The 232,500-nt window shown below is 38.0% G+C and overlaps 12 protein-coding genes, 2 long non-coding RNA genes and 2 pseudogenes across 25 annotated transcripts; 11 read left to right on the top strand and 5 right to left on the bottom strand.

Annotated features, from left to right (window-relative positions):
* Window positions 1-6,374: 6,374 nt before the first annotated feature.
* LOC127443336 (epsin-3-like) lies at window positions 6,375-21,713 on the top strand (annotated as a pseudogene).
* A 2,025-nt stretch (window positions 21,714-23,738) lies between these two features.
* On the bottom strand, window positions 23,739-29,305 carry LOC127443333 (zinc finger protein 750-like). 2 transcript variants are annotated; one of them, XM_051701826.1, is made up of 3 exons: window positions 28,812-29,305; window positions 25,786-27,271; window positions 23,740-25,301 (listed from the first exon to the last, which is right to left on the bottom strand). In XM_051701826.1, the coding sequence occupies exons 2-3, from the start codon at window positions 27,141-27,143 to the stop codon at window positions 24,620-24,622; spliced, it is 2,040 nt and encodes a 679-aa protein (XP_051557786.1). In that variant the 5' UTR covers window positions 27,144-27,271; window positions 28,812-29,305; the 3' UTR covers window positions 23,740-24,619. The 2 variants fall into 2 exon arrangements, with proteins under 2 accessions (XP_051557785.1, XP_051557786.1); XM_051701825.1 differs by having other exon boundaries at window positions 23,739-25,301; window positions 25,786-29,305.
* A 5,563-nt stretch (window positions 29,306-34,868) lies between these two features.
* Window positions 34,869-44,208, bottom strand: LOC127443341 (uncharacterized protein CXorf38-like). Of its 2 annotated transcripts, XM_051701839.1 has the most exons (7): window positions 43,903-44,208; window positions 40,785-40,913; window positions 40,478-40,603; window positions 39,639-39,791; window positions 39,286-39,441; window positions 39,016-39,181; window positions 34,869-35,214 (listed from the first exon to the last, which is right to left on the bottom strand). In XM_051701839.1, the coding sequence occupies exons 1-7, from the start codon at window positions 44,104-44,106 to the stop codon at window positions 35,045-35,047; spliced, it is 1,104 nt and encodes a 367-aa protein (XP_051557799.1). In that variant the 5' UTR covers window positions 44,107-44,208; the 3' UTR covers window positions 34,869-35,044. The 2 variants fall into 2 exon arrangements, with proteins under 2 accessions (XP_051557799.1, XP_051557800.1); XM_051701840.1 differs by lacking the exon at window positions 40,478-40,603 and having other exon boundaries at window positions 34,870-35,214.
* A 2,561-nt stretch (window positions 44,209-46,769) lies between these two features.
* Window positions 46,770-68,315, top strand: LOC127444238 (UDP-GlcNAc:betaGal beta-1,3-N-acetylglucosaminyltransferase-like protein 1; annotated as a pseudogene).
* Window positions 68,316-69,493: 1,178 nt separating this feature from the next.
* On the top strand, window positions 69,494-79,734 carry LOC127443346 (meteorin-like protein). The gene is made up of 4 exons (XM_051701847.1): window positions 69,494-70,126; window positions 72,845-73,236; window positions 76,748-76,807; window positions 77,921-79,734. The coding sequence occupies exons 1-4, from the start codon at window positions 70,044-70,046 to the stop codon at window positions 78,244-78,246; spliced, it is 861 nt and encodes a 286-aa protein (XP_051557807.1). The 5' UTR covers window positions 69,494-70,043; the 3' UTR covers window positions 78,247-79,734.
* A 13,956-nt stretch (window positions 79,735-93,690) lies between these two features.
* Window positions 93,691-102,309, bottom strand: LOC127443334 (B-cell receptor CD22-like). The gene is made up of 11 exons (XM_051701827.1): window positions 102,259-102,309; window positions 101,749-101,814; window positions 101,075-101,413; window positions 100,754-100,993; window positions 98,475-98,732; window positions 98,133-98,390; window positions 97,789-98,037; window positions 95,112-95,193; window positions 94,976-95,027; window positions 94,273-94,541; window positions 93,691-94,103 (listed from the first exon to the last, which is right to left on the bottom strand). The coding sequence occupies exons 2-11, from the start codon at window positions 101,804-101,806 to the stop codon at window positions 94,049-94,051; spliced, it is 1,860 nt and encodes a 619-aa protein (XP_051557787.1). The 5' UTR covers window positions 101,807-101,814; window positions 102,259-102,309; the 3' UTR covers window positions 93,691-94,048.
* A 5,926-nt stretch (window positions 102,310-108,235) lies between these two features.
* Window positions 108,236-114,349, bottom strand: LOC127443352 (uncharacterized). The gene is made up of 5 exons (XR_007897653.1): window positions 114,130-114,349; window positions 113,933-114,038; window positions 112,252-112,297; window positions 110,605-110,682; window positions 108,236-109,019 (listed from the first exon to the last, which is right to left on the bottom strand). It is a non-coding gene; the product is annotated as an uncharacterized LOC127443352 (long non-coding RNA).
* A 10,977-nt stretch (window positions 114,350-125,326) lies between these two features.
* tspan34a (tetraspanin 34a) lies at window positions 125,327-138,185 on the top strand. Its single transcript, XM_051701848.1, has 8 exons — window positions 125,327-125,371; window positions 132,539-132,616; window positions 133,722-133,937; window positions 134,035-134,109; window positions 135,562-135,669; window positions 135,822-135,953; window positions 136,326-136,418; window positions 136,549-138,185. The coding sequence occupies exons 2-8, from the start codon at window positions 132,560-132,562 to the stop codon at window positions 136,597-136,599; spliced, it is 732 nt and encodes a 243-aa protein (XP_051557808.1). The 5' UTR covers window positions 125,327-125,371; window positions 132,539-132,559; the 3' UTR covers window positions 136,600-138,185.
* Window positions 138,186-147,157: 8,972 nt separating this feature from the next.
* Window positions 147,158-155,389, top strand: LOC127443344 (uncharacterized). The gene is made up of 7 exons (XM_051701844.1): window positions 147,158-147,277; window positions 147,509-147,850; window positions 147,997-148,029; window positions 148,121-148,198; window positions 154,475-154,591; window positions 154,757-154,800; window positions 155,066-155,389. The coding sequence occupies exons 1-7, from the start codon at window positions 147,244-147,246 to the stop codon at window positions 155,312-155,314; spliced, it is 897 nt and encodes a 298-aa protein (XP_051557804.1). The 5' UTR covers window positions 147,158-147,243; the 3' UTR covers window positions 155,315-155,389.
* Window positions 155,390-155,685: 296 nt separating this feature from the next.
* LOC127443343 (uncharacterized) lies at window positions 155,686-166,840 on the top strand. 2 transcript variants are annotated; one of them, XM_051701842.1, is made up of 10 exons: window positions 155,686-155,841; window positions 157,253-157,558; window positions 158,655-158,726; window positions 159,745-159,825; window positions 160,009-161,380; window positions 161,570-161,875; window positions 162,681-162,803; window positions 163,045-163,143; window positions 163,400-163,455; window positions 164,308-166,840. In XM_051701842.1, exons 5-10 carry the CDS (start codon window positions 161,308-161,310, stop codon window positions 164,593-164,595), a joined length of 945 nt encoding a protein of 314 aa, XP_051557802.1. In that variant the 5' UTR covers window positions 155,686-155,841; window positions 157,253-157,558; window positions 158,655-158,726; window positions 159,745-159,825; window positions 160,009-161,307; the 3' UTR covers window positions 164,596-166,840. The 2 variants fall into 2 exon arrangements, with proteins under 2 accessions (XP_051557802.1, XP_051557803.1); XM_051701843.1 differs by having other exon boundaries at window positions 155,688-155,841; window positions 157,350-157,558.
* A 6,378-nt stretch (window positions 166,841-173,218) lies between these two features.
* On the top strand, window positions 173,219-174,153 carry LOC127443349 (CMRF35-like molecule 1). Of its 2 annotated transcripts, none has more exons than XM_051701851.1 (3): window positions 173,219-173,349; window positions 173,518-173,785; window positions 174,025-174,153. In XM_051701851.1, coding segments are annotated over exons 1-3 (309 nt in total). In that variant the 5' UTR covers window positions 173,219-173,309; the 3' UTR covers window positions 174,026-174,153. The 2 variants fall into 2 exon arrangements, with proteins under 2 accessions (XP_051557811.1, XP_051557810.1); XM_051701850.1 differs by having other exon boundaries at window positions 173,518-173,792.
* A 149-nt stretch (window positions 174,154-174,302) lies between these two features.
* LOC127443339 (polymeric immunoglobulin receptor-like) lies at window positions 174,303-197,840 on the top strand. 6 transcript variants are annotated; one of them, XR_007897649.1, is made up of 12 exons: window positions 174,303-174,433; window positions 174,548-174,597; window positions 176,066-178,089; window positions 178,629-178,811; window positions 188,618-188,932; window positions 189,136-189,456; window positions 189,549-189,872; window positions 190,876-190,914; window positions 191,032-191,130; window positions 191,300-191,334; window positions 191,454-193,438; window positions 193,638-194,451. XR_007897649.1 is itself a non-coding variant. In XM_051701835.1 (8 exons), the coding sequence occupies exons 1-8, from the start codon at window positions 188,379-188,381 to the stop codon at window positions 197,556-197,558; spliced, it is 1,311 nt and encodes a 436-aa protein (XP_051557795.1). In that variant the 5' UTR covers window positions 188,246-188,378; the 3' UTR covers window positions 197,559-197,840. The 6 variants fall into 6 exon arrangements, 4 of the variants coding, with proteins under 4 accessions (XP_051557795.1, XP_051557793.1, XP_051557797.1 ...); XR_007897648.1 differs by lacking the exons at window positions 174,303-174,433; window positions 174,548-174,597; window positions 176,066-178,089; window positions 178,629-178,811 and adding an exon at window positions 188,246-188,418 and having other exon boundaries at window positions 193,638-194,450; XM_051701835.1 differs by lacking the exons at window positions 174,303-174,433; window positions 174,548-174,597; window positions 176,066-178,089; ... (4 more) ...; window positions 191,454-193,438; window positions 193,638-194,451 and adding exons at window positions 188,246-188,418; window positions 195,103-195,219; window positions 196,890-196,988; window positions 197,228-197,259; window positions 197,496-197,840.
* Window positions 178,819-183,339, top strand: LOC127443350 (uncharacterized). Of its 2 annotated transcripts, XR_007897651.1 has the most exons (5): window positions 178,819-179,084; window positions 179,214-180,700; window positions 181,818-181,977; window positions 182,110-182,201; window positions 183,046-183,339. It is a non-coding gene; the product is annotated as an uncharacterized LOC127443350 (long non-coding RNA). The 2 variants fall into 2 exon arrangements; XR_007897650.1 differs by lacking the exon at window positions 183,046-183,339 and having other exon boundaries at window positions 182,110-183,018.
* Window positions 183,378-186,742, bottom strand: LOC127443342 (uncharacterized). Its single transcript, XM_051701841.1, has 6 exons — window positions 186,599-186,742; window positions 186,210-186,316; window positions 185,580-185,772; window positions 185,305-185,384; window positions 184,574-185,023; window positions 183,378-184,481 (listed from the first exon to the last, which is right to left on the bottom strand). The coding sequence occupies exons 3-6, from the start codon at window positions 185,691-185,693 to the stop codon at window positions 184,166-184,168; spliced, it is 960 nt and encodes a 319-aa protein (XP_051557801.1). The 5' UTR covers window positions 185,694-185,772; window positions 186,210-186,316; window positions 186,599-186,742; the 3' UTR covers window positions 183,378-184,165.
* A 1,855-nt stretch (window positions 197,841-199,695) lies between the features above and the next one.
* On the top strand, window positions 199,696-216,473 carry LOC127443338 (polymeric immunoglobulin receptor-like). 2 transcript variants are annotated; one of them, XR_007897647.1, is made up of 9 exons: window positions 199,697-200,954; window positions 202,233-202,505; window positions 202,627-202,923; window positions 203,081-203,392; window positions 203,531-203,845; window positions 203,967-204,287; window positions 206,806-206,866; window positions 207,473-207,571; window positions 215,198-215,214. XR_007897647.1 is itself a non-coding variant. In XM_051701832.1 (8 exons), the coding sequence occupies exons 2-8, from the start codon at window positions 202,466-202,468 to the stop codon at window positions 215,359-215,361; spliced, it is 1,548 nt and encodes a 515-aa protein (XP_051557792.1). In that variant the 5' UTR covers window positions 199,696-200,954; window positions 202,233-202,465; the 3' UTR covers window positions 215,362-216,473. The 2 variants fall into 2 exon arrangements, 1 of the variants encoding a protein (XP_051557792.1); XM_051701832.1 differs by lacking the exon at window positions 206,806-206,866 and having other exon boundaries at window positions 199,696-200,954; window positions 215,198-216,473.
* A 10,765-nt stretch (window positions 216,474-227,238) lies between these two features.
* LOC127443967 (polymeric immunoglobulin receptor-like) lies at window positions 227,239-232,447 on the top strand. Its single transcript, XM_051703052.1, has 10 exons — window positions 227,239-227,368; window positions 227,490-227,786; window positions 227,884-228,207; window positions 228,309-228,623; window positions 228,745-229,065; window positions 229,145-229,462; window positions 229,539-229,814; window positions 231,154-231,252; window positions 231,542-231,585; window positions 231,875-232,447. Exons 1-10 carry the CDS (start codon window positions 227,329-227,331, stop codon window positions 232,166-232,168), a joined length of 2,328 nt encoding a protein of 775 aa, XP_051559012.1. The 5' UTR covers window positions 227,239-227,328; the 3' UTR covers window positions 232,169-232,447.
* The last annotated feature ends 53 nt before the right edge of the window (window positions 232,448-232,500 follow it).

Raw genomic sequence — 232,500 nt, 5'->3', positions numbered from 1 at the left:
ATCAGCACTAGAGGTGTGTGTGTGTGTGTTTAAATACAGTATGTATATGATTTAATGCAGTGAATAATATGTATAAATATTTGTGTATATCTCAATGAGAAAAGATGGTCAGGTATTGTGAATGTAATGTTGTTTCCATGTAAAGTCAAGTCTACTCTAGTCTAGTCAAGTCGTTCATGTTTTGTTTTGTTCATGTTTATAGTTAGGGTTTCTGGTTATCACACTTGGAAATAAACTGCACTTGGGTTTCTCACTTCATCATCGTCTTCGTCTGCCTGTCATTGCCTGCTGAGCTTCGTTACAGAATACTTGACCGACAAAAGATGAACCCAGCAGTTCAGCTTCTTCGTCTTCACCAGGGGAATCGACCCCTAGAGGATTATGCAGAGGAATTCTGCGCTCTGACCTGCAGTGTGGATTGTAATGACGTGGCCCTCAAGGACTGTTTCTGTTCTGGGCTAAATGGGCTGGTTTCCTCCCTGATGTCTTACGGTCGGTGTACTGACAGCATTACTCATTATATCGACCTTGCCCTACTGATAAGTGGTTCACCATTCACTGTAGAGGAGACGGTTAATGAGCCAGCGCCCAAGTCAAGTCAATTTGTTCATGTTTATGTTTTGTTCACGTTTATAGTTAGGGTTTCTGGTTATCACGATTGGAAATAAACTGCACTTGGGTTTCTCACTTCATCATCGTCTTCGTCTATCTGTCATTGCCTGCTGAGCTTCGTTACAGATATTATATTATAAATAATTTAGAGCTGTCGGGATGGATTTTCGCGGGTAATTGCATACATATGTTGACATCATATGCGTACGCTGACAAAATAAGCTCAGGCTACTGTAGTGTGCGTGTGGTGTGGTGTGGGAGTAGCTGTTGCTGAAAGTCACAGTGAACGAGAAAAATTGACCATGGATCATTCAAAACAGCAAACCTCCGGGGAATCATCGGTTGTAAAAACAAAGAAACCCCGAACAGAGCAGAGTCTACAAGCAAATAGGGAAAGCGACAGAGTTCGTAATAAAACCCGAATCAACATCGACTTGGCTTTTCAGAGGTGGCGACAACTCCGAGATCTGAAAGGATTTAAAAGCGAACCAGAGATGGCTTTTTTCTTACTCAACAGGGAAGATATTTTATTGATATGGTTTATGTATAGTTGTGTAATCACACATGTCTGTGTGTGTGTGTGTGTGTGTGTGTAGTGAAATACAATAATTATACTGTAATCAGTGCAGAACTTTTCACACATCTGAAAAACTCAAATGTCAATAAACAATCACATATACAAATGTATACACACAAATGTTATTCGAACAGAACATTTGAACTCATTTTACATCCTTTGTTATGTGTTTTTCTCTTCTTTTTGATGTTTTGGCTCATTCTCTGACTTTAATTCACACAAACTTGTGAAAACATACACATACGCACAGAATAACAGTGACAGCTCGACAGTAATCATCTCCATTAAGCGGATAATTGCTTGAGTCGTGTAAATTAGGCCAGAACATATCTTGGGCTCTGAGGAACAGCTCAGCATGTGTCGGGTCCCTCGTGTACCTGGCAAAGGACAGCGTTATTGAACCCTGGAACTGACAGACCATGCTCTCAAAATGAGAATGGCTGAAACATGTTGTTCTGGTAACCACAGCTTGTTTTTAATGTATTTCTCTGTGTTATCCTGTGGGTGGCATGTTTTGTGATTTTGCGGTACTACTGTGAAACTGTGGAGGCGCTGAAGGGGTTGTGGCAACATGTCAAAGGGTCAGGACACACACCTGTGTGGGATCTGTCATTAAACACACTCAGACAGGTAGGACACACACACAGCAGTGGAGGAGTTAAGGAGAACCTCACCTGTCAAGAACCTGACCGGGACACATTTCACCCCAAAACCTGAAGATGTAGAAAGACATTAGAAAGATGTATAAAGAAAAATAACCTGTTTTTAGTACTAGGGATAGGTAAAACTATAGATTATCTGTTAAATAAATAGCAATTGAACTGCATAATTTGGGGCCTGTTGTTAATTTTTTATTTATTTATTTATTTATTTATTTTTAATATTCCTAATGTACCATGTTATAGAAGATTCCCTGTATAATTAACACCATTAGCTGAGAGACAATTTATTTAATAAGTCAGCAAAATAGACATTAACTGATTCAGAATTTAATCAAAATCTGTCTATCGATACCCAGTCCTATTTAGTACCGTTCATTTTTATTTTACATTATTTTCATGACATTTAAGCACATTTTACTGGCCAATTCTCATTACCATAATGCTAAAAATCTAATTTGTGGTGTTTATTGCACAAATAAACAAGTTTGGCAACAAGAAAATGTAAAAATGCAATTATCATTAACAAACTGTGAAAAAAAAAAAACATTAAATTACGATTTAATTTGTTTTATATTATTAATAATATTAATACAGTATAAAAGTAATTTATTAATATATTACATTTTATATGATTTTTTTTAACCTTAATTATTTCAATATTTGTTAATTATTTAATTATTTATAATATCATTGAAGTATTTGTTGTACTGTCTTTTAATATATGCCGAATAATTTAATTTAAATTAAAAAATAAAACTGCACCTGATTATTTTCATTACTGTATTATTGAAATGAGATTCTGAAAACATTTATTCTTAAGAATTACAAACACACTCAAAAGTATAACATGTGTATATATTACAGTAATGAGAAATGTGGGTATGTGCTTAAAGACATTAAATACACTTAATATTCTTATAGATATTCACCCTTCATCGCTGAGTCATAATAATAAAATGTGAATCATAAGTGAAACATAAAGCACTGAATAGTCCACTTGTGCATGTTGTATTAGTACATTGTGAATAAAAATATCCTTTAAATTCTTGTTGATGTTAAGGTGTAAAGCTCAGTCTGTCCACTAGGTGGTGCTGTCTGTACCTGAGACAAATGTAGAGACAGACTTGTTGAGCAGAGACACATCTGAGTCAATGTAACTCACTGATACAGCAGCTACAGAAACCACAGATACACACAACACCTGTAAGAGAGACAAACACTACTGATGATGCATTATAATAAATACAGTATATATAAAATGTGTGTGTGTGTAGTCTGCAGTTCTGATGGGAGCTATTGGATAGTATGGTCACTGAGTCTGTGCGGTTGAAAAACATATTAGGACTTCCTGAGAACAACATTTGGAGTGATGCAACACAAGACCACAACACTGTGAGTAACATAATGACACATACAGACGTGTGTGGTTGTACAACATACCGAAACACAAATTCAATGAGTTAAGAGATGCATAATTAACATGATGGAGAAAGAGGAGGCAGAGTAACTGCTTTCTAATCCTCTCTTTAACTGTTTTTTTACAAGTTAAGCATTATTAAGGCAAGTATATCTTTTAATATTGCTCATACTTAGGGTTAGTGATTTGAACAGACCCCTGACCCTAAGTATTATATACACTGATGAGCTAAAACATTATGACCACTCAAAGGTGAAGTGAATAATGTTGATCATCTCCTAACAAGGCCACATGTCAAGGTCCGGGTAGATTTAGATAGTAAGCAAACAATCAGTTCTCGTAGTCAACCTGTTGAATGCAGGAGAAATGGGCAGGAGTAAAGACCTGAGTGTCTTTGACAAGGGCCGAATTGTTATGGTCAGACGACTGGGTCAGAGCCTCTCTGAAATGGCAAAGTTTACCGGTGCTCCCGGTCAGCAGTGGTGAGTACCTACTGACAGTGGTCCAAGGAGGGACAGACCACAAACTGGCGACAGGGTGTTGGGTGCCCAAGGCTCATCGATGCGTGAGGGCAATGAAGGCTATCCCATCTGGTCCGAACCGACAGAAGGTCTACTGTGGCACAAGTCACAGAAAACTTTAATGGTGGGTTCGGGAGGAACGTGTCACAACACACAGTGCATCGCACCCTGCTGCGTATGGGGCTGCGTAGCCACAGACCGGTCAGAGCGCCCATGATGACCCTGTCCACCGTCGAAAATGCCTACAATGGGCACTGAGCGTCGGAACTACACCTTGGAGCAGTGGAAGAAGGTCGCCTGGTCCGATAAGTCCCATTTTCTTTTACATCACGCGGACAGCCGTGTACGTATGCGCCATATACCTGGGGAAATGATGGCACCAGGATGCATTGTGGGAAGATGATAAGCTTGTGTAGGGAGTGTGATGCTCTGGGCAATGTTCTGCAGGGAAACCCTGAGTACCTAATCATCATTGCAGACCAGGTACACCCCTTCATGGCAATGGTATTCCCTGATAGCAGTGGCCTCTTTCAGCAGGATAATGCACCCTGCCACACTGCACACATTGTTCGGGAATGGTTTGAGGAACATGATGAAGAGTTTACATTTATGCATTTGGCAGATGCTTTTATCCAAAGCAACTTACAGTGCACTTATTACAGGGACAATCCCCCTGGAGCAACCTGGAGTTAGGTGCCTTGCTCAAGGACACAATGGTAATGGCTGTGGGGATTGAACCAGCAACCTTCTGATGACCAGTTATGTGCTTTAGCACACTACGCCACCACCACTCCAGAGTGAGTTCAAGGTGTTGCCCTGGCCTCCAAATTCCCCAGATCTCAATCCGATTGAGCATCTGTGAGATGTGCTAAACCAACAAGTAATTTATAATTATAATATTAATTTTATAATTATAATTTTTTTTTTATAATTATATTTATTTATCACACATTATACATTTGCACATATACAGTGAAACTCTTTTTTTCACATATCCCAGCTAAGCTGGGGTCAGAGTGCAGGGTCAGCCATGATACAGCACCCCTGGAGCAGATAGGGTCAAGGGCCTTGCTCAAGGGCCCAACAGTGGCATCTTGGTAGGGCTGGGGCTTGAACCCCCAACCTTCTGATCAGTAACCCAGAGCCTTAACTGCTGAGCCACCACTGCCCCAGTGTCTGATCCACCACTGCCCCAGTGTCTGATCCACGGTGGCTCCACCTCACAGCTTACAGGACTTAAAGGATCTGCTGCTAATGTCTTGGTGCCAGATACCACAGGACACCTTCAGGGGTGTTGTAGAGTCCATGCCTCAGCAGGTTGGTGCTGTTTTGGTGGCACGCGAAGGACAAAAACATATTAGGCAGGTGGTCATAATGTTTTGGCTCATCAGTGTATACTTCAATGAGACATAAATGGTACCTCAAACCATGAAGCTTTTTTCAGGAGAGGTGTGCTGTTACTTTACTGAGCTATAGGAATTCAGTTTTTTACCTTACGGGCAATAAAAGGGGTGGACACAAACCCATAGACTTAAATTTGAAAGAATGGCTGTCTCATTGGAAATGCATCTATGATGCCTAAAAATGCCATCTAGTTAGGCAGCTCACTAGAGTGCCTCTGTTACTGACGCATGTGCTGTGGGCGTCATAGTAACACAGCACAGGGAGAGAACAGGTGCACACTTTCACACTATGTGACAGCACCTTAAACCTTTCTGTCTCTCCGATATATATCGGTTTTACTGATTAATCGGTGCCGATAGTTGCTTTTTGGAGCTATCGGTTATCTGCAAAAACTTTATGCCGATAGTTGGCAATTTTTTTTTTTTCTTGTTTTTTCTCTGTTTCTCTGTGGCCGACTCTGGAAGATTCTCCAGTTAGAACGGATTGTTTCTGCAGTAACAGCGGCCTCTAGTGGTGAAATAGAAACAATCACTGACACCTAGTGTGGATTTGCACATCTAAATCTTTCATGATTGACAATATTCTTCCATATTTTTATATTCACTTCAAGGCATATTTTATTATTATAAGTCTCCATGATTTCAGCATAACACTACCCATTGTGTTTCAGGCTTGTTTACAGTTAAAAGTCCAATGTTATGCACCAAATCTTCCTTTTTTCAGTTATTATTAGGATTTTGGTTGCACAATAAACTGCATCTCACTACATTTATTTTGGACTCTTGTAGCCTCTGTGTCTGTGCCTGTCATAGTAAGAAAAGACGAAGAAATATAAAACGTCGGCCAATTCATCGGTTATCAGCCTTTTTCACCACCTAGTTATCGGTATTTGTGGTATCGGTCCACCTCTAGTCCAAACTCTCACACATTCACTTTAATACTGTGTGTGTGTGTGTGTGTGTGCATGCTTAGGAGCCTGAGAGTGTGAAGAAAAACGTGGAGATGAGGACAGACACAAAGTAGAACAAATTCTGTATTGAACAAGTGTGGAAAAAAAGTGTCTCTCTATCTCTCTCTCTCTCTCTCTCTCTCTCTCTCTCTCTCTCTCTCTCCATCTCTCTCTCACACACACACACACCGCATGTGTGAGCGCGCGTCGCGCTCTATCACATCAGCGCATCGTCATCTTAGCGACCCGAACAGAGACACCGCTGTATTGTGCCCACAGATTCCTCCATACACGGTCGGAACCGTCTTCTAACTCTCTCTGGGTTTCTCTCGGTAACGGATCACGGCTGGTCAGTAAGATGATCCCGCAGGTAAGCAGATATTTACCGCATTAACCTCACAAATACACCAGCATCTGACAGTGTGTTACTGAATAAGAGTGATAGATTATAGATATAGTTATGTTGTTTTGAGTTAAGTATGTTTCTTATGCTTTATAAAGGAGCTGAAGGCCTGTAGTGGAGCATTTACACACAGATTCATATAACAGGAGTAGAAATGCACATCTCTCTCTCTCTCTCTCTCTCTCTCTCTCTCTCTCTCTCTCTCTCTCTCTCTCTCTACCCACACACACACTCACACACACACACACACACACACACACAGTATTTTAAGTTGTATTATTTTAATATTGTTAAACATTACACAATTTAATTGGATGGAATTTTATGAAATTTAAATGCATAAATGTTAAAAATAGGCATATATATATATAATTATTATGATTATTATGTATACTTTTTCACTGCAGATATCTTGAGTTGCTGTGTGGTTCTTTAGAGATCATCAAAGTTGATGGTTTATTATAGATTCTTTAGATTGGTGTATTGGTTATTATTGGTACTGTCTAGGTGTCTCTATGGGCCAGGCTTTCAGTCTTGATCAGTATGTAAATTGTTTGGTTCGCTCCTGTTTTAACCAGCTGAGGAATATTGCTAAACTCAGGCAAGTTGTGTCCATAGCTGAGATGGAGATGATTATACATGCACTTACAAGTGGCCCAAAATGCTGCTGCTAAGCTTTTGACCAAGTCATCTAGAAGGTCTCATGTAACACCAATCCTGATTTCTTCACACTGGCTTCCTATTAAATTTAGAATCCAGTTTAAGATTTTTGTGATTACATTTAGAGCCTTGCATGGTCATGCACCTGTCTATACTGCAGCCATACAATAACATTAGGAATCTGAGGTCCTCTGATCAGGGTTTGCTGGTTGTTCCTCGCTATAGGCTCAAGACAAATGAGGTTGCAGATCCTAAACTTTGGAACTCTCTCCTAGAGGTCTGCACGTGCCTTAAAATGAAACCCGACCCGTACCCAAGACCATGTGGCCCGACCTATACGCGGCCCGAACGATACCGTCAGATTTTAAGTCCGAACCCAACCCGAACTGAAATCACTTACTATCTCATTTCTTCTCCTAGCAAGAACTGTTCTTTTTAACTTGACACGGTGTTTAAACAGTGCCGGTCCTGTGCGAGATGCTGAAGAAAAAGCAAGACGCATTGCAAACGTCAAAGACATTCATCCAGCAAGTGTTTAAACAATGGGAACCAAAACAGATGTGCGCAAAAACACGTTTGGTGTGAACGGCCCCTAACTTGTTCGTTCGCATGTGTCTGTGAGTGAGAGCGTGTGCACGAAACAAGTTCGGTAAGCCTGTTTATTTTTTCATTAATTACAAACCCGAACCTGAAGTTCTACTTGAAAAACTGACCCGAACCCGGCCCGAAACCCATCGAGTTCTCGGGTCCCGCCGGGCCCGGGTTGGGTTGCAGACTTCTACTCTCTCCCATCGGACTTAAGATCTGTGGGCACTGTGGACACTATTAAAAAGCAGCTAAAGACCCACTTGTTTAGACTTGCTTTTGTTTAAATATTGTTTGTCATGTTTCATGTTTTTATCTGGTTGTCTGCATTTAATGTCTGTTACTCTGTTTCTTATTTGTTTCTTAGTATTTTATTGTGAAGCACTTTGTGACGTCTGTTCTTGAAAGGTGCTATATAAATAAATTGACTTACTTACTCTATTATCCATTAACAGAGAAAAAGTGAAGCCCTCCTGGGTTCTTTAAGCACCAGTACACTAAAGAACCACATAACTTAAAATGGTTCTTCTATGACATAATTTGAACTTCAAAGTTTCTTATTTGGTATCATGGGAATGTAAAAAGGTTCTATGAAATAATCTGAAATTTAAAGGTTCTTATATGACATCATTGGGACTTTTAAAGGTTTTCCTATGATACCATTATAATTTATTGTAAACAGGTTCTCCTATCACTATCATATCAGGTTGTAAAATCGGTTTTGGCAAAAACAGTTTGTGGTCTTTTACTAGAGTAAAGAGATGCTTACATCAATAACTCAATGTTCAGGATTGCTGGGGCAGAATGGTGTGCCTGTTGTGTTCTACTATAAATTCAATCATGTTGTGAGAACTTTCATCAAATACTAAAATATCATAAGCACATTTAACCTTTACGTAACCTTAAATTACATGTTCATTAGCTAGATATCTCAGCAGGCTCCTCTAACAGAAGACTGCAGTATTCATTGATGTGTTTCAATATGTTTCACCTGAGAAGGACGGTTTTGTCACATGGGATTGACTGAACTCTGTACTGCAGTAAATACTACGTTTTTAGAAGAGAGGAACGATTGATTTAGAGACTGCTGGTGAGATCAAGGACAGGAACACCAAGAGAAGAATGACAGAGTAAGTCAGGGGATGTATAGGATTAGATTTTGCCACACACACAGAAATACTAAGTCAATGAGTGCAGCGAGATGCAAGAGTGTGAAGGGCAAAGATGTCTTCGTCAGCTGAGTATCGACCCTACTGGCCTGTCTTCACTATTTTCAGTAATTTCACAACAGTCCAATTTTTTTATCCACTTTAGTGAATGAACGACTCTTTTAGATGCTTCACATCAGGCTGTCGCACTGGAGATTTTGAAAATGTCAATAATTGTATATTACATTTTATACAGTAGGAGTACCACAAAAAAAATTCAGAAAACGTAGTTTGAGATCAAACAAAAATTGGTACCCAAGAATTATGTGTATTAGTGTCTCTCTCCCTCATTCTCTGTTGAAGTTGCTGATCTTTGCATCTGTGAATGGTACAGCTGAATGCAGATTTTGTTGCACCGCATACAAACTCTGCATTAGGCTACTATTGCAGTACAGTCCCTTCCAGACCCCTCTTTTCAGTTGGGCTCTCTCTGTCGATTACTTGTGGCTTCATACAGTCCCTGTAACTATAGCAACAACTCACTCAAACATGTGAAGTAAAGCTGTATGAGAGTGTTTTTGTACTTGTATTTGTTGGCCATGTAAATGTGCACTTTTAACTTTGAGACACAGGTTTAGATGTATTTGTGTTCATCCTGTTCTGAAGTGTAGGTCTTAAAGCAAAGCCTATAGTCAAGCAGACAATCCAGCTGAACAATCTACTTTTGATGGGAGTTGGTTTATGTGGTTTTTAGGTGTTTAAAGTTGATCATTTGTAGTCATCCGTGCCTTTGCCATCAAATTTAAGATAAAAATGCAAATTGTGTTATTGTTTCAATAGCTGCATTTCAACTATCGGGCCAAATGAGGGCGTGCTAGTGCATGCCAGGGCCAGTTGCGTTTCCACTGTCACTTCTGGGGCTTCACCCTGCCTCCTCAGGGCCAAACGAGGCAAGTTCAGTGCCAAAGAAGTTTCTCCAATCTTCCCAGGTTATGTATCCAGCACACAATGATACAAGTTCGGGAAAAAAATAAATACAAAAATTTCTGGCTCAGAATAAATCCGTTAAAACGGCCAATGGACCATTGTATCATGTTTTGCTTTATTATTTTTTTTCAGTATCTCATGCAGAAGTGGCACATTTTTTAGATGCTGTCAGGTTTAAAGAACTTCGACTTTTGATGCATCTCAAGACACCTGCGGTCTATACTAATCTGAGATTTTTTTAGCGCAATATCGGGTTTGGTCTGAACAGCCCCTTTCAGTATTTATGAGGCATTTCATCAGGTGGGCAGACTAGAGGTACATCTGAACTTACTACATTAGTCACGGCCATGGTGTGGAAATGGCTCAAAGACCACGACAAGAACTGGAGACATGTCTACAAGGTGTGCTAGATATAACACAGTTATAAACTCACTATAACACAGTTATATAATAGTCATAACATAGTTACATTTCATCAGGTGGGCAGACTAGAGGTACATCTGAACTTACTACATGAGTCAGTGTAAATAAAAAATACTTGATCCCACTTCTGTGATTCAAAGCTGACACATCATCGGTCATCAGCTGCAGCAGATCTAGTGGTGTCGGGGTGTATGTGGGCTGCAGTCAGTGTGAGCCGTTTCTTTGGTGGCGATTGTGACTCATTAACGCTAATACAGGGCAAGCCTGACATCACATGAATCAGAGAACATACAGACCACAATTACAATTTATTCATCTGGCAGAGACATTTGAAAAGTGACTTAGATTGCATTCAAAACGTAAATTATGTCAGCATGCAACATACAAGTAGAGCTCCTGTCTAGTGGTACTTGAATTGGGAAAGACTGAAATATCCGGAACTCAGATGCTTTTTTTGCAGTGGTTGGGTCATCTCAAGGTTATATGGGTGTGTGAGTAATTGGCAGGTTAAATTTAGGAGTGTTTTCGAGTGTGACAGTCAAATTACACAAGGCTCTCACTGCCGACCCATTTCATCTTCCTGTGTTTTTCATGATAAGTGCAAACTGGAGAGCAGAGCTGAATTATTGATGATTCTGAAAATGGTAATCACCCTCCTCGTGCTACAAATAAAGAGATGATTTTTAATTAGCTGAGCTTGTTTCGTCCACTGATGTATTTAACCCTCAAATAGACTGATGTTCTACTAAAATGAAGTTTGAAGATTGTTTATGTTATATTACTTAATGTATTAATGCAATGTATTTTATTCATCTAAACACCTCAAAAAATCACAAAAGATTAAATTAACTTCGTGATATTTAAATACTTTAAATACAAAAATGTTCATTAAAAGCTAGCGCTTCTTGTGTTTGTTGCCTTGGCAACCATATAATTATATCACATTGCAGAAAATATAACTAGGATTAGATAAAACAGAACCTATGTGACTTTATAAAAGGGAAAAGGAAGTGCTTATTTTTATTAATTTTAAATATTAATTTCATTTTAAATGGCAGAGGTTAATGTGCTCTCTCTCTCTCTCTCTCTCTCTCTCTCTCTGTGTGTATTTCTCTCTCAGCACTCGCTTGTGCTCTCCTTAGCGTGACTGTCTGCCTACATCGTCTCACACCAAGAGGCCAAAAAAACCACCCACACACAATCTCTCGCGCTGTAGCCATGACGACCTCGGCCCTGCGGCGACAGGTGAAGAACATTGTGCACAACTACTCGGATGCAGAGATCAAAGTGAGGGAGGCAACCTCCAATGACCCCTGGGGTCCGTCCAGCTCACTGATGTCAGAGATTGCCGAGCTGACGTTCAGCATGGTGGCGTTCAGCGAGGTCATGGCTATGGTGTGGAAACGGCTCAATGACCATGGCAAAAACTGGAGACATGTCTACAAGGTGTGCTAGTTATAACACAGTTATAAATAGTTTTAATAGTTACAAAAAAGTTATAATACAGGAATAACACATGTACAATTTATGTATCACATAGTAATAAGGCTATATACATGTATTCTGCATCTTTTGAAGCCATACAATTGCTTTGTGTGATACACTTTATATTATGAGCAGCTTATCTCTCCGTCTCTCTGGTCTAGGCCCTGACTCTGTTGGATTATTTGGCTAAAACGGGTTCGGAGCGCGTCGCCCAGCAGTGCCGCGAGAATGCCTTCACCATTCAGACTCTCAGAGACTTCCAGTACGTGGACCGTGACGGGCGAGATCAGGGCGTGAACGTGCGCGAGAAAGCCAAGCAGCTTGTGGCACTGCTGAGAGACGAGGAGCGTTTGCGTCAGGAACGAGCGCAGGCGCTGAAGACCAAAGAAAGGATGGCAGGTGGAGGCGGGGTGGGCGGCATGCCACCCGCGTATCCCAGCAGACGCAGCAGTCAACCATGCATGGCAGCACTGTATGGAGAAGACTTCAACCACTCCAGAGGATCACCATCATCATTTAACTGTGAGAGAATATACACTGTAAAAAACAAATAAAGAACAATGGACAATAAATATAATTAGACGAGTTGAGAAGAGACAAGGTTTCATCAAACTCCAACTCTATCAAGTTTTATCCCAGTGCTGATGAATTGCAGTTTCTCACAGCTGTGTCTCATTCAGAGTGTCTGTGTTTGTGTTGTTTAATGTCTCCTTAGGGGGTGTCAGAGTGATGTTGATAGACGAGATGTAATACACACATTTAGACACAAACACACTGAGATTACAAAAAAAATGATGTGATTGTTGATGGCACCATTGGAGTAATAACATACTGATCATCCATCACCCGTCTGTCTGTTTGTAGCGTCGTCCTCGTCTCCTCGAGCATCTGATCTGGAACAGACTCGACCGCAGACCAGCGGAGAAGAAGAACTGCAGCTGCAGCTCGCATTAGCCATGAGCAGAGAGGTACACACACAACACACACACACAAACATTTACAAGTACACATAATGTGTGTGTTTGTGGATAGCGATGAGATCTCGGTAAGCAGACAGGACAAAAATGTTCTTGATAACCTGATTAATCTTTCCTGCTGTTTCAGGAATATTTCTATTCCACAGGACCAGTGTTGGGGAAGCTACTTAAACAGTGTAGCTAGCTAAGCTACTAACTACTCAACAGAAAAATGAGTTAAGCTAAGCTAAAATCTACACTTCAGAGAAAGTAGCAAGTTACACTACAAACTACATGCCAAAAGTAGCTTGCTACATTTCAGATTTTTTCAACTGCAGATGCACAGAGCATACAGTCATAGACAAAGCATCTAAAAGATGTATTCACATGACGTTTATCAAAGCCATGGTACAGTATATTACAGTTTAGTGCAATACAGTATACTAGTCTACAGTATGGTGCAACATAAAATGTATGTGCACGTAAATAAACAAACTTGTAAATTCATATTTAGACATGTTACCTATACAAACTCATGTGTTCAACATGTAAAATCACTATTTTTACATTTTATTTTTCATATTTATACTACTACCGCTACAAATACCCATTTGAACATAATTTCCTTGGCATATTCCTGTATAAAAAATCTGCGTACATATATCTCTGCTCATCTTATCCTGTAATTCTGTGTCTTGCTGTTGTATTTCTGTATGTACCGGAAGCTTTTGATAAGCAGCCAAATTCCATGTATGTGTGTGTGTTGTGTGTGCATGTGTGTTGTTGTGTGTGTGAGCACATCTGGGCAATAACAATGTGATTTCCGATGGTATCAGATGGTAATACCATGATATTTTGATATACAACTATTTATGCACCATTCTGTGGTTGCATGGTGCTTCAAATTACTTCAAAGAATACCATGTTACTATACCATGGGCATTTTATATATGATTACCACATTAATGTACCATTGTATTAACATGGTGCTCCCAGGTAATGGTACATGTCCAAAAAACATGGTAATGTCATGGTACTTTTTAAGTGTTTTGGTGTAGGTTAATAAGTGTTTTGATAGTTTCTTTACCTGCAGAAGTTGTTCACAAGCTGCACACATATATTGAACTTAATAAAGACTTTCTTCACTGGCAAATGATATGATGTATTTTCAGGTTTGTTTTCCATTGATTGTAGATCCACTGCAACCAGCGTTATTTTTATTTGCCGTGTTATAAAATATTCCATGAACTTTTTGGCAAGTGAGAGCGCATGCCAAATGATTCAGCAGCATGTGCATGTGTCATTCAGACTGAATCGCAAACCGACTTAGACTGTTTTCCTATCATGTGTGACCAATTCATTTTGAAGAACCAACTCAAATGAGCGATTAATTTTTAGTTCTGATTCAAAACTTCTGATAGTAAACACCAGGTACAAGTCATGATGTAACGGTGTAGCTTTTGTCAACGCTACGCCGCTACCTTGTCAAAAATATCGCTTCGCTACTGAAAAGCTGCTTGATTTAAAAACTAGCGTAGCTACTGTCTCACTACTCAGAAATGTAGTTAAGCTAATAGCTTCGCTATTTGGGCCATCACTGCACAGGACTGAAGATGTGGAGAAACTTTATGATCTGCTGAAAATAACTAGGATTAATCTAAATATATGGAAAGATTTTCAGGACTATTTTCAAAGTCCACTAGGGATGGGAGCTCTGATGTTTTTTGCTGAGTGTTTCTGGAAAAGTTTCAAAGGCTCAGGAGTGTCGAAAACAATCCGGTGGTTGGTCAAATATAAAGTAGTCATAAACACCGGTCCGTTGGATGGAGCGCTTGTTAAAGTTTTAATCCGTTATGCATAAATAAAAGGCTCACAATGCTAAGTGTGTTCATTTTAGCTTCTGATAAAATATGATTCAAACATTAATGTGTGGCAGACATTTCAATAAGTGTGAATATGATTCAGTGTAATAATAAAAATACATAAATATGACTAACAGAGATGTCTGAGGCAAGTAAATGTGTGTTCTAATTATTTTGTGGTTTTTATACTATTTGTAAGACAAGATTTATGATAATGTAATATGAAAACCATTTCTAATTAGACTTAAACTTGAAGCACTCACGTGACTGGACAGAAAGTGAGGTCAGAGCCCTTCTAAAAGGAGAGCCTACAAGGTTAGCATAGAATAGCAACACGGTGGTCCCATAGACATTCAGTTACAAACACGCCCCACAGTATAAACTTCCACCTCCAATACTGATTGACAAGTGTCTGTGAAAGGCATCGGAAATGCAAGTGTAAAAGGGAATTGCAATTTCATTTGAATTTTGGCAGGCTCCATACGGGACGCTGAAGAATTGAAATAGCAATTTACTAAAATAATTAATGATAATTAATATTGCTTTTTCAATATGACAGGGTCATAACTGGTAACACATAGGAAATGCAATAAGTTGGCGGACACTGTACATTTGTGTAAATGAGAAATGCAAATGGTATTACGCAATTTGCAATTGCATTTGAATTATGTCACAGTTTATGCGTCCACAAATAGAAAACACAATTGCAAAAACAATTTGCAATTTGTTTTGAAAATAGTCCTGAGAATGCTCCCATACAAATTCACAAAATCAAACGTGCTTTAAATATGAATGATGTCGCCTCTTATCAGCTACAAATGACTAAATCTGATTTTCTATTTATTACTGTAGCTTTACTGTGTCTTGTTGTCATGGAGACGGATGAGGACGTCCAATTAGCATGGAGCAGGTATCTGAGGAACATGTGTGTGTTTAAGGCTTTTTCAGAACCAACAAAGGATGTACTTTTCAGCAAAATCTTTTATTAAACAACAGTAAGAAAAATCCACCTTTCCATAATATTTAACCAGTTGAATGCGTTTTTACAAATTCCACTTCTAATGTCATTTCACAGTATACAGTTTTCCACATGCCACTTGGTCTTGTGTTCAGTGTACGAGATTGTAACAGGGTTGAAATGGGAAAGGAGGAGGCGGGAACCGGCTGAACAATCAAAGTAATATTTTAATAGGAACTTAAACAAAAAGACACAAAAACATAAATGCATATATGGCAGCTGCATGTGGCTCTCTCTCTCCCGAACTGCCACATTCCACTGCACTTATCTCTCTCCTTGGCTGATTGGCCCGATTGGGGGCCGGGCATGCGTAGTCATGGCCCGACCCCGCCCTCCTCCTCGTCACACTGATATAACAAGCCAAACTGACTTTTAATCATATGCAGGAAATGAATTAGGGATATCAACAATTCAGTTTTCACTGATTAAAATGCTATTTCTTGATATCAAAATGACATCATTGCTCACAAAAATACACATTCTTGATACCAAAAATGGTTGCTGTAATTTTTGATATCTGTAACTGTTTTTTCACTACTAGAATTTTGCAATGATCTTTAATTTACTCCTGTTCAAAACACAATTACAGATATTTAAAATTAATTTAGTACTAGTTGGAATTCCAATTTTACATTTAAGCAATGCTTCTGTACACATTCATTTCTTCTTCATCTTCTTTCGGCTGCTCCTGTTAGGGGTCGCCACAGCGGACCATCCGTGACCCGCATATTTAACTTGGCACAGGTTTTACGCCGGATGCCCTTCCTACACTTTCATTTATCCTAATGCTAGTAATTACGAAACTTGCCACCACTGTAGTAATGGTATATCAATGCATCTGTCATGCTCAATCCACGCTGCAAGCGAGTGACGCAACACAACAAATCTGCATCACTCCCACCATAATCATCAATTTAATGGCTGTGATGTAGTTCTTTGGTGTATGATTACATGCCACTCATTTCCTAACAGACGTTTTTCCTTTTTCACTAATTATATTTGTCTTTTCTTCAGCTCTTAATAGCACGCTGCTTAAAGAGTCCATCTTTATTCTATGTCTCTAGTACTTTTTCAGTCTGGGGCCGCTGGAGGGACGTTTTCCCTTTTAATTCCCTTTATCTGCTGTGGATCTCGTGAAGCTCATTAACCTGCTGCTCTTTTAATTTTTAAATAAGATTTCCACTTACTCTCACTAACCTTGATCTATGAGTTTGTGTGAGTTTAGATTGCATCAGATGTTGTTTTGTCTTCTGAAGGAGCAGCACACGCATCAGGGAGATGAAGGTCAACTTCAGAAAGTTCTGGAGGAGAGCAAGAAAGAGAGACAATCAGGAACTGGAGAGGTGAGAGAGCGAGTTCTGATGGACTGAACATTTGTGTTGATCTCCTGAGGGTTTGATTGGCTGTAGTTCGGTTTCTTCACACAGTTGGCAATGATTGATCTGGTGGATATATTTGGCCCCCCGTCTGCTGCGCCAGTGAACGATGACCCTTGGGATACCTAACCCACATGTCCTGTGACCTCTGACCCCTGGGAGTCTATAGGTCAGTGATGTCATGTGCCTTCTATTTGAAAACACTCTTAGGGGCTGTTCACACAGAAGGTGTTCTTGGTCTATACTGTACATTTTTATTGCGTCTTTCTATTTTACAGCATTTAGCACCTGAAATGTTCATTTTTAAAACAGTGTCAATTTAAAACAGTTCAACCTTTAAAAAATGCTTCTCAAGGCCCATGGTCTGTTTGATTTTGTTTGTAAAAACACTTCCACATGAACGTCCCCTTGAAAGTTTCTTTCGACTATGATTATTTGCTTGCGCTAAAAATAAAACCATGCTTTTGAGCTCTCTGTTTCTGTTTCAGCTGTAGTGAACTCCAGAAACCCTGTGGCTGGAAGTCCATGGACAGCCCGCCCTTCCTCCAGTAGCCCTGCTCACTCTTGGGGCAACCACCAATCACCTCCTGATCCCTGGGAAGCCCCTCCTTCAAACCCCACCTCTAACCCTAACCTAACCCTAACCTCTAATATGACTGAACAAGCCTGGAGGAGCCCAGCTCGACCAGGTAGCACAGGCCACGAATACTAGCATCCACAATACACTCGTGGGATAAAAAGGCCTATACACAGGCTGCAAAAATACATCTCAGATTTTCAAAGTGACAAGTCTTTAAAAAAAATAAAAATAAATAAATCCAATGGACTTCATCACAAAAATCGTGCAAAAATTTAGCCTGAAATAAAGCTATGCTTTTTTCCCCCAAGGCATAGGTTGATTATTTTAGGTTGATCATGATAAAAATTTGCTTCTGATTATCATTGGCATTTTGTGTTGCTTTGTCACATTGCTCTTATCTTGAATCAGCCTTAAAATTGTGTTATTTTTGCACCATTAAAGACACTTAACAGAATTGCAAAAATAAAGATTGTCTCCAAACACTCTTCCCATCTCTGTTGTTCATACAAACAGATGGTCCACCAATTGATGGAGCCAATGTTGCTATTCTGGGCTACTTAGATTTCACAAACAGATTTCAATTCAGTTTGGTGCCAATTTTCAATACAGAAATGACTCATCACATGTTTTAGTAATAGCATAGCTTTTTAAGATACAAGTAGTTGTGGTTTTCCAGAGATCCATCTCTAGAATCATTATTCTGCCTTCTAGCACCAATTGGAAAGGATCCATTTTCCATTCAAGAACAGGAGGAGGAGCTTAGAGATGAGGAGGGGCCTAGAGTTGAACAGGAGGGGCCAAACCGGGTGTTCAGCCCTCGCTGTGAGAGTCCTGCAGGTCCGCAACAACCATCTATACTCCAAACTAAACCATGATTATAGTTCATTCAGCTTTCATTGACTCTTATTTTCAGATGTTGATCAATTTGGCGAGTTGGTAGTTGGTGTTCAAGTGAACGGAGGGACAATGGATAGTCCAGAGACCTATGACCTCTCTCAGCTAGGACCTCCTCTTGATGCAGTGGACCCCAGACAGTGTCGGACCCCCGAGGCATTCCTTGGACCCACCGCTGCCACGCTTGTAAATCTCGACAAGCTTATTCCCACCAACCCACCTGTCAAGAGCAAAAACCCCTTCCTGTCAGGTAGGTGAACTTAATAAATGTACAGTCATCTAAACATAATCATAAAATAAACCCTTTCAGTCCGCTTCACCCTGTCAGGTTTATTTTGCAATTATTTAGCGATAAATTTCGTGGCTGACTGTAAATTATCTGTTACTTTTCTGCCCTTTGTCACTTCTTTCTCCTTCAGGTCTGAGCACACCATCTCCCACAAACCCTTTCCACTGCGAGCAGCCCAGACTGACTCTAAATCAGATGAGACCCAACTCCACCTCTCCCCTGCCGGCCCACACCCTGTCCTACAGCGCCTCCCTCCCCCTGCCCATGCTGCAGCAGAAGCCCCAGTCACTGCCCTCATCCTATACCCAGCCCCACCATGGTCTGCTGGACATGCCCAGTAACCTGCCTCAGCCCCTCCTACCCCTCACTCCTGCCCCTCTCCACCCCTCCACACTACCACCACACTACCAAGGTCAAAGCCACAATCCCTTCCTATGAGGATCCAGACTGAATCTGGATTTGAATCACTTCTGTTCACAATTGTTTCTGAAGTGGATTCTGCTCAATGGGAAAATTTGCCCTGAAACTGGAATACTCTGCCTGATTGAGTTTCAGTGTGGACAGACAAAAGTGAATCAAGAGTTGATTTACTCTGGATTACTCCTTTGTGGTTTGGTTTCAGTGTAAATGGACTGAAGTGAATTAAGTGCTGATTTACTCTGGATTACTGGTTTCAGTGTGGATGGACAAAAGTGAATCAAGAGCCGATTTATTTTAGATTATTCTTTGTGATTTGGTTTCAATGTGAATGGACAAAAGTGAATCAAGAGCTGATTTATTCTGGATAATTTATCGTGATTTGGTTTCAGTGTAAACCAACAGAAGTGAATCAAGACCTGATTTACTTTAGATTACTCTACATGATTTGGTTTTCGTATGAACTGACTGAAGTAAATGATGAGTTTATTGACTCTTGATTACTCTTGATAACTGAAATCTTGATTTGGTTTCAGTGTGAACAGACTGAAGTGAATCAAGCTGATTTGAATGCTTTGATCAGAATGTTACTAAAGAACCATTTAGGGTTGTTTTAAATGAAAATTACTTTCTAAAAGGACAATACACATTAGATGATGACTGGCTTTATTAACTTGTTAGTTTTAAATGGCATCTAAATTATTTTTGATAAAGTAAAGAATAAGAGGTAAACCTGGATTATGACATTTATAAAGAGCTAAAAGTCAACATTAAATGGACTCAATAAGCTCTTTATGCACATTCGTGGTCTTATTTTGTGCATCTTTTATGCTTATTTTGTCTCTAAAATATTTTATAAAAATGTAATTACTTGCTCCGCCTCTGATGTGACTTTCCTTTTCGGCTGATGTCACAAAATCAAGTCCATCTTTAAAAAACATTCTCATTGAATATTCTGTTTCACTTGGAAATATGAAGAAGAATGAATCACTAATGTGTTTAATGTTGACTTTTAAAGGCTACAACATACTCTACGCAATACGTGATCATAAATTCTGCATTCCAAAATGAGTCAGAACGCAAGTACATGCTGCATTCTCACTGTTACCACAAGGAGCGCTCTAGCGAAATTAGTGTGAACTGTCTGCTTCTACAGTGAGTTTTCTCTTTCAGTTCAACTACTGTCATGGCAGAGCAACAGTTTGAAGATAATATTGTTGAGCAATTAAGTTGAAGTCTATCCAACTTTTTCCTGAACGTGGAAGTGTTCTACGGTTCACCTGTTTTTAGTTTCCAGTCTCCAGTGTTTTCACCCGCATCTACATTTATTCTTAGCGGGTAAAGTATTACATTTGTAGAAATTTTCAAAAAACATGTGGCTCTATAGCACCGATACTTCACAGAGTCGAGATGACTGTTTATTTTTTTTTGCCAGTGCCTCACCTGAGTAGATGACATGAAACGATGGTCCGAGGTTAGTTACATTGATATCATTAACTATCATTTTAGTTGTTATGATAGCCAACATCTGCACAAGTTGAGCGTGAAATTTATTTTTACTCCAAATAACACTTGTTTCGGTTAGTTTTACATTGCGTCTCGAGACCAGAAATAGAAAACAGGCAATTGGAATGATCATGGTGCTACCCAGTGGTTGGCCAGGAACACTGTGGATATATTTATAACAAATTACCTAAATAATCCATATTCAGTTTAATGGCACAGACTTTTAAAGGTAACTCTATCTGAGGATTTTTCCCTCCATGGTAACGCAAGAATGCATGTTATGTTGGCAATGCGGTGGTCAAGTGCTCGCGTCTGCGTAAAGTATGTTTCTGGCCTAAAACAAAGTCAGCTTCATGTTAAAGAGTTCAATGCTTTGCTTTTCTGCTACACAGAGTTAGCATTCTGCCAGTTGATTTAAGAAAGGTTTGGAATGTCATTATTTCAGTCAAAAATACACTCTCAGCTGTAACATATGTGGCACTGATGATGGAAAGGCAGGAAGTTTCAGGAGCATCGACTCGTCACTGAGACTACATACTTCATATACTACTGTATTTCTATACACAAATATGTACTCATTTACTTTCTGTTGCCTTGTATTGACGGATCCCTGGGAACGTTTGCCATACAGGGTCAAGCACTGATTTGTATCCGTCCTCTCCTCCACCAAACCATGTGCCTGTCCCACCGACAGTCCCACAATGCATTGGGGCTGGCGCCTCACTTCCTATTAGGTTCTCCAGAGCACCACCCACAGGAAAAAGACATTACTTACAGTAATGCTGAATTATCCTATGCTGTTGTTTCCTTCTCTCAGAAAACGAATTTAAGAATCAAGGACCAGCTTTACTCTCTCTGCTAATGAATGTGACATTGAGTTCAGCATATTTCCTATTAAAGGGAACCAGGTTAATCGTTTAATCTATTACAAGCTAATTGGTGCATATTCATGACACTAATAAATGAATGTTATTCACTTTTATTGCTTATGATTACTTTGTCCTATTTTTTCCTTGAATGTGTTAAAGGCCCCATGAAATAGTTTGATGAACCATTCTCTTGCCTGTGTGCTTATGTACTTCCTATTGAAACAGGAAGTAGAGGCAGGCAGGACAAATCAAATGGCTCATCCTATTTTTCAAATCCTCTGGATTTGATTTTCAGAGGAACCATAAACTGTCTCAAACACTAATTGAGAAATTATTAACACTTATCCTAAGTATTAAATCAACATTAATTCACATTTTATGCCACAACATGTATAACTAGGACAATAATGAAATATTAAAAAAAATGTGAGACATTAAAAATAAAAAAAACATATATTAAATACAAAAATATTTATTACTATAGGAAATTTTTTTGCATCCACATTTTGGATTTTGTTGGCATGCGTTGGCAATTCAATGCCTTGAATTATTTAATTATATTTTCTTGGTCAAAGGGAACATACGGGGGCATTTAAATAGATTTTATTAGGGATTTATAGAGATTTTAGCTCTTTTGTTGTATTATATATTTTGTTGCAAATAGTTGTTTCCTGTGATGTCACCATTAGGGTAAACTGTGTCCCCTTTGGTCAAATTGGACTCTGTTAACACTATATCAGTTCTCCTTATTAAGTTTAAGAAACTACTGACCTAGAATCAGTTATAATCTTCATTATTTAAGCTGTGCTTTTGTATGACCTACATCTGAGTTAAATTAAAATTATTTAAGTTGAAACAACAACATTTAAATAGCAAATTTGAGTTAAGTATACTTGCATCTATTTATTTTAACATAAATAGTTAATAGTTATATGATCAACAAGTTAGGTGAACTTAATTTACAAAATTTTTGGAGATACTAATACTCAATTGAGGAAACGAGTTTACTCAATCAATTGAGTAGTCAACTTATTAGGGTTTTCAGTGTACTTGTCATTGCAAGTCAGTGGCAGGTGGTATTTGGGAAGGTACATTCTTATTTTAGAGAGCATTTGATTGGACAAAAATTGGTATAAGTCTCGTGTGAGCAAGATCAGTCATTATTTTTTGTCTGATTTGGGGGGGGGGGGGGATAATTGGGCCGGAGTAAATACCTGAGTGACTTTGACAAGGGCAAAATTGTAATGGCCAGACGACTGGGTCAGAGCATCTCAAGACAAGTCTTGTAGGGTGCTCCCGGTCAGCAGTGGTGAGTATCTACTGACAGTGGTCCGACGAGGGACAAACCACAAACCAGTGACAGGGTGTTGGGCACCAAAGGATCATCGATGCGCAAGGGCAATGAACGCTATCCCATCTTGTTCGAACCAACAGAAGGTCTACTGTGGCACAAGTCACAGAAAATGTTAATGATGGTTACGGGAGGAATGTGTCACGACACACAGTGCATTGCATCCTGCTGTGTATGGGGCTGCATAGCCACAGACTGGTCAGAGTACTCATGATGACCCCGTCCACCATTGGAAGTCCCTACAATGGGCACGTGAGCATCAGAACTGGACCTCTGAGCAGTTGGAAGGAGGTCGTCTGGTCCGATGAGTCCCGTTTTCTTTTCTCGTGGATGGCCATGCACCTGTGCGCTGTTTACCTGGTTGAGTGATGGCACCAGGATGTACTGTGGGAAGACGACAAGCCGGTGGAGGGAGTGTGATGCTCTGGGCAATGTTCTGCTGGGAATCCCTGGGTTCAGCCACAATTTACATTTACATTTACATTTACATTTACATTTATTCATTTGGCAGACGCTTTTATCCAAAGTGACTTACAAGAGAGGAAAACATAAGCAAATCATCTTAGGAGACAGTGGTATAAAAAGTGCTGTATTACAAAGTATCACTAGCATCATAATATTATTCAAAATAGAATAAAGTGCAACAGAATTATTTTTTTATTTTTATTTTTTTTGACATGTACCACCTACCTAAACATCATTGCAGACCAGGTACACCCCTTCATGGCAATGGTATTCCCTGATGGTAGTGGCCTATTTCAGCAGAATAATGTGCCCTGCCACACTGCACACATTGTTTGGGAATGGTTTGAGGAACATGAAGAGTTCAAAAACTCAACAGGGTTTTAAAGGGATAGTTCAACTTAAAGACAACCTTTTGTCATAATATAAAAATAGCATACTCTCTAGAATCTCATTTTGTTTTCTACGGTAGACAGAAAGTCATATGGATTTAAAACAAGAGGAGAGTGAGTATATGATGTAAGAACTTTTATTTTTGGGTGAACTGTCCCTTTAAGTGAGCTCACTGAAACAGTACCTCATATGTCTAGCAGAGGATGCAAATAGTATTCGCCTAAAATCATGTTCAAGCAGCTTTGTTGAAGTGTACAAGATTCTTTACTCTTTTAGTCTTCATTGAGTCATTTTTACCTGTCAGACCTCTAATACTAGTATGACAGTCTATGTGTCTTTCACAAACAGACAGACAGATAGAGAGTTTAACGTTCTCACTGAAGTAACATGCCTGAACCTGCAGCCCTTTATAACGGCTCTTTCTGAGCGGTTTAGCAGGTCTCAAGTGCACCTGTTTCACTGTGCATTTATCTTTGTCTTTTAGCATAAACAGACCTGTATTAATTTGCATATATTGTCTAAGTTTATTTATTGCATAAAGATGTTCAGGCAGGTTTGAATGACTGAGATCTGCAGTAAAAAATATACAAGTTAGCAAAACATCTCACTTAATTCAACTATAATTTTAAACCACTTTGAATAAACAATGTCATGTATTATATATGCAAGCATAAAAACCTTATAAAACCTTAAGACAAGGAATTCATTTCAACAGAGTTTAAAAAATAAAAATATACAATCCTAATTCAAGTGCTGTTTTATAAGAGCAAAAATACAGCTTTTATTTGTGATTTCCATTATGTTTTTGTGGCATTAATGTCTAATTCTCTTCCTTAGATTGTGGTTATTGGTGCTGCTGTTTCGTTTTCTTTTCGTGCTGCATATTCCTCGTGTTTTTGTCCGTGTTTGATAATGAACATTTGATTTGGAGGCAGAGACTTCAGCAGCATCAGAGGAAGGGACGGATCTTACCACAACTATATCGGATTTATTATCTGGAGAAGTTTTAGGAGCCAAGACTGTGTTTGTTTCACTGGAATATAGAATAACTTTATCAGAGGCAGATGTTTCTGTGATGTTCATTTGATAGGTTCGATCAGATGCTGGATTCTGAAGAACACTGGTTTGTTGGTCATGACAGCTACTTGAATTAGAAAAATGTCTGATGTTTGAGTTTCTGATCAGGTCTGAAACACCAGACTGGGCCAGTTGGCAGAGAGCGAACGCAGCTGTTGTTTCTTCCTCGACAATTAAAAGATGATCCTCTTGTGATGTCACAGCACCCATAATCCCCTGCTGAGCGAGGCTGTCTCTGATCAAAGCGCTCTGTGATTGGCTGTCTGATTGAGATGTGGACAACTTCACTGACAGGTTCAGAGGAAACAGTTGCTTGACTGAAGTGTCACTTTTCATCTGCTGTCTCTTGGAGAGGTTCAGAGGAATCATGACATCGTCTTTTTCCCGTCTCTCAATCTCTCTGAATGCAGATGAAGACCTGCACACACAAACAATAAGAAAGTAAATATTTATAAATAAGATTAGTTTCCTTTACTTTTTACTTTGATACATACTGTAAACATGTCATTTCATTTAATTTAATTTTAAAATGGTGTCATCATTTACTCCTCATTTGCTATATATATATATATATATATAAATCCGATGAAAGTGAATCGTTTGATATTTTGTCTAATGTTTTTGTTTTACGTTCAACAGACAAAAGAAAGTCATTAGTAAATTAGTCAATTTTTTTTTTGCTTTATTTTATTTTATTTGTTGTTCCACAGAAGCAAGTCTTAGTTGTTTGCAGCAACATAAGGGTGAGTAAATCATGAAATAATTTTTCATTTTTGTGTGAACTATCCCTATAATTGTATTAAATTTAATTACCAAATGCTATTAATAAATTAAAGTCAATTATTTTTTTATTTATTTTATTTATTTTAGGAAAGTAATAGCTTTAGAGTGTGCCTCTTTACCTGTCAGAGATATTCCTGCCCCCTGTTGGCTGACCATCCCCATTTGTCCGTATGGCCATGCCCCTCTCTTCTGGTTGGCTGACTGACACTGCTTCCCTACTTCCAAATAGTGGTTCCTGTGAATCATTGCAAGGGTTTGGTCTATCTGGTGATCCACTCTGTGGACTCGCCTGAAGCTCCTTTTCATTAAGTTTCATTCTTGGCTCTCTATGTTCAGATGAGCCATCCGTCTTGAAGAACTGATCATACGGTATGTTTGAGGGTTTGGAGGCTTTGTGTATTGTCGGTACTGAAAATGCAGAGTTAATATCCATCATGGGGTGTGCCAGTTCTGAGTATGTAATAGGGGAGTGTGTTACGGGATGATTTTGCTGTTGTGGGAGGTAGTGGCCATAGTTGGGATTCGGAAATGTGTAGAAGTATCTGAGATACTCTTCAGAAATCGGTGACAGGGAATTCGCTGGCAACAGTTGCCTTGGAAACATAGGGCGGAGTCTGTGAGTTTCTAGGATGTAAGGATGAAGGTGTGGGTGAGTTGTGGTGGGGTCATAAATGTTACTTTGCAGAAGGTAGGGGTGAAATTGGGGGTAAGGCGGATGCAAAGGTGTTGGAATGCCGTAAGAATGATATCCCGTAAGGACAGCGCCATAATATGGAAAATCCATCTCACTTTCCAGTTTGTGTTCGAGACTTTGAGAGCTTGGCACGAATGAGATTGGTGGTCTCCAGTATGCATGAGGAACAGGCTCTGAAAGAACTTCTGGTTTGTAGACAGGTGATGTCATTTCCTTGCAGTCGCCCAGAGATGATGACCCATTTGAGGAGTCAGAGAAATGTGACCTTGGTTTATCCATCTCGTCATGTCTTTTCTTCTCGAAGGATCCACTTTGGTTCAGAGCTGGAAGACTAGAAGAAACATCCCCATTTTTGGTAGATGGTTGAATCTTTGGCCTCTCCAACTGGATCTCTAGAATTTGCTCCATTGGAGATACCAACTCTTTTGGAGGTACACTGCCTTCATGATTGCTACCCATTGATGTCTCTGGGTTGTCCATGTCCTCTCCTAAGGTTCTTTCTTTGGAAACATCATGGGTATACATTGAGCAATTGATCTCCGAAGGTTCCTCCATTGCAACCAGGCTGGCTTCTGTGGGGGAACTGTGCCTTGGACTTCTGCTCTGTTTGGAAAATATGGAGATTGAGATATTACACAGGTTGTATTTCATGTGGTTGAACAGGTGGGATTTCTGGTTGCAGGTGAAGGGACACTGAAAACATTGGTATTTGAACGGTTTTCCAGGGGGACGCGGTACGTAGTGAGGCTTCTTTGGTTTTCGTTCTTTTGCAAGAATGCTCATCCCGATGGAGGAACTGCAGAACTGGCTGTTGGAGTCTTCAGGGATGGTCCTACAATGATTGATTGGTCTTGCTTGTAGAGTAAGCTAATGGTCGTTGCACTTGTCCCACTCAGTACTACCTTAATTGCCTTAAAAAAAAAAGAAATTAGATATTTTAGAAACCTTTTTCAGAAGAACATCACTGTTGATGTGCTCCAATGAGGATGTCTTTTTCCATTCAAAGCAGATAATTTGAATAATAGCTGATCTGTCTTTCATGTTCATTATCAAGTTTGAATAAAACTTGCTAGTCCTTCCGAAACTTTAGCCCGAGGGGCTCAGTAAGCCAGAGTGAGTCGACAGCAACCAAAACACTGCTTATAAATTATAGCTCATCTACTATGAAAATGAAAATTGTGTCCTTTTCTGTGGTTTGCATTATGCTAGTCATGCTAATTTGAATGTGTTGTAGCCCTGACAACAGCGACCGTTTGTGTGATGCAGTGCATGTTGACTGTCTATTTAACTGTACAGTTGTCCTTCTTACACTTTATTTTTCCACATAGTCTTTTATTCTCGTTCACTTCTTTCCTGTCTTTCAGTGCAGACTTTACTTCCAGAAACTCTTTTCTGGGTTAAACGTTCCAAGTCCCACCCCAACTGAGTGTCGCAACAAGTTGTCGCTCAAGTTTCTCTGGTTGTGTCAGACGATGTCTCATTTTTTCAGAGTTGAGAAAGCTCAAGCGGACCGCTGACAGCAGAGGTGTGAAATGAGAGTTCTCAGTACTCTCACATTAATAATCCTTTTGTTTGATTTTACTAGTTCTCCACTCATAATGTACTCAGGCAATGTATTCTGATCACATCATATTTATTGATCAACCTCCAGTGAAGCTGTATCAAGTCTAGCAACAAATTCTTTTGCTTTTCGAAATTTTTGAATTTAAGAAATACAGGTGGGTCAAAACACAACTGTTATTCCACGACCCACCAATACATTGTCCACCAAAATGCCAGTTACTAAACTGTAAAAATGTTAAAATGGCAGTTGTTACTTTAAATATGTATTTCTACCTAATCTAACTCTTAAAATATATATATATATTTATGGTGTAACCTGTCGATTCAGGCATATTGGTAACAGTTTAACATTAACACTAGTTAACATGAACTAAGAATGAATAACACATTTATAGCACATATTAATCATGCTTAATGTTAATTTCAACATATACTTACATACATACAGTATATATATACACACACACACACAGATCAGCCACAACATTAAAACCACCTGCCTAATATTATGTAGGTCCCCCTCGTGCCGCCAAAACAGCGCCAACCCGCATCTCAGAATAGCATTCAGATATTATATTCTTCTCACCACAATTGTACAGAGTGGTTATCTGAGTTACCATAGACTTTGTCAGCTCAAACCAGTCTGGACATTCTCTGTTGATCTCTCTCATCAACAAGGCGTTTCTATCCACAGAACTGCCGCTCACTGGATGTTTTTTTGTTTTTGGCACCATTCGGAGTAAATTCTAGAGACTGTTGTGCGTGAAAATCCCAGGAGATCAGCAGTTACAAAAATACTCAAACCAGCCCGTCTGGCACCAACAATCATCCATGAGATTAAAAATGACAAAGTCTTTATAGATTGTGTTTGGCTTATTTTCTTCTTACCTTGCTCAGCGTTGTGGAATAGTATTACCTCAGGTGTCGTCTGCAGCAGGTGTCTGAACAGGTGTGGTGAGCACGCTCTCTGCAGAAGAACTCATCTCTCAGACTGGTTCGACCTGTCTACTGGTGACACAGGTGAAAGGGGTGGAGCTCCGCAACAGTTTGTGAAGACCTGAGGATACACCAACCCAACCATGACAAATCCAGGCCTCCAGATAGAGCTTGCAACACACTCTCGTATGGAGCTGAAGTTATACTGCTCTATGAAGAAATATCTGAGAAGCAGGAGACTTGAGCAGTAGTCTCCATATACATATTCTCATTGCTGTCTAGGAGAAGCAATTGAGAAATAAAAGAGGTTTCTGGTTTTTCATATTATTATTTTATCTGTTTTACTCTCTCAAAAATCTGAAATTGTGTATTTTATCTTCAGTAAATCGTTGTTAGCAGGAAAAGACTGATCAGTTTTAACAGAGGGAAACTGTGTGTGTTTGTGTGGTTGGCATGGTATGAATGTAGTTGATCTAGATTTTTCTCTGTCCCTAGGCTACAGACATCTTTGAGTAACCTCAGGTAATGTTCTCCTAGCACATGTGGAGAAAACAGGTGTGTGTATGTGTGTGTGTGTGTGTGTGTGTGTGTGAATCAGCAGGTGAAGTTCAGCCCATCGCTTGTCTTATCACTCCACTTTTACATGCAATCAATTAATCTTCTTATAATCTGACTGATAGCTCAATCGGCTTGTAAAGCCTTAATGTAAACACAAAAATGATCCGACTGAGCTGGATCTGAATGAAATTTCCATCCGATTGAAAGGGGCGGTGTAGATCTAAAATGATCTGTTTAAAAGAAAAATAATAGCCATGTAAATGTTTGAATCCAACTACTTTCTCAGTCGTATTCTCAAATAACTTGTGCTCATGCGCAGAGGTGTGGTGCTTATGTATGTTTATTAGAGCTGTCAGAATTAACAAGTTAACGCATGCGATTAATTAAAAAAGTTTAACGTGTTAATTTTTCAACGCATTTAACGTTAATATTGCATAAACACTGGTGACAAGGGAGGAACATTTGTAATATATCCGCCCGGAGTCATTACATTGATGCACAAACCACAGCGCCAGAGCCCTTCTACCAACAGAGCCTACAAGTTAAGCATAAAAAAGCATAACACGTCTTAACACGCTAGTTGATATCCTCTATTCTATGATTCTATGATGTATATATATATATATATATATATATATATATATATATATATATATATATATATATATATATATATATATATATAAACAGGAGATGAGAATGATAAGAATCATCACCTGGTAATGATTGTCTCTAACAGCTGTTTGTCATTGCAGTGAGAGTTGGAGATGGATTAAAGAGCGAGCCAGACGCCAGTGAGGGGGGAGAGAGCTGAACCTGAGTGCAGTGTGTGTGTTTTGGAAGCTTCACTGTCTGGCTGAAAAGCAGCAGTTTTATGTTGGCCACTGAAAAGTGTTATTTTTGTTTGAGTTGCATCCAGAATGTGTAAATAAACTCAAGTGGTTCGCTGAAGCCGACTCCCGCTTCCTCCTTTCCCCACTTACAAACTTGTTACATATATATACAGTATATATATATATGTACTCTACCAACATTAAACACAGAACATAAAGTGTCATTCAAACAAATTAATACAATTGTCTTATACTATGAATATCAAGCACATATTTAGTTTCAATTTTAAGATGCTTTATTGTCAGGGCTCGAGTTGAGGAGGGATGTGAGGGGATGAAATCCCCCTTGTTGAAAGAAATACCAAAAAGCATCTCCCTTGTAAAACCACCTTCCCCCTTACTGTCCCCTTTAGATTAACTGTGTCATGTACTACTTAGAACTAATCATACAAGTAAAATATTACATTTTCTACATTTGATAAATAACAGAGTGATTAGCCGGTCAGATTTCCAGTTAGGTGAAATCCCCCAATCAAATCTTGACACTTGTGCAGTTTGGAAATATTCTGCCAGGGTGACAATTTAGTCACGCAATCTGGCAACCATGAGCACGCGAGCTCTCTCTCCACTGCGAAAAGACGCCGGTTTTTGGAAAACACTGGTTGGAATGTCGGAGTTTAGCGATGGATTGATTAGTCCTTCCTATTGTTCACATGAAACTTATGCCACTGAAGTTTTCGAAAGTTTCACGCACTTTCAAAAATGGCCAAGAGGACAGTTCAAGGAAATATATTGTCTTTCTTTTAAAAACAAGAGAACAGAATGAAAGATATTGTTATGACAAGTGTAGCCTACAGTTACAATGTGTACATGTTTTTAACTCAAGAACATTTCATGGTTTCGCCCATAAAACACTTTTGTGTGCAGAACAACTTTTTTATTAAAAAGTTAAACATGTAACTTCTAAATTATTTGCAATTACATTATGCCTTGACTTTTCATTTTCAACAGTTTTTATTTATTTATTATTATTTCAATGTCAAAGATGTTAATCCTACTTAGATGATACATAAATTAATTCATATATCTGTGTTGTTATGTGGTTGAGAAACAAGGAAAATCATGACAGATGTCTATTTATGTAAGAGGACACTTTAGTCTTTTATTAAGTTCTTAGCATTTCTTGAGCTACAGAGGACGCTAAGAACAAAGACCAGTGCAGGTTGTCTGTGTTGTAGTTAAAACATGGATAAAATGTACTGAATATAAGACACATAAACAAATAATTTGATGTTTGAGTTTACATCTGGAAGACACATTTTTTTTACATTGATTACTCATCTCCAAAACGTCTACAAGAGGTTTCCTCTTGGATATCAATATGTCATTCAGCAGATGTCTTAGAGACGTTTATGATTTAGAATATTATATAATATGTTGTTAAGCAGATGTTAATTAGATTGTGATGCTTTCCGATTTTTTTATTTTTTATTTTACAGGAAAACAATATGAATATTCTCATCAAGAATACGATTTTTGCAGTATATCTTTGCCCTAACAACCTAGCTTGACTAAAATCTTTGGTGAAAAAAAATCACACCTTTAGGTGGCTCAACTTAACCCAGACTGTTTGGTTCATTTCGCTCCCTAGTGACGAATTTGGAAAAAAGCCCCTAGCTTAGAGCTTCAGGGCTAATATTTTGCCAATCAAATCATGGGTATTTATACACTGAATATACACCATTATGCATATGTAATTTTGTACCTAAATAAATTTGCTGTGGCACAACAAGCAGCAAACCTCAAATGTAAAAAAAGGCACTAAAAAAAACTTTTTGTATAAAAACACACTTCTCTCTTTCCCCATGTGCTTCTCGTCTTCACAGCCAGATAGAAATAATAGATACTTCCTGCTTACAAGGTCACATGACAAACAAATATGTACATATACATGGGTGGGTCAATTTACCCACAGGCTCATGTTTCCCCACTCTCCCCTATTGTCTGGTCGTAGTTTTTACAGATTTCCCCAGGGATTTTATACATTGTATTTTATTCAGAAGTCTTGTTTTAATTAGAATGTGCCTAAGAGGTGTTTAGAAATGGCCCTACACTTTGGAGTGCATATGTAATGGGAGCTTGTACGTACGTACGTAATAGCAGTATCTGTAAACCTCACTCCCCTGGCCTCAAGAAGCACACTACCGACTGACACTAGGGGCTGTAGTCTTTACCCTCATTAGTGCGCCCGCCTCCCATGCCGGAGATGGCAGTTTGAATCCCAGTTGGAGTGGGTCAAGCAGGACCGGTTACACTGGTGCCGTGACCTGGATGGGAGTGCGGTTTAGGGGAGTGAGTGTAACGGTAGCCAGCTAGTAGGTAGCTTTGCAGCGTGTAAACCTCTCTCCCCTCGCCTCAAGAGGCGCACTAGCGACTAACACTAGAGGCTGTAGCCTTTAGCCTCCTTGTAAGCACGCCCGCCTCCCATACCAGACACCCCGGTTCAAATCCCGCTCAAAGTGAGTCAAGTAGGGCCAGTTACATATAGAGTGACATTTTACGAGCTGAATATATTTGATTTGTTTGTAAACTTTTTTATACATATTATATGCTCCAAAATGTTTTAATAAGGCAATATGAGGGCACATATTGCTGTTTATAAGAGTTTAATGAAGTTAAGTATTAAAGTATTAATTCTCGGCACAAAACCCAAATAAAACATTGTGTTGACCTGGGACCCACTAAACTTTTATTGCACACATGCTATATATTCACTGTATCCATTATTCAAATGGTTTGTTATTGGACCATTAAGATGAACTGTTTCTTTAGTTGCTTAGTTCAGTCATGAAGACATTGTAATTAATGATCAATGCCTGCTTAAAGGTGCTGTAAGCCATTTTTTTTTTTTTTTTCATTTAAAAGTATGCAAAAAATGTTCCTGCTCCCTTAAAGATATTAATGAAATAAATGTCCTGAGATATCTCACCGGTCTCTGTGACAGCTGTAGACTTTGTAAACAGCAAACATAAATGTGTCCGCATACGGCGGGCATTGACGCTTTCAACTCTCAATCATTTTGCTCTTTCTCATAGTGTTGTATTTTGAGTCATTGAGGCCATGATTCATCATTTTTGTCAGTTGAGGGCACTATAGAGCTGTTCAGCTGTGATGCCAATTTGTAGTCCAGCCCGGAAGTTCCCTCAGGATATTCCTATGGGTTTTTCTAATGGGGTTTTTAAACTTATGTGTACAATAAGGTCTGTGGTACACATTACTTGACAATACATGGACGTTTTGTTCTACAACATAAATTACACACAGTCAAACCTCAAACATGAATTTTGAAGCCGCTGTGCTTTTTTTTTTTTTTTTTTAAGTACGTAATTCAGTATGGCTTCAAAATTCACATTTGAGGTATGACTGTGTGTAATTTATGTTGTAGAACAAAACGTCCATGTATTGTCAAGTAATGTGTACCACAGACCTTATTGTTGTAGAACAAAACTGAATGTTTATCACAGACCTTATTTTACTCATAACCAGTTGGGTAAGTTACTCTAAAAAAGTAATTAATTAATAACTACTAATTACATCATCTACAGTGTAATTAGATTACTGCACTAAATACTCTGTCTGAAAAGTAATTGCATTACTTATTACTAATTACTTTCTAAAACCCGTATCAACCTTGACCAGATGAAAAATACAAGGATAGACATGAAACTATTTCAAATAAATCATATAAAAATAAAATAAAATATTCACGAATTGGCCAAAGAATTTAAGGGGGCAGCTTTAAATTAGAAAAAATATATTTTAACATTAGACATTAAATTTCGATTTTAAATTCACTATTGTTTTATATAGAATAGTTCTATAGTCTATAAAGTATTTTACACAATTACATCAGAAGTAACTGTAATTAAATTACTGAAAAATTAAGAGTAATCCCTTACTTTACTTTTTCTAATGAAAAAGTAATGCAATTACAGTAATTAATTACTTAGTATTGCATTACACCCAACACTGCTCATAAGTTCAAAAACCCATTATAATAACCAGTCGGAAAATCCTGAGGGAACCCATGGCTAATTCTCTTTCTGGGTTTTTGGCCAACAAGCTGAACAGCTCTATTGTGCCACTGCTGAATTTGACAGCCACAGGAACAAACAGTGCTGCTCTTTTGCTCGGTTTTGATCTCAGAATTATCTTTGGAGGGTGGGGTTTTGGAACGAGGGGGTGTGGCTGATTCAACGGCTCAGTCACGTGAAAGCTGCAGAATGCTAAAATCACTTACAGCACCTTTAAGTTTAGTTGGTTATGATAACTCCATGGTGAATAAGTCATATTAGGTGCAAAACGCAGGTATTCAGAAAGCCATTTTCAGACTGCTGATAGCTGTAATATACTGATGACTGAATGTGTGTGAATATAATTGTTTTTTAATGAATAGGTGATAAGTGAGACTTGTTCATAGGCTATTATGTTTTGTTGAGCTATAGGAAATTATAGCACATTTCTTAATAAATGAGCCCTATACTGTTTCGGTTATCTGTATAAATGTAGTAAATAATTAGTTTTAAATGTTTTAACTTGACTAAAAGTTGACACACAATATAGAATGTTGTGTCATGAATCTTTATTCCAAAAAACACAGTAAAGAAAATTATGAGAACACATACAAAAAAACTTTTTTTACTTTGATAATACATAAAAACATGACATTTGATATTGCTGGCTGGCTAGATGGATGGACGGACGGACGGACGGATAGAATTTGTACCCTGAGTATCAGTTGAATGTTACTGGGCCATTATAAACACCTCCACTAATAACAGGGGCTTTAACGGTTCCTCCTTTGGAAGCCTTTATAGTCATTGTAACTGCTGGAGTCTGAGCAGACTGAGTTGCTGCACCAGATGATGCTTCACTCTCAACAGGAACGGCTTCTGACACTGGCACTGAAAGATAAAGTGAGACAGGAAGAAGGAGCGAGAGCTGTTAAACAAGAGATAAGCTCAAAATACATAGCTGTTATGGGCAAAAATTACATTTATATAAGATGTCGAGGAGATGTCAAAGCAAATCTTCTCCACAGACTTAAAAAACTCTTGTTTTCCTGTACCTTCCTGAAGTTTTCTCTTTAATTGTTCAGCAAGCTCATTTCATCTTCCCAGTGTGTGAAACACAATACTGATGCACCATGTTGTAATCAATATCATCCTGCGAGCATGCAGCATTTGAAAGTAAAGGTGGTTGGTGCCAGCAATGAGATACTGGACTACTTCTCTTCAGGAGTTTAGACTCACAAAGATGATTCCTTCAGGCTCGAGTTAAACAAATGCAGGTACCACCAGACCTCCTTTCACTCACGCTCTTGATGTAAACATCCACTGTTGTTGTTTCCACATTCATCTCCTGTTGTTTAGCGGCGATTACATCTTCTTTTAGCACTTCTTCATGACAGCAAAAGGCTCAACTGTGAGTGTGGCCACCTTGTGGACCCACTAATTAGTGCAAATAATTACAGGTGCATGCGCATACTGTGTTCAGAGCATGCACGGTTAGGAAAATAAGGCTGCATGCGTTCAGTCCTCGAACACTCTGCTGATGACTAAATTTGCGTTACGTGTCCTGTACTTAGACGCTTAGCACTCGCGTCTGATTAAAGTATTCTTTAGGGCTTAAGTCACGAAAATGAAAGCTACTGTATGTTCAGGGTATTTGAAGGTATTAGTACTTACAATTAAATACTTTTTAATACTTTTTCAAGACTGTTTCAAAACGTTTTACCTGAAAGACCTGTACGTCCTACCACTAACAAATTAAGACTGGGCAATATGGCAAAAATTATATAAAAATTATACCCCTGTCCACCGTCAAAACACCTACAACGGGCATGCGAGCATTGTAACTAGACCTTGGAGCAGTGGAAGAAGGTCGCCTGGTCTGATGAGTCCCGTTTTCTTTTACATCATGTGGTCGGCCGTGTACATGTGCGCCATTTATCTGGGGAAGTGATGGCACCAGGATGTACTGTGGGAAGACAACAAGCCAGTGAAGGGAGTGTGATGCTCTGGGCAATGTTCTGCTGGGAATCCCTGGGTCTACCATTCATGTGGATGTCAATTTGACACATACCACCTACCTAAACATTGTTGCAGACCAGGTACACCCCTTCATGGCAATGGTATTCCCTGATGGCAGTGGCCTCTTTCAGCAGGATAATGCATCCTGCCACACTGCACACATTGTTCGGGAATGGTTTGAGGAACATGATGAAGAGTTCAAGGTGTTGCCCTGGCCTCCAAATTCCCCATATCTCAATCCGATTGAGTGTCTGTGGGATGTGCTGGACCAACAAGTCCAATCCACAGCGCTCCACCTCGCAACTTACAGGACTTGAAGGATCTGCTGCTAATGTCTTGGTGCCAGATACCACAGGACACCCTCAGGGGTGGGTCGGCGCTGTTTTGGCAGCACTCGGAGGACCAACAGCATATTAGGCAGGTGGTCATAATGTTTTGGCTCATCAGTGTATATTTCACTAATTATGTATTTGCTCTGAAATAGCTTAAAAGTGTTTTTCTTTACATCAGAGGAACCATAATTACAATCAAACAGCCAGATTCAAAGTAGGCTCAAAATGTTTAATGCATGAAATGCATAAAACAATTGTGTTTTACTCACTCTTATTATTGGACTATTAAGATGAATTGTTTTTTTAGTTGCTTAGTTCAGTCATGAAGACATTGTAATTAATGATCAATGCCTGCTTAAACGTGCTGAAAGCCATTTTTTTCATTTAAAAGTATGCCAAAAATGTTCCTACTCCCTTAAAGATATTAATGTTGTAAGACATGTTTTTCCACTAAATGCACACAAGGAAGTAAACTACTTGTGTTAAGTGTCTAGGCAGACATTACACGTCATTCACGTGTTGCAGCAAAGTGATATGTGAGGGGTTCATGTTCAGTTTCGTGAACACATATTGCAAAACGATAGGTAACGGCTCAGTGAAGCATGTCCACGCCTGCCCAATAACTTTCCTTCTCTTGCTCGTCTCAGTGAATGCGATGCTGCGTCTGCCTACTTAACTTCACTCACTAGTCTCGTCTGCATCTTTATCCACAATATTTTCAGCGAGTCCACTGTATTTCGCTAGGTGGGCGGAATTTCCTGTTAGCTAGTGGAAGTGCGATTGGTTTGCGTTTTGTGTGTAGCTGGTAACTGTTAGCTTAAGTGTCATGGGGTTAGATTCTTGCTTTTTAAACGTTCTAAGATGTCTTTGAAAATTTCTCGGACAATGTGTGCAGTTAATGGCTTATCGAGCGATTAAACAGCAATGTTATGATCAGAAACCTCTCGCAAAAGCACAGTACTCCTGTCCCAGATGCTTCTCCGTCTATCGGCTGCCTACAGAAGGACTGTCTGTGAAATATATGTTTGAAAAAGACACTTTTTCATATGTACATTTTATTCGCCCAATTTGACAGCCATGAGTGCTTGCGCACTCTCTTCACTGCAAAAAAGTGACAGTGTTCTGAAAACACCGGCAAACATGTATGTTGGATTTTAGCGGATCTCTAGTGGGATACTGTGCTCAAAGAAAAGTGTAATATAGTCTGCCTGTGTTCATTCACGGGGAAACTTGAGCTGTTTGGTGCTGCTACTGAGCAAACCTCAGTGATAATAAATAAATACCTGGATCTCGACTAAATGACGAACACTTTTTGGCTGTACTAAGAAAATACTTTCTACCAAAATATATCAAATATATGTGCTGTCTAAATTAAGAACATTCAGTAAAGACTTTTTTCAGCATATTCTAAAAAAATAATTATGGATCGTTCTGAAGTCGAATCAAACGTAATAAATGTCACAAATATTTTCCAGATGGATCATCCCCTCCATGCAGCTACTGTTTTTGAAAACACAATAAACTGCTCTTTTAAATCTTGTATGTTTACAATTGTGAGACATTTGTTGTTCCTTCACCACAATTTTTCAGCTGTTTCCAACCCTTTTCAGGGTTCCCAGACGTCCTGGAAAACCTGGAATTTTCCAAAGCAGTTTTCCAGTCATGGAAAAGTCATGGAAAATTAGAAAAAATGTCCTGGAAAATGATGATTTGTCCTGGAAAATATTTTAGTATAATTAAACTAATAATACAAATAATTTCGTTACATGCACAAAAATGTGGTACTGATTGAGACTCGCCATAGTTGTCAAATACACAAATTTGTATCATTCTGTCACTGTCTGCGGCTGTGCATTGGGAAACAACATCAACGGTTGACTGTCATGAACAAATCCCTGTCAGGTACATTCCCTGATCATCTGCTGTTATCTCCACATTGCTCAGATGAAACAGTTTAAGTATTTATATACAGCTGTAAACTTTAGACAATGACGACGGTCGGTCGAAACGCTGATTTGTTTGAAAATGAATTCAAACCCTGAGGTGGTAGCATGTTGATGCAGGCTTTATGCCTAATTTTTAACAATTCAACGATTGGAGTCCACTTATGATTTCCACGGTGTGCAAAAAACCCGGACACAATAAATAAATCCAGTCATAAAAATGGTATTAGCTATAAAACACGGAATTGAAACTGTCAAATACGAAATTCAGGAAAAATAACCACAATATACATGACCTCTTGTGTGTTTTTGCTTAAATATTAAACCAGTTGTGCACATAAAATGTCCTGGGAAATTATGCCTTGAAAAGAATGGGAACCCTGTTTTTTCAAACCCACCTTGCGTCTTCTCCAGTTTGTCCACCCTCTTTTCCAGGACGCTGATCTGCTGTTCATGCTGATCTACTTTATCCTGCATCTCTTTGACCTGAGGGCTCAAGTTCTCCTGGAGATCTTTGTTTCGCTTCAGGAAGTCCAGGACTTTCTTCACAGGCTGTAGTTTTTCCTTCACATAAAACACAGTGATCAGCCTTCAATCAAACACTGATGGCATGGAAACATGAGTTGAATTATTACCATATACATCTAAAAAGCTACACATAAACTTACTTCTTCATTGCCTTCATCTAGGTTCTCCTCAAAGCACAAAAGAAGGGCTCCAATCATCTCCTTCACAGCTTCAATCTCACAGTTCTTGATGTCTTCCTTCTTGTCATCTGCACTCTGAGAGGTTTGACTGAAAATCTCATCCAAGTTGTTGTTTAACTAAGTACAAGTGTGTAAAAATGCATGCTACCCATGTTACAACACATTAACAATCACTAGAACTAGTTAAATGAATAATAATTACAATAGTATTATTATCCTAATCACTATGAATAACACAGTATATTTTAGTGCTATCATAACTTTGACTTGACTTCAGTTGTTAGTGCTATTTATGCAGTCAATAGGCCATTAACCTGTTTCATTTCCTCTTCAAAACCATTCAGTTCTGGTACATGAGTTTGCAGCGTTTTGACCAACGTCATGACCTTTTCCACATGCATGTTCATTTCCTCTGTGGTCAGTTTGAAGTCAGGGGAGTGCATCAGAGCGTTCCGCACCTGTACCACCTTCATCACACCAAAAAAAATAAAAATAAAAAATAAAAAAGGAGTCAAATGTGTTTATCCAGCACAATGCCAGCAATCCATTTTAATGTCTTTGACACTGATATAGATACTCAGAATGTTGTAGGCTTGCACAAGTATCAATACAGTTGTTGTTGTGCGTCAACCGGATGTGCACTAGTCAACTAATAAAAACACTTCATTTTGCATTTTGATTGTCCTTTGCCTGCCATAGGCCCCAATGAAATGTACTTTCCCATTGAATCTTGCTGTTACAACTGAATGCATTTGATGGCACTGTGGATATGCAACTTTGAGGTAATGGGAGTACGTTCCTTCTGCTTTCATGCACATCCAACTGTAGCAATATATTGATTCACATTACATTGTTATACTTAACAATTGCTTTTGAAAGAGTAAGTACTGTATTTTGAATTTATGATGCCATGGTGATCATCTAACATATGGTGATATTAATAGTACCCTCAAATCATGAGCAACACTGTACTGTACTGATAAATTACAGCATTATTAAAAAGGTATCAATATCAGTGAGAACTTAACATATTTGTGCTTGTACTCAGTTTCTAAAAAAATGGTATTGTGCATCCAGAAAATACAATGACAGATAATATTGGATTTCAGTTGAAGGAACAAAATCAATGATAAGTGATTTTCTCAACACATACATTCTCCAGAAATTGACATGGGATAAAGCTGCTGAAATGTTTACAGAATCTCATCAAGTTAAGAATGGCAGAAACATCAAACTGGTCCAACTTGGAATGGTTTTTGTGGCCACTTGGCATAAATACCTGCCATAAGAAATATACAACACATGAATCACCAAATTGTAATGGACATTGATTGAAAAGGCATTGTTCTTTATATCTCTAAAGAACATAACACAATCCTTCTCAGATACACCATACTGTAGTTCTCTGTTAGCACACAACTGTCATTCTCTAGAAATGCAAAGGCATGAAAGTAACATACCTTGGCGACTTCCCACTTATTTGTCGGCCACTGACATGCGTCAAAGCCTTTTGAGTATGTTTTCTGTGCTGTATGGTAGGTCAAGATTTCGCGCCTCCATCCTTCAATGCATGATTTGCAAAGACTATCCTATGGACAGCAAAGCACAGTTTGAGACAGCTACAGGTACGTTTACAAGGCAAATTCAAAATGGTCTTGTCTAGACATTTTATAATCATTCAAAAAAAAAAAAATTACTCTGCTGTTCTTTACTTACACCTCTGCTTCAGCTTAGTACCAAACGAACGCCAACTATTTGTGCTATTATGTGTGGCACAGTGGTTTAAGCTTTGGGCCTGTTACCAAAAGGTTGAAGGTTCAAACTAGTGAAGGGAAAAGTGACTTACAGTGCACTTATTACAGGAACAATCCTCCCGGAGCAACCTGGAGTTAAGGTCCTTGCTCAAGGACACATTGGTGGTGGCTGTGGGGACTGAACCAGTTCAACTGATTACCAGTTCTGTGCTTTAGCCCTCTATGCCTCTAAATCTAATACATTTTTCTGAGCTTGTATCAAACTAGACAATTCACAGGATCTGTATTTTTACCGCCTGCCAGTCAACAAATTTAGAAGCCACAAAACTACACAACTTTTCATCATGTTTCTGAGCCTGATCTCATGTACATAACGTGAGCGTGGCAACATTTTTGCAAAACAAAATAATGTGCTTCGTTACACATTTGTTGGACTTTCCCAGTAAAATGTCCAGCGGGGGGCGCCACAAGCGAGTGAAATAGTGTTGTAATCAGACGAGGTTTGTAAAGTGAATATTATATGGCGCTGTAAATGAGTAAAACTTTAACCTAAACCTAACCGATAGTGTGGAAAAAGCAAATGCGACACGAGAAACACATTTTCATGTCGCATGACACTTTCCGTCTCACATGATAACTTGCATGCTTGCTAAGCTCGAATCGCAGTCTTCTGAGTCCAAAGTCCAACACTATCAGATGAGCTTCCGCACAAGCTAATCAAGTCAGAATAAGTGTGTAAATATTGGTGAGTCTGTAATACAAATGTTCAAATGTACCATTTTTAGAGCAAAAAATAAGTGTTTATAAAGTCATAATCAGCCGTTGTATTTGTGATTTGTGTGAAAGTGAATAAAACGCAAAGTTGTTGCTGTGCCTTTCACCAGGAAACTGAAGCGAACGGGGCACGTAAAAGTAATTTTGCAAAAATGTAGTTGCCAAGTGTTTTTCCTCAGTGATTATTAGTAGTAGTAGTAGTAGTATTATAGAATTGCTACGTTTTTGTTTTTTTGTTTTTTTGCTCAATGACTCTACGTGGTCTCTCTGTTTCATGACTAGCTGTTGTTCCTGAGTTTTTGTCTTCAGTTTTGCTTGCTTACTACGCTTCCTTTTTTTGTAAGTATTTTTGGCCTTGGGTTTTGTTTTTTTGCTTTCTTTGGGTTGCTTTTTTTTCTCTCTCTCTGCCTTAACTACCATTAAAGGCTTTTGTTGTCATACCCTGCCTTCTGAGTATCTCTGTTATTGGGTCCAGTACAGTGGAGTAGGAGTTAAAGACTGGCCTTGAGTGAGCAATATTTTCCGTGAAAAAAAAAGAAAAGAAAATCCTCGGAAACCCTTTGAAAGTAGCCAGATTCCACGGGAAAACCGCAGACTTGGCCACCCAGAGGGAGACTATTCCTGTAATAAGTGTTTTATAAATCGGGTCTTTATCAGAATATGGTGACTGACATGGCCCTTGACTTTCTAGTCAAGAAAAAGAAATAAAATAATACAAAAATAAAAGACATTTTTCTAGAACCTAAACTTTTATGTTTTTTTTAATTCAGCAAATGCCTGAAAAAACAAACAAACAACAGCAACAACAAAAAACATTATCCCCTTCATCTGGTACATCACTTCTAGGACATTTACAGTTATTTATGTATTTATTTTTTACTCGTTTTTTTTTTCTCAGTTCAAGCATTAGTGCACGGTGTGCAAAAAAAGCAAAATAAGGAATGAAATAATTTAAAAAGAATGTTTGTGCCTTGATTTCATGTCTTTGATGAGATCAGTGTTAAAGACGTGTATTTTGAAGATAAGTTGTTCACATAGTGATTTCCGAATCATGTTTAATAAGTTATTCATTTATATTTTAACTGTATTTTTTTCCACGTGGTTTATTTAAATATGTCGTTGGCAGTGTTGGCTAAGTTACTAAAAAAATGTAATCCACTACAAATGACTGACTACTTCTCTAAAAATTATAATCAGATTACTTTATGTATCACTTCATTCAAAAGTAATCACATTACCAATTACTTTACTTTTAAGTTACTTTCTAAAATAATTCAAAATATCTATTTTCTGCTTGTTCATTGTGGCACATCCTTCAGTTGTCACAAAAATGCAAACAGATGTACATGTGAACATATGAATTCAACTTTGTGTTGTATTAAATATAAGTCATATTTTTTGTGTGAAATATTTGTAACCCAAATGAAGTACTTCAATGCAACTAATTTCATTTACACTACTTGTACCTATAAGTAATTAGATTACAGTAACTAATTCCTTTGTAATACAATCACACCCAACACTGGTCGTTGGTGTTACATGTTTGATGTTCATGTAAATGTTTTTAATTTTTTTTTTAATTTTGATATTTAATGGGATGATTTAATTATTTAAAGGTGCAATATGTAATATATATATACTGTACTAACGCTTTAAATTATCATAATATGTTATCAGAGATTTAGGAAACATGCTAAGTTGAAAAACTGGCTTTGAAATGTCCGTTCGGGGCCTGAATTTCTGTTTGTGTGTGATCCTGCCCACTGCCCATTTCCCATAGTATTTCGACACCCCGGGTTGCCAGATTTGAAACAAGTTAGCAGGCAAACACATTTTGTAAACCGGAATCTTGGCACTTTTTGAAAATGAAAAGCATATGCTAAATGACTTATTTACTTACAAACAACTTTTTTTTTGTTTTGTTAAAATTGTCCTAATATGAATCACAATGGCTCTGTGCAGTGAGACAAACTAATTCCCTGAACAGGCACAGATAGTTTCTGGAAAATGCCCTGTCCATTAATATTCCTATATAATCATTTATATGTACCTTCTTTGTCCTAGTGTAGCAGACTTCATCATTACAGTTACGTTCAGTAAGAGCAGGGTTATTAAGAAGAGTGCGGTGAAAAGTGCCGGTCTCTTTGTCAACGAAGTTTCGGATTCTGCTCCTCAGTACCGAAAGACACTGTTGGGTTTTTAACCAGTTTCTGTATTCCTCATCACGGAGGCGGTTGTAAAGTTGAGCATCCATGATCGATAAATAAAAATTATACTAAGGTCAGATCCACTATTTTGATACACAAAGACGCTGAATTGCCACCAGACAGAGCCTCGTTCCCCTTGTAGACAAAAGTTTGACACGGAAACGGGAGGAGCCAGAAAAGACACTTCTGGGAACCGTGTTTCCTGCAGTCACACACAAATCAAGTTAAAGTTCAAATTCAGCTTTATTGTCATTCAACCATATGCAGATGCTATACAGAGGAACAAGGTATCGTTTTTCACAGTGCAATACACAATATACACATTGAGACACCCAAGACACATGTACAGATTAGCCTGTAAATTACAGAACAGCATCAGAGGAGGATATTAAAGGAATAGATCAAATTCTCTCATCATTTACTCAATCTCATGCCATCAAAGATGTGTGTGACTTTCTCTCTTCTGCAGAACACAAATGTAGATTTTAGAAGATTATTTCAACTCTGTAGATCCATACAATGCAAGTGAATGGTGACCAGCAATTTGAAGCTCCAAAAAGCACATAAAGGCAGCATAAAATTAATCCATATGACTCTGGTGGTATAGTATGTCTTCTGAAGCGATCACTTTTGGTGAGAAACAGATCAATATTTAAGAACCTTTTTACTATTTCAGACTGTGAATGTGAAAGTAGTGAAAGTGGAAGAGAAGATTTATGGTAAAAAGGACTTTAATTTGGATTGGTTTCTCACCCACACTTATCAAATCACTTTGCATCACGTGTATGGATTACTTTTATGCTGCCTTTATGTACTTTTATGAGCTTCAAAGTTCTGGTCACCATTCACTTGCATTGTATGGACCTACAGAGCTGAAATATTCTTCTAAAAATCTTAATTTGTGTTCAGCAGAAGAAAGAAAGTCATACACATCTGGGATGACATGAGGGTGAGTAAATGATGAGAGAATTTTATTTTGGGGTGAACTGTCCCTTTAAGCGGTGTTCAAGTATTACATGATATAACAGTAGCAGCAAGTGTGTGGTTTTTGTGTGTTTGTGTTTTGGGGGCCGAGTTTGAGTCCCAAGCAGTTTGGGAAGTGAATGTGATAAAGTCCCAAGATCAGTCCAGCTGTATCAGTATGGGGGATGGGAGGGGTTATTTGACACTTGCATCAGTTTGCATGATTGGAGTTCCTCAGCATGATTCTGACAGCTTGAGGAAGGAAGCTATTGCACAACCTGGGTGACCTTGCCCAGATGCTCCAATAAGTTCTGCGCAGAACCGATCACCGGTGATCACCGGTAAGTGCAGGTCTGGCTTGCTGTGACGTCATGACGACGTAAGTGATACTGCTTTGGTAACGTCTCAGGGCTTTGCTTTCCCCCACGCCCCCAGTGTCTGAGGCGTTGCCGCATGTGCCTATCCAATCACCGCTACGCTGGCTGACTGACAGATATTTGGCCCAATGAGACGCACGACGGCGTTTTCCATCGACCAATCAACTCACAGACCCCGCCCTGATGCGGAAGTTAGAAATGAGTCTGCGCAGATCAACCCACGTGGCGGAATGAGAGTCACTTTATCTGTGTTTATTGATCACTGTAAAAGCGGAATGGACACTAGATCTCGCCTGTTTGTGTCTGAGAGACGATGAACAGCTGTCAGAGCTCCAGTGGAGAGTTCGAGCCCGAATAAAGCGGCTCTGCACGCGCATCTGTCCGCAGAACACGTGACATGAGCGCGGTGAAGCAGCAGAGGGCAGCAGTGATTCACTTCATATACAGGGACCAGAGAATGAAAGAATACACTATTAGTACTATTCTGTTCTGTTTTTCTCTTTTCTATTCTTTTCTGCTCTGTTCATTTCTACTCTTTATTTTTTTCTATTCTGCTCTATTATATTATTTTCTGCTCTATTCAATTCATTATTAAGCTCTTTTCTATTCTATTCTGCTCAGTTCTATGATGTTCTACTCTGTTCTTTGTGCTTTATCTGATCCTTATGTAGTCTGTTCTATTCTGCTCTTTTAAATTATTTATTCTGATCTATTCTGTTTTGCTCTATTCAATTCATTATTCTATTCTGCGCTATTCTATTCTATTGTGTTTTTCTGTCTGTGATCATGCCGGTGTATAGCGCATGTGATTGGTTGAATGAGTGTCCACAGTTGATACTGCAGCAGTCTGGAGCTGTCTGTGTATGACGACGCCAGGACGGTACACACTCACCACATGTTCAAAGTGAATATCACTCAGTTTCCATGTTTTCATGGTGATATCAGGCCATAACTCGACCAGCCCAAGAGGAGGTGTGCGTGTTTGTGTCTCCATGTGTATTCATGTACTACATATCTCAGGAGAACTCAAGGACTCACTGTCAAAGTGTGTGTGTGTTATCATGACACACACGTGTAACGCTCAAGCAACATTAAACTGACTCACACACACTGATAATTTGTTTTAGAATCAAAAGAAGCTTCTTATCAGTGTTTTGTTGCTGTTATGAGCTGTAAATCCTCCTGATGTTCAGCATACCGAGCTTTTAGCACACACACACACATCTGTAAACTAACACATAACACACACACAGTCCTGTTAGAGAGAATGCAGACAGTCTCAGTGGGATTAATGTGTAACTGATCAAACCATCTTTAACAGAAACAAGTGATGAGTGTTACTGCTGCGTGTCATGTTGAGGTCACACGGGAAACGTTGTGTGTGTTCATGCTAACAGACATTTCTGTGTGTGAGTGTGTGTTTGTGCTGATTAGAAGTGTGAATCTTCGAGTTGGCAGCAATTCGGTTCAAGATTAACTGGTCTTCAGTGTGAATCATTTCAACCAGAGTGCACATATTAATATTTGTGAATACTTCAGGCTGTGTTTTGGAGCTCAGGACGATACCTCTGCTTTCAGGATGTGGTGAGTGCATGTGTGAGGAAGAGAAAGAGATCTGTACCACCTGTGATTATATAAGTGTGTGTGCAGGACTACTCAACATGATGCAACATGTTCATGTTTTATGTCGACTGATTAGATCTGAGAGCTGTTGAGTCATTGTGATATATAATACAGACACACATAAACACATTAAGCCTCAATCATGAAATACCAGTCAAATGAATTTCTGTGTAAATCATTTGTAAAACCAAATTGTCACATTCAATTCAAATCTCTGTGCAAGTACGCAAACACAGAGGTGAATACTGGGTCAATGCATTGCAAGTGCGCAACAGTCCCATTGTACAAATTTAACTTTCTGGCGTCACTGTGGCAGTAACAAACCTCATTCTCAAGAGTCATGTTGGGCAGAGTGACAGCCTCAGTCACCATCCACTTTCATTATATGTAACATAGAGTATAATGCAATAAAAGGTAAGTGGTCTACTAACAGTGCACAACAGTTTATGTACATTATGCAAAAATTCCCATCACAGTGTCATTTCCAGCACATCAGAAATTCAGTATTGTGTTTAATAGAATTCTGAGCTGGAAATGATGCTGATGTAAATGTTATTTTTAAACTTTTTTAAATAAAAAGGCTGCCTCTTTTGTCTTGCTAAGGAGCTAACATTTTTGTATTGTAAATACACACATTAATCGTCCTTTGGTATTGAAAAAGGGCACCTCCCTTTGGTATTCGCGGTCATTTTGATGTGGAACCCTTTTTTTTTATTTTTTATGATGAGGATGATGAGGATGATGATGATAATGATACCATTTCTTTTTCTCTGAAGTAAGAACAATAAAATTACGGATTTCTTTTGGGATTTTATGCTATTTTGATCTTATTTTCATGTACATTTCTACATTTTACCATTGATTTGCATATACAAATAAGCAATTTTTTATTTATTTTTTTTAATAATCGAAAATTCAGAACCTACACTTCTATAAGTTGAAACATGAAGCAAATATGAGAATGTGACATAAACTGGAGGCATAAATTGCTGCCATCTGGTGAATAAAATATAAATAACATGACTTGAAAACAATGTCATGCCAGTAACAGCCAGATGACTGTAGACACGTACTGTGTAGTCTGATGACTTGTTGTAACCTAATTTTATATTTTATCACAAGATATCTTTAGACATTATCAAACTATTATTTTTCAAATTTTAGCATTTTAAAATGTATTGAAGTGTCAGTATTTTTAGTTAATGTCATTATGTTTGCAATCAAACCTGACCATGGTGTTACAAAGAGAAGACACAGAATAAGCATTTTTCTACCATTAATTTATTTCAAGCATAAAAATGTAATAACTCCAAGTAAATACATAATGATGTCATCAAGAAATGGAATAAACTGCAAAATTCTGACAATTCAATTGAGTATAAAACAGAAGAATCAGAGTAAACATTTTGCAATTACAAACTTTATATAGTAAAAATGTATTTAGCAAACGTGCGTGTGTAAGTATGTGTGTGTGTGTGTGTGTGTGTGTGTGTGTGTGTGTGTGTGTGTATGTGTGTGTGTGTGTGTGTGTGTAAGTATGTGTGTGTGTGTGTGTGTGTGTGTAAGTATGTGTGTGTGTGTGTGTGTGTGTGTGTGTATGTGTGTGTGTGTGTGTGTGTAAGTATGTGTGTGTGTGTGTGTGTGTGTGTGTGTGTGTGTGTGTGTGTGTGTGTGTGTGTGTGTGTCAGATTGCTGTCATTAGCTGAAAAACAACAGATGATTTGTAATGCCAACAATGAGTATGTTATCGTCTCACCCCATCATTTCTGTGTGTGTGTGTGTGTGTGTAAGTGTGTTTTGCACTGATAATGTTTTAGAGTCTCACCCTGTAATTTCTGTCTGTTTTTTTTTTTTTTTTCTGCATTGTGGCTGATTTATTGATTGTATTTGACAGATAAATAAAGGCTCTTTTCCCATTCATTTTCAATGATCTGTCAATTTTGATGGCGAATACCAAAGGTGTTGCATTTTTTTTACGACCATTAATACTTCATTAATACGAATCACGCCCAATTATTATTATTATTTTATTTTTTTCTATGTTCAGATGGCAAATGGAGGAAAAGTCACCAAATCTTGTTTCGGTCAAAAACTATTGAATATCACAGGAGGGTTAAATATTGTAACACTTTATGCATAATTTGGTTTAGTTTCATTGACAAAAATATTCTGCTCACAGGTGATATTTCCCTTGATTTTTCTTTGTTTTGTCTCATATTTCATCTCAAGCATACGCTCTTCACTGACACTTTTGTCCACTTGTTTAACACGTACACTAACTTTTGTAAAAACATTATTAGGTTTGGTGTGGTGAAAGTGACGCCACAACTGTGAGATAGTCGTAAATGTTGAAAAAAATTGAAAATCATTTTCACACAATAAATATCGAAATTGTTTGTTCATTTCACTCTTTATTTAGATGATTATAGTTTTTAACATGTAATAATTAGTATTTTTATAATGTATTTTCATAGTTTAATATTGAAAGTCTGGGTCTGGGACGAGGCTAAAACAATCAAATCTATACTTAAAAGACATTTGAAAAGTGCCACAAATAAACGATGAAGGCCTGGTGAAAAGTTTCCAAGTCAGTTTAAATGAGAAAACAGTTTATATCTGTTAGTTTTAATAAAAAAATCAACGTCTGGGACACGAAAGTGCCCGAAGATATACATTACTTCTACATTTGATTCAGTGTGTTATTATTATTATTATTTTTCTTTATGTGTCCATCACTGTGATATTGTGTAATAAGAGATGTGATCTCGATGATGTATCTGTGGGGTTCTGGGTTTGACGTCTCCTGCTGGTTTTGGGTTAAACTCTGTCCTGTGGAGCCGCTGGAGTCGTTCTGATCCAACCATGTCACAACAGAGCGTGAGAGCACAGATTTAATCCAAACAATCTTTAAACGATTTAAAGGGATAGTTCTGTCATCATTTACTCACCCTTATGTCATTCTTATCCCATACGACTTTCTTTCTTCTGCAGAACACAAAAGATGTTTAACAGAATCAAGTTCCATAGATGACACAAAAGCACCATAAAATGGTCAATATGACTTTTGCACTAAATTCCAAGTTATCAGAAGTTATGCAGTAGCTTTGTGTGAGGAACAGAATGAAATTTAATTTCTTCACTGATAATCTTCACCTCTGTCGCAGTTTTCAATTCTAATTTGTGCTTGCACATAATCCAAACTGGTGCATCGTGCTCAGTTATAAATGATGTCAAACCTGGTTTGGTGTGTTTTTATGTGCCAAATTTAAATTGTACATTTGAAGCTAACGCATGGAGCGAGTGCTTTTTTGGACACTGATTTCTTTCATTGTGTAGAAGAACAGCATGAATATTCCTCAAAACTTTCTCTTTTTTGATTTACAGAAAAAAATTAATTGGAATGAAAAATAAGTACTTACTGTAAACTGCAGTTGTGCTGCATTTCTGTTTAATTTTTCATTTCACTTTTGGTTTGAATAATTTTTTAATTCGCTCTCATTTTCGTTTGTTTAATTTTTGCTTTTTTTGAAAAGTTTTACGATTCGCACTGCATTTTTCCCCATTTTTTTCTTGGTTTGAATAATGTTTTGATTCGAGCTGCATTTTCGTTTAGTTTTTCATTTCGTTCTTGGTTTGAATAATGTTTTGATTCGAGCTGCATTTTCGTTTAGTTTTTCATTTCGCTCTTGGTTTGAATAATGTTTTGATTCGTGCTGCATGTTCGTTTAGTTTTTCATTTCGCTCTTGGTTTGAATAATGTTTTGATTCGCGCTGCATTTTCGTTTAGTTTTTCATTTCGCTCTTGGTTTGAATAATGTTTTGATTCGCGCTGCATTTTCGTTTAGTTTTTCATTTCGCTCTTGGTTTGAATAATGTTTTGATTCGTGCTGCATGTTCGTTTAGTTTTTCATTTCGTTCTTGGTTTGAATAATGTTTTGATTCGAGCTGTATTTTCGTTTAGTTTTTCATTTCGCTCGCGCTGCATTTTCGTTTAGTTTTTCATTTCGCTCTTGGTTTGAATAATGTTTTGATTCGCGCTGCATTTTCGTTTAGTTTTTCATTTCGTTCTTGGTTTGAATAATGTTTTGATTCGTGCTGCATTTTCGTTTGGTTTTTCATTTCGCTCTTGGTTTGAATAATGTTTTGATTCGTGCTGCATGTTCGTTTAGTTTTTCATTTCGTTCTTGGTTTGAATAATGTTTTGATTCGAGCTGTATTTTCGTTTAGTTTTTCATTTCGCTCGCGCTGCATTTTCGTTTAGTTTTTCATTTCGCTCTTGGTTTGAATAATGTTTTGATTCGTGCTGCATTTTCATTTAGTTTTTCATTTCGCTCTTGGTTTGAATAATGTTTTGATTCGAGCTGCATTTTCGTTTAGTTTTTCATTTCGCTCTTGGTTTGAATAATGTTTTGATTCGCGCTGCATTTTCGTTTAGTTTTTCATTTCGCTCTTGGTTTGAATAATGTTTTGATTCGCGCTGCATTTTCGTTTAGTTTTTCATTTCGTTCTTGGTTTGAATAATGTTTTGATTCGTGCTGCATTTTCGTTTGGTTTTTCATTTCGCTCTTGGTTTGAATAATGTTTTGATTCGAGCTGTATTTTCGTTTAGTTTTTCATTTCGCTCGCGCTGCATTTTCGTTTAGTTTTTTATTTCGTTCTTGGTTTGAATAATGTTTTGATTCGTGCTGCATTTTCGTTTGGTTTTTCATTTCGCTCTTGGTTTGAATAATGTTTTGATTCGTGCTGCATGTTCGTTTAGTTTTTCATTTCGCTCTTGGTTTGAATAATGTTTTGATTTGAGCTGTATTTTCGTTTAGTTTTTCATTTCGCTCGCGCTGCATTTTCGTTTAGTTTTTCATTTCGCTCTTGGTTTGAATAATGTTTTGATTCGTGCTGCGTTTTCGTTTGGTTTTTCATTTCGCTCTTGGTTTGAATAATGTTTTGATTCGCGCTGCGTTTTCGTTTAGTTTTTCATTTCGCTCTTGGTTTGAATAATGTTTTGATTCGCGCTGCGTTTTCGTTTAGTTTTTCATTTCGCTCTTGGTTTGAATAATGTTTTGATTCGCGCTGCGTTTTCGTTTAGTTTTTCATTTCGCTCTTGGTTTGAATAATGTTTTGATTCGCGCTGCGTTTTCGTTTAGTTTTTCATTTCGCTCTTGGTTTGAATAATGTTTTGATTCGCGCTGCGTTTTCGTTTAGTTTTTCATTTCGCTCTTGGTTTGAATAATGTTTTGATTCGCGCTGCGTTTTCGTTTAGTTTTTCATTTCGCTCTTGGTTTGAATAATGTTTTGATTCGCGCTGCATTTTCGTTTAGTTTTTCATTTCGCTCTTGGTTTGAATAATGTTTTGATTCGCGCTGCATTTTCGTTTAGTTTTTCATTTCGCTCTTGGTTTGAATAATGTTTTGATTCGCGCTGCATTTTCGTTTAGTTTTTCATTTCGCTCTTGGTTTGAATAATGTTTTGATTCGCGCTGCATTTTCGTTTAGTTTTTCATTTCGCTCTTGGTTTGAATAATGTTTTGATTCGCGCTGCATTTTCGTTTAGTTTTTCATTTCGCTCTTGGTTTGAATAATGTTTTGATTCGCGCTGCATTTTCGTTTAGTTTTTCATTTCGCTCTTGGTTTGAATAATGTTTTGATTCGCGCTGCGTTTTCGTTTAGTTTTTCATTTCGCTCTTGGTTTGAATAATGTTTTGATTCGCGCTGCATTTTCGTTTAGTTTTTCATTTCGCTCTTGGTTTGAATAATGTTTTGATTCGCGCTGCATTTTCGTTTAGTTTTTCATTTCGCTCTTGGTTTGAATAATGTTTTGATTCGCGCTGCATTTTCGTTTAGTTTTTCATTTCGCTCTTGGTTTGAATAATGTTTTGATTCGCGCTGCATTTTCGTTTAGTTTTTCATTTCGCTCTTGGTTTGAATAATGTTTTGATTCGCGCTGCATTTTCGTTTAGTTTTTCATTTCGCTCTTGGTTTGAATAATGTTTTGATTCGCGCTGCATTTTCGTTTAGTTTTTCATTTCGCTCTTGGTTTGAATAATGTTTTGATTCGCGCTGCATTTTCATTTAGTTTTTCATTTCGCTCTTGGTTTGAATAATGTTTTGATTCGCGCTGCATTTTCGTTTAGTTTTCATTTCGCTCTTGGTTTGAATAATTTCGTGTATCGCTCTGAATTTTGTTTAATTTTTCTTTTTGCTCGTTTTGAAAAGTTTCACAATTTGCAATGCATTTTTTTCAGTGAATGAAAACATTTCGCTCTGTTTTAATAATTTTGCAATTTTTGCTGCATTTTCGTTTCATTTTTCATTCATTTTCGCTGCATTTCCTCTTTTTTGATTTACAGAACAAAATTTGAAAATAAGTACTTGCTGATTATTTATAACTGGTGTTTTAGTGTGTGTGTGTGTGTGCGTGCGTGTGTGTGTGTGTGTGTGTGTGTGTGTGTTTGTGTGTGTGTGTGTTTGTTGTTTTAAGTGTCTGCTTGTGAGCTTTTCTGACCTCTCATAATCTTACACTGAAAACACACACTATTGACTTTTGCTGGTTATTTCAAGGGGATTTTTCCATGTGTTGAGTTGTTGTATGGCTGGTGAGTGTGTGCATGATGATGGACTGGTTATTTCAAGGGGATTTTTCCATGTGTTGGTTTCCAGAGGGTCAAAATCAGCTCTCATTGAGGTTTACAGGAATGCCAGGAATTCTATTCTCTTCCAAGACCGGAATATTGGTAACCAACCATTCATTCCCCAATTTAACAGACGACTTCAAGTCAAGTCATTTTTATTTGTATAGCGCTTTTCACAACGCACATCGTTTTATAGCAGCTTTACAGAATATTGCATTAACAGAAAATGAAACTGTAATATCTATAAAGTCTTAGAGTCATACTTCAGACACAAAGACTACTAGAATACTAGTGACCCAATGCCGACAAACACTTCTTTTGGCAAAATCAGCAACACAAACAAATCTTCAATAGAAGTCTATGTATATCCTCATTTAACTATCACTGAAACGTGTGTGTTGCAGGATGATGTCAGAGAGTGAAATTACAACATTAAGCCACAACACTGAATTCCACTACAGTGAGTGCTGAATGAATGTATATACACACACACACCTTATAGCATATACATAACACGTTGCCAGATGATCAACTTAAACACTAATGTGACCATTTCTGTGTGTGTTTGTGTCTTTATTTGTCAGATTGGTGGTTGTAAAGTTTGCCATATTCCTGAAGGCTCCACTGAACGCTACACCAGGTGGATCAAGTCACTCGCTCCAGAACAGCTACTCACTCAGGTAACACACATGCGAGTGCTTAAAGCGTGTGAGACAGATTTTGTTCTTTGCAATATCGTGCTTTAAGAAAATAACTGAGGTCACTTTTGATTTCCTGTTGTGTCACAGTGTGTCGTTTTGATCTCTTTCCTAACGACTCTTCAGAGTGTGTGTTTATAAGCAGGAAGTGTGGATAGATGTGTGTCAGGAAAGGTGAGTCGTGTTGTGTTTCGAGGGGTCGCGTGGCACACGGTCAGTAGGCCGCCGTAGAAACAGGATGTGTATCTGGAGACAGATATTTCCACAGAAAATGTGAGCGGGCTAGTGCAGAGCATCAACATGTGCTGACTGGAAACGGATCCTGAGGGTCAAGAGATCACAGACATGTGTGGAACGTTCCAGAATGCCCAAATCAGCCATAAAACATGAGCAAATAATGAAACAAGACAAGCTTCACTATGACTGTTGCTCATAGTGTCGTGATATGAACATGTGCTGTAGGTCTATCATGTATTTTCCTTTACCAAGTGAAACATGTCGTGAGAGATGTTAAAGCTGTAATGAGCGTGTGAGTTAATGGTCCTGAGAGTTTCTCTCACCATGATCTTTACTCGCAGTCAGACTGACAAAACCTGCCAAAATAAACTCATTAGAAAAGTGTGTGTGTGTGTGTGTGTGTGTGCATGATTTAGGAGTGTTGAGGACATTTTAATGGTTTTTTATCTAACGCCGATCCAGACACGACAAGATTCCAACGAAAGCATATTTGATGTTTATAATATGGCTACAGTATGTGGAGTGGGATTTTAGACAATAGGGAAGAAAGGAATACATTTTACCTTTTGCTGTTGTTGTAAATTCTTTTGGGATCCGTTCTGCATTTTCGTTGTTTGTAATTTCCCTCTTGGATTGAACATATTGAAATTAAATTTTTCTTATTCATCTTATTTGTTTAACTTTTTGGTTTGCCTTAGTGTAAATAGTTTTGCGATTCAGCCTGCTTTTTCATGTAGCTTTTTTGTTTCACTTTTGTTTTTGCTCTTGGTTTTAATAGTTTCGCGATTTGTTCTGCATTTAATTATCATTTTTTAATTACACTCTTGGTTTGAAAAGTTTAGCGATTCGTGCTGCATTTTTGTTGCATTGGTTTGAATAATTTTTTGATTTGCTCTGCATTTTCGATTAGTTTATCATTTTGCTCATTTTTAAAAGTTTTACGATTCGCACTGCATTTTTTCCCATTTTTCCATTTCACTCTTGCTTTTAATGATTTTGCAATTTGTGCTGCATTTTCATTTCGTTTTTTTTTTCGTCAAGTCATTTTTATTTTTACAACACACAGAATTTCAAAGCAACTTTACAGAAAATTATGCTTCAGCAGAAAAAGCTGTAATATAGTATTTGTCTTCGAGTCATAATATTGAGGTTTTAAAAAAAAGACAATTGTAAATTGATAATATAAAATAAATAATTGAAATAAATATTAGAAAATAATTATATTTATATTTAGACCCCCCAGTGTGCAAGCTGAAGGCGACTGTGGTAAGGAACACAAAACTCCAGAAGATGTTGATTAATGGAGAAAAATAACCTTGAGAGAAACCAGACTCACTGTGGGAGCCAGTGCCCCTCTGACTAACATTATGAATATAATGACAATATTAGTTATTTATGTGCAGTGCAAGTCATGATTTAAAATGAGTAAACTAACTAAGTGTTTAGAGTCAGTGTTTAAACAAAAATGTATTGTATTCACTATAAGATTATTGACTAAAGTCTTAGAATTTACATTCTTAATTAACTGCTGAAGTGCAAACAGATGCATTGTCTTTTGTTAATTGGCTGATGAAGGCTCCAATTAATTTATTATCTATGTATTCAATTTTTAGACTGTAGTCCATCCTTTGACCAAGGTGATGCAGGCAGAGATCAGTGAGGTGCACTGCAGTTCGACTGGAAGCTTGTGGCAGATTAATTTCCGGTGGAGTTCATTTTAAGTCCAAGTTTTAGGCAGTGTCCAGTGAAGTATCCCATGTCTGACGGTTGGAGTTGGCATCGGCTGATCCTCTGTGAAGTCCATCGTAATAGACTGAAGTGATATCTGGCTGGCACAGGCTGCAGTTAGTCGTCATCACTCAGCGACATGTAGTAGTGGGAGTCGGACATCAGGCAGGACCGGAGCTGGATCTGGCCGACTCTGGTAACCCCAGGATATTAATACCAAACTTAAGACAGGGAAACAAATAGAATAACAATTAGTGTAGATGTCATTCACTTTAAAACAGGATTATAGAATATGAGATGTGTTTACAGTTTTGGCAGACCTAACTAAAGCAGCCGAATTGTGTGGTGAAGAATAAATTAGGTGTATGCCTGGCTAAATAGATGAGTCTTTAGTTTACACTTAATCTGAGTGAGTGTGTCTGCATCTCGAACAGTGTTAGGGAGACTATTCCATAGTTTAGGAGCCAAATAGGAAAAGGGATCTACTTCCTTTTGTGGATTTTGATATTCTAGGAACTATTAACAAGCCATAATTTTGTGATCATAATGAACGTGATCAAATATAGCGTGTCAGATAGTCACTTAAATACTGCGGAGCTAGACCATTCAAAGCTTTGTATGTAGTTAACAGAATTTTAAAATCAATACGAAATTTAACAGGTAGCCAATGTAACGATGATTAAATGGGGCTAATATGATCACGTTTCTTGGTTCTAGTCAGCACTCTGGCTGCTGCATGTTGAACCAATTGAAGTTTATTTATTGATCTTGCTGGACATCCTCCCAGTAATGCATTACAATAATCTAATCTTGAGGTCATGAACATATTAATTCATTTTTCGGCATCAGCAACAGAGAGCAGGTGTCGTAATTTAGCATTATTTCTGAGATTGAAGAATGCTGTTCTACAAACATTGGAAATTTGATATAACACCTAAATTCTTCGCTGTTGAAGACGATGTAACAGTACATCCATCGAGAGTCAAATTATATTTTAGTGGCTTATTTTTAGAGGGTTTTGGTCCAATAATTAGTACCTCTGTTTAAGTTTTATGATTTGCACTGCATTTTTTGTAATTTTGCAGTTTGTGCTGCATTCTCATCTCACTTTTCACTGCACTCTTGGTTTGAATAATTTTGCTCATCTGTGCTTTTTTGTTTTGCTCCTGGTGTGAAGTTTCAGTGTGTTTTTGCTCTGCTCTGCTACACCTCGCATGGGCCGCTGGTCATCATGCCAACATGGTTCTGCTCACATGATTGGTTCCAGAAAGTTGGTCCATTTAACGAGCGCAGAAAGGTGACGTGCTGCCACTGCAATTCACATTAACTCCTTTAACAGCTGATGACCTCGCCTCATTCTCTCTCTCTCTCTCTCTCTCTCTCTCTCTCTCTCTCTCTCTCAGGGTGTTCCAGAGGACTTGCTCTTCTTCTATGAGAGTCTTCATCATGAAGGGGGTGTGGCCAGAGTGGACGAGTGTTTACTGGTTTATCGATATCATGAACATGCGGCAACACATTCAGTTCTGGAGTGAGTCAACATACAGTCACTCATTATCAATGTGAAGTTAATAATTTACAGTCTTTGTAGATATTCAGTGTTAGTGAATTAGTAAGCTGGAGAGTGAAACTCACTGATGTTTGTGTGTGATTGTGACAGTGGTGCTTATTCAATTTTGAATATTAACATTATTATTTATTAATACATTTTCTCCAAAAAAAGATTGATAGGTCTTCATATTCTCACGGGGCACTTTGTGTTCTGTGTGTATATGTGTGTGTTGTCGTTCTCTGTCTGGAATGAGTGGTATTTTCCCGATCAGTGTGTCTGGAATTCCTCACACTTTCACGCTGTCTGTCCAACTGGCCGCAGCTGGATGGCAAAACTCCATCAATGCCACAATAACAAGTATGTGTGTGCAGTCAAGTGTTGATTTATGTATTTATTTAGGGCTTGTATGATGCTGCCAGTTTTGGATAGTTTTGTGTTCTTTAAATAGACCAAAAATAGCACTTCCATTTTCCCCTCTCAAGTCTTCTTTTCTTTCTATCCTTCCTTCATAAACAATCACATAGACATGCATAGAAACGCACAGATCGATGTATGTACTTATATATATATATATATTGTAAATACATTTCTATCCAGTGTGTTTAATCTTCTCCTGTCCTGTTTGCGGAGACACTATCTGGAGTCTCCACGTGAACTTCCTGCAGGAGTGAGTGCTCAGCCAATGGGAATCTTTCACAATATGGAATGCTGGAAAACAGGGATGAAAACTCTACCGCAGCTTGAGTCCAGCCAATCAGAAGACGGTAAAAGTGCAAAACAACTAACCATTACAGGTTTCCATGGTACCACTTTATTGATTGTTCAATACCTGAGCAAATGTTTTTGTTCACGTGCAGGTAAAGGCATTCTGTGATGGAGACGAAAACAAAATTCACAAAGGCTTTTACACATATGAGGAGTCAAAGGTAAGAGAAAGTGAGCGAAGGTGAGAGTTTCACACTAAGAGCGATACGGAAAAGCTAAACAAATCCTTCCTGGAATAACGGTTTCAGACACATGACCTTAAAGATTTGTTCCTATTGGCTGGTGAGTTTATTTTGCCAAAAGGAGACATTGAAAAACCACTCAAATCTGAACTTTCACTATTGTCAGTTTTACTGACGTTAAAAGAAATGTGTCTTGTCAGCTTTACTTACTCCATGTGTGTTGGGATATCATAGATATTCTTATTGCATTAACTGAAACTCAGACTTTCTTTAGTTCATAAAACTGAACCGTGCCTTGTTGGAACTACTCAACACTTTTGTGTGGAACCACTTGACACTGCTTTTTTAAGTAAATCCAACAGGTTTTCCTGCTGTTAATAGGTGCAGAGGAATGCACTGTTCTAACTCTTGGTGTGAATAGACCTTACTTTTCTTATTTGTAACAAAAACAGATTTAATTTGAATAATATTTCCTTGTCTTTATCTCTCAGGAACGGCCTAAACCGAAGATTCCCGTGCTACACATCAAAAATGCATCACCTCCATTTATAGTGTGTGTGAAACTGGTGAGTACAGTGTTTGTGTGTGTGTGTTTGAAAGATGTATCTATATATGGAACTATAATTAACAGGAAGTGACTGGAGACTGTTAGAAAACTCCAAACACATGCACTAGTCCAAATGTGTGTGAGGCTCATGTTAATCACAGTCATCATCTGTGTTTGCTTGCTAATGAAACGCCCCAGTGGGATCTGATATATTCTCAAACACACACTCACCCAAAAGGCTATTTTAGGGAATAAACCACGACAATGTTCGCAGTTTTTTAATCAGTGTATTACCATGGTTTATATTTTGGCCTATATGAAGCATTGTGCAATACAATACAGACACTAGTGCAAGACTGTCTGTACTGAAACAGATCTTATAATTGGGATTGGGAACCAAGAACTGTTTCTTATTCAAAAACAATTATAATCCCGGAACCATGTGATTTTCATGACTTTTGGGTCTGTTCACTTTTTGATGTGGACAAAACACCTTACTAAAATACTCTGACTGTGTTTCCTGCTGTGCTATGCAAAAGTAGATCTGCTTTAACAAATGACTCTTATGAACTGGTTCATTTGAATCTACAGCGTGAACAATATACACATGAACAATATAGTCCAAATCCCAAATGAATCACTCTAATGAACCGGTTCTTTTGAATCTACAGCGTGAACAATATAGTCCAAATCCCAAATGAATGACTCTTATGAACTGGTTCTTTTGAATCTACAGTGTGAACAATATAATTCAAATCCCAAATGAATGACTCTTATGAACCAGTTCTTTTGAATCTACAGTGTGAACAATATAGTTCAAATCCCAAATGAATGACTCTTATGAACCAGTTCTTTTGAATCTACAGTGTGAACAATATAGTTCAAATCCCAAATGAATGACTCTTATGAACCGGTTCTTTTGAATCTACAGTGTGAACAATATAGTTCAAATCCCAAATGAATGACTCTTATGAACCGGTTCTTTTGAATCTACAGCATGAACAATATAATTAAAATCCCAAATGAATGACTCTTATGAACCGGTTCTTTTCAATCTACGGCGTGAACAATATAGTTCAAATCCCAAATGAATGACTCTTATGAACCGGTTCTTTTCAATCTACAGCGTGAACAATATAGTCCAAATCCCAAATGAATGACTCTTATGAACAGGTTCTTTTGAATCTACAGCGTGAACAATATAGTTCAAATCCCAAATGAATGACTCTAATGAACCGGTTCTTTTCAATCTACAGCGTGAACAATATAGTTCAAATCCCAAATGAATGACTCTTATGAACCTGTTCTTTTGAATCTACAGCGTGAACAATATAGTTCAAATCCCAAATGAATGACTCTAATGAACCGGTTCTTTTCAATCTACAGCGTGAACAATATAGTCCAAATCCCAAATGAATGACTCTTATGAACCGGTTCTTTTCAATCTACAGCGTGAACAATATAGTCCAAATCCCAAATGAATGACTCTTATGAACCGGTTCTTTTGAATCTACAGCGTGAACAATATAGTCCAAATCCCAAATGAATGACTCTTATGAACCGGTTCTTTTGATTCTTCAGCGTGAACAATATAGTCCAAATCCCAAATGAATGACTCTAATGAACCGGTTCTTTTCAATCTTCAGCGTGAACAATATAGTTCAAATCCCAAATGAATGACTCTAATGAACCGGTTCTTTTCAATCTTCAGCGTGAACAATATAGTTCAAATCCCAAATGAATGACTCTAATGAACCGGTTCTTTTGATTCTTCAGCGTGAACAATATAGTTCAAATCCCAAATGAATGACTCTTATGAACCGGTTCTTTTGATTCTTCAGCGTGAACAATATAGTTCAAATCCCAAATGAATGACTCTTATGAACCGGTTCTTTTGATTCTTCAGCGTGAACAATATAGTTCAAATCCCAAATGAATGACTCTAATGAACCGGTTCTTTTGATTCTTCAGCATGAACAATATAGTTCAAATCCCAAATGAATGACTCTTATGAACCTGTTCTTTTGAATCTACAGCGTGAACAATATAGTTCAAATCCCAAATGAATGACTCTTATGAACCGGTTCTTTTCAATCTACAGCGTGAACAATATAGTTCAAATCCCAAATGAATGACTCTTATGAACCGGTTCTTTTCAATCTACAGCGTGAACAATATAGTTCAAATCCCAAATGAATGACTCTTATGAACCGGTTCTTTTCAATCTACAGCGTGAACAATATAGTTCAAATCCCAAATGAATGACTCTTATGAACCGGTTCTTTTCAATCTACAGCGTGAACAATATAGTTCAAATCCCAAATGAATGACTCTTATGAACCGGTTCTTTTCAATCTACAGCGTGAACAATATAGTTCAAATCCCAAATGAATGACTCTTATGAACCGGTTCTTTTCAATCTACAGCGTGAACAATATAGTCCAAATCCCAAATGAATGACTCTTATGAACCGGTTCTTTTCAATCTACAGCGTGAACAATATAGTTCAAATCCCAAATGAATGACTCTTATGAACCGGTTCTTTTCAATCTACAGCGTGAACAATATAGTTCAAATCCCAAATGAATGACTCTTATGAACCGGTTCTTTTCAATCTACAGCGTGAACAATATAGTTCAAATCCCAAATGAATGACTCTTATGAACCGGTTCTTTTCAATCTACAGCGTGAACAATATAGTCCAAATCCCAAATGAATGACTCTTATGAACCGGTTCTTTTGATTCTTCAGCGTGAACAATATAGTCCAAATCCCAAATGAATGACTCTTATGAACCTGTTCTTTTGAATCTACAGCGTGAACAATATAGTTCAAATCCCAAATGAATGACTCTTATGAACCGGTTCTTTTCAATCTACAGCGTGAACAATATAGTTCAAATCCCAAATGAATGACTCTTATGAACCGGTTCTTTTCAATCTACAGCGTGAACAATATAGTTCAAATCCCAAATGAATGACTCTTATGAACCGGTTCTTTTCAATCTACAGCGTGAACAATATAGTTCAAATCCCAAATGAATGACTCTTATGAACCGGTTCTTTTCAATCTACAGCGTGAACAATATAGTTCAAATCCCAAATGAATGACTCTTATGAACCGGTTCTTTTCAATCTACAGCGTGAACAATATAGTCCAAATCCCAAATGAATGACTCTTATGAACCGGTTCTTTTCAATCTACAGCGTGAAAAATATAGTTCAAATCCCAAATGAATGACTCTTATGAACCGGTTCTTTTCAATCTACAGCGTGAACAATATAGTCCAAATCCCAAATGAATGACTCTTATGAACCGGTTCTTTTGATTCTTCAGCGTGAACAATATAGTCCAAATCCCAAATGAATGACTCTTATGAACCTGTTCTTTTGAATCTACAGCGTGAACAATATAGTTCAAATCCCAAATGAATGACTCTTATGAACCTGTTCTTTTGAATCTACAGCGTGAACAATATAGTTCAAATCCCAAATGAATGACTCTTATGAACAGGTTAATTTGAATCTACAGCGTGAACAATATAGTTCAAATCCCAAATGAATGACTCTTATGAACCGGTTCTTTTGAATCTACAGCGTGAACAATATAGTTCAAATCCCAAATGAATGACTCTTATGAACCGGTTCTTTTCAATATACAGCGTGAACAATATAGTTCAAATCCCAAATGAATGACTCTTATGAACCGGTTCTTTTCAATCTACAGCGTGAACAATATAGTTCAAATCCCAAATGAATGACTCTTATGAACCGGTTCTTTTCAATCTACAGCGTGAACAATATAGTCCAAATCCCAAATGAATGACTCTTATGAACCGGTTCTTTTCAATCTACAGCGTGAACAATATAGTTCAAATCCCAAATGAATGACTCTTATGAACCGGTTCTTTTCAATCTACAGCGTGAACAATATAGTTCAAATCCCAAATGAATGACTCTTATGAACCGGTTCTTTTCAATCTACAGCGTGAACAATATAGTCCAAATCCCAAATGAATGACTCTTATGAACCGGTTCTTTTGATTCTTCAGCGTGAACAATATAGTCCAAATCCCAAATGAATGACTCTTATGAACCTGTTCTTTTGAATCTACAGCGTGAACAATATAGTCCAAATCCCAAATGAATGACTCTTATGAACCGGTTCTTTTCAATCTACAGCGTGAACAATATAGTTCAAATCCCAAATGAATGACTCTTATGAACCGGTTCTTTTCAATCTACAGCGTGAACAATATAGTTCAAATCCCAAATGAATGACTCTTATGAACCGGTTCTTTTCAATCTACAGCGTGAACAATATAGTTCAAATCCCAAATGAATGACTCTTATGAACCGGTTCTTTTCAATCTACAGTGTGAACAATATAGTTCAAATCCCAAATGAATGACTCTTATGAACCGGTTCTTTTCAATCTACAGCGTGAACAATATAGTTCAAATCCCAAATGAATGACTCTTATGAACCGGTTCTTTTCAATCTACAGCGTGAACAATATAGTCCAAATCCCAAATGAATGACTCTTATGAACCGGTTCTTTTCAATCTACAGCGTGAACAATATAGTCCAAATCCCAAATGAATGACTCTTATGAACCGGTTCTTTTCAATCTACAGCGTGAACAATATAGTCCAAATCCCAAATGAATGACTCTTATGAACCGGTTCTTTTGATTCTTCAGCGTGAACAATATAGTCCAAATCCCAAATGAATGACTCTTATGAACCTGTTCTTTTGATTCTTCAGCGTGAACAATATAGTTCAAATCCCAAATGAATGACTCTTATGAACCTGTTCTTTTGAATCTACAGCGTGAACAATATAGTTCAAATCCCAAATGAATGACTCTTATGAACCTGTTCTTTTGAATCTACAGCGTGAACAATATAGTTCAAATCCCAAATGAATGACTCTTATGAACCGGTTCTTTTCAATCTACAGCGTGAACAATATAGTTCAAATCCCAAATGAATGACTCTTATGAACCGGTTCTTTTCAATCTACAGCGTGAACAATATAGTTCAAATCCCAAATGAATGACTCTTATGAACCGGTTCTTTTCAATCTACAGCGTGAACAATATAGTTCAAATCCCAAATGAATGACTCTTATGAACCGGTTCTTTTCAATCTACAGCGTGAACAATATAGTTCAAATCCCAAATGAATGACTCTTATGAACCGGTTCTTTTCAATCTACAGCGTGAACAATATAGTCCAAATCCCAAATGAATGACTCTTATGAACCGGTTCTTTTCAATCTACAGCGTGAACAATATAGTTCAAATCCCAAATGAATGACTCTTATGAACCGGTTCTTTTCAATCTACAGCGTGAACAATATAGTTCAAATCCCAAATGAATGACTCTTATGAACCGGTTCTTTTCAATCTACAGCGTGAACAATATAGTTCAAATCCCAAATGAATGACTCTTATGAACCGGTTCTTTTCAATATACAGCGTGAACAATATAGTTCAAATCCCAAATGAATGACTCTTATGAACCGGTTCTTTTCAATCTACAGCGTGAACAATATAGTTCAAATCCCAAATGAATGACTCTTATGAACCTGTTCTTTTGAATCTACAGCGTGAACAATATAGTTCAAATCCCAAATGAATGACTCTTATGAACCTGTTCTTTTGAATCTACAGCGTGAACAATATAGTTCAAATCCCAAATGAATGACTCTTATGAACAGGTTAATTTGAATCTACAGCGTGAACAATATAGTTCAAATCCCAAATGAATGACTCTTATGAACCGGTTCTTTTGAATCTACAGCGTGAACAATATAGTTCAAATCCCAAATGAATGACTCTTATGAACCGGTTCTTTTCAATCTACAGCGTGAACAATATAGTTCAAATCCCAAATGAATGACTCTTATGAACCGGTTCTTTTCAATCTACAGCGTGAACAATATAGTTCAAATCCCAAATGAATGACTCTTATGAACCGGTTCTTTTCAATCTACAGCGTGAACAATATAGTTCAAATCCCAAATGAATGACTCTTATGAACCGGTTCTTTTCAATCTACAGCGTGAACAATATAGTCCAAATCCCAAATGAATGACTCTAATGAACCGGTTCTTTTGAATCTACAGCGTGAACAATATAGTCCAAATCCCAAATGAATGACTCTTATGAACCGGTTCTTTTGAATCTACAGCGTGAACAATATAGTTCAAATCCCAAATGAATGACTCTTATGAACCGGTTATTTTCAATCTACAGCGTGAACAATATAGTTCAAATCCCAAATGAATGACTCTTATGAACCGGTTCTTTTCAATCTACAGCGTGAACAATATAGTCCAAATCCCAAATGAATTACTCTTATGAACCGGTTCTTTTGAATCTACTGCGTGAACAATATAGTTCAAATCCCAAATGAATGACTCTTATGAACCGGTTCTTCTGATTCTTCAGCATGAACAATATTGTCCAAATCCCAAATGAATGACTCTTATGAACCGGTTCTTTCGAATCTACAGCGTGAACAATATAGTTCAAATCCCAAATGAATGACTCTTATGAACAGGTTAATTTGAATCTACAGCGTGAACAATATAGTTCAAATCCCAAATGAATGACTCTTATGAACCAGTTCTTTTGAATCTACAGCACGACCAGTGTAGTCCGATTTCTGAAGAAATGACTCTAATTAACTGGTTCTTTTGAATCAGTTATTTGCACATTTTTCATCTGACAATGTTTAATTAAAGATTTTAGGAGTTTTTGTTGAAATCAGTGGAATTATATATTTAAAAAAATGAATGAAACATGTTTGCACATTTTTGGTTAGTCTATAGTTTTTATTTAGTTTAATAGTAGGACCAGTTACTGGAATGCATTTATGCCTCTAAAATGAGAGCAGTAAATGCAATAACAATTTAATTTCTTATTTCTAATTAATTCTTCATCAAAACCTAGAATCATTAATGGAATCAGAATCGTTAAGAGGAATCTGAACCATTAAATTCCTTACGATTCCCATCTCTGTTTCTGTAGGACATGACTCACGGAGTTCTGGAGGAGAACCTGACGTCCCTATATCTGAAAGAGGGAATCAATCATTACCATTTCAACTGAAACCTGTTCAATCTTTCCTTCTCAGAGTTTCTGTCTTGAGAAACCTCTCACATACCACTAACACCTAGTCTCCAACACACACGGACGATTGTTTGCATTCCTGTTGACCGTTGTCATTGAATCTCACCCTGTTTCCCGGGTGACCCGTTTCAGGAGACATCCAGCTCAAAATAAGGGTTTCCCGCAGATCAAGCACGTCATGACTGCTCTCAATCAGGTCCTTTCTCTGTGCTGAAACGGCCTCCAGCAATAGAGTGAAAGTTGTTTGCAATCTTGGTATGTGTGAAGTTCACAGGAGATCCAGACGAGTCTTGTACATCTACGGTTAGTTAGGGATCTCAACCGGGTTAATGATTATTGATCAGGTCCAAATCTGAAGCACAATATCTGTGCAGTTTGTAGCTGCACATTCTGTGTGGACTATACATTTTTAAAAATATGTTTCATATAATAGCATATAAATCTGAATTGGTTGTCTATAAGCCAAAATAGCATTTAATATGACTGAATCAGCTTCATAATGTTGAGTTAAACCAATGACTTTTCTTCTCAACTATCATTTATCTTGCTTTATTATGTGTGTGTGTGTGTGTGTGTGTGTGTGTGTGTGTGTGTGTGTGTCTGCACTCTGTCAGCAGCTTTGACGTGTCTCAGGTGATGGAGCGTGCTGTTGTTGTGTGTGAGGGGTCAGGTTAGAGGTCATGGCCTGTAAATATTTAGGATGGTGAATAGGTGGAGGGTCAGAGTGCAGCATGAGTCATTACATCACAGTACACCATCTGATCTCTGACATAAACACATCTTGACATAGTACACTGAATCACAGCACATCTCAAGCTCAACTTATATTTCAAAACTGCTACTGTGATCTCAGTGGTACTATGTGGTTTTATGTTACTACTTGCTTTGAAGCTTCCAAATGCTTATAAAATAAATATATACACCGATCAGCCACAACATTAAAACCACCTGCCTAATATTGTGTAGCATTCAGAGATGCTATTCTTCTCAGCACAATTGTACAGAGTGGTTATCTGAGTTACCGTAGACTTTGTCAGTTTGAACCAGTCTGGTCATTCTCTGTTGACCTCTCTCATCAACAAGGTGTTTCTGTACACAGAACTGCCGCTCACTGGATGTTTTTTGTTTTTGGCACCATTCTGAGTAAACTCTAGAGACTGTTGTGTGTGAAAATCCCAGAAATACTCAAACCAGCCCATGTGGCACCAACAATCAACCATGGTCCAAATCACTGAGATCAAATTTTTCCTCATTCTGATGGTTGATGTGAACATTAACTGAAGCTCCTGACCTGTATCTGCATGATTTTATGCACTGCTGCCACACGATTGGCTGATTAGATAATCACATGGATGATTGTTGGTTTTAATGTTGTGGCTGATCAGTGTATTTATGAAAGCACAGATAAACAAAACATTATCATACATCACATTTAAAACAATCAAAGTGTTTTAAAAGAAAACGATGTAATAGATTAGTCCAAAAGATGTGGCCCACTAACACAAAACTGATGACAGCCACAGATTTGTATTATAACCCCATTTTCATATATTATAAGGCAAAAATAAGAATGAACAATAGAATTAATTAATTATTAATGATTCATATAACTTGGTATTATGAATACATTTTAGTGTACTGTATTGTTTTTATTTAATTTTTTAAATATTATTAATAATGTCCCTTATGGAAATAAAGCATGGCTTTAGTATAGTAATAATGTTGTAACCATGACTGCAGTAAACGGCCACAGATGTACATTATAACCCCATTTTCATGTTTTATAAGACATAAAAATAAGAATTCATATATAACTCTATAATAAAACGTATTATTGATTAATACATTTTAGTATACTGTATTGTTTTGTGTGTCTGTGTGTGTGTGAGTGTGTGTGTCTGTGTGTGTGTGTGTGAGTGTGTTTGAGTGTGAGTGTGTGTGTGTGTGTGTGTGTGTCTGTGTGTGTGTGTGTGTATGTGAGTGTGTCTGTGTGTGTGAGTGTGTGTGTGTTGTGTGTGTGTCTGTGTGTGTGTGTGTTTGAGTGTAAGTGTGTGTGTGTGTGTGTGTCTGTGTGTGTGTATATGTGAGTGTGTCTGTGTGTGTGAGTGTGTGTTGTGTGTGTGTGTGTGTGTGTGTTTGAGTGTGTGTGTGTGTTTGAGTGTGTGTGTGTGAGTGAGTGTGTGTTTGAGTGTGTCTGTGTGTGTGTGTCTGTGTGAGTGAGTGTGTGTGTGTGTGTGTGTGTGTGTGTGTCTGTGTGTGTGTGTGTGTGTGTGTGTGTGTGTGTGTGTGTGTGTGTGTGTGTGTGTGTGTGTGTGTGTGTGTGTGTGAGAGAGAGAGAGAGAGAGAGAGAGTGTGTGGGCAGGTTTAAGTGGTTTACGAGGACATTTGTTTAGGTTATAAACTGGTAATTACAAGGGTATTTTGCTATAAATGTGGTTTATGAGGATATTTCTAGTGTCCCCATAATTCAAATCGCTTAAAAAACATACTAAACGATGTGTTAGTGAAAATGTAAAAAAGTTTTTTGTGAGGGTTAGGTTTAGGGGTAGGGTTAGGGGATAGAATCTATAGTTTGTACAGTATAAAAATCATTATGTCTATGTGTGTGTGTGTGTGTGTGTGTGTGTGTGTGTGTGTGTATGTGTGTTAAATATTATTAACAATGTCCCTTATGAAAATGATCCCTGGTATTATTACAGTAATATTGTAGTAACCATGGCTTTAGTAACCATGGTTAATTTTGTGGTTACTATGGTTTTGCAACAAATACCATGGTCACACTATTTGTTTACCCGCACTCATGCCACAATTCAGCCGACAGTGCATCTTTTTCTTCATTGAACAAACTGAGGTGTGCAATTCTACTGCAGGAACCAAACTAGAAATCTCAAATAGAAATCAGATTTGGCCCAAACTCTTGTAAAGCATGGTTAAGTTTCTCATGTATGTTTCTATAGTCTTATATATTTAAGTACAGCTCTTGAAAGTTGAACTGCATCATGATCATGTTGAAGTAATATTTCCTGAGTTTGTGACTCGTGTCGTGTGTCACGCAAGGCGCGTGCAGACGCAATAACAGTTTGCGCTCAGCAGCATCTGATACGACTGTTTATAGAGCTAAAAATACACACGAGAACCTCAAGACACATCACATTACAAGTGCTGCCATGATAGAGATTCTATCAGATGATAACACCATTGCACGCACACTGAATGATCAGCCATATTCATGTATCGTGGAATTTTGGGTATTCCAATGTAGTTTTTGGATCATGGAATTACCATGGAGCATTTTTAAAGATTTATTAGCATGCAGAAACGGTGCCATGGTGCTCGCATTGTAGACGGAGGCGTGTCGTGTCTGTGGGTGAAAGTTTTCTTCAGTATCTGGTTTATTTCAAGAGTCACAGACCATGAGCGCTTCATTCTGGATCTATTTTACCCTCATCTCTGAGGTCTCATCCGTCCCCTTTTTATGAATTGGTCATGTAGTCTAAACTGATTCAGTGGATTCTATTTCGAAAGAGTTGAGAAGATTTTGGAGGTTTGGATGATGTTTTTAATAACACTTTTATCCGCTTTTGTCCTGTGTGGATCTCAATACTCCAGTGACCAGTGCAACTGGAGAGGAAGGTGAGACTTTTTAAAGGTTTTATAAATAGCTTTTGTGTAGTAATAATGTCATGTTATTTTATATGATCATTTTCTATTGTTAATTTTTAAACAAAGCTAATGAAAAAGAAGTTCGATTAGTATTATCAGAATATCTTACATTATTGTTATTAAATATGTTTTATGAGCAGTGATCCCGGATACAATTATTTCATTTATTGCTTATTTATTTATTTCTAGATCGATTAGTTAGATCGTCTTGCATGTTTGTATAAGGAGCAATGTTTATTTGTGTAAGTTTAGTCTTTTTTTACTCTGTATTTGATTATCATTAGCCTATAAGCTTGTTAAATTTAATGGGGAAGGTCGGGACAATGAACATGCCCTTACACGCCCGATACGCGATAGTTCTTTTGAAACGATTATTTTTAATGATTCGGTCCAAAGTCAAAACCGACGCGCAAAGCGTTTGTAATACTTATTTCACATATTTTAAAATATATATCTATCTATTAAAACACTAAAAAACTTAACATAATCAGTTTTGAAGCAGTTCATTCAAACGGACAGTAGGAGTAATCGGATTCGCTGCAGTGAATCGGATTTCTCAGCGCTGAAAAGCATTCACTTATTTCCCGCGCCCACAATGACGTTCAGCTCCATCTGTTCACTCTCTCTTTCTCAATTCTTTATGCTTCATTAACTGTGTTTAACTTTGGATTTAAGAGCTGACTTGCACTTTTCTTTTCAACTCCTTCGTTTAACTCTCTGAACCAGACTGCGCTGAATCTGGCCTCTATTATGCGCTCCACAGCTTAATTGAATCAGGATAATGACTTAATAACGTTAATTACAAGCAAGCCGGATGAAATGGAGGGAATTCAAGGGTCAGGCATGTAGGATTCGGGTCTTTTTCTCCGGAGGACATTTGGCACTGATTTCAGTAACGGAAACCAAAGAAAATGATTTGTTAAATTATAATGCCAAGCCATGAATCCTATAGCTGCAATCTTTAAAGTTTCTTTAAAGTGTGTGTAAATCAACATTCACTCACCCGCATGTCCTGCGGAACACAAAAGGAAATATTTAGGAGAATGTCTGTGCTGTTCGATTAAAAAAGAACCATAAAATATCATAAACGTAGCTAATTTATTAGGCAGCTTTGTGTGACGTTAAACTAAGTTAAGTAAATTCTTTTGTTTTCATCACAGAAAGCTATCCCAAATCCTTCTTTTGGACCAGTTCTGTATCATGAGCTAGTAAAACCAATTCACAAAGTGTTTGTAAATTGCATAATTATGAACTTCATCTTTAAATAGCTACAGGACGATCCAGTTTTATACAGGAAGATCCCATATTTTACGGGACGGGTGGCAATCCTACTTGGGACTTCTGCTCTGAAATGATGATATCCATAGATTGGATTGCATTCAGACTAGCACGGTAATGCATGGAGCTGGTGCATGCGATGCTACATAAAGAGACCTTGTTCAAAAAGAACGATTTGTAGCATTGATGGATTATTGTGTTTAGACAGCTAATAATTAACGTCAGAGAAATGCAGCCTCTTACGGTCGTTTACACAAACATGGAGACTTTAACACAGTTCAACAATAGAGGTTAATGTTGCTTCAAACATTGCAAATGTACAGTTCCTTCCTTCTAATTGGTCATTTTTACTCATGACAGAAAAGATCTCATTATCCAGTAGACAATCATCCGTGACCCACTTTTGGCTCACGACCAAGTGGTTGAGAAACCCTGCCTTAAGGAACAAAAAATGGGAAATGGGGACTTCTGTAAACACAATTCATCAGTGTTTTTGAATCAAAAAATGATTCACAATTAGTGTGGCACAAAAGGAGGACATACATTTTTCCAAGGAGACAGTCTGACACCTGTTGTAGAGTTAAAATCTTAAAGCCTCTGCAAACTTGTGGGCATGGATCCAGCTGAAACAGGCACAAACACTGTAATCATCCCTAAATAAGCAACCCACAACCACTTTAAAACACTGTCATGGGGAAAATGAAAACAACATACTGTATCTGGATGACAGCTTGTGTGACTTTTTTGAAAAACAATAAAGCTTTCATTTGTTTCCATGCAGCACCTATGAGCTCAAAAGTTAAGAATATAACCCCTTTTATGAGACAGAAGTTGACTTAATATCTTACACTTTAGACATCTGATCTGTCCTCTTTGTACAGACATCCAAATTTGTCACAGTTCTTTTAAGCTCTCGGATTTCTGTCTCCTTTGAAAACGAGCAATTTTATTCCTTTGTGTTGACATAGAGGCTCTTGCTTACATAATAGCCTCTTTTGGTGTGGTGTAGCTCAGTGCTGGAATACAGAAGGTTGATGGTTCGAGTCAAGGCCAGTACTACGATTATTTGAACTTTTGTTCATTTTTGTTTCGTCCGTTGACCAGGGAAGGGGGAGCTTGGTTAGTGTAACCGGTCATGCTCGACCCGCTCCGAGCGGGATTCGAACCGCCGTCAGCCGGCATGGGAAACGGGCACACTAATGAGGAGGCTAAAGGCTACAGCCTCTAGCATCATTCGCTAGTGCACATCTTGAGGCTAGGGGAGTAAGGTTTACACATACTGCACAGCTATCACATACAAGATGGCTCCCGATACACTAGTGTTCGATTGTACGCAGACACTAAGCGTTTGCATCAAAACCGAAGCATACTTTGTTCTTTAACCTGTCTCGGTCTTCTTTCTCTTTGCAGTGGTCTAATGCACGAGTCTCACGCACGGGATGTAGAGCAGGTATATCTGCGCTGTGCTGAAGGTTCCTTAGAGTGGCTCTATCCTACAGGAGCCATCATTGTCAACCTCAGGCCCAATCTGCAGTCGAGGCCTGGCGGATACCTCCATGCCTGCATCAAACCTCGGGCAGACTCGCAGGGGGCCTCGCTGTATGTGGAGCGAGCCGGAGAGCTGAGACCGTTGCTTTCCGAAGCAGAGCAGGCCGCCGGTCGCGTGCGCTGTTTTAGTCTCCAGGAGGGGGCGCTGTTTGTGGAGTCGTCCGCTCTGCAGGACATCAGCAAGAGAATCACGGCGTTTCAGTATCAGCTGATATCAACAGAGACACCAGAGGACGAGCTCTACTTGCCTACAGGTACACAGAGAGACTGACTTTTTTTACGTTCTTATGTTCGTAAATTTGTGTATTAAAAATGTAGATATGCATTAAGGTCGTATACTAGGAGTGGACCTTTTTTTGATGTAGCCAAAATAATTCTATCAATATTTTTTAAACTTTTAGCGATATTCGATATGTATCTCAATGTTTAAATATTAGTGCAGCGGGGCCTAAAGTAAATTTAATGACCATAAATGCACATTAAAATCAATGCAATATTTACCATCAAAATAATACTGAATACATCATAAATTCTACATGTATATTGCCCAGCTATAGCATATACTGGAATATATGTGTGTTCCACAGAAAGAGAGAGTGCTCGAGAGAAGGGTTGGGGGTGGAATAACAACATTGTCAAATGGTCGTCATTCACATGAAAGACTAGTTGAGAAAACCACACTGACCCCATAAGACCTAAAACACAGACAAAATCACCAGACCCCCACCTGTGCGCCCCCCACCAAACCCCATGTTCTTTGTGACAGAAGAAAATAAACGCCCTAATCAAGAGGTCTTGCTCAGGTCAACCAGCCTCTAGAGCTGCCAATCACAGGCCTGTGCAATGGGCACTGCGTACGATTGGTCTAACAGTTGCTGAGGTTGACTCTCATTGGCTAGTTTCAAATGGAAGATGCTGTTGTATTACTGGCTATGCAGGTAAGGTGAAATGTGTTAATAAAGACAAAATAGAACTTGTGCAGCTTAATTGTTTCAAGAAGGATTTGTAATATAATTATCTAAATATGGAATACTAGCTTACTACTGAATACTGTACTGCTTACTGTTTATTTTTTTATAGTATGTGAAAATATAGCCTCTCTTTCTTTTGTTTCTCTTTTCCCTTCACTCATGACATGTCACGCTGTCTTCTCTCGCATACTGTGAGGGTTTAGTTTTATAAACGTAAGTCTTGGGGTATCCTGAGATCCTCACCTGTTGGTCTCACTCACTCTCAAACTCAGACAACCCTCCTCCGATTCATCTACAGGGATTAGAGTGAGAAAAAGTGTGTGTGGGTCAGGTTTAGCCTACATTGTGGAGACCAAATGTCCCGACAAGTATTGTAAAACCTGAAATTACCTACTGTACATTGTGGGACCTCTCAACAGTCACCACTAGGAAACTGGTTTAATAAATTTACTACAGTTATGTCTTACTGAAAATGTAAAAATTCAAATTCTGTCATCATTTACACACAACTTTACCTTTTATTTCCCAAATAGTGAAAGTGGACTGGGGCCCCATTTACACCTGGTATTAAAGTTTTGGGTGATCCGTTTGAAACCGGATGACGCTAAAGACGAGTGTAAACCGGGTCCTACACATTTGGGGATTTGTCCACTTCAAAATGCATGTGTAATTTCGCTCTGGTTGGTCCCACTTGATCGTGGGCTAGGGAAACAACCCCCCTAGATTTTCCTTGGGCTCACCCCCCAACCCCCCCTAAAAACAGCTGCACTTGGTTTTGAAAGAAAAAATGTCTAGAGCATGGTTGAAAGCTTTTAGCCTTTTAAAGGATGCTCTTTTGACCACGACCCCATACAAATGCATTTGGTGCATACACGATATGACCAGGGGTTAAATTGGGCCGGTATGGTCCGGAACGGCGTTCCAGCACTTTTGATTCCTAAAAGAAAAAAAATATGCTTGTTTTATCCATTTGAAACATTCTGTCTCTATTTAGCAAGTGTACATGTTCAAAAAATTTTCAAGTTCATTGTGCTTCGCTCTAGTGAGTTGCGTAAAAGTACTCATAGAATAACAACATTTTAATAGCTCTTAAATGGTTAATAGTTATAAATGATTTGTAACATTATAGCTCAGCTTTTAAAACCCTCTAACGACTGTAATGGCTCTTTCGTCAACTGCAGTCCAGAATGCACAGCCTCCTTTAGCTGAACATCCGCTGACACTTGTGCCTTGTGTTTATTTTGAAGAGCGTTTCAGCACCTCACTTCTCCTGCTAACAGCTGATCAGAGGTTTGAGGACAGTAAACTGTGATAATAAATTAACACAGTTCATTTTGAGGCTTCAGCTGTGTGCCATCAGTAAGAGGAGATGGAGGCGTCCTGCCACATCCCCCCTCCCATTACGTCCTCATCTCCACCCTGTAATGAGCCGCTCAGAAGCGGGGGTGATGAAAGTCTTTAAAGAGCACTTTTGGAGCTGTTTTAGTTGGGGAGTCTGTGTGTGTGTGTGTTAATGTGCATGTGTGTGAATTTGAATGTGCTTTTGTGTATTAGATCAGGTGAGAAATAATTTACATTTACTAATTTACATATTGTTAATTTAGCAGATGCTTTCATCCAAAGTGACTTACAAATGAAGAAATGTTTCAACAAAAGCTAACATTAGAAGTGCTGCAATACAAAGTTCCAATGGAGGTAGGAAAGAAAGACAAACTAAAAGATATGCGGTATGCAAAATAAACAGTATTTTTACTAGGGCTGTCAATCAATTACAAATTTAAAATGAACTATTTGCATGATGTGCCTATTAATTAATCAAAATAATTGCATATCAATACTTGATAAAGTATAAAGTATGATAAGGTATGTGTAAAAATAAAATAATCATGCTGACACCTTTCTAAGGTTATTTTTTTGATCTGTGGTTTTCCTCCAAAATCATAGGTGAAAATTGCCATTTTGACCCCCCTCTACAAAATAGTGGATTACTCGGTAAATATTCATCCATGGCATTTCATATTTTGGATTTCATCCTCATTTATGTATGTCATTCACCAATTTTTTTTTAATCAAAATCAACATTTTGAGCTGGGGACCTTTGGCTGAGTTGACCTGGAATGACCCAAGAGGCTTTTATCTGCTTTAAGTTGCACTCTCTCTCTCTCTCCGACAGTTCATCTATGTGATCTATCTATGTAGCTAGCGGGCTGTTTGTCTTACTGTAAGGTCTTTAAATCCATCAAACTTCCGTATTTTAAAACTAGTTTAAATTTTCAGACTTTGTCAAGGCAACATCAAAGTTTTTATCGTAATAATAACCTATTTACAAAACAGAGTAAAAGAAATAGTTTTTTTAATAGACATTTTTCTATTTTGAAACCTTGCTTGTTCTAACTTGCTTTAGTGTGGTTCAAACTCACTGTTGACACTTGCAGGGTTGCTCGTGGGGGAGGCAAATTATGATAACGCCGCCTAAGCGGGGTCAGAGGGCAAAAGTCACAGATCACAGCAGCTCTATGCTGAGACACAGCTGGAGTCTGTTGGGTGTGATGCAACACAATCCAGACGTGCCCGAGAAATATTTAAAAGTCTGTTTAATTTAGAGGGACTCCAATAAAGTACAGTGCCTATTTGCAGTGCAGGTTTTGTAAAGTAGTAAAGGAGAGATTGGTTAAGGCACTGGATTTCTTTACATAAGAGGTCGTTTTGTTGATATCTACATTTTCCTGTGGCCATTTGTAAATCTATCAAAGCTGAATTCTCAGTCTAATGTTAATGTGTGTGTTTGTTTCAGCTGCATGCCGACCTTGCACTGATCAAGAGGTGTTAATGGCTCTCTGCACCAGTGACTTTGGTAAGATCTTTTGTTACCTCCTTCTAACCACATTATTCTAATATTCATTTCGTAACCCTCGTGTTGTTCCAAAGCCGTACGACTTTCTTCCTTCAGTGGAACACAAAAGGAGATGTTAAGCAGAATAGGGCTGAAATGATTAGTCAACATTATCGACAACGTCGACAATAAAAAAAAAATTGTTGTCGAATAGTCGTTTGATCTCTTTTAACGTAACATGAGATCACATTAAACTCTAATGATGACGTGTGAGAGCAGCACTGCAGTTCACGACTGATTGAGGAAGAATTACACAGATCACAGACACACTCTAAACTTTCCAAACAGCTTCAGCTGATGTGGATCACAAAGTATGAGGGAATTATAATGTCCCGATCTAAGGGGGAGAGATTGAAACTGCACCGGCTGATGCACACTCTGTCACGGGACGCTCATCCCTTGAGCGCACACGCTTAATGCAGTTAGATTATAACGTGATGACTCGTGACTTATTGAATCATAATATATGTGTCACTGTGTGTTTCTTATCGTGAAGAACATTGTCAATAAGCAGCTTTATTAATAAGAGAGAGTTTGTTTTTTTGAGAGTTAAAGATGGATTGACGTGAACAGAAAAGTGAGAGAGGGTAGTCTTCGCCCCATTATACACTGAAACAAAATACGCTTTTGATTTGTTTTTGTTTTGGCTTGATTTCTAATATAAATATCTAAAACTCCTTTAAAACAACGTACATTAACTTTAGCAGCTATACTGCAGAAGAAAAAAATTCCTTTAATTCAGTGAATGTCATTTAGAGGTATTTGTAAAAGATGATCTTGTCCTCTTTATTGTTAGTAAGCACGTTTAATTCAACCTTTTATGTTGGGGCACAAGCTGAATAATCGGTTAAGAGCTAATGATTAATCGTTGCAATAATCGCCGAATAGTCGAATAATCATTCTAATAATAGTTAGATTAATCGATTATCAAAATAATCATTAGTTGCAGCCCTAAAGCAGAATGTTCAACTATCCCTTTAAAATATGTACGGGTGAATGTTGTTGTGAAACATCTCTTCAGAATACACAAATCTTTGACAGTCCATCTAATATCTCTTTCTGTTTATCTCCCAGCGGTGCGTGGCAGTATTCAGAGCGTTGAGGAGGAGCATGATGAAGATCGGGCATCGGCCGTGGTGTCACTGAGTCACGTGTATCGTCAGAAGAGTCACTTGTTCGTGTCCGGTGGCGGGGGGCGTGGGCGCGGTCGCTGGACAGGTCGCGTGAAGATTCCCCAGCAGTGCGGCCCACAGGCGGGACAGGGCGAGTTTCTTTTCACGGGAGCGGTGAGATTTGGAGAAGCATGGCTGGAATGTGCTCCACATTATAATGACTTCATCAAACTCTATCAGTCAGCTCTGGACTCAGGAACAAACCCCTGCCATATAGACACAGACTGAGAACGCTTGCACAGAGCTGCAAACACAATGCTGAAGACAAATCGAGATTTTGGGTGAATCTGTAAAGGACCTGTTTCTTCCTCACTTAAAGTGGTCTGACTTCGGAAACACATGACCAGAACGTACTTTACCCCATTATGAAAAGCGAGAAATAAGTAATTATATTTTTCATGAAGAAAAATAAAACCTATTTTTAGACACTGACAACATTTTTATGACAATTAAAACCCAATTCTTACAGTATTGGAAAAAAAATCTTATTCTCATTACTGTTAAACACACACACACACACACACACACACACACACGCAAAAATTGAAATATAACTTTTTTGTAATGCCTATACTGATCTAATCTATGCTGATTTCAATGTAATCATCACTGAGTATAAGAAATCACCATTGAATATATCTATTAAAAGTAAAACTTCTGGATGCATTACTACAGAGGCTATATTATTTTCTTAAATAGCTTTGCGTTCCCTTACAATTATTTTGGGTTCCTTTGCAAAACTATGGTAATAACAATCATAATCAATCTGCAAAAAAAATAAAATAAACATGGTTACTTCAGTTTTACTATAGTAAGACCTGGTTAATTTGAAAATTTGGTAGAAACCATTTTTTTTTTTTATGGTGATTTTTATTACCATAGTTTTACTATGAATATCATTGATTAAATATGGTTACTGTAGTAAAATCATGGTAAATGTTGTGCTTACTATAGTTTTAATACAAATACTATAGTTAAACTTTGAGTACTCTAGTAAAACTGTGGTTAATTTTCATTAGGGATGAGTAAAGCTATTGCAAAGGAACCCAAAATAATTGTGAAGGAACGCAAAACTATTTCAGAAAACGAATTCCCTTCCTGTCCAAGGCGCTCTATACGTTACATTACTGAGAATACTGGGGGAAAAGAGCTTAACTGTCATTAAAAAAAGGGCTTCATGTTATTTACTGTATGAAAAACATAACTTCTTATTTCTTTTTGATTTTTGGGGTGAAATATGACCTGAACATGGTCATGACAGGTTTCATGAGATTTATCGCTTTAGTAAAGTGGTTCTGATGGAGCGGTTGGATCTCAAGTGTGAGATAAACACTGATAAATCCACTCTGAAGTTGTTCTCCTTGGTTACAGAAGTGTAGTTGTTTGTTCCTGTTGCCTGATTTCTCACATCTGAAAGTGATACTGAGAAAGTTTGTTGTAACTCTTTTGTGGATGCACGTGAGTTTCTGTGTATCTGTCAACTCTTGCCTGCACGCATGTGCCGGAGGAGGTCGCAATGCTTTTGTTAAAAGCTTTGTTTATAGTTAGAGCGGTCAATTCTTCTGACTGAGTTCTTGAACGGTGTGTTTATGGGTAAGTTTGTACGTGTACATGTGCATTTTGTGTATATGTTGTATTTGTGTATGAGTTGTATTGTTCTGTTGCATCAAAATGAGATTCACATTTCTGAGGAATTAAACACTCTTAATGTAAACACATGGATTATGGGAACATTGTGAAATTTTTATATTTTTGAAATGCTTCTAGCAATTCATGCTCAATTTGATTTGTATTCCAAAATGTGCCAGAAAGCAATGCAAGTATGCATTGCATTCTTAGCATTGCCACAAGGGGTGCTATAGGAAACATTAGTTTTGTCTTTCTGGTCAACTACTATCATGGCGAGAGTTAATTCCCACACAATGTAAGCGCAGCGTAGTTCTAGCGGGAAGACTCGCAGCTGTACATCATCGCACCATTAGCTAGGTAACTCCTAGCCAATCATGCGTCAGCCATTGCTTTATAAGTCTGCTCACAATCTATCACATTACTGTTTCAGTATGCCAACACGGCAACCTCCACCACCCCACCACCACCAGTTGAGTCCCGTCCTGCACGGGGGTAGGCTCCTCACCCCTGCCTCCTATCTCCAGCAGGATATGACGGTTCCGAGTACAACTTCTTCGGACCGCCAGATGGGGCTTACACTAAAGAGAGACATTACATTTTCTGTTTTATATTCATCAAGTAAATGTCATCCTGAATTCCACTCAAGTCTGCGAGTCTTCCTGATAGAACTTTTATTCTCTTTTAAATGTAGCTGTGAATTAGCTTTTACCATGTTTATAAGTAGCTAACCAAATAAAACCACATCCAGTATCATGGCACAGACATTTAAAGCTTAAGGCTTGGTTATACATTGTTTCACATGCAGTTCTGTTTTGCATATTGATTAGAGCTCAGCCTTTCAAAGTATACTCGTTTTACTCGTTTTACGTACAGATGCATTTGACATATGCATACTATGACTGCTTTGTGATACTCTTTTAGCATATCAACTCCATAAGCATGTGCCAGTGACACACAAAGATGTAGAAAAAAACTGTACGCTAGAAAAGCTAGGCTGCACGCGGACATTCAGTGCATACTGTGCTGATGAAGAAATTTGCGTCACGCACAATTTGTGCAAGATTTACCAGCACGTGAAAAACTGAACTATACTTAGGCCTTAAAGCGGTGGTCCCACCAGTTTTTGAGAGTGCAAATTATTTCGGAGAATGCAGCGAACAGGATAAAGTGGCAAGAAGAAGTATGTGAACCCTTTGGAATTAGCTGGTTTTCTGCATTAATCGGTCATAAAATGTGATCTCATCTTCATCACAAGTATTGACAAAGCACAATGTGCTTAAGCTAACAACACACACACAATGTATAATCTTTCATGTCTTTATTGAACACATCCCATTAAAAATTCACAGTGCTCTGGAAAAAGTAAGTGTAAAAGTAAGTTAACCCTTGATTTAAATAACTGGTCACAATAACCTCAATCAATCGTTTCCGGTAGCTGCGGATTAAACCTGCACAATGTTCAGAAGGAATATCGGACCATTCTTCCTTACAGAACTGCTTCAGCTCAGACATATTCTTAGGATGTCTGGTGTGAATGGCTCTCTTGATTCCACAGCAGCTCTATTGGGTTAAGGTCTGGGGTCTGACTGGGACACTCCAAAAGTTGGATTTTCTTTTTTTAAAACCATTCTGTTGTGGATTTACTTTGATGTTTAGGGTCATTGTCTTGCTGCATCACCCAACTTCTACTGATCTTCAGCTGGCATACAGCAACACTGACATTATCCTGTAGGATATCTTGATAAACTTGGGAATACATTTTTCCAGGCCCCGAAGCAGAATAGCAGTCCCAAATCATGATGCTTCCTCCACATGACTTCACCACTGGGATGTTTTAATGTTGGTATGTGGTGCCCTTTTTACGCCATACGTAGTGCTGCGTTTTCTTCCCAAACAATTCAACCTTAGTTTCATCAGTCCAAAAACATTTCCCTAGTAGCGTTGTGGAGTGCCAAGGTGTCTTTGGAAAACTTCAGGTGCGCAGCAATATTTTGTTTGAAAGCAGCGGCTTCCTTCATGGTGTCCTGCCATGAACACCATACCTGTTTAATGTTTTCCATATAGTAGACTCATGAACAGAGATGTTAACCAGTTCCAATGATTCCTTCAAGTCTTTATCTTTCACACTAGGGTTCTTTTTTACCTCATTGAGCATTCTGCGGTGTACCCTTTGAGTCATCTTGGCTGGACGGCCACTTCTAGGGAGAGTATCCACAGTACTAAATCATCTCCATTTATAGACAGCTTGTCGAAGTTTTATGCAAAGCAACAATTCTTGATCGTAGGTCTTCTGAAATAAATTTTTTTGTGTGTGTTTTTTTTGCGAGGCATGGTCCACGTCAGAAGATGCTTCTTGTGAATAGCTAACTCAAAATGTTTGAGTGCTTTTTATAAGTCAAAGTAGCACTAACCCACACCTACAATCTTGTTTCATTAATTGGATGCCAGGTTTGCCAACTCCTGATTATAATTAGCTTTTTTTGTCCTTTTTAGCCTAAGGGTTCACTTACTTTTCCCACAGCACTGTTAATGTTTAATGGGATGTGTTCAATAAAGATGTGAAAGTTTATAATTGTTTGTGTGTTTTTAGCTTTAGCACATTGTGCTTTGTCTGTACTTGTGACTTTGACGAAGAATAATTTATGAGAAATTAATACAGAAAACCAGATAATTTCAAAGGGTTCACATACTTTATCTTGCCATTGTATGATGTTATGCGTGAGGGTTTTTGTTATTAATAAATATCACAAATAGCAAATATTGTTAAAATTTAAGTTCAAAATTTAAAATATGCCATCTATTCGCTTTCTTGCAACAATAAAAACTCACTTTGCAATGAGCCAATTGGTCAGTCTTCTCATCATTCGAATTCGCATGTCAGAGGTCACCAAATCTGAATGTTCGTCTGCAGTAGAATGCAAAATTTCTTTGCACAAGCTTGTGCTTCAGATGCATTTCAGTGGAAGTGAATGGAGTGTGAATTGATGCCCCCTTTAGTACTGAGTTTCGTTATCGCCACAGTAATGCAATAATCTCCTGTTACCATGAAATGTGAAATAGCAAAGTGATATCGACTCTCAGACATTTTATGACTCTGAAACTAAGTTTTATTAATCCTTCGTGCCACATATTTCAGGCTAAAATGTCTCAGAGTTATTTTTTTACTGCTTGGTTTTCCCAAAATTAATGCCAAGTTGGATCCTCCACTACACTTTTGAGGGGGGTCAGGGACTTTAGCCTACAACCCTCCAACTACAAATCTCCAGCACTCTTTCCTCATTTCAGACACTGTACTGATATAATTCATGAATTCTTATAGTGTTGGGTCATCATTTTATTGCACTTTCCCACGTATACTGAGTGAATTTGGATTTAGAATGTTTAAAAGAGACACAAGCATCCACTTTTTGGAATGTAATCCAGAGATCTCTGATTAACATCTGTTTTATTCGTTTTCTTTCAGTGTGTTCAGAAACTTTTTGAAGCATGTTTGTAACAGGGGTAAGTGGAGTAAGATGACTTAGTGCTTGAGCAACCTACTATATATCTATGAAACTGTAGACAATTTATGTGATGATAAAAGTAAATTAATTTACCCCTGATGATCCAGCTTACCCCAAAACATTGCCAACTTACCCTTAACACAGGGTCATATTTCTAGGGCCCTGTGTTTTAGATGCATTCTTATAATTTCATATTGAAATATAGTATAGTTTGGTGTATTTGACTACAAGTCAACATGAAACATCATTCACATCCCAGTTTTCTTGCATAATGTGATGTAAATTTGCAGGGGCGGAGCTATTGGCCACCTCACTCACAGCCGCACCTCTCTGTCCCTGGTGTCACTGTATTCCCTCCGTTTTTGTATCCATGCACCACCCCCCACACACTCGGACGATATAACACACATTGGTAATATCTAAATGCCAAAGTAAAAGTTTTGGTTCAGAATAGGGACAGAGAAGAGGGAAAAGAATAAATCTAGTGTTTCTTTTTGTTTGCTTATAGATACTGGGCAAACATCCCTCTATTCATTCACACACACACACACACACACACACACACACTGTGCTGTCATTACTTGAGAACCATGAAAACAGTTCATTGTGTTTCCATGGACACCGGGTTCTAATGATGTCATAGCAGCATTGTTCAGAGTTCAGAAAACATTGTGTCTGGCCGAGAGTTCCCATAATGCAGCCAAACAGGGTCGGGCAAACAGCCAAACTGAGATGGCATTTACAGCATGAGGGTAGAAGTGTATCTTTTTTCCTTTTTCTTTTGAGTGGAATGCATTATTAGTTTGATTTGTGTGTGTGTTTGTGTGAATGCATGAGAATGTGAGAATGTGTGTGTGTGTGTGTGTGCACAGCGACATGTCTCAAATGTTCATTGTCTTAAAGTGTTCGCCCTTTCAGCTGTCTCAAGAATGTCTGGAATCAGAGGGGCCTGGGTATCTCAGCGAGTATTGACACTGACAACCACCCCTGGAGTCGCGAGTTTGAATCCAGGGCGTGCTGAGTGACTCCCTAGTGACCTAGGTAGGGTAGAGTCACATGGGGTAACCTCCTCGTGGTCGAGATTAGTGGTTCTCGCTCTCAATGGGGCGTGTGGTAAGTTGTGCGTGGATCGTGGAGAGTAGCATGAGCCTCCACATGCTGTGAGTCTCCGCGGTGTCATGCACAACGAGTCACGTGATAAGATGCGCGGATTGACGGTCTCAGAAGCGGAGGCAACTGAGACTTGTCCTCCACCACCCGGATTGAGGTGAGTAACCGCGCCATCATGAGGACCTACTCAGTTGTGGGAATTGGGCATTCCAAAATTGTGAGAAAAAGGGATAAAATTAAATAAATAATAAAAAAATGAATGCCTGGAATGAAAACACAGATAACTCTGAAACAGCTGTGTGTGTGGGTGTGGGTGTGTGTGGGTGTGTGTGATATTTTATTATAAATAATGCTGACATAAAGCAAAATTGCTTCCATATCTTGCCTCTCTTTCACTGTTTCTGCCCTCACCTCTGTCTTTGTCGTTCTCCTTTCCAGGATGCGGTTTGTAGGTCTCTACTGAAAGCCAGTTAAATTTTTACTGCTCTAATTGCTTGTGCAGTAACAACTTATAATATTATAATAAACATTTATAATATCTGCAATCATACCCATTACTGCCAATACCATAACAAATGTCCAATATACAGTGGGGTTCAAAAGTCCACATTGAAAGTCTGGGATTTGGAAATGAAAATGAGCAGAAAACTAGGAAACGTTATAATGCAAAATTATATTCCAAATTATTTCTAAACACTAATCAGTTATAAGCAACGTCACAAGCATTTGTGACATTGACCATATTAACTGATTTTTCCAAAAGGTCGGAAGTTCTCTAAAAAATGAGCCATTGTTTATATATATAATCCAATGTTATATCTTAGATGTCCAGAACAAAATATGCCATTCAGAAGGAAAAACATGCAAAACAAATCAACAGAAAATATGTTTTTGACTATTGTGATCAAATGTATATCTTCGCAAAGGGGAGGATCTCGGCTTTCTAATGACACCTAGATTGAGCTCCTAGTCCACTCAGAGGACGAGATATTCAATGAAATAATGAGGGTGAACTGAAAATTAGACTGAATGTCTATGGACGAGCACATCTGTGAGGGCTAAAATGCATTAGAGCGCCACCTACATTTCTGATCTTTATGTTGTGATGGAATGTGATAGAGAAAAACATATTTTTTCTAGTGCTTTCTGCCACCTAGTGGAATAAATGGAGACTTTTCAAAGTGAGGTAGCGTGAACAGAATCAGAAATACATGTTTTTTTATCAAAAAAAGTTCTGTATATCATAAGATTCTAAACACATACAATATTATTTATGAATAACTTGAGTCTTTTTTTGTTTTTATGTGGGCGGTTCTCTAAAAAATGAGACCAATTTTCTGGTGAGTGTGAAAATTGCAGGGAATAGCCAAAAAAATGCACCAAAGTTTAGGGTGTTTTTTCAACTTGCCAATTTCTTTTTCTTCAGGGGTTGATTTTTAGAGAACCTTTTTTTTGTTATACAAAAGGTCACATTAAAACTTACTAAGAAACTTCTTAACAGGCCATCATAATTTATTTTTGGCACATTTCAATGACTTTTAGGTATACATTTGACTATCGTAGCCTTGTCCCAGACCCAGATTTTCAATATTAAAATAAATTAAAATACATTATAAAATACAAATTATTACATATTTAAAACTTTGATTATCTAAACAAAAAGTAAAATAAACAAGCTGTTTCAATATTTATTGAGTAAAAATTATTTCTTTATATATATATATATATATCATATATATATATATATATATATATATATATATATATATATATATATATATATATACAACTGGTGTAATTTCCACCCTACTAAAATTTTTTTTTAACTTTTGTGCACTAACCAAGTAGAAAAAATGTGTTTGAAATGAAATAAGAGATCAGTGATGTTTAAATAATAATAATAATAATAATAATAATAATAATAATAATAATAATAATAATAATAATCAAGGTATATATCACTTGTGGGCAGAGTATTTTTGTTCCCCAAAAGTGTGAAAATGTCATTTAATTGTGTGTATTTAGGAAACATACAATTTTATAAATGTTTCAAAAATGTGCTGGAAATTACACTGTGGTGGGAATTTCATGACAAAATTGACATAAATCTCCTGTGATGATTGTACACACACTGCTGGACATTGTTAGAAGACGCATTTTGTGAAAAATATTTTAACTTGACTTTCTAGAAGTCCACAGAGCTAAAAGTGCCCAAAGTTGAAGAAACACCCAAAGTTTTGTGTATAACACCTGCATTTACTGTATTTATGTTCCATTCCAACATGCCTATATGTGTGTGTCCTGTTTAAGTTGTTTTAGGTGGAACAGACACACGCGCCCTGCACACGCTATCGTAATTCTCTGGACACCCAACACCCCAACACACACTCTTATGATACACACCCTAGACACCCAGCACCCCATAGACACACACACATTCATACAGCACAAACCACAGTCACCCAACACTCCCTCTGGCATACACAACTCATTTAAGGTGTCTCCACTTTCAGGGATCAGCACAACCTCAGGCCTCAGATCACTGTTATATCTTCCCTGACTTGCAGGACAAACATCCACAGCAGGCGTCAGATTAGAGGACAGCTGTGATCAGCTGTAGAAGAGCTGAGCAAAGGGAAACTAAATCCGAGGAGTCACATAAACATGCACACACTATGCACAATATTTCCTTTTCTCTGCGGTGAGGATGTGAAAAATAACCTGAGCATGCTCCTGGGCCACCCACTCTGGTCAACAATATATGTTTTTGTGTAAAAACCCTAATAAACACTTAAACAGAACATTATCTAGTGGTTATTTTTGTTTTATTTGAGTTTTTTACAATCACAAACTATGTTCCCAGAATGTGTTTACACACACTAACTTCAACCACACTCCATTTTCCCCCTTCCGCTATATCTGCTATCGTAGGAGCGGGTGCACATGTGATTCAGGTAGCACACGGAAATTACACCCACATACATTCCCTCCTACAGTCACATACACGGACAAATCACACACACACACGTTGTCTTGTTTGATGTTTTATTGTCTTGTCTTTGTGGCTTGTGTGGGTGTAGTTCCCTCCCCTTGTTCCCCTTTAGACAACACAAAAGGTTTTGTCGGTCTCCGGCTGCACCCCTGACCAGCTTACTGAGCAAGACTGAGAAGAACCCTGTTACGTGGACAGAGGTCTGTGAGACTGAGTTTAATACGCTGAAAGAGAAGATGTGCTCCAGCCCGGTTCTACAAAGTCCAGACTTCACTCAAAGATTCCTGGTGCAAGTGGACACCTCTGAGAAGGGAATAGGAGTGGTACTGGCCCAGGGGTCTAAAGGAACCGAGAAGCCAGTTGCCTACCTACAGTTAAAGTCAGAAGTTTACATACACTTAGGTTGAACATTAAAACTCATTTTTTTTAACCACTCCACAGATTTTATATTAGTAAACTATAGTTTTGGCAAGTCGTTTAAGACATCAGCTTTGTGCATGGCATGAGTCATTTTTCCAGTAATTGTTTACAGACAGATTGTTTCACTTTTAATTGACTATATCACAATTCCAGTGAGTCAGAAGTTTACATTCACTAATTTAACTGTGCCTTTAAGCAGCTTGGAAAATTCCAGAAATGATGTCAAGCCTTTGGACAATTAGCCAATTATCTTCTGAAAGGCTGCTCAGCAAGGAAGTAGCCACTGCTCCAAAACCACCATAAAAAAGCCAGACTACAGTTTGCAAGTGCACATGGGGACAAAGATCGTACTTTTTTGGAGAAATGTCCTCTGGTCTGATGAAATGTTTTTTTCCATAATGTTTGGCCATAATAACCATTGTTATGTTTGGAGGAAAAAGGGTGAGGCTTGCAAGACGAAGAACACCATCCCAACCGTGAAGCATGGGGGTGGCAGCATCATGTTGTGGGGGTGCTTAGCTGCAGGAGGGACTGGTGCACTTCAGAAAATAGAGGGAATCATGAGGAAGGAAAATGATGTGGATATATTGAAGCAACATCTCAAGACATCAGCCAGGATGTTAAAGCTCGGTCGCAAATGGGTCTTCCAAACGGACAATGACCCCAAGCATACCTCCAAAGTTGTGGCAAAATGGCTTAAGGACAATAAAGTCAAGGTATTGGAGTGACCATCACAAAGTCCTGACCTCAATCCGATAGAAAATTTGTGGGCAGAACTGAAAAAGTGTGTGTGAGCAAGGAGGTCTACAAACCTGACTCAGTTACACCAGTTCTGTCCGGAGGAATGGGCCAAAATTCCAGCAACTTATTGTGAGAAGCTTGTGGAAGGCTACCCAAAACGTTTGACCCAAGATAAACAATTTAAAGGCAATGCTACCAAATACTAACAAAGTATGTAAACTTCTGATCCACTGGGAATGTGATGAAAGAAATAAAAGCTGAAATAAATAATTCTCTCTACTATTATTCTGACATTTCACATTCTTAAAATAAAGTAGTGATCCTAACTGACCTCAGACAGGGAATGTTTTCTATGATTAAATGTCAGGACTTGTAAAAAACTGAGTTTAAATGTATTTGGCTAAGGTGTATTTAAACTTCTGACTTCAACTATATATAGGAAGCTGTTGCCCAGAGAGACCAGGTACTCAACCGTTGAGAAGGAATGTCTCACAATCAAGTGGTCTCTGGAGAGTCTCCAGTACAATCTCCTATGGGGGGAGTTCGACCTGGAGACGGACCATTGGGCATTGACTTGGATTCATTCCACGAAGGACCACAACGCCCGGGTGACGAGATGGTACCTGGCCCTCAAACCCTACACCTTCAAGGTTCGAAACTGACCTGATAGACTGAACCTGGTTGCCAAGTACCTGTCCAGGTTCCCGGACAGTGTGCGGCCTGGAGAGCGGGGAGGTGATGTGACGAAGTGATCATCTCCATTGGGAATGGCAGCACTGGTTTTATACACACTCATCTCAACCACGCTCCATTTTCCCCCTTCCACCATCTCTGCTATCGGAGGAGTGGTTGCACATGCGATTCTGGTAGCACACAGACATTACACCTACATACCCCCCCCCTTCCCACACAGTCTTACAAACATGGACAAATCACACACACACGTTGTCTTGTTTTATGTTTTATTGCCTTGTCTTTGAGGCTTGTGTGGATGTAGTCGGTCTTCCATGTTGCGGAGCTGTGGTGGCCAAACTGATCAATTGAATGGTGGCTGGTTATGACTGCAGTGAGACTGACGAAACCATCTGTGTTGTCTAAAGGGGAACAAGGGGAAAATATATCTGAAAGAACAAGGGGTTTGTTAAAAGGTATATTTTTATTGTTATGTTTGATGTTATTATTTGATCTGATAATGAGGAAATGTGGATTTTATAGTTGATGTGTATGTAAATAAGTATATGCAGAAATTATGGTGACTGACGCTTACCTCATCAATGGTATGCTCCTAAGGGGGAGGAGTCTTGGGCTATAAGAGGGGAGCCCAGACTCAGTTTCATGGCTTTTTAGTAAGCCCAGCAAGCGTGAAGTACTAGTGCCGTGAGTGACTTCAAAGATTGTATATTGTGGGTACCCCTTTGTGTATATATTTGAATATATTTATATATTTTCTTTTCTTTTATTGATTTATATTTTCTTTGATACTTTGGTTTTGGTGTGCACTAGCTGTAAATATTACTTCACGTTTGGATTTATCTTCTTTTTATAGGCGCACTGTGAATAAAATTCCATATTGCACCAAAAGTGCATTTGCGGGTTGAGCCATAATTGTTCCCTTATTCTTTTCCGAACATCTCCACATCCCCCAGTGGGTCTGAGTGGACCCATTCTTTGAGCCAGTTTGGTGAGAAAGGTGGGTCCGCAAAGGCCTACTGCATCACAGATGAGAACTTACAGGATTGGGACTAAACAGCTGTGTGGCCACAAGAAAGCTACTTGTTAGTGAGGCTAATTGGAATAAACGACTTCAGTTTGCTAGAGAGCATAAAGATTGGATTGTGGAGCAATGGAAAAAGGTCATGTGGTCAGATGAGTCCAGATTTACCCTATTCCAAAGCGACGGGCACGTCAGGGTACGAAAGGAAGCGCATGAATGCACCCGTCATGCATAGTGCCCACTGTACAAACCTCTGGAGGCAGTGTTATGATCTGGGGTTGCTTCAATTGGTCAGGTCTAGTCTCAGCAATGTTAAGCGGCAATAAAATTAAGTCAGCTGACCTCCTGAATGTGCTGAATGACCAGGTTATCCCATCAATGGATTTTTTCTTCCCTGACAGCACGGGCATATTCCAGGATGACAATGCCAAGATTCATCGGGCTCAAATTGTGAAAGAGTGGTTCAGGGAGCATGAGGAATCATTTTCACACATGAATTGGCCACCATAGAGTCCTGACCTTAACCCCATTGAAAGTCTTTGGGATGTGCTGGAGAAGACTTTACGGAGTGGTTCGACTCTCCCGTCATCAATACAAGATATCGGGCAAAAATGAATGCAACTCTGGATGGAAATAAATGTTGTGATGTTACATAAGGTTGTCAAAACAATGCCATGATTAATGTGCACTGTAATCAAAGCTAAAGGCGGTCCAACATAATATTAGAGTATGCAACTTTTTTTGGCCAGGCAGTGTAATTATAAATAGTTATATTTAAATAATGAAAAGCATAGAAAAATCATAAATATTCGCAATTTCTTCTATTTTCCTCTCACCATAGCTACGTCTGATGTCTTCACCGGTCATCCTCATTAATTTGCGTCTTCACACAATTTAAAACCTCAGTTTGCGATTTCTCTAATGAAAAATTACTTGATGTTAGATTAAATAAATACATATGGTAGTAATTTTATTCAAATCATCTAATTGAAGAGAACATGCTAGTAAGTGCTTAGTTTTTGTTATTATTGACTAAAATGGAGAGATGTCCCTGCTAACTGTACAAGTCAGTCATAAGAAGTACATTTTATGTTAGCTTAAAGATGTTTGAATGTGTTATGTATGTATGTGGAACAAACAGACAGAGAACTACTTTCAAGGAAGGCTTACCTCTTACTGGTCTCTTTTGAACAACACGACTTACTGTACATTCAACCAGATCTCATATAGATCTCTTGTAATGCAGCTCCCCAGGTAACCATCAGATGGCACAATATAGTACAGAACACTATTATTAATTACATTCCATATACACTAGAATGTTTATTACATTTTCAACGTCAATAATTGTCGATAATGTTCAGATTTTAAAAACCATAAATTGTGTTGAATGGTTTAATGGGGTGTCTGCTGATGCTCTCCTAACAAAATGACAAATAACAAAGAGACACACAATCCTAATACCTCTTCCACAAGTAAACACACAACCTCAACCTCTGTAATCTCTTGAATTTAGTGTTGGGATAAAATTTGTGGCTCTATTCTGATTGAATAGGCAAAATGAGTCAAGACGAGGATGAGAATTTACAATGGATCACAAGTCAGTAAGTATACCCTTTATTCAGTTACTCTATATTTACACTTTTAGAAAAGTTTAATTGCCATCAGTTACACAATGATATGTAACAGTTTGTGATGCAGAACAAAGCTACTGTGCACACATCCAGTTCAGTAATGGAACAAAATAAGTAGTTATAGTGCGCCTTCTGATGGACAATCAATGTAAGGAGTTCTACATTGCTAGGAAGTACACCTGCTGAAAAAGACCAATTAGCCAAATTAATTACATATAACATTATTGCTTGGATTTTGTTATTTTTTATTAATACTTACATTTTTTTATTAAACATAAAACCACTTATTCTACCATTAATACAGTCTCTGATATTGTCCCCATTTGGCAAAAGCTCTAAATTAAGATTTTCAGTGAGTTTCTGGTGCAGTTGTGTAGAAAGACTCATGTGATTTGGGTGGTTTAACAATCTTCAGATGTTCAAGACAGCTGAAGCTTCTGCCTTTCAGCAATCTAGAATGGAACAAAGGGGAACAATTGATTTTTTAATGCTTTATCCTGTTAAGAGCTAGTCATTACATGATAACAGTAGGATCTCAAAATGTTTCTATTATACCTATCAATCTCAAAACTGTATAAGTACTACGTCATACAATTTTAAACTACCATTTAATAAAGGAGTGTCGTCCTCCATTCTACATTGACAAAAGGAAGGTTTAATGTGCATTGGCTGGGGGTTTGACAAATGTATTCGAAAAGTATATATGGAGAGCTGGAGTTATAGCGATCATTTAAAGCCGGATTACACTACAAAACTTTCACGCTGATTCTAGCCCCGATTTTCAATTGGGCTAAATTGGTGTTAGCTTGCTCCAGTATGCAGATTTTGGTGTGCAAGCATGTTTGATATTTCTGAGCTGACTATCCACAACAACAGTGTAGCAGCCAGTGGAGATTGAGAACGTGGTGTGACAAAGCTCAAGAAATGAATATGGATAACTCCACTAATAGCGTTGCTGTTTCTAGAGGCCATACTGGCCCCATATTTCCAACCAAAACTGCACCCAAATGCTCTTTGCTCATTTTTTGTCGCTATTTAGAACACAGAGTAGCAACAACAACAGCCAGTTCCTGTATTTATGTTTGTTTACATCTGTCATGCATCTCTTAGAACTGGAGGGCGTGTGTTTCCAAGCAAGATTGTGATCGGATCAAATCGACTTGACATTCTTAGATGGGTAGTGTGTGTCTTTTCTTGTGTGATGCCCATTTTCTTTTCTGGAGTGATTTTCAAAGTCAGTAAATGTGTGATGCCTGGTATTTTAAAATCTGTTCAGATTTTAGAAGCCATGTGGTGTAATCCAGCCTTTACTGTTATCATATTTACAGATAGATAGCATAAAATAAAATGTTTGGGATTTTTTTTCCTATCAAAAGACAATTAATAGAGAAGGTGAGTACTCAAATTCATATAGAGATGTAGATTTTAAGGTTTCACTTACATTGAGTGCATAAATTCTCCTCCCGCTTCATATCTGACACAACAGTTTTTATTCATGTTTCACCTTTGCAGTTTAAATAAACCATAGGGTGCTTTTCATTTCTGAAATTGTGCATCCTCCTAGTTTCCTTTCCTTGCTTCCGGAAGCATCCTCGGTTTGCTTACTCTGTCCTCGGTACTCGCCTCCTTGAGGTGCATTTAGAGTATTGATACATCCAGTGAGCAGGACGTTGTGTTTTATGAATCAGTCTTGCTTCGATTCCCCCATCCTTGTTTCCTTTCCTTGCATCCTAAGAGGGAGGAGTGAAGAAACAAGGAAAGGAAACAAGGATGCACAATTTCAGAAATGTGAAGTACCCCAGGTATAACACGTCAATGGGTGTGAGAGATTTACTATCAGACTGGCAGTGCCATAGTCCCACCACATGTTTAGATGAGTGATATGGTGAGATTGGAGACCAGAAATAGAGACAGCAGTAAGTACTACGGTTTATTTATATTCACATGGAAAAAACATACAACTGAAAGTAATGCTTTGCCTCAAAATATATGCATGAACTTCTATCAGATTAAAGTTTGAAAAGGATGATCATTACAGTCATCAGTTACAGATAAAAAACACACTGAGATTTGCTCAGTGGAAAAATATACAAAACAGCAATCAATCATTGCGTACTGTCAGGCGTACTTCATTATTAATTAAAAATAAGAAGGGAAAACGGTTCAGCTACAATGGCACAATGTTACAACATTAAACAAATAATTGAAAAAAGGGACTGTCTGGATTTAACTGAAATTTTGTGGATTTTGTTTTTCCTCAAGTTCGAAGAACCTAAACTGATCCTGATCATTTGACTGTGCTGTAAATCACTGATTGATCTTCCACTATTTGATCAGCAGATCTGTAGAAAATAACCAGAGAGTGTAAATGACATTTTATAGATAATCAAAGACAAATACAAAACCAAGAGGCAGGAGCAGAGTACAGAACAAATAAGAGTTCAGTTAAAAAGTGTTTAATTTCATATTTATTTACATGTCAGAATTGTTAACTACTATTAGTTTTCTCACCTAGCAACAGCAGCATCAGGCTGGTGAATTCTAATAATGTCATACTGGGATTCATCCTCTTCTGGTCTTTTCATCTCTTTGTATTTGTGATGTTGGACCGTTGCATACTGGATCTCCTCAATATCTCTGGATTCAGAAGCTTTATCAGCTGTCTGATCACTCCACTTATGTGAAACATTGGCATACTGTGCATCATCACAATCGGCTGATTTAGAAACATGAACATGAGGGGTTTGAACCATCCTCGTTACACTGGCATAAGGATCATTCTAGAATGAGAGGAGATGACTTATCACACGTAATGAGTTTCAAAAAAACATTTAAATAGCCAATATATAAGTCAATCTTCTACTGTCTATTGTAAAAGGTGCAATTCACAACCATTTATTTAAAAAGGGCTCTTCTTTCATCTCACAGTTTTTTTTATTCTCCAATTAATTCTCTTCACAGACTGCTCTAAATAATTAAAACACAACTAAAACTCAAACAATTTACAAATACAAGAATATATAAATTATATTAACAAAGGAAAAGACAAGTCTGACGTTTTGTGCACCATTTGGAATATAACTAATTCAACTTTCAATGAGGAGGTAAAACCAATTAAATATCTAAAGTGTATAAACAGCCAACAGGACATTTAACTGTGAAACACATCTTTATCTAAACTTAACATCAGCAGTCAGTATATTATTTAATTCACCTGCTTTTGTTTGATGTCATCAGGTCTGTGTTTTTTCTTCTTGCTATAAAGACTAAAAAGTGCATTTGTATTTATATTCGTTCCATTGTATTGTTTGTTAAATGTGTGGTTTATCTTATAGACTGAATGAACTCACCATATGAACAAAATGAGAATGAAAATTAAAACTCCACATCCACCTGTGACTCCAGCAACTGCATATAGAACTGTGTTTTCCCCTAATAAAATTAAGTGTCAGAATTGTTTTTGTGTTGTGTATAATGATTTTTCTTTACCTTATTTAATAATAAAAAAAGAAAAAGGAAATTATCACAAATCTAGATGTTACAAAAAGAGATGAGCTGCATTATTCCATGATTAAAGGTCCTGAAAGGAGAAAAGACGGACTTTCCAACTCTTTACATTTAGATATACACTCAACAGCTACTTTATTAGGTACACCTGTACATCTACTTATTCATGCGATTATCTAATCAACCAATCATGTGGCAGCAGTGCAGTGTATAAAATCATGCAGACTGGGGTACCTCAGGGATCAGTGCTTGGGCCACTTCTCTTCTCTATATACACAACATCACTGGGACCCATCATTCAAGCACATGGTTTCTCTTACCACTGTTACGCTGATGACATGCAACTCTACTTGTCTTTCCAGCCCAACGACACCACAGTGACTGCTCGAATTTCTGCCTGCCTGGCAGACATCTCAGCCTGGATGAAGGAGCACCACCTGCAACTCAACCCAGCCAAGACTGAACTCCTTGTCTTTCCAGCCAACCCTGATGTTGAACACAACATCACCGTGCAGCTGGGTGCAACTACAGTAATGCCTTCCAAATCAGTCAGAAATCTAAGGGTAACCATCGACAACAGACTACATTTCACAGACCACATCTCAAAGACCGCAAGATCATGTAGATTTACACTCTACAATATCAGGAAGATAAGACCCTTCCTCTCTGAACATGCCACACAACTACTTGTCCAGTCACTTGTCATAACTAGACTGGACTACTGTAACGCTCTCATTGCAGGCCTCCCTGCATGTGCAATTAGACCCCTCCAAATGATCCAGAATGCAGCAGCACGTCTGGTCTTTAATGAACCAAAGAGAGTGCATGTTACACCACTCCTTGTCTCTCTCCACTGGCTACTGGTTGATGCACACATCAAATTCAAGGCTCTGATGCTGGCATACAGAACAGTCACTGGGTCTGCTCCAGCATACCTAAAATCATTTATGCAGAGCTACGCGCCCACTAGAAGTCTGCGGTCAGCTAAGGAACGTCGCCTTGTTGTACCAACACAAAGAGGCACCAAAACACTTTCCCGGACTTTCAGCTTCATCATACCACGTTGGTGGAACGACCTTCCCAACTCCATCCGTGAAGCTGACTCACTCTCTGTCTTCAAAAAACGACTAAAAACACATAATTTCTATAAATTCTGTTGCACTTTATTCTGTTTTGAATAATATTATGATGCTAGTTATACTTTTTAATACAGCACTTTTTATACCACTGTCTCCTAAGATGATTCGCTTATGTTTTCCTCTCTTGTAAGTCGCTTTGGATAAAAGTATCTGCCAAATGAATAAATGTAAATGTAAATGTAGATGGGGTCAGGAGCTTCAGTTAATGTTCACATCAACCATCAGAATGGGGAAAAATTTGATCTCAGTGATTTCCACCGTGGCATGATTGTTGGTGCCAGATGGGCTGGTTTGAGTATTTCTGTAACTGCTGATCTCCTGGGATTTTCACACACAACAGTCTCTAGAATTTACTAAGAATGGTGCCAAAAACAAAAAACATCCATTGAGCGGCAGTTCTGTGGGCGAAAATGGCTTGTTAATGACAGAGGTCAGAGGAGAATGCCCAGACTGGTCCAAGCTGACAGAAAGGTGGCAGTAAACAAAATAACCACATGTTACAACAGTGCTATGCAGAAAAGCATTTCTGAACATACAGCATGTCAAACATTGAGGCGAATGGGCTACAGCAGCAGAAGACCCCTCCGGGTACCACTAATGTCAGCTTAGAACAGGAAACTGAGGCTGCAGTGGGCACAGGCTCACCAAAACTGGACAGTAGATGATTGGAAAAACATCACCTGGTCTGATGAATCTGGATTTCTGCTGAGGTACCCAAATGGATGGCCCACTACAGCCTCAGTTTTCTGTTCTTGGCTGACAGAAGAGGAACCCAACGTGGTCTTCTGCTGTTGTAGCCCATCCGCCTCAAGGTTCGATACGTTGTGAATTCTGAGATGCTGTTCTGCTCACTACAATTGTACAGAGTGGTTATCTGAGTTACCGTAGACTTTCTGTCAGCTCGAACAAGTCTGGCCATTCTCTGTTGACCTCTCTCATCAACAAGGCGTTTCTGTCCACAGAACTGCAGCTCACTGGATGTTTTCTGTTTTTGGCACCATTCGGAGTAAATTCTAGAGCCTGTAGTGTGTGAAAATCCCAGAAATACTCAAACCAGCCCGTCTGACACCAACAATCATGCCATGCTCCAAATCACTGAGATCACATTTTTCCCCATTCTGATGGTTGATGTGAACATTAACTGAAGCTCCTGACCCGTATCTGAATGATTTTATACATTACCCTGCTGTCACACAATTAGCTGATTAGATAATCGCATGAATAATAGATGTACAGGTGTACCTAATAAAGTGGTGGGTGAGTGTATTATGATTGTGTGAATTTTTTTAATTACACTGTAATTTTTGATTTCTTCAGAAACACTGCATCACAGTTTAATTCTGCTTGTTCACTAAAGAATGATACATTGATACATACAAACCTTTAACAGTGAGTTGAACAGCAGCTGATCTCTGAGATCCATGTTGATTCTGAGCCACACAGTAGAAGAATCCAATCTGTAGTGCACTGTAACTCTGTCCAGATCCCACAGCTGAGGTTTCATTCCCCTTAAACCAGGTGTAGTTCAGAACAGGTGGGTTTGAATCACAGCTGCAGGTCAGAGTCACTGAATCACCCAAAACTATTTCACCAGATCCACTGATGGACACTGAGACATCACTGGGTGGGTCTGAAACAGACAACAGAAAATCTATAATATTGCTTTACGGTAGATAATCCAGTGATCTGTTACAACAGTTACTGCTGTTAACATCATTAACTTACACAAAACATTTAATGTCACAACATCAGAGTATTTCTCTCCAACTTCATTTCTGGACTTGCACTTGTATTCTCCACTGTGATCAGGGCGGATCCTCGTGATGCTGTAGATTTCTCCAGCTTCTACCATTTTTTCATCCTTAAACCAGGTGTAGTTCACAACAGGTGGGTTTGAATCACAGCTGCAGGTAAGATTCACTGAATCCCCCTCCACTATTTCCCCAGATCCACTGATGGACACTGAGACATTCTTGGGTGGGTCTGAAACATACAGAAAATGTATAATCATGTTTTGAGATAACCCAATGATCTCTTACAACAGTTACTGCAACATCCTTAACTTACACAAAACATTTAATGTCACAGCATCAGAGTATTTCTCTCCAACTTCATTTTTGGACTTGCACTTGTATTCTCCACTGTGATCAGAGCGGATCCACGTGATGCTGTAGATTTCTTCAGATCCTACAGTTGTATTCTCCTTAAACCAGGTGTAGTTCAGAACAGGTGGGTTTGAATCACAGCTGCAGGTCAGATTCACTGAATCACCCAAAACTATTTCACCAGATCCACTGATGGACACTGAGACATTCTTGGGTGCGTCTAAAACAGATGAAAGTGAAACATCTCATAGATATTCAGAAAACAATCTCAAAATCACAGATTATGTATAGTGGATCTGCTACAGTTGATGACCCCATTAAATTGAGGAACACTACTTTCTTCCCTGCATTGACATATTTCCCATTTAAACATGAAATTGAGCTTGTACCATGGGCAAAAGGTAAGACGACATTTGACATTTAGGTCTTTAGGAGAATAAGCAGAGAACAATCCAATGATTTCAAGTCACATTGAAACAGTTTTCTCGCATTGGATTTTCTTTAACAAAATGATATTTGGTAGTTTATCAGCATATTGTGTGCATTTAAACACACTGCTTACTTTTGTAGCATTAGATCAGTTGCACATGATATGAAGACTCCAGTCATATCAGTAACCTTAAAAAAACGGTTTAATTCCACATTCCCTCATGGGGGCTGCCATGTTAGGATCACATGACCAGTTGAATACTACTCGCTCAATCTCAGTAACCGTCCTATTACTGGACAATTTCACTTATGCATTAAATTAATTAAGGCTGAATTGTATTTCTCTCTTTCTCTTTTTATTTTACTCTCTTCTGCTACTATTGCAGCCTTCAAATGGAATTGAAAATATCGTAATTACGAGTTTCCAGCACATGAATTAATAAAAACAAAGTAGTATTTACAAATGGTGAAACTTGGAATTCTTGATGATACCAGAGTAGTCAAGTTGTGACGTTGGACAGGGCGTGTCGACATGAAAGATGGAAAGCAATGATTTTGAAAAGTTTTTAAAAAAATCTGTGCTTTATTTCAATAATACTAGTTTGTCTATTATGACAGCCAACTAATGACTGAAATTAAACATTTGTCAGATTCCATGCACTAATATATACATGCAGGTTGTGTTAAAGTGATGTAAAGTATTCATTTTTGCAGGTTCAACAGAAATAGAGCTTTTGTTGTGGTTTATTATGTATCTGTATTTTGGCTTCTTCCGTATTTCGTTTCCAAATTGAAAGCCTGACATATCATAGTAATGAATGCCCATCTGTGATGTATGGGCTTCAGATGCACCTGAGGGCAGCATAGTTGTGGCATGCAGCCCACTAATGGGATAATTGGGCTTGTTAGTGCTGGTAGATGTTACATTTTACTGAGAGACTTTAAAATTCTCAGTTTATTGCTCTTAAGAGAGAAAGAAAGAAGGAGAGCTTGAGTGTTGAGAGTGACGATGGATGCTTTTCATTTCCTAAACTGTGCATCCTCATTTCCTCACTCCTCTGTCCTTGAGCCCGTGACCCGGAAACCGATCAAAGTGAAAGACATATCAATTTTCTAAATGCACCCTGGTAATGGAAGCTTACCAATGACGCTTGAGTAAGGAAACACAGGATCATCCTATGCGGAAGACATTTTGGCCGAAGCACTTGATGCATGTACTAGCCCTTCACATCTGACACAAAAGTTTTAATTCATGCTTCACTTTTGCAGTTTAAATAAACCATAATTGTCACATACCTTAACCATGCATCTTGAATTATTAGGTTTTATTATGTTCAACAACATAACAGAAAGCCCTCTGAGGTAATGTAGCTGTGCAAATATAAGGACAAATAGGGTGAACGAGTCTTCCTCTTGTGCATTTGGGGTTTTGTTTGATTTTAAGACAAAAAGGGAGAAAAACTCTTCCCTTAGCTAATTTGGGTTTTATTTTCAAGACAAATGGGAAGAGAGACTCCTTCCTGTGTTTGATTTTTATTTTGAAGATAAAAGAGGAAGAAAGCCTTCCCATTGTTTGTTGTTAATTTATTTTCAAGAGAAAGCAGAAGAAAGTCTCCACTTTTATCGTGTGGGTTGTTGTTCTTCTCTTTTTGAGAATCTAGTGTGCTTGAAAAGAGCATTCTCTTAGAGTCGGTTTCAGATCGATGCTCTTGACTTTCCTCAAGTTTGTCTTAAAGAGTCTTCCATTTGAGAGCACCCAAAATTGGACCACAATGAATTGTCACTTTGCTATAAAAGTTAATGACTACTTACACTTGACATTGAGATAAGTATGAGGTGATGTGAGATTGTATCCGTGTACAGCACAGCTATATCTGCCTGCATCCTCTCTTCTGACAGACTGCAGGATGAGTGTATTGCTTGTCTCAGTTAATGACTGTGTGTTTTTCAGCCAGATGAATGTTGCTCTGTTATTCACATTACAGGTGCTTTTACATGTCAGACTGACTGTATCTCCCTCTGTCACGCTCTCAGGAGACTCTACATGGAGATCTAAAAACATCACAACACTGATTCAGCATGTGTTATTGCACTTTTACTGACCAGTACAAACTGCTATTCAATGAATGTCACCTGTAACATCAAGAGTCACTCCAGATTTACCAGTCCATTTTCCTCCATGTTGATCAGTTATGAATCTGAAATAGTACTTGCGTGCATCGTTCTGTGTCACATCAATCAGTCTGAGGGTGCAGTTCTGCTGGTAATCTCCCAGATACTGAATCCTCTGACTGTATTCAGGGTAATTTAACAGATTTGGAGGATCTGAACCTGTATTATCAGTCCAGAACACATTCGTGATCTGATATCCAGTAGGGTATGTATAAGTGCACGGCATTATCACTGATGATCCCTTTATTGCACAGATATATGAAGAGCTGTAACTCACATCCCAATAAGTACTATAAACCCCTGAAACACAATTTATAATCAACAAATTAGCAGCAGAAATTAACATGCTGAGGCCATGTTAAAATTGAGACACATCTGCCATTACCCGCATACAAATAATTAATACAAAGTGTTTTTGAGGTGTTGTAACATCATTAACCAGTTGAAGTGCATGCCCCCCACCCCCCCCCCCAGAACTGATGTCACATTGCTTAAATTAGTTCACATTTACTATATAGTTTGGTCAAAAAAAAAATTTATAATTTTGAACAGCACACTATATGGTAAATGTGAACTAATTTAAGCAAAGTAAAGTCAAACCCATGGGTGGGGTCAATGAGCATCAAATAACTCACCCTCAATAATGAGCAGAAAGATCAGAGGAAGAAGAGCCATTCTGACTGACATCACCATAGCAACACCTAAAACACAACCACTATGCTAGTTTATTGTTACTTAAAAAAACAAATGCAAATTTCTTTCTCTAAATCTTGACACATTTATAAGGTAAAAGCTACTCAGTTTAGTTAACAAGGATTCTGAGATGAGAACAATGAGAACTTGTCACAGAGCTCTTCAGCATCCCTTACAAAAATCGAGAGTGCAAACTTCCCGCAAATTCGCCACTGATAATTTTCACATGCAAATGAGCTTTGCGGCAAACTTGCGGAAAATCGTCCATTGTTGCCAAAGGTTTGCCAGAGGTTCACAACTTCCGGTGAAGAGCTGAAAACTTCTGGCAAACATGTGCTGCGAATCAAAAGCTCATTTGCATGCGAAAATAACAAGTGGCAAATTTGCAGCAAGTTTGCGGCTAGTTTATGAACTTCATGAATTAAAAACAGAGAGATGAGAACTCCTCTTACCGTGTTTATTGTACTGTAAGTCTCGAGCCCATCACAGATGAAATGATGAATGCTGAGAATAGAGTGGTTTAGAGCCACAGCATGCATCCTCATGCACACTAAACCATTTCTTCCTCTTTGGTGAGCTTCCTCCCTCTCTCAGTATTGATAGAAATGTGATCATTTACACTGAGGTTGAAAAGCATCAGTAGTAAAAATGACAGTGTTTAATGGTAAGCATCAGAGAGAGGGTGGAAATGGTCATTTCAAATGTTATTACACTTTTGCTGTAAGAAACCTTGACTAACCTTAAGTTATCGGATGATACTACAAGATTGCCAAGATTTGCTTTTTTTAGAAACATTTATTACAAGGCAGAAATCAAGATTGTGTGTTTTTTAATCTTTGGAATGTGTTTCTATTGTGAGAGGAGCTCATATTTACTAGTAGATTCTCATTCACAAAACCTAAATTAGAGAATGCAGGAAAGATGTACCCTGCAAAGGCAAAACATAGTAACTACAGTTTACCAAAATGTAGTTTGGACTGAAATCAGGGTGCTTACGTGACTATCTGTCCTGTAAAAGGCTGATTTGGTTCAACTATGCTCAGATTCAGAGATCTTGGATTATAAAAATGGTATAGTCTATTTTTGGCTAGACATTCTAAACTTTTGAAGCCATTTTTCTCGGTTTCAGTGTAGTTACTGTGTTTTTGGCTTTGTAGGGAAGTACAGATCATCATATCTGCCCTCAGATCTGAAGAACTACCTGACTTACCAATGACGCTTGAGTAAGGAAACACAGGATCATCCTATGTGGAAGACATTTTGGCCGAAACTGTCTTCCACATAGGAACTGTCTTTGGAACGTACTGTAGTTCACGCTCGTTCACTGTGAGAGTGACATAGACACCACTTGAAGACACTGCCCACTGGTTCAATAGTAGTGTATATGTTATCACTGGAGTCCACGTACTACAAGGTAAGAGAGAATCAGCATTCTGAACACCACTATTAGTGTACACTTGACGGCGCTCATGCACCCTAGAGATGTAAATACTGTATGCAATGCTCATTGCAGCTAGTTCATCTCACCTCATTCTCCCTTTTCGCTGTTTCGTGATCCTTTCCTCTGTTCTTCCTGTTAAAGAGAAATGGCTTTAACAAATCTGGCAGAACTTTTTGTTAGCTGCTACCAAAGGCATCAGGCATGAATAACATTGCTTCCAAAGCAGCAAGGAAATCTCATTGGTTCGAAATGACTTTTGGCACAGCTGTATGTTAAACATCAAACACAGTGTGTTCTGATCACTGTCATTTTGTAACATTTTATGACTCTCTAAAGCATCCTTAAAAAAAATATTCACTGATCTTATTTATTGATAAATGCAACATCATGAAAGAGCCCTACACTGACATGAGGATCCACTCTGCCAGTGTCACACAGTCAGCCTCATGTAAGATCCTTCAGAAAACAGAGTGTGAATAGAATTTCCCAACGTAAAAAATTAAATAGTTCATTATTTATGAGAACTGGGATAGATATGCAATATTGCTTTATGTTATTACAATCATTTGAGGAAAAATAAGTTTTATGATTCTAGTTTGGATGAAACACCAGGGGACCCCCACAAGTTCCTTTTTTTTTTTTTTTTTTTTTTGGCCTTATGGGTGGTCCCATAAATCTTATAAGGTGTCTGACAGATCGTGCTCAACATTGTTTATCATTACACTCAGGGATAGGTAAATACATTTGATTGATTAAAACTATCTGATGGGTGATACTGCTTGTCAATAACTCTGCAGAATGTGGTCAGTGTCAGGGTATCAGAACATTCATAGCAACATGTTGATTTTTAGTGTGATCCTGTTTTCAAGAGCACAGCACTGGAGTGAACTGTTTCGGCACTTAAAGTGTCAGAGGAGATGCACTGCTTTCTACAGGTAAAACAACGTACAATACAATCAACTTAACCCCCTATCCTTGTACAGATTCAACGTGCTTTAGAGCAGGGGAATTCAAAGTTCCAAGAGGTCCTGTCTCGGCATTTCCTTCCCAGCAAAGGGCCGGATATTAATAATGTACATGGTGTCAGTAGTCAGTATGGCTATGAACTGATATAAGAAATGTGCTTTTTTTTTCTGATTGTTTTTGTTTTTTGGAATAGGTATTATACATTTCCACATTGGCAGCAAAAGTAATTTGTAAAAGGAAAAAAAGAAAATCCTAAACAGTCAAAATAGTCCCTGGGCAAGGTTGACGGCATTGGAGGCCCAGAGACAGCCAAAGTACTGGGGTCTTACAGACCTTCTACCAAAGGATTAAAATATTTCATCAAGTTCATTAGTTGAGGGCACTTGGACATGAATATTAAAAGATAAGATCAACTGTTGACTTTGAAGCTGAATGACAGCAGTCCACTTTTTGTGTCTGAATATTTTATTTCAGATTTATTTATATACATTCAGATTCCAATGTATGGGACATGGCCTTTTGACTGAGAAAAGATGTATGTGAGTTCAAGGGTGTCCACTGGCACATACTATGCTGATTAATAAATCTAAATTCAGACGGAAAAAGGTTATAAATGCGCTCTGGCATGGTGGCACCGTGTTAACTCGTACTGTCACAAACCTGGCTTAGCTAGGTAGTGAAGAGATGCCAGTATCCATCTATATTGCTGCTCACTGTGTCCCTGCTCCTGTTGTTATAATAACCGCGTCTCACGTGGTGCCTCGCTTCTATTTTGGGGGAGAGAGGGCAGGTGCGCAGAGTGGGAAAGCATTTAAACGAGGCACATTATGTGCTATTAAAGGAAAAAGTGCCGAAAGATCAGCGCTGTCCACGCCTCTGAGTGCTTGTGGTGTGCACAGCTGTGTGTGTTGATGCGTAGAAATGATAAAATATGGCAACAGTTGTCACGATGTCTCGCGGCCCGGATGGAGCCAAGTCTGGGTCTGGACCCGAACCGCGGTCCGCTAATTGGTAACCGCTGATTTAAAGAATCCACAAACTTGTTGCATTTATGGGTACCTCAAAAGTGTCTGTACAAAGGACAGGAGGGAGAACAAGCTTGGAAGGCCATGGTTTCTAATCCCTCAGTTGTGATATATCTAACCGTTTTTGTGTGCGCTATGAATTAGACTATCCGTGAATTGTTTGTGGGTGTCAACTGAGGCTGAGTCTACTCTGGTATTGCATGACATATTACTACAGTGGCTATTAAATCTAAAAGAGGTTTCTTTTTTTTCTTTTATGTAATGCATTTGCATTTTTTACACTGCTGTAAATAATTTCTACATTACTTAAAACATTAGTTAAAGCAACAAAAATGGCTCAGAAATTATTTTTAGTCCATAATATAGCACATAAAGAGAAAATGTATTGTTAACAATTCAAAAGATGAAGTTGAAAACTCTTTGCTTTTTTTATATGTGTGAAGTAAACACTGCAAAACATGCGGACCATTTGCAGAATCTCTCTTGAGGACAGATCGGCATGAGCTGGCATCTCAAGTCAGAGCTGTGGAAACTGCATTTCTTGCCTCTAACCTGTGCCCCCTTGTTTTGACCTCAAAAATTCCAACTCAAAATTCAAGGGCTGTAGTTCAGCACTCCCTTGTATTACGAACATAATTGTGGTTCTCTTTTGAAAGAAGAAACATGAAAGTTTGTTTTCCAAAAGTCATAAAAAATAGTTCGAATAGCTGTTATTTCCATAACATAATATATGATACTGACCTTCTTTGGGCATTGAAACACAATGGAGCTAAAGCCATAAGTCTGATAATGTTCTATTTAAAATTTAAGGATGATAAATTTAAAACTCTGAGTTATATGTAACATTTTCCAAGACCATGTCTTGTGATTATGACCCCATGCAGAATTAAACATTAGCATTAGCGCCACCATGCAGAATGGTAAACAGGACAATAAACACTTCATCTAGTGCATATTTCTTACTTTCAATCATAATCAAGTTGTTAAAGCAGTGTATTTGACTAATGTCATGTGTGTGCCATTCATATAATGAGGCAGAAAGCAGATTATTTATAGAATATCCAGCCAGCATCTGATAGCAGATGTACAGCTCTTCTGCACTGACAGCTACAGAACTGTCAATAAACATATACAACATATCAGAGACTGCATGGAAATAATAAACAAACCATGTATTTTTGTATTCGTCTATATATTTACAACAAGTCTCAACAGTTAACTCATTAGTTTTATGCTTTATACGTAATTTATCCTGCTATGGCATGGTATGGGGTAATCCCTTGTCATGTGGGCACTCGGCATGATGTCATAGCAAGTCTTCTTCGCTTTAAGATATTTGGAAAGAGAAATAATGAGAAATGAACTTGTGCGCCTCTAGCTTCCTGGAGGATTGGAAATCACCATATGAGAGTATTACTTTTGGAGATACAGTATGTCAGCGCATCACATCGCATAATTTAGTGGAAAATGTACATGTATAACAATACTTCATTAAGTAAATATGAGAATACATCAATATTTCTGTATATGTGCTCACTTTTGGACTAAATGTTCAAATGGATGTTGTTAACTGAAGCCTGCTTGGGACAAAACAGCTGGACTTTACATCATTCAAAAGGAAAAGGTATGTGTTTCATAACAACGGTTTCATTTTCATAAAGCTTACTTTGATATTTTGACATTGAAACAAATTAAGAAATTATTCTGCCAGTAACATTTCTACTGTAAAACAGTGGCCTTACATCGATGCCTGAGTCTTAGAATTGTTTACTGATATACACTGGCGGCCAAAAGTTTGGAATAATGTTCAGATTTTGCTGTTTTGGAAGGAAATTGGTACTTTAATTCACCAAAGTGGCATTCAACTGATCACAAAGTATAGTCAGGACATTACTGATGTAAAAAACAGCACCATCACTATTTGAAAAAAGTCATTTTTGATCAAATCTAGACAGCAGCCATCACTCCAACACCTTATCCTTGAGTAATCATGATAAACTGATCATTTGCTACTAGAACATCACTTAACATTATATCAAACACAGTTGAAAGATATTTGGTTCATTAAATGAAGCTTAACATTGTCTTTGTGTTTGTTTTTGAGTTGCCACAGTATGCAATAGACTGGCATGTCTTAAGGTCAATATTAGGTCAAAAATGGCAAAAAAGAAACAGCTTTCTCTAGAAACTCATCAGTCAATCATTGTTTTGAGGAATGAAGGCTATACAATGCTTGAAATTGCCAAAAAACTGAAGATTTCATACAAAGGTGTACACTACAGTCTTCAAAGACAAAGGACAACTGGCTCTAACAAGGACAGAAAGAGATGTGGAAGACCAGATGTACAACTAAACAAGAGGATAAGTACATCAGAGTCTCTAGTTTGAGAAATAGACGCCTCACATGTCCTCAGCTGACAGCTTCATTGAATTCTACCCGCTCAACACCAGTTTCATGTACAAAGGAAAGATGTCTCGGTTACTCTGTTAATCTTGGTTCCCTGAAAAGTGGGGACAAGATGTGGTATTGCTTTGCTTTGTTTTTGAACAAAATAAGTGTTGCTCCGTCAGTCTGAGTGCAGGTGCTTTTACATGTCGGACTGACTGTATCTCCATCTGTTACACTATTGGGAGACTGTACATGAAGATCTAAAAAAACAAAACTACACCCAAATTGTAATTTATATATCTTGTTTGATAGTCTTTATCTAGAGGTCAATGTTTAGCTGGTTAGTATGGTCCAATGTGCCCCTGCTGGTAGATGCTGTAGGTGCCTCTGTCATGGTATTATAAAGTGGGGTAGACATAAGGTCACAGTAATGATAAAACAAATACACCCCTCTATTTATGTTTGTGTTTTGCTGAGATCATCATCAGAGTGTGCTGGAAGATCCACTTGGTTCACGTGAAATTATTTAACTTTCAATTGTAACACCAGATCCGGTAGTTGCTGTATACCTTTTCTAGCATGATGAAATTCAGGAGACGAGAGACATCTTAGTGCATAATTATTTATTGAAACATTAGAGCAACAAACAAAATAGACAGTACTGAATCTGCAATCCAAAAACAATCAGTGGGTCATAATCCAAGACAAGAGCAGGTAATACAAGCAAACAAATCCAAAACATAAAGCAAAGAGTCAAAGGCAAACTAGTAAAGCGAGCATGGAATCAGGAAACCAGAAACGATTGAAAGGTAAGGATGGATACATTCAGAAATACAATTCTGATATATAAAAGAAAAGGTGTTTGGAAGAATATGTATTTCGAGGCTGAACAACTGAATTTGAATGAGACCAGGTGAGTCAGATCAATGTCCATGTCATCAGGCAGCAGATGGTGACCTCTGGTGGTGGTTTGAGGGTGTTGAACAAGCTCATGTGACACGTAATTAAAATTATCAGGTGTGCAATCAAGATTTTTCTGTAGCTGATTTTTAAATGACCTATTATGATTTAAAAGCAGAAAAAATATTTTAAAGATTTTGAAATGTAATAGCAGTGAGCTCGTATAACTGAACATCTCTTCAGGAGTTTTGCTCCTCTGAATTAATTTTAACATTTTCATTTATGTGCATCAGCAATTTTTATACACAGTTTTTTTTTTCATGTCATTTTGATTTGTCAACTTGTATCATAAACTTTTTAAAAGAAAAAGCATTACACTTTAGTAACTCATTTATATAATCCCTGTCAATCATCCGTGGCTCCACCCAGAGAAGTGATGAAAGGATTTGATTGTTTGTGCTCTGCCTCTTACTGAACCATCTTCCTGTTGGGCTAAACAAACAATATAACAGAGAAGGACTGATTATTACAAGTTAGTAAACAATAGTCACAAAACTTTTATTATAGGGTAAAATTGTTAGGATAAAATTAAATCAATGTGTTTACAAGACTACTTGCCAATTAAATAAATAAATGGATATGAAACATTAATTTAAGTTGAAATTATTTATCAGATTGTTTGTTGAGATCGCACAGTGATACGAGAAGTAGGAAAGATGATAACAATCATTATCGCCATACTGTAAGGTCATTCCAAACATAATTTCTTATAAAAATGAAGCATAAATTGAGTTCGAAATGACTTAATTTTGAGCCTTCTCTTCAGAACTTTCTTTTAGTTCTTTTCAAAGATCTCACAGTGGATGGTAAAGTCTTCTAAGGTAATAGGGCTTAGGGATGATCACTTCTTAATGGAACGCACCCAGAGTCTTCGGATCTGAATTTATTGTTGCATATTTGTGATGTTGGAGATGTTACACAAAATAGTGTGTTGTTCATTTGTCATGTGACCGCTACTTGTCTCAGCAAAGACAGAAGACAAACAATTAGTTCACAAGTGAAAATTACAGTCTTTTGTTACTTTTCTCATTACAGCTTACATTTCAGTGTGTTGCAGTTGTTTGTATCATGATCAATACATGTCAGTGTGACAATACATGACATTTTAAAATCATACAAATTGTCATGACATATTTTGTTATGTATTTAATGCAGAAAGTGTTTACAAGATATACTCTGCCAAGTTTAAAATGAAAGAAAAATAGTCTTAGATGACAATCAATAAATCCAAAGAGAAATTACAGTACTTAATTTTGGATTATTTGATTACAGTTCAGAACAAGATCATAAAAAGAACAAAAATCACACAGCAAGGGGATGCATCATGAAGTAAAAATGTATTTAATTTTTTTCCAAAATCAATTAAATGGTCAAGTAAATAATATGGTTTTTATTGTTTTGATGAAATTTTCTGAAGAGAAGAAGTTAAACATTTATTATAAACCATTTAGGACTGGGCAAGTATTTAAGGCATCTTGCTTTATGAACGTGATATTTTCTATCATACAGATAATAATAATGACTCTTTATTACCAGATTAAAAGTTATGGAATGAACCATCACAACAGATATATTCACAAAGTTATAAATTGCAAGAAAAAAGAAGCTAAAATTTGAGACCAGAAATGCTTTGTTTAATTATAAGAGCAAAAATAAAACTGAACTAACTGCATTTATTTAAGGAAGGTTGGGCATATGAACTCATTTCTTTTTTCAATAGGGTTAGGGTTGCCTGTGTGGCTGTCACGTGTGAAATGTACAATAAGCAAACTATACATTTTGTGCATGAGCGCCACATAAAAATTAATCACTCTCTGAGACTATCCGTTCTTCCCGAGTCATATTTAAGATACAAATCTTTCACGAACGATCCATAAATTAACAGAAGTGTCACATTCAGAAGAGCTCGACTGTGGCAGAATAGCTCAAATGAGGAACAAGAGCTGTGTGTGTGTCTGTGATAAAGAGTCAGTGTGAAAGACAGAGATAAGATAGAGAGATAGTTCTTGAAACATACTGGGAGTGTGTTGTACACATCAGAAGATCTGGTCTTGAGGTCAATAGCTGTATATGTGTCATCACTGTGATCAGCAGTCTATAGGGAAACCGAGAAAGAAGAAATTACAAACCAAAGCTGGTGATTTTAAGCATAAGTTCATGTTAAAAATATAATAACTTCACAGTTATGCCTTGTTTAGAAGAACATTTGGGAGTTTAATTAATTCACTTGACTTCTACAAAAAAAGACTAAATAAGAATAATGTGAATGTACAGATAGAATAAAGAAGGGTAAGTTTAATTTGTGCAATACCCTTGCAGAAGGATAAACAATGCTATGCAATACAACCAACCCTTGCAAAATGGTGAGCATAGTTTGTGCTATATCCTTGCAAAATAATACTAATGCTTTTGCAATGTGCCCAAGCCCTTACAGAAGGGTGAGTATTGTTTGTGAAATACCCTTGTAGAAGACTAAACAATGCTTTATGAAGCGTATAAACACTTGCTGAAGCATGAGCATTGTTTGTAGAATACCCTTGAGGAAGAATACATAACGATTTGTGATATGTATGAAACTTTGCCAAAGAGTGAGCATTGTTTGTGCAATACCCTTGTGGAAGGATAAACAATCCTATGCAATGTCCTTGCAAAAGGATACAAAAGCTTTTAATAAGCATAAAAACCCTTGCGGAAGGGTGAGCATTGTTTGTGCAATTCCCCTGCAAAGATAAACAATGTTTTGATATTTTTATAAGCCCTTGGTAAAAGGTGTTATTTGTATTATAATGCTATAAAGCTATGGTCCATTAAACTACTAATTTTAATTTATCTTGACAATAAATTTTTATGTTTTTATGTATATTTTGATTTTACTTGGTGAATTTATCATAAATCTCTGCGCCTCCCCTGACAAGCTCTGGTGCACCCCTGGGGAGGCGCACCTTCCAGTTTGAAAACCGTGGCACTAGACCACTTGCCCTGGTTTATTTCAAAATTAAAGTCTTGTTTTTTGTGATCTTCCCCATTCATTTTAAATGGCCAGTCATTTTTGACCAGGAACACCAAAAGTCGGTCTGCCATATTTTTACAAAATAAAAGTGCTTCAAAACAAACTTCCCTGTTAAACATTAAAACAAAGTGTGTAATTTTTATAACAGATGTTTTCATACGGTATATAATTTAGTCAAAATAACCCATAAAGAATGCATTTTGCACTTCAGGTCAATGAGGCCTATGAGCAATAAGTTCCAAAAAGAAATACAAAACCTGTCCTTATTGAAAGAAAAAAAAAATTACAAAAAGATGTAATCCAATATTTGGTGATAATATAGCATAATAAGAGATTTATAAGCAATTTTAATAGGCTCGTCATTTTTGACCAGGAACACCACAAATGTAACTATGTCATTTATTTACCAAATAAAATTGTTTCAAAACAAACTTCCTGTTTAAGCATTAAAGAACAGTAGGGTGATAAAAATTACAGCATGTTTTCATATTTTATTTAATATTGCCAAAATTATCCTCAAATAATGTTTTTTTTAACTAAGAAATTAGGTGTATAAGCTCAGGTCAGTGATAATATAGCAAAATTAAATTTTATAAACAATTTTTAATAGGAAGGTCATTTTCACAGTATTTTGCAGTTCTGTGATTATCTCACCTCATTCTCCTTTATAGCAGATTTTCTTTTCATCTTTTCTCTCTTACTGTAAAAAATAAATAAATAAATAAAAAATCAATTTATTGTGGCATATTTGTGATGTTGGAGATGATACACAAAATAGTGTGTTGTGCATCTGGACTCAAAGTATCAGTAAGTAGTACTGCAACAGATGAACAAACACCCTAAATTAAATTTTGTCTAAGATTTTCAACATAATTATATGTCCCCTTCACTTTTAGAAAAAAATTAAATTCATCCCCCCACTTTTTGAGAAATAATAATTGCATTTTAATAAGTTTATGTTGGTTAATTGCAATGTTGGGTAAGATACTCTAAAAAGTAATTAATTACTACCTACTAATTACATATTCTACAGTGTAATTAGATTACTGTACTGTAAGTTACTCTGCCTGAAAAGTAATTGCATTATGTATTACTAATTACTTTCTAAAACCCATAATCACCCTCAACCTGATGAACAGTTTCATGTCTATCCTTGTATTGTTGTTTTAAACTTTTTCAAATAATCATTTAAAATCAGCAATTACATTAGAAGTAACTGTAAATTAAATTAGTAAAAATGAAGGGTAATCCCATACTTTTGTCAAGGAAAAAGTAATTTAATTACAGTAATGCATTACTCAGTAATGCATTACACCCAACACTGATTAATTGTATAGCAAGGGGAAAAGGTGCAGCCGTTGGCCTAAAATGAAGATTTTAAGCCCCAGCAGAAGCCTCTGCCAGCTGGCTGCTCCAGAATTGAGCAGAACTAACTCAAAAGTGGTAATTCCATTGGCTAGTGCCCCAATGTCACAGTCCCTGTTTTGATTCAGCAGATCAGTTCATGTGAATACAGACAATGTGAATAATATTTATGAGCCCAATAGCCTGCAAGGCATTATCGTGACAGAAACTGAGCTGTTGACAATATGCAATCTACCTGAGACAAAAATGAGCAAAAGAGAAGTCCTCTTTGACTATTGTAAGTTAATGTTGTAAGTTAAAAATAATCTAATGTCACATTATATCTTAAAAATATTTTGTTCTCTGACTTTTCCATGTTTTTTGTTTTTTTGAATGTTGACTAATGGTAATTGTGATGTTTGTGGCGTATCTATTTTAGAAAAAAAAAGGTCCGTGATCAAGAACACAAGCTTTTGAAATTCTTCAGATAAGATCATATTTGACACAGACATTAAGGGATATTTTTTATGCTTTTATTCTTTGGTTCTGGTTAACTGGACCAATGTTTTAAATGTTTGACAGCAGCCATTAAATTCTATGATAACTATTTTGTTTAATATGAAAATGTCATTCATACATGGTTGCTACATTTGAGTTTTAATAAAATTTGTTAACTTTTCTTAAAAGTTCAATTTAAATGCTTTCTTTCAAATGATATCACGTAAAAAATATAAAACATATTTAAAAATAAAATCACATATACTTACCACAGATTTTTAAAAAATAAATAATTTAAAACTGTCATATTGTGAAGAGAGTTTGCAGATCATTTCTACGCCCCGGTTATACTAAATAGTATTAAAGTATGCTAAATATATTCAATGTATAATACAACGATTTTTATAGATCCATCATATTTACTGCTGCATTAATTTGAAAGGGCACTGTATTTTACACTCTTAATTACAGGTAAAGACTTTTATTAACTCACATTATAAACCGGACAACAATGATGATGATGATGACTCCAATGATGATTGTTCCTCCACATCCCACTATGATCCCCAACACTACATGCCAGCTAGATCTGTGATGAACTGAAAGAGGAAGAACATCAAGGTGAACTCTCCAAACTGAAGAGAGATGTGAAGTTATACAGGTGTGATCTAGTATTAATACAATCATTACCTGTCACTGATACAGCAGCTGATCTCTGAGATCCAAATTCATTCTGAGCCACACAGTAGAAGAATCCACTCTGTAGTGCACTGAAACTCTGTCCAGATCCAACAGCTGAGCTTTCATTCTCCTTAAACCAGGTGTAGTTCAGAACAGGTGGGTTTGAATCACAGCTGCAGGTCAGATTCACTGAATCACCCAAAACTATTTCACCAGATCCACTGATGGACACTGAGACATTCTTGGGTGGGTCTGAAACATACAGAAAATGTATAATCATGTTTTGAGATGATCCAGTGATCTGTTACAACAGTTACTGCAACATCATAAACTCACACATGACATTTAACGTCACATCATCAGAGTATTTCTCTCCAACTTCATTTCTGGACTTGAACTTGCACATTTTTTGACAAAGACCATTCAAGACAAGCTCTGATGGTGGTGGTTCTGATGAAGAGGCTCACAGTCATCATCAAGAGAACCACTTGGAGTTAAAGGAGTTATATTTTGGTCTGTTCTCGCCCAAAGCCGATTGGATCACTTCAGAAGACATGAATTAAACCACTGGAGTCTGATGGATTACATTTATGCTGACTTTATATGCTTTTTGTAGTTTCAAAATGTTGGTCACCTTGCATTGTTTGGACCTACAGAGCTAAAATATCCCTCTAGAAATCTTAATTTGTGTTAAACAGAAGAAAGTCATACACATCTGGGATGGCATGAGGGTGAGTAAATGATGAGAGAATTTTCATTTTTAGATGAAATATCCCTTTAAGATTCTTCCATTTAGGAAACTAATGAATTTCAACAACTACAACAAACTCTTACAGGGTGTCTAGATAAGATTCAGGTCCAGGGTTAAACCCAAGATGCTGAGGCAGAATGTCACTTAAGCTCATTACAACGGTGTTTCGTTTATTTTACGTAGATGAACGTAGATGGAAATATATTTATTAGGGGTGTAATGGTACACAGAAGTCACAGTTCGGTACGTACCTCGGTTTTGGGGTCACGGTTCAATACGAGTTCAGTACAACAGGAAAAAGCAACAAATCCCAAATGCTAAGTTTCTTTGTGAAACCGTGTGAGGATGTGGCGGTTCATTCCAAACTTCCTCAGCCGTCTCAGGATGAAGAGGTGCTGAAGAGCCTTCTTCACAATGGCCTCAGTGTGGACAGACCATGTGAGTTCCTCAGTGATGTGGGCACCGAGGAACTTGAAGCTGCTGACTCTTACCACTGGTGCTCCATTGATGGTGATGGGGCTGTGTTCTCTTTCTCTTCTCCTGAAGTCCACCACAAGCTCCAGGATGTCAAGCCATGAAGCTTTTGAAAGCAAAATAAAGTTAGTGGCTGTTCACATATGCATTATGGGATTGCAGTGACAGTAAGTCGAAATATATTCAGCTTTGCTTACTGCCCTCAGTGGCCGAAGCTGGAAGTGTTGAGTTGAAATGTCCACAGAGTGGTGCCAAAATAGTTGATTAGTTTTAAATGATGTTAGTTATCAGCAATGCATATTTTTTTTATGCATATATAAACCGAACAGTCATTGGAGTAAAATGTACATTTTTGAGTGAAATGCAACCTCCAAATCCTACTCTTCCTGGTGCTTTTTGAGATCAGAACTTGTGTCTTGGAGGTCACTTGCACAATTCGCTTTCAGTGAAACATTTTAATTGATGCAAAAATATGTGATGGAAGCTGGCGCTTTGTCAGTTACTCGGCAGAATGTGGTCGATGTCAGGATACCGGAACATTCGGTAATAACATGTCGATTTCCAGCCTGATCATGTTGACAGGAGCACAGCTTTGGAGTGAATTGATTCAACACTCAGAGATTTAGAAGAGATGCACTGTTTCCTACTGGTCAAACAGTGTTCAGTACAATCAATTTGACCTCTGTTACGGTACAGGTTCAAAGTGTTTTTGTGCTTCAACAAAGTTGTTGCACTTACAGGTACCTTAGTTGTGTCTGTACAGCTATCCAAAGGACGAGAGTGAGAACAGGCTTGAATGAGTATTCAGAGTCTCTGATAAGAAATCAAGCCGTTTCTGTGTGCGATACGCATTAAAGATGGTCTGTGAAGTGTTTGAGGCTGATACTACTCAAGTATTGCATAGCAAATACCTACAATAGCTATTAAATCTTAAAAGAGGCTTATTTGTTATATTGTATAATGTTGAGCATTTGCATCTTCTACACACTGAACTGCAATTAAGCGCTACATTAGGCCTACTTACTACAATACCTATTAGATTACATTACTTAAAAGAACAAAAAGCCACAAAAAGTATTTTTATTAATTACATTTACATTTATGCATTTGGCAGACGCTTTTATCCAAAGTGACTTACAGTGCCCTTATTACAGGGACAATCCCCCTGGAGCAACCTGGAGTTAAGTGCCTTGCTCAAGGACACAGTGGTGATGGCTGTGGGGATTGAACCAGTTCAACTGATTACCAGTTCAGTGCTTTAGTCCACTATGCCACCACCACTCCGTCACTAATTATTAGTCAATTTAATAAAAAGAAAATACATTGTCACAATTTCAGATGTCAAGTTTTTCCAAGTGAAATGTTATCATGGTAGTCCTGTCAATCATATATTCTTTGTTAGGGTCTGGGAGAAAGAGAATAAAGAGAAAGAAATCCAACCAGATATAATCAGTCTTTCAAGACAAAATAGTAAAAATGTGTCTCTTTTCTAAAAGTCACATACTGTACATCAGTATTTTAATAAGATTTTCAAAAATTGAGTAATTGGAGAATAAATAAAATAAATGATTAAAAACATGGTCATTTCAATCTTTTTTTTTTCTGACATGAACTTGTTATCTTGGGGTGTATTTTTTGAAGTAATCAATTGATCCGGTTCACAAAACAAGACTGACTCAGTTTGATTCTCTCTGAGTGGTCAACAACTCACTGATCGTTGAATTGAGAACAATCTCTTGCGGACGTGTCTGACTTGAAATGAGCCGAGTTAACAATTCCCTACACCCACAATAATGTAAGGAACCATCTAAATGGGTTTTTGGATCTGGTTCATTGAAACGAGCAGTTTGAAAGAACCGATACACAGAAATAAATGGGATTTCCAGAAGAAGAAAGAAAGATGTTGGGTGTATTTCTACTCACCGAGAGACGAAACATCAGCCATGTTTCAAATAAAAAATCTAATGAGTGCAAAATGAAAAAGTCATTTAAAATAAAATATTTATTTGATAGTGACCTCGCCTTCACTAGGGCCATCCTTACTGTCAGTGGCTCTGAATTTTCAGCACCGGGAGATACAATTCCCACTGGTACATTCTGAAACACAGTTGCGCATTAGTTTACCTCTGTCTCATCTCTTAATGTCTAAATCTGAAGACTCATGAAGGCTCATTTTACCCCCCATTCCTCTACACGTTGTTTTCAAAAAACATTTAAAATTATTGTATGATATTACCAACATGCACAATTAACAATCCATTTGAAAACACTCAAATAATAGAGAGATAATAAAGTCTTACCGTGCTCCAACAATCCGTAAAGACAGCGACCAAATGACAAATAATGAGATCAGTCGCCAGTGGAGGTCTTAAACCTCATTGTGTTAAACCAACATGATTTATCTTCCTCTTTCTGACTACATGTTTCCCCATAGATTGCAGCAAGAGAAGGGCTTGGATGATCAGTGAGGAAAGTCAAAAAGTATTACTTTTAAACATACGACTTGGGTAAAGTACAGTAACTGTAAATATAAAGACATATATACAGTTGATAGATATTAGCATCTTATAAAGCACAGATTTAGGCTATATATGCTGTGAATTTCCATAAAGGCACGCACTCACTTCTGTTTAAACCACAAACCACAGTCTTATAAAGAACTAGACATACTGAGACAGTATACACTAAATGGCCACCTATTTATTCTCATGGATATTTTTCAAGTCTTTGGTATTGGTATCGCCAGTACTTCCTACTCTTAACTCAACTATTGACTAAAATATACATTGATATTTATGTCATGGATGAATCAGTAAGAACATCCAGACCTGAAGCGGTCTATTGTTCTTGTAGCTTTAATACGGTAAATACACACTGAGGATGGATATAAATGGGAACATGTGCAATTGTTGCATTAAGGAGCTGTTTTTACCTGGAAAACACTATTTAAAATTACAGTGGAAGATGGATTACTTCAGTGGAAGATTTTGAAATCTCTAAAAATAGACAGACTAAATAAATGGGTAATAAAACACTATTCTTTGTCCTGAAAATCTTGAACTCAGAAAATGTTTTCCTCTGGATTGTTTTATAGATTTGTGTTCTGTCCTTCACTACATTTTAGTGGTTTAAATGTAAAAACAACAACAACAACAACAAAAAAAACAGAAAGAAACAATGAGATTGTCACAGTCTGTCTCCCTCATGGTTTCCTAAGGACTCTTATTTTGAAATGTTTCCCCGGACTACATTTCCCATAGTGCACTGCCCTTATCACTGCCATCTGTTCCTCATCTTCCTCACCTGTCTTCCATTCCCTCATTAGTTCCTTTTTGTATAAATATCCTCTAGTTTTGCTCATTCCTTTGTCAGTCCTTGAAGTGTTGTGTTTAATGGTTATTTTATGAAGTTTAGCTTTATTGTTTGTTCCACTCCAGCGTTTGTTATTAAAAGATTTAAAGTATCTACTCCTGCATCTCCATGACACCAGTGTTACAGAGATAAGGTTACAGAAGTGTAGACTGTTGAGCCCCTTAAATTCTGCGGATCGGCGGGCCAGAAGCTTGCGATACTTTTAGCGTAAAAGTTAGCAGATACATAAGTCAGTCATATGTGGTACCATTTGAAAGCTTAGAATCTGAACTTTTCATGGAACACCATCACTTTTGCATTTAAGTTGCATAAAATAAAGCCTAAACTGTGTCGCAAATGAGCACCTCCTTGCGGTGATGAATAGATAAAAGGTAGAAGGATGAATATGAATGTAAATGTTTTACACATAGCACTTAAATAGACATGTAATATATCAAATGAATGCTCTTGTTCACGGGAATCTGATTTTATGGTGTATTTTGTTGCCCTAAAATCACAGTTGTGTCTTGGAGATCACTCGCACAATTCGCTTTCAGTAGTGCCACAGGAAAAAGTAAACATTTTAATTGATGCAAAAATGTTTGATGGAAGCTGGCGCTTTGTCAGTTACTCGGCAGAATGGGGTCGACGTCAGGATACTGGAACATTCAGTAATAACATGTCGATTTCCAGCATGATCATGTTGACAGGAGCACAGCTTTGGAGTGAATTGATTGATTATCAAAAGAATCATGAAGTGAAATATGATCTCTGTATGACAACAAAGACAAACATCCCAGGTCTGCTCCAATCCCTGCTTCTGTAGCCCCAAGTAGCCACACACTCCATATTAACTCTTACTTTAGGCATTTTTCTTTCAATGATATATCTGATGCATTTCAGCAAAAAAGCAAGGCAAACAAATCATTGAAATGATCAATTATTGATAATGGAATGTTACAGATCATCCAAAACTGATGCTTTCAGCTTTCTAACGACACCTAAATTGAGTCCATTCAGAGGCCGATAAATTAGATAAAAGTTCACTGGATGTCTATGGTGTGAGTGCTCAGCTGAGTTAGAGCACCACCTACATTTCTGATCTGAATATAGCAATGAAAGTTTATAGAGGAAAAAATATTGTTCATAGTACTTGCTGCCATCTTGCGGAATGATATAATACTTTTTGCAGGGAGATTGAGCAATCTGAACCAGAATAACATGCTTACAAAGTTGGAACAAAAATCCTTAGGTTTGCCTGAATGGTCACTTGGTTCTCCATTTCTCACCATCAACAGCAATGAGCTCAATGCCCGTTTAATCAACACAATCTCATAACAATACACAATTTATAGCGACTTTTTGCCTGCATTCCCAAAACATCACACATGGTCTGTTTTAAACGTCAGTTTGATGCTGTATTCGACTCATTTCGGAGGGTTTCAATACTTTACCCAAGGCTGCATTTAAAAAATGTTTCATCATTTATTTAGTGCTTTAGAATCAGAATCAGAATGAGCTTTATTGCCAAGTATTCTCACACATACAAGGAATTTGTCTTGGTGACACTTCCAGTGCACATCAATACAAAAACAATACAAAAACAGCAGCAAGACATAGATAATATTAAAAAATAAAAAATATTTATACACATACGTACACACACACAGAGACACACACATACATGCATACACACACGTACGTAGTGCAATCTAATACAAATCTGTTATCTGTTATGTACAGTGCAAATGTTTGTTTGGTTTTTTCCCAGAGGAATGTAATGGCAGAAGAGGTGTGGTATATTGGATACATATAAAAAGACTAAGCTGTGTATTGCACATAGTTATTGCTCAAAGGGGCAGTTTTAACTGTTCATGAGATGGATAGCCTGAGGGAAAAAAACTGTTCCTGTGCCTGACGGTTCTGGTTTTCAGTGCACTGTAGCGTCGGCCAGAAGGCAACAGTTCAAAAAGTTAGTGGGCAGGGTGAGTGGGGTCCAGAGTGATTTTACCAGCCTTTTTCCTCACTCTGGAAGTCTATAGTTCTTGAAGGGGAGGCAGGGGGCAACCAGTAATCCTCTCAGCAGTCCGAACTGTCCTTTGTAGTCTTCTGATGTCTGATTTCGTAGCTGAACCAATCCAGGCAGTTATTGAAGTGCAGAGGACAGACTCAATGACTGCTGAGTAAAACTGTATCAGCAGCACCTGTGGTAGGTTGAATTTCCTCAGCTGGCGAAGAAAGTACAACCTCTGCTGGGCCTTTTTCACAATGGAGTCAATGTGTGTCTCCCACTTCAGATCCTGTGAGATGGTAGAGCCCAGGAACCTGAATGACTCCACTGCTGCCACAGTGCTGTTTAGAATGGTGAGGGGGGTCAGTGTTGGGGTGTTCCTCCTAAAGTCCACAATGATCTCCACCGTTTTGAGCGTGTTCAGCTCAAGGTTGTTTTGACTGCACCAGACAGCCAGCTGTTCAACCTCCCTTCTGTATGCAGACTCATCGTCGTCTCGGATGAGGCAGATGACAGTGGTGTCGTCTGCAAACTTTAGGAGTTTGACAGAGGGGTCCTTGGCGATGCAGTCGTTGGTGTAGAGGGAGAAGAGTAGTGGGGAGAGCACACATCCCTGTGGGGCACCAGTGCTGATTGTACAGGTGCTGGAAGTGAGTTTCCCCTGTTTCACAAGCTGCTGCCTGTCCGTCAGAAAGCTGGTAATCCACTGACAGATAGACATGGGAACAGAGAGTTGGTGTAATTTATTCTGGAGTATAGCTGGGATGATGGTGTTGAAAGCTGAACTGAAGTCCACAAAAAGGATCCTTGCATATGTCCCTGGTCTGTCCAGATGTTGCAGGATATGATGCAATCCCATGTTGACTGCATCATCCACAAACCTGTTTGCTCGATAAGCAAATTGAAGGGGATCTAGAGAGGGTCCAGCGATGTTCTTCAGGTGGGCCAACACCAGTCTCTCAAATGACTTCATGACCACAGACGTCTGATTATCTTTAATAATAATAATAAAATTCCCGAGCTGCTGTTAAAAAATAAAATAAAAAAGCACCATAAAAATGGAAAGTAGTCCGATATGTGTGCACTGTATTCCGGTTCTTCCGATTCTGTGTTATCGCTTTGTGTGAGAAACATGTCTAAATGTAAGCTTTAAATGCAGCCATTTGGAATACTTTTATAGTGCTTTTTGTTATTTTCTAAAGTAAATTATTGTGACTCTACCTTTGTCTGTTTGTTGCGTCTTTGTTATTGTTGAGAAATGGTTAGATTTATGTGTAAAGGGTGGGGTTAAGTGTTCAAAAATATGTACATTATAGTATAGTGTAATTTTCTCTGATTTATTTCCAAGCACAGATCAGTGAGTGTTATTGAGGAAGTAGAAAACTTTGAATTTATTCAAGGGATCCTGTGATTTACGGGCCAAAGAATTCACTCACGTTTGTGTGGGAGGAAGGAAACCAATTTAAGACAGTTGTGTAAACTGACTGTGGACTTTGTTTGCACTGTTGTTCATTAGTTAAAGAATGCATGAAGGAAATCGGGGAGTAATATACATGACCTGACTTTGAATTCACAAACTCACAAAAAAAAAAATCTTGTTTTGGATTTTTGGCCTGTGGTAGATGATACAAAATTCATCTGATGAATGAGATCTAAAAGATTATGATACATTAGTTTGATAATGAGTTTTATTATTATATTGTTGTGGATATGAAAGAAAACATAAACACAAAGTGTTTATATATACAGTTGTGCTCAAAAGTTTGCATACCCTGCAGAAATTGTGAAATTTTGGCATTGATTTAGAAAATATGACTGATCATGCATCTTTTATTTAAGGATAGTGATCATATGAAGCCATTTATTATCACATAGTTGTTTGGCTCCTTTTTAAATCATAATGATAACAGAAATCACCCAAATGGCCCTGATCAAAAGTTTACATACCCTTGAATGTTTGGCCTTGTTACAGACACACAAGGTGACACACAGGTTTAAATGGCAATTAAAGGTTAATTTCCCACACCTGTGGCTTTTTAAATTGCAGTTAGTGTCTGTGTATAAATAGTCAATGAGTTTGTTAGCTCTCACGTGGATGCACTGAGCAGGCTAGATACTGAGCCATGGGGAGCAGAAAAGAACTGTCAAAAGACCTGCGTAACAAGGTAATGGAACTTTATAAAGATGGAAAAGGATATAAAAAGATATCCAAAGCCTTGAAAATGCCAGTCAGTACTGTTCAATCACTTATTAAGAAGTGGAACTTTCGGGGATCTCTTGATACCAAGCCAAGGTCAGGTAGACCAAGAAAGATTTCAGCCACAACTGCCAGAAGAATTGTTCAGGATACAAAGAAAAAGGTAACCTCAGGAGAAATACAGGCTGCTCTGGAAAAAGACGGTGTGGTTGTTTCAAGGAGCACAATATGACGATACTTGAACAAAAATGAGCTGCATGGTCGAGTTGCCAGAAAGAAGCCTTTACTGTGCCAATCCCACAAAAAAGTTATAATATGCCCGACAACACCTTGACATGCCTCACAGCTTCTGGCACACTGTAATTTGGAGTGACGAGATCAAAATAGAGCTTTATGGTCACAAACATTAGCGCTATGTTTGGAGAGGGGTCAACAAGGCCTATAGTGAAAAGAATACCATCCCCACTGTGAAGCATGGTGGTGGCTCACTGATGTTTTGGGGGTGTGTGAGCTCTAAAGGCACAGGGAATCTTGTGAAAACTGATGGCAAGATGAATGCAGCATGTTATCAGAAAATACTGGCAGACAATTTGCATTCTTCCGCACGAAAGCTGCGCATGGGACGCTCTTGGACTTTCCAGCACTACAATGACACTAAGCACAAGGCCAAGTTGACCATCCAGTGGTTACAGCAGAAAAAGGTGAAGGTTCTGGAGTGGCCATCACAGTCTCCTGACCTTAATATCATCGAGCCACTCTGGGGAGATCTCAAACGTGCGGTTCATGCAAGACGACCAAAGACTTTGCATGACCTGGAGGCATTTTGCCAAGACGAATGGGCAGCTATACCACCTGCAAGAATTTGGGGCCTCATAGACAACTATTACAAAAGACTGCACGCTGTCATTGATGCTAAAGGGGGCAATACACAGTATTAAGAACTAAGGGTATGCAGACTTTTGAACAGGGGTCATTTCATGTTTTTCTTTGTTGCCATGTTTTGTTTTATGATTGTGCCATTCTGTTATAACCTACAGTTGAATATGAATCCCATAAGAAATAAAAGAAATGTGTTTTGCCTGCTCACTCATGTTTTCTTTAAAAATGGTACATATATTACCAATTCTTCAAGGGTATGCAAACTTTTGAGCACAACTGTGTGTTATATATATATATATATATATATATATATATATATATATATATATATATATATATACACACACACTGATGAGCCAAAACATTATAAACATCTGCCTAATATGATGTTGATCCTCCGTGTGCCACCAAAACAGCACTGACCCACCGATGCATGGACTCTACAAGACCCCTGAAGGTGTCCTGTGGTATCTGGTGCCAAGACATTAGCAGCAGATCCTTCAAGTCCTGTAAGTTGTGAGGTGGAGCCGCCTTGGATTGGACTTGTTGGTCCAGCACATCCCACAGATGCTCAATCGGACTGAGATCTGGGGAATTTGAAGGACAGGGAAATACCTTTGAAGGCCACTGCCATCAGGGAATATTATTGCCATGAAGGGGTGTACCTGGTCTGCAATGATGTTTAGGTAGGTGGCACATGTCAAACTGACATCCACATGAATAGCCGGACCCAGGATTTCCCAGCAGAACATTGCCCAGAGCATCACACTCCCTCCATCGGCTTGTCGTCTTCCCACAGTATATTCTGATGCCATCACTTCCCCAGGTAAACGGCACACATGTACACGGCCGTCCACATGATGTAAAAGTAAATGGGACTCAATGGGAAGTTGACCTTCTTTCATTGCTCCAAGGTGCAGTTCCAACGGTCGCGAGACCATTGTAGGCGCTTTCGACGGTGGACAGGGGTCATCATGGGCACTCTGACCGGTCTGCAGCTATGCACCCCCATACACAGCAGGGTGCGATGCGCTGTGTGTTGTGACACATTCCTCCCGTAATTAATTTTCTGTGACTTGTGCCACATTAGACCTTCTGTCAGTTCGGACCAGACTGGATAGCATTTGTTGCCCTCACGCATCGATGAGCCTTGGGCGCCCAACACCCTGTCACCGGTTTGTGGTTTGTTAAATGATGATCAACATTATATGCATCACCTGTGAGTGGTCATAATGTTTTGGCTCATCGTGTGTATATATATATATATATAAATATATGTGTGTGTGTGTGTGTGTGTGTGTGTGTGTGTGTGTGTGTGTGTGTGTGTATTTATAAAATGTTTTTTATATTTTCTATTTACTGTAGAGTGTATATAAAACGCAAACTATCAATGACTGTATGATCAGCTGATTTATGATGAAATCCCTTTTGCCATAAAAGTTGAACTTTGTCCATAAGGAAGTGTTTCTGGAAAAACTGACCCGTGTTTATGATTAAGCTCCGCCCCCAGCACATATTTGAATGTGGAGTTGTCCGTTGCTGCAGATACAGTTCTACACACCTGAGAGCATCATTCATCTGTGCACAGGTAAGACGTTTGTGTTCATGTAACCATTAATCATTTGATGGATATTTGGAAATTTTTACTAAATGTTCTTTTAGTGGAAAGTTTTGGTAAAATTGTACAATAAGGTTGTATTTAGTTACCATTAGTTAACTACATTAGTTAACACAAACTAACAATTAATAGCCTCATACTTTTACAGCATTTATTAATCTAGTTTAAAGTTAATTTCTACATACTTTTTTTATTAATATATTAATGTACATTAATATTAGTAAATATGAACTGACATGAACAAACAATGTATAACTATATTTTTATAAATTAACATTAACCAAGATAAATACATGCTGTAAATAATAATATTATATATATATATATATATATATATATATATACACCCTCAGGGTTGGGAGTGTTACATTTGAAATGTATTCCACTACAGATTACAGAATACATGCTGTAAAATGTAATTTGTAACGTATTCTGTTAGATTACTCAAGGTCAGTAATGTAATCTAAATACTTTGGATTACTTCTTCAGCACTGGTAGATTTTTTCACTTGTTTTGACTATAAAAACTTTGCCAGTATAGTAAGACAAAATACATGTTAAAAATACATTCTCTGAAAAACCTAAATATCTTATGCAGTGTTGTTTCTGAAACAAGATAAATCAAACTGATCTTGTTTTAAGGATTTTTAGATATTTTTACAGGAAAACAATACAAAAATTATTATCAAGAATACAGTTTTTGCCCTAATATCAAAGATCTTACTAGAAAAAAAGAAATTATGATCTAAAGTGAATTTTCTTGATAAAAAAATATGATCGTGTCTGGTAACGTGCATGTAAAATGGCTAGAAATAGCATTTTAGCTTAGCGTAAAGCTGACAATTTACACAAGGTTTATTTCTATTTCTTCTGCTCCAAACTTACTTCAAACGTACTTCTCTGTCTGCTCGTATGAATGTAACACATCATAAAAAAGTGTTTCATCGCTGTTCAAATGCACTTTGGATCACATCATTTATATGTAGAAATGTTTTCCATCTGAAAGGACTAAATATTAAATGAAACAAATGACAACAAAATGCAAAGTAATCTCTTCAGTAATCAAAATACTTTTTGAATGTAACTGTATTCTAATTACCAATTATTTAAATTGTAACTGTAGTGGAATACAGTTACTTATATTATGTATTTTAAATATGTAATCCCGTTACATGTATTCCTTTACTCCCCAACCCTGTATAAATATATATATATATAATAGTTCATTGTTAGTTCATGATAACCAATGGATTTACTAATGGTAACAAACAGAACCATGTTGTAAAGTGTTTCCAAAGCTGAAAGAGGTTTGATTGAAACTCATCAATTGGTCTTGTAAGGAAACCACTTTCAGTAACTTTGTTTCCCTCCTATAGAGGACATAGCACAGATTTCTACTGATTTTATACAATTTATAATTACTTTAGTATAACACTAACCTTAGCCATAACTGAAAAGTGTAAATCTTTACTTATATAAACTTATAATACTTTTACACTAAAGATATTTATTAATCATCTTTACATTTGAGAATGTCCATAAACTAGGGAGGAAATGTCAGATTTAGCTCTCTTGGAGGCAAATTAGTCTATGATTCACTGGTCCCACTATTGACCAATCCTAGTGCACACCAACAGAATAATTTTCCTAAACGATCTCCTCTAGGATAAGTGTGTTGAATGCACTACATTCAGAGAAATCATCACATCCAGACATTCATTAGTCAAACATTTTCCAGAACCAGATAAATAGACCGTCAGTAATATTTGCTCATGTAATTAGACACACCAGAGCACTTACAGAAACATACTGGGAAGTAGAGCAGGTGGCCATTTATCTTTAGTTACAGATTATTAGAAGTTCAGAAGTCAGTTTTTTTTTTATTTCTTCTTCCCAGTATCAAGCACTGTCTTACTAGATAAGACAAACCCAGATGAAAGTTGCCAAAGAATATTATTAGAAAACTTCCTTATAGCCCAGCAGTGATGATCTCATACAGCCAATTAGGAAACCGCTCAGTTGGGTCTTACGGTCTTAGACTGATGTCGATAACAGCATAAATGCAAACATACAGCAGTTATTAAAGAAAGATCAGGCACATAAAAACATTATGTATCCAGTAAATAAAAGACCACATAGGAGAAAAACAATTGTCAACATAAGAGCTAATAGTACAGAAAAAAAGAAACAGAGTATTGGGTTTTATTTAGTGCATTTTAAAATTCTCTTTAAGAAGTGTGCTATAAGTTCAGCTTCACCCTAATCTACTAAGAAGTGGCAAAGTCTCCTAAAGCGATAAGATTATCCACCACACTTTCTGATGGAATATGGATGGTGTGTTTACAGCTGTTGATAGTTATAATTAGCCTCTGTACGTCATCATGTACTGCACATGGCATACTTGATCACTTTGCTGTATAAAAGTACGTAATGAAACTCATTCAAGGCAACTGCAATGACCCATCTCAGTACAAATGATGCAAAACGTCACTGGGACTCAAACATTTTATCAAGACAGACCATTTGCAATTGATTTTATGGGTAAATCTCTACAAAAAGATGTACAGGTCACGTTTCACCACAAAATAAATTTGTTTTATGACATTAATTTATACCAGAATGAATTCAAGGCAGTACGAACAAGACAGTTTTTCTTCGATTGCTTAAACATTTCTTGAAATTATGCCTCCTTTTCTCGAAACTCTAAACAAATCCATAACTTCTCACCTAATTCCCCAAACTTCCCATTTTCAGGTCAAAATGAAGCTCTCCACTCAAAACCATTCAATCTTGCTGAAAAACCAAACTTTGCCCTCAAAGTTTGACACACAAGCCCTCAAAAACACACACTACAGTGTTATAGACTGGTGAGAAATTCAAAACAATACTACAAAAACTGGTAATAAGTTATGTTTCTTGTGGTTCTCCCCCTCAACCTTTTCACATGATGAACAAGACATAAACGTATACATTTGCACTTTTTTTATTCCTTAATGTACTGTACAGTACAATACACCAAACAACAAATTATTCTGCCCCAGCATCCCATCTCTAGTCTGGGACAGGCCAGAGAATCTAGTCAACATCACAGGCTGCATTTACCCTAGCCAGGCAGCGGGGGTAAAACCCTCTTGCATGCCTGATCCACCCCTGGCACGCATCAACCGAAATGTCTAGGCAAGCTTCTTCCATGACCTGGAGGAGGTGAACATGGATGTGAGGTTCTCTGTCATACACTTTCCACCGCCATGCCGAAAAAAAGTCCTCTATCGGGTTTAGAAAGGGAGAGTATGCAGGCAGAAAGATGCTGGAAAACCTCGGGTTATTGGTAAACCAGTCACAAACCAGAACAGCGCAATGGAAGCTGACGTTATCCCAAACAACAACGTAGTGAGGCTGCTCTGGTTGTGCTGGCTCCCTCTGGTCAAGCTGGAACACACGCTCTTAGACAATCAAGGAAACCGAGGAGCATAGTGTTATAGGGTCCAAGAATGGCATGGTGGTGGAGTACCCCTCGTTGGCTGATGGCTGTGCACATCGTGACGTTCTCTCCTCGCTGGCCAGGGACATTCACAATAGCCCGATGGCCACTTATGTTCCTCCCCCTTCTTTTGGTCAAGTTAAATCCAGCCTCATCAACAAAAGATAATCTCATGGGGAACAGGCCGGCCTTCAATCTCAAAGATCCTCTGCAAAACACAAGAAACACAGTAGAGTAAATGACTACCCTGAAACAGTTCAAGAGGGCACAAATGGCAGACCACCATATGTACTTTGTGCTACAGTATAAACTGCTGTACTGCTATACTGTGACGGTACACAATACTTCATACAATATAAAAACTCATACTTGAACATATTCCATATAACTCTGTCAGAGTTTCATTCGAAAGGGATGCGGTAGGCCCGTTTCATCCAGAAACGGTGCTTTCAGAGGATGCAATCAATTGTGGAGAGGCTGATGGCATTTATCCCTCGAAATTGGTGATTGTTTTCAATCACTCTCCTTTGAATCTCTCGCAGGCAGATTACATTGTTGGCAATGACCAAATTTACCAGCTCCCTCTCTTGCTCATCTGACACCTACCCGTTTTCTTATGATTGAGGCGATGGTGAAGCGACTCAAGTTTGGCTGTACTCGTTGCCCAGCCTCCCTCATTGTCATACCATGGACAAGGACATGGTCAACTAGAGTGGCACAAATTTCATCTGAGACTGCTTGTCTCCTTGCCCTTCCTCTTGCCCTTCCCTTTGCCTTTCACCTTCCTCCTCTTCTCCTTCTTCTCCTTCTCCTTCTCCTTCTCCTCCTTCTCCTTCTCCTTCTCCTTCTTCTCCTTCTCCTTCTTCTCCTTCTCCTTCTCCTTCTCCTCCTTCTCCTTCTCCTTCTCCTTCTCCTCCTCCTCCTTCTCCTTCTCCTTCTCCTTCTCCTTCTCCTCCTTCTCCTTCTCCTTCTTCTCCTTCTCCTTCTTCTCCTTCTTCTTCTTCTCCTTCTCCTCCTTCTCCTTCTCCTTCTTCTCCTTCTCCTTCTCCTTCTCCTCCTTCTCCTTCTTCTTCTTCTCCTTCTCCTTCTCCTCCTCCTCCTCCTCTCTGGTGTCCTCGACCTCTTCCTTCACATCTCTCTGGATCCATTGTTCCAAAACTGAATGAACTGACTCGGGCCCTTTTATCTATCTGTTGAAGGTTCTGATTGGTGTGTGATCAATTTTGACTGATTGGTGTGTGATCAATTTCCACCTGGGTAATTGTGTGCTAACTGAGCTCAAGTTGTGCTGACTTGAGTGAACAATATTGAATGCTAGTGCTTTCTAAATGACCACATGGTGTAGGCAATGAGAAATGAAGGGATTTGTGTGTAGAGTTTTGCAGTGACAGTTCAACAAATGGGTGTGCTTTGTGATAAATGGTGTTATAGTTTTGAAATTTTAGTTCAAAAGCCTGGTTATAGTGTTTAAGCAATTGAGAAAAACTGTAATAATTTGTAATTAAATTATAATATATCAAGTCCCCCCATTCATTCTTACACCTTTTTAAAGGAATGTTCCGGGTTCAATACAAGTTAAGTTCAATCGACAGCATTTGTGGCATAATGTTGATTACCACCCACAAAATATTTTGATGCGTCCCTTCTTTAAAAAAATACAAATAAAAATCGAGGTTACAGTGAGACACTTACAATGGAAGTGAAAGGTGCCATTTTTCTGAGGGTTTAAAGTCAGAAATGTAAAGCTTATAATTTTATAAAAGCACTTGCATTAATTATTCTGTTAAAACCTGTGTATTATTTGAACAGTATAGTTGTTTTTACGGTCGTTTTAGGCATTATGTCGTCATGACAACAAAGTTGTAAAATTGTCTATAACTTTCCACAGATGCAGTTAGTAAGTAATTTTATCACTCTAAAATCATGTTAACACACATATTGTTTATTTCTTGTGTCTATACTTTTGAAACAGTGAGTATTTGGCTCCATTGACTTCCATTGTAAGAGTCTCTTTTTTTAACCCTCCTTTGGTATTAAAAAATGGCACCTTCTTTTGGTATTCGCGGTCAGTTTTGACCAGAAGGTTTAGATGTGTAACCCTTTTTTTTTTAACGATGAAAATGATAAAAAAAAAAAAAAAAAATTCTTCCCTGAAATAAGAACAATAAAGTTATGCATTTCTTTTTTTATTTTATGCTATTTGATCTTATTTACATGTAAATTTCTACATTTTACCATTGATTTGCATATACAAATAAGCAAATAAAAAAAATTAACAGAACCTACACTTCTATAAGTTGAACCATGAAGCAAATGTGATATATACTGGAGGCATAAATTGCTGCTATCTGGTGAATAAAATATAAATAACATGACTTGAAAATCATGTCATGCCAGTAACAGCCAGTAGATGACTGTAGACACATACTGTGTAGTCTGATGACTTGTTGTAACCTAATTTTATATTTTATCATAATATATGCACAATATATTTGTCAACGTTTAGCATTTTAAAATCTATTTGGAGTGTCAGTTTTTGCAGTTAATGTCATTATGCTTGCAATCAAATCTGACCATGGTGTTACAAAGAGAAGACACAGAATAAGCATTTCTCTAGCAATAATTTATTTCAAACAGAGAAATTTAACAACTAAAGGCATTAAATGTATAATAATGTCAAGAAAATGAACATCAAGAAACAAGTGAACTGCAAAATTCTGAAAATTCAATTAGAGTAAAAAACAGAAGAATCAGAGTAAACATTTTGAAATTTCAAACTTTCTATAGTAACAATTTATTTTGCAAACGTGTGTGTGTGTGTGTGTGTGTGTGAGAGAGAGAGTGTGTGTGTGAGAGTGTGTATGTGTGTGTGTGTGTGAGAGTGTGTGTGTGTGTGAGAGAGAGAGAGAGAGAGAGAGAGAGAGAGAGAGAGAGTGTGTACAGGTTTTGCTATACTTGTGAGGATCAAGTATTGAGAATCAACCTGTTCTGTGAGGACATTTCTGGTTGTGAGGACCTTTTGGGTGGTCCTCACAAGGGAAATGGCATATTAAATTATGTTTTTTTTTTTTTTTTTTTTTTTGAAAATGTAAAAAGCAAAAAGGTTTCTGTGAGGGTTAGGTTTAGGGGTAGGGTTAGGGGATAGAATCTATAGTTTGTACAGTATAAAAATCATTATGTCTTATGTAGCAAAACCAACATGTGTGTGTATGTGTGTGTGATGTGTGTGTGTGTGTGTGTGTGTGTGTGTGTGTGTGTGTGTGTGTGTGTGTGTGTGAGTGAGTGTGAGTGAGTGTGTCAGATTTCTGGAAAACAACAGACAACTTGGAATGCCAATAATGGCCAAAAGAGGCTGTAGAATGGTCGGTCAATTTCGACCGCGAATACCAAAGGTGTCGTTTTATTTTTTACGACCACTTAGACTAAACAAATTTTTTATGTTCAGATGGCAAATGGAGGAAAAGTCACCATGTCTTGTACTGCTCAGATAAAGGAAATCATTTTTATTCTATTTAAAAAATGTATTTTGGTCAAAAATTAGGGTTAAAGAAAAGGAGAGAAGAGTTTTTTCCTGTGGTAATCAACATTGTGCCAAAAATGCTTTCAAATGAGCTTAAATGTTCCTTTTAACAAAATGCTTTTTGTTTCTCTTTTCAGAAATAAGGGAAATCGGCCAAAATGTGCTGCAAAGGTTTTCTCAAAACTATGATGTTCATCTTCAACGGTGTCATCTTTGTAAGTAAAACCATTTGTGCTTTTTGAAGGACTGACTTTTGCAGGTTTTCAAATTTGTATGACTCTCTCTGACAATAAAAAAAAGCATCAGATCCAGGGCCAGTACCAAGATGTGATCTTTAGAGTGGGCAAGTGGTTGTGTCTTCATCGGACTGGGAGGGGGATGTCTCTGGGGGGCATAAGAAAAATCTAGGCCTAAAATCAATGGCTCTTACCTCGTAGTATAATTCTGTGTTCACGTCCTGTAAGAATTACTGTAATTACGAGATGACAATTTCGAGATTCTGTTTCGAGCTTTTTATGCATTTAAGCAATGTGCACACGTTTAAACTTCATTACAATTCCCTAACATCATAGTTTTCCAAAATATAGGGTAATGGAGACGATTTTCAAAAATGCTCCATTTTCAGTGGAGAAAAACACCATTTTAGTGTATATGAGAGGCATAAATATGGCGTGGTGGTGGTGTAGTGGGCTAAAGCACATAGGTGATCATCAGAAGGTTGCTGGTTCAATCACCACAGCCATCACCATTGTGTCCTTGAGCAAGGCACTTAACTCCAGGTTGCTCCAGGGGGATTGTCCCTGTAATAAGTGCACTGTAAGTCACTTTGGATAAAAGCATCTGTTAAATGCATAAATGTAAATGTGGCGAAATGACATTTTCAAATAACACCAAATGGATGTTAAAAAGCACTCCAGGTAACACCAGCTATATGACTATATTTGATAAGGCATATCAAACAGAAATATACAGTAGGTTGGGATTAAACTACCTTTAACTCTTGAGGCTTTGGTTTGTTTTGGTTCTGATGTCATGATGTTTAATTCGAGTTTAGAACTTGTAATTATGAGTTCTACAAACACGTGTATGGCTTTAACAAGTCAGAATCTTTTAATTATGGCAGTTATGATGACGTAAACACACTGTAAATTCTAATGCAGTCATTTGACACATAAGCTTACAAAGATCTGATATTTCATTACTCCAATCTGCATTAAGATAACTCTTATCAGATATGGTAAATATTCAAAGAAACTTCAATCAGACCAGCCGTGTTTTGTGAAAGCCAGAGTCTGAAATCGAATTTCTTCCTCATTGCAGTTGGCAGGTGCTGCGATATTGGCAGTAGGAATCTGGGTGAGTGTCGACCGATTGTCCCTTCTGGGATTTTTAGAGAATATTGAAGATGCGCCTCCTGAGCTGGCACAGCTGGCCAACATCGGCTACGTGTTGATCGGAGTGGGCACGTTCCTGGCTCTCGTGGGTTTCCTGGGATGTTGTGGAGCGATTCAGGAGAGCAGGTGTATGCTCCTCTCTGTGAGTTTCACCTTTTCCATCAGATTGTTACATTTCAGTTTTAAAGTGAAGTCATAGACAGAGACATTAAGGGTCAATTTGTCAACTTTGTTCCCAGTTCTTCATCATCGTGCTCATCATTTTCATCGTCGAGGTGGCAGCAGCTGTAGTACTCTTCGTCTTTCAGCCAGTGGTGAGTTAACTATTGCACTGCACCAAAACAAAAGTTAATAGAAACTAATAACAGGGTTGCCAGTGAATTTTTATGACTTTTAGTGTTGCTTGTGATAATGGATAAGGATTAAAAAAATGTAAAAAATCATTGTATACAGAGATTGCACTCACAGTTTCTAGTCGAATAAATATTTTAGAGCCTAGCAAAACTAGAAAACTCACAATGAGAATCTCTAGACTATGAAGTAGGCCGATTTTAGAGCTGAGCATAACTACAAACTTATAGTCACAGCAAATATTTCCATCAGTTTTCTTGACCTTTAAAGATTTTATAATTTTACCGTGACATTTTCAGGTTTTCAGTGACCACAGGTACCCTGTTATAACTTTAATTTCACTTATACATAAAAATTTAATAAAAACAAATCTAAAAATAAAATGAAAATCATAGAATACTTCCCTAGTAATAAAAAACCAATACCAAGTAAACAAAAAAAAGTACATGGGTTGTTGACAAATAAGGTTGTGTATATTTATACATATATATATATATATATATACTGTATATATATATATAAACTTTATTGCACTTTCTCCACAAAAATAAATAAATAAAAGTAAAATGTACTTAATGTTTTAAAAAATGTTAAGTGACCATAAAGTAAAATGTATTAAAACACTTTCTTAGCCCCTTGAATACACTTAAGTGTGCACAACTTAATCATTAATTAAAAAAAGGTTAATTTAAGGTAAATATATATATATATATTTGAATCACAAATATCAGTAAGTTTTTTAGGGTTAGTTCATTTCAGCTGATGTCAAAATGTGCCTTTTCATAAAAAACTATTTATAAATAAATAAATAAATAAATAAGTGTGTTTGTTTATTTGTTTGTTTTTTGGTCACATGGCAACAGAATGGCTACCAGCATGTTGGTTTCACCTCATGAGTTTGATTTGGTGGACACATGTTTTTCAAATATTAATACATTTGTATTTTTATAATCTCCCTATAAAATTTCAAAATACGTATGTCAACATTTCTACTTTCAAGAATGTTATAGTTCAAGAATTTTTCTCAGATGCTTACACCATTATACATAAAAAATAAATAAATATCAAAATAACATTGAACTCAGAAATTGAAAATAATAGATCCACAAAAAAAATGAGCCTCACCTCATTCACTCATATCCAAAGTATTATATTCACAAGCAAATACTGTATAAACTGTTATCTAGAAATGAAAATAAAATAAATAATAATAACAATAATAATTTGAGTCTTGGGAGGCTGTGACCTCGAAGTGTTGTGACCCATGAGCAATACTGTAGCAAATGAAATTTCCAATATTTATTCCATCAGTACAAAAATAAACGTATCACCCATATACAGGTTATGATTCTGTTAGAGTTTAACCTTTTAAAATAACATTGCTGAGAGTGAATTTTATTGTCTCCCCATTCTAGGCTCAGAAATTACTGCAGGAACTTGGACAGCAAGTTGCTAAAAGCATCAGGGATAATTATGGAAAAGATGACAGTTTCACTGGAGTCTGGAATAGCACTATGAATGAGGTACAGCACCACCAATAAGGCCATCAACTGACACAATACTATTATTAATAGCAGTTTGTAATTTTTTCTTCTAGCTATGCTTTCTGACATTCAGTTTACTCATAATTCAAAGAACAGAGGCACTTGTAATGTGTTCTTGTGTTTTCTTCTAGCTGGAATGCTGTGGATATAACAACTACACTGATTTCATGGGCTCTCCGTTTGTTAGTACATCATCACTATATCCAGAGACATGCTGCACAGGGAATATTACACACTGTGATGAAAATGCAGCGGACATGTCGGTAGGCTAAAAAACAGATTGCCTTAATCCATGTTGAAACTTACTGCCTCTAAAATAAGCACATAGAATATATTATATTTATTTAAAAAAAAATGCAGCTTAACAGTTTCTTAATCAAATCCAAAATTGTGCTATTAACATTCATAAACATCCATTAAAATGTGGACTTTAGTTATGATCAAAGCTTATCTAAGATAAAATCTGTGCACAAAGACCTTTCATGTATATACATTATACAAGGTAACACACACACACACACACACACACATAGAGCCAGATTAACCGAGATCTACTGAGAGGGATCTACTGCAGATATTACAATGTTTATTTATCAGTGTTCATCACTCAGTGTGGGGTTTTGCTTTTATTGTAGAACGCAGTGGGCTGTTTCAATGCTTTAGTGAGTCTGGTTGAGGAAAATGCTATTTTGCTGGCAGGCGTGGCCATTGGAATTGCCGCTTTAGAGGTATTTCATTCTCAATTTCACCTAAAATATAAAGAACAATATTTGTGCATGTATAGCAATACTGAATAATCAATATGACATATTATACATGATACATTTAATATTTATTTGCACTGTTTTGTCCTCACAGATTGCAGCAATGATTGTTTCTATGGTCCTCTACAAGAATGTAGGAAAATGATTAAAGACTGAAAGCAGCAGCAGACGCTAATGGAAACATGAAAGTTTACTGTGCTCGGGATGCTGTTTGAATCAATAGGCTGCAGTATGAAGACAGCAGCCATTTGCACAAAAACATTGTGTTCTTTTTAAAATGATTTATTATTTTACTAAGAATATTTTTCAAGTTTTGTGCTTAACTACAGGGCAAGATATGAAGATAATTAGAAACAGCTCTGGGGATCACAGAAAGAATAGATTTCAAATGATTATTTATTAATGTATGTGTATATATGAGCATTCTGTTTAAAAATATATCTGATTCCTTTTAATATCTGTATGTGTGGGTATGGTAAAATAACAGTGTCCTTTTTCTAACTTGGTCAGTTATGTCCTTAAAATTGACGGACCCAAGAAGTGGAGAGCTATTGACCTTTAATCAGACTCAATAATCACTGAGACCATGCCTTCAACTGACGGACTGCACCTGGAATTAACACACCAAGATACTGAACATGAAACTCATCTATACCCATGTATTAATGTACCTAAGAAGACATGTTTATGTCTAAAAATCCAGACCTAAATAAATAACACATTAAAACAGCATGCAAGCATACCGAGGTGGAAAACGGCAACAGTGTAGATATCAGTCGGAAGAAAAACATTTCACTGGGCGTTGGGGGTGATGGCAGATGTTTTCAGATGGTTAGGGTAGGGTTATTGTCTCTTCAATGATATGCACTGTATAAAGCTATCAAAAAGCTCCAAGATCATGTCTCATTTTCCACAACTTTGTTTTTGTATACTGAAACTTCTTGGAAATATATTTTCTCAAAAACACTTTAAACCACTGTGCAACCCCTTGAAGAGACTGTACGTCTCTCCCTCACAGCATCAAAGATGCCGCTGCTGTGAATAAGGTCTATAGGTGTGTCTCAATCAGCTCCCTACCTCCCCATGTTTTGAATCAGTATATCGTGAACACAAATTCGGGCACTGGTGAACATTGGGACACTTATGACTCAAATACTTGCGACACGATAAGAGCTCGTGGATTCAAGTGCATATCGCTGTATAAATGACACTATCGTTCATTTTCGTTGAAGATATTCAAACGTACAGTGTCATTATGAAAGATGTGACATTAAATGAAGAAATAAAAATATAAAGGAGTGTATTTTAAACCTCCTTTTAACAATTTAAATATTTATAAGATTGTTTGCTATTCATGATCATCACGGGGCTCATTCTATACTTTAGGGTACATTAAATGTCCATTGATGATAATTATATATTTTTCTAACCATTTTCTTCAGAAATATCCCATTTTTCCATTAAGGAAAAGCATGTTATAATATCACACAAATATTTTGTGCACCCCATGTTTCATTTTGCTTGAAATTGCCATGATGTTTCTTAATTGACAGTTTTTTAAGTGAGTGGGTCTTCAGTCCAAAATAATGAATAAGTGTTAAAGTCAACATTATCTATATTTTATTTCTTTTTAAATTCTAAACACTTCAGAAAAATAGTATATTTTAGATTGAGTTTGACATTTTAATAAAGAAAATATCTTATTTTACTCATGTCCACAAAAGTTCTGTCAACTATGTTACTAAACAAACACCCCCCACAACTAAAAAAAAAAGGTGTATCCCAAAACCATGTGACCAGCATCATGTGATGTCATTTCCCTCTGTGGGGGACATTATAATAGCAAAGCCAAGGGTCAGAACAAGATCTAATGTATGACTCTTCTGGTGTGTAGGACCCGAGACTGATTGAACAAAATTAAAAGATTCCAGTAAACACAGAAGGATCATCTAAAATTAACACTCTGTCACTATGAGACGACAAATAGGACAAGAGCTCAGATAATTATTTTATAAATTCCTTATTAAATGTTGGAGGTCTATAAATTAGAGCAGAGGACAGGTCCGGCAAGATCAGTCATTAAACGTTGCACCTCAAAGCTTGTATACACAATAACAGGCAACAGTCTGCATTTAAAACAGTTCTTAAAAATAGTAGCCAGACCACCATGACCAGTAGTCCTGGGACTGCTGAAAAAAGCACAGTCAGAAGGAGTCAGCTCACCCAGGGATGCATGGTCACCATCATTCAGCCAGGTCTCTATTATAAATAAAAAATCCAATGCACAAGACATAAAAAAGTCATTTAAAATAAAAGATTTATTAGACAGAGACCTATCATTTACAAAGGCGATCCTAGCCGAGAGGCGATCTGTAGTTGAAACAGCAGTATAGTCCGATGAGATGTATTTCAGTGAGCGAAGATTGTCAAAATTGGCTCTTCCAGTCACAGCACTTGGTCTGGTGGATGAATGTCGAGAGATCGACGACAACGTCAGTATGGAGCTGCTATCAGAAGTGGCAGTGGGCATGTCCTTGTGGTGTTTGTGGCGAGAATCATGATGCACATATCGAGGACGTCGAGCAACTCCCAATGCAAGACAACGATTCAAAATTCCAGCTGCCAAACGCAATGAAGAATTAATCCTATAGAGGTCCGAAAATGAGTAGGGCAGTGCATGTTGATAGTGGAGACAACTGAATAGCAGAATAGTACCTGCCGTGGATGGCAATAATTTAAAAGGAAACCCATGAAATCAAGAAGTGCGAACCAGCCCTTCCTTACAGTCCCATTTACACAACCAAACAGAGGGTAAGTGCAGCAAGAGATTGTGTTTAACCGGTTGTAGAGTTGCACAGAGCGAGAGGACAGATTGTAATCCCAAACAGAACACAGTTCAGAATTAGTCCAGAAAATCATAAAATAATCCAAGCAGAAAAACTTAAAGGTTGTCCTCAATAGAACAGTCCATACAATATGCAATAAAAAGCATAAAGCACCGGAGAGTAGTGTCAGCCAAAAACACGGCAGCATTAACTCAACCGGAAGACACAACAAACACAGTGCAATCAGTATCATGGCACAATGGTATAGGGTCCCCATAATGTCAGCAACTGGCACAGTGTCGAAGTGACCGACTTGAAAGGGAATGCTCAGGTAACGACTGTAACCCCGGTTCCCTGAAAGGAGGGAGCAAGACATTGCCTATGCTTGCGGCACTACTGATTTCTCACTATAAAAGGGACAGAGAGATAAACTTCCTCCATTCAGTTGAAAATCCTGATGATATGCCATTGTGCTTCCGCTTATTCGCCAGCAATGACAAGCATATGGGGGGCATAGCATCGAGTGCAGTCTGCCAATAGTTTGCCATGATTGTAAAGGGTCTCAGACATTGTCACTCCTGGGAGGAGCTCCCCATAACGTCAGAAGCTGACGCAGTGTCTCGTTCCCTCCTTTCAGGGAACCTGGGTTACAGACATAACCTGAGCGTTTTAAGTAAATAACAAGGCTGTTCCTCACACAGAACTATTGTATTACTTCACATGACTTGAAATATGGTGTTTTTGTTGCTGTTGTCCTTTTTTAAGCTTTAAAGCCATGGTCATTGTGAACATTTGTGCTGATTGCCTCATTCACAGTGTGTCATATGCTCTTGACACTGTTACGCCCTTGACACTGTTACACCCCTGACACTGTTACACCCCTGACACTGTTACACCCCTGACACTGTTACACCCTTGACACTGTTACGCCCTTGACACTGTTACGCCCCTGACACTGTTACGCCCCTGACACTGTTACACCCTTGACACTGTTGCACCCCTGACATTGTTACACCCTTGACACTGTTACGCCCCTGACACCGTTACGCCCCTGACATTGTTACGCCCTTGACACTGTTACGCCCCTGACACTGTTACGCCCCTGACACCGTTACGCCCCTGACACCGTTACGCCCCTGACACTGTTACACCCTTGACACTGTTACACCCTCGACACTGTTACACCCCTGACACTGTTACACCCTTGACACTGTTACACCCTTGGCACTGTTACACCCTTGACACTGTTACACCCTCGACACTGTTACACCCCTGACACTGTTACACCCTTGACACTGTTACGCCCTTGGCACTGTTACGCCCCTGACACTGTTACACCCTTGACACTGTTGCACCCCTGACACTGTTACACCCTTGACACTGTTACGCCCCTGACACCGTTACGCCCCTGACACCGTTATGCCCCTGACACCGTTACACCCTTGGCACCGTTACGCCCCTGACACTGTTACACCCTTGACACTGTTACACCCTTGACACTGTTACGCCCCTGACACTGTTACACCCCTGACACTGTTACACCCTTGACACTGTTACACCCTTGACACTGTTACACCCTTGGCACTGTTACACCCTTGACACTGTTACACCCCTGACACTGTTACGCCCCTGACACTGTTACACCCCTGACACTGTTACACCCTTGACACTGTTACACCCTTGGCACTGTTACGCCCTTGACACTCTTATGCCCCTGACACTGTTACGCCCCTGACACTGTTTTTTAGTGGCTCCATGTGCTTTATTTTACCTCCCGATCTCACTTTGCCTGCTATCTGTTTACATCACTGAAACACCTGCTTAAAAATATGTAAAAAATAATATAAAATTAACAGTTGTTTTGACTGATTTAACTTCAAGTGTGCATAATACATATATGCCAGTGCGAAAATGTCTATTTCATTTATTTTCTTTCATACATGATAGCCCAGGTGAGTTTGAAAGTGCTGCATAAATGCCAGAGGAAGCTGACAGCTCAAGACAAGTTTAGTTTCAAATCACGCAATGTCAACTGTTTCAGCCTAAAATGTGGCCGAATAAGGTGAAATGATGTTTGCCAACTTTCACATTAATAAACAATAATTATCTGAGGTGAACTTTCAAGTCAAGCGTTCAGTATCACGTCAGTAGGCTTACATCCTCAAGCATGGTTGTTGGTTAATGCGACATATGAACAAAGTGAAATTTAGCCAAATATCAATAAAACCCAAATTATTGAAGGATCAGAAGTGAAAGACTGAAGGACATACTGTATATGTGCACTCAGCGAAGAAGTAGAGGATGGAGTTGCTCTTCACATATGGTGAGTTGATCTGTTAGCTGGAATGGGGCCCTTCATTCTATTATTAATTGATCAGCCTGTACATGATTGATTTGATATATTCCTTTATATCATCAAGTGTTTGCTTGGAGTTCGGAAAGATTTAAAGCATAGTTATTTATCAAGACTAAGAGATATCACGAAGAGCTCATCTGTGTATAGGAGCATAATCAACAGTTGTTAAGGAAAGTCCGGTGGTAGTTTTTGATGCTATTTAGTGTTTTGGGATAAAATAAAATAAAATGGGCTAATTATCCTGGGCCAACTTTATAATGAAAAGAGACGCTCCAACATAGGGCAACACTGCTTATTTGCATCCCGTGTGCAGAATATAGCTTGGAGTCGCCTCAAAGGTCTATTTTAGGGGAATAGAGGTGCGCAAACATGTAGGCCTACTTTACGGCATCCCACAGGTTTTTGTTCTGCAACAGTTTATTATAAAAAATTCGATGTCTGTCAGACAACCCACCAAAAAATCAGCAACACACTCCATAAAATACTGTTCTTTAATTTGTCCACAACATCTCACAAATAAACATGTGGACTATGCATAATAACAGGAACACAAACTGACTGTTCAATGTATTTAATTTGAACACGAGCAATGCCTTAAATAATGAGGATGAATAGAGACACAACTTCTCAAAGTTTATCACGCTGAAAGTAACAACACGTAAATGTACAGTGCTGTTAACGCGCTTAAATATTACAAGTTTCACATTCAGTCTGTAACCATAACAACAGCCAGTAAGCACATACGAATTTAAGAATTTGAATTTATATAGTGCATAATGTAAATTCACAATATCCTAAAATCTTAATGTTGAATAATAAAGTTAATGTCCACGCCCATTTGTCAACTACCCATTTTACAATTATCAGTTCACAAACTGGGATATTTTGTATTCAGAAACACTTCCTGTACATCAGTCACAGGGCTTTTTGGGGTACCACTGAGAGACACACTGGTTTCAGATGGGATGTGAGTTTACTTCCTTTATATGTCTCGTAATGACTCATACAGTGAGTATAGGCAGTAATGTGAGCTGGGGTTTCCTTATGTGAAGATGAACTTTCATTTTCTGTGTAGGAAATCCACAAGTACCAACCACTCAACCAAACCAGGAAGAGCATGGGGGTGAGATTTTACCACACTTCACACAAAGCATTTACTTGCTATTTTTCATGCAAGTCATTGTCTGTTTGCATCAACAGAGTCTTACTCGAGGTTCATAATGATGGTGGCCAAGATGCGTGTTTTATGTGGGTTTGTTTGGCCCGTTTCAAGTCTTAAAACACTACAGCTGCAATATTTCAGGTGAGCAGATATCTAGATCATGACAACTACACCAACACCACAAAAGGCAATGGCAGAAATGACATTTAAAAACACAAGAACTTTGACAGTGTGATATATGCATTTGCATTTTTTTTTTTTTTTTTTTTTGCATTACAAATTATATTATCTATGGAAGCTGAGGGGTTACAATAAAAAAATAATGAAGGAATAAACAATCAATCTATTGATTAAAAAATAAAAATGTGAATAAATGAACCAATTTTAAAGGAAAATGTAATTAATTTTTGTTTAAATTTTTTATCATATGCAACAATAAAGTAGTATATTAATAAATCATTTTTAAAAGCACCTTTTAAATTGCATTAAAAAAATCATTTGGCAATTAATTCAATTGCCAAATGCTTTTTTTAAACAAAATTTAAAGGTGCATTTAAAAATTATTTAATAATATACAATGTTGTTACGTGTAATTACATTTTAAACACAAATTAAATACATGATTTATTAATGCTCAATTTTATTGTTAAACATAACATTTTAAACGAACTAAATTAACTAATTTAAATGTGTCTATTTATTTGTCCATTTAAAAATTTGTTTATTAATTTTGTATTATTATTAATAGACTGATCATTTATTCCTTTTTTTTTATTTTATTTTTTTTAACTGGCACCCATCGACTAACATGCTTATCAGCGTAAGTGTACATGGATTTGAGAGTTTGGAACAGACACAAGAGGGAGCTAAAAACTCTGATTATAGGTAAATGTGGCTCCTCAAATGGCCAAATATCATTCAAATAAAAGCTGTCTGATGTTTACATCATCGTAACAGTATTTAATTGTTAGGGGGGTGGGGGGGTGGCACAATTTAATTCTGTTATACCATCCAACTGGGGGGCACAAGGACAATATAGGGGGGCAATACGCCCCTCTAGCCCCCTTTAAATCCGGCCATTTAGACTACAAGATCTTTTCATACAGTGATATAGTTCATCGTTATCCATTTAAGAACAAAATTAGAGTCCTTAAACATTCTTTGCAGGTTCTGCTCCCAAATGCACCAGGGCAAAATCATACTCAATGCAGGTGAGTTCATCACATGGCACATCAAATTCACAAATACTTATGTTTATTATTGGCGATGAGGATGATGCAGTAATCAGCTTCTATTTATTCTGAATATTATAAATATTTATTTTATTCAGGATGACCACCAGAGAATCAAACTTCCTGTCCTTCCAGACTCACCCACAGCTGAAAGTGCTGAAGGTCCTGCTGCAGGGGAATCTCACAGACCCATAAGCACGGATTACACAAACACAGAACCGGCCGACATGGCTGTCCCAGAACCAGATTCCTACAACATAGATGTTGCCCCAGCACAAACAGACACTTTGGGTCTAGAGCAAATCTACACAGAACTGGATGTCAATGGACAGAGTCATGTGTATCAGTGTCTTCCAGATCATTTTGTTCTAGAGTCATTCTATAACAGTATCGGACCAGAAATAAATAAAATAATAAATCACATAATCCTCATTTACAGCCAATCAAATACTAGTTTCCTTTTACAGCTACGGCACACTAATCTTAATTGTGAAATGAGAAAATGGAGTATGTGTCCACTATTATGGATAGATAAACTGGCTTGTCTGTTTACAAGCTTAGTTTAGTGGGATAAGTATTTCTACAGCAATCCCTCCAGAAAGTGGAACAATGACAACTGAGCCAACTTTAATATTGAGGTCATTAGACTAAAATCAATCCAGTGAAATACAGTATTGTTATATATGTTTTTAAATGAGTTATTTCATTTATCTGTCTGTGACCCAAAACATTTCCCCCAGTAGCCTATGTGTAAAGTTTTGTTGGGTGTATGGGCACTAGAGGTCTGCAACCCAACCCGGGCCCAATGGGACCCGAAAACCTGATGAGTTTCGGGCCGGGTTCGGGTCAGTTTTTCAAGTAGGACTTCGGGTTCGGGTCAGGCTCGGATTTGTAATTAATAAAAAAAATAAACAGGCCTACCAGACTTGTTTCGCGCATGCGCTCTCACGTGCAAACAGACAAGTTAGGGGCTGTTCACACCAAACGTGTTTTTGTGCACGTATGTTCTGTTTTCTCAATGTTTTCCTATGTAAACACATGCTGGTTGAATGTCTTTGACTGTTAAGCTGTGTCTCACTGTTTCTTCAGCGTCTCACACAGGACCGGCACTGTTTAAACACCGTGTAAACTTAAAAAGTACTTAACATTTTCAAAAACGCATGTCGAGACACTTGCACTCTGTTTCATAATTTGCACTGCCTCTAGATTGTTTTTAGCGCCGATGTCACAAAGATTCAACGTTCTGAACAAGTTCAGGCTCTAAAGAGGGGACTGTTGCATTGTTTCATATTGTTATTATTCCAGATTGTTCTGCACCAAGCAAAGTTTCAGCGCATAAACGGTAATTCAGTGCTTTTTTCAATTCTTCTCTAGTGTACTGAGGGGCTGCTGTGCCTTGTTAAAACGGTATGTTTACTGTTTCAATACTGTTACAAATGTTACCTATATGCTTACATAAAATACAGCCTATTGCAACAGTACTTGCTAGGAGAAGAAAATATAAAGATAGTGAGTGATTTCGGGTGGGGTTCGGGCTTATAATCTGACGGTATCTTTCGAGCTAGGTAGGGGTAGACCATTTTGTGTTTCATTTTAAGGCCTGTGCAGACCTCTGATGGGCATGTGTAAGCTCCATTTTCCAGCTGTAATGTTCACTGAGGGGCATCAAAAGCGAATTTTGAAGTGAGTTGTTTTCAGCTGTACTGGCTAAATGCATATTTTATAAATTGAATCCCAAACCTAAAGTTAACCATCAGTGGAGTAAAAATGTAACGAAAGAGGGAAAAATCCAACCTCCACATCGCACTCGTCACTGATGATGCAAACATAGTTTGTGGTGAGCAGGGCAGAGCCAAGCGGCGTCTGGGCAGAGCGAGGCCGGTAAGATAAGTGGCGAATGACTTCCACCTGCACGCCACACCGGTCTCGCGTTCCAGCAAGGGGAGGTGGGAATATTTAAGGAGAAGAGACAGTGGCAGATGGGGGAGAAGCTTGTCCGAATATTTGACTTTCTTTATGATTTGACACAGCTGGCTGAAAAGCAGTGCATGTTTTTGTTTCTTTATACACTAAAAAGTGTCATTAAATGTTTATGTGTTTGTCAAGCCGGCCCCAGCTTCCTCCTTACCTAAGAAGGGCAACACCTTGAACTCTTCATCATGTTCTTCAAACCATTCCCGAACAATGTGTGCAGTGGGACAGGGCACATTATCCTGCTGAAAGAGGCCATTGTAATCAAGGAATACCATTGCCATAAAGGGGTGTACCTGGTGTGCAACAATGTTTAGGTAGGTGGCACGTGTAAAATGAATGCAGACAGATATGTAAAAATTTTGGAGCAGCATGCAACACGTCTTTTCCAGGGACGTCCCGGAATTTTCAGCAGGACAACTTCAAACCACATGCTGGCCGAATAAGCAGAGAGTGTGGGTGCTAGATTGGCCTGCCTGCAGTCCTGACCATCTCCAATTGAGAATGTGTGAAGCATTATGAAGCACACAATACGGCAACGAAGACCCCGTACAATTGTGCAGCTAAAGACCTACATAATGGATGATTGGGGGAAAATTCCACTTTCTAAACTTAACAAACTTGTGTCTTCAGTGCCTAAATGCTTAATAAGTGTTATTAGAAGAAATGGTGATGTTTCACAGTGGTAAACACTCAACTGTCCCAACTTTAGGAGTGTGTTGCAATCATCTGATTTGAAATTATTGTACATTTAAAAAAACAATGAAATTCATATAATGTGTAGTTGTAGTGCTTTCAATATAGCAAAGGGTGAATATAATTTACAAATCACTCCTTTTTGTTTCTATTAGCATTTTTCATACTGTCACAACTTTTTCGGAATTGGGGTTGTACATTAAATACAGATAACACCCAGCCAAGAATCAGTATTTAAAATAGTATCAAACTGCTTTTTGTTCACAGTCTAATGTTACTCGAGAAAATGAAACAAGGAAAATACACTAGAATTGAAAGAGGTCTAAAATCCTCAAACTTTGCTTGGGTTCCCAAAAATGCTAAACCTGCTGTCTGCAAGAGAGAGAGAGAGAGAGAGAGAGAGAGAGAGAGAGAGAGAGAGAGAGAGATGGTTATTTAACTCTTAAGGGATGAGTTATTTGCTCTGAACAAGGAAGTGGGAGAAAGAGACAGAAATATATAGAGAGACGCTGTTTTCTACTTTCTAAGCCAGAATTGACCATTTAACATGTGGAAAGTGTTCTGTTTGTCTGTCATTACAGGTGAGTTAACATTCATTAATCACTTAGTTTTCAGCAGTTTTTCTTTAGTAGATGCTGATTGTCATTTCTTGATTTATGAGTTTCCCAAGAGACATGGTTGCAGATTGACATTGTTGCCAAATAACTTTTACTGCTGGTTATATGCTGTACTAACGTCTTTGTGTTATGGAAATCATAGTTGAATTGCAAATCTAGAAATGCTTTTCAAATGTCGGTCCATTTAATTTACAGTCCGGCTACTGGATATTGGTTGTGCTGTAAAGCACACAGAAATAAATGGATATGAGGAGGAAAACTTAGTTTTCTATGTCAAATACCGGTCGGGCTATGAAGAAAACATCAAGTACTTCAGCAGGTCCGATGGCTTCTTTGAAAAGAAACTGGTTCAGACTGCTCAACCAAACAGTTGGAGTCAACATGGGCGATACGCTCTATTTGACAACACTACTTCTCGCTGGGTTACCATCGTCATTTTTAGATTGGGCGCAGAGGATTCTGGACTGTACTACTGTGGTGCGGATGTTACACTGGAAGTTGATCCTATGGTTGAAATCCAAATAACAGTCAAGAAAGGTGAGAACATGAGTGCAATCTAATTTTCACCCCTTAATTCGTCAGTTGCACACACACACATACAGCTTTCTAGACACAATTGATTGCAGAAGTCATTTTTGCTAAAGGAGTGAATTTGGATAGTTTCATGTTCCTTTTCTGTACAGGTGAACCCCGGAGACCAACAACAGAACCAAGAGGTACCAGAGAAATCCAAGAAGGGAATGTTAATTCAGTTTTATTCACACAAAACATGCACATAATTGCCCCTTTTCAAATGTTCTGTTTTAGTGTTAATTAACGGAGATGATGTTATTACGAACCCCGCAAATATCGCTACACAGAACTGGCCCAAGAAAAGAGATCAGGGTGAAGACTTTCTATTATCCATTCTATTTTTCTCTCTTGCATTTTAGCGCTTGTTTCTGCCTGTCTATCTATCTATCTATCTATCTATTTGGGCTGTTGTTTTAACGTTTTAAATCAGTGTGATTAATTATATAAAAAATAAAGTGTTAAAGAAATGAAAGCAATTAATCATGTCTCTGGAATATAATGTGGAATAATCCTACTATCGGAGCAATTCAAGCATGAAGTACCACCTATTTTCAGAAGGGGGTAGTAAGCAAAACTCAAGCTGTATAGGCAACATGCAGCTGTACAGAGAAAAAAACAAAAAAAACAAAAAAAAAACACACAGACAGACATAGGCTGAGTTCGGAATGGCATACTACCCATACTACTCGTACTACTTCTGCCATATGTGTCAATGGCAGAAATAATATGGTAGTATGCAGTTCCGAACTCAGCCATACTTGGCACTTGTGACAACACAAGATGAAAAAGTGTTCTTGCATTCAAAAACAGCTGGACGGAGCACAATTCTGAATGCAGGGATCTCTAGAGGTGTTTTTCTAAGTTTCAAACAATAAATAACTTACCTAGAGACAAAAAACCCCACTGTGTTTAAATGTTAGAGTCGCTCCAAAAGCATCCATCTGACGAATTTGTACACTGATGTGTACTTAGAAAAATTTGTTGCAGACTTATGCTATTTTTAAACATAAATCTACACTCCATACCCCATTATGATAAAGCAAAAAACAGAATTTGATAACTTAGCAAATTTATTTTAAAAAGAAAAAAACTGAAATATCACATTGACATAAGTATTCAGTCCCTTAACTCAGTACTTAGATGAAGCACCTTTGGCAGCAATTACAGCCTCAAGCCTTTTTGGGTATGATGCGACAAGCTTTGCACACCTGGATTTTGGGATTTTCCGGCTTTTCTTCTCTGCAGATCCTCTGTCAGGTTGGATGGAGAATGTTGGTGTAGAGCCATTTTCAGATCTCTCCAGAGATGTTCGACTGGGTTCAAGTCTTGTATAATCAGGCCAAAAACAGACTGACAAAGATCAGTGTGGCTAAAAGGGGTGTGGCCTTGGCCCACTCAAAATGGCAGCAGAGACAGCATGGCCCTTTGTTCTATAATCAAAGGAGAGACATTGAACTCAGTTTCCCAAGATCCTTCACAAATTCACAACTAGATGCGAAGTCCTGCCCGTGGACCCAGTCTCAAATGCCATTGGTCGAAAGCGGCCTACAACCAATGATGTCATCTTGTCAATAAAACCAGCGGACAGATGTAGTTCGGCCTCTCTGTGCTAAGCTCTAGCTGGCTGTTAAGGGACATCTGTACCATGCAGGTACTGAAGGAGTTTTCCCTCCATTTTGGACTGAGAACAAAAAGACCACGTTTTTCTAACCTCACCATTTGGCCACGGTAGAGTAAGATTAACTTAGCTTTGTTCCAGTCTTATAGTATACTTATAACAACCGGTTCAGTTTCACTGCAAGATAACAGTGAATTTATTTAGAAAAATGGAAAGGCGACCAGTTTCCCTTCTCCCTCTTTTTCATTCAACGTTGACTACCTTCTGCATTCTTCTCTATCGCTGGATCCAAAGCATAAAGCAGAGACATGTCGTTTCGCTGACGAGTGTAAGACAAGGGACCATCCAGACCGTTTCTCCTGACCACTCAATGCTAGTAAGGCTTGATATCTGGGCAGATTTAGTTTAGAAACTGTGATTTTTCTTGTGTAACTAAATCTTATATTTCATTCTAAATGCTAATGTTTTGAGTATATTTGTGTGTTAAACTCTGCTCGCTGTTTGCTGTTTTGAGTTAGGAGATTTGTATTAATTTCTTTGGGGTTTAGTTTGTTTTGTTGAGTGATCTGAACTAGTAATTCAGTCCCGCTGTTACGAGCGGTTACCCTCAATTAAATTGCATGCACTTTTCCTCTCTCTCTCGCTCTCATTCTCTCTCTCTCTCTCTCTCACTGATATTCATTGAGTGAGCGGCGCCGCGGTTTATGTCCAACTCAGGCTGGTGAGCCAAATTCTCCCGCCTGTTTCATCAGTTCCTTTGTGTGTCCGCTCATTTCCACCTTCACGTGGTATCAGCTCCATTTTGGATCTAACCCTCCATTTTGATTCCTTTGTTACCACATCTGGACACACACACACACACACACACACACACACACACACACACACTAGCATATAGCTCCACTGTTAGTTTAGGATTTCTTTGATATTTTTTTGTATTATATTCAGCTAGTATTAGCTGTGTTCATTACTGCTTGATTATAATAACTCTTGTTATATTATAATAAGTACTCCTGTTTTAGTTTGAATATTGTGTTGAAGCCAGCCTCTGCCACATCAAGAACTCCCATGTTACCTCAGAGTACTGTTATTTTATTGCCGTTAGAAACTAACTGTAATTAGATTACCATTAGATTTGTATGGCAATAATTTAACTAGTTTCTCCCCTTTTTGATTATTTTGATTAACAATTAAGATACTCAACCTTCAGGGTAGATTTTGTTTTTATAAGACTCGATCAGTAACTTGCTATCATTTTTCTCTTGTCAAAGAGTGGTGCCCCGAGAATAGAATTTAATGAGTTAAATTCTATTATTTAATTATTCAATAATTAATCATTAATAACATTTAATTATTGATTATTTCTGATTGTAAAACTGATCTAAACATCCAATAGCACCTACAGAAGCTATTCTGAAAAGCTGAAAAAAAAAATTCAGCTAACGACCTTGCATCAGTGTGGAGAGGCTTGAAAGACATTACCATCTACAAGACAACATCCCCCAACACTGTAGGGAATCAGCAACTGGCTGACGACCTAAATGTGTTTACTGTAGATTTGAAAAGCCCAGTCTCACACCCCACACCTGCTCCAACCTTCACAGCACACAAACAATTACACCTCCTACAACCACCCTCCTCACCTCTCCTGCTAATCTATCTGCACTTAAGATCTGTGAAGAAGATGTGTACCAGTTCTTCCGGAAACAGATGACAAGAAAAGCACAGGGCCCAGATGGTGTTTCACCCACTTGTCTAAAATCCTATGCTGACCAGCTGGCCCCCATTTTCATACAGATCTTCAACAGATCACTGGAGCAGTGTGAAGTTCCCTGCTTCTTCAAACACTCCACAATCATCCCCTTCCCAAAGAAACCCAAAATCAAAGAAATTAATGACTACACACCTGTAGCCATGAAGTCATTTGAGAGACTGGTGTTGGCCCACCTGAAGGACACCACTGAACCCTTTCTAGATTCCTTGCTGTTTGCATATCGAGCAAACAGGTCTGTGGATGATGCAGTCAATATGGGACATATTTCAACATCTAAACAGACCAGGGACTTATGCAAGGATGTTATTTGTTGACTTCAGTTCAGCTTTTAACTCCATCAACCCTGCTTTCATATGGACTAAATTAATCCAGCTCTCTGTTCCTGCCTCTATCTGTCAGTGGATCAACAGCTTTCTGACAGACAGGCAGCAGCTAGTGAGAATGGGGAAATTCAACTCCAGCACTTGTACAATCACTGGTAACCCCCAGGGATGTGTGCTCTCCCCACTACTCTTCTCCCTGTACACAAATGACTGCACCGCCAAGGACCCCTCTGAAATTTGCAGATGACACTACAGTCATCAGCCTCATCCAAGATACCGATGAGTCTGCATACAGAAGGGAAGTTGAACAGCTGGCCGTATGGAGCAGTCAAAACTACCTGGAGCTGAACATGCTTAAAACAGTGGAGATGACAGTGGACTTTAGGAGGAACACCCTAACATTACCCCCACTCACCGTTCTGAACAGCACTCTGGCAGCAGTGGAGTTATTCAGGTTCCTGGGCACTACCATCTTGCAGGACCTGAAGTGGGAGACCCACATAGACTCAGTTTTGAAAAAGGCCCTGCGGAGTTTGTAATTCCTTCATCAGCTGAGGAAGTTCAACCTGCCACAGGTGCTGCTGATACAGTTCAGCAGTCATTGAGTCTGTCCTTTGCACTTCTATAAATGTCTGGTTTGGTTCAGCTACCTAGTAGTTCGGACTGCTGAGAGGATTATTGGCGCTCCCCTACCCACCCTGCTAGAATTGTACACATCTAGAGTCACAAAAAGGGCTAGTAAACTCAATCTTGACCCCATTCACTCAACACACTTCTTTTTCGAACTGTTGCCCTCTGGCCAGCGCTACTGAGCACTGAGCACCAGAACAGCCAACCTCATGAACAGTTAAAACTGCCCCCAAATACTTTTGTTAATACAACCATGTGCAATATTCAATCCATCCATTCCTACTTATATCCATATTTCATTTATATTCTTTAAAATATCCTACCTCTTCTTCAATATATTACATCAACTGCACATAACTGTATATCTGTATATATAATATTCGAACAATATTTTTGCTCTATTGTATATTTCTCTTTTTTCGATCTGTTATATCTTATTTTTTTTAATGTAATTTTATTTATGTTTAAATGTATATGTTTGTATGTATGTATATATGGTTGCATTTGCACTGGAAGCTTCTGTCACCATGACAAATTCCTTTTGTGTGTAAGCATACTTGGCAATAATGCTCCTTCTCACTCTGAAGTCTGGGCTCTGGCTGGGCCACTCAAGGACATTCACAGAGTTGGCAATAAGCCATTTTTGCCATGTCTTGGCTTAGGGTCATTGTCCTGTTGGAAGGTGAACCTTCGGCCCAGTCTGAGGTCCTGAGCACTCTGGACCAGGTTTTCATTAAGGATATTTCTGTATTTTGCGGCATTCAACTTTCCTTTAAACCTGACCAGTCATCTGACCAGTCACCCATTCCCACCACAAAAAACACCCCCACAGCATGATGCTACCACCACCATGCTTAACCGTTGGGATGGTATTGTGCAGGTGATGAGCAGTGCCTGGTTTCCTCCAGACATTATGCTTGGAACTGAGGCCAAACAGTTCAATATTCATTTCATCAGACCAGAGAATCTTATTTCTCACAGTCAGAGAGTCCTTTAGGTTATTTTTTGTGCAAATTCCAAGCGGGCTTTCGTGCCTTGCACTGAGGAGAGGCTTCCATCTGGCCACTCTGCCATAAAGCCCAGATCGGTGAAGTGTTGCTCCTTCTGCAAGTTTCTCCCATCTCCACACATAATCTCTGGAGCTCAACCAGAAAGACCACCGGGTTCTTGGTCACCTCTCTTACCAAGGCCCTTCTCCCCGATTGCTCATTTTGGCTGGGCAGCCAGCTCTAGAAAGAGTCCTGGTTGTTCCAAACTTCTTCCATTTAAGAATTATGGAGGCCACTGTGCTCTTGGGAACCTTCAATGCAGCTAAATTTTTTTTGTAGCCTGGCCAAGATCTGTGCCTAGGCACAATCCTGTCTCCTAACTCTGCAGGCAGTTCCTGTGACCTTATGGCTTGGTTTTTGCTCTGATATGCATTTTCAGCTGTGAGACCTTATATAGACAGGTGTGTGCCTTTCGATATCATGCCCAATCAATTTAATTTCCCACAGTTGGACTCCAATCAAAGTGTAGAAACATCTCAAAGATGATCCAGAGAAATGGGATGCACCTGAGCTAAATTTCAAGTGTCATAGCAAAGGGTCTTAATATTATGTCAATGTGATATTTCAGTTTTTTCTTTATAATAAATTTGCAGTTATCAAAATCTGTTTTTGCTTTGTCATTATGGGGTATGGAGTGTAGATTGATGTGAAAAAAAATAAATAATTTAAAGCATTTTATCATAAGGCTGCAACATAGAAAAAGGTGAACAAATTTGAAAAAAAAAAAAAATGAAGTGGTCTGAATACTTTCTGAATGCACTGTATATTGCCTTCTAAATCCACTTTTTGTATTGTGTCATCAATGCTTTACTTGTCCATGTAAACTGAATAAGGTAAATTGTAGGTAGTTATCAGCTTATTAGTGTGCCAGTAAATGCACTCATTGTTATATCATTCTGTTGTCTAATTATTATTTTTTTAATGGCACAAAAAAATACACTCAAACGGACACAAATATTGTTTTATTTATCTTTTGTCTGTCGCTTTATCAGTGTTCTGTATGATGACAAATATGTGCAAAACACTATTTCTGTGTGGAATGTGTCTTTAACTCTCTCTGCCTCTTGCTGTTTAAACGACCAATCAGAGCTCCAGACATGTCTGTTTCATCTTCCTCTCTCTATTTCTGTCTTATATTCACATAAATGACTTGTGTTTTTATCAGCTGTGTCAGGTTGTTTCCCTTTTCCACAGAATCTTACATCAGGCTTGTGACAGTGCTAAGTGTGGTGTTTGTGTGCACACTTGTGTGTGTGTGTCCGTTCGTTCTGTTCAAAGTCTTAAAACAGGTCAACACCTGCAAGCTGTCAGGTGAGCACTGGATCACATGCACAGCTCTTTTTGCCAAAGTGTTTTTTTTTAATTTTTTTTTTACATGAAGTGAGACTAGAAGAGATTTCCTCTTTTATATACAACATCTCTATAAAGTTTATCATGCAGGAAAATAAATGTTTTTTGTTTTTTTTTCTTCTCCAGTTTCGGCATCTTATCACACCAGAAATATGTCAAACCAACTGGGGGTAAGTTTTTTATTGTTTTTAATCATGTCCATCTTAATTTGTCCAGTAATTTGTACAAGCACCTTTTAATGTTGCACAACATTTGTGCAATCTTTGCACAGCAAAGTATTTTTCTTTATATTTTTTTAATTATTAAAATAGTTATTGCACATTGTAGAGCTGTGCAATACTAATCTCACTATATTCTTGCATTGTATTTATTGTTATTTCTTATTATGTCCACAATATAATACACTAGCATAACTGATATGTTTTCTCTTTACAGGATGAATATGTGAAAATGAGCCCAATTGTCCTTCCAAACTCATCTACAGCTCAAAGTGATAGAGCTTCCACCGCAAAGGAACTTCACAGAACTACAGACATGGAAGCAGCCCCTGATACAGATACTAACTACATAGATGTGGATCCGGTACTATCAGGCAGTCTGGATGTAGATCCATTATACTCAGAAATGGATGTTGATTCTGTTCAAGAGTCGGTCTATCAGAGTATTAATCAAACTGATGACTGATCTCAGAATCCTCATCAACAGTCAATCAAAATTTCTGAAATGTTGATTGCATGTATTTGGAGAACAATCAATGAAAATAAGTCTTGAATAAAGTTCCTGAAAAATATTGCTAATGAAGGAAATTTGTGAACATTTGTTTATTATTTCTCAGTGTCATCAAATCAAGCAAGTGACCACTTGCTCACTGCTGAAAATATAATGTAAAAAGTAATGTTCACTTCTCTGATATTAGTGAGGGATGTTGATATTCACCATAAAAACTCATTTATCAGTATAGATTAGCACAGACTCATATACTGACATATGTTTTTGTGACTTTACTGTGACAAGAGGTCATGTTGTGTCACTGCAACATTACTGATAATGACGAAAGTGGATAAAGTGAAGAAAGAAGAAGTACAATAAATACTCAACACAAGATTCTGATGAGGGGCAAACTGTGGGCAAATTTATATTTCACCAAAGTGCTAAGGAGTAATTGTTCAACATGTGGAGCTTTCTAGTTCTTTTTTCCTGCGCATTTTCAGGTGGGTTAATATCCATTAATTTCTTATGAGAAAACAAATTACTTAAAGAAGTATGTTGAGACTTGCAACACCTTTTGTGTCTTCCTGTCGAATTTCTGTGTAATTTTTTTTGGAAACCATTTTCGCAAAAGTTGTAGCACTGAACTGAACGTGAACATTTGCATTTGATTTAAGAACAATTTTTTTGAATGCTTTACACAGAAATTCATCCCAAAATATTTTCTTAGGATATGTTTTAGACCAGTGATATTGTAAATGACTTTACACTGATGAGCCAAAACATTATGACCACTCACAGGTGAAGTGAATTATGTTGATCATCTCCTAACAAGGCAACATATCAAGGTCTGGGTAGATTAGATGGTAAGCAAACAATCAGTTCTCGTAGTTAACGTGTTGAGTGCAGAAGAAATGGGCAGGAGTAAAGACCTGAGCGACTTTGACAAGGGCCAAATTGCTATGGCCAGAGCACTGGGTCAGAGCCTTTCTGAAACGGCAAGGCTTGTGGGGTGCTCCTGGTTAGCAGTGGTGAGTACCTACTGACAGTGGTCTGAGGAGGGACAAACCACAAACTGGCGACAGGGTGTTGGGAGGAATGTGTCACAACACACAGTGCATCGCACCCTGCTGCGTATGGGGCTGTGTAGTTGCTGACCGGTCAGAGTGCCCATGATGACCCCTATCCACCATCGAAAGCACCTACGAGGGGCATGCAAGTGTCGAATCTGGAGCAGTAGAAGAAGGTCGCCTGGTCCAATGAGTCCCGTTTTTTTTTTTTTTTTTTTTTTTACATCACATGGACAGCCGTGTATGTGTGCGCCATTTACCTGGGGAAGTGATGGCACCAGGATGCACTGTGGGAAGACGACAAGCCGGTGAAGGGAGTGTGATGCTCTGGCAATGTTCTGCTGGGAATCCCTGGGTCCGGCCATTCACGTGGACGTCAATTTGACACGTGTCACCTACCTAAACATCATTGCAAATTAGGAAACCCTTTCATGGTAGTGGTATACCCTGATGGCAGTGGCCTCTTTTTGTTTGAGGAACATGATAAAGAGTTCAAGGTGTTGCCTTGGCCTCCAAATTCCCCAAATCTCAATCTGATTGAGCATCTGTGGTATGGGCTGGACCAACAAGTCTGATCCAAGGCGGCTCCACCTTGCAACTTACAGGACTTGAAGGATCTGCTGCTAATGTCTTGGTGCCAGATTCCACAGGACACCTTCAGGAGTCTTGTAGAGTCCATGCCTCTGCGGGTCAGTGCTGTTTTGGCAGCACACAGAGGACCAACAGCATTTTATGCATTAGGTCATAATGTTTTTGCTCATCAGTGTATATATGTCATTGATTAAGTCAGTTGTGTTTAGTCATTTTGTGTGATGTCACATCATGTCTGACTTTGAATTTCCAGCTGGGTCTTTGACTACTGTAACTGCTCCAGTGGGAGGAAAGGTCACCATTAAGTGTTCACATTTCCTGGCCCACCTCAATATCAAATATTTCTGCAGAGACCCTTGTGCTGAAGGGAATGTTCTCATTAAGTCTGAGACGGGAGAAAGAGAGACTCGTAGAGGGAGATATACTCTACACAATATGGGGACAGAGTTCACAGTGATTATCGCTGGCCTGCGGAAATCAGACTCTGGGACGTATATCTGTGCAGTTGAGAGATTAGTAAAGGACACTTTCCAGTATGTGACTCTATATGTGATTGAAGGTAAGTCACTGATTCATAATATTTTAGGAATTACTTCACCTTTTTGCACTTGAGTTTCTCCTGTACTGACGGACCCCCCAGTGTGAGTTCTTTAATGAGTGGTGAATAAAAAAAAATCTTACCTTACACTTCACAACAGATGCACTGAAGGTCAGATTATATATTATCAAACACATAATTTTAATGTTTATAATGATTGAATATGATAGATAAGATGCAATCGCGGAATGCGCTTGCTGGCTATGCGCGCCACCATATTTTTTTTTACATGCAATGCAACATGGGATTCTGAGTTTCTAATAGAAGCATAGAAGGTTCTAAAAACCTAGCCCTTCCACTTTCCCGGCACCGGAAGTGGTTAGAATGAGTGAATGATGGAATAGGAGAAGGTAGACTGACTAGTTTGTATATTCTTTGTTTGATGTCAGAAAACATGGCTGCATCGCTGCATCCAAACAGTGCGCTCCAATGGTAACGGCTTTAAACTTTTATTTAGTGACTGTTTGAATGTTTGTAACATAAAAAAATAAAGATATTGTGATGTTGAAAAGACTAATTGAGCATCTGGTTCATTATGACAACCGCTTCAGTCCCTCTTTTGCTGGTAAACAGCAGCACAGATGCAGATCACACTGGTTTGGTCGTATGTGTCTGAGCCAAGTCTAGTGTAATCACACCGGTTTGATCGTACGTGCGAAAGGGTTAATGAAATAATTCTATTGACTGTACATTGTTTCTTATCAAGTTTACCCATTAAATAAGCTTAACTGTAAAATCTGCTTCATTATAATATGTGTTTATTGGTTAAAGTGCAGCTACAGATTTACATCGAGCTCTAGTTTTAAGTTGGGACAGTTTTAGACTTGTGATTAGATTCATTTCTAAGTTCTTCTTTAGAGTGGAAATATGAATTCTTTTTTTTTTTTTTTTTTTACCTGCAGCAACATGAACAATGATCGGTCACACCTCTGTTGCCTTCCACCTTTCAAATCTATGGATTCACAGATTAATTTATTTCATTGTTTGTTGGCTCTCTGCCACATTGGCAGAGTTTGTTTTTTAATTTTCTTTCTCTAACAATTTGTATCATTCATAGGCTCGACACAAATGCCTGTCCCAGTAAGTACATCCAGACAACCTGCAAGAAGAACAACAAGAGAAACAACAGGTATATCCATCCAATGTATCTGCATCCATCCATTTAGTGTAGCTGGATCCATCAATGCATACAGTATATAATCCATTCAATTTAGCTGTATCCATCCGTCAATCTCTCAGTCCTTCCATCCTTCCATCCATCCAGTGTAGCTGCATCCATCCATCCATCCATCCATGCAATGTTGCTTGTATCCATCCATCCATCCATCCAGTACTGCTTGCATCCATCCATCCAGCCATCCATACAATGTAGCTGCATCCATCCATCTCTCATTCCATCATCCATCCATCCATCCTCCATCCATCCAATGTTGCTGCATCTATCCATCCATGCATCCATCCATCCATCCATCCAATGTTGCTTGTATCCATCCATCCAATGCTACTTGCATCCATCCATCCATCCAATGTAACTGCATCCATCCATCCACCTATTAGTCCATTTATCCATCCAGTGTAGCTGGATCCATCCATCCATCTATCCATCTATCAGGCCATCCATCCAATGTAGCTGCATCCATCTATCTACCCATCTATCAATCCAATGCAATTGCATCTATCCATCCGTACTTTGTAGCTGCATCCATCAGTCCACTCATCATCCATCCATGCATTACCATCCATACAGTGTGGCTGGATTCATCCATCCATCCATCCATCCATCCATCCATCCAATGTAGCTGCATCCATTTGTCCATCAATTCATTCATCCAATGTAGCTGAATCAATTCATCCATCCATCTATCAGTTCATCTGTCCATTAACATCCATCCAATGAAGCTGCATCCATCTGTCCATCTATCAGTCCATCCATTAAATGTAGCTGCATCCATATAGCCATGTAATGTAGCTGCATCTATAAGTCCATTCATCCATCTATCCATCTGTGTAGCTGCACTAATCCATCCATCCATCGAGTGCAGCTGTATCCATCCAGTGTAGCCGCATACATCTATTGTAGCTCCATCCACTTCTGACAACCTACTGCAACTTTCAAAGCAGTATTAATTTTAATTTTATTTTTTTAGAAAATAAAGGAACGTCAGTGATTTCGAAGTGGACTGCAGCTTCAACACCACCAGTAACCTCAAACAGATCAGCAGTGTCTGGTAATAAAAGAGTCACTAAAGTTCTTGGGCTGGTTGTAAGAAGCCTTAACTTAAGAAGCAGTGACAGACACACAAGGGTTTCTTGCAACTAGCCTATGGTGTTCTTGGATGAAATGTATATAGTGCTAAAATATGATATTATTAATTGATTCATGCTCATGTTTGTCTTGTTTCTATCCTCAGAACATTTGTTTTATATTGCCGCTGGTCTTGGCACACTTGTGCTGATTTTAACAGTCCTCCTCTTCATATTTATCAAACAAAAGTATAAGCAAAAGAGATGCTCCTCCACTGTGACATCATCAGTACATCTATCTGATTCATATAACTATGCCACACTGAACTTCACATCACAATCAGACAGTCTGTACTATTCTTCTGTGGTTTTTATCAAGGAGCCTGACTGCAATATCAACAACAGTGAGAAGGTTTTAGGGGAAGAAACACTTTATTCATCTGTTCGGACTTAGCAGGAATCAAATGCCATTGATTTATACTCAATGATCTATTCCACTGTTACAAAATTGTTTGATTTGTTGATTTGATAAATAAGCTTTGAATTTATAATTAAAATAAATTGTAATTGTTGCAAATTCTAAAAATTCTGCCAAATCGCCAAGGCTATTTTGTCCATTTGCCCAACTATTAATGTATGATCCAAATGTATAAATTGTGACATTTCAGATTGGAGAGTTGTAAACAGGTCAGTGTGCACAGTGTACAGAAGGTGAGTGATGCATACCAGCCAGTATTTTTTAGTAACATTATCAGTAGTCCATGAAATTGTTAATACTCACCAGTGCTTAGATGGGTGTAAATAGTTTCCAGTTTTCAGTTACCGATACCATTGTAGAAATTCACTATTTACAGTCATCCATTATTCATTTAATTCACTACTGAAAGTGTCCAATAACAGGGTGGTTACTGAGATTTAGCGAGTAGTATTCAGCTGGTCATGTGATCCTAACATGGCAGCCCCCATGTGGTGACCCTCTCCATGTAGAATAAAACAGCTTTTATTAGGATACTAATATGACTGGAGTCTTTATCTCATGTGAGTGCTTATAAATGTATACATCTGTTTCAAAATTACTATTCATTTCTTTGGAAGTACAATGTTCTGTGAGTGCACCGTGTAACTATTAACATGTTTCACTAACATTTGACAACAACAAATGCTACAATAATTTTTCTTTGTCTTCATTTACAAAACTATATCTATTGCAAGTGTATTGGGGCCATTGTATGTTGGTTTTATACATATAAAACATAAAATGAATGAATGGTTGTCTAATAATGAAAAGACTGTAAAAGAGTTTTGAACTTATGAACTCTCATACTTGTAAAGAAATGCACGTGTGTGAATTTAGTGAGACTAGAATTCACATTGCATCACAGTAACCTCACTGATGTCAAAAGAGCAGAAGTAGAAGTTAATGCGGAAACAGAAGATTCTGATGAGAGGGTAAATCATTCTCTTTTATGAAAGTCCTGAAGAGAAAGAAACTTTTCACTATGTGGAGCTCTCTATTTTTCTTCTGCTGTGTCTTTACAGGTGAGTTAACTTTCATTAATTAACTTCAAAATGAAACAACATTTTCAGGGCACCTTATTTGGTTATAAAATTTCTGCATGAATTGAAAAACTTGCAGTATTTATGCTGCTTATATTGTCAGTATTGTGTGACTCTGTATTTATTCATTTTGCGTGATGCCACATCCTATCTGTCTCTCTTTATTTCCAGCTGGGTCTTTGACTACTGTAACTGCTCCAATGGGAGGAAAGGTCACCATTAAGTGTTCACATTTCCTGGCCCACCTCAATATCAAATATTTCTGCAGAGAGACTTGTGCTGATGGGAATATTCTCATTAAGTCTGAGATGGGAGAAAGAGAGACTCGTAGAGGGAGATATACTCTACACAACATGGGGACAGAGTTCACCATGACCATCACTGCCCTGCAGAAATCAGACTCTGGGACGTATATCTGTGCAGTTGAGAGATTAGTAAAGGACACTTTCCAGTATGTGACTCTATATGTGGTTGAAGGTACAGTAAGTCATTCTTTGACTATCTTTTAGGGATTACTTGATAAAGGATCCTATTGATTGCATTGTTTGTGCTAGTATTTCAAGCAAAATCTAATTCACTTTAGGAGTAGGACCACATTTACATCCAAATGGTAATTACATGGAATGGCGCCTGGACCTTTAAGTGTAGCTATAAACTGCTTAAATCATCTGGATTCAAGGAAATGGATTTAAAGGACATTAAAACTAGAGTGTGTTTTTCTAGAAGTTCACCCAAAAATGAACATTCTCTCATCATTTACTCACCCTCATGCCATCAAAGATGTGTGAACACAAACAAAGATTTTTAGAAGAATATTTCAGCTCTGTAGGTCCATACAATGCAAATGAATGTGAATGGTGACCAGAACTTTGAAGCTCCAAAAAGCACACAAGGTCAGTATAAAAGTACGCCATAAAATCCATATCTTCAGAAGCGATATGATAGGTGTGGGTGAGAAACAGAGTGTAAATCTCCACTTTCACATTTGTTTTTGGCGATTTGCATTCTTCGTGCATTTCGCCACCTACTGGGCAGGGAGAAGAATTTGTAGTAAAAAAGGATATACATCAACAAAACCTAACTTCCTACCCAAAACTTTAAACCTAAACCTTACCGATAGTGTCATAAAAAGCAAGTTCAGTTCTGCTGAGAACTAACCAGTGCTGGATCAGGACGTTTCATGACAATTTAAGTTAATTTTTGTGCCCTAATTGTACTTTAATTGTCATGCTGGTTTATCAGTAGAATATCTGAATTTCTGTTGGTTCCTCTCGCTCTTCAGATAACAAGATCACTGAGGTCTCAACTGCTCGCAGTAGGATCTCAACATCCTATTCAAAGACACCAGATCTGAATCTTCAATCAACCAGCATCACACCCAATGAACAGTCTCTTGCTTCGACATGTCAGATAGTTTCTTTTTTCTATATTGCTTTATTGCTTTCTTTTTATCCATTTTTTTTCCAGCAGAGAAAGACTATACAGTGTAAAAGCCTTTTTTTGTAATCTTTGACTTTTACTCACTGGCATATAGGTACAGTATTTAGATAGTAACAGACATGAACTAAAAGCCACAGAACTCTTAATTTAATTATCATGATTCAAATGATTTTTTATTTTAATTTTTTTACCTCTTGTATTTTCAGGTTCCATTGTTATTTTCATCATTGCAGGGGTTTTGCTTTTGCTCCTCATTGGTCCTACTTTGGTTATAGTGTCCATCCGAATGAAAAAACAGACTTGTGGTAATATATATACATATATATTAAATAAATATTTTTGATGTTTCAGCAGTTTTCCACTACTTGGTTCTTGTGTAAGTGGAAGGCACAATTATTAGTAGTAATGTTTGCTTGAAAGTGGAATTTTCAATAAAAGACTCAATAAAAGTGATTATCTGAATTTAGATACAGTTTACATAGACAGACATAGACTTATATTACAGAAAGTTGCTAAACTGTGAGCAGAGAACACTAATGTAACATTTAATCAATTACACAGATCTGATCTCATCTTCTGCTGAAGGGTTTTGTCCTGCATTTAGAAAAGGAGAAGAGGTAAGTCAGGATAAACTGTTTATAGCATAACTGACCTTTATTGAATATCTTCATTGATAAAATTACACTGTAGGTCTTCTGAAAGATGAAGTGTTTTTAATTAATAAGCCACTAGCGTCACCAAACGTGTTTGCAAAATAATGACTGTGTTCACCAAATCGTCCCTAATCAGCTATTGGTCAGACAAACCGATAGTTCCGTCCCAAACTCGTGCCATTGTTGTTTTGGGATGATCAAATAAATCGATCAATGTTTGGATATTTGGTGTTAACATTTTTCGGAAATTATCCTAAATTGACCAAATATCTTTGTTTTCTTTTTTCAAAAAACGAATTGTTGTATGTCGATTTTTTTATGGAACAGAAGCGTTCAACTGCTGATGTCTACAATTAAAGATATGCACAATCCTAGTGATCTTCTCTGGAAAGTGGCCATACAAGACTTTTTTCGTGCAATTATACAGTGATTAGACTCTCTGTGGGCACACTAGAGACAGAAATGTTGCAAGCTGCATTGGGTTATTCGCTGTATAGGCACCAATTCAGACTTCGCAAAATGTCAGGAAAGCTAAACCTCCATGGCCGCGAAGTGCTGTCAATATTGAGTTGGGACTGACTTTGTGTTAATATAGTCATTGGACATTGGGATGTTCTACTGGTCAAAAAAACTTCCACTGGCCAACGGAAATGATGACTTTTAGTAGTCTTAAGATGGCATAGGAGAAAGCATTTTTACATCCAAAAGTGTTCACCTTTAGATAACACAATCAAGGTTCATTTTCTTGTTAAATGGTGCAAAGGTGATTATGATGATGATGATGATGATGAAGCAGTCATTTCTTATCATTTACAGATAGAAAATGAGAATGTGACCTCAACAGTCCTTCCAGGTTCACCAGCAGCATACAGTGCTGAAACATCTGCTTCAGATGAGTTTCACAGACCTACAAACACCGAACCAGGAAACATGGCCGATCCTCATAGGGATTCCTACTACATCAATGTTTCCCCACCAGTAACAGATTGCTTGGATCAAGAACTTGACACCAGTAGTAGGAGTCATGTGTATCAGTGTCTTATAACTGATTCTGTTCAACAGTCGGTCTATCACAGTATTAATCGAACTACAGACTGCCCATAGAATCCTTAATATGAACTTCAGAGTTTTTTACTCAACATCATTAAGGGGAGACCGGGGAGATAAGCGAACATCATAAATCCACACCGGAAACTATATTATGGAGGCAGATTTTTACTGAAAGGGTTAAATGTGTTCTTAGGACAAAGACATTTTTCAGTTTGGGGCAAGTGTTTTAAATGTATTCAATTAAAATTATAAATCTTTACAATGTATCAATGATGATATTTGTTGGCCAGTAACAATGCTTTGATATTTGTGTGCGTTACCTTTCCAATTTTTGTCGTTTAATGAATTTTTTTGTGCGCCATAACCGTTTACTTGTTAACTTTTGCTGAAAAAAGCCTGGAATAGTCTGCTTAATGCAGGCATGGATTTAAAGAGAGGTGTACATTTTGGTTGTGGTGATATGGAGGTCACAGGGCAACCTAATTTAAGCCTCAGTATGTAATGTACGTTGCAGTCTTGAAAGTGTAAAAATGGAAAGAGTATAAAAGTGTTCATTAATCTCCATCTCATAAAGCAAAGGGGATCATTTAGTAAATTCAGCAAACATCTAATCTTGATTAGGAGAGTGGCTAATCATCATATAAACCGATCTATGTGGTTCTGAGAACTGCACAGGTACGAGACTCAGGAAAGTGATGAAATAGAAAAGTGTGGGTGAGCTTAGTTTGACTAGAGGTCAAACTTATGGCAGTAAGGAAAATGATTGCTTCAGTTGTAATAAATACAATATGGAATGAAAGGGGGTTGTATAGAGTATTCCTGGCACAACATACCTAAAATATAGAGTCGTTTTGTAAAGCATTTTATTGAACGAACAGAAACAAATCCACTGCAAAGAGGAAACAGGTTGTGGTTAGTGAACACAGGTGGAGCTCACAAAGAGTTAAACAAAGTTGACTGTTAGATTCCTGAAGCATTTTCACACATAATGCCTCTCAACATCACACAGATGTATCGACGGTCAGCTCTAGTATCGAGCAGTTGAATCTATTAATGGAAGAATGGAGTATTATTGTATATTTGATGCATTTAAAGTTGTTAGACAGTTTTGGGTTGTTTTTCATATGAATGTGTGACCATAGAAATGAGATTCTCACTAGAAGACATATTTCTGGTGATCAATAAGCTCTAAAAGATCTTTAAAAAAATAAAAAATAAAAATGTTTTAATGATGTTTTAAATGAAGCAAGTGTCCTCATGTCCTGCTAGTGTTTGTGCAGTTGTGGTGGACAGTACGCTGTGTGCGGACATTATAGTGAGTCATTAAGTGTTAAAACTTAGCCTAGCTGTGGCGTAAATGGGCACTAAGTCACAATTTTTGCACTACTAAATATTTGAGCGTTGCACCATCAAACTTAGGTAGGACGTAACCCTACATATAAACTAATACGTACAACATCTACTGTTGTTATGATCCGTTTTCTTCTCAATTATTTCTGCTGTCATTTACGTTTCTCAGCTCCAGAAACCCCAAGACCTGCTCATTACTCCATCTCTACCTCCACCCAATGACCATCACTACCTCCATCTGCAAACATAATCACTAACCACATCACAGGTACACACGCACGCATGCACACACATGCAATCACTGACTACAACATCAACACATGCATACATTTTCTACAAGATGCTAACGTGAAGATACGTACAGTATGTTTACATGCGAGTAGAGAATCTGTCAGAGTGGTAACTTTACTCAAAACAATAACAGCTTGTAAATGTAACTGTTGGTACTGTATGTTATGCTACTGCATTGTTATTTTTATAAGAAACCCAATTTAAGATCGATCTTTGCTGTAGTTACTGTTTATTCACAAACACTGGTCAAAACAATATAAGCTCCATGAGAAGGATGAACTTGAATGTATATGATGTCTTGTATCACCCTGAAGGGGTTTATTTGCAATAATGACCAACTGACTGTAAATTATCCAGCTTATTACATGGCTACTTACAAAGATAGACATTTAATAATGATTTGAATTAAATGTATGTAATTATGTGAGAAGAAAGAGACTGCAGAGTCTCCAGAAACTGCTGAATTCATCAACATCACTTTATTTCTGGATGTACAGTCATTATTCAGAAAAATCAGACAGCTGCATAACGCAACTGACAAATCAGAATTCCAGAAAACCATGTAAAAAATATTAGAGGTAGACTGATAGGTTTTACTGATTATTTATAAACATGTGTGGTGTCTTGTTAAATGTCGACAGCTGAAAATTGATCAGTTGTAGAGCGTCCTGATGATTAGCCTTATAGCTAACCTGGCTGACTGTATGAGTCTGCTATTTTAATTTTAAACCAAGTTTCTTGACTGAAATGTGTCGTCAAAGCCTTAACTCATTAATGTTACATGGCAGATCCAAACAGACACACTGCTAGACACTACAAAAGATCAGTAGTACAGATAGTGTCTTAATAAAACATGAATCATATTAGATGATCTTAAGGCACAAACCATAAATTAATACCCTATATTACACAGTGTACAAGATCTGCTATGCCAATCATTTGGTTTCACATTATTTTTGTGAAACTCCTAACATATATTTGTGGATATCATTCAATTTATATGTGAACCAACTTTCTATTTGTCTCTGAATTACAAACAATTCTAACTCCATATCTCCTGTACCTGCAACAAAGAAATAGTTAAAACTGTAAAGTGTTATAGTTAGACTAGAGTTCAATACTGCATATTTATGCAGATATAACACAGTTTATTCATATTCTTTAAGTATTTCCATCCTTTTACATAAAGTGGTGTACAGTGTTGCCAGAGTCTTTAAAAAGAGTTTTACTTTGTACACATGTTAGCGAGAATGATGTTCTCAGTAAAGCTGATGAAACTCTAATTAAGCTGTCATTTTCCAGTAAGGTGATTGGCTCTTTCAATGTTTAAGTTTCACGGTCGCTAGCTATGTCCCAAATGACATACAACGCTCTATGCACTACAAATATAGTATGCACTCAGCCATGTAGTGTGTGAATTTTAAAAGTGTAGTAATCTTCCCAAATGGCACACTTAACGTTTTTTACTACTACACTGAAGTGTTCACCGTTTGACAGCCGATGAAGTGACGTTTCAAATGCATGTAATGTGTTGCCGCTAGCTTTAGCAGGTTAGCCAACCTCGGTTCAACTCTTTTATCTCAAACAGCATATATATTCATACAGAGTGAGGTGATGGTAAAGCATTCAACTCGCATTTGTAACGTACTTTCTTTCACTGAAGTTTCACTAGTTGCTACATTGTCCATATTTTAACCCTTGTGCATCAATAAAAAAAAAGTTACTCAGAGGTCCTTCGAGGACAAAAATGTCCACGTCAAAAAACTGCCATAATAATATTATATTTAGTTTGTTAATTTTTTTAACCAACATCAGTCCTGATCATAACTACCAAATATTCATTAATTTTCAGGATTTTAACCTTATAAATGCCAGTTTGTTTATATAATGCCACTGTTGTTTTTTACACACACCCAAATTTCTCAATATACACATACAAAACACACCCTGACATAAATACCAACACACCCACTCAATTTTAGCTGCATCATTTATTCAATTAGCCTGCAGTGCTCTATAATACAGCAAACAGAAAATAGGAGAAAAGCTTGTATTTGCTCCATAGGCTAAATATGAGAAAAATGGCGCCATCTGGTGGAAAATATCAAAATGTAACATTTGAAGCCAGGGCTCCAGAATGAAAGTATAATATTATAGAATTCATGATTTTATGCTTTAATGACACTGGGATCAAATATTGCAGTTTTAATGGGATTCAATGGGGACATTTTTGTCCTGAAGGTCCTGAGTGGAACTATTGTGTGTACACAGTGTATTATAGATGTATTATAGGAACTGGGGTTGAAATATCAAAATTCCTCCAAAATACACACCTTTGGCAAAATTGATGCCGTTGGCAAAATGATCAAAAAAACAAAAATGAAAAAGAATAAAATGTCCCGAAGGTAACACAAGGGTTGATATTGTTTTGTGAGACCAGCAATGCAGTGTGCAGCATGGGCGCCTGCAGGATTTAATCTGAGGGTATGCACAGAAATCTGCCAATCTTATATCTAGGAGGGTCGAGGGGCATGCTCCCCCATGATATTTTTGTTGTTGTTGTTGTTGCAAAAAACAACACCAAAGCGTTCAATTCTGGTGACTTTGAGAGAAGCGTTTTTTTTTTTCTCTCGAGTATGAGTAGCATTCATGTGAATATTGGCTAAAGCAATTCTTCCAGTAACCCTTCAGAACAGACATGTTCTCGCACTAAAAAGGCAAAATGCACTACAATGAATACAGCAGAATGCAGGTGTCTCAAGACGCGTTTACAGTGGTGTGAAAAAGTGTTTGACCCCTTCCTGATTTCTTATTTTTTTGCATGTTTGTCACACTTAAATGTTTCAGATCATCAAACAAGTTTAAATATTAGTCAAAGATAACACAAGTAAACACAAAATGCAGTTTTTAAATGAAGGTTGTTATTATTAAGGGAAAACAAAATCCAAACCTACATGGCCCTGTGTGAAAAAGTGATTGCCCCCTAAACCTAATAACTGGTTGGGCCACCCTTAGCAGCAACAACTGCAATCAAGCGTTTGCGATAACTTGCAATGAGTCTTTTACAGCGCTGTGGAGGAATTTTGGCCCACTCATCTTTGCAGAATTGTTGTAATTCAGCCACATTGGAGGGTTTTCGAGCATGAACTGCCTTTTTAAGGTCATGCCACAGCATCTCAATAGGATTCAGGTCAGGACTTTGACTAGGCCACTCCAAAGTCTTCATTTTGTTTTTCTTCAGCCATTCAGAGGTGGACTTGCTGGTGTGTTTTGGATCATTGTCCTGCTGCAGAACCCAAGTTCGCTTCAGCTTGAGGTCACGAACAGATGGCCGGACATTCTCCTTCAGGATATTTTGGTAGACAGCAGAATTCAAGGTTCCATTTAATCACAGCAAGTCTTCCAGGACCTGAAGCAGCAAAACAGCCCCAGACCATCACACTACCACCACCATATTTTACTGTTGGTACGATGTTCTTTTGCTGAAATGCGGCGTTACTTTTACGCCAGATGTAATGGGACACACACCTTCTAAAAAGTTCAACTTTTGTCTCGTCAGTCCACAGAGTATTTTCCCGAAAGTCTTGGGGATCATCAAGATGTTTTCTGGCAAAAATGAGACAAGCCTTAATGTTCTTTTTGCTCAACAGTGGTTTTCGTCTTGGAACTCTGCCATGCAGGCCATTTTTGCCCAGTCTCTTTCTTATGGTGGAGTCATGAACACTGACCTTAACTGAGGCAAGTGAGGCCTGCAGTTCTTTGGATGTTGTTGTGGGGTCTTTTGTGACCTCTTGGATGAGTCGTCGCTGCACTCTTGGGGTAATTTTGGTCGGCCGGCCACTCCTGGGAAGGTTCACCACTGTTCCATGTTTTCGCCATTTGTGGATAATGGCTCTCACTGTGGTTCTCTGGAGTCCCAAAGCTTTAGAAATGGCTTTATAACCTTTTCCAGACTGATAGATCTCAATTACTTTCTTTCTCATTTGTTCCTGAATTTCTTTGGATCTCGGCATGATGTCTAGCTTTTGAAGATCTTTTGGTCTACTTCACTTTGTCAGGCAGGTCCTATTTAAGTGATTTCTTGATTGAGAACAGGTGTGGCAGTAATCAGGCCTGGGTGTGGCTAGAGAAATTGAACTCAGGTGTGAAAAACCACAGTTAAGTTATGTTTTAACAGGTGGGGCAAACACTTTTTCACACAGGGCCATGTAGGTTTGGATTTTGTTTTCCCTTAATAATAACAACCTTCATTTAAAAACTGCATTTTGTGTTTACTTGTGTTATCTTTGACTAATATTTAAACTTGTTTGATGATCTGAAACATTTAAGTGTGACAAACATGCAAAAAATAAGAAATCAGGAAGGGGGCAAACACTTTTTCACACCACTGTATATCAGTTGAAGTTCTTTTTAACTTGACACAGCGTCTAAAAATGCAGCACTCCTGTGAGAGATCCTAAAAACAGCGAAACATGACGCAGTTGTCAAAAAAGATCCATCTAGCTAATGTTTACATGGAAAAGGATTGAAAAACAGTGTGAGCGGATGCAAAAACAACCCCTTGTTGACATGACACAGCACTAGCTGAAGTTTCTCAAAGTTACCTCTCAAAAAGACAGCCTTTTGTTTCATGTGATTGTAGGTAAATTTACACTGTATTCAGCGCTGTTTGTTCTCTGTGTAAATATCCCGATACTGTTTTACTGTGTGAGAATCCGCACCAAATGATTCAGTGAGAGAGTCAATTCACTGAAAAGAACCGACTCAAAAGCATTATTCATTCTTAAATTGGTCATCGCTAGTTCTTTTATACAGCCAACAGAAATACGGGACACATTTCATGACTGATGAAATATTCAGTAAATGTTTCTCAGTCGGAGCGCTCATGGTACGCACAGTGTGTACGGCCGTACAGCTGCAGACGCCACTTGTGTGCACAAATTGTCCAATATTCCACACACTGTTTTGACCGTTGAAGAAGTACATTATCCAGGTACTCATTGTACACTTCAGTGTTAACCTACTATGGGCACTACTTACACTTTAAAATGTAGAATAGTGCAGAAGTTTGTGGTTTGGGACACACCTTGTGACTATAAAGAATATATAAATAGGGGCAGTGGTGGCTCAGTGGTTAAGGCTCTGGGTTACTGATCAGAAGCTCAGGGGTTCAAGCCCCAGCACCACCAAAATGCCACTGTTGGGCCCTTGACCCTACCTGCTCCAGGGGTGCCATATCATGGCTGACCCTGCACTCTGACCCCAGCTTAGCTGGGATATGTGAAAAAAGGAATTTCACTGTATGTGTGCAAATGTGTGATAAATAAACATAATCAAAAAATTATTATAATTAATCAAGAGAGATCTACTGTTTACTACACTGCACCCTCTACAGTTTATGTGAAATAATGCATGGTGCACGACTGTTAACTCTTTTATTTATTTAATCTCTTCTGCCTGATATCAGCTGCATCAGCAAACAGTGAACTCAAGAAACATCTCTTATTCAGTTTAGGTGATGTGCATAAATAGGTGATGTTCATGAACTGTTTTTTTTTTTTTTTTTTAAATCAACATCAAGATGTCAATGTGCAATATATGGGAAAGTGTATATTTATGATGCTGTGACTGGTCACCATTTCTCTTATGTTTTTTATCACCTATTTGCAGACACCAGTTCGTTTTAAGTGGCCCAGCAGTGGAAGAAATGAGTTTAAAATGAGGTTATAAAATTCGACTGCATAATATTTAGAAAATAATATGCTAAACAGAGTTTTAAAATAGTTTTAAATGGAGTTTAGCATATAACACTGCAGGACACGTAAAGGTCCAAATAGTATTTCAACTATTAACTGTAGATTCACTTTTAGTGTTGCATCTTGCTTACCTAAATGTCCTCTTAATTGTTAGCTTACTTGACGGGTGGACCCTCTACAGTAGTTGTTAATGTAAATATGTTCATGTAGTTGTTTAATATATTATATTAGTAGTGTGATTAGTAGTGAATAATAGTAGTAAAAGACTTAAAATTGTATAATGATATAGATTATGATACATTCTGGACTATCAACCTAAGAAATTGCTGAAAATCCCCAAAATGTACTTTTCTGTTATTTTTCTGATTTGACATTATATATCTCTGAGTGTAAATAAGGTGCCTCAGAAAAACAGTTCCCAATCATGTCAACTGTATCTGAGAAAATGCTGTGGGTTAATATCAAATGTTATATCATTACAAATATAATTTATCATAGTGTCTCCATGTGTCCAAAAGCCTCTCCAAACAAATAAAACATAATAATTGTTCATAAGAACTAATTACACATGCAGACATGATTTTAGTAATGAGATTTCACAGAATGAGTTTCATTCTGTGTCATCTGAGTCATCATTGAGTCTGTGTCATGTATTTGGCGCCATCTCCTGGTGGTCATATGTAACATTGTGCTTCATGTGGATTATCTAATGATCTATGCATCTGATTATCTTGTGTGTGGACTCGTTTGAAAGATAATCACCTCCTCTAAATAAAGGTATGATATTTTATGTTCTGTTTATTTTTCGTAAAGTTATATGAAAAACATGGCATATAAGCAACATCAGCATAATTGTCAAAGACATATACTTAGCTATTACTCACTATATTTTTGTCTGTGAGTAAAACAAATATGCTGGTTGTATTCTACTCTTTGAGAGCTTTCCAACAACATATGACACATGACTATTTGATCAGTTTGATATTTTTACTGATTGCAATAATATGTGCAGTGCAGTTTTGTTTATATAAATGATAAAAAAGAAACACTTCTGTTTTGTCTGATTTAGAGCTTCTACACTTTCAAAAGATACCCATCTTGTGTTGGTCAAGACTACAGTTAGTTATATTCTGACAGTTCTTTTTTCTCACGTGCCCCCATCCAAGCTTAAAGGGTAAGAAAGATAGAAGGACCTGCTGTGTGGTGGTGAATGTGGTATGAGTCACAGATAGAAAAGGAAGGAAATCTTTAACACTACTTGCTGACAGAGCAAATGTACTCAGAATGGAAGATAAAGTAAGTAACATAAGTCACACAACGTTTTTAGGCTTAAAGGGAGAGGACTTTCTAATTTAATTCAAGTTGTTCACCATGTGGAACCTTCTGGTCTTATTTGCTTGCATGATTACAGGTGAGTTTAAGATTCTGTGCTCACATATACAGTGGGTGTTTTAGACCTGCTCCTTGATTTCCTCAGTTTATGGTTTTCACAAGATCAGAAATCTTATATTTGTGGCAAATATTTGCAACTTCCTGCACACGAGTATCAGTTTATTATGTTTTTTGTTTTGTTTTTCAGCTGTTGGTTCAGATGTTGTTGGTACTCCAACTTCAGTATTTGGATACAGAAAAAGGAGACTTGACATCAGATGTCTCTATAAATTTGGATATGAAACAAATTCAAAGTATTTTTGCAAAGGGGAGTGTTTCTTTCAAAATAAAAACATCATCATTGAATCAGGATCTCCAGCTGAAGACGAGAGATTCTCTCTGACTGATGACACAACAGCAAGAGTTGTCACTGTCTCCATCACTGATCTGAGAACAGAGGATGAGGGCAAATACTGGTGTGTGGTGAGGAGGACTGTACCTTTTTCTGATGTCTATTCAGAGATTTTGTTGTTTGTTAAAAATGGTAAGTGGTCAGTGTTACTGCTTACAAGTTTAGCTGCCTTGCATTACAGTTATTTTAATGTAGGTATGGGATGTTCTTCGACATTGTACAAAGCACATGGCTTCACCAAATGAGTCCTGGTGTATAATTAGAATCACTGACTTTAAGTTGATCTTTCTTCTCACCATCTAGATAACATGACCACCGAGATGTCAACCATCACCCCCTTTTCAAAAACACACTGTCCTATTTCAGTATTTCATCACTGAATCCACAATCCAACAACACCACACCCACAGATCTGTCTCCTTCCTCAACAGGTCAGTTCTTTCTTTCTTTCCCTATTATTTATACAGCTGTGTCATATTAGCAGACACAGCTTCCGGAGAAAGTGCATAAATGTTAAGGATAACTTAAAGGAGATCCTCTGAGAAAGTGTATGTTAAAGGTCATCTCTTCCATTCAGGACCTGCCATCTACATCTCTGTGGGATTAGTCATCATAGTGCTTGGTTTTCTTATTGCGCTGACGGTGTTGTGTAAGCAGAAGAAACAAGGCAAAAAATCCCCAAGAATTACTCAATCTGGACGTTCAGATCATGGTCAGATTTAGATTCACGTTTCCACAGAAACTAAACATACACAAACACACACTCACGTCTCTTTCTAATGTTTGAGGTTTGAATGAAACTAACGTTGTCCTGATGCTTTGACAGTCTCCACTGTGCTTTTGCCTTTGGATACAAGAAAAGACAGTACTGATGAGGTAAGTGTATGATGAGGTGATCTAAGTTTGCCCTGCTGAAAACACCATACTAAATTTCACTCCTGGTTAAAGGAATAATTCCCCCAAAAATGACAATTCGCTCATCATTTACTCTCGCTTATGCCATCGTATGACTTTCCTTTTTCTGTGAAATGTAAACAAAGATATTTTCATGGAGATATTATTTGTTTATATCTATACAGTGCAAGTCTATGGGGTCCAACATTTTCAAGCTCCAAAAAGGCAGCATAAAGGTAATCCATACGACTCGAGTGGTTTAATCCATGTCTTCAGAACCAATACGATCAGTTTTCGGTGAGAAACAGACCAAAATATAACTCAGTTTTCACTATAAATCTTGACATCTGAAGTCTCCTCGGTGCGATCATGATTTGAAGCTCGATTATGCTTCCTGGCACTTGAACGTTTTGGACCCCATTGACTTTTACGGATTGTATGGTTATATAAACACATCATATCTCTATCAAAATATCTTTGTGTTCTGCAGAAGAAAAAAAAGTCATACATAAGACAGCATAAGGGTGAGTAAATAAAGAGAGAATTATCATTTTTGGGGGGAAATATTCTTTCAAAGCTCAGTTACTGCTGTTAGTGCTGTTTAAACAGCATGATCTCAGAACGTTACGTATCCGAAGCAACATTTTTACAAAATGAAATGATGTGATTCATTACTTGTTTGCTGCAGTTTCCCAGAGAAATGTCCAGCGGGGGGAGACAAAAGCAAGTGAAATGATTATGTAATCAGACAAGCGTTTAAGATGAATATTAGATGGAGGTTTTAATGAGTAAAACGCACATCGCTAACCCAAAACTTTCATCTAAACCTAACCAATAGTGTCCTAAATGCAAATGAGAGGTAAACAAGATAACAGACATCCTTACTCTTACGTTTTTCCAACACTCTGTCAGGTGAGCTATCGCAGAAACGAATCACGTATGAATAAGTGTGTAAATGTAGGTGAGTCTGTAATACAAGTGTTAAAATGTATATTTTTTTTAATTATGCATTATAGCATAGCAGTGTGTGAGGAATAGTGTGGAAAATATGTCATTATAAAGTAATTATCAGCCGATGTACTCTTGATTTGTGTGATAGTGTATAAAGCGCACAGTTGTTGTAGCACATCTAGTGTTCATTTCACCAGGAAACTGCCGTGAAATGAAATATATTTATAGCAACATTCATTCTATGAGACTAGGTTGCGTTTAGAGCTGGTGAAGCTGCTCAACCAGCATCAACACTCCAGTAAAACGTATTAACTGCGGAAGTCTTTCTTGGTTACGCCAGCACATCAGCATCCCATGATGTTGTTTGAGCATCCAAAACACAGCATATACTGCTAGTCAGCATTGTTGGTCTTTTCAGCAGGGTGATAACAAATATTGTTTAAATGTTTACATTTGTAACATGTAATGGTGTAAAAGATTGTAACAAATTCTCTTGCAGTCGCCGCACATCTACGATAATGATGACAGTGAATATCAGGAAATTGGGGAGCCGTCGCACAAAAACATGCACACCACCATCACTATATATTCCACAGCAGAGAGATCTGATTCAATGATCTACTCAACTGCAGAAGCACAAGCCGATCCAATTATCTACTCCATGGCAGAGAGACCCGATGTAATGATCTACTCGACCGCAGAGAAATCGTTCTGAAGTTTACATCTGACCAGTCTGAATACGTCAAGACTGTATCTCAAAGTCGCTCCATGGAGTGAGAGCTTCACACTCAGTCAAGAGACCAGCTGATCCAATGATCTCCATTTTTGGGTCAAAAGCGAGTGAATGATGTCGTTATCAGACAAGGTTTTTAAAATGAAAGTTAGATGGAGGTTTTAAAGAGTAAAACATACCTCCCTAACCTAAAACTTTAACCTAAACCTAACCAATAGTGTCCTACAAGCAAATGTACAATTTGCAAAAGTACATTTTCTAAAGCAACCGCTTCATTTTGTGTTACTTCTTTCTTGTCACATGTCAGCTTACTTGCTTGGCTGGGCTTAAACCTTGATCTTCGAGTCCAGAGTCTGACACTCTATAAGGTGAGCTACCACGGGAGCTAAATACACAGGAATCAGTGTTTACAGGAAATGTAGGTGGGTCAAGCGTTAAAATGTATCGTTTTTCAAACAATGCGTTAATGTAAAAGTGTTTCGATGTCATAACATAACAGTGTGTGAGTAATAGAGTGAAAAATAAGGGTTTTGAAAGTCACAATCAGCCGTTGTACTCGTGAATCGTGTGGAAGTGAGGAAAACGCACAGTTGTTGCAGCACCTCTAGTGTTCATTTCACCAGGAAACTGCAGCGAAACGTAGACGCGGCAGCTAAAAATCAGTTTGCAAAAATGTTATTATAGCAATGTTCATTCTATGAGACTAGGCTGCACCAAACACAAACACTGATGCGAGTGAAAACACTGGAATCCAGAAAAAGAAAACAGGTTTCCATTATGAATCGTGGAACCGTGTTCAGGAAAAAAGGTGGATAGATGTAGGCCTACTAAAGACATTTTACCATTGGCCTTACCTAAGCTTGTTGTTCTTGTATACTTATTGTGAGGTTAGTGAATTTATTGCAGCTAGTATTACAATGTTGCATTTACTACAATATTACTGTTCAACGATATTGTATATATGACCTCCATGTGTTATGGTGTCAAGTTTCTGCCTTTATTTTGGTGTATGTTCCACAATGTTTAGTGTCTCAGTCTCATATTATTCATAAAAAAGTGTTAAACATTTGAAATTAAAAACATATGTTCTAAGTTATACTATATTGATTAAAGAAGTTATTTGTTTTATTGTTTGTTGATCTATTTTAAAAATCAGGTAGTGTCTCATATCTTATCAGGTGACTTTGCAGGCATCCAGCTCAACATATTTTTCATAATTAAGCATACAATAACGTTTATTGCCAGGCAGCATCCTTGACATTACAGCGACTTACAGGAAAAGGCTAAATTTTAACAACTGAAAGAGGCAAAAGCATGTGCAGGAAATAAACTTAGCTGAGATTCAGATAAGCATAAAACAAATACAAAAAAAATAACACGTCCTTTAAAGCTTTGTGACAAAGGGCCTCTTTTGGGCGTTACATCAGAATATCAACAGTAAATGACTTCAGATAAGAGCTTTTAGTGATTCTGATGTGAGATCAGAGTGAAGATCCTTTTTTTATTCAATCTTTCTGATCATGGATCTTCTCGTGACATTCGTCCTGTAACAGTGAAAACAGCAACATCAAAGGAGCATGACATTATGTACAATAGTTCACCGTAACCTGGTCAGAACGAGAAAAGACAAGGTTTGTACTTTACCACTTGAGTTTTATGCACCATTTTTATAGTTTTAAAAATTTATAGACCTGACTTGAAATGCCTTTTTGGATCATTGAATGAGTCTTCATCATGAACAAAGGACCATCACAGGACTGGTGATAGTAAAAGTGAACCTTCAGTTATTGGTAAGTGCAAAGTTTACTACTGAAATGAAATTGTGGCACTGCTAATATTGTTTGGTGCTTGTATTTTTCCTCAAATGTAAGTTGCTTTGAATAGGCGTGTCTGCCAAATGCATAAATGTAAATTAATGTAATAAATGTAAAGTCATTGTTTACTTAATCATGCTATGAGTGATAAAATGTCCTGTATAGTTTGAGTGTGTTCTGTAGTCTTTGTGATACTTAATTTAGCTGTGGCAATTCTGCAAAAGTAAAGGCTTGTGGTGACATACATATTCATATTGGATAATGTGAATATTAGCAACAAGATTTATGAGAAAATGAAGTACTGTAATGTTGTGTTTGAGAGGTTTGTTTACTTCCCTCTTGATGCGAATAGTTTCATTCAAATGCTATTAGGAACATGTTGTATACTGTATATGAGAAATAACATGGGATATAGACATATGGTAACAATGGGGGAAAAAACATACTGTTTTTATTGTATTTAAATGATTACCTCCATCATGTCACATCAGCATTTTAACCTTCTGAACTAGCAGAAGCAGAAGATAGTGGAAGAGGAAGTCTGTCTTGTTCAGCAGTTCATGTAGTTGAGGCTACTGGGAAACATCACACCAAACAGTGCAATAAAGAAGGACTGAATCTGCACATAACGGAGAAGATAATTTAATAAGAGAGAAGAATGAACACCATCTTGACTTTCACTCTGCTGATGATTCCTGGTAAGAATCTGATCATGTTCTGATCCAACAGACACATCACAGAAGAACTAGAACTCATGAGAGGAAATACTGAGTAAAACCTGCAGACAAGAACTGATCGATTGAAGTCGTGTGGATTACTTTATGCTACCTAAATGTGAATTTTGGACCATCAAAGTTTGGAACCTGTTTACTTGCATTATAAGGACAAACAAAGCTTGTATCTTCTTCTTAAAATATTTGTTTGTGTTCTGCTGAAGACAGAAAGTCATACACATCTGGGATGATATGAAGGTGAGTAAATGATGAGAGAATTTACATTTTTGGGTGAAGTATTCCTTTAAGACTTGATTTTTTTTTTATGAAATGACCCATTGTTGAAATACAGTTTCACTGTTATTTGTCTTTTTCTTTTACCTTTAGGGAGGAACTCCTCAACAGAGACACATCAGTAAATGGTAAAGGCTTTCTCTTGTGTAACATTAATGACAATTTTCCACCTTTGCAAACTTATTGTACAGTAGGGCTGGGCAATAGGACGATGTAATTGGATATCGACAATATCTTACAAATTTCCCGATGCCGATTGCAACACTCATTGACAGACGATGATCGACAATATCGGGAAATGGCAAAACCATGGATCTGTGATGTCACTAAATATATTAAACAGGTGCCCAGGGTGTGGATCTAGCACCCGCAAAATGCGACGAGGCTTAATCCAGTTCGCAAGCTCCTCATCCAAATGCAGGTATTTCATGCGCGGGTCATTTTGCTCATGGAAACTTTGACACATGATGTTCAATGGTGAGATGTTCAGTAAAAAGGAGTAACATTTTGGTCTGTTCTCTCCCAAAACCAATTCACAAGTTCACTCATTTAGTCCTGGAGCACACTGAGGGAAACAGATTTGGCGTGCTGTCCATAACGGAGGGGCTCGAGTACGGGACTGGGCTTGCACTCTGAGATCCCCCAGGACTAAGTGACTACAGCAATAAGACAATTTTGAAATTATAATTGGTATAAACCTCTGGAGTTGCATGGCTTACCTTAATGCTGCCTTTAAAATATCTCAGTTTGTGTCCGCAGAAGAAAGAAAGTCATACATGTTTGAGACGACAAAAGGATGAGTAAATGATCTGAGAATTATCATTTTTGGGTGAACTATTCCTTGTATTGAAAATATTTTATTCATCAGTTTTTCTGTCCTCTAATTTTAAGGGTATCAATTATTTATAATGTGTCTACTGTGTGAGGGATAATTAAAAAAATCCTGTCATTTACTCACAATCCTTCATATGGAGCCCCTTTCTGAAACAGTTTTGCATTCCCTCACATTATGTTTTCTGCTCAAATGCAATACATTTATCATGGTTTTACTACAGTAATATTGTAGACTGTAGTAACCATGTTTTACAGTTACAAAACAAGGGTTTCTGTAGTAAAGCAATGTTTAATTTTAATGGTTAATCAGGGTTTTACTACAGTAACATTAGCTGAACTGTGGTATTCGTAGTAAAATGAGAGGAACCACAAAATTATTATTTTTATCTCCATAGATTTCATTGTCTGGTATTTATGGTTTCACTACAAATACTATAGTTAAACTATGATTACTGTATTAAAACCATGGTTAATATTTTGTGAGAGAACGCAAAATTTATTGTGAGGGAACACAAACTTTTTCAGGAGAAAAACATCCCTCCCTATTCTTAAGAGGCTCCATATGTATGTCTTTCTGTTGTGGAAAACAAAAGTCTCAGTCACCATTCACTTTTATAGAAAAAAATAAATAACAAAAGCTGCAATGAAAGTGAATGATGACTAAGAATGTCAGTCCCTAATGTTCTGCCTCATATCTCTGTATTTCACAGAATGTAAAAGTCATAAAGTTTCAGAACAACACAAGGGTGAGTATATGATGACAGTTTTATTTTTTGGGGTGAGCTAACTATCTATAACTTTAACTAAGACTAGTTAAATAAGCATTTAATGTGTTTATTATTATACATCCATTTGTGAATGCACCAGAGTGAAGGCATTTTTCTATATTTTATGTTTTAAATGTGTATTTACATTTATATGGGTTTGTAAATATATATATATATATATATATATATATATAAAACAATGAATTACTGAATGTGCTGTGTGTTTAATATATTACTACATGTTTATGTTGATGTATTCATTTAAGCATTTGAGATTTTATAAAGCAAAGTAGAAAATAAGCTGATTGTATAACATCGTTTTACCCACCTGAAATCAACATCATTTCAACGTAAGAAAAGCAAACCAATTAGATCGAATTTACGTTAGTTTTGAATGGCGTGACTGACGTTGAATTAACATGACTTCGATGAGCAAAAAAAATGCTGAATCAACGTCGCTTTGATGCTACGAAAGACATCGATTCTATGTCAGTTTGCTATCTGGGCAGCATGATTTCCATGTTAAAACATGCTAGCAATTCATAACAACATGCTAGCATATGCTAGAAACACCTGAAACATGCTAGCAATGCCTAGCTACATTTTTATAAAGCCTAGCTACATACCATGATTTCCATGTTAAACATGCTAGCAATTCATAACATGCTAGCAACTCCTATCTGCATGCTAAAACATGCTAGCAATGATGCTGTATGCCAGCAACATGCTGTCAACACATGGCAACATATTAGAACATACTAGCATCACCTAGCAACATGCTAGCAAATCCTAGAAAAATGCTAGCAATACTAGGAACATTAATTGATTGCACATACCGAAGTGTCCAATTACAGGCAAATTCCTGAGATAAAGCAAGTAGTATTTGGCTGGTCATGTGATTTCAAAATGGCATCCGCTCCATGTCAAATAATGCAGCTTTTGCTCTGCTACTGATATCACTGGAGACTTTGTCTCCTTTGACCACTTTCCTTCAGACATTAGCATTCAGAGGTCTATTTTAAAGTTCTCTGTGTGAGAAAATGCCCTTCAGAAAAAGAAAATGTTTATTTACATCTCCATGTCATCATTGATTTAGGATGAAATGTTCTGAAAATGCCAAATCCATAACCACCACCATCATCATCATTGCCATCATCATCATCATCTTCCTCATCAATTTAAATCTCCACTGATCACAGACATTTTTGGAAGGTTTACATCTAACATCACATCAGCATCTACACAAATACGATGAGGTACTCTTGAGCTGAAATATTATTATTATCTGACTTTACATTTTTACTGTTCAGAGTCAACACATTCTCTGTGTGCAGCTGAATGTCTGATTACTTTATATAATTCTTTGAATTATGCATGTGTATTTTCAGACTCGTCTCTGATCTTCTGTCTGTTGTTCTGGTTCTGATCTTCATTGGACTTTAATACTGCTAGTGACTCTATAAGAGACATCAGACTCGAGGTGAAGCTCCATCTACTTCAAAGAACTCTAAGTTTTTAATTAAGGTTTTCTTCATTCATCTTGCTGTGACATCTGCTTGTGTCATTTAGAAACAGGTTTATTTGTTTGTTTCATAAAGTTGGTTTTGTTGCCTCCTGCTGGCTGAAACCAGACATGAGCTAAATTCAGATATTTGATGATGGAAGACAGAGAATTTGTGTTGAAATAAGAGAGCTATGGTGTGAGATTTGATGAATAAAGTTGTGGAATATTATTCATTTGTGATACTTGTTTTTCAAAGACACTGATTCCTCATTCAAAAGATCAGGAGGAAATGAAACGGTTAGTAGTAGTACATTTAATATGTTTATATAAAAAGATGCTTATTTTAATCAGTATTGAGAATAAATCCTGATGCCTTCTACCCTGAACTAGAATTCGCTATATGCATGGAACGTTAATTACAACTTCCGGAATAATATAAGCCAGCTCAAAAACTTCCGGTGAAACGTCACTTGCTGTAGCGGCATATTCAATTTTCTGATAGATACAGTGTAAATAGCCTGTAAGGCGATATCAATCTTTTTTTTTTTTTTTTTTTTTAATAGTTAGGCCTAACAGTTATTCACTTGTTCAAATAGATTCTAAAAATAAGTGAACGAAATGAAAAAGACGTTTAAATTTCAGCGTTGTGAGTGGACGACAGCTGAGCACTGTTGCGTCCTTCAGTGATCATCCTCAGCAAAATTCAATACGGCTATTAGTTTTCACACTTTCCCCTCCAACGACCAGCAACGAAAGAAATGGATCTCAAATATAAGAAGAGTCAACCTAACCATATCTCTCACCATACCTGTGTGTGTAGTCGACACTTTGTGTCAGAAGAGGTCACAGAGCCGGCTGAACCAGGAGGTAGGTGGAGGCTGAAGCCTGGTGCCGTACCTGTGTTGTTCCCCTAGAACAATTACTCTCTTGGAGTGAGAAGGCTTGGAGTTTGGGAACGGAGAGCGAGGCCAGAAACACAAATTCTTTGACACGGTCATCCTCCTAAATATGTTTGGTAACATTAACCAGCTCTATGTAGTTGCATGCCTTCTGTTAAATTACCAGAGTGGCCACTTGTAAAAGCTTGGTCTAAATAGAGGCATCAAGACCAGTGCGCAGTTCTGTTTAGTATTTAAACTATTTCACTGTTGTTAGCTACTGCTATTGTTACATGGATTCAGTGATAAAGAATGGATTTACATCTCTACAACTTCATACAGGGATCTGTATTTTCCCCTCATTTTCAGTTTCATGCTTCCAGTGAATAAACCTACATTTGTTTGTAGCATTTGTCCCCAAAGCATTTGTGTATTTTATTGTGCTTCAATACAAACAGCTTAAACAATACTATTTTTAGGTACTAATGAGTTATAACCTCAAACACTCACATAAATAACATTTATAAGAAAATATGTAATTTAATAAATTAATGATGACATGTTCAACTACATAACATAATTTGTATACATTGTATACTAGAATTCTATTCTATTAGAATATATTTGTGGCAGATGACAATAGTGAGCACATGAAAACTGCTCAGAAATGTAATGAAAACCAAACTATTTGAACTTTGTAAAGTTGTAAAGATTTGTAAAAATGAACAATAGACTCTCTGCATTTGTAGAGATTTGTACCAATGAACAATACATATCAGTTCAAGTTTTGTATAGATTTGTAAAAATGAACAATAAAACCTGAACAAAAACATATGAAACATTGAAAGTTAATAATGGAAATATTCGAGCCAAAAGCATAGGTAGGTAAAAGTAATCAACCTTTTGTTTGATTGTTATTATGACTCTCCCTTCTCTGAATATTCTTTGAATAAACATGTCATCTTCAGCGTAAACAACAAAATCACACCATTCTGAACCAGTGATGAGTAGTTGGCCCTGTATCTGCCAGTAGTATGCGTGAGATCGTTTGAGCTGTAGCACTCAATCGGAGACCCTAAGGTAGGCACAGTCTACATAGCTTCTCACATTTGGGCACTTCACTTCCAGCAGTCCAAACACAGGTTCAGCTTTAGGGTCATACACCAACCCATCTGGTGATGAGCCAAGCCAAGGTGCATCAGGGTGGATAATGAAACCACAAGGGTAGTGATTTACCTCCTTAACAAAGCAGTATTCCTCCACTGCTTTGGGCTCCATCTGAAGGCCCCTCTTCATTTCTCCACTCTGATAGCCTGGCTGCAAAATTCTCAGTGCCAGGCTCTCTGCTGAGGACTGTCTTCTCACATGGCAAACCTCTCTAGAAATACATTCATTTATACAAACACCATAAGTTTTTAAATAACATGAAAAACAAAATGCTGACAGTCGTGTCACAAAGTTTACAATTACCTGAATCTAGAGGAAGTCACACGCGGCTTTCTTAATTGATGCCATTCCTTCAGCATGCTTTGCTGTCTTGTGCGTTTCTCAATTTGGTGCGCCATGACCTCTGATGTTGCTAGAGAATTCATGTGCAGCTGCTGATGGTAGCTTAACACAAAACAGCACTCTGAGGGACCCAGACAGTAGCCATAAAGGGGTAAGAATGGTTGTGGTGGTGTGGTGGTATGTGGGCAAGTTTTTGGTGGACTCCATACTGGAAGGTGATAGGAGAGAACACTCCCTTCTTGAACTTTTCCAAAGGCACTGTCCACCAATGGTACATCCCCTGCTATTCCCATTGTTGTTATGGGTGGAGCAGTTTCCCTTGGCATTCCTTGGTAAATCTCATTCACAATCAGAACTGACATGTCTGGAAGGTCACAGGTCCGGTCACAGGCCCCTTTGTACAAGTTACTCCTGAGAATATACACGACTGAACAGTTAGAAAAGCATTTATGTACTATTTGTTATTGCCATAAATGAATGCTTTTCATGTCAAATTCTATTTCAGTGTTGTGTAGCTCTACACTACAGGGATGTTCTTGTGTATGTGTGTGTCTGTGTAAGGACATTCAGTTCAATTAGAGGTTCATCTAAAGTCTAATAAAGACTAGTCTAAAAATACAAAGTACAATTTTACATTTCAAGTACATATTTTAATTCATGTAGCAGACATATTGCCCATTCCTACACATTACCTGATCCCTTCAGCCAGTCTTCTCTCCTTGGGCCTAGCTGACAACACCACCATCTCATTTGTTGGACCAGGCTTAAAGTCCTGTCAAGAAATGTTGTACATTAACTTATTTACATTGTGTACATTTCTTTTTAGCTCATATGATCACATATTTTCATAAGGAAGGATGCTGTATGCAGCCTTGAAAGCTGATGCGATTTACATGACATAACCAAGAAGAAGTGAGACACATAATGTAACATAATATGTTAATTGTGCTAGTGTAGAAAACATCACCTGGGTTAGGTTTGTGCCACTGTTGCTCAGACCCTGTGCAGCTGTGAGTAGGGGGGACAGCCGTTGCTCCCTGCTGGCTGTAATGTGAGGTCTGGTAGAGCAAAGCTGCAACATGATTGCATAGTGCAAGCCCTGCCACACATGAGCAATGATAGGCCAACAGCTCAACAGGTTTAGAGTCTTTGAGAACAACCTGTAAAAAAAATAAAAAATTATCAATTGATACTATAATGTAGCCTATGTGTTTTGAGGTTCAGGTAAATAATATTATTGAGAGTGGCTGAGATTACTGAAATACATATTTATTAACACAGTGTAGCTAGTGATGTATTTTAACCATGCTCACTGTGTACAATGTCAAATGCTGGTAACCTACCTGCCTCTACTCGCTGGGAATTTTTACCTGTGTCCCCTATGTCTACTAAACAATAAACGTAGATAGTGTACTATGTACGGTTGAGTAAAATACTTTTTGAAATACACAGTGTAGGCCCTAGTTGGTGCACAGTTCTGTTGGTGCAACAGTAGGCTGTAGGTCCAAACAGTATTACAGTCACTATCTATTCTCCAGCCTATTTTATACTGGCACATGGAATTCCCAGAAAGCAGAAAGTATTAACATTATTGAACCTGCTTTCATTCCCCTACACTGAAGTTGTGTGGTTTCTCTTTTTTCCTCATCGACCTGAAGCAGCTTGCCCTCACAGACACCTCTCCTGCTTCATTCTTGTCAGACACTGAGAAACAGAGGCAACGAATTAAGCAAAGACCACATAGCAAGACAAAATGTTATGCTAGTGCCAAGCCTGGTTATGTCAAGTAGAGTAGCGGGAGGCAGATCTATATATTTCAATGCTGCCAATTTAGCGGTTATATTCTGTTTACCAATGCTAACGTTAAGCTATCATTTGTCTTTCAACTTAACGGTAGCTAACTTACATTCGGTAACATTAGCTAAGTTAGCTGTCTATAGCTAGCTTACAGAACAAAATAATTATAGCGTACTTTTGCTAACTTACCTTCGTAGTCATGGATATAGCTGGATATGTACAGCTTAAATCCCTTTTCACGTTTTTGAATTTGACTGAATCAGGCGGTGTACATCATTTATGTTGACTCGTGGTAGATCCTGCAGGCAGCGAGCATAGAACATCTTTGACAACTTTTTCAGGAACGACAGTTGACCGGAAATGCCCGAGCTGGCTTATCTAAACCAGGAAATAACCATGCATATAGCCAATTGAGCTTCTCTGTATTTTCTCTTTTAATTCTCAGCTTTCTCAAATGAGGAGATTAAAGACATCAGACTTCACAATGATTCAGATACAGGAAGATCTGCTGAATACAATACTGCACAAATACTCACAAACACTTCTGATTCTGATAACGCTCTTTACTCTACAGTGGTGAACTTTCACAAGAAATCTGATTGTGTTGATCGGATCAGTTTTAGTAATAATCAGGATTACAGTGAATATGCAACTGTCAGTCAGGCCACTGTTTGAGGACACCACAACAGAAAATGTTATCAGTTAATTTATTCAAATGACAGAACTCATCATGTCAGTAAAAATGTGTTATGAATCATTTTAAGCATTTTCAGCTTGTGTCAGATGTGTGATATGTACCTACAATTATTTTGTTTTTGCATAAAGTCTATCAATGTAAACAAAGCATGTCAATTTCTAAATATTTAAATGGTAAATTTCACAGCAGGCCTATCTGTGATTTTTCTCATTCTTTCTAAAAGTGTCTCAAACTCTCTGTTGTCTTTTCTGTGTTTCCTGTAGCGCTTCACAGCTGTTTTAAAGATGACACACTGCATGACTTGTTGGTGTTGTGATGTGATGGTTAATTTGAGCTCTGAGACTATATTCACATCCGGATGTCGATTGAACAGAGGCAGAAAACTCTCACAATGTGTCATTACAGAGGACAGCAGAGATGATGCATTAACATCGAACGGTGATTAAAACTGACTGGAACTACCTGTGCATTAAACTGTTTTAACACACGTATTCCAGCCAATCACAGTCGAGTACTTGAACAGACCTTGGTATAAATGTAAATGTTTACTAGATTTAGTCTTCTAAATAAGAGCAGAAGTGTTTCATCACAGTCTGTAATAAAGCCCAATCTCACAGATCTTAATCTCATGTGTTTCCTCTGGATGTCCCTGAGGAGTAAAGATGCTCTTACGGTTTTAAATCAAGAGTTTACTTTTATATCTACTTCACTGTAATATGTACCATAATAATTAATGAGCAATGTGCACTTATACAGTTGCTGTTTGTGTCCACCAGATATCACTGTCCAGTGTCTCTAGTTATTGAGACTTTCTGTCTTTTAAATGTTTTAAGGTTGAATATCATTTAAAGATTGAAAGATAAGTTTGACTGACTTGAAGCAACTGTACAAAATGTTACAGTGTATAAATGTTATACTAAACTCTTAAAACACTTAAAAAAACATTAGAGCTCTTAATAACATAGTAACATGTAGTAAAACAAGCCATTAGAAATAAGGAACCACACAATTCTCAGTTAAAAATGCTTTCAAATCTTCATGTGTTGTACTTTGTTGAACTGACCTGCATGTTCCTGTAAAACATTTTAGAAGTTTTACTTCTCTATTTATTAATCTCTCTCTCTCTCTCTCTCTCTCAGATATAGAGGAAGAGGAAGCAAGCGTCTGTCTTATTCACTGTAATACACATTGAGAGCTTTGGAACTGTGTAACGGTGATAAAGAAGGACTGAATCTACAAATAACGGAGAAGATAATTTAATAAGAGAGAAGAATGAACATCATCTTGACTTTCACTCTGCTGATGATTCCTGGTAAGAATCTGATCATGTTCTGATCCAACAGACACATCACAGAAGAACTAGAACTCATGAGAGGAAATACTGAGTAAAAACTGCACACATTACAGGAAGAGACTCTTTAACTTCAAATTAGCATTCATTTGAAAGATCATCTCTGTTCAACATCATAAAGAAGAAAGTGTTTTATTAAAATGCTGGTTTGTTCTGTCAGGTGCTGTGACCTCCATCAGTGTGACAGGATATTCAGAGGGTGGAGTCATCATCACATGCAAATATGAGAAACAATATAGAACAAATATGAAGTATTTTTGTAGAAGTATTTGGTCAGGGTGCTCTGACCTTATCAGAACTAACATTAAAGATGAATGGGTGAATGACGGAAGATTTTCTCTGTATGATGACACAAGAGCAGCAGTCTTCACTGTGATCATCAGAGATCTGAATAAACAGGATTCTGGAACATACTATTGTGGATTTTATGCACATCTATATGCATACACAGAAGTGAATCTGAAAGTTAGAGAAGGTGAGTAACTCAAACCTTCAAACACTGACTGTAATTACTGCAGTTACTGCACATGTACACCCTAGAAGACCCTATGAAATCAATAACCAGGACAAACATGAGATCTTTTCCCCTGACTATATAAGCAATTCTTTTTTTAAATAACAGTTATTGAAGATTACATAATTTATTTTAATCTCTGTATCTGGGTTTGTGTTTAACAGGTATTCAAAGAAGGACTGTAACAGGATATTCAGGTGGAAACATCATTATAAACTCCAAATATGAGAAGGAACACACGAACAGACTGAAATATATCTGTAAAACAAAAACAACACATCCATGTTTTGATCTGATATACAGTAAAAATAGATCAGAATGGAGCCACAATGACAGACTGTCTATTCATGATGACAAAACTGCAGGACTCTTGCAAGTGTTTATCAGAGAACTGAATGTGGAAGATTCTGGAAAATATCGAATTATATTTCAGGTTTCTGAGGACTACAGTTTCTTCTCTGAACTGAACCTGGATGTTAAAGAGGGTGAATTATGTTTCTGTGTTTGCATATTTGGTAGAATTCATAAATATCTCTTTTAATTCTAACAATGATGCACTTTCTTTAATGTGTAACAGATGATTGTTGTGAGAAGGTCATCAGTTTATCAGCTACTTCAGGAGAATCTGTGAACATCAGCTGCAGATATCCACAATCTCACTGGAGAGACAGCAAGTTTTTCTGCAGAATATCTGGAGCTGATACGTGTGCTCATGAGACATCTGTGAATGTGAACAGAAGATGGACACAAGAGAGACAGTTGCAGCTGTATGATGACAGAGAAGTTCATCTCCTGACTGTAATCATCAGTAATGTGACTGATTCAGCAGAATACTGGTGTGGAGTTCAACCTCATCAACAATACAAGATCTTCATTACACGAGTCCAGCTCAATGTTACTGGTGAGTACTGATAGTATTATTCTCAATGATAAGGTAATTGAATATCACACTTCATAAGCCAATCCTATTATTACAGGTTTACAGACAGCATTGGGCCTCATTCACTAACCATGCGTACACACATATCCTATTTGTATGTAAAATTTGTGTGTGACTTCACACTTAAATTTGTTCTAAATAAATAAACCCGACTGATCACTGTGAATCTGGCAACAGGTTGAAAGTTCTTCAGCTAAACTCGGTCTGTGTTTCCTGAAATTTGAAGCAGGAAGTGTTGTTAAACGTATAGGCGCATGTGAGCTCCAGTTCCACAGAGGGGCGCCAAAAGCGAGTTTTTAAAGCGAGTTGTTTTTAGTTGTAAATGATGTACTGAAGAGGAATGCACATTTGATTAATTCTATGTCCAGAACCTCAACCATAAACTTAACCATCAGTGCAGTAAAATTGTACCTTTGAAACATGCTTAATTACGCATTTACAAAAAGATTATTTTAGAGCAACAAAAACAATAAAATTCAGATAAAAAATGCAGCAGATCGTGTAGTCTAGATGTATACAAAATATATTTTTCTGTGCACATGAATACTCTTAGACGTAATGTACAGATGTAATATGCTCTAACAATGATACTTTACTTTTACAAACCATTCCCAACATCGATTTCACAACACGGTTAGTTATCTAACCATACTCAGGACAGAGAACCATTTTGGTGGAACAGCTTCGCTGATCTGGCAACTCATGATTGGTCACTTGTTATTTTCATTTTAATCCTGATTTCGCAAACATGAATTCTGGGTAGAGAATGTCAAATCAAGTCATTTTTATTTGTATAGCGCTTTTCATGACATTCAGAGGTTTATTTTTACACAATGAAAGGGAAGTAATGTTCTGTGTTTGAGAAAATTCCCTTGGCCCTACGACTCCATGCTCACATTGTTTTAGAGACAAATGTTTCAAAAATACAAAATTCACCATCATCTGCTTCTTCTTTTTTCTTCAGTCAAGCTCGACATATCAGCAGTGTCTCCATTATCATCAGGTACCCTGAAGTACACACATATTTACTGTATCTTACATTCAGTTTTAACTGTTTATCAGAGTGATCTGACTCTTTGTGCAACTCAGTTTCTGATTATTTCATCGTGTGTATTTTCAGACTCGTCTCTGATCATCATTCTGTCTGTTGTTCTGGTTCTGATCTTCATTGGACTTTTATTAATGATAGTGACTCTTTATAAGAGGCATCAGACTCGAGGTGAAGCTCCATCTATTTCAGACAACTCTCAGTTTTTATTGTGTTCACAGCACACAGAATTTAGTGAGATCATTGGGAGACCATAAAACAATCAGAGAATCAGTGCTGAAATAGAGAGATGAGATAAAGTTATGAAATTGAATTCATTTAGGATATTTGTTTTCCACAGGTGCTGATTCCTCATCCAAAAGAGAAAATGAAACGGTTAGTACACATGTTTAAAAAGTGTGTTTATTTTTCATCAATAATGAGAATAAATTACTGGATTTGGTCGGAACTCAAGATCTCTAGAGCTTCTCTGTATTTCCTCTTTTATTTCTCAGGTTTTTCAAACGGCTTGTGATTACGAGGAGATTAAAGACTTCAGACTTCACAATGATTCAGATACAGGAAGATCTGCTGAATACAATACTGCACAAATACTCACAAACACTTCTGATTCTGATAACGCTCTTTACTCTACAGTGACTTTGACTTACGCAGTGGTGAACTTTCACAAGAAATCTGATTGTGTTGATCGGATCAGTTTTAGTAATAATCAGGATTACAGTGAATATGCAACTGTCAGTCAGGCCATTGTTTGAGGACACCACAACAGAAAATGTTTGTTATAGATTATCTCATTGAAAAGGTCATACAGGTGGACAATTTGTATTATTGTAAATATTTATATGTATTTAAAATATAAAGTTATTTTAAACGTTTTCTAAGTTCTCAATGGCATACCACTATACTCTTCTGTTCTTACCAAAACCGAGAGTTCATGGCAAACTTGCCGCAAATTCGCCACTGATCATTTTCACATGCAAATCAGCTTTGCGGTAAACATGCGGTAAATTGTCCATTGTTACCAAAAGTTTGCCAGAGGTTCACCACTACTGGTGAAGAGCTGCAAACTTCTGGCAAACATTTGCAGTGAACCACAAGCTCATTTGCATATGAAAGTAATGAGCAGTAAATGTGTGGCAAGTTTGTGGCAAGTTTAGGTTTTTTGTAAGCTGTGGCTGAAATAGTAAAGAGTAGTACAGTAGCAATGTTGGTTAAGTTACTCAAAAAAGTAATCCACTACAAATTGCTAAATGCTTCTCTAACGCTGTAATCTGATTACTGATTACTTTATTGAAAAGTAATCACATTACTAGTTACTTTACTTTTACGGTACTTTCTAAAACACTTCACAGAAAAGTTTTTTTTTCTCAAATAAAAATAATGTTTTTCATTGTTGCATGTAATTCATACGATTGTTTCTCCCTCTCAATGACTCGTTAGGGGCGTATGCCCTTCACAAAAACACAAACAGACATACATATGGACAGAATTTAGGTTTTAAATCCAAAATACATAGTACTTCTTTAGAAATGTGTAACCTAAGTAAAGTTCTTAAAATTATTTACCTTAATTGAAAGTTAGTAACTGTAATCTGATTACTAGAATTTAAAATGTAATGTCTTACACTAATTTTGACTAAAAAGTCATTTGATCACAGTAAATATTTTTTTTTAGTTAGATTACACCCATGTGAGCTGACGTGTGGTTGTTTATGCATATATCAGTCTATGGCTTCTGTTACTGTATGGTCGGGGACTCTTGACTGGCTCAAATCTATAAACAAATATTTTCTGTTACCTGTTTAGAATCAGAACAAACCCGATTCGCAAATGAATCACTCTTGTGAGTCAATTCTTTTCAATGAATCGTTCAAACGGTATTGGCAAAACTATCTGAATTGGTACCTGATTCACTCTGAATTATTAAAGCGGTTTCCACTCAGACTGAATCATTTGGAGTGGTTTCTAACACCGTAACTGGATAATGAATGACATTACATAAATATTCTTAGCCCCTGATGTTTTCAAATCCTAGACATGCCTCTAAAAGGAAGCCTAACTATTTTTAGTACTTCCTTCATATAGTCATAGTCTTGTTAATAAATGAACTTGTTTTCTGCTTTTCACTCTCTCGTGTAGTCTCACTGAGTTTGTTTTTAGTAGGGTTCCAGCCCAGATCACCATATTACATTAATTTATAGTTGGCATGAACATGGATCCTTATTAGTGTAATCTCATTGCGGTGACACATGCTAGACAACATCTGAGCTGGTACGACAATCGTTGTCTCTCAGCAGTACTTATTCTAACAGAGACGGAGGAAGTGGATCTCTCTCAATTTCAACAGTTAATGTAGAAGATGGAACCAGGAAACACTTGTAACACATCAAGAACTTGAGAACTTTGATAAATAAGGACTGAATCTACAAATAAGAGAAGAATGAACATCATCTTGACTTTCACTCTGCTGATGATTCCTGGTAAGAATCTGATCATGTTCTGATCCAACAGACACATCACAGAAGAACTAGAACTCATGAGAGGAAATACTGAGTAAAAACTGCACACATTACAGGAAGAGACTCTTTAACTTCAAATTAGCATTCATTTGAAAGATCATCTCTGTTCAACATCATAAAGAAGAAAGTGTTTTATTAAAATGCTGGTTTGTTCTGTCAGGTGCTGTGACCTCCATCAGTGTGACAGGATATTCAGAGGGTGGAGTCATCATCACATGCAAATATGAGAAACAATATACAGAAAATCAAAAGTATTTTGTAGAGGTCAGTGGTCAAAGTGCTCTGACCTTATCAGAACTAACATTAAAGATGAATGGGTGAATGACGGAAGATTTTCTCTGTATGATGACACAAGAGCAGCAGTCTTCACTGTGATCATCAGAGATCTGAATAAACAGGATTCTGGAACATACTATTGTGCAATTGATATCTCTAAGAAAAAAGATATCAACACAGAAGTAAATCTGACCGTTAAAGAAGGTGAGTAACTCAAACCTTCAAACTCGAGACAATCTCCACAATATCATCATACTTACACTAAACATTGACTGTAATTACTGCAGTTACTGCATCCGTACACCATAAAAACCACATAAAAAACAATAACTGGGAAAACATGAGACAATTATTTCTGCTAATGTAAGATTTGCATTACATTATTTTTCTCTGTTTTATCTTGTTTGTTGATAAATATCATTACAAAGCAAGTGACATGATGTTTGACTAGCAACATGAAGTGTGTAGGGGGCACAATTTACTGGCCTTAACGTGAATATTAAACCTAATCATGCAAAGAATATATAGAAAATATTTCATTCTTTTTTTCATCACCATTTTTGGGTTTGTGTAGGTCATCAGATCAGAACAGTAACACTATATTCAGGTGGAAACATTATTATAAACTCCAAATATGAGAAGTGAAATATGTGTAATAGTGGAACATATCATCAATATGAATGTCTCTTTGTGACACCATATATAATGTGTAACAGATGATTGTTGTGAGAAGATCATCAGTTTATCAGCTGCTTCAGGAGAATCTGTGAACATCAGCTGCAGATATCCACAATCTCACTGGAGAGACAGCAAGTTTTTCTGCAGAATATCTGGAGCTGATACGTGTGCTCATGAGACATCTGTGAATGTGAACAGAAGATGGACACAAGAGAGACAGTTGCAGCTGTATGATGACAGAGAAGTTCATCTCCTGACTGTAATCATCAGTAATGTGACTGATTCAGCAGAATACTGGTGTGGAGTTCAACCTCATCAACAATACAAGATCTTCATTACACGAGTTCAGCTCACTGTTACTGGTGAGTACTGATGATTTTCTCTGACTATTTTTACAAATAACTTTCATCTAGAGATTCAGTGGTTCATTATACTCCTGCTCACACGCTGTGATTTGTCAGATTATAATTAACATGCTCCTCCCGAACCTCTGTTAATGAACTCCATGTGTATCAGCAAACAAGATTTCTGAGTAGAGAATGTGTGAATGAGATCAGCAGCTTTTTGGGTTTGAGAGCGAGGAACTCGCATTGTGAAAGATAGCATGTGACCTACACAGTGAATATGGACAACATGTCACAATAAACCTTTATTTCCTCTTTCACAACCAGATATTCAAGAAAGAACATGTTCATCGTCATCATCATCGTCATCATCAGTCTTAGTGCCACAAATCACAGAAGTCGTACAAACTGATTTCTCATTGAATTCAACTGTTACAACCACAGGTATTGTTGATGTCCTAAACAAAAACATTTGTGATTTTCAAGAAGAATGTTGCCTATACAGGTGCTGGTCATATAATTAGAATATCATCAAAAAGTTGATTTATTTCACTAATTCCATTCAAAAAGTGAAACTTGTATATTATATTCATTCATTACACACAGACTGATATATTTCAAATGTTTATTTCTTTTAATTTTGATGATTATAACTGACAACTAAGGAAAATCCCAAATTCAGTATCTCAGAAAATTAGAATATTACTTAAGACCAATACAAAGAAAGGATTTTTAGAAATCTTGGCCAACTGAAAAGTATGAACATGAAAAGTATGAGCATGTACAGCACTCAATACTTAGTTGGGGCTCCTTTTGCCTGAATTACTGCAGCAATGCGGCGTGGCATGGAGTCGATCAGTCTGTGGCACTGCTCAGGTGTTATGAGAGCCCAGGTTGCTCTGATAGTGGCCTTCAGCTCTTCTGCATTGTTGGGTCTGGCATATCGCATCTTCCTCTTCACAATACCCCATAGATTTTCTATGGGGTTAAGGTCAGGCGAGTTTGCTGGCCAATTAAGAACAGGGATACCATGGTCCTTAAACCAGATACTGGTTGCTTTGGCACTGTGTGCAGGTGCCAAGTCCTGTTGGAAAATGAAATCTGCATCTCCATAAAGTTGGTCAGCAGCAGGAAGCATAAAGTGCTCTAAAACTTCCTGGTATACGGCTGCATTGACCTTGGACCTCAGAAAACACAGTGGACCAACACCAGCAGATGACATGGCACCCCAAACCATCACTGACTGTGGAAACTTTACACTGGACCTCAAGCAACATGGATTGTGTGCCTCTCCTCTCTTCCTCCAGACTCTGGGACCCTGATTTCCAAAGGAAATGCAAAATTTACTTTCATCAGAGAACATAACTTTGGACCACTCAGCAGCAGTCCAGTCCTTTTTGTCTTTAGCCCAGGCGAGACGCTTCAGATGCTGTCTGTTGTTCAAGAGTGGCTTGACACAAGGAATGCGACAGCTGAAACCCATGTCTTGCATACGTCTGTGCGTAGTGGTTCTCCCCCACATTTTTGAATGGGTTTTGTTTCACAAACCTCTCCAGGTTGCGGTTATCCCTATTGCTTGTACACTTTTTTTCTACCACATCTTTTCCTTCCCTTCGCCTCTCTATTAATGTGCTTGGACACAGAGCTCTGTGAACAGCCAGCCTCTTTTGCAATGACCTTTTGTGTCTTTCCCTCCTTGTGCAACGTGTCAATAGTCGTCTTTTGGACAACTGTCAAGTCAGCAGTCTTCCCCATGATTGTGTAGCGTACAGAACTAGACTGAGAGACCATTTAAAGGCCTTTGCAGGTGTTTTGAGTTAATTAGCTGATTAGAGTGTGGCACCAGGTGTCTTCGATATTGAACCTTTTCACAATATTCTAATTTTCTGAGATACTGAATTTGGGATTTTCCTTAGTTGTCAGTTATAATCATCAAAATTAAAAGAAATAAACATTTGAAATATATCAGTCTGTGTGTAATGAATGAATATAATATACAAGTTTCACTTTTTGAATGGAATTAGTGAAATAAATCAACTTTTTGATGATATTCTAATTATATGACCAGCACCTGTACTTCGATGAATTATCCTACATATGTTCTGTATTTTCAGATTTCTTCGTGATTATCACTTCTGAGCTTTTGGTTTTGGTTCTGGTTGGTTTGTCATTGTTATTGGTACTTGCTATCCGAAAGAAAAAGCAGAGTCATGGTAAGTCTGTTCATGTCTGAAATTTTAAAGGTAAAATTAGCAGATTTTTCTCTCATATTCATGGCAAAAGAGCTTCATCGCCCTCTACTGGCTCCCTGTAGACATGCATGAGAGTCACAGTGTAGATGGTGTTGACACACTGATCAATGACTGAAAGTAGTAAAATGAAGACATGTTTGAGACTGATCTGATTCATTTAATTAGTTGTTTTCTTCTCCTGGTCTCCTCCTCCTCTAAAGGGTTTAAGCTGGAGTCTAGAAACCGGTTTGAGGTGAGACATTTAGTGCACTTTTATCCAACACTTCTACTATATTGCACAGACAGTCTACTAGACACTACATGTCTTTCTGAAAAGTATAATAGTAATGAAGCTTGAATGTCATCACGGTAACTCTGCCTTTCTGTTCAACGATCAAATTCTGAGAAACAAGCCCCAGCTATTGAATAGTTAGATCCTTACGTCTACCTGTATAACTTAAAAACGACTTGAATTTTGTGTGTTTTCAGGTCTCTTCTGATCCTGACCACACAGACACAATAACAGCAGTAGTCTACACTGCTGTCCACTAACCCAGAAACACATCTGACTAGTCAAATGCTTTTAATTCACATAAACACTGCAGGTTTCATTTACTTATATGCTAAATATGTTCAAGTTGTGTACAAATTTCCATGAAATACACAACAGCCAAGTGTGCACATAAGTTTGTTCTTACACTCGTTCTAATGTTGATGCATCCGGATTTTATATATATAATGTTTCACATGTTTGCATTGCCTGTTGCTTTGCCTTGTGCACAAATAATATTGTATTAGGTTTCTTCATGTCTGCAATAAAATAAATGGCAAATATTTGTTGTCATAGTCCTGCTGTCCATGGTGCTGAAACTTGATTTCAGTTATGTTTGTTCAGGGCCGGCCCGTGGCAAAGGCGACATAGGCGGTTGCCTAGGGCGCAAAATGACATGGGGGCGCAACATGAGAGTATTTTTTATTTGATTTTTGTCAGAAGTGCACCCCCTCATGACGACTGTGTGCCCTTCTACATCTGTGTTGAGCAAAATGTGCCACTAACATCCTTGCATTACTGATAAATTGTTACATACACCATATGCCCTTTTTTCCTCTTTATTTGGAACTGAAAAAAGATTTCAAAGTTTTCTTAAAACAACTGGGATTTGTCTTTGTCTTCATATTGGTGCTCTCTACAGTTAGGACTACCATACATTTAGTACATTTGTTACTGCACATCAGTTCATAAGTGTTTATGTGTCTTTATGTGAATTATTCTTGCTGAGAGCGGCTGCGGCAGAGCGTGCACTCTTTCAAAGTACTTTAAAAAAACACAAAAAAACGTTCTCTACCTCTCACTGGCGTGCCCGCCTGCTCTCTTTGCATGTTGTATGTCTGTGCGTGTGAAAAGATAGCCAGATTGCCCTGCAGCTAGACAAATCAATGTGTGTTCCCCAACTTGCATAGAACACAAGCACTCATTTAAATATTTTTTAATGGCATCTGATCTTTTCTGTTTTCATTTTATGGCCATTATTAAACATTAAAATAATGGTACTATTCCTTAATAATGCTGAAACGATTAGTCGACATTATCGACAACGTCAACAATAAAAAAAATCAATTTTGAACTCTAATGATGATGTGCGAGAGCAGCACTGCCGTTCATGCTTGATTGAGGAGAGGAAGAAAACACAGCTCACAGTCCAGACACACTCAAAACTTTCCAAACAGCTTCAGGTGATGTAGATCGCAAAGTATGAGGGAATTATAATGCAAAAATACAAAATAAGTAAATACAGAAGAAGTGTCGTCCTGATGTGAAATAAAGCGAAGCCGGTTCTGGCGTTCCACTTGAGCAAAACTTGCCTGTCAGAGCATCTAAAAATGAAACACACCAGCGTTATAGCTTAAATGCATCCTTTATTCAAGTTCAGATAATAAGAAATGGGTTGCAGTAAATAAACACACACTCCGAAACTTGCATTTCTCTGTGCGGTCAGAGCTGTTTATATGAGTTGTGTGAAAAACAGCGCGAGAGAGTTTCAAACTTCTACCTGCTGATACACCCTCTTGTGCAGAGACACTCGAACTTTACGCCCACTTGCTGCAGCTAGATTATAACGTGATGGCTTGCGACATAGTGAATCATAATATACTGTATGTCTCACGGTGTGGATCTTATTGTAAAGAAAATCGGCGATACGCAGATCTATTAAGAAGAGAGTTTGTTTTTTGGTAAGTTAAAGATGGACCGAAGTTAACAAAAAGGTTTTTGATTTGTCTTTTTTGGTTTGTTTTCCCAATATAAATATCTAAATCTCCTAACGTACATTTACTTTAGGAGCTATACTGCAGAAGAAAAAATGTTAGAGAATGTTGAATATAATATTTAATATATATTTAATATTTTAAAATGTGAAAAGATTCTTAAAACAAGAGAGATTTACCTAAGAAGCAACAGATAAGATATTTAGACTTGCTTTCAAAGAATATTTATTGAATATAAGTATATTTTGTCTTTACTGCACTTGCAGAAGTATAACCAAGTGAAAAAAGTACACTTATATTTATGATATATTCTCTGAAAGCAAGTCTAAATATCTTGTTTCTATCATATATGATTTTTAGATCATTTTAAATGGAAAACAAGACAAAAGCACTTGATAACTATAGGAATTTTTGCAGTGATTTTTTAAATAATTAAATTGAATAAAAATCCAAGTATTTTTTTCCTTGTAATTCAGTGAATGTCGTTTAGAGGTGTTTTTAAAAGGCGATTTTGTCCTGTTTGTTGTGGTTTTCACGTTTAATAAAACTTTTTAAGTCGAGGCAAAAGATGAATAGTCAGTTAAGAGCTAATGATTAATCATTGCAATAATCAACAAGTAGTCAAATAATCGTTCTAATAATCGTTAGATTAGTCGATTATCAAAATAATCGTTAGTTGCAGCTCTTTTCCTTAAATGTATTAAATACTGTAAATGTCATTGATGACTTTTTCACAAAGAAGTCCAGGTGTGTGCAGTTTTGAAACCACAGATCCTTGATTTTTTTCACGAGAATGGATGGCAAAAGATCTGCCCATAACGTGGACGGTACCAACCTCGCAATGTTGCGCTGGGGGGGCGCCAATCTAAAGTCTCACCTAGGGGGCCAAAAGAGTCTGGGCTGGCCCAGTGTTTGTTTTCGTTTTTTTGCATTTAGAGCAGTCCCATTCACGTATGATGATATTTCCATAATCGACCACCAGATGATCTCGAGACTTTGAATCTTTTCTCTGCACAATCAGTGGAAAGACTCAGAGCTTAATTTCCCCATCCCAAGGGTATAATGGTCCAAGCTAGCAATAGGTGGTGATACTGCACTATTTTTGTGTGCGATCTGCCTTTTAAATAAAAAAACTGTGTTTTCAGAATGAGAGTGAAATGTTTTCAGAGATGATTAGTGCACTGCTGTGAGACGTTGGCACATTCTCTCCAGTCTCAAAGTTTCACTCTCTGTCTGTTGTCCGAACCATTACAGTAAAAAACACAAACCACATGTAAAACTTTCCACAAGTAAGTCAAAATGACAGCCTCTAAACACCAGTACCAGATGTTGTATTTGTGTATAATCATGCTGTTAACAGTAAGTTTTCTAAGAAGATATTCTGTCAGTCACAAGCAGTGATTTTGCATTTGAAGGCACCTCGTAAGGATGCTGGTTTAAGCCTTCCAAGGCTTCATGAAGCCATATCTAATGATCTAAACCTAATTCAGGTGAGCTTTAGACATAACAAAGAAAATGTTTAGTAACTGCAGTGTCATAAGTTGACAAAAATGTAAAACTGGACATTAATGAACTAATTACTGGTTCAACTGATAATTCAGACACCATTTTTATTCTTCAGCTAAAAGCCGAACACAGGATTGTGGGATATCGTAGACAACGAAGGCTAGATCTATGCTGCCTGTAAGACATACTTTTCAGTTTATACATATCTTACACTACAGTAATATACACCGATCAGCCACAACATTAAAACCACCTGCCTAATATGGGGTAGGTCCCCCTTGTGCTGCTAAAACAGTGCCAACCCGCATCTCAGAATAGCATTTCTGAGATTATATTCTTCTCACCACAATTGTACAGAGTGGTTATCTAATAAGCCAAACATGTGGCAGCACTGCAGTGCATAAAATCATGCAGATACAGGTCAGGAGCTTTGGTTAATGTTCACATCAACCATCAGAATGGGGAAAAATGTGATCTCAGTGATTTGGAGCGTGGCATGATTGTGCCAGATGGGCTGGTTTGAGTATTTCTGGGATTTTCACACACAACAGTCTCTAGAATGTACTCAGAATGGTGCCAAAAACAAAAAACATCCAGTGAGCGGCAGTTCTGTGGATGGAAACACCTTGTTGATGAGAGAGAGGTCAACAGTGAATAGCCAGACTGGTTTGAACTGACAAAGTCTACAGTAACTCAGATAACCACTCTGTACAATTGAGGTGAGAAGAATATAATCTCTGAATACTATTCTGAGATGCGGGTTGGCGCTGTTTTGGCATCACAAGGGGGTTCTACACAATATTAGGCAGGTAGTGTTGTTTTTTTGTCATTAACATTTTTTAATGATTCCGTACAAAAAATAAAAATATACAAAATTAGGACAAACAGAACATAAATACATGGAATCATTTATATCACTCTCCCATGACTCCAGGTAATCGATCCGTTTCTCGGCATCCCCCACTCTTGTAACCACATTAGTGAACTTCCTCTCCATGGCTGTGATCGATCAACGTATTACAGTAAGATCCTCCAAGTCAGCAACGACCTTCGTCAGCATTGCCGACATGTTCAACATCTCTCACCGCATTTTTCACACCTCTCCAACTAAACTGACTCCCAGGCTTGCGGCCTGCTTGGGGGTGTCAGCTTGAGCACGTAATTGTCTTTTAATGTCTCCAGAGCCCAAGGATTTTGAATTCTTTGACATATTGTCCTCCTACAACAATTATGGAACAGAGTGTATCGAATCTCACCAGTTTATGTCATTAAAAGTATTAAAACTAACAAAGAGCGCAGAGCTCGCTGTTCACACATACAATCCTCGCATGGCATCACGTGACCCCCCCCCCCCACCACCCCCACAGGCAGGTAGTTTTAATGCCATGGCTGATCTGTGTATGTGTGAGAATGCTCCCTCTGTATGATCTCACATCAGGTTTTTCACTGTTGCAGACACTGTAACATCAGCTAGAAGGCACTGTTTCTCTGTGATGAATATTGAGTGAATAGTGATGGTTGGAGGGGCCAGTAAAGATGATCATTACTGATAGAGCTGAATAAAAAGGAAGTAACTAAAGCAGACAGATGTATAGACAGAGGGATACACACAGAGATCATTCAACATAAAGAAGACAAACATCCTGTGAGGAGAATCAGAACTGCTGTGAAGCTGAACTCAACTCACAATGAAGATCCTCCTCATCTTCACATTCTACCTCATCTCAGGTCAATACACTTCTCTTTCACTACTGCACAAATCATTTTAGCTATTACCATTCTCAGAATATAGCGATTGATTAGTAATATTTCATCATGTTTCTGATACCAGTATCAATCTGATTGACAGGTTCAGTGCGATGCTTTGATGTAACTGGATATTCTGGAGGAAGTGTTCATTTTAATTCCTGGAATCTTTGGTGCGATGAGTGTTTGAAATACGTTGCTAAACATGACCCACATAGTGCCATTATTAAGGATAAGAAATATGGTCAATGGATTAATGGAGAAAAATTTACTCTGTATCGCAACAAACATGGAAACCTCATGATCTTCATCAGAGAACTGAACACAACAGATGCTGGAAGATACCGGATTGGTGTTGATGGCCAGTGGTCCTTTGAAATTACTTTAAAAGTAATAGAAGGTCAGTCATGAAGAGATTTAAGTCATTGTGTAACTGAGATTATGAAAATAGATGATGTTAATATAATAGATAATGGTATTATATTAAATTACAATGTATTTATTTATTAAGGAAGTAAATACAACAAACAAATGTTATTTTGTTATATTGATGACAGATTCATGTTGTGGGAAGTCAAAAACAGTGACTGTGAATAGTGGAGAATATGTTGTCTTCAGATGTGAATATTCACAAGATTATAAGAATAACTGGAAGACAATATTCAAAGAAGGAAAAGACTCGATTGATGAGATCTACAGCACATTGAATCAGACAGAAAGATTCCATTTTTTTGATGACAGAGATAAAAACCTCATCAGTGTGAATATTAGTGTTGTTAATGTGTATGACGGAGGAGTTTATTTTTGTTCAGTTTGGGACAACAAAAACTCACACTCTTTTGTTAATGTTGTTCATCTGCACATCATTCGTAAGTAGAACAAACTCTCAATGTAGTTCTCCTGCACTTTTTCAACTGCTCTAATATTACTAGTTTTCATATTTGATGAAGTCAAACTTATTCAGTCAGATGTGATGAGCAGTATAATGTGATATTTGTGATTGACAGATAAAGTGGGTTCATATAAAGTGACCGGTTACTCAGGAGGTCAGATCATCATCAAGTGTGAACACCCTCAGTACAAAACCAACCCTAAATATATCTGTAAAGAATCAGATGGATGTTCTGAGAGGAAGTATCCAGGAGTTGAGAATAAATGGGTGGAAAATGGAGATGTTTCTTTATATGATGACACCAGAGGAGGAGTCTTGATGGTGTTCTTTAGAGATCTGAATGCTGGAGATGCTGGAACATACAGGTGTGGAGTGAACATATCTCAATATACTGAATGGTTTACTGAAGTCAAACTGGATGTTAAAGATGGTGAGGAAATTATTTTTAGATTATTTGAAATTATACACTTATCATGTATGAAGACACTTTTTAGTCTAGCATGTGTACAGACATTTGTTTGGATTTTTATGTAATGTGTCTTGGTTTATAGATGCATCATTAGTACAGAGAGTGTATAAATCGGTTTATGTTGGTGAGGAAGTGAACATCACCTGTCAGATCCCAGAGGAACATGAAGTCAGTTCAAAACACTTTTGTAAAGAGGATGATGATCACATCTGTCAAACTGTCAACACATCTGAAGTGACACAAATGAATTCTTTATCTGAGAGAAATGCAGCAAGAGTTTTTACTGTGAGCATCAGTAATCTGACAGTGAGAGATGCTGGAGTTTACTGGTGTGGTACAGAAACCAGTGAAGAACATCTGAGTTTCATCTCTCTGACCACTAAAGTTCAACTCAACCTGATAAGTGAGTCAATCAGATAATTTAATTAGGGTATTTCACACAGTATATGCACCATACTTTCCATGTGATCTACATAGCCACGGGTGCAAAGAATGTTCAGTAAAGATTTTGAATCTTCTTACTGCTGTGCGTTCTTTATCCAAAATAATATTTTTGTCCCTGTGAATGTACAACCTGGTGTATTTTTGTATCACAGGCTAAATAGTTTATATATTCCTGAATAGTGCATATTGTCCCTCCATTTAAAGTATCGTTGCACACTATGTTCCCGTAAGCCTAGTGTGACTCAAACTCTTCTCCTTTGATGTTTTGAGTTGGCGACTGGTCTGCGACGAGAAGTCTCGAATCTCACGACGAACAGTCTTGTTGTGTGCGCATTCCTGTGAAAGCCTGAGAAGAGACCCAGACGACAGTTTTCAAAACTGCTTGATATCCAGATATCTTGTCTTCAGGTGTGCGCACCGTCCCGACGAGCGAAAGAAGGACAATGATCCACAGCCAATGAAATATAAAGAGAGCGCAAGATAAGGGCAAAGAATTAAGAAGCAGAAGACAAATAATAATTTAAAAATAAAATTAAACATATATATATATATATATATATATATATATATATATATATATATATATATATATATATATATATATATATATATATACAGTTGTGCTCAAAAGTTTGCATACCCTGGCAGAAATTGTGAAATTTTGGCATTGATTTTGAAAATATGACTGATCATGCAAATAAACTTTTATTTAAGGATAGTGATCATATGAAGACATTTATTATCACATAGTTGTTTGGCTCCTTTTTAAATCATAATGATAACAGAAATCACCCAAATGGCCCTGATCAAAAGTTTACACACCCTTGAATGTTTGGCCTTGTTACAGACACACAAGGTGACACACACAGGTTTAAATGGCAATTAAAGGTTAATTTCTCACACCTGTGGCAATTAATTATTAAATTGCAATTAGTGCCTGTGTATAGATAGTCAATGAGTTTGTTAGCTCTCACGTGGATGCACTGAGCAGGCTAGATACTGAGCCATGGGGAGCAGAAAAGAACTGTCAAAAGACCTGCGTAACAAGGTAATGGAACTTTATAAAGATGGAAAAGGATATAAAAAGATATCAAAAGCCTTGAAAATGCCAGTTAGTAGTGTTCAATCACTTATTAAGAAGTGGAAAGTTCAGGGATCTCTTGATACCAAGCCAAGGTCAGGTAGACCAAGAAAGATTTCAGCCACAACTGCCAGAAGAATTGTTCAGGATACAAAGAAAAACCCACAGGTAACCTCAGGAGAAATACAGGCTGCTCTGGAAAAAGACGGTGTGGTTGTTTCAAGGAGCACAATACGATGATACTTGAACAAAAATGAGCTGCATGGTCGAGTTGCCAGAAAGAAGCCTTTACTGCGCCAATGCCACAAAAAAGCCCGGTTACAATATGCCTGACAACACCTTGACACGCCTCACAGCTTCTGGCACACTGTAATTTGGAGTAACAAGACCAAAATAGAGCTTGTGAAGTGTGAAGCATGGTGGTGGCTCACTGATGTTTTGGGGGTGTGTGAGCTCTAAAGGCACGGGGAATCTTGTGAAAACTGATGGCAAGATGAATGCAGCATGTTATCAGAAAATACTGGCAGACAATTTGCATTCCTCTGCATGAAAGCTGCGCATGGGACGCTCTTGGACTTTCCAGCACGACAATGACCCTAAGCACAAAGCCAAGTTGACCCTCCAGTGGTTACAGCAGAAAAAGGGGAAGGTTCTGGAGTGGCCATCACAGTCTCCTGATCTTAATATCATCGAGCCACTCCAGGGAGATCTCAAACGTGCGGTTCATGCTAGACGACCAAAGACTTTGCATGACCTGGAGGCATTTTGCCAAGACGAATGGGCAGCTATACCACCTGCAAGAATTTGGGGCCTCATAGACAACTATTACAAAATACTGCACGCTGTCATTGATGCTAAAGGGGGCAATACACAGTATTAAGAACTAAGGGTATGCAGACTTTTGAACAGGGGTCATTTCATGTTTTTCTTTGTTGCCATGTTTTGTTTTATGATTGTGCCATTCTGTTATAACCTACAGTTGAATATGAATCCCATAAGAAATAAAAGAAATGTGTTTTTCCTGCTCACTCATGTTTTCTTTAAAAATGGACATATATTACCAATTCTCCGAGGGTATGCAAACTTTTGAGCACAACTGTATGTATATATATATATATATATATATATATATATATATATATATATATATATATATATATATATATATATATATATATATTTATTTTTATTTTTATTTTTTTTTGCTTTGCAAACTTGCGCAAATACGCACGGGTGCGAGCCGTTCTTTAATGTTTGTTGAAAGAGGAGAGCAAGGTTTGGGGAGCATGAGACAAAAAAAAAAATGTATTAGAAAATAAAATAAAACCTCACCCAAATCTCCCTACTCGCTGTTTTTATTATTTTCAGCTGTTTTTATTATTTTTTTCCTTTGCAGATGGTGCCAGTAAGAGCGAAAGCGAGAGCTGTTCTTTGCTGACATGTTATTAAGAATAAACGTGAGTTTGTGAAAGAATTTCGTGTTAATTTTAAAATACATTTTGGGTGATCCTTTAGAAACGCGACGATGCTAAAGGCAGGTGTTTTTTTTTTTTTTTTTTTTTTTTTGGTTTATTTTTGCACGATGATCAGGGTTTTTTTTTTTCCGACCAGCTAAAAACCACAGAAGACAGATGAAGTTTCAAGGTCTCAGTTTAGAATATCTGTGAAGTTTAACAGATGTCAAGCCCACTGTGTGACCAGATGAGACTGAACAAAGATAGAAAGATAAAAAAGTAGGACCGGTTATGTGCAGTTGTGCAGAGGAGGATTTCATCTTTCTTACTCAAGACATTCAGTTATTCATATAAAACAATTAAATAAATGTTGAGCAAGAGTTGAATACGGAAAGACCATTTAATTTACTAATTTGCAAACAAAATCTAAACAATAAACCCTCAAACCAACCACAATAATTCTGATAACAGAAAATATCAGCAAGAATGCTTTAGAAATGTCATTTTGTATTATTCATGTTAATAACACTTGTTTTCAACTTGCTACATCTCCATGTTTTTCTCTAATTATCAGCTGTATCAGAGTCTGTTTGTATATTTTATTTTCAGATTTCCCCATGATCATCATTATTTGTGTGTTTGTGATTCTACTGCTGATTGGAGGATTCACTCTGATTGTTTGGAAATTAACACACAACAAGAGACAAGGTGATCACACACACACACACACACACACACACACACACACACACACACACACACTCACACACACACACACACACACACACACACGCATGCTCACACACACACACTCACACACACACACACACACACAGACACACACACACAAACAAACACAGACTCACATACACACACACACTCTCTCACACACACGCACACACACACATAAACACACACACACACACAATCACACTCACATGCACACACACACACAGAGACACTCACACAGAGACACACAACACTCACACACAGACACACACTCACACACACACACACACACATGTTGGTGCAGCTATCATTATGAGGACTCTCCATAGACATAATGATTTTTATACTGTACAAACTATAGATTCTATCCCCTAACCCTAACCCTACCCCTAAACCTAACCCTCACAAAAACCTTTCTACATTTTTACATTTTCAATAAAACATCATTTAGTATGTTTTTTAAGTTATTTACATTTTGGGGACACTAGAAATGTCCTCATAAACCACATTTATAGCATAATACCCTTGTAATTACCAGTTTGTAAAAAAAAGTCCTCGTAAACCACTTAAACCTGCCCACACACACACACACACATAAACACACACAAACACTCACACAACACACACACACTCTCACACATACACTCACACACACAGACACACACACACACACACACACTCACACAAACACACACACTCACACACAGAGACACTCACACAGAGACACACAACACACACACACACACACTCACAAACACACACACACACACACACACTGAGACACACACACACAGACACACAAACACACACACACACACTCACAAACACACAACACACACACTCACACAACACACACTCACAAACACACAACACACACACTCACACAACACACACACACTCTCACACATACACTCACACACACAGACACACACACACACACTCACACAAACACACACACTCACACACAGAGACACTCACACAGAGACACACAACACACACACACACAAACACACACTCACAAACACACACACACACTGACACACACACACACTCACTCACACACACACACACACATGTTGGTGCAGCTATCATTATGAGGATTCTCCACAGACATAATGATTTTTATACTGTACAAACTATAGATTCTATCCCCTAACCCTAACCCTACCGCTAAACCTAACCCTCACAAAAAACTTTCTGCATTTTTACATTTTCAATAAAACATAATTTAGTATGTTTTTTAAGCAATTTAAATTATGGGGACACTAGAAATGTCCTCATAAACCACATTTAAACACATTTATTAATGTCCTTGTAATTAACAGTTTGTAACCTAAAAAAAAGTCCTCGTAAACTACCTAAACCCGCCCACACACACACACACTCACACACACACACACAAACACACACACATACACACTCTCACACACACACACTCACACACAGACACACAGAAACACACACTCACACAAACACACACACACACACACACACACACACTCACACACAACATACACACACACTCACACTCTCACACACACACACACACACACTCATACACACTCACACACACATTCACACACTTCTTTCTCTTCGGTTGTCCATCGAAATCAGATGATGACGTCCACTCATTTAACGGTGAGATCTTTGATGGCTGAACAGTCCTATCCTGGAACCACAAGCTCTATTGCAGGTGGGGCATATATATGTGGTAGTAGTGGTGGTAGTGATGGCAACCATGGCTGTGTGTCTCCTGGCTCTCTCCTGTTGTCTTTTGGTTGTCCTCTCCATTTCTAGCATATGAGCCCCATCCCTACAAAGCTGTCGCCAGATGGTACGATCAGCAGCAACATACTCCAGGTCCTCGGGTCTGATCTTACACTTCCTCAAGGCAATCTTCATTTGATACTTATAGCGATTCTTAGGCCCTCCAGCTGAGCATCGACCATGGCCATATAGCACTCTGCGGGGTAGCCGACATGGGGGCATCCTTATCATGTGGCCCAACCACTGCAGCTGGCGCTGGGTGATCATGGCCTCGATACTTCTGCAGTTGGTCTTTACAAGTATTTCAGTGTGATGCATACGCTCACGTCATGTAATTCCCAGAATGCCCTGAAGGCATCTAATGTGGAAGTGCTTTGAGAACTTAATGTGACAGCTGTAGGTTACCCAAGCTTCACAGCTATAGAGGAGGGTGGTGACACAGACCGCTTGGTATACAATGACCTTTGTGGGGGATGAAGGTTCTTGTTCTCAAATACTCTGCGCCGAAGTCTCCCAAAGGCAGATGATTAATCCGGCTCTAGATATCATTGTCAATGCCACTATCCTCTGCGAGAATACTCCCCAGATATTTGAAGGATGGCACTACTGATAGCTGTTCACCACCAACAGTGAAGGGAGGTAGAGTGGATGGGACACTGGTACTCCATTGGCAAACCACTTCTTTCTTGGTGGTGTTGACAGTCAGCCACATCCTGCTGTATGCTCTCACTGCCACAGCCAGGATGGACAGGAGATCCTCCGTAGTATGGGCCACAAAAGCACAGTCATCTGCATACTTCAGCTCCAGGACTCACTCTCTACAGAGTTTAGTGTTTGCGTGGAGCCTCCTAATGTTAAAGAGATTGCCATCTAGTCTGAAGTCCACTGCGACACCACTGCTGTTCTCAATCTCATTATGGAGAACCTTGGTAACACACAGGAGGAAGATGTTAAAGAGCACTGGCGCTAGCACACACCCCTGCCTCACCCCTGTGCATACAAGGAAGGGCTCAGAGTTTTGTCCACTGATGGTCACCTGAGCAGTCATCCCATTGTGGAACTTGTGGAGGATGTTAACAAATTTATTAGAACAGCCAAACCTAAGGAGAACATCCCATAAGAGCTCTCTTTGCACAGTGTCAAATCTTTGGAGAGGTCGACAAAGGCCATAAACAGGTCCTGATGTTGCTCCCGGCACTTTTCCTGAAGCTGCCGGGCTGTGAAGATCATGTTGACTGTACTTCTGTTCCTCCAAAATCCACACTACAATTCAGGCAGCACTGACTCGGTGATGTTACAGATGAGTCTCTGAAGCAACACTCTAGCCAGGACCTTACATGCAACAGAAAGAAGTGATATGCCCCTACTATTGCCACAGATGACCTTGTCACGCTTGTTCTTATAAATGACAACAATGTTTGCATATCTCCATTGTTGTGGGATGTTCTCATCAGTCCAGGCCTTGGTAATGTACTGGTAGAGGGTGTGCATACACATGTACCCTCCCTCCTTTAGTAACTCAGCAGGGATATTATCTGCGCCAGGGGACTTGTTCTTAAGAGAACGGACAGCTGACAGAACCTCCTGGAAGGTTGGTGTTAGACTGAGGTCATGGATGGGAGGATGTTCAGGCAGTTTGTCCAGGATGGTGGAGTCTGCATCAGAGTCCTGATTAAGCAGGGTGTCAAAGTGTTCAGCCCACCTCAACAGGATACTATCCTGATCCTTCAGAAGCTTTAGACCATCTGCTGTCTTCAGAGACATGACGCAGCGATTTCTTGGGCTGTAGATGGTTTTGACAGCATTATAAAAATTATGCATGTTATTTTTTATCAGCAAAGAACTGGATTTCATGTGCCTTTTCAGTCCACCACTTATTCTGGATGTCCATGTTGTTTTTTGCACTTTTCTCCGAGCTGCCTGCCAATGCTGCCTGGTGTTGGTGGATGTAGGTTTATCTATAGTTGCCCAATGTGCTTTGTGCATGTCCTTAAGCAAGTTGTGGATGGTGTCTGAGTTATCGTCAAACCAGTCTTGGTGGTTCCTGCTCTTATGGCCAATGGATTGGACTGCTGCATCGTAGAGTGCAGAGCTGATATAGGTCCACTGTTGTTACATGGTGTTTTCTGGGTTCAGACAAAGTTACAGCTTGCTTAGCTTCTCAGCTAAGAGGCATCGGAACTCACTTCTGGCTTCTTTGCTTCCCAAGCAGTTGCAATTTAGCTTCTTTTTGTTGGGCTTTTGCAACTGCAGAGGGAGACGCACTTTCATATGGAGCTTGGCAAAATCGTACGATGATTGGTCCAGCACTATGCACCCCTCATGGCACGGGTGATGTGAACATCTTTGATGTCACTACGCCTCAAAATGATGAAGTCAATCATGTGCCAATGTTTAGAGTGAGGGTGCATCCACGAGTTCTTATACTTGGCCTTCTGCTGAAAGACGGTGTTGGTTATGGTAAGGTTATGCTAAGAGCAAAGAGTAAGTAGCCTCATGCCATTTGCATTCACCCTGCCAATACCATGCCAACCTAGTACTCCACCCCATATCCTGTTGTTCTGTCCCTCCCTAGCGTTAAAGTCCACAAGCAAGAGGATCTTGTCACTCTTAGGGATCCGGCAAAGAGCTTCATCCAGTGCCTGATAAAAGCATTCCTTGGCCTCGTTCTCAGATGGTAAAGTTGGTGCGTAGGCACTAAGAAGTGTGGCATAACGCTTCTTTGCCAGGGGGATACAGAGGATCAATAGCCTTTCACTAATGCCAACTGATGTTTCTGTGAGACTTGGTAGAAGGGTGTTCTTGATCGCCAGTCCTACTCCGTGGAGATGTTGTCCACATGGGGGGAAACCTTTCCAGAAGAAGATATAACCCATCCCTTCCTCTGTTAGAGAGCCTTCATCCAGGAGCCTGGTCTCACTCAGGGCAGCAATGTCAATGTTGTAGCGCCTCAGCTCAGCAGCGATCAGAGCTGTTCTCCAATGAGGCCTGTCAGAGATGCCATACGAATCCAGGAGAGTCCTTACATTCCATGTTGCTAGTTTTAGGTTATATTGTTTCTCATTTCGACCACAGTAGTGGAATGAACTAATAGGCACAGTAACCTATCCAGGTGAGAATGAATGGGCAATTTTTAGGCCACCTTTTCTAGGCCCTTCCCCAATTGGGGTGAGCAGTGTGGTCCCTAAATAGGGCTGCTCAGTTGCACAGGGGTCTGCCGAAAACAGCTGCCACTCAGTCCCAGCTGCTAGTTACCAATACCCTGTGCCGCTGTCGTGCAGGGTTCTGACTAGGAGCTCCCAGTCCATTTGTACCTGCTCCCATTGCCAGACACCCCATCGCCATCAGACTTCAACCTATGTAAGGTCCAGATATTGTTCACAGTGGTCAAAAGTGGAGACCTGCACAAGGAAGGGTTTTAAAGTGCCACAGGGGGTGTGCCAGTAGCACTATTTTCACATTGATGGAGTAAATCCAGTGGCAAGGGGGGTCCCGGGACAACTGGTCCCACATCTTGGCTGCAGGAGGCTGCCGGGTCCTTTGTTTGTTAAGGCCCGCCTATTGCGCAACACCAGCGCATTGCTTTTCTGTCAGGGTGTGCTCCCTTAGCCGTAGTCTCAATAGACTTACCACAAGGCATAGGGGCTATTTGCCCATAGCTGGTGCAGTGGTTGATGGGTGCCAGGGCATGTCCACACAGTGGAGGGCCTGCACACCTTGTCTCTGGGGCCCACTGCTGCTCCGAGATCCCCTGTAATTTAGCCTGGGACCGTAAGATACCCAGTTTCTGTGTGTGGCCCCGGGGAGGCACTGCAGGAGTCTTGGTGGTGGAGAGGCTCTATACTGGCAGGAAGAGACTTACACAATCTGCTCCTCTTTTCACCTTCTATCAAGGAGGCTAGCCAGCGGCAATAGCTGTAAGCAGAGAGTAGCAAGCATAGAGCACAGTGCGGCAAGCAGTACTACTACACTACTGCACTACTTCACTAGACACTTCACACACACCCTGTGTACCGGCTACACACACATATGCGTAGGCAGATGTACACACACACATACAGACAGACACACACACTCCCACACACAGACACACATACAAATACACAAACACACACACAAACACACACACACACATACACAAACCCTTTTTTTTTTTTTTTTAAACCTTATTAGACAGAACTATAGTTTTCCCTGAGGACTTTAGGAAAAAATCATGTTTCACAGACTTCCTTTTTAATTTGAATCCCATCCGAATTGAACATGTCTGTGTTTTTTCTCACACAACCTCAGTAAATAATTACTTCTTGGACTTCTGAGAAATCTAATTCCATCCGATTCACAATATCTGTGTTTGCTGCAAGGTACTTTTTCACAACAGTTCTCCTCATTATATTCATATTTCCACCTTAGTTGATAGCCTACTTTAACTAAAGCTAAATGTAATGATGTGTTCACTGTCAACTCTAATAGTTAGCCGAACTAAATAAAAAAATAAAAAATAGAGGCTATCAGCTACATCAAAAAAATTTTTTTAACTCCAAGTATAAGTTAACAGACTTTCAGATTTTGATTGTGTACTACACATGTGTGCTAGTTGCACTTAACTTGAAATATTGAGCAAGCTAACTCATACATTTTTATGGCACTTAACTTTAAATGTAATTCTTTATTTGAACTTAAAATGACCATGTTATGTCAGTTTAAATACTTCAAGTATACTGAACTTAATTGAATTAAGTAAATCCAACTAAATTAGACATATTAAATTATTAAAATGAATCTCTTTCCATTTGAAACCAGCAAGTGCATTGAATGCTAGCATGTTGAATGCATGCTAATTTGAAACACTGTGCTTTGATTAGCATAGCAATTGCTCAATGAGTAAAGCAATAGAAAACCATCTTAACACTACCTGTCCTCAACCTAAACTCAAACTCAATTATAATCCCCAAAAGTCCAACATGCAGAAACTCTTTTAAATAACACAACTAAACAATAAACACTAACAAGTCTCTCCTCTTTACATCTATCTCGCACAAAGACACAACACAAATAGATTAAGTAAATCTTGACAAAAAGTAATGAGGAATGCCCAATAGCTTACATCATTTTTATAACAAACCAGCTATTACAAATACATTTGTAGTTTCACCAACTCTGTTCAGTGCAACTCTACAGAGCTGCATGACACAAATGCCCAATAGCTTTTGCATCTACGCTCCTATTGCAAACAATGGTAGTGTAGATTGAGAGGCTATTGGACATCTTTACATTCAACTGGACAATTTTAGTTCCTGTAAATTTAAAGAGACAGGTGCATAAAAAATAAAGAGAAAAAAAATTCTGGTTACTTAAAAGGTGTCAGTTTTGTGAGCTTAAAGATGATCTACTCATCAAGGTTCATTTATTTAAAGCAATTTGTATTTCATTTCCCCCCACTCAATACAATGAATTATTTTGAGCATTAGGTTTACAGTGCTGCCTGGTGCACACTCATTATACATGTAGACCTTTTTGCTAAATTTTTATAACAAACAGCAGTTTGTCCTGACTGATTTAGCAAGAAAATTCCATCAATAAGATCAAGTGCTCAGAATGGCCATTCTATTGACTGTAGCAGTGTCAGTTATAATCCTCATTAGGGGACAACATAAGCAAAAATGTATATAGCAGTCTTGAAGTACGTTTTGTTTATCTGAACAGACATGTACATCACAATGGAAACCCTTTTGGTTCCCATTCAACCTTTAAAATTGACTGATCGATGAAGAAGGTACAACCATTTCTGAGTTTAGTTCCTCAGTACGAATACTTCTCTATGTGTTTGTGGCAGAGCAGATGCTGTTGAGACTCATCTTCCCTCAAACTCCTCTGATGGGCTCCTGTATGCTGCTGTCAGAGTCCAGAAACATGAAGATTGTCCCACTGATGATATAGACACATTCAGTAAAGAGATTTACTCTGATTATGCATCTGTAAATCATCGCACTAGACTGAACTAATTCCCTTACAAATTACAGATTATTAAAAATCACAAACAACTGTGCTGTTTTATTATTGATTCTTTGATCAGAAATGTGTTATCTTTGCAAAGGAGGATAACTTAACATTTAATCTAGTCTTTTGTGTGTGCAATGTTGTTTTTTTCCTGTGCAGTGTGCACTAAAGAGTAACCAACATGACGTGCTCTTCAGCTTGTGGTTTTCTTTTGTCAGTGTTTTGCATCTGTGCTTTTAACCATATTGACCAAACAAGTTCTTTGTGAATTTTTGTAACAACAAACAGGAAATAAAATGGATGCAAAAATTCCACAGTAAACATGCATCAAATGGTGTACCATGTATTTTATTTTGTCCTTAAGGTCTGTTTTGTTCTAGTCTTGAGACTCTTTAAATGTCACTGTTTTGTACACAGGGTTTTCTTTCTTCTTTTTCTTTTTTCTTTAGCTAGTTCCAGTTTTTTAGATGTGTTTCATCTATTGTACAGTATTTTCAGAAACAGTCTCTCAAACCCATTAAGTATTCTAAATCATAATTCTGTTACAGCAGATTACGGAAACCTTTAATAGTGTTAAAAGTTCAGATCATTACAAATTAAAACAAAATAATAGATTTATAGTGTGATAATCCAGCATTGCATTGGACTGATAAAGTATTATTTTTGAGCTGTGCATTTTTATTTGATATTTACTTTAAAATGTGCTCATAAATGCATTAGAAATAGCGATTATTTACATTTTTATCTGACAGTGGGTGTGTGAATCCTAATGGCATTAGTGACTGTATCATATCTGAAAAGATTCGAGATGCTCTGAAATGACCAGCTCAAAATTATCATACCAACTTCCAGCCATTATAGAAAGGGTTAATAAATGGATGTACTTTGCAGCTGTTACAGAGCAACATGTATAAAAGAATCACAACATTTATTGTATCATTACAAAAAGTATCTTATCCATAAGACATCGTAATGGGAGACACAGGATGATTCTCACATACAATATTTACCTTTTAAATGTATTTATTAATTTATTTTGGTTGATTATATTTTTACTGAGTACTCTAGAATGTGCATTTATGTTTCAAAGAGTTTTGCCCTACAGGAGGGGTGCTGGTGCGGGCTCATACAGTTTTTGACCGTGCCACATGGATGAACTTTATGTGCTCCCCACCCTTGATTGTGTTTATATAAAATAAACCTTTATATTTGATTTTGCTACAGTCTGCCTCCGAACATTTTCTATTTTTATTTTTTGTTTATTCATTTATTTATTTACTTTGCATGTGTCAAACAGCCAGCACATCAGTTGTCCCACAGTGACGAAACAAACAGGACAACAAAGCAACAAACTGTATTGTTTTGTCATAACAAACAGTAATGGAGTAACAATGCTGTAAACATCTCATATTTCGAATAATGCTAATGAGTCTCAATTCAATGTTGTCTTAGCATCAGATATTAATCGGCCTGTTTGTCATAATATTAACTTTAGTTATTAACTTTCTGAGGTTCTGGTCACGATGTGTGTGTATAATTCAAACTAAACTCAGAGTTTTTCATAAGATTTCTCTGATCTCTTTCATCATCCAAACGCACAGTCATTTCTTTAGGTGTCTAATTTAATTTTCTGGCTCCATCTACAGGCAAATATGAGTTAATGTTGGATAAATGTCTTGCTTTTTGTTGGGCAAGGTGGTGGTATTTGAAAAGATGTCATATAGGCAGCTTAAAGTAGGAAATGGGACAGGTATTTGGCCTTTCTGGAAGGCTCTCAGTGAGGGCCATGTGGAGAGAGACAAAATTGTTTTAGTTGTGGATTGTGTTCTTTGTGGATTTCTTTCTTTTCCCTTTGTTTGTTGATTTTTGTGTTTTTGATTGTCTCAGATATTTTTGGATTGTTTGTTTATATGTGTGCATTGTGTGATTTGGACTTTGACCACAGTGATGTTTACTGGGGAACAGGGTGGGTTTGGGGAGGGGGAAATAATGGGGGTTAAAGCTGATTCTGTGTGTATGTGTTTTGTTAATTCTGTTTTTGTTTGTGTACAAGAATCAATAAAAATTGTTAATAACAAATATATATATATATATATATATATATATATATAAACAGGGTTGGGGAGTAACGGAATACATGTACGGGATTACATATTTAAAATACATAATATAAGTAACTGTATTCCACTACAGTTACAATTTAAATAATTGGTAATTAGAATACAGTTACATTCAAAAGTATTTTGATTACTGAAGAGATTACTTTGCATTTTATTGTCATTTGTTTCATTTAATATTTAGTTCTTTCAGATGGAAAACATTTATACATACAGTGCATCCGGAAAGTATTCACAGCGCTTCACTTTTTCCACATTTTGTTATGTTACAGCCTTATTCCAAAATGAATTAAATTCATTATTTTCCTCAAAATTCTACAAACAATACCCCATAATGACAACGTGAAAGAAGTTTGTTTGAAATCTTTGCAAATTTATTAAAAATAAAAAAAAAACGGGGGAAAAAAAATCACATGTACATAAGTATTCACAGCCTTTGCTCAATACTTTGTTGAAGCACCTTTGGCACAAATTACAGCCTCAAGTCTTTTTGAGTATGATGCTACAAGCTTGGCACACCTATTTTTGGGCAGTTTCTCCCATTCTTCTTTGCAGGACCTCTCAAACTCCATCAGGTTGGATGGGGAGCGTCGGTGCGCAGCCATTTTCAGATCTCTCCAGAGATGTTCAATCGGGTTCAAGTCTGGGCTCTGGCTGGGCCACTCATGGACATTCACAGAGTTGTCCCGGAGCCACACCTTTGTTATCTTGGCTGTGTGCTTAGGGTCGTTGTCCTGTTGGAAGATGAACCTACACCCCAGTCTGAGGTCCAGAGCGCTCTGGAGCAGGTTTTCATCAAGGATGTCTCTGTACATTGCTGCATTCATCTTTCCCTCGATCCAGACTAGTCTCCCAGTTCCTGCGCTGAAAAACATCCCCACAGCATGATGCTGCCACCACCATGCTTTACTGTAGGGATGGTATTGGCCAGGTGATGAGCAGTGCCTGGTTTCCTCCAGACATGACGCTTGCCATTCAGGCCAAAGAGTTCAATCTTTGTTTCTCATGGTCTGAGAGTCCTTCAGGTGCCTTTTGGCAAACTCCAGGCGGCCTGTCATGTGCCTTTTACTGAGGAGTGGCTTCCATCTGGCCACTCTACCATACAGGCCTGATTGGTGGAGTGCTGCAGAGATGGTTGATCTTCTGGAAGTTTCTCCTCTCTCCACAGAGAAATGCTGGAGCTCTGTCAGAGTGACCATCGGGTTCTTGGTCACCTCCCTGACTAAGGCCCTCCTCCCCCGATCGCTCAGTTTGGCCGGGTGGCCAGCTCTAGGAAGAGTCCTGGTGGTTCCAAACTTCTTCCATTTATGGATGATGGAGGCCACTGTGCTCATTGGGACCTTCAATGCTGCAGAAATTTTTCTGTACCCTTCCCCAGATCTGTGCCTCGATACAATCCTGTCTCGGAGGTCTAAAGACAATTCCTTGAACTTCATGGCTTGGTTTGTGCTCTGACATGCACTGTTAACTGTGGGACCTTATATAGACAGGTGTGTGCCTTTCCAAATCATGTCCAATCAACTGAGTTTACCACAGGTGGACTCCAATCAAGTTGTAGAAACATCTCAAGGATGATCAGTGGAAACAAGATGCACCTGAGCTCAATTTTGAGTGTCATGGCAAAGGCTGTGAATACTTATGTACATGTGATTTTTTTCGTTTTTTATTTTTAATAAATTTTCAAAGATTTCAAACAAACTTCTCTCACGTTGTCATTATGGGGTATTGTTTGTAGAATTTTGAGGAAAATAATGAATTTAATCCATTTTGGAATAAGGCTGTAACATAACAAAATGTGGAAAAAGTGAAGCGCTGTGAATACTTTCCGGATGCACTGTATAAATTATGTGATCCAAAGTGCATTTGAACAGCGGTGAAACGCTTGCTTATGATGTGTTCAGTAGTACGAAAGTTAATTTAATCTTGTGTTAAAGCAGTAAACGTATTTGGCTTGCTCTCCGTACACTGGAGGGCTCAAAGCTCGAGACTCGACTCAAGTCCTGATTACCCCCAAAAAGGCATTAAGATGAAAGAACAGTACCATGACTATGGCAGGAAGCATGTCGATGGTTAGAGGCATTCTGATGTCTGGGCGTGCAGGTTGGGATTTTTTAATTCCTTTAATTAGCAAAGAAATTTGGGGGTTATTGATTGCTGGGGCTAACTTGCCGAAAATTAATTTGTGGAAGAAGTGTAGGCCGCTCGGATAGCCTTTGATGGGACCTGGTTGAATGCCTTTGAATTGATTTAGGAAAGAAATAAAAGATGAAACATATAGTAGGGAAAAAAATGTGGGAACTGCAGTTTATAGGTTTGGTGAAATTGTTTGAAGTTTTTCCAGGCTGTCCAGTAGGTTTGGAGTGTTGAGGCTGCTCGAACTATGGAGTCAGTGAGAAGTTGTTTGAGGGGATGGTCTATAGAAATCTCAGCTCCGAACAGGAAGGTACCGGGATCGGAGTCGAGTCTGCCTCTGTAGCTAATACTCTGAATTTCTGAAAGGACAAGCGGGAAAGTGAGTCAGCAATTTGGTTCTTTGAGCCTGGTATGTGTCTAGCAGAGATTATGAATTGGTTACAGGCTGAAATCCAAATTAGACGTCTTAGAAACGTCATGATTTCGGGGGCACGAGAACGGCCCTTGTTGATGCAATGTACTATAGCCTGATTATTGCAGTGGACTATGATGCTTTTTGAAGTCCATTAATTTCCCCACAGAAATGCTGCGACCACGATGGGGTCTCTTTATGGATTAGTTCATCCACCACTTCGGGTTCAGCTAGCGCGGATTGCAAATTATTGCAAATAACGCTAGTGGAGGGCAAGCTTTCTAGCCCAGGGTTGAAGCCAGATTTTAAACCATTCGGGAGGTAGTTTGTAAATTGGGCGTCGGGATGGTTTGCAAGTTCTTTAGTAAGAGAAGAAATATTGATTGATTTCAATCCAGGGCAGATAGGGCGGGCATGCGTGTCGCCGCAATGGGAACAGACATGCAGGAAATGACAGCGTTGCATAGGGCAACCAAACTCATTGAAGTTGTTGCAAACTTGTCTGCCGGTTGAAACTCTTATTACACTTTCTCTGAAATCGCGATCTATTTGATCGGGGGGATGGTTGTTAGAGGGGCGTGGGACGTAGCTGGTAGAGTTTTCGGATCTTTGGTCTGACCGGGTGGGAAGGTTAGAATTTATGAGAGGGCATAATTCAGTTTGATGGTCTGATGATCTACATACTGCGCAGGAAATGCTGCGACAGCCCAGGAAAACTCTGTTATGGAGATTTAAGTCAAATCAAATCAAATCACTTTTATTGTCACACAACCATATACACAAGTGCAATAGTGGGTGAAATTCTTGGGTGCAGTTCCGAGCAACATAGCAGTCGTGACAGTGATGAGACATATACGAATTTACAATAAACATCAGATTTACACAACATAATTTACATATCTAATATACACATAATTACACACAACACAATATACAAATAATAATATACAATGTACAGTATACAAAACACAATATAGGATATTGTACAGCGTACAATTCACACAATATAGAATACACATACACACAATATAGAATACACATTATACAATAAAAATAGTATATATAGTATATATAAAATATACAATAGGTTGTATTGTACTGTATTGACATTCAGGCTGTCAGCTGATAGTCAGTTGCCAGTGTGTTGTTAAAAGAGAATATAATTTAAGACAGTCCAGTGTGAGATAATAAGATTATTAAAGTGCAGTGCTGATGTATATTGATCGAGAGAGATCAAGAGTTCAGAAGTCTGATTGCTTGGGGGAAGAAGCTGTCAGAAGTCGGCTGGTGCGGGTCCTGATGCTGCGATACCACCTGCCTGATGGTGTCAGTGAGAGCAGCCCATGGCTCGGGTGGCTGGAGTCTCTGATGGTCCTCCGAGCTTTTTTCACACACCGCCTGGTATATGTGTCCTGGAGGGAGGGAAGCTCACCTCCGATGATGTGTCTGGCAGTTCGCACCACCCTTTGCAGGGCTTTGCGGTTGTGGGCGGTGCTATTGCCGTACCAGGCGGAGATGCAGCCAGTCAGGATGCTCTCTACAGTGCTGGTGTAGAACCGTGTGAGGATGTGGCGGTTCATTCCAAACTTCCTCAGCCGTCTCAGGAAGAAGAGGCGCTGATGAGCCTTCTTAACAATGGCCTCAGTGTGGACGGACCATGTGAGTTCCTCAGTGATGTGGACACCGAGGAACTTGAAGCTGCTGACTCTCTCCACTGGTGCTCCATTGATGGTGATGAGGCTGTGTTCTCTTTCTCTACTCCTGAGTTCTCTTTCTCTTCTCCTGAAGTCCACCACAAGCTCCTTTGTCTTGCTGACATTGAGGGAGAGGTTGTGCTCCTGACACCAGCGTGTCAGAGTGTGCACCTCCTCTCTGTAGGCCGTTTCATCATTGTCAGTTATCAGACTTACCACCGTCGTATCATCAGCAAACTTAATGATGGCATTGGAGCTATGTGTTGCCACACAGTCATGTGTGTACAGGGAATACAGGAGTGGGCTGAGAACACAGCCCACAGCCCATAGAGAGTCAGTGATGAGGAGATGTTTCTGCCAATTCTAACCACCTGGCATCTGCTTGACAGGAAGTCCAGGATCCAGCTGCATAGTGAGCTGTTTAAGCCCAGAGCCCGGAGTTTCACATAAAGCTTGGAGGGCACTATGGTGTTGAATGCTAAGCTGTAGTCTACAAACAGCATTCTCACATAAGTGTTTCTTTTTTGGTGGGAGAGAGCAGTGTGTATTGTAGATGCAATGGCATCATCAGTGGAGCGGTTGTTGCGGTAAGCAAATTGCAATGGGTCCAGTGATGGAGGCAGCACAGAGCAGATATGGTCTCTGATTAGTCTCTCAAAGCCTTTGCTGATGATGGGGGTCAGAGCAACAGGACGCCAGTCATTTAAGTGATTTTGGATTGCTTTGGTACAGGCACAATGGTGGACATTTTAAAGCATGTGGGGACCACAGACAAGGAGAGGGAAAGGTTGAAAATGTCTGTGAAAACACCAGCCAGTTGGTTCGTGCACACTCTGATGATGTGGCCCGGAATGCCATTTGGACCCGTGGCTTTACGGATATTCACCCTTCAAAAGGATCGGGTTACATCCGCTACAGAGACAGAGAGTGAACTAACCTCTTTAGCTTCGGCCGCGAGAGCTCTCTCTGCGAGGGCGGTGTTATTTCCCTCGAAACGAGCATAAAAATATTTAGCTCATCCGGGAGAGAGGCAGCGGTGTTCATGGCGGAGTTTTTATTCCCTTTAAAGTCTATGATGATGTTAATTCCCTGCCACAATGCTTCTAGAGTTGGTGGTGTTAAACTGTCCTTCAATTTTGTCCCTGTACTGGCATTTGGCTGCTCTGATAGTTTTGCGGAGGGCATAACTGGCTTGTTTATGCTCCTCCGCTTAAAAGCGGAGGTCCACGCATCAAGTGCCACGCGAACATCGCTATTTATCCATGGTTTCTGGTTGGGGTAGATCCGTATTGTTTTGGTCGGAACAACATCTTCTATGCACTTTCTGATGAAACACATTATGCTTTAAGCGTAAAGCTTGATGTCCTCATCAGAGGCGGACCGGAACATCTCCCAGTCCGCGTGATCAAAACAGTCTTGTAGCGTGGCATCTGATTGGTCCGACCAGCACTGGATCGATCTGAGGGTGGATGCTTCCTGTTTCAGTTTCTGCCTGTAAGCGGGCAGAAGCAGAATGGAAGAGTGGTCTGAATTGCCAAATAGTGGGCGGGGGAGGGATCTGTAGCCATCCCGGAAGGGAGAGAAGCAATGGTCCAAAACCCGGTCCCCTCGTAGGTTGAAACCGATGTGTTGGTGGTATTTTGGTGCAATTGATTTAAAATTGTCTTTGTTAAAGTCCCCAGCCACAATGAACACGGCCTCAGGGTGCGCAGTTTCCTGCTTGCTTATACTCCCATACAGTTCCGGTCTGTGTCGGCTTGTGGCGGGAGGTACACAGTAGTGATAATGACTGCTATGAATTCCTTCGGTAGCCAGAATGGTCGACACAGAAGCATGATAAATTCCAGATCAGGAAAGCAGAAAGATTTGATAGAATGTACGTTCCTCTGATCACAGCAGGATTTATTGACCATAAACATACACCACCACCTCTGCTTTTACCTGAGAGATCTTTCGCTCTCTCCGCTCGGTGCACGGAGAACCCCGCGGGTTCGATGGCTGAATCTGGAATCTCCGCAGACATCCAAGTTTCTGTTAGGCAGATAATGCAGCAGTCCCTCGTTTCTCGTTGGAAAGAGATCTGCGCTCTCAGCTCGCAGAGCTTGGAGACTGAACATTTGCCAGTAGAATACTGGGTAGCAGGGGTCGATTTGCGCGACGTCTTACTCTGATGAGAACGGCGACTCTATTTCCCCTTTTCCTTCTGTGTTTCCGCAGCCGGGCTGCCCAGACAAAGGGCTCTGCTGGCGTGTTTGTAAACAGCGGGTCGGCATTGAGGTAATTAAAGTCCAGTTTTCGGTGTGCTATTGCAGAACCAATGTCCAAAAGTGTTTGTCTGTCGTAGACAATAAGGCAGACAACATCCAAGACAAAAAAACATAGAATTGTGAACAAAACAAACAAAAAACTGCAGTGTTGTGTCGGAGCTCGCAACGCAGCAGCCATACTCAGCACCATCTTGAGTCGAGGGTCCTCATTTGGCAGAGAACATTTTATGATAGGTGTAGAAATGACTGCCGCCGAAGGAGAAAGAGAGCTCTGCAATGATCGCCATGTAATCATTTAGCTCATGTCGTCTGTGTGGAAACACAGAGCAAATAACTTATGTATAACAGCTGAACAAAATACAGAATTCTGCCAAGGAGAGTGTACGAGTGGAGGTGATTTTTGTGTTTTTAAGTGTTACTGAAAAGTCGCCACAATCTAAAAAGCATTACGGCTCATTGGTGGGTAGAGAGAGAGGAGAGCTGAAAGGTCTATATCTGCACCTGACAAAATCTGGGTCTGGAGATTATTGGACACTTGCGGAGGTTCCTTGGCTGCGGCATTTGGGGGAATGGCTAGAGGTGTAGCTGTATGGAGGGTGAAAGTAGAGGGGCAGGCTGATTGAGGCCCGCCGAGAAGGAGTGGGGGAGGAGCCGGCTCTGAAGGTAGAGGCATCCTCACACCTGGGGCGGCTCCGAAGGTAGGATAGAGTGAGGGGGGAGGAGCTGGAAAAGGTAAACATTGGGCTGGAGCATTTGTCGTTAGCGGAGGCAGCCTCGTGCTCGATTCTGCTCTGAAAGCCCAAGGGTAGGACAGGGGGAGAGAGCTGGGGAAGGCTGGTTGAGGAGAAAGATTTAGAGCCTCTGAGGTTGGTGCAACTCTGAGCGGTGGCAGCGGGCAGACTCCTGCGTCAGGGTGCCCGGTGGTTGGAAGCGAAGTGAGCGGAGGCTGGCAAGAGAGAGAAAGGAGAGGTGGTGGCTTGCTAGGCACTTGGCACTGACACTGCGCTGGCTGAAGGCTTTTTATGGAATGGAAGTTTGGTGAGGGAAAAATGGCCTGTCCCTGAAACCCCGGAGTGTTGTGAGTGGTCGGGGTGTTTGCGAGCTGGGACGTCACGTCTGGAGGAACTGGTAGAAGGTAAGGATTCTGCTATCATGTTTTCAGGAGTTTTAGAGGTAGAAGGAATGTCATGTTGGGAAGAGACATATAAATCATATAATTGGATTTTGCTTAGCCTGCAAGAGATGTGGATGTTAGAAGCGGCTAGGGGTTGGCGAAGTTTATTAACTGTCCATTTTGAAATGACAGGTATAGTTGGGTGGTCAGCAGAGGTTGGAGATCTGAGTGATCTAGATGGCAGAGGAGAGGGCTGGTTCCTCCATCTTGGAGTGTGGGTTGCTGAGCAAGAAGCCTTGCATCCTCGGCTTGGAGCAGCCGGATCGACAACGCCGTTGGACGGAGAAGTGTCTTTGCCGAAATCGGATGGCTATGTTGAAGCAGTGGTGGGAGAGTTGAAAAGTGCCTTGTTGGAGGGAAAGAGATCCAGTTCAGACATCTTGCTGGCTTGAGGGTGGGACCCACTTGTCAGGAGAGTTGTCACAGGAAGCAGGGAAGCAGCAGCTTATATACTCCTGCTCGTGGGCTGTGATTTATCAGATTAAAATTAACATGCTCCTCCCAAACTTCTGTTAATTAACTCCATTTACATTCATACGAGCAGACAGAGAAGTACGTTTGAAGTAAGTTTGGAGCAGAAGAAATAGAAGTAAACCTTGTGTAAATTATCAGCTTTATGCTAAGTTAAAATGATATTTCTAGCCATTTTACATGCACGTTACCAGACACGATCATATTTTTTATCAAGAAAATTCACGTTAGATCATAATTTCTTTTTTTTTTTCTAGTAAGACCTTTGATATTAGGGCAAAAACCATATTCCTGATAATAATTTTTGTATTGTTTTCCTTTAAAAATATCTAAAAATCCTTAAAACAAGATCAGTTAGATTTATCTTGTTTTAGAAACAACACTGCATAAGATATTTCGGTTTTTCAGAAAATGTATTTTTAACATGTGTATTTTGTCTTACTATACTGGCAATGTTTTTATAGTCAAAACAAGTGAAAAAAATCTACTAGTGCTGAAGAAGTAATCCAAAGTATTTAGAATACGTTACTGACCTTGAGTAATCTAACGAAATACGTTACAAATTACATTTTACAGCATGTATTCTGTAATCTGTAGTGGAATACATTTCAAAAGTAACACTCCCAACCCTGTATATATATATATATATATATATTATTTCAAGTCAACTGCTGCTTCAAAATGCATGATCTATGTCACAATAGCTTCTGTTTTCATTAGTTAAATTCAGCACTGATTCACACAGTAATGAATACGGGGAGGAATGAGGCTTTAAGGAAACAGTTACAGATGAATGATGGTTAAAAGACCCCAGTGGTCCTGCAGAATTTCTTCTTATTTAAATCGCCTAAGACTGAACAAAATTAGATAAACAACTTCTCACTCTTTGTTCAGTTTGTGCTGTTAAATTTTCTGAAGTTTGACTGACAGCTTCTGTCCATGGTGCTGAATCCACAGCTGTGTGTTAAAGTGACAGGACAGTGTTTCTCAATCTGCTCCCACAGTTTCAGTGCATAATTTACATGATCTAATTCAGATCATAGAGTCTGTAATAATGAACTGATGAGTTGAATCATGTGTGTTAGATAAGAGAGACTGCTGTGAGACTCCGGCAGCAGTACTGAGAAACACTGTGATAAGTTAAACATTATTGATATCTTTAACACATGAGATGTGTTTGCAAAACTTTCATAACTTACTTATTCCAGGTAAAATGTGCGCTGCGATATGAAGCCTGTAAAAACAGCATACATCAGTTCAATAGTGCTGCAGTAGTGTGCTCTCTTGAGGAAAATGATTATACATCTGAATGCATTTTCATTTGCTTTGTTACTCATCCACACTTATTTGTACATGTTTGAAACATGTTTTATGTTTTAATATCAAAACACTTTCATTTAACTACTAATACTCATTATAATCAATGTTAGAATGTAATCTAGTTGCATATTTGAAGGGCGTTTCTCATGCACTCATAATTGCATTCATTCAGCAGGGTCCCGCCCCCATCGGTAATCACATCCGGTAGAGGACGCTGTTTCTGTGTGATGAATATTGAGTGAATAGTGATGGTGAATAAAGAGGAAGTAACTAAAGCAGACAGATGTAGAGACAGAGAGATACACACAGAGATCATTCAACATAAAGAAGACAAACATCCTGTGAGGAGAATCAGAACTGCTGTGAAGCTGAACTCAACTCACAATGAAGATCCTCCTCATCTTCACATTCTACCTCATCTCAGGTCAATACACTTCTCTTTCACTACTGCACAAATCATTTTAGCTATTACCATTCTCAGAATATAGCGATTGATTAGTAATATTTCATCATGTTTCTGATACCAGTATCAATCTGATTGACAGGTTCAGTGAGATGCTTTGATGTAACTGGATATTCTGGAGGAAGTGTAATCGTTGATTCTGGGAACCTTTGGTGTGATGAGTGTTCTAAATACATGGATAAACATGACCCATGGACAACTATAATATATTATAAGAAACATGATCAATTGATTACTGAAGGAAGATTCACTCTGTATCGCAACAATGATGGAAACCTCATGATCTTCATCAGAGAACTGAACACACATGATACTGGAAGATACTGGATTGGGGTTTATTGGCAGTGGTCCATTGAAATGTTTCTTATTGTGAATAAAGGTAAGACATTTTGTAAAGTCTTTGTGTACTGAAGCTAATATTCATTATTTCAAAGGTTTAACCATGACAAATATTTATTTTTATTTGTGAATGACAGATTCAAGTTGTAATGTGTCGAAGAATGTGATGGTTAATATTGGAGAAATTTCCATCATCAGCTGTGAGTATTCACAAAATAAAATTTATGATGTCAGGTTTATATGCAAACAAGGAAAAGACTCCATTGATGAGGTGATACACAGCACTGACACATGGAATAAAGGAAGATTCAGCATTTCTGATGACAGAAATAAAAAAGTCTTCAGTGTGAATATTACTTCTGTGACAGTAGATGATGTAGGAGTTTATTTATGTGGAGTACGAGTCTATAGATACTCGTACAGTAACTCCATTATTACTGCTGTTCATCTACACATTATAAGTGAGTGGAACAAACTCTCATTACAATAAAAGTGAATTCACACAATCTGTGTTTGCGGCAGCTTTGGTGATATACTATAATGTGATATTTATGATTGACAGATAAAGTGGGTTCATATAAAGTGACCGGTTACTCAGGAGGTCAGATCATCATCAAGTGTGAACACCCTCAGTACAAAACCAACCCTAAATATATCTGTAAAGAATCAGATGGATGTTCTGAGAGGAAGTATCCAGGAGTTGAGAATAAATGGGTGGAAAATGGAGATGTTTCTTTATATGATGACACCAGAGGAGGAGTCTTGATGGTGTTCTTTAGAGATCTGAATGCTGGAGATGCTGGAACATACAGGTGTGGAGTGAACATATCTCAATATACTGAATGGTTTACTGAAGTCAAACTGGATGTTAAAGATGGTGAGGAAATTATTTTTAGATTATTTGAAATTATACACTTATCATGTATGAAGACACTTTTTAGTCTAGCATGTGTACAGACATTTGTTTGGATTTTTATGTAATGTGTCTTGGTTTATAGATGCATCATTAGTACAGAGAGTGTATAAATCGGTTTATGTTGGTGAGGAAGTGAACATCACCTGTCAGATCCCAGAGGAACATGAAGTCAGTTCAAAACACTTTTGTAAAGAGGATGATGATCACATCTGTCAAACTGTCAACACATCTGAAGTGACACAAATGAATTCTTTATCTGAGAGAAATGCAGCAAGAGTTTTTACTGTGAGCATCAGTAATCTGACAGTGAGAGATGCTGGAGTTTACTGGTGTGGTACAGAAACCAGTGAAGAACATCTGAGTTTCATCTCTCTGACCACTAAAGTTCAACTCAACCTGATAAGTGAGTCAATCAGATAATTTAATCTCCATATTTCACCCAGTATAAGCATCATGATATGTTTTTAATGTGTCTGTTTTAGTGCCTCCTGTATTTGGTCATGAAGGAGAATCTGTTGAGATCATCTGTCCTTATGATCCGATCTATAAATCAAAGTCAAAGTATCTCTGTAAGGGGACGTGCTCCACTAGAGATAGAAATCCTCTCACTGAGACTGTGAGAGACCAGAATGAGACCAAGACTGGCAGATTGACTCTGAATGATGACATCATAGCAAGTGTCTTTACTGTGACCATCACTGGACTGACAGCAGAGGATGCTGGGAAATACTGCTGTGCAATGACATTAGAAAGAGACGTGAATTGTCTTTACACTCATCTGATTATTATCAGGAAACAAGGTGAGGGACATGAGCAACTCGATATGAATATTACATGAGCCTGAACTGTGTGGAGTGAAACTGATGTTATTTTCAGAGATGATCTTGAATCAGTATGAAAGAGACAACATCTCAATCAAGTGCAAACATCATGATGAACATCAGAAATTCTTCTGTAAAGGACATCAAGCCTCAGTGTGTGCAAAGGATGGAGTTTCATTGGAGACAATCAGAGATGATGGATTCTCTTTAAGTGATGAAACATTGACTGGAGTCTTTACTGTAAACATCACTGATCTGAGACAAGAGGATTCTGGGATATACTGGTGTGGATCTGATGTCATCACTAAAGTCATTCTAGAAGTGAAAAACAGTAAGTACTGTTTTCTCAAAGCAGACAGTTCTGTTGATTTAATTTCATCATACTGTGGGGTTAGGGCTTACCCTGCCAAAAATGAAACATGATTCTAAGCAATATCCTGTTTTAGTAAATATTATAACAATAAATATAACAATAGTTACAGAGTGCTGGAAAGTACGTTTGCACCTATTGCAGGAAATGGGACTCCACCCCTTAAACTGAACTACTTTGTTCAACATTGTTCTGAGATTATTAGTATTTCTTTTGACCTCACAGAAAGAGGAAGATCTGGAGTGTAACAAATGGTTGAGTAAGGAGTTTAAGCGACTTTGTGATAGTTATGAAAGCAGAAGTGAAAAAGAATAATTGAGCCACAAATAGATTTGAGGAAATTCACAGGTGCAAATGATATTACTCTTTAAAGTTTGCATTTCAGATGTTCTAAACTAACAACAACCGATTGGACTCTTTAACAGTTTAACATAGTAAACTGCCATCTTTGCCGTTTGCCATTGTTTCTGTTGTGTATTGGACTGGGCAATATGGCTACAAAAACATTTTTCTCTATATTTTTCAGCCTATTGATGATATGTGATATATATATATATATATATCTCAATAATTATGTATTTGCTATGACATTGCTTAAAAAGTGATTAATCAGAGGAACCATAATTTCATCCAAACAGCCATTGCAGCCGAGAGATTTAAAATGTTGCATGAAGTAAATATCTATGAAGGCACGTTTTCTGCAGTATTTCACTAAATGAACACAAGGAAATTATTTTATTTGCACCCATACACAGTGATACATAAATTAGTAGCCTAATAAAAAGCATTATCTATGTACATATATTTGAACTAAAACATTTTTGTGTGTGAACAGTGTAAAAAAGTTAAATAAAATATGAATGCTGAATTATTATTGAAGGACCCAGTCAAGTTTATTATCATCATGTTTAATCTCGTCAATCTCGTCAAAATGGTACAACATATGAGACGAAAAAGACTTATCATGACAACAAACAATTTTATTAAAGCATACTGTTCTCGAAAATATGATGGAAAAATCTTGTTTGCATGGATCGTGAAATTAATTTCTTGAACTGCTCTTTAAGAAATAGAGTGGCACAATAAAAAGCATTGTGGTATTTAGGATATTGTCACTATTTATAAATCACTGCCATTATAGTGTGAATTTTCGAAATATTGCCCAGCCAATCATAATGAATTGTTCTGGTGTTGAGATGTCTTAGTCTAAGATCTGTGCTTTGGAGAATGTCCTTATTTTAACTTTGCTTGATAGATTGTTTTTCATAAGCTCACAATTGTGTGTTCGTTTGTTCTCCAGGTGTTTCTGGTCCAATAATTGCTGGTGTTTGTGTGGCTTCACTGCTGATGGGTGGATTAGTTCTGTTATTATACAAATTAAGACACATCAAGACACCAGGTGATTTTCTTCAGCAAACACACACACATACACACACACGTTTTCATGCTCTACTGGCCTCATGTGACCTGGTACATTTTAGCTTCAGAGATTTAAAACTAGATTTAATGTAGACTATCACTTTATGGAAATATGATATGACACAGTAATTTGATGGCTCGAAATACCTTGAACTTCAGAAGCATCTCTTGATCAGTTATGATCCTTCTGGACCTTACTAATATAAGTGTATTGTTTTTAACTTCATAGAAAGTCATCACAGTTCTATATTATGATTGTTGTATTCCAGATCGCAGCACCTCCAGAGACAGGACAGAGATGAGGAATGCACAGGTGAGGGTGTTTTAGTTTTGATGTTTATTGAACAACAGTTTTACATAGGAAGCAGAAAAAGACACAGTCATGATATGGGCTCACAGATACAGAACGGATGTATGTTCTTCAGAGAATGAACAAAATCTCTGGTAAATGTCTGATTATTTAAACGACAACAAAAAAACGAAACAATTTAATACTTTTAGCAAATTAAAAAAACTTAATCTCTCTCTCTCTCTCTCTCTAAGAATCTGTTTGTTTTTGCTTGTATTTAATCTGTGATTTTGGTTTTACCGTCTGTTCTAAGGTCCCTCATGTTCCCTGTGACTATGAGAATATTAACGACATCAGACCGTATTTCGTCTCACATTCTGAGGAAACTGTACAATATTCCACCATGAAGCTACCCACAGAATCTTCTGATCCACACAACATGATATATTCTACAGTACAGTTACCATCAAACTCCTCTGATGGGCTCCTGTATGCTGCTGTCAGATTCCAGAAACATGAAGATTGTCTCACTGATGATACAGACACATTCAGTAAAAAGATTTACTCTGATTATGCATCTGTAAATCACCTCACAAGACTGAATTAACTCAAAAAGACAGATTATTGTATTGTATTGTTCTATACATTTTGCATTGGTTCAATGGATAATCTTAAAGAAAAAGCTCGATGTTCACTCATGCATGTTCATGGAAAATGAGGTACAGTGTGTGACGGAGGTATTTTTTCATGGTAAATATTGTGGAGAAAAAAAGTGATCGTTAACAATGAAACAATTAAATTGTGTTATTGTATCATTACTATTGTTTAATAATAAAGATTGTAGTGTAATATTACAGTTTCTATGAATACAAAAAAATTAATCAATCCTCAATATCAAGTGTTTTCCTTCAGAAGAATATTGTGCTTTACTCATGTGTA

The sequence above is a fragment of the Myxocyprinus asiaticus genome, chromosome 7, assembly GCF_019703515.2.
Source record: "Myxocyprinus asiaticus isolate MX2 ecotype Aquarium Trade chromosome 7, UBuf_Myxa_2, whole genome shotgun sequence".
Taxonomy (NCBI): Eukaryota; Metazoa; Chordata; class Actinopteri; order Cypriniformes; family Catostomidae; genus Myxocyprinus; species Myxocyprinus asiaticus.
Note: the sequence above shows the minus strand (reverse complement) of the source record. Positions and strands in the feature narration are given on the sequence as shown.

Excerpts from the sequence above, each read along its gene's own strand:
- LOC127443333 (XM_051701825.1), bottom strand. The coding sequence starts at position 27,143 with ATGAGCATTCTTGCAAAAGAACGAAAACCAAAGAAGCCTCACTACGTA. Across the intron at positions 25,302-25,785 it reads GGCAGGAATATCTCTGACAG|GTCTTCATCTGCATTCAGAG; the intron begins GTAAAGAGGCAC and ends TTGTGTGTGCAG.
- LOC127443341 (XM_051701839.1), bottom strand. The coding sequence starts at position 44,106 with ATGGATGCTCAACTTTACAACCGCCTCCGTGATGAGGAATACAGAAAC. Across the intron at positions 40,914-43,902 it reads GCTACACTAGGACAAAGAAG|GATAGTCTTTGCAAATCATG; the intron begins GTACATATAAAT and ends TGCTGTCCATAG. Across the intron at positions 35,215-39,015 it reads CAAACTGGAGAAGACGCAAG|TGCCAGTGTCAGAAGCCGTT; the intron begins GTGGGTTTGAAA and ends TTTATCTTTCAG.
- LOC127443346 (XM_051701847.1), top strand. The coding sequence starts at position 70,044 with ATGATGTTTTTAATAACACTTTTATCCGCTTTTGTCCTGTGTGGATCT. Across the intron at positions 73,237-76,747 it reads CGAGCTCTACTTGCCTACAG|CTGCATGCCGACCTTGCACT; the intron begins GTACACAGAGAG and ends TGTTTGTTTCAG. Across the intron at positions 76,808-77,920 it reads TCTCTGCACCAGTGACTTTG|CGGTGCGTGGCAGTATTCAG; the intron begins GTAAGATCTTTT and ends TTTATCTCCCAG.
- LOC127443334 (XM_051701827.1), bottom strand. The coding sequence starts at position 101,806 with ATGGTGATGTCAGTCAGAATGGCTCTTCTTCCTCTGATCTTTCTGCTC. Across the intron at positions 101,414-101,748 it reads CTTTCTGCTCATTATTGAGG|GGGTTTATAGTACTTATTGG; the intron begins GTGAGTTATTTG and ends ATTGTGTTTCAG. Across the intron at positions 94,542-94,975 it reads ATGACATCAAACAAAAGCAG|AATGATCCTTATGCCAGTGT; the intron begins GTGAATTAAATA and ends CTCTCATTCTAG.
- tspan34a (XM_051701848.1), top strand. The coding sequence starts at position 132,560 with ATGTGCTGCAAAGGTTTTCTCAAAACTATGATGTTCATCTTCAACGGT. Across the intron at positions 135,670-135,821 it reads GGAATAGCACTATGAATGAG|CTGGAATGCTGTGGATATAA; the intron begins GTACAGCACCAC and ends GTTTTCTTCTAG. Across the intron at positions 136,419-136,548 it reads TTGGAATTGCCGCTTTAGAG|ATTGCAGCAATGATTGTTTC; the intron begins GTATTTCATTCT and ends TTGTCCTCACAG.
- LOC127443344 (XM_051701844.1), top strand. The coding sequence starts at position 147,244 with ATGTGGAAAGTGTTCTGTTTGTCTGTCATTACAG. Across the intron at positions 147,851-147,996 it reads CCAAATAACAGTCAAGAAAG|GTGAACCCCGGAGACCAACA; the intron begins GTGAGAACATGA and ends TTTTCTGTACAG. Across the intron at positions 154,801-155,065 it reads ATATGTCAAACCAACTGGGG|GATGAATATGTGAAAATGAG; the intron begins GTAAGTTTTTTA and ends TTCTCTTTACAG.
- LOC127443343 (XM_051701842.1), top strand. The coding sequence starts at position 161,308 with ATGAAAGTCCTGAAGAGAAAGAAACTTTTCACTATGTGGAGCTCTCTA. Across the intron at positions 163,144-163,399 it reads AATGAAAAAACAGACTTGTG|ATCTGATCTCATCTTCTGCT; the intron begins GTAATATATATA and ends TCAATTACACAG. Across the intron at positions 163,456-164,307 it reads CATTTAGAAAAGGAGAAGAG|ATAGAAAATGAGAATGTGAC; the intron begins GTAAGTCAGGAT and ends TATCATTTACAG.
- LOC127443349 (XM_051701850.1), top strand. The coding sequence starts at position 173,310 with ATGTGGAACCTTCTGGTCTTATTTGCTTGCATGATTACAG. Across the intron at positions 173,350-173,517 it reads ATTTGCTTGCATGATTACAG|CTGTTGGTTCAGATGTTGTT; the intron begins GTGAGTTTAAGA and ends TTTGTTTTTCAG.
- LOC127443342 (XM_051701841.1), bottom strand. The coding sequence starts at position 185,693 with ATGTTGCAGCTTTGCTCTACCAGACCTCACATTACAGCCAGCAGGGAG. Across the intron at positions 185,024-185,304 it reads AGACTGGCTGAAGGGATCAG|GAGTAACTTGTACAAAGGGG; the intron begins GTAATGTGTAGG and ends GTATATTCTCAG. Across the intron at positions 184,482-184,573 it reads GTGACTTCCTCTAGATTCAG|AGAGGTTTGCCATGTGAGAA; the intron begins GTAATTGTAAAC and ends ATGTATTTCTAG.
- LOC127443339 (XM_051701833.1), top strand. The coding sequence starts at position 188,379 with ATGAACATCATCTTGACTTTCACTCTGCTGATGATTCCTG. Across the intron at positions 188,419-188,617 it reads CACTCTGCTGATGATTCCTG|GTGCTGTGACCTCCATCAGT; the intron begins GTAAGAATCTGA and ends TTGTTCTGTCAG. Across the intron at positions 190,915-191,031 it reads AGTGTCTCCATTATCATCAG|ACTCGTCTCTGATCATCATT; the intron begins GTACCCTGAAGT and ends GTGTATTTTCAG.
- LOC127443338 (XM_051701832.1), top strand. The coding sequence starts at position 202,466 with ATGAAGATCCTCCTCATCTTCACATTCTACCTCATCTCAG. Across the intron at positions 202,924-203,080 it reads TACTTTAAAAGTAATAGAAG|ATTCATGTTGTGGGAAGTCA; the intron begins GTCAGTCATGAA and ends TATTGATGACAG. Across the intron at positions 207,572-215,197 it reads AACACACAACAAGAGACAAG|ATGCTGTTGAGACTCATCTT; the intron begins GTGATCACACAC and ends GTGGCAGAGCAG.
- LOC127443967 (XM_051703052.1), top strand. The coding sequence starts at position 227,329 with ATGAAGATCCTCCTCATCTTCACATTCTACCTCATCTCAG. Across the intron at positions 229,463-229,538 it reads GATTATTATCAGGAAACAAG|AGATGATCTTGAATCAGTAT; the intron begins GTGAGGGACATG and ends TGTTATTTTCAG. Across the intron at positions 231,253-231,541 it reads AAGACACATCAAGACACCAG|ATCGCAGCACCTCCAGAGAC; the intron begins GTGATTTTCTTC and ends GTTGTATTCCAG.